A 288,358-nucleotide genomic window follows, 5' to 3' on the forward strand; every position below is an offset into this window, starting at 1 on the left:
CTGTCAAAAGCATTTGACTGAGTAAATCACAATATCCTTTTAAGTAAATTACAATATTATGGTGTAACAGTAAATGCTACAAAATGGTTTAAATCTTATATCTCTGGCATGAAACAAAGGGTGTTATTAGGAAAGAGACATGTGTTAAACTATTAGGTATCATCCAACTAGGAACTGATGACATTTGGGGTCCCACAAGGTTCCATCTTAGGGCTCTTACCTTTTTCTTGTGTATATCAATGACCTTTCATCAGTAACATTACCAGATGTCTGCCCCAGTAGCTGGTTGGTCAGTGTGACGGAATGTCATGCCAAGGGGCCCGGGTTTGACTCCTGGCTGGGTCAGAGATTTTCTCCACTCAGGGACTGGGTGTTGTGTTGTCCTAATCATCATCATCTCATCCTCATTGACACGCAAGTCGCCAAAGTGGCGTTAACTCAAAGACTTGCGCCAGGCAAATGGTCTACTTGACAGGAGGCCCTAGCCACATGACATTTCATTTCATTTCATTAGCAGATTCCAAGTTTTTTTTTTTTTTGGCCAATGATTCAAACCTTGCAATAAATAGCAAATAAAGTGTAGTCTTATAAAGATAAGCTAATAAAATATTTGTGGACATTAATCACTGGTTCCTAGCCAATTCTTTGTCACTAAACTTTGAAGAAACGCACTACATGAAGTTCATAACTTGTAAGGGGTGTCCCACGAGTATATGCCTAACATATGATGATAAGCAGATAGAATAAGTGGACAGTGTTAAATTCTTGGGATTATAGCTTGATAATAAAGACAACTGGAACGGATATAAAAATGAAAAAGCTGGCATACTATGTTTACTTTCACTCCATAATGTCATGTGGGATTATTTTTTGTCGTAATTCATCAAGCCAAGCTAAAGTTTTCTGGGCACAAAACATGCAATAAGAGTTATATGTGGTGTGAAGTCAAGAACATCCTGCAGAGGTTTGTTTAGGGAACTAGAGATACTGACTACGGCTTCCCAATATATTTATTCCTTAACGATATTTGTCATTAAAAATATATCAATTTTTCAAACCAGCTCAGTTCATGGAACCAGTACTGGAAATAAGAATAACCTTCCAGGGATCTAAAATCACATACTCTTGTACACAAAGTAGCTATTATTCAGGAACACACATTTTCAATAACTTTCCAGCAGTCATAAAAAGGTTAACAACCAATGAAATTCAGATTAAGTTAAGCCTAATAAAGGATTTATTTGTAGCCAACTCCTTCTAGTCCATTGATGACTTTCTCAGTAGAACCAACTGATTTTCTGCACCATTTCATTGCAGTAACGTGTTCATTGTAAATAAGTATTGTAGTAGTTCAATTATATGTTTATTACCTTATAAATATAAAAACATTTTTTGTAATTTTAAATTTAGTGCATTAATGCCATCTTAGTAAATGAGTGTTGTAAAATGATGCTTTCATGTAGTGTTCATTAAAAAAAAATTACGATCATTCCACTTGGGACCTGTGGAAGGTACATTAGCTTATTTGTTTTAGTTGTAAATATCTGTCATGTATTTTTGTACTTCTGACATGTTCTGCATACTGGAGGACCTCCTCAATGTGGATCAATTGTAATGAAAGTAAATCTAATCTAATCTCTAAACTCAGAATGGTGTTATGTAGAACACACAAAAAATCGTATGAAGTTATAAAGTCAAAGAGTAAAGAGCTTTCCCAAAAACTTTTTACCGTAATATACTTCAAATCAATAAGTTTCTTCTACTAAATATTTTATAAAGTAACCTGTTTTTTCTTCATGGTTCAAGATATCCCATTACCAAATTCATCATAATCGGTTCAATGGTTAGTAATAATGAATTTAAACGTCATGTATGATACAGCAGTTTTTCAGGCAAGTCAGCCTTTATGACATCATATACTGTGAACTATTTGATATGCAATGATGTAATTTTGCAGGTACATTCAGAGGTATATGTGAGCACTGTCTGCCAAACATGACGCGAATACAGTTAGTAGTAAAGAAGTAATAAGTTAAAACGTCATGCCTGATGCAAAAATGAACAGCGAAAATCTAGAAAGCGATAATTTTTGCCTTTCATCATTATGTGGAGTATATCACACAGTAAAAGTTGGAAATTATGTGTAAAGTTTGTTCCAAGTTACTATATGCTTTCGTTCTAAAATACTGGATGAATAAAATCTGGGTATTTGCATTTTGTGGCTTACATTTCTTTTTTACCCCCAACCTTACTCTTTTAATAGGGAGATAGTTCTTACCCCCTTGGCGATTCTTTCCAGATAGTGAGTGAAACGGGCTTCAAGTCTGGTTGAAATCGGTTTGTGGTTTCGGAGGAAATGTGGAACATACATATAGTACATACAAACATACATTTTTGTAGCATGTAGTATCTTTTTTCATGGTCCAATTCTGATTAAATATAGCCTATACGGTGCCCAGTGCTATGCTGAATTTGTCAGTGGAAACACATAAAAATCCTTCTAGTAGTTTTGGAGATTAGCGTGTTCGTACAAACAGGCAATAAATTATTAGTAAAACTTTAAATAACGATATCTTTTTTTTCATGAACCAATTTTGATGAACTGAAGCCTGTATGCTGCCTCAAACTCTGCTCCTCCATACCATACCAACGAAAACCCCACGAAGATTTTTCGAGTAGTTTTGGAGATGATGATGTTCAAAGACAGTCAGGCACGACGGTTTTACAGGTTTATTGTTAGTTCCTAACATTTTTCCGTACGTTTAATAAACACAACAGATACATAAGACTTTAGTCATCATTATACATTAATAAGCACAACAGACATACATAACAGAGATTTTAGTCATTCGCCTTCACTATTTACAATAGTCTACCAATACTAGGGTAACGTTTCGATTTCTTGGCTGTAGATATCACGTAGTTTCGAGGCGAAGAACTCGTCGAACCGTGATCGAGTGCATTTTCATCCGGAAAAGAAAAAGGTTGTTTGATTGAGAGTTAGAAAGCTGAAAATCTGAGGACCCAAGATCAGGTTAATAAGTTGATGCGAAATGACTTCCTGGCCCAACTCCTGCACAGTGTTTCTGTCAATCAAGCAGAATGTGGACAGGCGTTCAGGTGGAGTTCCGTCACTTCACACAGTCTTCCTGGTCGTTATTCTGGGACTGCGTCTGCAAGACGCTCAGTTGTTGATAGTAAATGTAAGCAGCGATGGTTACACCTTGGGGAAGCAGTTCGTAGTACACCATATCGTCGCCGTTAACCAGATGCATACCATTATCTTTTATCAATGCACAAAGGTCTTTTTACGGGGAATTGCTGCTTTGTATGGGCTCAACCATTTCTTTCTTTTCCTTAAGTCAGTATGAAGACACCAATTCTCGTCACCAGTAGCTATACAGAGTGGGAATGCTAGGTGTTGATCGCGAGCCAATTCATGATGAGAAACCAGAGAGGCATTTATGGCCATCCATTAATTTGTGTGATTTTGGCTTATAGCATGCAGTACCCATACACCTGACTTTTGAACCTTCTCCATTACATACAAGTGTCGCTTGATTATGGAATGATCACAGTTCATTACATGTGTCAGTTCTCGAGTGCACTGACGTTTATCATTTTGGATTAATGTGTTTAAACAATCTGAATCAAACCCCGAAGGCCTTCCTGAATGCAGAGTGTCACTGATATCAAAGCGATCCTCCTTAAAACGAGAAAATCATTTTGTTGCCGTGCTGTGACCAATGATATTATCCCCATACACAGGGAAAATGTTGCTGGCTTCTTTCGCTGTTGTCATCCCTCTACTGAACTTAAGCGGAAGAATATGTCTGAAATGTTCCGATTTCTCCACTTGGCACTCTATTTTCTAGCGTCCACAGCTCAACTCACTATCTCTAAATGACAAAGGGATTATATGCAAACTCAGATAGCAACAGTGAACTATAAAAAAAAGGCAATTGATAAATAAACCAATAGTAACCGGAACACCAGTATGCAAAACAAAAACGCTACAAACTTAAGCATCATCCTAACATATACAGTGCTCGATTTCTGACAGTGCACACCGATACAGTGCTCGATTTCTGACAGTGCACACCGGTACCCTGTACCATTACCTCCTCCAACAAAAAATCGGAACAGCAGATTCTGAGATATAGTATGGTAGAACTTTATTTTTACCAGGACAAATATTCACTCCTGGAAATTGAAATAAGAACACCGTGAATTCATTGTCCCAGGAAGGGGAAACTTTATTGACACATTCCTGGGGTCAGATAATCACATGATCACACTGACAGAACCACAGGCACATAGACACAGGCAACAGAGCATGCACAATGTCGGCACTAGTACAGTGTATATCCACCTTTCGCAGCAATGCAGGCTGCTATTCTCCCATGGAGACGATCGTAGAGATGCTGGATGTAGTCCTGTGGAACGGCTTGCCATGCCATTTCCACCTGGCGCCTCAGTTGGACCAGCGTTCGTGCTGGACGTGCAGACCGCGTGAGACGACGCTTCATCCAATCCCAAACATGCTCAATGGGGGACAGATCCGGAGATCTTGCTGGCCAGGGTAGTTGATTTACACCTTCTAGAGCACGTTGGGTGGCACGGGATACTTGCGGACGTGCATTGTCCTGTTGGAACAGCAAGTTCCCTTGCCGGTCTAGGAATGGTAGAACGATGGGTTCGATGACGGTTTGGATGTACCGTGCACTATTCAGTGTCCCCTCGACGATCACCAGAGGTGTACGGCCAGTGTAGGAGATCGCTCCCCACACCATGATGGCAGGTGTTGGCCCTGTGTGCCTCGGTCGTATGCAGTCCTGATTGTGGCGCTCACCTGCACGGCGCCAAACACGCATACGACCATCATTGGCACCAAGGCAGAAGCGACTCTCATCGCTGAAGACGACACGTCTCCATTCGTCCCTGCATTCACGCCTGTCGCGACACCACTGGAGGCGGGCTGCACGATATTGGGGCGTGAGCGGAAGACGGCCTAACGGTGTGCGAGACCGTAGCCCAGCTTCATGGAGACGGTTGCGAATGGTCCTCGCCGATACCCCAGGAGCAACAGTGTCCCTAATTTGCTGGGAAGTGGCGGTGCGGTCCCCTATGGCACTGCGTAGGATCCTACGGTCTTGGCGTGCATCCTTGCGTCGCTGCGGTCCGGTCCCAGGTCGACGGGCACGTGCACCTTCCGCCGACCACTGGCGACAACATGGATGTACTGTGGAGACCTCACGCCCCACGTGTTGAGCAATTCGGCGGTACGTCCACCCGGCCTCCCGCATGCCCACTATAAGCCCTCGCTCAGAGTCCGTCAACTGCACATACGGTTCACGTCCACGCTGTCGCGGCATGCTACCAGTGTAAAAGACTGCGATGGAGCTCCGTATGCCACGGCAAACTGGCTGACACTGACGGCGGCGGTGCACAAATGCTGTGCAGCTAGCGCCATTCGACGGCCAACACCGCGGTTCCTGGTGTGTCCGCTGTGCCGTGCGTGTGATCATTGCTTGTACAGCCCTCTCGCAGTGGAGGTATTGTGGGTCTGACACACCGGTATCAATGTATTCTTTTTTCCATTTCCAGGAGTGTATTAACACTTTTAAAATGGTCATAAACGCAATGCAATAACTTTTTTTTTACATATGAAGCAATACACTATATGTGTAATTGCACCGCTTTATGGCCATTTTAAAAGTGTGAATACATTTGTCCCTGGCTGCAGAGTCCCCACAGAGCAGCCCCTTCCTGTGTGGAGAACCAGGAGGCAGGTCTGATGGTAGTGGTTTCATTCTCCAATGTGTTGTTATGGCGTGATCAGCCCGTCTAACAGTGTTATGTGGTGCCCCCCCCCCCCCCTAAAACCCTTGGGTGCTGACTGAAGTATTGTAGGGCCCTAAGTACCCACCCATAGTGGTAGTGCTAGGTGTTGTTCGCATCTTTATATTGTATGAGCAGTGGTGCAACACCTACAGTCTCCATGGGTGGAGATTGTTGCTGAATCCCTGTGGCGCCTGCTTGCATATGCAAATATTGATCCTCTAGTGCAGCAACACATTCGTTATTCTCTTCCAGGTTCTGCTGAATCTGAGCCAGTCTCAGGCACTATACAGAAACTGTGGAAGGTTTCCATTGAGTAATACTTTTGAACATCTACTCTCTGTACTCAAGGAACCTGTATGGTCCAGTGCAATGAGTTCGCATAGTCACACAGATTATGTCATCTCTAAGCATCACATGGTCACAATCCGCCAATGCTATATGTACAAATATGCATTCCTCACAATGAGATTGTGGAAGTGATGTGCCAACACGGGCAATGTGTTGTTTGACCCACCTGACCAAATCTGGTAACTCTGTGTTGTCTGAATGTGGGTCAAGTGCTATGAATTCTGCTGGAAAGAGAATCTTTCATCATATAAAACTTCTGCTAAGGTTGCTTTTATGTCATCCTTATAGGCCAATCGAACCACTAGAAGCACCCGAGGCAGAGCCTCCATCCACTGGTCGTTATGACACATACGTTTCGCTTTAAGGGTGCAATGCCAGTCTCAATGAGACCATTGCTCGTGGGATGGTAAGCAATAGTCCTAAAGTATTGGACACTACACCGTTTGCACAGCTGTGATTCGAAATGGCACCTTTGATCTATGGTAATGGAAATAGGATAATTGAACCACACCATCCACATTTGAAGAAATCCCATATCTATACTTCCTGCTGCCATATCCACCAAAGCCACAGCTTCTACCCAATTGGTCATTCAGTCTGTTGCTGGGATGATGTAATGATAGCCATTGGACTCTATTAGTGTTCTCATGAGGTGGAGATGTACATGTTGCAAATGTCTTTTCAGTATTGTATATCTGCCATGTTTGGGGAACAAGTATCTCTCAGACTTTGCTGTGCTGGTACGTGATGCACGTTTATGTTCATTTTCTGCAGTCGGCTTTCGCGTTACGTGACACAAAACGTTCTGCGACCAACTTGAGGATGGTCAGACTCAGGGTGTGACATCTTATGCAGACTATCAAAAATTATTTAACGGAATTTTTGTGGAACAGTTGGGTGTAATCTATGTTGGGAGCTATGGCACAATAAATGCTTATCCACCCCGAGGATTAGTGTCCATTCCAGTGTCAGTCCGAAGTTGTATCTTGTAAAAGTGGCGTGATCTGTGGACTGCTGCTGCACCTCAGCAAATTTGGCCTCTATGTCTATAAGACCAGTTGTTATTAAATGTTGTTCCCACAAATCTCGAAAGATACTTGACCAATTTACTTCAGATTTTTACACAATACTGTAGTTTGCTCTTCGACGGACATAGCCTATGTATTTTATACTATATATAATATTTAAATATATAATTATCTAATATATAAAGGAGAGGGGTTGCTACCAAAAATCTCGGAAAGTACATGACCGATTTGCTTCAAATTTTACACGATTGTCTAATGAAGAATTAAGCTATATTTTTTACTATATATAATATATAAATATGAATGTAATGTTCTGGGGGAAATGTTGTTACCAAAACTAGCGAAAATTCTTGGCTGATTTATTCCAGATTTTTACACAACACTCTAAAGAACATCTGGATTGACATAGGCTACATATCTTTTAATATATACCATGTATATGTGATATATACAAGACAAACGTTGTTACTAAAAATCACGAAAATTTTTAGACCATTTTTTTTCAAATTTTTACACAATATTCTGAAGAACACTTGGACAGACATAGATAAACTATTTTGTAATATATGTAATAAATAAATATTCTGTAATATGGAAAGAGGAGACGTTGCTAAAATCTCGAAACGTTCTTGACCTTTAACTTCAAAATTTTTACATAACAAATCTGTACTATTCAGACAAATATAAACTAAGGTATATTTTTTTAAACGACTATGTACAGGTTTTCTATTAACACCGACTGAAAGTAAGAAAATGCTCTGCTGGGCTGTGATAATGTGCAGATTCGTTTTCTTTCTCTAAGCAGTTTGAATTACAACAGCAAGGCAAGTTAACCTCAAAACACGTAATACGGAAGGAGGAAACGTGTTACTAAAATCTCATCAAGTACTTGACCCATTTATTTCAAGTTTTTATATGGTATCCAGTAAACATTTAAAGAAACATAAATAATATATTTTTAATGTCAATGTGCACGTTTCCTGTTAAGACCGGCTATGGTGAAGAATGCTGTGTTAAGCTATGATAATGTGCGGTTTCGTTTTCTTTCTCACAGTCAGTTTCAATTATGATAGCATGGCATGTAAACTGTTAGACACGTTGTATCTCCTATATATATATGTAAACTGTTAGCCCTGATTCTTTCTTATATATATATTATTTCTCCTTATTCGAAATTTCAAGCAGCTACTGTATAGAAAACAATATGCTGTTTCTCATTCCTTCTCACTGTAAGTTTTACAGAAAACAGGAAAGTAATATTTAAGGCCTTTTTGGCTATGGTTAGAATACTACTGTAGAATATGAACCGTCCAAAACTTTGTAATCCTACCAATTCATTGAGTAAAACTGTATGAAACACTGTAATTGAAACTACTACTATCACAGATGCAACAGTTGGAGTGGTCTCTCTCATACCCCATATATCAATGATCCCAAACGATTCACCCACTCATTTTAAGTGACTTCAATTCCCAGTCAAGGTTTCGTTTGTAATAAACAAGATTTACTGTCTGAGATATTGATAAGAGGACAGAGAGGAGGTGGACATAGACAGGGGGAGGAGGATGGGAGGTAATGCACAGAAAAAGGAGGGAAGAAGGAGAATGAGTTCAAATAAAGGGGAGGAGGGGGTGGTAAAGAGAGTGGGGAAGGAGTTAAAAATAAATATTCAATTCCGATACATATTTAGTAATTGTGAACCAATGCCAGGTTCGTTTGCAGTCTATATATTGATAGATGAGAAGCAGTCAGCCACGATGTTGTTGGCTCTCTTCAGACGTTGTATATCTGCTGTAAATTTTGCAATAAATTCGAGGTGGCGGAAATGGCAAGGAATATAGTCTCTTCCTCGGCTGAGAATTGAGTGCACTTTCTGACTGCTTCATGGAGTTCCAAAAAGTCCCTGTCGTAGGCAGACCACTAGCATTGTGGTCTGTGAGTTTCTGCGAGAAGAACTAGAGTTGTTGTTTCCGATCAGCTGTTGTCTGCTGTAAAATCCTGCTATGGTAGTTACACTGGCATCTGTTGTAATAGACAAAGGCACTGAATGTATGATGTATGCCAAGATAACAGCTTTGTAGACAATCCTTTATTTTATCATATGCGCGTTGCAATTGGTCGGTCTGTTGCAGTGCTTGCGTACCACCAGTATTCTACCTGGCTGAGGCATCTGTTAATGGTGCTTGTTTTGGAGCTCTCTGTAGTGTATGGTGATCATAGAATGTGCCCAGAAATCGTCATAGTTTGTGCAAAGTTATTGACCAGGGCATATGCATGATGAGGTCCTGGATTCGTGTGCAGGTCTAATTCCTGCCCATGTCACTGAGCACTGAGTAAGGTTACTTGTGTTCTTCAGCAGCAGACGAGAAGTTGATGATATCATCGAAACAGGGAAAGCACAAAAGAAACTAATGGAGAACTGTCAATGAAACATGTTCATGTCTGGGTGGCATTCTTAGACCCAAATGAGATGAAAACAAATTAGTACTGTGCAAATGCTGTATTAAAGGCTGTTTTGTGTCTATCTTAGGGGGCCATGGGAATTTCCAAGTGTACCTTCTGACTGTGAAGGACACACAAAACTGATGCACCTGCTAATGTGTGGGCAAAATACTGAATGTTTTGTATTGGGTGTCTGTTTGGGATACGATAAGAATTCAGCGCCGTAATCCCCCCATAACTTGTAGGAACTTGTAAGAACACCAAATGAATGAGGGAAGCCCAGGTACTGTCCAAAAGTCACACAACTACAGGGTGCAATAAATCATCAATGGCTGCCTCATCAGTATGTAACTTGTATGGAGCTAGTCAGCGAGCCTTGTGAAAAACAGATTTCGGCATAGAACTAACTTTCTGAACTTTGTTGTATTTTGTGCCTGTCTTTGCTCGAGAACGAGCAATGAAGAACAAAGCACTAGAAACACTGAGATGTGGAAGTTTTGCACTGACTTCGGAATTTTTAACCTTCATAGACCTGGGAGATTTCCCTTGAAGCTTGTGTGCAGGACACTGTGATAAACTGCAAAGCTTCTCTGTCCACTTTGGCAGCAACTGATGATCCAATTTAAATAGCGCATCCTAGAATGCATCTAACTGCATAATTGTTTCATATTCTCCTTATCTAACCTCAACAAAATACTAGTCAACTTCTTATCCAGGTCAATAAACTGCTCATCATTTATGGAGGAACCACTGAAGTTGTTCATCAAACTCTGGAGATTTTCCACATCATTTAAAGTTGCCTGGATGTGGGGAGTCAAAACTTGTGGTTGTTCTTCTCTACATGTCATGTCTTCTTTCAGTCGAACCAGATACTCCTTAGCATCTTCTGATTCTCTTCTATTGTTGGATAGAGATGATTGTAAAACTTGGTTTTCTTCATATAATTTCGCGTGTTTCAACTTCACAGCTTCGTGCTTCTTGTTCATAGTAGCCAGGTTGAACTTCAAAGAACTGTAAGTATTTATGCACCATTCAGCTGTTGTAGTGGTAGAAACTGCCATGCTTAAATGTGAATGTGTGTGCAGTCCACCTAATATGCCCCTCACTAACTCTCTACTGCTAGTGTGATAAAGTTTGACATCTGTGCAAGTCAGGAGAAAGATGAAACTCTTCACCCAGTAACGGCTCTTTGACCTTGGGAATTATGAAGAAAGGTACATGTGGACAAAGATCCACTGTGCAAATGGGCATGCTGTATAGCTTGAAGGTTCTGTAATTTGTGGGCCACAGCTGCAGCGGAGACACCAAAACTTCTGACTTAGTTGTTGTTTTCAGAATGGTGTTCGCCTCCAATTCATACCAGTTGAGGAAATAATGGCTTGTCTTCTTGTCTGTATCTATAACCTGCCGCTGTATTGGGGAGTTTGAGCTAAACTTGTCCAGGCCATGTGTTTGGATTGCAGGTGCTCTTGAAATGTACTATGACCTGTAGCATCTATTGGAAGTTGCGCCAGGCGTTTAGCGAAACATGTATGGAACCATCACCAGTGTGCCTGTTCTTCATTGTAGGTCGAAGTCTTCTCCTCATCATCTGTGAGCCTGCCTGCTATGTAATGTCAAATGAAGTGAGGCCACGTGACATTGTTGATGGTTATCCATACATCAGATGGGATGTTAAGCTCAGTGGCCTCTTTAAGAGGAATCAGCTATATGTGTGCACCAGGTTTTTTCACCCTCTGTCTTTCCTCATCATCTCCTGTATGAACATGACACTGCACTACGTACACATTTACACTTTACAGATTCACTTATGCACACCACTCTCATACTTCACTAAGGAAAGGTGCTGCCGGCATGAAGGATAGACAAAAGCTTTCCAGTTAGGTGGCTGAAACTGCACTTCAGTGTCCTCCAGTAATTCATGAGATAAAACTTTACTTTTTACTGCCTCGAAATTGCGAAGGCATTCTCTGTGTAGACAAACAGCTGTATTTATTGTTCAGATTTTTTGAATAAGCACTGGAAAGAAATAGCCTCTGCTTTCTCAGACTTTTCAGTGTCAGGAGGTGATTAAATCGGATCACTAATGAGGTACGCATTATCACCAACACTGCTTATTAAAGCGAAAACTTCAAAGAGTCATCTACAGCGTTGTGGCCAGTCACTACAGTCTCTGTAATACCAAACCGTGTCTTCGGATACTCCAGTTCAAATAGAGGCAGTTCAGGCAAAGAACACAATTTTACTGAAACTTCAAGAAAAATTTGTCTGTATGGCACTAAGTCTTGTGATCCAAGGGTTCTGGCAAACAAAGCCCGAATGATCGTGCACAGTGTGAAAGAAAAACAGAAAATGTTCTCACGTATCCCAGCCAGCTGAGATACAAGTGGTGGAAGAAACGAGTTCACTTGTATTGTTACCTGTGTGGAAGCACAAAAAAATTGATGTGGGCTGTTGTCATGATACCGTGAAGTTGTAAGAAAACAGTCATTCATATCGACACTTTCCTGTACCCTGACAGTCTGATGTGTACTGTTTATTAAGTAATAAGAGGAACAGATTGTGCCACACACACAATACAGTTGCTTCATGTGGTTGTTACCACAAGCAGAAAGTGAAAGATAGTGACTTTCTGATTTCGCTATGTATAATGTCTGTTCAGTGCCGTTCACTATGTTTTCAGAGCCACTAAGAATATCGCCTGGTTGACAGAAATGTCCAAGCAACAGTTGTGTGCTGGAATGAGCCATTGTTACTGCAATGTACTCTGTTGGGTATTTCAGAGGCTGATATGAAATTCTATGTACATATTGTACATCATCACTGTAGGAAATCGCGATGAATAGGCATCCAAACAATACCCGCTTGTAGAAGAGTGAAATAGCGGTACTTTATCATATAATTCATTAGGCACATGTACAGAGAATGTTCGCACAAGGAAGATACATAGGACTGATAAACACTAAGCTATACTGCGAAGATGAAACATAACACAAAGAAACTAGTCACTCTGAGATAGTTGTGCACTTTCAACACTGTTCAGATACAGAATCTCCCTGTGTAGGTGTGTGTGTGTAAGTTTATGAATGGGACTGAGATGTATACCTCATTGCTCTTTTCTGAATTAAAAAAAAATTATTTCTGAGTAAGCGTACAGCAGCCATTTTGTGTAGTTCCTTGTGTACGAATTGAATAGCACACATGTGGGAATATGGGTCTATGATACATTATTCTCTGAACATGTGCATCCACAATATTTGCCGTTTTGCAGATGAGAAAGATTTAAATGCTTATCTTTTTACACCACATCTAAGTGCGCTTGCCCCGTACCCCATGCCATATGCTTATCTATTGTAGTTCCTGAAAATGTCATGATGCTGATACTTTGATCACCTCTCCTTATTTCAATATTACATTATATATTTCATTCTATTTGGCTTGAAACACTATGTGCAATGTTTAGGACTGTTGTACAAAAAAAACTGTTTTATAGGAACTACTCTTTTCCTATTTCAGTATTCACGACTGTTTCCTCCGTCTGAGGTGCATAGATAATTGTTGTATCATGAGCGTGCATGCTAAATTTCTCATTTTTAATGTATAAGAAATTATTTACTTAGAGACTAAATAGTATTGGATTGAGTATGGAACCTTGTGGCACACCATGCTTGACAGTTTATTGTTTAGATATGTAACTGACTATACATCCTTTACTTGTTGTCTGCTTTCTCTGCGCTGTTTCTGCGTTTTTGCTGCATCATAGCATCCTCCTGGGATCCCATACTGACTTACTGATATAGTTTCTCCATAATTTTTGAACGATCCACGCAATCAGACGCCTTAGACAGGTCTATAAAGGTATATGGACATACGGAGAAACACAGTTTTTGATAACGAGAGGACGTCTTTTTAAAAGGAACCATCGTAGTATTTGCCTGAAGTGACGTGGAAAGGAAATGGAGCACTTAAATAAGCGTGGTCGGACATGAATCTCCATCATCCCGAGTCTGTGGCCAGTGTCTTAACAAATGTTTGGAGTTACATCATTTGGTCATACCTAAAAGTACAGTTCCCTTTTGTTTGTACATTATGGGAACAAGTTAGGTGAAGCGTGTTAAAAGTAATATTCTCTATTCATTAATATATCGCACGCCATAAGCATTTTTTGAGTGTTTGAAGAACCGAATCTCTATGAAAATAAGGAGCTAACTCCCCCCGTCTTCCTTAACTGGCATGTACGAAGAAAGAATCTATTAACACTACTCGTCTACATTTGTTAATTTATGTTCCTAACGTGAAGATTTGAATAAAAACCTAAATATGTGTCTGCCCATGTCAGTTTTTGCGAAATCACTTTTTTTGACGACGTATCCTCAAGGTTTCTCTATTTTATTCGTAACTTAACTTTTGTTTCTCGTGAGTGAGCACGTTTGTAATATACGATATACAGTGATTTGTTAAACTATAAAATTAATCTGGCAGCCGTATGTTGGGCAATTTTGGGAGCTGCAATGTTTAATTAACGACATTCAATTTCATAATATAATCCTGTATGGCAAATTTTTAGTTGTTCGAAATATCTGTTACCACCACAAACACAATGTATACCTCTTTCGATACTGTGGTGTGAGAAAACGTATAGTACCTGATAGTGTTCCATCATGGGCAGTAGCGCAATACGTAAGAATGCAATTTTATTCGAAGAAAAGGAACACCGCAATATTCCGCAGAAAACTGGAAGCTTATAGTTTCAGCCTTCAGAGTTCAGCACTGAGCTTTCCTCTATTTTGTTACCTCTGAGTTTTATATGTTTGCCAATAGATGGCAGGCAAGGTTTCCTTGGTTGAGGCATCCGGGAACTTTACCATAGTAGACATGGCGGGTATTAACTTGCGTGAATGACGGAGATAGTAATAGAAATATTGCCAGGATACTGTGTATTTGTGTATTCTGTGAGTTGTAAACGCAGTTTGATGTAATTTAGAAATTAGTACACTTAAAAATGCAGAATGTAGCACAAGGATCCACGTCAGATAACCAAAAACTTGAAAAAGTGAATGTACAGCACGATATAGGGAAATCGTCGACTCCCATATCTTCTAACTCGAGCCCAACGAAATCTGAAACGGAGACGTATTCAGAACTGCAGCCGAGATTTATGACTGATTCGTCAGAAAGCGAGGAGGACGACGTTTCTGAGGTAAAGATTAAAAAATATAGTCATATATGTGAAAATTGTGATGGCCTCGAGGGGCCGAGGTTTCAATGAACTTAGCAGAGAGACATCTTGTGGCATAGTAATGTTCAGGAGACAATGTAAGTATGTTCGTGATCTGTGTTTAGAGCGAAACTCAGTAATGTGGAAGTGTTGTTCTAAAATACTAGGATTGACTGCTCAAGACAAAAGTTATGTTCTTTCGGAAGACCGGGGTGAGTTTTGTTCGTTATGCATTCGAATGTGCGTTTTGCACACCCATAAGTTAGAGCCCATCGTGTCTTGGTATTTTGGAACTTTGAAGTCTTCTCGGCTCAATTTTTTTTTGTAATGTGTCAAACTAAAGTTTAGCAGTGGATATAAGTTCTAAGATTAGCGTGAAGAATCGCCACATGCTAGTTACACATACAATTTGCAAAACATTACCGTACGTACTGACGTGTCGAATTTAGTGAATGACACTTAGTTGATCAGTATCGGGGGACTTGGCCAGTATGCATACTGATGTAAGGTGTAAAGAGGTAGTAAAATTTTCGAATGTTTCCGGTATGCATCAGGTAGCTTAAAAATTTCATTGTCCAGTCCTTGTTTTCACTCTTGTCTTCAGTATATTACGTTTACAGCTTATTGAATTTATATACAAAATTTGCGTGTAATGTCTGTCCCGAGAATGTTCAATGCAGCTCTTCGTCAGGTCTCGATATTTAGTCGTTCTGATGCGCGGATAAGTTTTCCACCTCAGTTGCAAGTATGTATTTAATTTGCATTCGTATTTGAAGTGTTTTGACGATGAATTAACTGAGGTTGCAACGCCATGGCTTATAAGAATATTAGTTCAAGCTTTTCATTTACAGTTTACTTTACACAATCATTTTCACGCGCATGAGTTTAACATGGATTAATAAAGAAAGCAATCAATCAATCATTCATACAGGACGGCCAAAACGTATCTATTGTGTGGTAATAGGAAAGTTGGCAGTTCTGATTAGTTGCCAGGAAGGATTCCAGTCAGCTGCCTTTGTTACATTATGTTGAAGAGTGTAAACGCTTTTAGAGAGCTTGATGTAGGCTAGTTCGATTTTTGTGGATGGAATTTAGCATTTATTTCCATGGTTGCTAGTGTTTACAATGAAGGTTAATTTAGTGGAATCCTGTTAGATATGTAGATACTTTAGCAAATTAGCTGGTTAATAGGAGGATAAAACGTAAAACCAATAAAATAAATACCATAGTGTAGGCCTAAGTACGAAAAATGTTCCTTCCAGTGCAGAGTAGAATGTGGAGTGTGATTGACATAGCAGAGCAAACTTGTAGGTTTTCCGTTTTTACAAACTCATTTTACAGTTACATAAATAAAAAAAGAAAGGACTGTGTATCTCACTAGAAATGGGAGTACTTGAAGATTATACTACATGAAAAATCTTGGTGTATGATGGGGAAGTAAATAGCTCCAGAAAAGTTAAAAGGGACTAATCACACTAGTGAAGTGTTCTTATAAATGTGGCCTGTGTTATGCCATGATGATAGTGTATAAGACTGAATCTCTGAGTCAGATATGTAAAAAACATGGAAAGGCAGTGTTTTGTTTATATTTACCTTTGACAAAGAGCCTTCTGCTGTAAAAATTGTCAGTCCCAGTAGTCTTGTTGGTGCTTAGAAATCAGCTGACACTTAGAACAACAACTGTTAAGTCATAATATTAGAAATTTCAAACATTTTGTAATTGAATTATGGCCAGTAGTGACAGGTATATCACATAGATATTACTGCATTACTTTTAATATTCAGGAATGCACTGTGAAGAGGGAGGTGTCGCACACATTTTGGCAAACCGCTCACTGTGTTTTTTTAGCATTTTCATAAATACCATATGTTTTGCAGACCAGATTTGAATATTACCAATTCCCATTGACATCTGTGTTTAAGGCTGTTAACGTATTTCTTAATTGGAAGAATGTTTTGTAACATTTGTATAGATGTTTAGTAAGAACAAAATTACATATTGGGATCATATTTGCAAAAGAACTAATGAACTGTTGAATAAGAAAAGAATTTCTCGACCTGACAATTTTAAGTAAATTGTTAAAATTCAGGTTTTCTGCCTGTTTGAATTAATGCTTATAACTTGAGGAGGGAAAGGATAGGATAGCTGTAGGCTAACAATAAAAATAAATTTTTCATAACGTAGTTGATTTGATGTTTTGAATGTTACCTACCTTCATTTTAATTAGACAGAAAGCCTTATATCTCACATCAATTTCAATTTTGTGGCTATCATTCTTTGTATCTGAATGTAGTCTGTTATGCATGGTGATTCAGGGCAGAAATGTGAAATCTGGGTGGGATCATCTTTTGCAGTTGATTTTCACATGCAAAATGAAATTCCCTAAAAATATCATTAACAAATTAAATTTACTCTGTGACTTGTTTGTTTATTGAAGTAGGCCTAAGCAATTTGAGGATTTCACTGTTTTTATTTTGTATAGGACTCTTAAATTCAAAATTTGGGAAACACTCTGTGAATACAGTTGAGTTTGCTGTATCTTAATCGTTTCTTCACATACAGTCTCTGTGTGTAAATTTTAATTAGAGTATTGCTACCATGCTGCTTCTCCCTGTAACAAAATGTTCCGTTGGTTTGCCATATCATGCAATTTCTAAAAGTGTTAAAGTGATTCTCAGCACATTATAAGATACACTAATACTGTAACATTTTAATTCAGAATTTTAGATTTCCAATTTAGTGTTAATACTAATGTGGTGACACAGTGAAGTGTTCTCCATAAAGTGTAGGAATGTTGTTATATGTCAAATAGTTGACAGTGTGGGATATTAGGAGTGTGAACATCATGTGTGTTGTTTTCATTCATATATTGTATATGTTAAATTTACCTAAATTTAAATTTATGGATGGTGATATAGGCAGACATTTCAGCAGTGTCACTACATCCTTGAGTAGTGATCATTCTTCCCCTTCAGGCATTTCTCAACTGTAAGATCAATACCAACAGCTGTTATTTTTTGTAGTGTCCTGTTGGTAGCAATTTTTTAAATTTTATTTTGTCATAGTGTTGTAAAAAGTGCATGTGCTTAAAGTGCACCATGTCAATTGTCGGAGGGGAGAAAGGTTTTTGTGTATTGATGTACCGGATTGTAATGTAGGCCCCATTTGTTCATTATGAATGTTCACCACAGTCAGAGTGGTTCTATTAGGCTTTTGGTTTTATCTGTGTGTATGGAGGTGTGGGCATGGGTGCACACACAGGTGTATGCTGCATGAAATAAGGCAGTATGTAAACAATCCGGAAAAATTAAGAGGAATTCTTTTGCATTGTTATAGACTTGACAAGTCACAAGACGATACATAGAAAGCCTTGATCTAGTACATTTGGGATTTACACATGACTGACAACTGTCTTTGATATATTAAATTATTTTCTTGTAATCAAATGTCATTTTTGCCACCACGATGATGGTAAATACCAACAGATTTAATTACATGAGAATAACTTTATTTCTTGCCAGTTTCTGTATTTTAGCTACTTCAGAAATGTATGCCATGATCAGATAGCAAATGACACAGATTGTTGTATTTTTGACAGTTAGTGGAGGGGCAGTTTTGTGTCCATTGACATACCATAGCAAATGCATCATATGTCAACTTTTAGCAGAGACAAAAGGCAGATTTGCAGCATGAAGGCCTTGAATGACATTGTAATATGTATTTTTGTGAGTGTTGTAAAAATAGGGAACTAACGTTCATCAGAAATGAAAGAACAGCTACAAGCAAGTGGAAGATTTCATGCAGTAATGACTCTTTGATGTGTTCAAGCATCTGGCATAGCAATCAGATTTATATAAGTAGGTGCCGAAATTATTTTAGAAATCGTAAGAATATGTTGGGCAAAAATAGATTTCAGAATGAAGTTTATTAACTTATTCATCCAAGGTTCATATTGCAATGATAATAGGAACTGCCATGGAAATACAAGGAAAATAAATAGTTCAGAACACACACAAAATGTATAAGTATGCTCAATGAGGATATTTCTAGAGCAAATGGGGAGATTCACACTAGAAGGGGAGACAAAGAATTCTGTAATAGCATTGATAATTCAGTGTATTACCTATGTTTTGGTATGTTGATATGCTGGACGAAAGTCGTTTCAGTTGACAACACCTTGCTTCCCATGTTGAACCAATAAATGGCCATAAAATTATGACCATTGGATACTATAAGAGTGGTTTACTGCATTATTGCATTGCTGTTTAACTTTTTAAATCATGAAATTATATCAATATTGCTAATCTCATTGTTGTCAGGAAGTATAGAAAACAGTGATGTTACCAGTGAGTTGCTATTGCCATCACAATAACTGATTTGTGGGTTGATGGGGAGGTGTGGCACATTAGAATTGTTTGTAACAATTGTTTTGCAACAAAATATGGTCAAAATTTGCCAGATTATTATTATTATTATTATTATTATTATTATTATTACTATGATTAATTGTATGAGAGCAATAGAGGATGACATCATCGCTGTCACCAACAAGTTTATTGTAGGTAGTGACTAGTGAAACAAATCAAAAACATGCTGTAAGTTTGTTATAAGTATGATATGTTAGTTGTTGTGGTCTTCAGTCCTGAGACTGGTTTGATGCAGCTCTCCATGCTACTCTATCCTGTGCAAGGTTCTTAATCTCCCAGTACCTACTGCAACCTACATCCTTCTGAATCTGCTTAATGTATTCATCTCTTGGTCTCACTATACGATTTTTACCCTCCACGCTGCCCTCCAATACTAAATTGGTGATCCCTTGATGCCTCAGAACATGTCCTCCCAACCGATCCCTTCTTCTAGTCAAGTTGTGCCACAAACTTCTCTTCTCCTCAATCCTATTCAATACTTCTTCAATAGTTATGTGATCTACCCATCTAATCTTCAGCATTCTTCTGTAGCACCACATTTCGAAAGCTTCTATTCTCTTCTTGTCCAAACTATTTATCGTCCACGTTTCACTTCCATACATGGCTACACTCCATACAAATACTTTCAGAAAAGACTTCCTGACACTTGAATCTATACTCGATGTTAACAAATTTCTCTTCTTCATAAACGCTTTCCTTGCCATTGCTAGTCTACATTTTATATCGTCTCTACTTCGACCATCATCAGTTATTTTGCTCCCCAAATAGCAAAACTCCTTTACTACTTTAAGTGTCTCATTTCCTAATCTAATTCCCTCAGCATAACCCGATTTAATTTGACTACATTCCATTATCCTCGTTTTGCTTTTGTTGATGTTCATCTTATATCCTCCTCTCAAGACACTGTCCATTTCATTCAACTGCTATTCCAAGTCCTTTGCTGTCTGACAGAATTACAATGTCATCGGCGAACCTCAAAGTTTTTATTTCTTCTCCGTGGATTTTAATACTTACTCTGAATTTTTCTTTTGTTTCCTTTACTGCTTGCTCAATATACAGATTGAATAACATCGGGGAGAGGCTACAACCCTGTCTTACTCCCTTCCCAACCACTGCTTCCCTTTCATGCCCCTCGACTCTATATAACTGCCATCTGGTTTCTGTACAAATTGTAAATAGCTTTTTGCTCCCTGTATTTTACCCCTGCCACCTTCAGAATTTGAAAGAGAGTATTCTAGTCAACATTGTTAAAACCTTTCTCTAAGTCTACAAATGCTGGAAACATAGTTTTGCCTTTCCTTGATCTTTCTTCTAAGGTAAGTCGTAAGGTCAGTATTGCCTCACGTGTTCCAGTATTTCTACGAAATCCAAACTGGTCTTCCCCCGAGGTTTCCTTCTACTAGTTTTTCCATTCATCTGTAAAGAATTCGTGTTAGTATTTTGCAGCTGTGGCTTATTAAACTGATAGTTCGGTAATTTTCCACATCTGTCAACACATGCTTTCTTTGGGATTGGTATTATTATATTCTTCTTGAAGTCTGAGGTTATTTCGCCTGTTTTATACATGTTGCTCACCAGATGGTAGAGTTTTGTCATGACTGGCTGTCCCAAGGCTGTCAGTAGTTCCAATGGAATGTTGTCTCTTCTGGGGGCTTAGTTTCGACTCAGGTCTTTCAGTGCTCTGTCAAACTCTTCATGCAGTATCGTATCTCCCATTTCCTTTTCATCTACATCCTCTTCCATTTCCATAATATTGTCCTCAAGTACATCGCCCTTGTATAGACCCTATATATACTCCTTCCACCTTTCTGCTTTCCCTTCTTAGAACTGGGTTTCTATCTGAGCTCTTGATATTCATACAAGTGGTTCTCTTATCTCCAAAGGTCTCTCTTATTTTCCTGTAGGCGTTATCTATCTTACCCCTGATATTTTAGTATAAACAAAAAATATTGTTAGTTTAGTGTGGTCTTATGTTTTCTTTGCTATATAAGCTGAGGAAGATGAAGTTGTGGTCATGAATGGAAGGGGTCTTAAAAACAGGTGCTAGTAGAGCCGAAATTATTTAAATTTTTTCCATACAACAAATTTCACATACAACAGGAACACCTTTAAACAGTAAAATATCACTACACACGCACTACAGCAGAAGTTTCTTCATTCAGTTTCCGGAATTTTAATCACTGAACTTAAGCACAGCAGTGACAATAATGAATGAGGAGCAAGAAGTGGGACACTTCAATTTCATCAGAAGAACTGCATAAAAATTTTCACTAAACTAGGAGAGAAGTCGCCCCAGTTACGAAGCCAGAGAGAGTAGAGCCGAAATTATTTAAATTTTTTCCACTTAACTTGCCGTCTGTAATTTCACATACAACAGGAACACCTTTAAACAGTAAAATATCACTACACACGCACTACAGCAGAAGTTTCTTCATTCAGTTTCCGGAATTTTAATCACTGAACTTAAGCACAGCAGTGACAATAATGAATGAGGAGCAAGAAGTGGGACACTTCAATTTCATCAGAAGAACTGCATAAAAATTTTCACTAAACTAGGAGAGAAGTCGCCCCAGTTACGAAGCCAGAGAGAGAGAGAGAGAGAGAGAGAGAGAGAGAGAGAGAGAGAGAGAGTGGAATTTATTTTCTGTGAACTGAGACATTTGGACATTTAAATCAATTAATTCTGTTAGAGAAAATAATTTCAGTTACTGCAGTTTTGGTGAATGTATCTGTTGCAAGCTTCTCTACTGGATAAACTTCTCTCACAGTTTGGTTTGAAATGTTTAAGCAGTATTCTTCCTTAAATTGAAATGGAGTTGTAACAGTTTTTATGCCTAAATCATTATTGCTTTTGTTTGAAAGGAGGGGGTGGCCTTGATTCCTTATTAAGAAATGTGGATAAATCATTCTTAAATAGTCTGTAAATAGTCATACATTAACAGAGAGTAGATTATGTTGTTAATAAGTTTGTTTAATAAGTTACAGATATTTCCATAAGTAAGTTTTCGTAAATATAGATCAGTCTTATAAAATGATTGGCTGTGAATTGTAGTCATTGTTCTTTCCCAAATTTCATGTTTGATAAATAAACAGTTAGAGGAAGTGTATTGCCTTTTGAAATGTAATTCTGAATCTTGAAAGAATCTTGATATTTCATTATTTAATATTTTTGCTCTCCATTAACGGTCACAGGACAGCACAAATAAATAATCTCTGTATCAGCATTTCGTGAGAAGAAGTCAATCTTGTGAAACCAGTAAGGTTATACAAGTGAAGTTACACACATCATAACTCAAAATTAGTAGATATTCACGATGCATTCAACAAACCCTTTATGTGAGTATACCCAGAAAAAAATTGAAACTCTGTGTTCACTGCATCTACAAATAATGATGAAATTTTGGGAACAGGAAACCACTAGTTTTTAAAGTGCTGAACATGGCAGATGACAGAAACACTGAATCTTTGTAGTGAGTTTCACTTTTTATAACACTTTTTTATGCAGGGACTTCAGAAAGTGTCAGATACGTTATTCCACATTAATACTGTTGCACAACAGGAGTGGTATATTTTCAAAAGAGAGTATGTATTCCGGGCTTCCTGCAGCACAGTTGTGCTCCAGTAATAACAGGCGCATCACAGTGTGCAACTGAATTGTTAAGGAACGTTCTCCAAAATTGAAGTACCAAGAAGAGTAATATTATTGTAGGCAAACATCTGAATTGTATACACAAATTTGTCATCAGTCTGGCAGTAAATGGACCAAATTCAGTGTCCCATCCAGCCATAGTAAAATGGTGCCGACAGCTTGACCCATGCTGCACAGATATGGGTGACACTGATCAGAAGCCCAGATAATATATCATGCAATTTTCATCTTTTGCGCAAGCTGATGGCATTCACACAGTGGTTCCCAGTTGGCTCTGTGAGAAATGAGTGGATTTCTGTCATCAAGGAACTATGAAGTTGGTTACAGGTACTGGATGACTATGTTGCAAAATAGTATAATGAATCTGTCACTTACTTCTTGAAGCCCCCTTGTGCATTTAGATTGAAATAGTTGATTAAAAATGAAGTTTTGCCATTCCACGGAATTTTCTTTGAAGTTCTCGCTATTCTTTCCTTTAATTGTAGTCTATGATCTGAGGACAGAGTTGGTGCAGCTACCCACACTATCCTATCCTGTGCGATCCTGATCATCTCTGTGTAACTGCCTTACATCCATCTGAACTTGTCAGGCTTTGATCTCACGATTCCTTGATGCCTCTGAAGATTTCACCTCTACCAATCCCTTCATTTAGCCTATTTCAATCCCTTCATTTAGCCTATTTGTGCCAGTAATTTCCTTTCTCCCCAATTCAGTTCATTAAATATCTGATATACTAACATTCAGCATTCTCCTGTACCTCTGCATTTACAGTGATTCTCTTCTCTTGTTTTCTTTGTTTATCATCTACATTTCACTTTTGTACACGGTTACACTCAAATACCTTCAACAAAAATGTTGAATACACATTACCTGACAAAAATAAATGAAGCACAGAGAAGACATGGTCGGATGTCAGTCTAACTTCGGATATGTACACATGATCAGTATAACTTCGGATATGTATACATGATTGGTGGTTATGTAAATTATAAGCGTTGCAGTTCTCTTTGACAAGGTTTATGACCACCATAGTACATTCGTATTGTTACCAGACCTCTATAGGAGGACTGTGAACAGCAGTAGAATTTAATGATCACTTTGAAGGACATGAAGACACCATATATGTGTGTGAGACAGCATTAACAGCACCTGGCAGACTTTGAAATGAGCCTCAATGTGGGTATCTGTTTGGGTGGCTGGTTAAATGTGTGGGGCACTTGGATGCGACTGTTGCCTGGTGTGGGAACTTGAAAACAGGCATACTTGTCCTAAAGATTCTGGTCTACCACTTCTGATCACCACATAGGAGGATCACTGTGTTGTGCACTAAACACATCATACAGGTGCACCTGCCTTCTGAGATTTCTTGCAACCTTTTGTGTTATCACACTCCATTGGTTGGAGACTGGCACCTGCTGGACTAGAAATTACTGCTATGTAACTGTGCTTTCATTAGTGTTGTAATGCTAAAGACTGTTTGGATTGGCTTCATGACTGGCAAACATTGTTCATAGATGACTGGAATTGCACTGTGTTCAGTGATGAATTGCGTTCTGCGCTACCCCAGATGACAATTGTTGGCAAGTTTGATGGCGACCTGAGGTGAGGTCCCTCTCTTCCATTGTTTTGGAGAGTCACAGCAGTGTTACTTTTACTTCTCATGCGACAATGCTATGGAGCCGTTTTTCAAGAGGACAATGCACGTCGACATGACACATGTCTATGAACGATCTTTGTGATGTTGAAATGCTGCTTGGTCAGCAAGATCCCCAGGTCTGTCCCCAACAGAATGTCATACCAACGAGGGCATCAGCTCGGTCCGAGTACCATTTTCCAGGATGTGAAGGACTAATTAAAAAAAAAAAAACTGCAGATTGTCTTGCCTCATTAGAGAATACAACAGCTGTATTACTCCCTTCTTAACAGCATCGGTTCATACATCCAGGCTGGATGTAACATTCTATTAAAAAGTGGGCTCATAATGCAGACTTTATTTATTTGTAAATTTGACTTCTTTTTTTGTGTAAATTTGACTTTATTTTTCCATTCCCTGAAATAATGTTGCCTATCTCTTAATTTGCAAAGTTCCAAGATCAGACTTTTGCTGACCAAATAGCAAAACTCGTCTGCTACTTTCACTTTCTCATTTCCTTATCCAGTTCCCTCAGCATCAATTGATTTCATTTGACTGCATTTCATTACATTCACCCTATTAAACTGCTCAACCAAATCCTTTGCCACCTGTTGACAGTATGTCATTTGCAAATCAGGAAAGTTTTAATTTCTTCCTCTGTGAACTTCTAATTCCGCTTCCAGATTGCTCCTTTGTTTTCTTTACTGCTTGCTTAGTATGCTTTGGGGATAGGCAGCTACCCTGCCTCATTACAGCTTTCTCTTTTAATTTTCTTAAGATTAGAACTGTGGTGTAATTTCCATACACGTTGTAGCCAAAGCTGCTTGCATTTAATCCCTGCTACATTCAAGATTTCGAAGAGAGTCTTCTACACTGCTTAAGGGAATTAGGGAGTGGTTCTAGGTGCTTCAGTCCTGAACCGCGCTGCTGCTACGGTCGCAGGTTTGAATCCTGCCTCGGGCATGGATTTGTGTGATGTCCTTAGGCTAGTTAGGTTTAAGTAGTTCTAAGTCTAGGGGACTGATGACCTCAGCTGTTAAGTTCCATAGTGCTTAGTGCCATTTGAACCATTTTTAAGGAATTAGGAGACTGTGTGTCAACATTCAGTATGTTAAACCTATTTTGATAGAGGTGGTACCTGTGGGCTTACTGCATAGTTTTAGATCTTCACTTTCAGTTTATGCTACAAGCAAAGTCATTAACCATCTACTGGTGTATCAGTTGACTTGTCAGAAGAAAGTGAGTACTCGTGTCTGTGTTCTCTAGCAAATTACACAGATGGCAGTTGCCATTTGTGGACATGTTCAATGAAGCATAGGTAATAAAACATTTGAATGCAGTGCAAGTTGTAAGGACAGTCTACTTGATCCAAGGAGAATCTCTATTCCACTGTTTTGCTGCAAATGTCTGTCATCCATAGGTTGTAGGCATGCTAGAAGGGGACAGGTCAGTACATAAGGCGATTTCGGACAATTTCACTGACATGTTACAACACCACATGAAGAGCAATATCTGGCCATCTCTGCATTGCAAGTTATATAGATACTGCCAGAGCAGTGCAAGACAATCTCAGAAGGGCCACAGCAACTTTTGTGTCCGATTAGGCTGTAAGAAACAGTTTGCAGGAAAGGACCTTACAACCCAGCTGTTCTGTTAAGAGTACCCTCACTTGGCATGACATATCACAGTATTCCTTCAGTTCTATGATTCCCATGTCAACTGGCAATTTTATAACTGGGAAAACGTGTTATTCACCATTGAGTCCAGATCTTCTTTGATGCAAAGTGATGATCATATTTGTTTGTGGAGACTCCATAGTGAGCAGTAGCTGCCAGATGTCCAGGAAATAGACAGATTCAGCCAAGGTTCTGTGCTGGTGTAGCGAGGCATCAGCGTTGACAGCCGTACAGCTGTAGTCATTGTCTACGATCACCTTACTAACAGGCAGTACGGAGAACAGATCCTGTTAGATTGTGGTGGCTGCTACATATCGTGGTGGCCTATGTTGAGGGCATCACCAGATATGTCTTGCGAAATTTGTACAGCTGAGTAGTGGAACAGCGAGAAGTGAGTTCTCCTAAACTCGGAGCATATGTGGGACTTGCTTCAGACATGTTTGTCCTGTGCCAGCCCAGACTCTTTAGGAACCCTAAAAGACTCTCACTGAAGAAGGTGGTGGGGTGGGGGCAGGTCCCATAGTGTAAATTGACTGTAGACTTACATGGAGCATGCCACATAGGCGTCATGTGATATGTGCTCACAAAGGACTTACACATTATTGAAGCCCTCAGAGTGCAATGAAAACCACCCAGGCAGTTGCCCAGTCATGTTCCCCTAATTCTGTTGAGCAGTGTAGTTAATGTTATAAAGTTTTATAAATGTACAAATGTTGTAATGTAAATTTGCTGTTCTTTGGTCTGTCTTGGAAGATAAATCATAAGGTCAGTATTTTCTCAAGTATTCCTACTTTTCTCCAGACCACAAACTGATCTTAGAAGTTGGCTTTTGTGAGTACTTCCATTCTGCTGTAAATAAGTCTTGTCAGTATTTTGCAACTAAGACGTAGTAGCCTAAAGTTTGGTAGTATTCATACCTGGGTCATACCACCTCCCCTTTTAGAGAGGGTCACCACTCTACTATCTCTGAATCCATTGAATTTTTTCGAGTTGGTTCAACAGTATCCTGTGGTTTCATATCCCAAGCTTCTTGTAGATAGAGGTTATATATATATTTTCCACCTATGTGCTTGCTAAAATGCAAACTCTGTATAACTTTTATGGAAAGTACTATTAACTTATAAGCCCCTGATTTTGTATACTGAAACAACACTTTGTTCTGAACAAGGATATATTACTGATTAGATTTTTCAATACATCTGATGAACACTGCATGTCCTTAAAAGTGGCAGAAAATCCATTGTACATCATGGATAGTCCATCTTAACCAGGCATAAATCATAATTGTATGGAGAGATTCAGCTAAGTTCTTGTGCTGCTTTTTGTGTAGCCTGTGTCCTTCTTTACCAAAATATATGCACCTACGAAGCTGATGAAAATGTTTTGGGTGCCAAATATGTGTGTGTGTGCGCACGCTGTCCTCCCCCCCCCCCCCCCCCCCCCCCCAAGGTAAGTCTTTCCGCTCCCTGGATTGGAATGACTCCTTACCGTCTCCCTTAAAACCCACATCCTTTCGTCTTTCCCTCTCCTTCCCTCTTTCCTGATGAAGCAACCGTCGGTTGCGAAAGCTTGAATTTTGTGTGTATGTTTGTGTGTCTATCGACCTGCCAGCACACACACAGCTAACACAAATGTTTATGGAAGGTATTATTATATGTTGCCTTTATACTTGGTCATGATTTAGTTTTCGAATTTTTGAAGCTACTTGTATCTTTTGTCATTTATGTTAACAGTCTAACTTTGTTATTCTGTGCCTTGCAGGTTGAATCGTTTGTTATCGATCAAGCGGAGTTGGACGAAGAGACACGCTTGGAAACCTCAAAGTTCCTGTCTCCTGAAGAGACAATAGAGCCATCTGTGGACCCAGAAACTCAAGCACGGCTCGAAGCTCTTCTTGAAGCAGCAGGTATGTCAAGTAATTATTTGTGATCACATATAATAAAAACAAGGCGCTTGGTGTGAAGTTTGGTGTTTCAATATAGAATTTAGATAGTTGTTCGCATTCTTCGGCTGCCCATGTGCTGTCGCAGTCCATATTTCAGTAACCACCATTTGGGGTGATTATTAGCAATTCAAAAATTGGAGCACCTGCTCTTGATCTGTTGCGAATGAGATAATGATAACATGATGTATTTTCGGTTGTGGAATCAAATAAGTGTAAGTTTCTAATGTAAAGGAGTGGAACTTTTAGGTCAGCCAGGTCATATCATCTGGTAAGAAGACTTGTTCACTTGTGCTAGATAAGGCTAACATCTACAATTTAGCATAAACCCCAAGTTATACTACAGATCATGGGACATAAAGTCTGTGTAATTACACTATGTGATCAAAAGTATTAGGACACCTGACTGAAAATGACTTAAAACTTCTTAGTGCACCCATAAGTAATGTTGGCATTCAATATGGTGTTGGCCCACCCTTAGCCTTGATGACAGCTTGCACTCTCACGGGCATACGTTCAATCAGGTGCTGGAAGTTTTGTTCGGGAATGACAGCCCATTCTTGAAGGAGTGCTGCACTGAGAAGAGGTATCAATGTCTGTTGGTGATGCCTGACTCGAAGTCGGGGTTCCAAAACATCCCAAAGGTGCTGTGTAGGATTCAAATCAAGACTCTGTGGAGGTCAGTCTATTACAGGGATGTTATTGTCGTGTAACTATGCAGGCACAGGTTGTGCATTACGATCAGGTGCTCAATCATATTGAAAGATGCAATCGCCATCCCTGAATTGCTCTTCAACATTGGGAACCAAGAAGGTGCTTAAAACATCAGTGTTGGCCTACACTGTGGTAGTGCCACACAAAATGGGGTGCAAGCCCCTTGCGTGAGAAACATGACCACATCATACCACCACCACCTCAGAATTTTACTATTGGCCCTAGACGTGCTGGCAGACGATGTTCATTGGGCATTCACCATACCCACATCCTGCCATCGGGTCTCCTCATTGTGTACTGTGATTCATCACTCCACACAATGTTTTTTCACTGGTCATTTGTCCAATGTTTATGCTCCTTACACCAAGCGAGGTGTCGTTTGGCATTTACTGGCATGATCTGTGGCTTATGAGAAGCCATTCATCCATGAAATCAAAGTTTTCTTACCTCCCACTTAACTGTCATAGTACCTGCAGTGGATCCTGATGCAGTTTGGAATTCCTGGGTGATGGTATAGATAGATGTCTGCCTGTTACACATTAAAACCCTCTTCAACTGTCCGCAGTCTGTCAGTCAACAGACGAGATCGACCTGTATTGCTTTTGTGCTGAACGTGTCCCTTCACGTTTCCACTTCAATGTCACATCGGAAACAGTGGAGCTAGGGATGTTTAGGAGTGTGGATATCTCGCTTACAGGTGTATGATACAAGTAACAACCAATCGCCTGACCACGTTCAACGTCCATGAGTTCTGCGGAGTGCCCCATTCTGCTCTCTCACGATGTCTAATGGCTACTGAGGTCACTGGTATGGAGTACCTGGCAGTAGGTGGCAGCACAATGCACCTAATACGTGAAATATATGTTTTGGGCGTGTCCGGATACTTTTCATCACATAGTGAATGGTTTTTGATTGCCAACTAGTAACAAAACTTTCCAACACATCAAAAACGTAGGACAAGATTTCACATCTGTGTCACTACATACAAGATATTGTATTTCAGAGATATTGCTAACTACAAGTAGTAGTGCAAAACGGCTCTGTATGCCAATAACAAAAATTGCCTATATAATAAAAAAGGTGTTTTCGGGCATGTAGAAGGAGACTGGTTAACAACTAGTAATTAGCTACACCGTATCAAATTGAATTGGTTGCTTCCAGCTTAGTACTATGAAGCATTGCCAACATTCACACTCTATTGTCTACAGGCACAGTAGGGTTTACCTGTCTTGTCCGTTGATATATTTATGATTAATGTGGCTTTGACTCCTTTGGTGGTTACAAGGTGTGTAGTCGCGGACACACAGTCTTGTACATGTGAGCTGTAATTACTGTACTTCAGAGATGCTGCATACCTGCTATAGGGTAGGCGGTGAGTTAACCCTTAGTTGGTAACGTGAAAAATTGGCGTTTTTATGGTAATATCTGTCTGGGAGACTAAGATGACCAAATTTTTCAAAGAATGTCCACTATAGTGAATGTCATGGAAATCAAACAATGACGTCCACACAGTAGCAAGTTCAACTCAGGAATGAAGCATAACTGAAATATCAGATCCAAGTAACAATGCACGTCTGTCAATAATACATTGAGAGTGCTTATACCCGCCTAAGAGACAGATGTTACCAACTGAGCGTTAAGACCGTGGATTTCGTATATAAGATTAGTGATATACTACAGGATGAAAACATCTCAGATGTTTATCTCTGATTTTTAGATTTTGAGGTTACTGGATAGAATGAGGTATGGAGAAGTGGTATCCTTTTGAAAGGCATAGATGGGACTCTCGCTTGGCACTCAGAGCAGCTTCATCAAAGCAGTTCACAAAATGAATGGGCCAGTTTGAGGCAATGAATTCAGTGTCTTCATACTTTTACGTCCCCCAGTTCCTCTAATGCTCTGATTTTTTGATATTCAGTTAACATATTAATGTAGTTGGAGCTTTTATATAGTTTTGAATTGAAAATTTGTTATGTAATGTCTTATAGATTTCATAGTAATTTCTTATAGGTAAAGGATATTATTTTGAAATTATTGGTATTTCATTAATTAAGGCTTCTGACCTATACTGACCTTGTCACAGTTACTTTAGATGATAATGCCTTGAAACTTTTTCTGATATTATGAAATAAAAGTGAACTCCTGAATTAAGGTACTCTGAAAATTGGACACAATTAACTAACCAGTTTTCTGTGACTAATGAACAAAAGTGTGCTGTTTTGTTCAGAACCAACACTTAATACCAGTAAAGCCATTTTATGGAAGTATAAAATGGTAGGTATCATAATACAACCTTACTTCCATGATAAAGGCCTTCAAATGTCTTACTGTGACCATTCTTCAAAATAGATTCAATCCACATAGACACCTGAGAACACTGTTTTATTAAAAGTGCAATGATGAGCACTTTATTTTACCCTGAGGTTCAGTTTTGACTCAATCATATTAGTTATTTTCTTGCATGTGATAGTTGAAAAGAAACTGTCATGTTTTTATTTTGTGACAGTGTACAGTGAAAAGGGATGTGAAAATCTTGACATTTACTTTTCAGTACTTAAATTTCTGTATCAGTGTGAGCAAAAGATTGCTTAACCAATACTACAAGATTTCTTTACTTTTGCATTAATTTTTAAATTACTGCTGTGTTTTAGCAGCAGCATTAATACTAGTAATATCTCATACTATTTTGTGAAGTGTTTAACAATTTTATAGTTGCAGCACGTAGCTTTGGCAACTAGTTATGAACCAGCTGGTTCATTCTTAAGCCTAACCTATTGAGGCTGCACTGAAAGTGACTGATCTTAATAAAATACATCAAAAGGGCAATACATGCTTTATAAGATGTTCACAGATGATAGTCAAATTATCTTCAGATTTCCTCTATAGCACCATATTTCAAAAGCTTCTGTTCATCAAGACACTGTACATTCAGTCCGATTGATATTGCAGTTATTTTTGCTATTTCTGACAGGTATAATGTTGTGGAGAAAGTGTAAAGTATTTTATTTCCTCTCCCTGCACTTTAATTCCCTTTCCTCATATCTCCTTGGTTTCCCGTGCTATTTTCCATGTACAGATTGAATCACATTTGATGGATGGCGAGTGTAAGTTGCAATCCTATTCAGCTACTGCCTAAACTAAATAAACAGTATATAATTATTCTTCATGTTAAACAGTGGAAAGACCGAGCGAGGTGGCGCAGTGGTAAGGCACTGGACTCGCATTTGGGAGGACAATGGTTCAATCCTGTGTCCGGCCATCCTGATTTAGGTTTTCCTTGATTTCCCTAAATCACTGCAGGCAAATGCCAGGATGGTTCCTCTGAAAGGGCACGGCCAACTTCCTTCCCCATCTTTTCGTACACCGATGAGACCGATGACCACGCTGTCTGGTCTCCTTCCCCAAAACAACCAACCAAACAGTGGAAAGTTCAGGATGAAACAACGGTATTTGAAATTGATAGATTACTATTCACCATACAGATGAGATGTTAGGTTGCAGACAAGCATAACAAGAAGACTGCTACACATTTTAAGATTTTAGCTGAAAGGCCTTCTCCTGAAATAAAAAATGCACCCACATTTTCTTTACATGCTAAGTAGCAAACTATCATTTTCAAATATTATTCATGTTATTAAGCCAACTTGTTCGTAGTATGTATAAACAGGAGAGAATCGTGTGTTAGGCATAACTATATGACATAGTACATTTAACACACTGACCTCATGTTTGGGAAGACTAAGTTCATGGTCTGTCAGGCCGTTCTGATTCAGGTTTCCTGCAGTTTTTCTTAATCACGTCAGGGGAAATAATGGGATGGTCCCTTGGAAAGGCTGTATCTTACCACCTTTCCTTTCCTCTTTAACCGTATGTTAATATGTCTGTGTATGTGATGTATGTTTTCTGTGTGTAAATTGTATTCATTGTAAAATGATTCTTGGACATATAAATTACCAATACCATTATTATGTTTCATGTAGTTAGACTCTTAAAACTGCAGTCTCATTTCTGTAATAGTTTCAGGCAACACAGGTTAATTCCTAAAATAAAGTAAAAACAGTACCCACCAACCGTTAATACTGTTGTTGTTGTTGTTGTCTTCAGTCCTGAGACTGGTTTGATGCAGCTCTCCATGCTACTCTATCCTGTGCAAGCTGCTTCATCTCCCAGTACCTACTGCAACCTACATCCTTCTGAATCTGCTTAGTGTACTGATCTCTCGGTCTCCCTCTACGATTTTTACCCTCCACGCTGCCCTCCAATGCTAAATTTGTGATCCCTTGATGCCTCAAAACATGTCCTACCAACCGATCCCTTCTTCTAGTCAAGTTGTGCCACAAACTTCTCTTCTCCCCAATCCTATTCAATACCTCCTCATTAGTTACGTGATCTATCCACCTTATCTTCAGTATTCTTCTGTAGCACCACTATTAATACTATTTACTGTAAAATGGTTTTGAACCAACAGGTTCATCGTCAGACAACTGTTAAAGTTTAAAAATTATGCTGTTCATGGAAACTCACAGGGACTGTTTGTTGTTTCTACTTTGTTGCAAGCATTAAACTGTAGTTTCACAAAGCTACTGGCTCACCAAGTCAGTTATTGACATTGCCCCATATTTAGTTCCAGATACTGTATTTTAGCCAGTATGAGAGGGTACCCAAAAGAAACAACTAATTTTTTGGTAGGCAGAGCTTTTTAAAGTACTGCATTTTGCAGCTAGGAGCGCGTAGAGTGAATATTCCACACACAGTAAGCAGAGTGCTGTTGCAGAAGGAAGTTAGGACTAATTTTGCAATGGCCGATTTCCATGAACAGCGTATGCCAGTGAAATTCTGCTTTTTGCTTGGAAAAAGTGGAACAGCCACTCATGTTAAAAGAATCACACTAGGTTGATGCTATGGGGAAAACTGTGTTGAAGTGGTTTTCTTATTTCAAAAATAGTGAAGTGTCCGTTGAAGACAAACCTCGTTTTGCCCATCATTCCATGGCCTGAACACATGAAGATGTTGAAAACATTGCTTCAGTGAATGACGATCAATGGTGGACCATTGAAGAAATTGTGGGGCTGTCAGGAGTGACTTTGAGTTCAGTGCGGTGAATTGTGACAGAAGACTTGAGAATGAAACAGGTGGCTGCCAGATTCGTGCCCTGACTTTGAACAAAGAGTCCCAAAATGACTCTTGTTCCTTAATTCCTCCTCCGTAATTACCCGATCTTGCCCCCCTTGTGACATGTTGTTTCCTAGAGTGAAAAACACACTAAAGAAAACCATTTTGCTGATGTAGCTGAGGCAAAGAAAAATGGAACAATGCTTTGAAACTTAAGTGTGAAAAAAATAAGTTGAAAAGAAGTTGGGTTTCTTATGGGAACCCCCCTTGTCCAGTCAAAGGCATTTTTCTAAATCTACAAATGCTGTAATGTGGGTTTGCCTTTTCTGAACCTGTCTTGTAAGGTTAAGGCTAGAGTTAGTACTGCTTCGCATGCTCCTCCATTTCTTTGGAACCCTTACTGGTCTATGGGGAAAGGTCAGTAAGGTTTCCAAAGAAATGGAGGAACACACGAAGCCTGCCATCGTTTTGTAGATCTACACTGCTAGGGTAATAGATAAAAAAAATTTAAAAAATGCAAAACTTATAAGGACTGTTAAGTGGCACCAGGGTGTAATATGTGCATACTAAGGGTTGTAGTGTTAGTGTTTCATTTGTCAGTCAACAGCAGTCAGATGTCATGCAGGGTGCCACTATGTGCACCATTTGTTTTGAGTCTGCAAGCAGTACCTGGGCTAAGTTAAAAGGTAAACATGTTTGAAATAATTCATTTTAGGATACAACCATCCTCTGTCAATGAGGATACACTTCCATTGAACTACTCCAGCCAATTGAACAAGATTGCATTGTGGTCTTGTGGGAAGCCAGCTGGTCATATCAACAGATTGCTGCACATGTTGGGCACTTTGTATAAGTGATGCATTGCTGCTTTCAGCAGTGGTTTGCACATACCCACAGCTGTCAACCAGATTCTGGAGGCGCAGACAACGCACATGTTAGTATCGACACATTATGTGTGCGTCGGTGGCCAACTGAACATCATCCAGGGTCAAAATCAGAGCACATGTTGCACCTGCTGTATAACCAGGGATCATTGGAAACCATGTTCTTGCAGTAGAACTAAGAACATGTCTCTGACCAGCGAATGACTGACACCATTAAGCACAGCTACCCTAGTGTCATGAAAAAGTCAGTTGGGGGTGTGGAATAATGCTTGGTGTGTGTGTGTGTGTGTGTGTGTGTGTGTGTGTGTGTGTGTGTGTGTGTGTGTTAAAACTTTCACATTTGGTGTAACTCCAGAGTAAAGTAAACAACTTCAGACACATCCCACACATTGTTCTCCATGTGCTTTCTCAGCAAGACAGTGCATATCAACATATGGATGCTGCAACACAATGTTCTCTGTGTGCTGTCCAACTGTCCTGGCCAGCAGGATCATCAGATTGCTCCCCAACAATGTTCTCTGTGTGTTGTCCACCTGTCCTGGCCAGCAGGATCATCAGATTGCTCCCCAATTGAACACACAACACATGATGAAGTGGGAACTTACTTAGTCTCTAGAGACTCAAAGATTCAGTGCCGAATTAAACAAAAGGTGTGAGATGTTTGCGGACAGTCTGTCATAGGGTGTCAATCGAAACCTTTATGATAGTTTGTGTGAGAAATACACGTCTGCATTGCTTCCAAAAGGGGATACACTGTGTAGTGATGTAACTGTACAGCCTTACTTTACTGTGAAGTGTGTTTAATTTGGTATGAATTTATCATATATTCTTATGATGATGGACTACCTGTCGCCTTGCTTGTTAGTAATGTGACCTTATCCTTGAGGGTGTCGCATTTTTTTCTGGCTGTTTGTGTTAGTATTTTGTAAGTATGAAACTGATGGTTCAGTGATAAAACTATAAGCACATGCCGTAGATGGTACTGGGATTATTGCACTTCTATTAAGTCCGACAGTATTTCACATGTCTTATATATCCATCTCACTAGATGGACAGTTTTTATGCTTGTCATGTACTCAAAATTCTTAGTTAGCCAAGGATTCCTGACGGGCCTTTTCTTCTTACCTAGATTTTTCCTCTGTTATCTTAACTAGTTTGTCTTGAAGCTACTCATTCCTCTTCTGTGTTATTCTTTATACCCCAGCAATTAATTGATGCATAATACACTCTCTGAAATTGTCAATTTGGTTCAGTTCTCATCTCTCTAATTGCTGACCGTACTGCAGTTACTTCGGCTTTAATCTGCATTTTGTAATAAGTAAATAGTGTACAGTCCACATTTGCTTCTGGAAATGTTTATCAATTTAATATTTTGTTTTTAAATTTGTATTTTTTATACATAAAAATCCATTTTAAAGCTTCTTGTTATCTCCAGGCCTTCCCCAGCCTAAAGCAAGTACGTAATAGGTTCTTTACTTTGCCGCAGAAAAAGTGCATGTATAAAGTGGTTACGAAGAGTTTATACATTAAAGTCCGTTCCACATGTACTATTTACACAGTGTCACTGTAACTTTCCAAGTACAGAGCCTAGCATACTAAATACAAATCATGATAACCTTAACAAAATTTAAAACACCAATTATTTTGGTCAAAATGCTGGAGAGAAAAATCCCATGTTATTAAGTTTTTCATGGAGCACTTACTCCCTTTGTGAGTTCTGCTGAACGCAGTTGGGGAAATCCTGCTCTAGGCTGTGTTCTTTCTCCCTTGAGGAGCTTTAAGGAGACATACTTGTCCAGGAGCTGTTATTGGTCTCTCTGACAAGAAACATAGCCCAAAATTCATAAAAGCTTTTTTTATTTAATCCTTAGACCCTTCAGGTGAACTTAAGAGTACAGAACGGTAGCAAGATGTTGCAAGAAAATGGTGCTGTTGGCTCATAACCAAAGGAAATTTTGTTAGTGATAATGGTCAGTTCGTGTTCAGATGCATTGAACAGTAACTGGGATGCTCACTGGTAACTGATTGGAAAGTATACTGTTGGTGCATTAATTATATTGAACCCAAGTTAACATATTGATAGAGGTAACTGGTGGCAACAGTAGGTACATGCCACAGTACTTTTCATATTGTTTATTGAGGTTGCCAGTTGAGAGAGAGAGAGAGAGAGAGAGAGAGAGAGAGAGAGAGAGGGGGGGGGGGGGAGTGAGTCCAAAAAAGTAGATAATCTCTGATACTTAATATCTTTGGAACACAATGACATTGTAGCACAGTGGCAGTCCAATGTTTTTATCAACAGATAGTGGTGCACAGTTTCCAGCCGATGACAATGTAACAATGAATGAAGTAAGATGATTATTTGAGCAACACAAGGCCACATTGTTGTGGTATTGGATGTATGAAAACAAGCTGGAGGTACATTGGCAATGGTGCAATGTGTTATGTAACTCCACTATCAACATGTCCAATAATTTATAGTATTTGGGATAAATTTGAAGCTGACGGTACTGTTCGGACTGTGCATAAGGAAAGATCTAACCAACCAAAAAGATCAACAAGCTCCAGCTTCCAGTGCTCCTCTATTGGAACATTTTACTAGGTTACCTCAAAAATTTGTGAAGCAGGGTGTCTGTGAAAGTGGGATAAGCTGAGCAAGTGTAAGACGAGTTCTGCAGGCTGCAAAGTGGAAAGTGCACATTTCAAGATTGCTGCACACTATGGATGAGGACGACTCGAATTGAAGGATAGAGTTCTAAAAGTGGTTTGAAGGCATGGTTATCTGTTCTGACAAGGTGCAGTTCAAACGGAATGGTGCTGTAAACAGCCACAACTGCAAGGAAATTGTCATGTTTGCAACATATTAATCTACCAGGTGTTAATGTTCAGTGTGGTCTACCATAGTGCAGTTTGACCTATTCTTCTTTGAAAGTACCTTAACTGGTGAAGTGTATCTTCATATGCTGCATACATCAATTTTACCTGCCACTTGAGAGGTGTTTGGAAATGAAAGACTTTACCTATAAGGAGATTGTGCTCTGTCTCACTAGCACAGAGATGTCCGAGTCTACTTGGATGAAAGTCTACCTGGATATTGAATAGGTTGAAGAGGAGCTGCTGAGTACCCACCATGGTCTCCAGGCCTTACACCTCTTGACTTCTACCTATGGGGGACCTTGAGAAATGAAGTTTATCAACAGAAGCCAAGTACACTGGTAAAACCACAAGAAACCATCAAGGCTTCTTGTGCAGCTATCACATTGCAAACACTGACAACCGTAGTGTGGTCAACAGTTCAATGTTGAATAAAATATTCTCGGACTTCTTGCCGCGTCAAATCTTGGTAAAACCTCGAGCTTTCGACGATATTCACCACCATCGTCGTCAGGAAACTGACTGGCTAAACAGCAGCTGTGGTGGACCTTATGTAGCCCCAGGACGGCTTGTGATTGGACGGCGAATACGTCACGGTGTCGCAGATGTTGTCGACGCCTGAACTGGTGGCGCCATTGCTCCCGGAGTATCGAAGACCCGCGGCGAATCTCTCTGACGCTTTTCCATATCGAGCGCTCGCTTCCATGCACCACTAAGATTGTAACCATTGTCACGATTAAAATTCGTTATCGCACATTCTAATTTCTATCGCCTCTTTAATTACCGAGTCCCAGTATGTGAAGGCCTGAGACAGAACTTTTGTTTCACTGAACAAAATTTCAGTTCAATGTTGTTTGCCCACTAATGGGCCTCACTTTGAACACACAAAGGAAACTTCCTCCCAGGCAGAAATTGTTATTTCATTGTGTTCCATTTATATTGACTGACAAAGTGATGGAAATTGGTTGGTGTGATGTCCATGTATAGACAAACAAGTGATTTCAAAAAAAGTTGGATGATTTATTCAAGAGAAAGAGCTTCACAAAGTGGGCAAGTCAATAACGCATTAGTCCACCTCTGTCCCTTATGTGAGCAGTTATTTGCCTTGGTATGGATACAGTTGTTGGCTCCCTCCTGAGGTGTATCATGCCAAATTTTGTCCCATTGCCATTTTAGTCAGTCAAAATCCCGAACTGGTTGGGGGTCCCTACCCACAGTGCTCCAAACATTCTCAAATGGGAAGAGATCAGGATAGGGTTTGGCAAGCATGAAGACGAGCGGTAGAAACGTGCCATGTGCATGAAGACATTATCTTGCTGAAATTTAAGCCTTGGATGGCTTGCCATGAAGGGCAACAAAACAGGGTGTAGAATATCACTGACAAACCACTGTAACTGTACTGTAAGGGTGCCTTAGATGACAACCAAAGAGGACCTACTATGAAATGAAATGGAAACCCAGACCATCTCCCATGGTTGTCAGGCCATGTGACAGTGACAGTCATGTTAGTATCCCACCACTGTCAGGGGCATCTCCCAACACATCTTAGCTGGTCATTGGGTCTAATACGAAGCGTGGCTCATCACTGAATGCAATTCTATGCCAGTCAATGAGATTCCAGACTGAATGTGCCAGACACCACTGCAAAAAGGCTTGTTGGTGTACAGAGGTCAGTGGCAGTTGGCACTGTAAGCTCAGCTCCCTTTCTGTGAGCTGTGTATTAATGGCCCTTATAGCCACTGAAGCACCAGTTGCACATCAGGTTGGTGATCATTATTAACTTGGGGCTCAGAGTGAGTATCTGATTGCACAGTCCTCATGTTATGTTGTATCTCTAGGTCAACCACTTCTTTCTTGACACACCCATTTCTGTCAACATTGTTGACCAGTGGCACTGCTCCTATTCAAATGCCTATTGATTCACCATGTACTCCAATTGGCTTGTTTAAGTGCAACTATACGTAACCTTTGATGTGCTTGAAGCTTCATCTGTTTAAATTCCTTTGTGCCTGAAACCTTAGACAACCTTAGACATTGCATGTGGGATATTTGGTCAGCACTTTTTTTAAAAAAAAGTCAGATATACTTCATGCAGTTTGATGGTCCACATCTACACTGATATTGCTCTGACATCAGTATTTAGAGAACAATAATACAACATGAGTGCTCTCTTCACATTTGCATCTGCCTGGTTACCTTCCGGCAATTTGATGCAGATACACAGGCTACGGACCATGTCACATTAAGAAATGGATTACACCTCTACCTAGATTCGTGTACTCCAGTTTCTTTCTTTCTCGTGTTTCACATAACAGTTGGTTTACATGATGGCCAGTGTTCTTGCTGACCCACTCCCACTTTCAGGTTCTTTTTCTCCATGACAAGTTTCATCATATATTTTGTGATTTGTTCTCCAGTAATCTATCCCATCTTGTACGTGATGAGTACATTGATCAGCCGAACATATTCGCCACCGACCTAATATCGATATAAACCCATTCAGGCGATGGCAGAGTCACCTGGCAAGAAATGTCTGCCAGTCACGCACACGTAGTGCATGTAGTATGATTGAGTGTGCTGACCTTGTCTAGAATAAGGAGAGGGTGTGATCTATGAGTTTACCTGAAGGCTGATTGAGATGACCTGGAGGCTCAACACGGGCATATCGGAAACTTCATGATTTGTTGGGTGTTCGAGGAGGGCTGTGGTGAGTGTCTTCAACATGTGACGAAACCCAGATGAAACCACTTCGACGTTATGGGGTTGGGTGGCCACCACTGACTACAGATGTTGGACATCGCAGGCTGGTGAAACAGCACAGATGGTGAACTGTGGCAGAACTAATGTCAGACTTGAATGCTGGGCAGAGTAAAAGTGCGTCTGAACACCCAGTGCATCGAACAGTCCTAAAGATAGGCCTCTGCAACCAGTGACCCATGCATGTGCCAATGTTAACACCACAACATTGGCAACTAGGACTGAAATGGGCTTGTGAGTATCAGCACTGGATGTTGGCACAGGGGCAGTGTTGCGTGGTCTCATGAATCCTGATACCTTCATCATCGTGCCAATAGTAGGATGCGAATGTGTTGTCTTCCTGGGAAATAGCTTCTTCATACCTGTGCTGTGGAATGGAGACAAGTTGGTGGCGGCTCCATCATGCTCTGGGGAGCATTCATGTGGGCATCTGTTTATACAGTGGAGCTCTTGCAAGGCATCATGATGGCCAAGGAGTATCGTATACTGGTTGCAGACCACGTACGTTGCTTCAAGACGATCATGTTTCCCAACAGCAGTGGAATTTTTCAACAAGATAATGCACCATTTTGCAAGGCCAGGAGTGTGATGGAAAGAACACAGTGGCAAGTTCCAATTGATGTGCTGGCCTCCAGCTGTCCAGAGCCAAATCAGATTGTACACATCTAGGATGTGGTTGAATGTGGCATCAGAGCTCATCGCGCCCCCCCCCCCCCTCCCCCACCCCGTGCTGAATTTTGGGGAATGAGGTGACTTCTGTGTGCAGATGCGTTGTCAACTCCCTCCAGTGGCCTACCAAGGCCTCATTGCTCCCATGCCATGATGCGTAGCTGCTGCTGGCCATGCCGAAGGTGGACATACCAGCCATTAGATATGTGGTCATAATGTTCTGGCTGATAAGTGTGCGTGCGTGCGTGCGCGCTGGATGTGTTCTCCAGAATTATTAACACCGCTTCTATTGGTGGTGTGCCAAATGTAAAATGGCTGCATATGTCTTAGATATACTTTTTCACTTGGCTATCACAGCTAAGACTAAGCCTAAATGCTTGCTGCAAATTCAATAAGTGCAACAAAATGGTGTCTGTACAGTTTCAGTGCTAACTGCAATAATTTGTAAGTTATAGTTCCAGCTCAAGATGCTTGTACTGCTGAGAATTTTTTTTTTTTTTTGTCTGCGTACAATGTTAATCAACTACGCATTAGACTTCTATGTATGTATGTATGATTGCAACTTCCTTCTAATTTGAGAATGGGATTTCTAATTAGAGACAATCAACCCTTCAGCATTACAAAGTTTCTTATTCACATCTGTTGACTTTACCACAGTGCAGTTAATCATTTGGTAATTTTTTATGGACAAAAGTCAGACATTGCAGAATCACCTGCATGTTGTGAGTGAAGTCACCATTCTGTGGGGTGCTTCTGATTATTTCCCACAGCAGTCATAGGTTGGTAGCTGGAACATGCCACTGTGCAATCCAGTTATGACCAAGGATAATTCTGAGTAGGGATCACCCAATGAAGAGTTCCATGCTTGGATGTCTTAGCTGCTGGACCACGACCATACAACTCTGAAGATTTACCTGCAGCTCAGAATGTGGAGATGACACGCCTTTGGTGTATTAAATGCAATTTAGGGAATGCATCCAGAATCAGCCTGTACATTCCTCATAAGTGATATTAGTCTTCGAATGTTTACAGGAGATGAAATGAATCTTTCATTACTTCGGTATTCAGAGACAAACAGTATGACAGTTCAACATCCTGTCCCACCAGAACTGTCAGCAGATTAGTTAACACTTCTACATTAGAATATCTAGCTCCTGAGGTCAGACAACTTCATTACTTTTGGTCACATTTGGGATACAGTCAGGAGGAATGTACGTGCTATGGACAATGGATCTTGAGCAAACCAGTCTGCTAAAGTTGTGGACTGTTTTCGAAAGTCATAAACCATAAAGGTTCCCCAACACACACTGTGTCTCATGGAAGTAATTTTATGAGGAATCACCATCATAATTAGAGAAAGAAACTGCATCTCACTAGTGGGGTGATCTTAATTGTGCGCATCATTTAAGCAGATATCGGCACAAAAAAAGTGAATTTAATTTACAGTGATGTGTTTGTAATGGTGCTGAAGTATTGCTAAATTAAAAATGTTGAAGGATGCTTATAAGTCCTTGCATTTGTCCCAAGTTTAGGGAGATTTGAGTAGCACTTATTGCACAATGTTCATCTCTGTCAGAGTAAAGCTGTGATTGACCAAAAGGTTGTTTTGAACAACATAGTGCTTTACAAGGCTACCAGGGGTGAGAGAAGTGCTAAGTGATAGAAAAAATGGTAGGACTGACAAGAACTGATCGAAGAACCTTTTGATTTACCATCTTTCCAGAAGTTTAAACTTCTTGTAATTGTAAAGCATCAAACTGGAACTGATCAGCATGGGGTATAATTTTCTAGTGACAGATAAAATCAGAAATTTTAGGCCCATAAAGTAATTCTTTGCAGTCTTGGAAGTGATCAATTTTCATTTTTAAAGGGATGTTACCTTTTTAATGTACCTTTGTATGTTGCACGTTACCACTGCTTATATAAAAACTTCAAATTTGCTGGATATTACTGTCCTTCATTTACTCTTTTTTTCTGCGAGTTGTGCAGTAAAATATTAAAGGTTAATACATTGTTTTTGTATTAGAGTGTATAGCAAATTGAGAAGATCAACAACAGGTATAAGAAATTAGTCAAGAAGGTAGGGTTTTGTATAATGCAGACAACAGATTTCTCCTTTACCTTTCCCATTACATAAGCTACATAATGCTGTATGTTGCATCATGTACTACACACAAGTACTGATGATCATTTATTTAACTTGATGTACAGGTATTGGAAAATTATCTGCAGGAGATGGGAAACATCTAGCAGATCCGGAGGTCTTGCGGCGCTTGACTTCTAGTGTATCTTGCGCATTGGACGAGGCAGCAGCTGCCCTAACACGTATGAGGAGTGAAAACCCACGCCAGCAACCTGAAAGGTATTTTAATAATCCATAAACATTTTTTTTAAAATTAGCATTAGATGGCATTCGTATATGCATAGGAACAGAAGATATGTGTTTTTCATATTAAAAACAGCTTCGGTTCAGATTAACTAATAGGACTTCACCTGAGTGTTGTCATGAACAGTGATCATTGAAATGTCTGACTGCTTTAAAATAAGTGCAGTAGCAACAAACTCGCAGGAAGACCTCTAAAAGTGTTCCTGAAATGTTTGTACATACTGTTTTGTTCATAGGGCAGCCACAGCTAACAGGTACATTCTTAATATTTAAGAATCATCAAACTGATTTTTACTATGAAAGACCATATGAATTGATGTGATTGACAGTGAATGTAAAAAAAAAAAAAAAAAAAAAAATAAAATAAAAAAATAAAAAAAATAAAATGCCTCTAGCTAGTATGTCGTCATTCATTGGAAACACTACTGGTTTCACACCATTACAGATGAATTTTCAGGTGATGCACTGATTAGCCCTCAAACAATTGATAAGCTACACTATCCTATAGTTCATTTGCAAAATGAGAATGTTGATATATTGTAGGCTGTTGTCAATAGCAAAGTTTGTCTTAAGGACAAGTAGGCGAATGTCAGGCTGAAAACAAGGGGTGGTAAGACCCGTAAGCAGATGTGAAAATGGCAACTGTTTGTTCTGCCAATGCTACGAACTGGTAATTGGACGTATTGTACTAGAAGCTCATTGACAAACATTCGCAAATTTGATAACACGAATCGCGCAATTCTCAAAGCTATTTTTGAAGATGGGTCTTTATAAAAGGCATGAGATAAGTAAAAGCATCCTGTAATACATGTTTGCTCCAGCAGATGTAGAACGAATACGGGAAACACCTGCGACAGCTGTTGCTGTTACTGATTTCATATCTTTAATTAAGGTATGTCTGCAAAAAAGCCTTGGGAATCACATGATACATGGTATCAAACTCGGGGTGAATGTTTGCCAATGTGAGCTTCTAGTACAACAGCACCAATTACTATTCTGTAGCATTCCATAACAAATGCTTGCTGTTTCCACATTACCTTAATGGTCTCACCACCCTGTGCATTCTTAATTCCAATTTTAATATTGACAGCAGACAATAATGGGTCAAAATTTTTGATTTGAAACTGAACTATGGGACATATAGTTACAGCGATTGTTTGAAGGCTAATTGTTCCACCTGTAACGGTGCAAAACTGGTAGTGTTGCCAATAAAGGACTACATACCAGCTAAAGGGACTTTGTTTACGTTCACTGTAAATCCCGTGAGTTCATAAGAACTTTTTTTAGTAAAATACAGTTTAAGAATCTTCAATTATTAACAGTGAAATATTTGTGTCTATTCCGACAGGCAGCTATTTTTACAACCTGGTGTATTGAATAACTGGCCATGGAAACCTTTCCAGTTTTGTAACTGAAAAATTCAGATGCGGAAGTTAACACACGCGCGTGCGCGCCCGGGTTATTTTGCCGTTTATTTTACGAGATGATATTTCAACAGTAAAATGGCAGAAACCTTTTAGGCGGCATATTTTCAGACAGACTGAAGTATGTATGGTATTGTCAGACCCCCATATGCTATAGTCCGACCCAATTACAAGAAAGGCAGTAAAAAAATATTAATAGACGAATTCCATTGCATACTGCCACCTCAAAGATACTGGAAAAGATAATGTGCACTAGAACAGTAACATAAAAATCTCAAAATAATGTAGATTTCGAAAGGGTCTCTCCACAGAATATCCCAATTTTCAGTTTTTGAGCCAAATTACACAAAGTTTAAAGGACAAAATATTTGCTTACTGGTATTTTCTGTGCCTTCTCGAAAGCATTTGATTCTGCTGTTAACAGGATTTTCCAAGTGTGCCTCTTGACATAAGAGAAACAGCTTCTCAGTACATTTGTGTTCTTATGTATTTATATCTTTTTTTTTACCATTGCAAGTACCATTTGCCCTTTGTTTTTGGTGTTTTATGTAGTACCAATGGTTCTTTTGTGAATTATATCTGCTTCTAGATCAGTAATACTCAAAATTGCATTCATAATAAGTAAATAGATTTTCTGCACCCATAAGTGGAAACCACCATGTTAAATGATGTCATCAAAGCTGTTGTTACTTCCCACATCAAACATGCTTCATATACTGAAAACAATGGAAACTCTAGGTTGGAACTTCAATAATATTAGGAAAAGGATAGTTTGTTCCTCAACATAAGGTGAACTGTTGAGTTTGACAGGCACATGAAGATTGTTTCACACTTACAGCTTTTAGCCAAAGCTGCCTTCAGCAAGAAAAACACATACACATTCTCACAAGTACACATGACCACTACAACTGGTAGCTTTGATCAGTATTTGAACAAATGTTTCCAGACAGCTATTAGTGGATACCAGTAAACTCTTTGAGTCTTTAAAGAGTCAAACTCCCACTATAAAATAGCTTCAAATGTCTGATTCACAAGTGAGTTAATATTTGCCATTAAGCATGTAAGTGAGAAAAAGTTTAGAAAGGCTTCGAAGTTAAAGTTTGTTGGAAGTCACTAAAAGCTCTCATAAAATATTGAATGAGAAGAGTCTGGGTAATTAGCACTCCATTTGAAGCAAAAGCTAATTTTTTATGCGTGTCAATTTTTGAGATGCCATATGCCATGAACTGTGTTGTACAATAATGTAATTTTACAGACACATTCATTGGTATGTGTGTATACTGTCTGCAAACTATTCTGAATAGTGTGTGTAGTAAAAAAGTAATATATTGAAATGTCAAATAGTGTGTGTACGAAAAAAGTAAGACATTGAAATGTCATGATTGGTGCTGAAGTTTTCGTGTGTGAACAGCAGACATGTAGTAAGCTGCAAACTTTTTTTTCTTTTAATCATTTTAGGGGGACCATCAATGAAAAAAAGTCGCAAATTGCTAAGTGTTCTCATGGTCTTGGTATTTGCACATGGTCAGTTACTGAGTTACTCTGCCTCTAGACACACACACACACACACACACACACACACACACACACACACACAGTTTCTAACTGTAACATTTGTCTTATTGTCAAACTTTTAACATAATATTAAATCTCTTACTGATTAGCTTATGAAAGAATTTTAAATTACAGATTTGGTCAATAATTACACTTTTTTTTTTTAAAAAAAAAAAAAAAAGCCGTTGGTTAGGCAGCTTGCAACTTGTACCAGGTTTGTGCATAGTTGCTAGGCAATGCAAATTAATGTGAAACTCTGCTGGAGACATGTTCATTGAGGTATCTGCATGTCTGTCAGGAGCCATCACCAATGAAGGTAGTGATGTCAGACACTGGGGTTTGGAGCAAAGTTAACATAACTAACTCATGACTAGAGGGATTCCGTTGGGCACAAGTGGGGACTCTGGACAAGCCAGTCCATTTCAGGAATGTTACTGCCCGCAAATCACTGCCCCCACAGATACTGCTTTATGACAGGGTGCATTGTCATTGTGATAAAATTGCTGTCTCCGGACTGACCCTCTATTGTACACAATTCAGAATGCTAGAAAATGTGTTCATATCCTTTTGCATTTAGTGTTTTCTTTAGTGCAATAAAGGGACAACATCCGAACCATGGAAAACTCGCAGTACTGTAATACCACCAATGCTGTACTACACTGTGGGCCCTACACATGGTAGGTAACATTCTCCAGGCATTTACCAAAACCCTGACAATTAACCTAGGATTGTCAGAGGATATAGCATGATTCTTCACTCCAAATGACTGATCAGCAGTCGTTCATTGTCCAGTGCTGTTGCTCTTTACACCACCTCAATCATCGCTTAGCATTGACTCCTGAAATAAGTGGCTTATGAGCAGCTGATTAACCATTTTACCCCGTTCATCTGAACTCACTATGCACAGTGTGTTTTGACTGCTGGTAGCAGTTTGGAACTACAGTTATTTGTTTCACTGATTTAATGTGATTTTTACTAACACTTTTGTACACGAGATCTCTCTGGTATTGGTTTAGCTGCGTTTGTTCCTTCATGTTTTCACTTCAGAATCACATCGCCAACAGTCATTTAGGGCAGCTTTAGTAAGGTTGAGATGTCGTTGTTGGGTTTATTACTTGTGTTGTATCCAGTGACTGGTCTATGTTGACCTCTCCTCTGCTTCTGCTTTGCTGATGGAACCACGAGAGAATACTCCCTGCCTCCACTTAGACTGGTGGGTCCATGTCTGACATCTAGCCATCAATTCTACATTACATAGGGGTTTCCAAAAACTTTTGCTCAAATAGTGTAAATGAAATACAATGGGGATTTAAACTTTCCATCACTTGTGAACTTGATTAAATTGCCACTTGAAAATTTTGGGGGACACGATCTTGAAAGACAGTGCTTAGGAGGTATGCCAAGAACTTCTCAGAAGGCTCTAATTTGATTAAAAATTTACCCAAACTGAATACCTGTTTGCTGAGAATTCAGTCTTGCTGTATTCAGAGAGAAATTAGTTGACAATTTCCTTTATTGTTGCTATCCTGAAGAAATTATAAATATTGATGATCCATTAGTACCAAGTGAGATATTTTAACCAAATTAAATTTTGAAGAGATACTCATAATGTTCTGAAATTGTTGATTATTACTAAAGTAGATAAAGCATGTGTTCAGTGCATTTCTGTAACTTTGTAGGGAGACCACACATCCAGAAATTTGAATTTACAGTTCTGTGTATCGTTCATTAACCATGACACTAATGTGAAAATTAAGAACTATTCAGGCTATTTACAGGCTCCAAAAAGAAAAGTGAGTTGCACAATAAAAACAGGTTTATCATGTAGTATGTGACTCAAGATATCCATCATCAAAATGCTGTCCACTATGATCATGCAATTAATGATCGTTTGCTAAGGAAACGATAGATTGCTGTAGACATTTTGCATATTGACATGGCAGTAATCAAAGAGGACAAGATTGGAACAAAACTTGCCTTAACAGCTTGAACTACAGGAGTGTTGAGTGACCATATAACTATTGATTTGCTAGAAAGTTTGCATGTAAGAGGTGACCAATTCATGTCTCCTACAAGACCTTCGACAAGATACAATGCTGAGCTGAGCACTACATCACGCCACTGTTTCTGCTTCAGACTCTCCATAGTATTTCTCTGCTTTGAAAACTGAAAACTGATTGTCTCTTAACATAATACCTGCTGTGTTTGCATTAAGCCATCCATAACCCTTTTAGTGCCAGACGTTTTCTCAAAAGATCATGTTAAAAGTGCCATGCGATTTTACAGTAAAATGCAGACCTCTGCCATACTTGCAATAAAATCTAAACTAATGCATAAAGGAATGTAATTTTTTTTTTAATTTTTAGGGAATGCTGCCGGCTACAGTAATATGTGCAATACACATTGTCAAAGAACATATTCTCAGAGAAAAAAATTATTTTCATGATGGGGTTTACCGAAAGAAATTAAAACTTCGATTTCAGTTTACTCTGAGACCCATCAAATGATTATATACTCAAAAATTTCAGGTGTATATAGAAGGGAGACGAAAATTTAATAGTAATGGGTGACTGGAATTCGAGTGTAGGAAAAGGGAGAGAAGGAAACATAGTAGGTGAATATGGATTGGGGCTAAGAAATGAAAGAGGAAGCTGCCTAGTAGAATTTTGCACAGAGCACAACTTAATCATAGCTAACACTTGGTTTAAGAATCATGAAAGAAGGTTGTATACGTGGAAGAACCCTGGAGATACTAAAAGGTATCAGATAGATTATATAATGGTAAGACAGAGATTTAGGAATCAGGTTTTAAATTGTAGGACACTTCCAGGGGCAGATGTGGACTCTGACCACAATCTATTGGTTATGACCTGTAGATTAAAACTGAAGAAACTGCAAAAATGTGGGAAATTAAGGAGATGGGACCTGGATAAACTGAAAGAACCAGAGGTTGTACAGAGTTTCAGGGAGAGCATAAGGGAACAATTGACAGGAATAGGGGAAAGAAATACAGTAGAAGAAGAATGGGTAGCTCTGAGGGATGAAGTAGTGAAGGCAGCAGAGGATAAAGTAGGTAAAAAACAATGGCTGCTAGAAATCCTTGGGTAACAGAAGAAGTATTGAATTTAATTGATGAAAGGAGAAAATATAAAAATGCAGTAAATGAAGCAGGCAAAAAGGAATACAAACGTCTCAAAAATGAGATCGACAGGAAGTGCAAAATGACTGAACAGGCATGGCTAGAGGACAAATGTAAGGATGTAGAGGCTTATCTCACTAGGGGTAAGATAGATACTGCCTACAGGAAAATTAAAGAGACCTTTGGAGATAAGAGAACCACGTGTATGAATATCAAGATCTCAGATGGCAACCCAGTTCTAAGCAAAGAAGGGAAGGCAGAAAGGTGGAAGGAGTATATAGAAGGTTTATACAAGGGCGATGTACTTGAGGACAATATTATGGAAATGGAAGAGGATGTAGATGAAGACGAAATGGGAGATACGATACTGTGTGAAGAGTTTGACAGAGCACTGAAAGACCTGAGTCAAAACAAGGGCCCCGGAGTTGACAACATTCCATTAGAACTACTGACGGCCTTGGGAGAGCCAGTCATGACAAAAATCTACCAGCTGGTGAGCAAGATGTATGAGACAGGCGAAATACCCTCAGACTTCAAGAAGAATATAATAATTCCAATCCCAAAGAAAGCAGGTGCTGACAGATGGGAAAATTACCGAACTATAAGTTTAATAAGTCACAGATGCAAAATACTAACATGAATTCTTTACAGACGAATGGAAAAACTGGTGGATTCAGACCTCGGGGAGGATCAGTTTGGATTCCGTAGAAATGTTGTAACACGTGAGGCAATACTGACCCTACGACTTATCTTAGAAGAAAGATTAAGAAAAGGCAAACCTACGTTTCTAGCATTTGTAGACTTAGAGAAAGCTTTTGACAATGTTGACTGGAATACTCTCTTTCAAATTCTAAAGGTGGCAGGGGTAAAATACAGGGAGCGAAAGGCTATTTACAATTTGTACAGAAACCAGATGGCACTTACAAGAGTTGAAGAGTATGAAAGGGAAGCAGTGGTTGGGAAGGGAGTGAGACAGGGTTATAGCCTCTCCCCGATGTTATTCAATCTGTATGTTGAGCAAGCAGTAAAGGAAACAAAAGAAAAATTTGGAGTAGGTATTAAAATTCATGGAGACGAAGTAAAAACTTTGAGGTTCGCCGATGACATTGTAATTCTGTCAGAGACGGCAGAGGACTTGGAAGAGCAGTTGAACGGAATGGACAGTGTCTTGAAAGGAGGATATAAGATGAACATCAACAAAAGCAAAACGAGGATAATGGAATGTAGTCAAATTAAATCGGGTTATGCTGAGGGAATTAGATTAGGAAATGAGACACTTAAAGTAGTAAAGGAGTTTTGCTATTTAGGAAGTAAAATAATTGATGATGGTCGAAGTAGAGAGGATATAAAATGCAGACTGGCAATGGCAAGGAAAGCGTTTATGAAGAAGAGGAAATTTGTTAACATCGAATATAGATTTATGTTTCAGGAAGTCGTTTCAGAAAGTATTTGTTTGGAGTGTAGCCATGTATGGAAGTGAAACATGGACGATAACTAGTTTGGACAAGAAGAGAATAGAAGCTTTCGAAATGTGGTGCTATAGAAGAATACTGAAGATAAGGTGGATAGATCACATAACTAATGAGGAGGTATTGAATAGGATTGGGGAGAAGAGAAGTTTGTGGCACAACTTGACAAGAAGAAGGGATCGGTTGGTAGGACATGTTCTGAGGCATCAAGGGACCACAAATTTAGCATTGGAGGGCAGCGTGAATGGTAAAAATTGTAGAGGGAGACCAAGAGATGAATACATTAAGCAGATTCAGAAGGATGTAGGTTGCAGTAGGTACTGGGAGATGAAGCAGCTTGCACGGGATAGAGTAGCATGGAGAGCTGCATCAAACCAGTCTCAGGACTGAAGACAACAACAACAACATATAGAATCTCTGTAGTTTCCTTAACAAAGACACCATAAAGCAATACAATTTTTTTTATTTTACTAAGGAAAAAATCAAAAAGAAATGACATTACAAAAAAATTGTTTTGCTGTGAACGTGTTCTCAGTTCTGCAGTCATAAAACACTGACAAATGTGAGGTTGCAGCTATGACAACTACTTGCACACATGCTGGCCAACACATGAAGGATGCAGTCCTTTCTTGCAACAAACACATAATGTTCGTGAACGCCGCTTCTTATCCTTTGTAGAACAAACACTACAGTAGCGTTCCTTTCTCCCTGGAAGAGTCTCTACACCATATATTGTTGGAGCAGGTACATTTGTATCTGTTGCACTTGTGGTTGCAGTCCTTGCCTAAAACCACTGTTTAGAAAGTTTGCAAATGACTATGCTGTTAAACTTCAGCCATGTCAGTGGTTTGTCGCTGGAGTTTAGGCTTTCCTTGTACAAAACATATGCATTCAGCAACATCCTGGCAATTATGCTGAACACTACCTTCTTCCACATCTTGACAGTCCTCTCATCTAAATAGCAGTATGCCATCATATCAGATGAGTCAATGCCACCCATATACTTATTATATTGAAAAATAACATCTGGTTTCTGACCAACTGTCTATTGCGAATTGTCTTTTCTGATGATGTAACAGAGGATGATGTACTCACAAGGAGGACTGGATTTCTCTGTGATTTCTTCTGTCTGGAGCCACAGAGAAGTATAAAAGATTTCTTGAAAAACTTTAGCTGACCTACAGCATAATTCAACAGAAGACCATGTGGCAGGAATTTTCTGTTTCTTCTAATTGTTCCCGTTAGATAAGTACCAACTGAATACAGCTTTTCTGCCAGAGGAATAGATGTAAAAAAGTTATCGCAAAACACATGGTAACCTTTTAGCATGCAGCTCCCAAGAGCTAGTAGTTTCATGACGACTACATATCCCAGGCCATTCTCTTTTATTTCGTTTTTGTCATCGTCACTTTTTGCACCACAGTATGCATAAAACCCTAGGCAGTAATTTACGACTGATCACACAGCATCCAAAATTTGACTCCCCATCTGTGATGATGTTTATTGGGAAAGTGCTGGATTAGCTGTGAGTGCGCCTTTGTCCCAACAAGACTTTCATCAACACTCAGTTGCTAGTGTGGAATGTAGTAACGACGGAAAACATTGTTGACAATATCCACTAACACTTAAAATTTGGCTGTTGGATCATAGAATGGGTGACCAGGAGGGCGAAGTTTCGAATTGTCTACAAAATGGAAAAACCGCAGCAACAACTGAAACCTGTTGCGTGAAAACATTTGCGAAAACCACGGTGTCAACAGGTTTGCATCAGTTGACCAATAACTAAAAATCGTCGTTTTTTTTATCAGTCCCATATTCTAAATTACTGCTATAAAAGCCCTCATTTCTGCTACAGTTATTGGCTGCCACTGTTTGAGTCTTGAATTTGGCGATAAATGCGTTGACTGAATCACCTGGCGAACGTATCTGTTAGTCTCTGTCATCATAATCGTAAAAAGCTGCAGCGAGAAGAACAAATTGAAAAAATCAATTGATGTGGCGTTTGTTGGTATATGTTTAGGGCCTGATACTTCTGCATACACAAAGCTTGGAGGAGGTGGATTATCTGGTGCCTCATCCATTACTTCAACAAAAGTATTTGCACTGCAATTTAGTTGTGTTTGGTCGTCGTCGTCATTTGCTGACGCACAATCGTCACTTGAAGAAAAAAAGACGAATGCTCTTCTCCACCGGACATCTCATAATCCGATCCACTTTCTGCAAATCCTGCAAATTCATCCTCACTTCCACTACTTATCATATTATTGTCTAAATCACTTGTATCGAACCGCAACTTCTTACTTGACGACGCCATGCTGCCGCGAAATAATCGGTAAATAAACACCACCAGAGAAGTTTATTTTACTCGAAATATCACACTGACAATCGAAAAGAAGATCGATATGCTGTGCCTTCGACCTTCCTCCTGCATCTTGGCTAGGAAATACTAACAAATTTGCCTTCAAGCGCGGGAAAAATGAATGAGAAGAGCATCACGATAAGATCGTTACTGGCATTTTTCGCCGAATATCTGGATCACGATCAGATCGTATTTGGCACGAAAAGGGATAATGAACACTGTAGTGACTAACTACTCTCACCATGCCAAAATTGACATGAAGAGAGAACCTAAATACCTATGCACATCTTGAAGCACACTCTCCAGCCAGATGTGGCTCAGTGACAGTATTGGCTGGAGTGTCATGTGATATACTGCTCTTCACAACAAAAGACTGAAGAGAGTCAAAGAAAATGGTTAGCACCAGCAAGGTCAACAGTCAATAGAAGATTCTGGAGAAATGTAATTAAAGTACCAAATAAGCAGGTTGACATCTTCTAAAGAACACCACAAAGCTTCGTGCAGAAAAGTGAACTCATTAATATAACTATTGTAGCAGTAATTGTGACATAAAAATGCTTTAGATTGAACAAAAAAAAATTACAGCGGTTTAATTTTTGTTCCTTAAACTTCTAATAGGTCACTAGTTGAGGCTTGTACTGACGGAGACGTTGGAACAGTACGCAAACTGCTGACAGAAGGGAGAAGTGTCCACGAGACGACGGAAGAGGGGGAGAGCTTGCTCTCATTGGCGTGTTCGGCCGGTTACTACGAGCTAGCTCAGGTATGTTTTAATTACGGAAGCCACATAGTTAATGCTTTTACTAGCTTAGCACCTGCTGCTTCACTCACATGGACTGTATGGTCTGTGCAGATTTTTTCCGTTACTCAAATTTTTATGTTCTTCACAAACTGCAACATCTAAACTTTACACCTTAAGACCATAGGAGCATGGTCTTACCCAAATGTGATCATGACCAAAAGCGATTCTGGTAGCTGGAGTCAAAGGTTTTTGTCAGTCATGCCTTTTGGGTGCTTATGGCGATATTCCCACAGAACCTTTCGTTCCTTGACACAATCATCTCTTTACATCTAACTGGGAAGTGAAATACCAAATTACATACATTTTGCTAATACCAACCAACATACGCTTTTCTGGAAAGCTTTTTAATATAATGAAATATTTTCTTAAATATTTTTATCTTCTATTCACTGCCCTTAGGGCTTGAATTTCCAAAAATAGTGAAACATGTATTTTTAAATTTCCAAACAAGAAGTCAAATACCAGTTTTCATGCGTGTAGCTTTAAAAATGCCTTAGTAGTTCTTCAATAATCCTTTCTTTTTTAATTTTGAAGCCTTTCATGCACCAATCAACCCCCTTAGTTTCCAAAAATGCTGAAACAATATATTTTTTTTAAATTTCTGAATGAGAAACAGAATACCAGTTTTCGTAGTTCTAGCTTCAGTATTGTGATAGCAATATGTTAAAAAAATTTCATCCTGTTTTTCAACCCCCTTAGGAGTGGAATTTCAAACAGTCCCTTCTTAAGCTATGCCTACAGCATAAGATAGACATCCTCTCCAAATTTAAAGTTTCTGTCCTTAGTTGTTTGGGCAGTCAGTCAAGTCAGTCCATTGGTTTTTAACCTATTTTTCTTTCTATAGGTGTTACTGGCCATGCATGCCAATGTAGAGGATCGAGGGATCAAGGGTGACTGCACACCCTTGATGGAAGCTGCATCAGCGGGTCATGTAGATATAGTGAGATTACTCATTGCACACTCTGCTGATGTGAATGCCCAGTCATCGTCAGGTAATTTCATGCCATTTTGCTTTAAATTTGTTTAGTGAACTTGCATGAATCTCACACCATGGTTCTTTTCCAGGCAACACACCTTTAATGTATGCTTGTGCTGGAGGCCATGAAGAAGTGGTAAGGACACTTCTTGAAAACTCTGCTAATGTTGAAGATCATAATGAAAATGGCCATACTCCCCTGATGGAAGCAGCCAGTGCGGGTCATGTTGGTGTTGCAAGGGTAATTGAAGTTAATTCTGTAAAATATTTCTCACACTAAAAAAATCTTTTCTAGAAAAGAATGCAATGACATTACAGTTAATTTTCCTCTCGCGACAGATTCTGTTGGAACATGGTGCAGGAATCAATACCCACTCCAATGAGTTTAAGGAATCAGCACTGACTCTTGCCTGCTATAAGGGACATTTAGACATGGTGCGGTTTTTGCTGGAAGCTGGAGCTGATCAGGTAGGGGAATGTTTTGTAACTGTTGATCATCTTCTTCTTCTTCTTCTTCAACTTTTCCCCTTTATATATTAAGTGATTTTACAGTTCACACCTTTGCCTTGATTTGCCATCTCATTTTCCTTTTGCCTTGACATTTCTTAGCCAGTCCATTACTTTTTGTTCATTTCATTTTGTTCTGTTTCTTAAAAGTATCTATGCCCAACCTATCAGTAGGGTTTTCTTAATGTCTCCATTTCTGATTTTCTTTTTTTCTCCTTTCATGTAATTCGGTAACTTAAAAATTTCATTTCTGCATTGTGAATGTCTTCTTGTTTAATATATTTTAATCACTTCCATGTAGCAACACCAGAACAACAACCATCTTTTAAAATTTTATTCACAGCTCATCATGTTTATGTACGTGTTGCTCATTTTGTTTTGTATGTTGTCACAAGACAAGTCATAAACAAGGTAATTGTAGTGGGTAAGTGGACCAGAATTCTGTTATCAAGTCATTGTTATAGTCTTGAGAGTTATAATATCATATTTTTAATACAGATTATGTTTGTGAGTTATTTTTGGTTATAAAATTGGGTTGAGGTCATCAGTCTCAAGAAGTGAATTCATTAATGAAGGCTTATTCTGTTGAGCCACTGTGTTATGATCTCCCAAACATTGTCAATACAAACATTAAATAAAGTAAGAGAGAAATAGCAGATCAGTTAATTTGTAAGACAGTGCTCTTTTCTTATAGGGTTATTCTATGTTAAGTGGACCAGTTTTAGGAATAATCCCCACATGATCCTCTCCAGTTGGAATTAAATTTTGCACAGTATTTCCTATAAGCTCATTTTATACTAGGACAAACTTAAGTGAACAAGCATCTGCGACGGCTAATCCTTTCTGGTATAAATGCTGGGCAAGCACAAGCGAGCAGTATTCAGTTGTGTGGTTCGCTTTTGCTGGTGTTAGCTTATATTCTACTGGTTGTAATTATTTTAGTGAATTATCAGAGGAAGTTCATGTTTCCTCCTCTTCGGTACTTGCAGCACACAGAATATTCGTCTGCTTTTCTGCACATGCACTACTTCCATTGTTGACATTAACTGAATGAGGGGTGGACTGGGCTGAAGAGAATGCAAGGATGCTGATAAAAGAATATACTGGGTGAGTCACTAACTATTGCCACCTAGAATAATTCCAAAAGTATGATAGTAGCTGAAAAGCTTTTGAGACAAATGTTGCATGGGACAACGGGGGCCATACCGTGACATTGGTTTTTTTCTTGCTAGGTAGTGTCACCTCAGAGTTACAAAGGTTAACTCTTCTTTTTATATATAATGAGATGCTATAATTTGGTATTTATTTTCTGTTAGTGGCTATCGAGACGAATCCAATGAAGAGTAACAGTTAGGTCTTTGAAGGTCAACGTAGGTCTAAAAGGTGGCATTAATGTCCATTTACAGAAAATGTTGAAAAGTGATGACCACCTGTATCAGTGCTGTGCTGCAATCTTATCATCATGGATTCAGTGGTATTCTTTATCACTTCGACACTTAACAAAGCACATGCTCTGACAATTCTCTCTCGTATATTGTGCAAATAGTAAATATTTACTAAATATGGCATATCAATCTAACATGCCATTGACATGTAATCACCATTAGACTGTTTCGCAATACGACACTAATAGGAATGGTAAAACTAATATCGTTGAATCAAGTGAATGTGAATGATGTATTCCTTCGAAGAACAAGTCGATATACTTTTCAGTTACAGAGTGTGCCAACGAAATTCAGTGAGCTAGAGACTTACATCGTAGTCACCCTAAACGTCATACATTTAAATATGTTTATGATAAATTGAGAACAATTGTATCTTTAACGCATCGAAACAGCTGGCAAAGGAAAGTTACTAACGAGGAAATGGAGACTGGTACTCTCGCCATTGTGGTTAGAGATCCTTGTGTTAGTTCACATTGAATCACAAGGGACTGTGGCTTAAGCCAGAGTAGTGTTGTGGTATTCTGCATTGCTATAAATGTCATCCTTACCATATCAGTCTCCACCAAGAATTAACTCGTACGGATTGTATGCGATGCATTGAATTCTGCTGATGGGCTCAACTTCGGATCCAGAGGGATGACACACCCTTTCTTTTTCTCTTTTTTTATTTTTATTTTTTATTTTTACTTTTTTAATTACCCACTGAGGCTACATTCACGAACCATGGAAATGTTAATTGGCATAACAGATGTTATTGGGCAATTGAAATCCATGTTGGCTGCGGCAAGTTGCACACCAAAAACCATGTTCGGTGAATGTGTGGTGTGAGATTCTGGTTGATGAATGTGTGGTGTGAGATTCTGGTTGATGAATGTGTGGTGTGAGATTCTGGTTGATGAATGTGTGGTGTGAGATTCTAGAGGACAGAATTATAGGCCCCTATTTCACATTAGGTCTGTTATTGGAAGAAATACTTTTAGGAACAAGGAACAGGATGTTGCATCAACACGATGGGTGTCCAGTACATTTTTTTGCTGATGGCTAGGAATGAGTTGCAGAGACAATTCCCAAATCATTGGATTGGATGTGGAGGAGATGGGTCGTGCCCAGCTTCTTCACCAGACTTGGCACATCTGGATTTTTTTCTTGTAGAGATTCGTAAAAGACATTGTTTAAAAAGATGTCCCAACTACACCTGAAGATATGTGAGACAGAATTGTCAGAGCATGTGCTTCGATAAGTGCTGATGTGATAAGGAATACCACGCAATCCACACTAAGATAATTTCAGCACCACATTGATACCAATGGTCATCACTTCAAACACCTTCTATAAACGGATGTTTGTGCCACCTTCGTGACCTTCCTTGACCTTCAAAGACCTCACTGTTACACATCATTGGATTCATCTCAACAGCCGCTACCGTACCAAACTATAGCATCCCATTTAAAAAACAAAGTTGACCTCTGAAGCGACCTCACCTAGCAAGAAAAAACCAACGTCATATATTATGGCCCCTGTTGTCCCATGCAACTTTTGTCCCACAAACGTTTCAGCTCACATCGTACTTGAGTTATTATTGGTGGCAGTAGTTAATGACTTACCATGTACTTTCGGTGCTTCTGAAATCAAAGAGCTCCACAACACAAATGCAAGTACAACTATGTATCTGTTGTGGTAATTAAAATTTAAAAAAAAAAAAAAAAACTTGAAAGAACAGAATTGGGGTGATATGACGTTGGGTCATACTCTGTTGGGCATTGAGGACTGGGTATGTGACCAAATTATACCTTTATCTTTCACAAGTTAAGTACACAATGAATTACATCATTTCAGCCTCTATTGTTTACATACAAAGAACTGGAATGTATGACAATTGTTGAAAACAAAGTGGAAACAATCATTCATCCCATCACCTAGGTGCTTTTCATTGGACTTTTAACAGCTTCAGTAACATGTATGCCCTCCATGATTATATATCACTGCCTGACCATTACACAGCATGCTCTGCATTAGTCTATAGAGGTTACCCTGTGGTGTTCACATTCTTCAATGAGTTTGTTTGGATTCTGTGGCAGTACAGGAGGAACATGAATATGTCTGGCAAGCATGTCCCCCCACTGGCTAGTCCATTACATCAGTGTCCAGTGTTCACAAGACATCCCTGCTGACACCTACAATGTAGGGCCTGGAATTCGAAGGAAGTCAGGGCTGCCACAGGCCCTGGCATTAAAAGGAATTTGGGATCATCACCATACGAAGCAGCTACCACATGGTCCAATGGGATCTGTTAGATGTACTGCTTGGCAGTAACGTGATAAGATCTGTATGGCTGCACTGCACTGAGTGAGGTGGCACAGTGGTTAGGAAACTGAACTCGTATTTGGGAGGATGGATTCATATTCAGGAAGACGACTGTTGAAACCTGCATCTGGCTATCCTGATTTAGGTTTTCCATGATTTCCCTAAACTGCTTCAGGCAAGTGCCGGAATGTTTCCTTTGAAAGGGCATGGCCGACTTCCTTCCCTATCCTTCTGTAATCCGATTGAACCAATGACCTCGCTGTTTGGGTCTATTCCCCAAATCAACCAACCAGTGTAAGGCTGCCAACACTGAGGCCCCTCACATCATCATACAACTATGGAAATATGTCTATTTCCTGGGCAGCATTTGGCAGGTTCTGCTCACCACAGGTCTCCACACAGAAATACAGCCACACCTTGTGTCTGAGGATATCTGGACTTGTTTGTGAATAGCACATTTCGCCAGTGATGGTTACCAGTTGACATGGGAATGGCAGCACTCAAGGCGAGCTGCAAGATACTGTGTCAAATGGGGGTACATGAACAGGACGTCTGGATGATAAGGTCCTTTTTTGTAACCTGTTCATTGCAATCTGATTGGATGCAGTGGACCTTCTGAGAACATCTTGCAGTGATCTGTTGGTATCTATAATGCTCCATACAGAAATGGCCAGATACGTCTTCACATGGGGTTGTAATGTGTCTGTGACCCTATCCAACTTGTTTTGTGTACTGACCTGTCTCCTGTAGCATGTCCACAACCTAAGCAGCATACATGAAGATGCATTGATGTCTGCAACAACACAAAGGAAAGTCCATCCTTTTTGGATCACACAGACCTTCCTTGCAACTTGCACTGCATTAAGATGTTGATTGCAGCGTCATCTAAGTATCTCACTGGGACACCAGTACTCACTTCCTTCTGAGTTATCACCTGACACTGTAATGCATAACACGGCTATTAAGTGGCAAATGATTTTAATTGTTGCTTATACTGAAAGCAAAGATCTCAAACTAAGCAGTAAGACCACAGGTACCATCTGTATCAAAGGATATAACGGGCATTGATACATGTGTTCCCCAAATTCTTTTCAACGGTCTATGTCCGAATATGTTCAAAACAGTTTGCTTTGTGCCTCGTTACACAGTTCATACCAGCTTAGTGTTGACCGCCCAACTTATTTGAGCATGTCTCAATTCTGTGTCATGTCTTGAAAAACTTGATTGATTCAACCATTCAACTTGTCGGTTGGCGTAATCTCCACCATTGTCATTGACATGCCCCCTGCACCCCACTCCCCCCCCCCCCCCCCAAAAAAAAAGAAAGGAAAAATAAAGTTGGACAAATGCACTTGGGACACAAGAAGTCCTGCTTGACATTCAATCAAATTTTCAGTTTGATGGTGCACCATCTTGTAACCAGAGACTGCCATACAAAGCAAATAATTCTGTGTCTGAGCAGATATTGTAAGCTGATCTAGTTAAGTTTGCCAACAGTAGCAGGGATCCCAGTAGAAGATATTTATCAACCAGAGTAGTCTTTAGGAAAAACCTTTGTTGGAGAGGTTTGACAGAAGTGTCATGTTTGTTGTCTTAGTTCCTAATTTGATTGTGTATCTACGGATTCTGGAAACAATGTTTATTCCAAATAATACCGATTCGAAATGGGAAAACATACAACTCACTTCCAAGAATGGCAATGACAGCTCACTCAAATAAAATATTTGTGACACAGAAATATTAATAAATAAAAGAATTAAAGTTGTTACTTATCTTTCATTGCAATTTTTTTTACTATGGCTGAATAATTTAATAGATTTAATTGTGGCTGAATAATTTAATTGCTTTAATTGTACTTAGATAATTTTGAAATAATACTGTTGTCAGTATAATTTGGCAAACATAGTGGAAAATAAATTGGTTAAAGCAGTGGTGTATATAACGTACATTATGTATCATGCCTGCTGATGCAAGTATAAACTGTGAAAACTGAATAAAACCTTTCTGAATCACTGTTTAGTAATGCTGACAGAACATTATTAATACAGTAAAACACACTGTGATTGCTGTAACTCTAGAATGTCCTTTAATACAACAATACATGGACACTGCAGTGTACTAATATTTACCTTTACAAATTTATTTTTAGATAAATTAATTCTTCCTCCTGTTTCTCAGTTATCATATGTTTTCAAGTGGGGGCAGCATCACTCAGGTGAATTAATCAGATCAGAAAATTATAAACTTCCAAACTAATTAAACTAATTTTGAAATAAAACTATTCAAAGATCACCGAGATACTACATACCAAGTGACTGATAAACAATAATAATCCACAAATATAAGCAAACAAAATAGTATTTCGTCTCCTACCTTCCAAACTTTACAGAAGCTCTCCTGCGAACCTTGCAGAACTAGCACTCCTGAAAGAAAGTATACCGCGGAGACATGGCTTTGCCACAGCCTAGGGGATGTTTCCAGAATGAGATTTTCACTCTGAAGCGGAGGGTGCGCTGATATGAAACACACTCCGCTGCAGAGTGAAAATCTCATTCTGGATAAGCAAATCACTTTAAATATTTTAGTGCCAGCATGCAAATTAAATCAATATTTAAATAATTACTTGGCAAAAGGCCTATTATAATGTGAACTGGCTGTTAGATAACTAGATTTACATATGAGTTTTTCAAATGGACAAAATAACCCAGTTGTTACACGTTTTTAACTATTGATGATGCCAGTAGTTGTCTTGGAATCAGAATTGTATCCAAGGTATTAATGATGCAAGTCATTCATTTAGTCTACCACACACAATATACACTAATAAAAACACTAGATTCTTGAAAATTATTGTTTAACTGGGTTTCTATTTAAACTACTAATGACTTTAAGCATCAATCTCAATATCATGAAGCTGGAACTGTCAGAAGTTGCAGTCATGTTGAGGGGCTGGATGGCAGCATCCAGAACTACTCCACATCTGAAGTTTGCAACAACTGCACTAATACTGTGGAGTGACATAAACTGTCCTTAGTGTCCTCCCACTGACCACGGCAAGCCAATAAATCTCAGTCGTGTGAGAAGTCACGTGTTGCTAAGATGTGTTTTGCAAATGCTTGTGAGTGCAGCCCACTATTTATCACCCCACCCTGTAGTGCAGATATACTGCTAATGACATGTACAGCAGCTGAATTCCTTCCATCAGCTAGCATGTGCACCTATGGAGACCAAATTTCAATGTTATTGCCCTATCAAATCCCAGTAATTACAGTAGTTACAAATCATCAATGTAAGCAGTAATTTTTCATTAAAGTATGCTTCACAAAGGTCCCACAGGAACTGATAAATCATTGTTACTTTATATTTACTTTTTAGTAAATTAATAACTGACAATGTTGATATTCAGTAGTTTTCCTGCATGAATAATCTGTGTAGAAGGCAACATCATTTGATGAAGAAATAATGGTACAAATTCCATTTGAGTTGGAAAATCAGGTGACACTACTGCAAGCACTTTCTGAAACTTGTACATCATTTTTGGTCAATGCTGCATTCAAAGCCTTGTATAAGCAGGAATGCAATCTGGAGGCTTTGACGCATAACAGTTAGTTGGATGCTACGAAAAGTGGCAGTTGACCATGAATAAAGAAAAGTGTGTAGTTATTCACATGAGTACTAAAAGAAATGTGCTAAATTTTGATTATGCAATAAGTCACACAAACCTGAAGGCTGTAAATTCACCTAAATACTTAGCAATTACAAAAACAAGTAAACTAAATTGGAATGTTCACATAAATAGTGTTATGGGTGTAGCAAACCAAAGACTGCAATTCATTGGCAAAGCACTTAAAAGGTGCAACAGATCTATTAAAGAGATTGCTTACACCACACTTGTCTGCCCTGCTCTGGAGGGCTACTGTTCAGTGTGGGATCTGCATCGGATGGGAGTGACTGATGACAGGATGCTTGTTTTGTATCATTGCAAAATAGGGGAGATAGTGCCACAGAAATGATATATGAATTGGATTGGTAATCATTAAAACAAAGGTGTTTTTCTTTGCAACAGGATCTTCTCATGAAATTTCAGTCACTAGTTTCCTCCTCCGATTGCAAAAACATTCTGTTGGCACCCATCTACATAGGGAGAAATGATCATAAAGATTAAATAAGGGAAATCAAGGCCCACACAGAAAAATTAAGTTCTCGTGTTTCCCGTGCACCATTATAGAGTGGAATGGTAGAGAGACAGCTTGAAGATGGTTCATTGAACCCTCTGCCAGGCACTTTGTTGTGAATGGCGGAGTAATCACATATTGAATATAATGTGGTGTACCAGGTCTGATGTGCATAATTCGTAAATGGTGGGTCGAGGAGGACATAGTCCTTACAGTGATCCTTGTTATGTGATCTTAAAGACACAGTCTTCACTTGAAGATTGGTTTGAACGTCACAGCGTTTTGTTTTTGCAGATGGTATTATTTTAGTTCATAAGCTCTTGCCTTCTTCCAACCTTGGAACAGACTTACACATCAGTTATAGGGGATCTACAGGTTAATGTGGGTTATGACATACAGTGCTGCATGACATTTTTGCAGATTAAGAAATCATTACCAGAGGTGGAAGAGGTGATAAGTGATTGATAAAATCTTAGAACTAACTGGAGATTGAGCCTTTGGGTTTGTAGTCTGGCACTTACACACTGATCCACCCTATCCTCCCTCTTAAGTTTGTCAATGAGGATGTGAAGCAGCACCCTTGGTGTGCACACATGCAACAGTTGAACAAAATGAGACCATGATTTCATAGTGACATGGCATAATTCCTTTATTGATGTTACTGTGGATATTTTTTCTGTGCTAGTAAGAATTGGAAAGATGCAAGTGATGAAATGGCAAGAAGTTGGGGGGAAAATGAGCAAATAAATATGCTAACAATTACAAGAGCAATTTTTGTGTTTTCTATCTTGTGTGTTGGTTTCTGTGGCATTTGTTTATTTCTGGAGTTAACGTGGTTTATTCTGTGTGTTCTGATTCCTCCTCCTCTTTTCTAAGGAACATAAAACTGATGAGATGCATACAGCTCTCATGGAAGCTTCTATGGATGGTCATGTGGAAGTTGCCAGATTACTCCTTGATTCTGGGGCACAGGTAAATTGTTGTTACTGTTGTACTACTACTGTTATTACTTACCTGAGAGAGGTATTGAATATACTTTGGTTCATTTTTAGGTAAACATGCCCACAGACAGCTTTGAGTCGCCTTTGACTCTTGCAGCCTGCGGTGGTCATGTAGATTTAGCAATGCTCCTAATTGAAAGGGGTGCGAACATTGAAGAAGTGAATGATGAGGGCTACACACCACTAATGGAAGCTGCACGTGAGGGACATGAAGAAATGGTTGCACTCCTGCTTAGTCAAGGTATTTTGTTGTTAGTGTGCCAATTTTTTTTAAGAACGTCTGTTATGCTAACAAGGTCAAGTGAAACACGTATTTTTATTGCTTTCATATACCCAGTATGAATTTGCACTTCACTTTCTTGGAGCATGGCTCATGTTTCTCTTGTAAGTAAATATTTTATCTCTTGGCTATTTCATAGATGTACATTTTGTCCTATTTTTTCCTTGTGCTGGTCTGAATTCCCGTGAAACAAATCTACCTTTTGTAAAGTAATAGGTAAAATGTCAGAGTAGTGCTTGGGATTTTTGTCCTATTGTCTTCAAATTTTGTCACACATCACATATTTCTGCATGATTCTCCCAATTTCTTTAAAATGTTGCCCCACAGATCAAAGAATCCTTAATTGTGATAGTCCATAAAGAACTGGCAGTGGATGAGAAAGTGTTATGAACATTTTTGTATAAAACACTGGAGGCCTCTCATTTAATAATGTAAGGTGTTTTTGTTTCGAAGTTTTACTTTTATTTTCATTAATAATTTCTGAGATATGTGTGTGTTGATTTTGTAGTATTTGGAAAGTATAGAAATGTTTCAAAAACACCTTCGATATTTACTAAACAAGTTTCTATCCTGTTTTCATTTAACCAGATTTTTTCATTTAAAATTTTTATTCCTGGAAAATTGTCCTTATTTAGGATTCGAAAATGTCTGAAATATATCATTTAAAGGCCTAAATCAAGCTTCCAATCCCCCCTTCCATATTTCCTTATGATTACTAACAGCCTGTTCTCATGGTTGGCAGCTATGAAAATGGCAAAACAGGAAAAGCTAGAAAAGAATAGAAGTCTGTAGAACCAAACTAAAGAAACCTTTAGAGGATAGAGAATCAGTTGAGAGTCATTAGATCTCATATGATCAAAAGAGGGAAATTTGAAAGCTGAATGGAATATATAGAAAGGGCTAGATGTAAAGGAAATAAACTTGATGATAATATGAGAGATGTGAAGGGAGAGAAATTTATACAGATCACTGGAAGATGCACATAGTAACTTCACACCTGTGGTGCATGGTGTTCTTTCTGAATTTTCAACAAGCTTGGGGGAGCCAGTCATGGTAAAACTTATTTCCTGTGGAGAAATACCCTCATTCTTAAAGAAGAATGTAATAATTCCAGTTCCAAAACAAGGAATTACTGGCAAATGTGGCTATTACGAAACCATCAGTTTAAATAAGTTATTGCTGCAAAATAATGACACAAATTATTTATAGGAAAAAGGTAAAACTGGTAGAAGCTAACCTAGGCGAGTGGTGTCCTGAAAAGAGGTTATAAGACGAATGTCAGTAAAGTAAAATAGAAAAGTATGTGATGCTTAGTGAACTACTTATGGAAATGACAATGCAGATAGACAGGTTTTCTTTTTTGCCAGTAAAATAACTGCAGTTGCAAAATTAAAGGGATGTATAAAATGCATAAGGACAATGGCAATTAAATATGTTCTGGAAAAGGGTAGTATGAATTACTGAGTTGAACTGGGGAGGGTAGAACTCATTACAGCACAGGTTGATTATGAGAAGGAACAGGTTGTAAGGACACACCTTCATGCATTGATTTTAAGTTCATTCGATTTAAACAGAGAAATATAAACAGCAGTGATCCTAACACAGTATTGTGTGCTCAGAAACGGGATTTATTGTGGAGTTTCTGTCCCTGTGATTGTAGTAAAGCCGATCAGTACCTGTAGAATTTAGTAAGAAGCTCCTTAAGGCATTAAGGAATAGTTAATTCGATGATGGAGGGAAGCGTGGGTGAGGGGGAGGGGGGAGGGGATTATGGAAAAGGAGGCTAAGGCTTGAATAAACTAATCAAGTTGAAATGGATATTGGTTGCAGTAGTTACACAATGCTGAAGAGCCTTGCACAGCATAGACCAACATGGGAATTGCAACAAACCAATTTTAGGATTGAGACAATTAACAACATAATAGTTAAAATGAGACAATGGGTATTAACAGCAATTGAATAATTTAATTTTTTGGAGACTCATTCATTGATAAATGTTCCACTGAATGAGTCATTATGCATAGAAGTATTCAAATTATTAAACTAAAATGGAATTTCATTGCTTCTTTTCACCTGGGGAAAAATATGGCATTCCAGTACTCAGTGTGACTGACAATTGTCTTCTGTAAGTGGTTTATGTTTGCCTGCGTAGATTTGAGGTCCACCTTAAAACTCTCTTTTTCTCATAGAGCAACCCCTCTTTATCCAATAAAAAATTGATGTATTACTTGGCACTGCTGTATACAGTGACACTAAGAAATACAGACTAAGTTGACAGTTATAACAACTCCTAGTTGGAGGAGGAAAATATACGAATTCTCATAAGGCTGTTAAGATTAAACTTTTCAGTGTCTTCACTAAACATGCGAATAGGTGGTGATTGGTTTCTTTCCCTGTCCTTACTAAATTAGACATGTGGTTATAGACAGAATTAAAATCATCCATTGATGAGAAACATCTTCAGTGACTTTTCTAGTTATGTGTTTAATTTCTTATGCAACTTACTGTGTTACGGTGTATATTTTGTCATTAAAAAGTATGAATTCCTAACCTTGTTTCAACATTGATAGGTGCCAATATCAATGCACAGACTGAAGAGACTCAGGAAACAGCTCTAACTTTGGCCTGTTGTGGAGGGTTCACGGAAGTTGCAGACTTCCTTCTCAAAGCAGGTGCAGACATTGAATTGGGAGCCTCAACTCCACTTATGGAAGCTGCGCAGGAAGGCCACCTAGAACTGGTCAAGTAAGTTTAACGTAATAATTTTTGTTCATAGGTTGAAAGAGGAAGTAGTACTGTTCTATAGTTAGATGGGGAATTTACCCAAGACTCCAACTCATGGGAGAGAAAGTAAGACCCACCCCTGTGTAAATACTTCTCTTTTGTGTGGTGTAGTATTTGTATCCTCATTAATGATACTTCAATGTCTATATTGTGTTTTTTTTATAATACAGGTTCCTTTTGGAAAACAATGCTGATGTGCATGCTCAGACACAGACAGGAGATACAGCTCTCACGTACGCCTGTGAGAATGGCCATACTGATGTGGCAGAACTCTTGCTTCAGTATGGTGCAGATTTGGTATGTTTAAAATTAAATATTTTGTAGGTTGTAAATTAACACCACTTGTATATTGACACAAAAAAATCTTATGCAGGAGCATGAATCAGAAGGTGGTCGAACTCCACTTATGAAGGCTTGTCGTGCTGGACACATGTGCACAGTACAGTTCCTCATTTCAAAACATGCAGATGTCAATCGTCAGACTACAAATAATGACCATACCCCTCTGTCATTGGCCTGTGCTGGAGGACATCTAGCAGTTGTGGAGCTGCTGTTAGCACAATCAGCTGATCCTTTTCATAAATTGAAGGTGAGTTCAATATGTTCCTGACTTCTACGTTTCTCAATTTTTGGGTAGTAGGCTTATTATCTTTTACAGAGTAGATCGGGACATAGCTATAGTCTTTGGTTATTTATTTGAGCCTGAAGTCACCAGGACTATATCTAATCACTGCTGTGCCACAAAGAAAAAATGTAAAATAAGATAAATTAAATGCGAGCACCACACTTAGGTCACATTACAATCCCACAGTTCTGGCAATGGTCTGGCTCAGCTAAGAGCTATGATACAGTCTTTTGATTGTGTTACCTGCTGTCATTAAAGAAATATTTGGTTCTGTCACATAAAATTGTTGACCTTTACGCATTGCACTACTCTGAAATCCATAATCGTCAGTTTTAACATAACTTTGTTTAAACTTGGTTTGGCATAGAATTTTTGTGCTGAAATACTGCTACTTTCTAGACTGTAAAAGTTAGTTGATCTACTATTTCTGTCCTTCATGAGAGGGTTTGAACAAGAAATGAATTCATAATATATTTGTAATATATTTTTGTATTGTTTGCAAGTGAGAAGTCTTTTAATCCATGACATGCTAGCATAGTGTAACATCTGCAGGATGTGGTAATCGTAAACTGATACTAATGCATGTTGGTTTGGTTATTATTATTTTGTAGGACAACTCAACAATGCTGATTGAGGCAGCAAAAGGTGGTCACACCAATGTGGTTCAGTTGTTGCTGGATTATCCCCATTCCATCATGATGAGTACCCCCCATCCACACAGTGTGCCAACATCAAGTGGAGCTGTTCAAGGCAGTGGTGTTGGTGTGGTTGGGACGATAGCAGATTCTGGTGGAGGGGTCATCGAAGTGCCTCCACCTAATATACACCCTGTGGCACCAACACCATCATCAGGGGCAGCAAAAATTACTGCAAGCCAGGCTGGTAAGTTATTCATTGCATAAATGTTGTATGACTTGTACAAAATCTGACAGTGACCATGTCATCTTCAGTCTAAAAACTGGTGTGATGCAGGTCTTCATGCTTCACAATCCAGTGCAAGCCTCTTTATCTCTGAGTACCTACTGCAACCTACATTCTTCTGAATCTGCTTAGTGTACTCATCTTTTGGTCTCCCTCTTAAGATTTTTACCCTCCGCACTTCCGTCCGTTACTAAATTTGTGATCCCTTGATGCCTTGAAACGTGTGCTACCAGCAGATTCCTTCTTCTAGGCCAAGTTGTGCCACAAATTCCTCTTCTCTACAATTCTACTCAGTGTCTCCTCATTAGTTAGGTGATCTACCCCTCTGATCTTCAGCACATTATTTCAAAAGTTTCTATTCTCTTCTTGTCTAAACTATTTATTGTCCATGTTTCACTTGCATACTTGGCTACACTCCATACAAATACTTTCAGAAATGACTTCCTGACACTTAAATCTATACTCAATGTTAACAAAATTCTCTTCTTCAGAAATGCTTTCCTTGCTAGAGCCAGTCTACATTTTATATCCTCTTTACCATCATCAGTTACCTTGCTGCCCAAATAGCAAAACTCGTCTACTTCTTTAAGTGTGTCGTTTCCTAATCTGATTCCCTTAGCATCGCGTGGTTTAATAGCACATTCCATTAACATTATTTTGCTTTTGTTGATGTTCATCTAGTATCCTGCTTTTTAGACACTGTCCATTTCGTTCACTTTCTCTTCCTTTGCTATCTCTGACAGAATTAAAATGTCGTTGGCAAAGCTCAAAGGTTTTTATTTCTTCTCCCTGGATTTTAATTCCTACTCCAAATTTTCCTTTCTTTCCTTTACTGCTCGCTCAATATACAGATTGAATAACCTTAGGGATGGGCTACAACCCTGTCTCACTCCCTTCTCAACCACTGCTTCTCTTTCGTGCCCCTCGACTCTTAAGACTTCTTTCTGATTTAGGTGCAAATTGTAAATAGTCTTTCACTATCTGTATTTTATTTCTGCAACATCCAGAATTTTAAAGAATATTCCAGTCAACATTGTCAAAGGCTTTCACTGCGTGTACAAGTGCTATAAACATAGGTTTGCCTTTCCTTGAGTTGTCTTCTAAGATACGTCATAGGGTCAGTATTGCCTTGCATGTTTTCCAGTTCTGTGGAATCCAAACGATCTTCACCAACGTCGGCTTCTACCAGTTTTCCATTCATCTGTAAAGAATTCATGATAGTATTTTACAACTGTGACCTACTAAACTGATAGTTCGGTAATTTTCACATCTGTCAACACCTGATTTCTTTACGATTGGAATTACTCTATTCTTATTGAAGTCTGAGGGTATTTTGCCTGTCTCATCCACCTTGCTCACCAGCTGGAAGAGTTTTGTCATGGCTGCCTCTCCCAAGGCTATCAGTAGTTCTAACGGAATGTTGTATACCTCCAGGGTCTTGTTTCGACTTAGGTCTTTCTGTGCTCTGTCAAATTCTTCATGCAGTATCATATTTCCCATCTTACCTTCATCTACGGCCTCTTCCATTTCCATAATATAGACCCTCTATATACTCCTTCCACATTTCTGCTTTTCCTCCTTTGCTTAGTACTGGTTTTCCATCTGAGCTCTTGACATTCTTAGAGGTGGTTCTGCATCCTTTCATTTGCCCTGTAGCCACTCTTGCTTAGCTATTTTGCACTCCTGTTATTCTCGTTTTTTAGAAATTTGTATTTCTTTTCATTTTTATATTTTCTCCTTTCATCAGTTAGTCATTCACTCGTGTGTTACTCAAGGATTTCTACTATCCCTTGTCTTTTTATCTACCTGGTCCTCTGTTGCCTTCACTATTTTATCTCTCATAGCTACCCATTCCTTTCTTCTGTTCTTAATTGTTGCGTAATGCTCCCTCTGATACTCTCGACAACCACTGGTTCTTTCAGTATATCCAGGTCCCATCTCCTTAAATTCCTATATTTTTGCAGTTTTTTCAGTCTTAATCTACAGTTCATAACAAATTAATTTTGGTCAGAGTCCACATGTGCCTGTGTAAATGTCTTACAATGTAAAACCTGGTTCCTAAATCTCTGTCCTACCATTACATAATCTATCAAATCTTCCGGCGTCTCCAGAACTCTTCCACATATGCAACCTTCTTTCACGACACTTAAACCAAGTGTTACCTATGATTAAGTTATGCTCTGAGAAAATTTCTACCAGGCAGCTTCCTCTTTCTAAATTTTCATCTGCCTTAACTATCTGAATAATTTCTTTTATCTCATCATTTTCCTCAATCTTATCCTAATCTGTGAAGTTAGTTGGCATATAAACTTGTACTACTGTGGTAGGTGTAGGCTTCGTGTCTATCTTGGCTACAATAATGCATTGAGTAAGCTGTTTGTAGCAGCTTATCTGGGTTTGTTTTGTTTTATTCATTATTAAACCTACTCCTGCATTACCCAAATTTTATTTTGTATTTAGAATCCTGTATTCAACTGACCAGAAGTCTTCTTCCTCCTGCCACTGGACTTCACTAATTCCCACTATATCTAACTTTGACCTAACCATTTCCCCTTTTTAAATTTTCTGACCTACCAGCTGGATTAATGGATTTAACGTCCACATTCCGATCTATAGAATTCCAGTTTTGCTTCTCCAGATAACGATGTTTTCTTGAGTAATCCCCACCTACATTATTAATGTATCTAGTTGCAAATTTTCCTTTGATGGTTGTGGTTGACTTGCCCTAAAATAATTTATTTGAAAGTTGAATAAAAATGTGGTAGAGAAGCTACATGCTTGCATATGAAGGCTACAGCATCAAAGCATTACAGCACTCCATTCTGACAGTTAAAATCATATGAATCAGAATTTAAAACCCCAGGATCTTTAACATTAGTTTATATTTTTCTGCTATTGGGACTGTGGAAGGATTCCTCATGACCGGACTTAGTTTTTCTATCTGCCAGTAATGAGGATTATTGATCTTCCTTAAAGCATTAAAGCATTCTCAGGTGGTTTCATTGCTACAACATCGTCAGCAATAAATGATTGTCATAATTCCAGCACAAATTTACGGAAAAATCTTTAATGGTGTTTCAAGTGTTGTAAGCACTCAAAATGGTGTTTTTGTTGAGTAATTAACTTCTGATTATGTAGAAGCTTCTGTACAGTTAGCTATAAGTATGTTCTGCATTAACTACAGAATGCTTTTCAGGGCGACTCGTAGAACATCTTGCGCAGCAAAAACACAATACTCAAAAATCATTGTTGAGAAAAAGTCGTTCTTCTGCCATGATGAATGACAGTAGTCTCACCTCAGCAGAAGTCCAGCAGGTGAGCTTTGTACTGCAGAAAAAAATGAACATATTACTGTGGGCATATTTCTAATGTGATTCTGCTTTAGGTACGAAATCAGCCTCTTGGAGATGGTTCCAGCAGCAGTGCTGGTGTTGGAGTTCTGTCAAAAGATGAGCCTAATATTTTAGACAAAGGGAGTACACCTGCTCTAGTGGATGTTGAGAAGGCTTGGAAGCAGCATGCAGCTAGGGAGGATCAGATACTACAGAAACAACAAATTCTGGAAGAACTTCAGGTGAGAAGGATGAATCAGCAGGTGCTAGTGAGGAAAATATGTGGTACAATAAGTACTCTCACAAAGCTGTGGTGTGTTTAGAAGTGCTTAAAAGCCAAAAGTGGCAAAATTCTATTGTTTAAGTTGATATAATAAAACTCTGATGCTGTCACAAATGTGTTACAGTTGTGATTCTTCTGGTGGGTTGGTCGCTCATGTGAGTGATGCGAGTAATGTGTTTGTCACTAAACTTGTTCCATCAACAACACTAATGAATAATAATTTCATTGTGCAACTATGCTCAAATACTTTTCGAATTTAAAATGTTGACGGACTTTGAATGCTTAAGGGCCATTGGCAGTAAAATTGCTGAAAAATTAATCTGCCCTTCTCCATCCTTGTTTCTCAGTACTTAGAAATGGAAAAGGCTGTATGTAGGTCAATCCATACCAAGTGGCCCAGCACTAGTTGCTTGATCATGTTGGAAAATTTGATATTTGCTGCGTAATTTCCTAATCTTTAGTGGACCCAAAATTATTTTTAAAAATGTTTGTTTTTTTAAATTATTTTCTAATTGGTTGCCCTAGGCCTTTTGTATAAAAAGTGTTTAGTTTAGTGCACTCAGTTCTACAAATTAAAATTATCACCATCTAACTGAATGTATTCCTTAATATATTTTAATGGCTTGAAGCTATTGGTTGCAAATTAAAAAAGAAACTAAAGTTCTGAGCAGTAGTTTCCACATGAGTAGCAATTTCTCACTCTTAATAGTTCATGTGCAGCTACAATAAATAGTATAGTTATTTTATATAGAGTATCAGTGGTGGGAAGCTTACACTTACACTTAACAGACCTTTATGATACCAGCCCTTGGTATACGTTTTGATTGAGGTTCAGTTGGAAGTTATGGAGAAAAAAAATACAAATATGAGTCAAAAATACATTTTTAACATCTGTGATATCTAGGCTTGTGGAAAGTATATCAATAACGTAATTTATACACATCAAATTGAAGCAATTAGTATTTGTTGAAGCAATCATCTGGACGGTGGTGGTGGTGGTGGTGGTGGTGGTGGTGGTGGTGGTGGTGAAGAGTGAGAGGATTTGCCAAGTTTTACTGGAGCTGTTCACACAGTTTGAAAAACTTTCTCATTTAGAACTTTGTATACATTCTGAACTAGTTATTCATTGTATCAAAAGTATGCAATGATGCCTATGTTTCTTTTCTTCTGTAGTTAATTTTTAGTCTTCGTTTTAGCTACTGACTAGGAATTGTTTTTGCATGTTCTCCAGTTATTACTTCTTGCCTCTTGATGCAGTTCATGTGATGTTTTTGCAGGCATATTTCCTGCTGCCATACTATTGACATCCCTACACCAATTCATCGACGTGTTCTAAAATGTACAGTACCATACAATTGATGTTAATGCTACTAGATACAGTTCTTTCACAAAATGTACTTGTGACCTACATGTATTCCAGTGCTAGTTGTCTTATTATACAACTATGTGCGTGCTATGCTCTCCATAGGATCACTTTCCGAAACTTAATAGTAGCTAATGATTGTGTGTAGTATCTCCACCTCCAGTCACATGTCAGCCCCATGATACGCTTTGCACTTTGTTTTGGGTGACAGATTCTTTATAAGTATGCTACTGATCTCACTACATCTGTGTGAACCTTAGTTCCCAAATTTCCCATCCATAGCACCATTTGTCATTGATATTAACTTATTTCATTCATCCTCAGGATTTTTCTTTTATTATTTTAGTTTACTTTCTCCCCCACTCTTGAGTCCATCTTCAAGGTATGTATGTCATTGGCTGATTCGCTCGTGTTCTGGCGTGATGTCTGATGCCTGCACTTTTTGTTTTGCTTCTTTGTACTAGTTTTGTGCAGACACTGCGAACTACATGTAGGCGTCTATGAGCTCTTATTTTGTTAATGGGCTCAGTATTGCATTATTTATTGCTTCTGCATATATTTCTTAGGGCCATGGAATTGTGCTGTATGCACTTCAACACAAAAAAAAATTTAACGCAGTAGGCATGAAAGTAATTTTGATATTCTTAGGACTTCTTTTTAATTGTAATGTATTTTCCTGTATAGGCTTCTGAAGGACACTAAGTGCCCAAAACTGGTCAAGAAATCAAATTTCTTGTATGCAACTGCTTGCTTATTATTTCATTACAACTTAATAGTTGTCTCGTCGTGTATGAAAAGATGGAGTTGTACAGTTACACAGTTATTTTTTTCAATAAATTAAAATACCTTCAAAACAGTGAACTTAATTGTTAGAAACAATATATTAGAACAACTTGAAACACAGAAATGCAAAGACAAGTAGACAGTATAATGAATGAGCAAACAGAATGACAAAATAGATTTATTGATGTAGGATGCCGTTATTATGCTGAGGTGAAGACCAACACACAGGATAGTCATATAGAAAACTAAATGAACTGTGCTTTGTCCTAGGTTGGAGACTTGTTTGGAAAACCTGTAGAATTCTTGGGGAAATTGAATTTACTGGAAAAGTGAGGTAAAACTAAGAGATATTGAAAAACTAATGCAATTCTGAGATACTCTAGGGGAGCTGCCTGTTTGTTGACAGAAAGAAAAGTGTAATTTTGTTATAAATCACTTTTGAGATTCTGCTTCACTTGATGTTGACAATTTCCAGCTCACTAGTTGACCTTAGGAATCTCCATTATTGTGCATGACTTATCTGGCTCCAGGTCTGTTTCTCAATCCATGGTTGTAATTGTGACAGAGTATGATGCTTATTAGAATTTGTTTATGTATTTGTGAATTCATTATTCACACGAAATCAAAGGTGATTTTTTGAGAGAGAGAGAGAGAGAGAGAGAGAGAGAGAGAGAGAGAGAGAGAGAGAGAGAGAGAGTGGGGGGGGGGGGGTGGTTGATGGATGGATTGATTTTATTAGAAATATACAAATGGAGTTATACATGGATGAATATGAGTTGTAGATGACCTTTAAATACCCAAGTTTCAGATCTTTTTTACTGGTATCAGTACAATTGGTACTTTTCCTATGTCGGTGATGACAGATAGTGAACAGCGTCAGAGTGTCATTGCTATCAAAGGCTATGGATATTACTTTCCCGGGATGATAGTCAGAGGCAGGGTCCTGTAAAGTTTTAACATATGCTTGAAGTTATTTCATGACATGTCTTAGCATGAATTGGTGTCAGGTAATGATAATTAATGAATTTACAGGGAAAGCAGGAACTTAAACTTAACAGAATTATTAATAGAACTGTAAATCCTAATTGAACTTGGAATTATCCTCCCAAAAAAATTTGGTTCATGGCAATTTCGAATGTATTACAAAATGTGTAGATTGCTACTCACCTTATAAAGGAGTTGAGTCACAGACAGCCACAAAAAGACTGCTATACGTTTGTTTCCACCAAAATGCCTTTTTCCAAAGTAGAAAACACAGATGCACACTCATAGATTCACACATGCACAACTCCCACACACATGTGATCACTGTCCTTGGCCACTAAGCCCAGATTGGGCTGTATGGCGGATGATCGAACTGCCCCCAGACACTGTTCAGTGAAGTTTCGAGTGACACAAGCAAATTGGGAATGCTCCCAATGTACTGTTCAGTGAGGTTTTGAGCGACACCAGCAGATTGGGAACGCATGTTGTCCTGAAGCAGCACATTGTCTTGACTAGCATTCCAGACCTTTTGTTTAGATTTGCTCACTAAAGTTTTCTCATTGTTTCAGAGTATTGTACCGCATTGAGTGCTTAACTTCTGGGCAGAAATTCAACAAGACTGCTGGCCCACCTGTCCCTAGAACAGTGTGTACTTTTTTTTTCGCTTCCCGACAGCAATGTTCCAAGCTTCTGATTTTTTTGGGTGGGGATGGGGGTCATGAGTGCCTCCGCTCCATTGACTGTTGTTGCGATTCTGGAGTGACGTGACAAACCAGAGTTTCATTTTATTTCCCTCATTACTGTATTGAGTAAGAAATGTTAAATCACAAGCCAAGTCACTTTGTTTTGTGGATTTCCGAAACATTTTTGGAATCCAATCAGAACATAATATGTAAAAATTTGTGATTTGTGACAGTCTCTTTGAAAACGGTTTTTTAAATTTATGGAAACTCATCACAACGCAATCTTATCCTGAACAGTCTCTTTTCACGAAATTACTCATTCACTTTCTCAACCGAACCATCGTTGATGACAGAAGGTCTCCCACTTTGTGCTTTATCATGAACATTGGGTCATCAGTTATTGAATTCTGTCATGCACTTTCTCACCATTCCATCATTCATTACATTTGCACCGTAAGTTGACTATGAATTTCAGCTGGCTTAACATTCGATGTGTTTGAAAACTGTATTACAGAACTTGCTTCAGTTGCTTGGCTCAGACATTATTAAAGACGTTGAACAATCTCTGATACATATAAATACAACACAAGCCATCTGTAATGGCATCAGTGGAAAGCTAATGAACCAGAAGGAAGAGTGCAAATGTGTGAAACTGCGACCGTAGTGCTGTAGTGATGGTAGAATGAAACAGTACTTAACTTTCCGGGCATGCTTTGTATACTGCAGGATCATTGTGAGTCAATAGAACATAATAATAATGAAACTATCAGCTTTCAAGCCAGCTGAGACCTCTGGCTACACTACACATCAGTCTGTCACTTCAACCAAGATTTTGTTTTCATATTAAGTGTCTTTTTCCAATCACAACCAAATTTTCACCTTCCAACCTAATGGAGATCTTGGCCTATGCTACAGATTAGTCTGTCACCACAGTGTAGATTCCACATTTGAGAAGAAATAGTTAATAATAATTCAACAGACAGTACGAAAATGTTGTCGATCAATAAAGAAAACTCCTGAAAGTAAATAAAGTGGAACCCACATAATGTGAATAAATCATACAATTTTATCACTACAACAAAGATTAGTTTGTATGTTACTAGAATCAAGATGTATCTAGTTAACAGCTGTTGATTTGGCTACCATGTATCTTTCCATTCTCTGTAACTTGACGCAGTGAAGTGTTTCCAACATTCTCTTTATACCTTGACAAAGTGCAACTTGTGGCTGGACCTTTGTGAAGTTTAGTTGGTTAGTTTTGGGAAACTTTTTGAAGAAATAGTAATTCTCCAGCATGTTTGTGCAGGGGAGGGGAGGGGTTATTATCTGTCCCATTTGCCACCATGTTGCACATGTCTCCTTGTACCCTTCACCTCAATTCATTGATTCTCTCTACGCAGCCTCCTGCATGTTTACCATTGGTGATCTTAAGAATGTTATTTTGTAGTTGATAGCTTTCCTGAACAAGTTGATCAGAATTTCAATATTTCCCATGAGTACTCAAACCATTTAACATACTTTATTGTTATGCTACTCATACTTGGTGTTTTTCCATCTTTGTTTTCCAGAGGGTTGAAAGAGAATTACAAGAAAAAGGTCCCAATCAGCTGCTGTTGCCAGATGGCAGCCTTGGGCTTACAAGTGCTTCTGTGATACCTGTGGCTCAACCCCTTGGGCTGAACATCGATCTCAGTCCACAGCCATTGGCAACTCAAGGTTTGCGATGTATTTAATGTAACTTTACTTGAGAGTACCAAGAGTACATTGCAGTGCACCGCAAAGAAAGTGTTTGTGTTTAAGTTTTGTTTATTGAACTGCTTTTGAATACACTTAAAATCTGATGTGTACACAAATAAATCTGAAGTTTTCCGCTGAATGACACAATATATGTTGTAGTGAATGCTGTCATTTGGAAACATGAATTTTACTTGCATATGTGTGCCAAGAAAGTTTAACTTGGCCTGTCTCTTGATATCAACTTTGATAATTGAATGTTGAAAGTAATTCTGGCAGTTTCATTTTTCCATCCACACAATGTATTCCTAGTGTTTATTCTTAAATTTGAGGACACTGCCAGACACATGTACTTTATTCATTTTTCCAGTAACCACATTTGAATGAAAATTATAATTAGCACAAGGGGAAAATCAGTGAGCAGTGTTCATCTGGATCAAGGAATTCATACTTTAATGGTTCCCAAATCTGTTTCTCATCTGTTTCTGAAGCTTGTGATGGCTTTTTCTTGAGGGGTAGATCGACCAGTCACTTCTGATTTAGGTGGCGCAATCGATTTGTCAGTGAAAGTAATGCTTTGTGATGATTAAGAAAAGGAAAAAAAGTGCATGTGATATTTGTTGTCTAATTTAGAGCAGCAATTGGAATGTCAGTTAACATGCTTATGTCACACATTAACTGAAAAGTTACTGTTTGTAACACTCGCAGATTGAAGAGACACAAATAGCCACTAAGCTAGCCTATATGAAATACACACATTTGTTGAAATGGCTCACATACCACCTGTTGTAAAGTGACTAATTCAGAAACCTTTGTGGGCATGCACATAACTACTTGCCAAAGTTTAATCACAATTGGATAAGTGGTTGACACTGTCCTTAAACAATCAGTGCTTTTATTAGACCATATCCTGTTTTAAGTAATATGCTCTCACTTTCTCCCAATTTCTCCCTATTCTGGAACAATTTATAATCTAAATGTATTATTTAGACCAAGTGTTATTGCATAAAGTGTAACTGGAGGTGAGTCATCCTGTGTTGCTAAAAGCCTTAGCATTCAGTTTAAACCCTTCATATTACTTGCACAATAGAACCAAAAGTTTCAAAATATTCATTGCAGCTAATTCCAGCTACACCAGCTGTGTAACAAGTGCATGCATTGTACTTTATACACCCTTATCTTCTTACTATTACAGTACTTGTCAGGGTTGGCTTAGCAATAAGTTCTTTCAGCTAATTCATGGTGCATCATTGTGTCTGGGTCTGCTCCCGTTCATTGGCAATCATGCTGATATGCAAATCCTGTTCCACACTGTATCCATTTCATGGAAAGCTCACCATCTCCTGAAATGTTTTCACAAACAAAAAACACACAGTTTAATTTTGAAGGTCATAAAACAATCAGATTTCAAATGATGAAAAGCACTCCTGGTATGTCATAGTACCTACATGAAATTTCACTGTCACAGCAACACACTCATCTAAATGCCATGTTATGTACATCAAATTATTACTCCTCATAACTGTTGTACTATAAATGGTACTGTTCCTTTCATTAATTTAAGCTCTATTAAGTATTCCTCTTTTTTCCCCCATATCAGTGGGGTCTGAAGGGTGGCGTGAACAAGAAAACTGGTGCCTGTTGCCTCTTGTTAGTGTTCTGTAATTGCCTGTGTGTCTGATGTACAGTGAAGGTTTCTCTGCAGTAGTTGCCAAGGATGTGTGATATTTGATCTGTATAAAATTCTTTTCTGAAGAAAATTTAAAAGCAATTAGCTTTGTAGGACCTTTTGAAATATGCTCACTATGTTTATTTACTTAAATTCGGCATATTTCGTGACAGTACCTTTTCTGTGAAATGTTTACAAGATGATATTAGTCTTGGCTTCAGTCATCTAGTGGAAGTATGATTCCACAATGCAGTTTTGTCAGCTGCAGAAATGACCTGGTTCAATGCGTTTGCCTCAGTTTTGGTGCTTCAAATACCATTTCTTCGAATGTGGTTTCTTCTTAAAGTTTACATAAAAAAGTAACATAATTAATTTTTTCCTGTTCACTAGCAAATATTTATAACGGCAACTAGCACATTGTTCTACCGTCAACACACACAGTGTTCACTGCCGACTGACTACAGTCAAAGACGACTCCAGCGTCAAAGACATTTTACACAACACACAAGCTTCCACTTGTAATCAGTCTCTTTGATATTCTTCGTCACATCTAATAGTAATCAATATGCTTTCACTCTCAAAAATATAAGTAAATTAACATAAAATAAGGCAAATTACAATTTAAAAAAATAATTCTGACAAAAATATAACAAAACATTCACAATTAAGTATCGACAAATCCAGTAGAAAATAACACATTTCCCAGATCCATTACACTTTTAACCAATAATTTGGTTTAATGCTTTCCTTCACAAAAAAAAACCACTAACAGGATGCATAGGCACATGTACCTTGTGTGAAATCTCTGGCAAAATGCCTGAATTTTTGGGCCCATTTAATCATTACCTCATAACTCTTGTTTCTACTGAGTTCTTTTAAATAACCATATTTGTGTTGTTTAATTTGCTCAACCCGGAGAGACCGGATTGAACATCTCACCAAATATGGTACCTAGTCTTGGCCTAAATAACACTATACTCTCTTTAAATCTATAGAAATCCAGGTGTTAGTATTATTGTTGAGAATAATGTGGAGACAATGACAATTTTTGGTTAACAGGTAAGAATATGCATTTGTCTGAGATACTTGAAGTATTGGTGATTGGTTAATGCATAGATTGGTTGAAACATAAAATAAGCAAGATTTTGTTTCATGTGAATACACAATTTAATGCCAGTACTATTAGGCAGCAGGCAGTGCATTAGTGTCACCCCTAGTAAAGGATATTTGGTCTACTGTCTCGGCAACCTCTGAACTTTGGGGACAGTTATTGATTCTGCAGTTTTGTAGCCTTGATTCTGGGAAAATGTTGGTTTTCATGTGTATTTGGTTTAAAAGTAAGGGGGAGGAGTAATTGAATGTGCCTATTTTTCTTGGCTGCATTTTAATAAATTAGATATACATTGAGAAATGGTGTTAAAGATATTGTTAACATTTTGGAAATATCGGAATTCTGTTTGTGGAAGCATTAGTGTTAGATCTAATGGACCTCAGCCATTAGGGGAAATGGAATGAGAAAGGGGGGGGGGGGGGTAGATAAGAAACTTCATTGCTTTTTACATTTAACAACGTCTGTACAAATCATCATACTAGCAGTTTTTAGCAAAATACCAATTATGTCATTGCGGAGAAACAGAAAACTACAAAAATACACAAATTTAAATAATTGCATTAATTTGAGTATGAATATTTATTTGGAAGGGCAGGTACCATTTGTGTAAAAAGTAATGTAGTGCTGATTGTATTACTATGTTTATGGACATACCACAAACTTAAATACAAACTTAAATCTTGCTAAATGGATTAAGAGGTAAATGGTTTTGAAGGATGTTTAAAATGTCCTCTTCTGATTGTTCACTCAATATTCATTGTATTGATTACATTGCAAAATAAAGCTAGCAGTGTTTGGAAAGAATTGTAGTGGAATTCAATACATTCATATGTTGTGTGCGCCATGAGTTTGTTTGATATTTTTGATAGAGCAGCACATGCATATATGAGCACACTGAGAAAGAATAGACATATGTTGAAGCTCTCATCTAGATATTGTGATCTAACAAGCATACAATACAGAATATGTTGAAAAAAGTGTTGTATTTTGATGTAAGATGAACTCTGAGTTATATTAGCTAAATGAGTTTTTTCTGACTTTTCACAATAATAATTACTTATATCTTACAGGTATGGTTTGTGCATCAGGTGTCTCAGGGACACTATTCCATCAGGGGCCGAATAATACCATCTCTGTGCATAATGCATTTTATACGGGTGGCAGCCAGCCATTAGCAGGTAGTTGCCAACAGCCACAACAAGCCCAGCAGCAGCAGCAGCAGCAGCAGCAACAGCAGCAGCAGCAGCAGAAGTCTTTGACTCTGGTAGCAACAGGTCGTGATGGGGGCTTCATAGCTACTTCTGGTCCTTATCCCCCACCACCTCCTGCTGCACAACCTCAGTCACAGCCACCGCCTCCACCGCAGCAACAACCTGCATCAACTGTTCCTCAGCAGCAGCAGACAATCTCTGCAAGCTCAGATGTTGTTCAGGTTAGTTTCAAAACCTTGTATTGTGGACTATTGTACTTGTGTTCCTGTCTTATAATTTGGTTTTCCTCGCAATAGGGGAGTAATGATGTACCGTCTGTCAATTTTTAATAAAATTCACACCACTATTGCTACTGTGTCTCGTATCCAGCAACTGGATTGGGGGGGGGGGGGGAGGGGGGGGGGGGGGTTGGAACTGACTGTATCCCAGAAGTAATTTGAGAATACATTAAAGATTCAAACAAGCTGTTCCAGTGAGTAACAACAGGATTTGCAAAAAGTTTAGCTTCTTTTTACATTTCCATTATTACACATTTCAAAAACTGAATGTATTTATATTTGCACTTCCGGATGTTAACAAAAGCCAACTTTACCATTGTCACAACTTCATTTAAGGTGGATATAGCTGTTGTCCAGCACTTGCCGACTATACTGAGCATAACACAGTTTTGTGTACAGAGCACTGTCACTTACAAGGATCTGTACAGCTTCGTATGAAACCTTGTGATCACTTAAGGGGAGTTGGAACGCCCTATCCTGACAATGCTAAATTTAGTGACTTGGCTTCCCTGTATTTCGGGAACCACTGTAACCACTAACATTAAACTTTTACAGGACATTAAACTGTATGTTCTGAGTCTATTGAACTACAGGAATTGCATTTCACCCACTGCTTTAGGAAAACAATTTTTTAACTAAACTGTTAAAATTTTGTGTACTTTTTTGTACGTTATCCTAAATAAATTTAATTATACATAACATTATGTTCCTCTTTTAGTCCAGTAGACTAAGGACATGAATATTATTACTCCCTAAAATTGTGAATATTCTACTCAGTGGTTTCTGAGATTTAGGGAAAAATGCAACAGAAAATGTAAATTTTCAGGAATGGCTTCTAAAGTCCCAAGGCTGTAACACACTTAATATATGCTTAATCTTTTATTTTTAGTCACTTAGAAGTGCCCTGCACCATACTGTACATCACCCTCTTGATCTTTTTCGAAGTTATTTCTTGTTCTTTCTGTACTCCTAGGTGGCCAACTGTGCTGCATGCTCTCTGCTTTATCAATGCAAACCTTGTCCATCCGTTCAAGTTCTCTGATGCAGTTTGCTCCAAGATTAATTCCCATATGCTGTTGCACTTTCACCCTACCAATGTTGGCATCATCAAAAACAATAACAGCATCACTGACACCCCCCTCCCCCCTTTCAGTATCTTCATACCAACAAAAACATTTTTTGGTGAGAGCGTCCATATAAGATTATTGAACGATTCATTGGGATTTTGAGTCTGACCATGCAGACACTTCTTCAGTAATTCAAAATTTGCCAGGTCTAGGTAAATAGGTTTTACAATATCCCTGACTGATGGAATGTTTATAGTTGTATGAACTGTTTGAGTACTGGGCATTGTGGTAATAGCGCCATGAATCATGTCCAGGAGGACAAAGGTGGTGTACTGGTTTTTCATTAGTTAACAGACTGTGGAAGAAGGTAGCTTTACTGCCCACTTGATTTTCAACAAATCCACAGTATTATTTCTAATGGCAAAGTCCGCCACTCGTGGTCTCACGGTAGCGTTCTCGCTTCCCGAGCATGGGGGCCCGGGTTCGATTCCCGGTGGGGTCAGGGATTTTTCCTGCCTTGAGATGACTGGGTGTTGTTGTGTTGTCTTCATCATCAACATTCATCCCCATTACGGTCGGAGGAAGGCAATGGCAAACCACCTCTACTAGGACCATGCCTAGTATGGCAGCGCGGGTCTCCCGTGTCGCTCCCCTATGCTCTGTAAAGAAGTATGGGACTCATCATCATCATCATCCCATCAATCATTCATCAATCGTTTTGTCTGTCAGCCTGCCTCTTATGGTTTTATCATCAGAAAGTTTATTGTTTCTCAAACTTTGTTTCAACGTACTCAACCTGATGCACATCGTCTTCTGGACATGACCAACACATTCCAGTTTTGTGATAATCTTCTCACCATAAGGCTGAGTGGCTACTACTCTGGTACATGCTTGAGTCTCCCATCACCTAAGAACTTGATGCAACACATTCCCTTTCATTCACAGATCGACTAAATAGCTGCAGAGGCCTTCATACCACCAGTTGTTCCTTCATAATTTCTGTCACAGATATGCTCTCCATTCCCTGATTTACACTTATAACAATGTTTCTTTAAAATCTGGAAATCTGTTACCTTCCAGTATCCACACTGGTCACCATAGCAACAGAATTCTTAAAACTATAGCCACACTTCTGCCAAAGTGCCATCAAAAGCTGCTGGTATGTAAGTCACACCGTCATTTCTCAGCAGCTTTTTTTGCAGCACTTTTCATTGACTCAGATGCAGCAGATTGCACAGCAGCTCCAATAAGTCCTGCATACTTGTTGATTTTACAAGGTGGGCATGGCATATTAATCACGGCACACATTGTTTCTGCTGCAGTGTGTCCTTTGCCAATAACTTTCAATCCATAAAACCACCTTACATTTACTTCAAAATAATTATCTTTACACTTATCAGACTTTCAAAAGCGAGTATATTTAGAACTAGTACAATTGATAAGTTTCCTGGCTATTCCATTTGATACCTCACTGTCTTCATGTAAACTAACTGGAACTCCACATATTTTACAACACATTTACCTAACACACTTGTTAGGATGTGTAAATCTATCAGAATATAACCTAATCTACCATTTACATCACTTTTGTTTTGAGAAAACTGTATCACTATCAGTGAGTTAAAAACATGCTGGAAAATTGTGGATGCGCTAGTGACACAAAAAGGCAAGTGCTGATATTGGTATAGCCCAAAGGTTGGATTCACAATCTGAAAGGGCCTATTGGTCTCATCCAGTGGGGGCTGGAGGTGTGCTTCTGACAAATCAATCTTGGAAAAGTAGTGACTGCCTGATAATTTTGCTAGCAACTTGTCAGGATGGGGCAATGGGTGTGTAAGAGGTTGCCCAGAAAGTAATTACATTATTTTTATTTTTTTTCCCCTCAGCCAAAAACAGTCCTGTGAATGAGACACGTTAGGTATGTGTTATTTGCAGTCTCCTCTCTCTCTCTCTCTCTCTCTCTCTCTCTCTCTCTCTGTGTGTGTGTGTGTTTCCGTCAATTCAGACAGATAGCGTAGTTGCAAGGCAGTTTCAAAATGGCGTCCTGTAGGCGATGTATGTTACAAGCAACGTCCCATCATTGGATTTCTTTGCAGAGAAAGAAACTGTAGGTAATATTCACAAATGCTTGTGCAAAGTCTATGGAGCATCTGCTGTTGATGGAAATACAGTTGGTTGCTAGGCAAGGAGGGTAAGGTCATCAGAAGGCAGTTCGGCGGAGCTCCACGATGTTAGTGGTTGGGGAGACAATCCCAGGCCGACACTCCTGACCTAGCCAACTCAGACTTCCACTTGGTTATTTTGGGGATGAGGCGGAGGTGATTCAAACAGTGACACACTGGCTCTACCACCGGGACAATGATTGGTACCGACAGGGCATACACGCCATTGTTTTGTGCTGGAGGAAGGCAGTAGAATGGGATGTAGATTATGTGGAAAAATAGGTTGTGTAGATTAAACACCATTCTTTTGTGTGTGTAATTCTCATTATGTTAAATAAAGATTTGTTGAAAGAAAAAAATGCGGTGCATTACTTTCTGGGCAACCTTTGTACCTGTCACAGACTATGCATCAATCGTGACTCTGTCACCCTGGAGGCAAAGCTTTGGGTGAATGACATCAAGTGCTGTCAAACAGTCTAATTTGTCCTTGAATGGTTGCACAACATGAGGCTGGGTGGACACTCTCATGGTAATGTGGGCCTCAAAACTAGTAGTGCAATGAAGCCCAGAGAAAAACTGAGACAAAAACTCTGAGCAGAGGGACTCCAGTAGCTAATATGGAACTTGATCTGACACTAAATGGACCCTGTCGGCAGTTGAATGGGAATGATCCAGAACAAGGAAGGCGAGAGGGTGAACAACAGATGTTGAGGAGAAAGGAGCGGAGAACTGACCTAGGATCAGAATGTTGTTGTTTGTTGTAGCTAACAAACTTCCGTGAAAGTGTGTGGGGGGGGGGGGGGGGGGGAGTTTGAGCCCAAGATCATGTGTGTTGGTGGGTTTACTAAAGTCGCTGCAGCTCCTGTGTCCACTTGAATTTTTAGTGGTTTAAAACAAAAAAACGCGCCCGCGTGCCAGTAAGCAATTTGTTTCGGGAGACTGTCATTGTAAAGAGACAGTGTGTCCATTGGTGCTTCTGTGTCTGCCATGTTTGAAGAGGAGTTACACACTGATGCAATGTGGCCTTTCTTTCAGCACTTGTAAACAGCCCAAGGCTTATGGCCCGCAGATGCTGCTGTTGGATGAAGCAGTACAGGCAAGATACAAGTGGGGACATGTGGACACTGTTGTGACACAGCCAGTTATTGCTGTGGCCATAACCTACACTGTCCCATGTGATGCTGAGTCATAGATTGTACTGCTGTAATGGGTTCCCCATCATCCTGAACACTTGCAGTGTGCTTGACAGGGATTGACTAAGAAACGTCAGATACCTTCCCTCGCATGCAGCAAACTGATCACTTGCAGCCTGTGACACTTCGAAGGACTGTACTATATCAAGCACATCGGTATGCATGGATTGTTAGGTTGAAGTGCTTTTTCGTGGATTTCCCTACCTGGTACCAGACGAATAATAGCATCATGCACCATCTGATCAATGTAGGATTTGTGATAGGTGCTAGTGACAAATTTACGATAATGGGTCAACCTGTGGAATTCTGCAGTCTAGGCTTTGTAAGACTAGTTTCGGCATTTCTGACAATGGTATCACTCTACACAAGTTGCCGTGACGTGTTCTGTTGCAGTAATAGGTTGAGAGAAGCTTCCACATCACATTACAACAAATAAGCTGGCCGGTTCTTGCGAAGGCGCAAGTTAGCACAATTGATATTAATGTGTGGTGAAAGCTTGCTGCTGTGCAGTGATATATTGGACTATTTCTTTCATTGAGACTGTTGTTGGGTGACTTAGCACTGACTCCATGCCAAGTTTGCAATAGCAAGAATAAACACAATTTATGGAACACAGTACTTTGTGGAGCAATACGTAACTGTGATGTACAGGTTGTGTGTAGCACTGAACATATTGGCTATGCAGCAATAATGCAGTAATGCAGGCTACAGAAGAGGCTGAGCACACGTTTGCAGTCATTTAAATAATACTGTTTCTATGACGACTCACCAGTGTGTGCCAGGGAACAGACTGTGAACTGTTATGTACTCATGATCTCTAAAACCACACGTCACGAGTGAAAATACATAAACGGACAACTCGGTGGCCAAAGTTCATCACTTAACAACTGAGATAAACGTTGTTTACGTAGAATTGGCAATGCTAGCAGACAAGCAGCCCTGCATAAAATAACAGCAGCAACCATTGTGGGATGTACAATAGATGTATCCATAGTGCAGCATAGTGAAATTTGACACTAATGAGCTATGGCAGCAGACGGCAGTCGAGAGTGGCTTTGCTAACTGCACAGCATTGCCTGCTGTGCCTCTGCTGTGCCTCTGCTGGGCACAAGGCCATTTTGGTTGGACCCTAGATGACTGGAAAACAATGGCCTGCTTACGTCAGTCCCAATTTCAGTCAGAAGAGCTGATGCGAGGGTTAGTCTGTGGTGCACACCCCACTAATCCATGGACCCAAGTTGTCAGAAAGGCACTGTGCAAGCTGGTTGTGGCCCCATAATGTTGTGTGATCTGTGTTTATGTGCAATAGGCTGAACGAATTATTGACTGTAAATGGTTAATTCACTAGATATGGTTATGTTCAGCTACTTGGAGACCGTGGACTTAATGTTCGCTAACAGTGGTTGAATTTTTGTAGATGACGATGCACCATGTCATGTTGTTCATGACTGGTTTGAAGCACATTCTGGGCAATTGGAGTGAATGATTTTGCCTCCCAGATTATTTGACATCCTGTCGAACATTTTTGGGACTTAATTGAGAGGTCAGTTCATGCACAAATCCTACACAGGCACCACTTTCACAATTATGGATGGCTGCATTTCTACAATGGACTTACAATGATTTTCTGAGTGCACACCATGTCGACATGTTGCACTATGCTGGGCAAGAGGTGATTCGACATGGTATTAAGGGGTATCTTATGACCTGTCACATCATTGTAATACAACGTCTGGTGTGAGCTACACTGCTACTCTGGAAAACCACCAGTGTCAGTAAAAAGCTGCAAACGAAAGGAAGTGTGTATCATTTCTTGTATATTTTGACTGGTTGCGTGACACCTAGGTGTAACTTATCCCAAGTGCTTCTCTGAAATTCATTTATTTGTATGACTTCTTGCTGCATGTTGGTATAGTGAGTGTAATGTAATAAAAACACTATTGATGTGGTGTAACTAGTGTGGACATTATAGTCACACATTGCTATGTTGACCTTACAATGGTGAAATTTGTTCATGTGTATTTCTGCTTTTTTTATGTTCATACCATATTTAGTTTGATCAACTAATAATAATAATAATAATAATAATAATAATCCCTTATTTTTATATACTGGTAATATAGTGAAAGTAAAGTCTCTTACTTGGCTTTCATGTGGAGGTTAAGAAATATAGTTAATATCTGAACATTGTATAGCTACAGTATTTAGTTGTAGCTTCAGACTGAAATACAGCTTCAGTATTCTTTTACATTAATTCAAAAGGAGTAATTACATTTAAAATTTTGCCTACTTCAGTCCACAGCCATAAGTGACCGGCCTAAAGCAAAACCTGTCTCAAAGAAGGAAGTGAAGAACCTCCGTAAGCAGCAGCAACAGGCATACCAAGCAGCTATGCAGCATCACCAGCAGCAACAGCAGATGATGCAGCAGCAGCAACAACAACAAAAACAGCAGCAGCAGCAGCAGCAGCAGCCTCCACCACCACCACCTCCGCAGATACAGCAGCAGCAACAGCAACAGCAACAACTGCAGCAGCAACAGCAACAGCAACAACTGCAGCAACAACTGCAGCAGCAGCAGCAGCAGCAACAGCTGCAGCTGCAGCAGCAGCAACAGCAACAACTGCAGCAGCAGCAGCTGCAGACACAACAGTTGCAGCAGCAGCAGCAAGTCCAACATCAGCCACAGACAACCACCCAACAAAAACATGTTCATTTCCATAATATGAACTTCAGTCACCAACTTCAAACTACGGTATGTAATATAAAATTGTTCATTTGCTTTTTGCGTAAACGCACAAGTTATTTTGTAAGTCATATTTGCTGTTGCGATTTCTTAGACTTTCACGGCGATTTGGTTTCACCTTGTGGAATCAGGTTACTGCTGGTAGTCTGCGTCTTCCCAACACAGTACTTTGATGTACTTACTCGATGTTTTCATCAGGCGTTTCCTGCAATGAAATAAACTCGATTCCACGAGATGTGATTTTTTGCTGTTTGTGAAAAGTTACACCTGACTAAAAGACCACTTAACTACCATACTGCAGAAAGTTACCATTCATCTGTTTTAATTTCCAGAGTATTGGTCTGTGATCGTTTCTCTTGTATTTGTGTTCTTTGGAGTCTTCTCTTATATTGGCTGCAGTAGATTCATTCCCATAATATTACAGCCCTATGGTTCTAGTGGAAAGTCATTTCTACAGACAGCTGCATGCAGTATTAGTAATCACAGTAGTATGGGGGGGGGGGGGGGAGAGAGAGAGAGAGAGAGAGAGAGAGAGAGAGAGAGAGAGAGAGAGGTATGACTTAAGAAAATTTTTCCATGATGGGTCACTGCAAAGTAACATAATTCAATGAAGTTTGGCCTATACATACAGAAAGCTGCTACAGTATTGTACAGAATGTAACTAAAAGAAGTACACAATGAGACAAACAGAAATGACACTTTAAATTAAAGACAATAATTACACTGAAATCAGTATGATTCAAGATGGTTTGCTAGACAATACAAAAGGGAGGACATGGTTCTTAGTTTTGAGTGTGATTAGCACAAATGTCATTGCATAGTGTGCAATATGTTCCCATGTTGACCACAAAGTCGTAAAGAGTTATTGTGGAGAGCATTCCCTTCCTCAATCAGTGCGGTTGACAACTACTGGGTGACTGTTAGTGCATGTGGATGTGCTGCGGTATTTCTCCACAATGCATCCCACATGTGCTAGATGAGATTTAAGTTGGGAACAGGCATGCCATTACATTTGCTAAATATCTTCTCACTTAAAGAGCTCCTCAACATGTTCCAATCGATGTAGTTGCATGTTGCCATCCATAAAAAGAATCGCAGTGGAATGCACTGCTGAAAAGAAGTACAATGTCACAGTAATGTTGACAGAAGAGTGTACCGTGTTCAAAGGTTCGGATATCAGCAGGCCCATGCCACATTCTGCCTCTCAGCACCTTATAATGTGGACCAAAAAAATGACCATAATCAATGCTACAGTTTTCAAAAGAACTCCTATGGGGTGTATATACACAAACAGTCGTTAAAATTTATTTTCCCACAGTTTGATAAAATCAGTCCAATGACTTTAAAAGATTAAATGTTAAGTTACTGAATTCATGTTTTCTGGGAGTTGATTCTCATTTCAAGTACTCCCAGGATACACAGTAAAGAAAAATTAAGATTTTGTAAGATATGGCATGATTCTTGAGGTTTGTGCTTTAATGACTCTAGTAATAGCACCACAATCTTCACAATGTTATTAAACAAGAATCTCGGATCTGATGTGGCTTTGTTTTAATCATTGGATCTGTTTGGTCTCATTAGACTACATTATACCACAAGGCATGTACTCGTAATATACAACTACTGTGCTAAAATATTGTTGTTGTGGTCTTCAGTCCTGAGACTGGTTTCATGCAGCTCTCCATGCTACTCTATCTAATGCAAGCTTCATCTCCCAGTACCTACTGCAACCTACATCCTTCTGAATCTCTTGGTCTCCCTCTACGATTTTTACCCTCCACGCTGCCCTCCAATGCTAAATTTGTGTTCCCTTGATGCCTCAGAACGTGTGCTACCAACCGATTCCTTCTTCTAGTCAAAGTTGTGCCACAAACTCCTCTTCTCCCCAGTCCTATTCAATACCACCTCATTAGTTATGTGATCTACCCATCTAATCTTCAGCATTCTTCTGTAGCACCAAATTTCGAATGCTTCTATTCTCTTCTTGTCCAAACTATTTATCATCCATGTTTCACTTCCATACATGGCTACACTCCATACAAATACTTTCAGAAATGACTTCCTGACACTTAAATCTATATTCGATGTTAACAAATTTCTCTTCATCAGAAACACTTTCCTTGCCATTGCCAGTCTACATTTTATATCGTCTCTACTTCGACCATCATCAGTTATTTTGCTCCCCAAATAGCAAAACTACTCTACTACTTTAAGTGTTTCATTTCCTAATCTAATTCCGTCAGCAACACCTGAATTAAGTCGACTACATTCCATTATCCCCGTTTTACTTTTGTTGATGTTCATCTTATATCCTCCTTTCAAGACACTATCCATTCCGTTCATCTACATCTACATGCTCTTCAAAGTCCTTTGCTGTCTCTGACAGAATTACGATGTCATCGGCGAACCTCAACATTTTTATTTCCTCTCCATGGATTTTAATACCTACTCCGAATTTTTCTTTTGTTTCCTTCACTGCTTGCTCAATATACAGATTGAATAACATCGGGGAGAGACAACCCTGTCTCACTCCCTTCCCAACCACTGCTTCCCTTTCATGTACCTCGACTCTTATAACTGCCATCTGGTTTCTGTACAAATTGTAAATAGCCTTTCGCTCCCTGTATTTTACCCCTGCTACCTTCAGAATTTGAAAGAGAGTATTCCAATCAACATTGTCAAAAGCTTTCTCTAAGTCTACAATTTTAAAATATATAGCACACATATTACCTGTCCCCCCCCCCCACTCTCAAAGTAAGTATTTCTCCTCCCGTGACTGGAATGACTCCTTACCCTATCCCTTAAAACCCACATCTTTCCCTTTCCTTCACTCTTTCCTGATGAAGCAACCGTGGGTTGCGAAAGCCTGAAACTTACGTGTGTGTGTGTGTGTGTGTGTGTGTGTGTGTGTGTGTGTGTGTGTGTGTTATTATGTCTATCTACCAGTGCTATCTCGTTTGGTAAGTCACAGCATCTTTGTTTTTATATTTATATTTTTTCACAGGTGGAATGTTTCCCTCTATTATATTACTATTTACTTTTATGCAGCACACCACCATTCACATCTTCAGTATTTTTCCCACAAGAATGACAGGTTCAAACATTTTCAATCCAGCAGACAGCCTCTCTCTCAAGTGTCTCCATGTACACCTCAACTTACACCCAATCATTACTTTTGGATACACCAGTCCATTAAACCAAACTTTAAAATAACAAGACCCAAGAACTTAACATTGTTTCTCCCAAATTGTGATGTTGAGGACTTAATGGTGACACCTCAGGAACCTAATCTCATGAAAAATTCACCCATTGTTTATAGGTGTTCCTTCCATGTTGTGGATAGTACTAATATATGGTCGACACACAATACCACTTACAAAAATGGAGACTAGTATGTTTAGACTGAATGGTAACACTTGGAACTGATATGAACCCTTTCAAACAGGAATGCTGTATACTTCCGTGTCTTCGCGGAAGGCAGTCTGCCAGTAACCAACAGCCAGGTCCATTGTGCTGATATACTTCACTCTTTCATATTTCTAAAGCAGTTTGTCTATTACAGAGGGCCTCTTCGTTTCTGGTCCTGTTAATTTATTTACAGTTCATGCATCCAACACTATAAGTGCATTGCCATCAGGTTTTTGAAAAACTATTAAGGTATTATTGTAATCTATTATGATCCGTTGTAATGTTCTATTTCTTTTTGTACTAATGGCTTCATTGATACTAGTATGGGGTAGTGTGTAACATAAAATGGATTCTGTGGCTTAATCTTAAACCTACAAAATAAGTCTTTAATAAAGTCTGGGCTTGTTGAAAATACTTTGATTAGTTTATGTTGTCAGTTACGTCTGTTCCATTCAGTTGTTCCATATCTGTGTCAGATTGGTTCCTGTCATCCTGTTCTGGCACGGCTTCCTTCATTAAAGCGAATCCTAATCTGGCCATCTTGCATTGCTCAAAAGTATGACAGCCAAGTCCACTTGTTGTCCATATGTTAATGTCAGTGCCCCATTTTGGAAGTTTAATGATATTTTATTGTCCAGCAACCAGTGTATTCCTAAAATCATAGGTTTAATGTAAACTTAAGACAACTGTGCGTGTGTACTGGTTTGCCTGTCATAACTCTTACCCGTGTTTTAAGTATTCCTATAGCTGGTAACCAAGGGAAGGCACCCAACAAATTATTTCACTGTAAGAGGTAGTAATCTACCACTTATATCACTACTCAAATCTAAAATAACTTAAACAGTTAAATTACTCACAGTGCACATTAATTTCAGTTTCCATATATTCTTTCATTTGTTTGTTATCTTCATGTAATAAGACACCCTGTTAAACTTGGTTGGAATCATACCTAATTAAGCTAGAAGAAATTTTGTTGTTGTTAATTTTGTATTGCTCCAGATGATGGTGCCTCCCCCAGGAAGCGTATTAGTTTTTCTTCTCTGTGGTTGCAATACTGTTAAAATGTATGAGAAAAAGTGTCGGAACAGCTTTATCTTGAAAATGACTTTGTCTCACATGACTAGTTTCGGCAACACATTACCGCCAGTACATGTGGGGTAGCTTTCCACAGGAGTCTCTACTTGACTCTGTGTTGTCTCCAATGCCATTGGGGAGGACATGGTGCTGAGTAGAGACTCCTGAGGAAAGCTATCCCACATGTACTGGTAATGAGGATTCCACAACAAATGGGCCAAGGAAATCTAATACTTTTTCCGCAGTAGTGGGGCCTGAGGATGGTGATAATGTGCCGCTGAAACTAGGGGTGTGAGACAGTCATGATCAAGATACAACTGTGGTGGTACTTTTTCTCATATGTATCCTCAGCTGAAGTCAATCATCCATGCAGTAGGATGGATGTCCAAAAACTATTAAATGTGTTATTGTGATGATTTCTGTTATTGTTCCCATTTCTGTATCTATTCCCTGAAAGTTTATAATAATGACAGTTGCCTACCCTGTTTCCTTCATTTGTAGCATACACTCTAGTGGGGCAAGATTCTCTGTTAACATTACTGTTGTTGTTGTTGTTGTTGTTGTTGTTGTTGTTGTTGTCTGTGTGCCATCTTTTTGCTTGCCTTTCCATGATATGCACCTGATCTAGGTATTCCAATAAGTCGTCCACTTTTACCCATCCTTTCTACGTCTTTGTAATCGGCTAATGGTAACATCTAGATATTTTGCTTTGTTCAGATGCCAGTCTACCAAATCTCTAAATCCATTTCATGAACTGATGTTACAAGGTTTTGATCCTAAAAGTTCTAATCTCAGTTTCTTATGAGCTTCCTATGCCAGTGTCTAAACTTAAATGCAGTTTCAAAATCACTGAATTCTGCTAGCTGTAACATACCCCACTGTGCATTGTTGCTGTTAAGTGCCTTATCACAAATCGTATCTTTAGAATCTGACAAGGAATGACTTCAGAAATGAAACTGGGTGAATGTTGGCTGATAGTAAAAACCTGGGTAGTTTCTGATTTAATTCTGTGCTTGGTGTTGTGGTGAAGATTTAATAACTGAGAAAGAAAATTCAGTTGAATGAATTAATGCAGAATTACGGAAAGAAAAGACAATCGAAAAAGAAGCTTGCAGTCAGTGCTGGCACCACTTTTTGTCTGGTACACAGCAGCTGCCGACGAGAGGCAGGGAAGCATCAGGAGTGGTTTGTTTGGGTATGATTATAAGAGAATGTAGATGCAGCAGCCCGAGATGGTGGTTATGTGTGCCTGGGTTGTCTGACTGTTAAGGTGTGTGCTCTCATTTTCTGACAAAAGCTATGGCTGAAAATTTAGTTGTGAGAGTGCGATTCTTTTCTACGTGTCTATCTGCGGCTCGGCAATCATCTTTATGAAGAGTTGCTACCGATCCTCATTGTTATTGATTCTCTGATTATTTAAACAAGTTATGTTACATGGATTGGTCACTGTGGTCTCATTTCATCAACATGCTGCCTGTGCTTGTGAATAGATGGCCACACTAGTGAATTCTGCAACAGGCCAAAACTGGAGGCTGTTTCTGCTGGTATCTGTAATGGATTGGGCCTGGGCCTGTTGATCTGTAGACAGTCAGTTCCCACTAACATGCAGCCCCTGCCCGTCGGATCTAGTCTTACCAATCTGCCCACAGGTTGGGTCTGCTTGTGTGTGGTATAATGCAACGGATTTTCATGGTTTCCCCATAGACCCAGGACTGTGGTGCTCTTCAGCAGCAGGCTAGAGGCCATGGGCCCACGGGTGATGGATTCCAGGAATTGTGACCGCCCACTGCAAGTACATTGTACAGTGTGGCGTTTTATAGACTTTTATTTGTTCTAGTACATTTTAGCACTTCAAAAAGTAGTTTATATGTCAGAAAGTATAGACAGTAAGAAGAGGAAAATTGTTAGTCACTGGTGGTTTGTATGCTGTGTATTCATATATTTCTCGAAAGAAAAATTGCGCAATAGATATAAAACAGCAGATAATAACTGACAAAAACGAACATAGTAGAGCCTAAATTTTATTGGCAGTCATCTTCAGTGTTGATTTACACAATTTCTCCGTCTTATACACCTACCAAGAGGCCTACTTACTTTTGAGAAATGCATATTTTTGTCACCAAACTTGCTTCGTTTTCACTGGTCTTAATGAAACTCGTACACCATTTGGCTTACTTTCTCCATCTAAAAACAGTTCATTACAAACGATGTTGATGTTAATATTTAAGATTTTTGCTCACATCACGGAACACCAACTACTTGCAAATGTTCCTTAGATATTTCCTCGTTTGCACTATTGCTTCTTGTACCCTAAGGGTAAAGACAGATTGTGAACTTACGTCTTAAGTTCCCCTGAGATTTCAGAATTTGTCAGGGAAAAATGCTAAAACTTTTCTGGAAATCAGGGATATATCAGGAAATTTCACTTATGGAAACTTGTGGCAACCCTGAAACTGAAGTTGAATATGCACTAAAATGTACAAAAGTGGGGAAGTCACGTGGTCCAGATAACATGCCAGTGAAACCCCCAAAACTGATAGAAAATTACCTACAACAGTGTAATGTGGAACAGGACACTTTACAATGGATTGTCTAAAATGTGTTTTTGTAATGATACCAAAAATGTTTATCCTAAAAAATATTCTGAACATAAGTAATAAGCTTAATGTCCCACATTTTGAACATTTTTTGTGGAAATCGTACAGTCGGATATACAAAAAAAAAAAAAAACTTAGAATGTAATAAGTGTGAAAATCAGTTTGTTTTCCAAAATGTTATGGGTACGAGAAAAGCGTTATTTGTCGTGATTATGATTAATAATAATAATAATAAATTATTATTATTATTATTATTATTATATTTTTTTTACAAAAATGCCTAGATATGAAGCAAGATGTAGGTGTTGGGGTTAATTGATTATGAAAAGGCCTTTGACAAAGCGTGACATGATAAATAGGTGAACATATTGAAAGAAGGTAAAATTGCCGGGCAGGCTATTAGAATAATTAAAAACTTAAAAGAGTGGCAGCAGACCACTATTACCAGCCGCAATGGAGAATCATATTAACATGTTACGAGAAGTAAGAAAAGGTTGTGTTCTGTTCCTATTCCTGTTTAGTTATTGTTCAAAGTATATATCAGATGCAGAAATAGTTATAAAGGACTGTTGTAAAGTGATCAACTAATGCTATGCTGATGGCACACTAGTATTTGTAGAAAATATAAAAAAGTGCAGACACTACTTAAAGAAATTAGTCAGCAATGCTTTGGGCCTCAAAACGAATTTCGGCACAACTAAATCCATGATTATTATCCGAACTTCAAAGATCTCATCAGATGTCACTGTTAATAGCATGTCCATTGAAAAGTTATCGAAACACAAATCTAGTAGTCCTTGGGTCAGTGATAAACTCAGTCTGGGCCATGCATTAATAGAAAAATTGAAAAAGCTAGAGTTGGCTTCTTAAGATCAGGTGTGTGTGTGTGTGTGTGTGTGTGTGTGTGTGTGTGTGTGTGTGTGTGTGTGTGTGTGTGTGTTTTTTTTTTTTTTTTTTTTTTTTTTTCCACTGGTATTTGAACTTGCAACTAAGATTCCAAATCATTAAATGTGATGTAGTCAGAGTACTCTAGTATGGAATACAGCCATGGACAATTAGTAAGACAACAGTGTCAAAATAAACCATTCAGAATGTGGTTTTAGCAATGAGTGGAAAATATTGTGGGCATAATTACCACTGAAACATTATAAGGTGAGGATAAGGAATTGGGAATATGATCAAAACCAGAATACTAGGATATTGCTGCTGTATCGTCAGAGGAGAAAGATACAATAGTCTAAGACCGAGAATTGAGGAAACTGTTGTAGGGTAAAGGTCAATAAGTAGAAGACGCGGACATTTTGGCTACAGACTCTTGAGTGGTTTGGATGTACTTCTGTACAATTGTTCAGATCTGCCAAGTCAAAAAACAGACGAACCACAATGATAGCCATCCTCCATAGAGAGAAGACATTTTTAGAGGAAGATACTGTTTTCACTAAATAATTTCCAAGAAGTTTCTCATAACATTGGATAGATTTTTAGGTATATAACTGGTAATGCACCTACCTGAGTATCTAGAACATTTTTTGATCAGTCCTGTCTGTATACATTTCTCAGTTAGTCTTCATTTCTTCCCATGCTTATTTTTCCCCGAATTTAAGGATGTAAAACTGTGTGTGTGGATTAATAGTAATAAGGTTGGTACTACTCTGCTCAACAATAGAGCCCATTATAACTTTGTTGTGGCCTTAGTGTGTGACATGTCAGTAGCCCGTTTGAAGTGAAGTGTTAACTAAGTGTTAACTATGGCTACAAGTTATTGTTATCACATGTACACAGCTAAAGAAAAATTTAAAATTATTAGAGAAGCAGACAACATTGAAAATCTGCAGTGGGAAGAAAGTACGATGTGAGCAATTGACAAAAAAACCAACAAAATGTGACTTTGACAAATGCTGGGGGACTGGCTGTCACCATTTTTGAGTCAAAATGGAATAGACTTCCGGAGGAAAAACCTCATCACTCAACAGCTTCCATGTGATTACGAGGAAAAAAAAGTGAGTTTTCATCGCTACATGGTAAATTTGCGCTGTAAACACTATTTTGAAATGCCACTTGACAACACTGTGAACACTTGGCAGAAATTAGGAGCAAAGGTGTATAGTGGCATTGAGTGTAACTGGCAACGGACACAATCTACCACCTTAAATGATATTTAAAACAAAAGTATCCTAAAAGCACCAGTGAAAGGCATATTGGTGAGAGTGAATCTGAAAGGATGGACGGACAGTTACATTATGGCTGACTGGGTGACACGTTTGACGCATTGCCCTGGTGCATTACTGAAGATACATAACATATTGGTCCTGGACAGCTTCCATGACATGCAACTGAGGAAGTGTGAGGCAAGTTACAAAAAGAAGAAACTGACTTGATCGTTATCCATGGAGGCCTTACATCTGTCCTGCAAGTGGAAAATGAGGCAGCCAGATTTGTCCCGTATTTGTGAGTGGTTGAAATGATCATTGGACTCCATTCTGCAACCACTGGTGAAAAAAAAAAAATCCTTTGAAAATATGGTATCACAAATTCATTGGATGGGGCCAAGGACAGTGATTTGTGGGAAGATAGTGATGACAGTACTCTTCTGGTGGTTATGATGAATGGAATCATTATGTCAGAATAATGTTTTTGTAAATAAAGCACAAATTAAAGTGATTTTCTCCCTCTAAAATTAGGGTACACGGATTATTTGATGCCATGGATTATTTGTTTGTATGTGGTATGTTTAAACATCTGTGTCTCTATATTGTTATATTTCCTAGGCAGTTCTACAAGAGTAGTTCCTTTTTTCCCCCTTTAGAATGATCCTAATGATGATAATTATTATACAGAAATTCTTTGTTATTGCTGTTGAACAATATATAGAATACTTGCTCAGTGTCTTACTTAGTCCCTGCAGTAAGTTGCCTCGTGAACAATGATCTTTACTACTACTACTACTACTACTACTACTACTACTAAGACTGCTACTGCTAGCCATTATGGAGTGACATGTCTGCATTATTCTAGTGTATAAGGGGTTAAACACTGTGTGCTGAAAACCAAAAATTAAATGGTTGTTGATCCCATTCCTGAAGTAATGGAGGGTGTCACTATTACTTGTTGACGTTGTAGTGGCTGTCAGTATGGTATAGCCCAATATTCATTCAATAAAACTCTGTAACAGTACATTTCAGCATGTCCCTAAACAAACTGGTGTGGTCATAATGGGTGCAGTAATATAGTTGTTTCTCCATTTGTTGGAAACAAGTCACACAAGGAAGCAGAAAAACCCTTAATGTGCCTGGGCTCTCTGTTAGGTAGTTTTTGCGCGTAGCATTTGTTGTCACGCCATATGAATGGCTGATGTTGATAGTAGGCTGTATCACTGTTATCATTGACAAGTTCTGCAGCTACAATCACAGGCATTTTCTACAGTAATTGCTACAGCTTTGGAGAAAATTACGCTCTTCATTAAATACATCGCGATGTGTGCGCCCACTAGTGTTTTTTTTGCCCCCCCCCCCCCCCACACACACAAATTATTTATAGCGATCTGGCACAGTATATGAAAGTAACTTCTTTTAGCAATAATGTATTTTTTGTGGATCAGTTGATAAAATAAAAAGGCAAATAGTTCCAGAAGTTTACTTATTTAAACTTGACCTATGTTTTGATACCACTTTTAGCAATCTCTTCAGATATATGCACTGTTACCTAAAGAATTGTAACAAAGAAAACAACAGTTTCTGACTAGCAATTGTGGTGTATGTGACAAATTTCCAATTGGAAAATGAAATAATTACTGACATTTGTTACATTAAAACACGTTACCACAAACGAACCAGCCACGTTACACGCAGTAACTAACAATGAAATGTCCATTGCCACTGTAAAAGTGAGATAGGTATGGATATTGAATGGAGGCAAATGTCTTAACTAATCCTGTATCATCTATCTACAGCACTTACGTAAACTACCACAGAGTGCACCACATGTTGAGAGCTGATGGTGTAATGCAAAGCTCAGTTATATAAAGTTTCTCTTACTCTTCATTGACATACTGTTGTAATAACCAAAAAATAATATATGGTGCTACCAATATAAAACGGCAGTAACAGTACTGCAATAGTAACAGGGAAGTAAAACAGAGCTCAAAACAGTGCTAAATAGTCTTAAATGCACAAGCTGCTACATTTTTCCATGATAAATGGGTGCTATAAATATGTATTACATGGAACAATGTTACATGCCACCAGGTATAGAAATTATAGAAGAAATTAAACCTCTGAATGCAACTTTACAAAAAATATGTAGCAATGCAGTGGTGAAGAAGACATTACAGAAAGTATATAGCAATGCCCTCATTTGGTCAACTAGAGTATCAAAGAGTAAAGCCCTCATGTGATACTAACAGAAAATATGAAGACATCACTGATGAGAAAAACAACTAATGTAATGATTTATATCTTGCAGTACTACAGATTTTTTTAAATACCTCTGTGTTATATAAGAATTTAGTAACTAGTACATTTAAGACAGATACTTATTTGATTTTCATTTTAATTTCTTGTTACTTCTACAGTACTGATACACTGTTTTATACAGGTAGTAATGAAGAGTATTTTTGTTGTTGTGGCAGTATGTTGATGTAGAGAAAGATAGATTTTACCTAATTGAGGTTTTCATTATAGCATCAGTTTGCAGTATGTGGCACACTGTATGGTAGTTTACGTAAGTGCTGTAAATAGGTGACATGGGTTTAGTTAGGCATTTACCCTTGATTGATAGCAATATCTTTCTCAGTTTTTAAGTTCCAGTGGACATTGTAATTACAGTTACTGCATGTGCCTTGAGTTAGTTAGCTCATGATCATGTTTTAATGTAACCAGTATAGGTGGCGATTTCGTTTTCCAATTGGGGATTTGTTACTTTACACCATAATTGTTAGCTAAAAATTATTATTTATCTTTGTTATAATTTTTTAGATCATGGCATATGCTTCAGAAGATGATACTCGTAGTCTCGAAACCTAAGTCAAGTTTGTTTATTTAAACTTCTGGCAACTGGTTGGCTGTTTTTTATCAAGCAAAAGTACTCAGTTGCTGCTAACATCCATGTTCCAGACTGTGTATTTTTATAGGTATTAAAATTTATTTGTTCAGTTGCATAAACATAAGTGGCATGTGGGCCAAATTTTATGTTCTACATTCTCATTTGAGTTTGTGAAGAAGTATTCCATCTGTTAAGACACAATTTTACATGTATCGAACAATTCTGAAATGTTGTCAGGCTGAACAAGCACTGCATGAGCAGCAGCAGGAGCAGCAGCAGTCGCAGCAGCAGCAGCAGCAGCAGCAGCAGTCACAGCAGCAGTCGCAGCAGCAGCAACAGCAGCAGTCACAGCAGCAGCAGCAGCAGCAGCAGTCGCAGCAGCAGCCGCCGCTATCGCCACACTCCATATTGAAGAACAGTCTGCAACCAACCTCATTGTTGGCACCTCATGTAATGGTGCAGTTGACACAGTTAGATCCTGGCATGGTGCCAACAACTCCCCAGCAACTAAACCAGGTGTTGCAACAAAAGCAACAGCTACGTACCTTACAACAACAGGTAAGGAAATATAAACTGTAAGTGTTTTATTGAACCATAGTATGTATGTAGAAGCAGATTGTTGGTTAAAGGTGTAATGTGGCATTACAAAAATTTCACTTAATGCTAACTCTTGAACATGTTCAATAAAATACTACAACTACAGGTTCAAATGACAGTTTATTTTAATTTTGACAGATACTGCCACAACCTGGTATGGAGCACACAGATCTGTCTGGTCTGTTGTCGGACCAACAGCAGCATTGTCCAATACTTGCTGCAGCTGCAGAAGAAGCACTGGCATTAGTGGATAAGGCCTCAAAGCTTCAATCTAGGCTTGAAATTGATGGTGATTTCAGCATTGATGCTGTTGACATAGGTAATAATTCAGTTTCTTTATGTATAATATTGTTTCTAAGAAATGTGAGAGTAATTCATAAGCTAGTGGAAACCTAATATCCAGTGCAGAATGTTTTAATCTCTCTCTCTCTCTCTCTCTCTCTCTCTCTCTCTCTCTCTCTCTCTCTCTCTCTCTCTCTCGATGAAACAAAAACTTTTTTTAGTAGTTTCTTATAATTCACGTAAAGCAGAACTTAGTTTGCTGTTTTCAGTCTAGAGAATTATTTAAATATTAATGTTCATATGTGAAAGTTCGATAATATTACTGTCGAGAAATTGTTAATGGAAGCTTGTAATTACTCTCTTATCAACAGAACCAAACATCTTAAATTACATAGAAATTGTTGCACTACTGGTTTGTTATTTCTATGCTAGTTGATAAAAGGTACTACTATTAGCTTCCCGGCAGAACTTCATCCTGAAATTTCCTGTGGAGCAAGGTATTACGAGAAAAATTGTTGTGGATTTGTAACCCACGTTAGGGAAAATAGCAAATTTTATTGATGGGCTAAATTCTTTGGAAATAGTGAACCTGCCAGTGCTACTCATCCACTTTGACATGTGACATTATCAGTATGGCAGACACAAACCATTCGTAGAAATTAAATATGAACGACTTCTACCATTACCAGAATTAATCATTCGCATGACATCACATTTCTTGGCTTCACTGTCCCGGTCACCACTACACTACTTGTCAATCTGTCACAACCACCTTCATGCCTTAAAACAATATAGAAGCAAAATAATTACTTCATTGTTCTAGTGTAATGCCACTATTAAATTTATGAAATCACATACCACAACATAATGAAGTAATGGGGCAGATCTGACTTTCTGATTTCAGTAGCTTCAACCATCCAAATTAATTATCTGAAGTCTCTCCTGTGGAAAGGAAGGGAGGATTTTTAATGATGCTTAGAATCTATTGGCTTTTTATGATTGTTCATAAATTAAAGTGACAGATCTGAATGATATTAATAGTATGATATATTCTAAATAAGAAGTAAATTGAGGTATTACGTTCATTTTCAGGGATTGTTTTATTTTGTTATTTACATTGAACAGATTAAGACCACTAGACTAGTGGCTTAAATTAGGGGGGGGGGGGGGGGGGGGGGGACGACTTAAATTACATTTAACAAGATGAAAAACAAGGTTTGTAATTTTTCTTAAAATTTTGAGTAACAATCTTTTAGAAATTGAAGGTTGTGGTGGGTGGGGACCCAATGATAAATATAGGCTTATCTACAACCTTCATAGCAATAAGCCATTGATTTATTTCTGGAACAAGAAAACCAATGTATGAAGATTTCGTGTGAACATTAGTGGTGCGAAGGGTGAAACTGCAATTTGTGTAGAGACGAAGTGTCGTGGGTTGAGTTAACATAGAAATGCTTGGTGTATTTGAGGAGATTTATTGTAGGTAGTGATTACTGATGAGATGGTGCAGTCAACATTGTATGTGGTTACGACTTCAGAAGGGTTATAATATGGATAATTATCTATGAGGAGGATAAATGTGATCCCACAGTGACATGTCACTCAGGTAGTATCAAAATGGTGAGGGTTGCCGTTGTTTATGTCTTCTTGTTAGACATAACAGCACTCGTTAATGGCCAGTACTAGGCCAAAATTATTTTGTTAGGGGTCAGTGTCCAATTACATTGCTAGTTTAGGTATAAATGTCAGAGATCAGTGAAACTGATTTATTACTTGTGGTTTCCGTGTAAAAATTATCTTTTTGGTGCATACAGGTTTATATTGTATATTACATAACTCACTTAAAGAAAAAAAGTGTAGTTCGGCAATCTCAGGGACACAGCTGTTACCTTATTGCATGCAACAGAATAAATGAAGCAGCTTTGCATGTATTGTTTTGTCATCATGATCTTCTGCCTGAAGACTGCTTTCGTGCAGGCTCTCTGTGTCTGTTTATTCTGTGCAAGCCGCGTCACCTGCAAATAACTACTGTGACCAATATCCATATGAACCTGCTTACTTATTTCATCCCTTGGTCTCCCTCTACAATTTTTAACCCATATACTTACCTGTAGTACCAAATTGACAGTTCTTCAATGCCTCAGAATGTGTTCTATCAACTAAGCCTTTGTTTTAGCCAAGTTTTACTGCAAAATTTCTTTTTTTCCTGATTCTGTTCAGTACCACCTCATTAGTTATTCAATCCACTCAACTAATGTCAAAAGATTCTTGTATAGCACCACAATTCAAAACCATTTCTCTTCTTGTTCGAAATTCTTATTGTTCATGTTTCATTTCCGTACAAAGCTACATTGCAGTCAGACACCTTCAGAAGAGGTTTTCTTAACACTTGAATTAATTTTAGATGTTAACAAGTTTCTCTTTCTGCAACCCTGTCTCACTTCAGTCTTGCTGCTTCCCTTTCGTGCCCTTTGACTCTTTTCAATACATTCTGGTTTCTGTTAAATGTGCAGATAATGTTTCACCCCTGGGTGCTGTCTTTTAAAAAAAAAACCTCTGCTACCTTTAGAATCTAGAGGATTGTATACAAATAAACATTCTGAATGGCTTCTCTAAGTCTACAAAAACTATAAACATAGAGGGTGTCCAGAAAAGGACTCCGTGATTTCAAAATTAAATATCTCGAAAACGAAGATCGCTAGAGGAATGCCATAAACAGTATGTTTATTGTGAAGGCTGTAAGAAGTTTATACAACAGTTTGAAATAATAGTTACAAAAGCTGCTAACAGATGGCGCTGTACGCTGTACAGCTCATATCAGCATACATAAGTGAAATAATCCTATGAAAACAATCTTTGCAAACAATCACATCACAATGTTTTCAAAATGTTCACCATTGGCACTACAGAGGTGGTGCAAACGAAGAATGAAATTCGCCATCACATTTCGTAGTGTCTCAACTGAAATGGATTCACATGCCACAGAGATCGCCGATTCAAGCTCGTCCAGTGTGGCGGGATGCTTTGGGTAGACCATGTCTTTCACTGTGCCCCACAACAAAGTCACAGGGAGTCAAATCCGGCGAATATGGAGGCCAATCCATGCCTGCACCAGTAAATTTGGGATATTCCAAAGCAGTGATTCGATTCCCGAAGTATTCCTCAAAAAAGCGAAACACTTGTTCGGTCCAATGTGGTCGGGCTCCATCTTGCATAAACCATTCAGTACCTGGTCGATCCTCTAACGCTTGCTGTGTGGCGACAAATTGTTCCAAAATTGCAACGTAACGTTTCTTGAATGAAAAAAGGGCCAATAATGCCTCTACTGCATACTGCAGCCCACACAGTAACTTTAGGAGAATACAAGGGTTTCGCTTCACACCAGTATTTCTTTTCGGAACCCCAAAATTGCCAGTTCTGCTTATTCACGTATCCATTCAGGTGGAAGTGTGCTTCATCTGTAAACCAGATGAAGCCAACATCAAATCCTTCACTATCAATCATTGTGAGCATCTGATTAGCAAAGGCAACCCTTTGTTGCACAGCTTGTACGGGTATGGCCTGGTGCGTTTGAATTTTGAATGGAAATGTGTAGGCTCTTTCTCAGTATTTTCTGCGTGCTGGAACGCTTCAAACGAGTCTCGGATGCAATTCTATGGACGGATGACATTGGATTTCGCTGAATAATTCCAGAAACTGTGGTGATATTTTCAGGCGTAACTGCGGTTTGGTTGCGGCCAACATGCCCCACTAGATCATCAGTTACGCTGCCTGTTCGTTAGAATTTTGTGAAGAGCGTACGAATGGTTTTCACATCACGTCCTTTTGGAACATTAAATCGTGCTTGAAAACTTCGCCTTGTTGCCGTAGGACTCTATTCTAACCTGTGGTACTCTAGCACCAGAAAAAAACGTTGTTCAATGGTGTACATGGTTTTAATATCTTCCTTTGGTACGCTAACCTCCTTTCACGTTTCAATAGTGGAACTGATCGCTCTGGGCTTTGGATCACTATTTATACTAAGCATTATGTATGGCGATTACAGCGCCGTCTGTTAGCAACTTTTGTAACTATTATTTCAAACTGCTGTATAAACTTCTTACAGCTTTCACAATAAACATACCGTTACTGCATTCCCCTATCGATCTTTGTTTTCGAGATATTTAATTTTGAAATCAGGGAGTCCTTTTCCGGACACCCTGTATGTTTGCCTTTCTTTAAAATAACTTTTAAGATGAGTCAAAGGGTCACCATGTCCTCATGTTCCTACAGAAAAGGTGTGTGATTTGACATCACAGCTCACTGAAAATTGCAACAAAACAAGCAAGGAAGCTAGCTAGGTAACTGCTGTTGCAGCCACTACACTTTGTGTTAAGTCTAGTAAATTTCTGTGAAAGAATGGAACATTTTTGTTGTGCCTTCATGGTTGGTAAGCTTGATTATTCCAAAGGTAATATAGAGAATTTTAACAATTTACAGTGTACAGTTCATTCTTGATACCATCTGAATTGGTCAGGATGTAAACTGTAATCGAAAATGAAGAAACCTGAATTTTGTGCTGTTATTAAACATTTTCATTTGAAGAGTTGGACTGCCCCACACATCAAAACAGTATTGGATAAAGTTCACTTGAACTCTGCACCTTAATTGAAGACCATTTATTTGTGGATTAATGAATTTAAAAGTGGTTGGACAAGCCCCAAAAATGAAGTGCACTCTAGCTGTCCATTTGAGGTCATGACAAAGAAACCATTGACAGTCCATAGTGTGATAATACAGGACCACAGATCAAAAATTTGTAAGTTTTCTGAGACTTAATCGTCTTGCTGACAAAGTGCATGAAAACGTGCATAGAGAACTGGCTACAAAGAAGCTGTGTGCGAAGTGGGCGCCGCGATTACTCACAGTTGACAAAAAGTGCTGTCGGCCCAACATTTCAGCATGGTGTTTGGTGATATTTAATCGTAATGCACAAGACTTTTTGTGCCGATTTGTGACTGATAATGAAACCAGGATACATCCTTACACACCAAGAGTCAAAAAAGTGGACAAAGGCTGGTGAAAATGCACCAGAGAAGGCAAAGACCACTTTGTGAGCTGGTAAGCTAATGGCCACTGTTTTTTTGGGATTCTCTAGGAATAATGCGTACAGATTACTTGGAAAAAGGCAGAACCATATATGGGACCCTATTATGCTTCATTGTTGTTTTCTTAGAAAATTGTTTTGGCTGAAAAAAGACTAAGGTTGGCATGGGAAAAAAAGTGCTCTTTCACAAAGATAATGGAATATCTTGCACTCTTAAACCCTATCCACCAGACATAGCCCCAAATGACTATTTCTTGTTCACTAACTTGAAACTTTGGTTTGCTGGGAAGAAAGATTCATCAAATGAGTAACTGGTAGTTGCAGTCAATGAGTATTTTGCAGAGTTTGACAGAACCTATTTTTTCCAGTGGGGTGAAAAAGCCAGAGAATCACTGGACCAAGTACGTATTCCTCAAAGAAGATTATGTAGGGAAGTGAAGTGAAGTGAGTTGTCTGTTTCATAAACATTTTTTCTTGCTTTTTTACCAGTCTTAACCAAACCAGCCTCATATTTAGTTTTTTTCAGGTAAGGTATTTTCCTCTAACTCACAAAATAATAAAAGGATGGTTTGATAAGAGGGCAAATAAGAAGGAAATGAAAGTTTGTTTCGTAAACAACTCATCTTATTTCTTCAGTCTCTGTTGAGGGATATACACTTGGTTCTGTTATGCCCCAGCTCTTTCATAACATCGGAAAAATAGATTATATAAACTTCTGCAAAATACTCGTTGACTGCAACTACCAGTTCCTCATTTGATGAAAATTTCTTCCCAGCATGTCAAAGTTTAAAGTTACGGAACAGGAAGAAGCCACATGGAGCTACATCTAGTGAATAGGGTGAATGAGACACCCATACGAAGCCCAGTTAATGCACTTTAACTACTGTTATTGCTGATGTGTAGGGGGGTGTATTATCCTGGTGAAAGATTTTTTTTTTCCCGTCAGTGCAAGTTCCTAACAGTTTAACAATGAACGTTATGGTTCTTTCTTTTTCCAAGTAATGTATGAGGATTATACCTTTTGAATTGCAAAAAAAAAAAAAAAAAAATGGTGGACATCAGCTGTCAAAATGGTCTTGTCTTGTTTGGCACACTTTCACTAGCCTTTGTCCAATGTTTTCACTGCTGTTTTGACTCTCCCCTATGTGAAGTGATGGGTGCAGGTTTCATAAACAGTCACAAATCAGTGCAAAAACTCTTGCAGATCATTATTAAGCATTACCAGACATTGTGTTGAAATGTTGTGCCAGTTGCACTGTTGGGAGACTGAGCAATCGTCGTACCCATCTCGCACACACCTTGTTCATGTAGCTGATTATTCACTCAGGATGTTATGCAACTGCTCCGTCTCAGAAATCTCGAATGTTTGTTCTGTGGTTTGGCATTACCATATCGTGGATTTTGTCACTGATTTTCTTTTCAATTTGATGGCCAGAGCGCACTTCTTATTCAGTGCTTGTTCGACCACATTAAGTGGACAGTAAATGGCCTTCAGTGATAGTGCAGAGTCAACTTTATCTTCATCCATTTCTGTTTTGATTTGTGTTGCAGTCCAACCCTTAAAATGAAAAGGTTTAATAATAGCTAATTATATTAAACTTCAGCCGTCTTCAGAAATGTCACAATGTCTTAAGACTATGTATTCTTGTACAAACATGTAAGTTTGACAAGGCCAATATCTGGCATGTTTTAATTTTATATTGTGACATTTCTGAAGAAGGCTACTTTATTATAGCTGAAACCTAGGTAAAGTTTCTTAGCTTATGCAACTGGAGGCTGAAATTTTATATAATTACATTTTACAGTTGCCAACTGCTGCACCATGCTAAAAATATTTAATTATAGCATTAAACTTGGTTTTCTCCATTTTCAATTGCAGTCGACACACTGACGAGTTCAGATAGCTTTAAAGAATGAACTGTATACTGCACATCATTGAAATTCTTTATGCGATTCTTGGAATAATCGTGGCATATGCCTTGAAAGTCATTGTCGAAGAGCTCTGTCAGCCATTAGATTCCAACTTCGAGGAATTAAATGACAAATACCTGCAAGAAGTGAGGATATGAAAGTATTTATAGTATCAATACACCACAATCTGCACATCAGCTCGCTATAAATATAATCAGTCACATACAAGGGCAGCTAAATTTTCGTCTGTTCTATGCATTCCACTCTATTAACTGCCAGCGGTCAATAAGATTAATTCCCTTTTCAAGCGGCTACCTGTGAGTTACTCATGCACAACGAGAATATCACACGGGCTGTGCTGCTGCTGTACTTTGTGACAATGCAGTTTCATTCACAGAGTGACTAAATTATTCATTTCAGCTTTGTTGTTTTCTTGTAGTACTATAGCTGTGTGTGTGTTCTTGTAAATGGGCTAGTGCGATTCAACAAATAAATAAGTCGGGTAACTGCGATAAACATAAAGTGCTTCACAAGCAAACGAACAGGATTACATACCATATTCATAAGTCTTTCAAATATGAATCCAAAAGTGAGACTCCTATTGTTGACATTTTGAAGACACAAGAACGGACTACAGAAGCATGTCATGTTGCCAGGAGAACTGAACAGCAAATTGTAAACAAGTGTATCTCATGTGATCTGTCAGGTTTTCTCAGTGCAGTTCATTAATAGTTTGACTCTGGGTGTTCTGCCGAGTTGTTTCTATGTTACGCACAATATTTCAATTATCGACACAGCCATCTTCTTCCGATGCTCTTAGTTTTTCTGTTGTGTGTACTTGATGTGTGTAATACTTCAAGAGTGTCAGCTTTGGTTGGTCTCGTACTGCTGTTTATAGCTGTATTAGATTTCCAACACTCACTACGCCCTTTGATGCTGTTCCATTTCTCAGAGCTCGAACTGATATTCTGTGAATCGTGAATTCTCTCAGCATCTTCAAATTCTAGTGGATGGGATGTCCAGCAAGATTTTAATAGAGCGAGTGTTGGACCCCAAGTGTTGTTTAATTTAAAACGACTGTCCCTATTAAATTTTGTGATAACTTCTATTTCTATAGCTTCTCAATTATGGTGTCCCAAGAACTTTACTACATTTGCTCCATAATACTGGTCTCGTCATATTTTGTTTCGTGATCGTGTTTGAGGCAGTGCTGGGTAACATCTGGTTTTTGTTGTTGTTTTAGTCAGATATGTTGTTCATGGTCTTTGCATCTCTCCTCCTGATAGTCAGCAGCATGTAAGACATGCCACAGTTGGATAGAATGCAATACCTACCCAGCTTTCAGAGACCTAGATCATCATTAACTTAACAAAGAATACTTTTTATCTTAACTGAAGAGAGCAAAGTATAATGGGTGTTATGCTTCTTTAGGAGTCTACTTATCTTTTCTACTGATATTTCTGGGTATTGGGCTAGCATAAAGTAAATAAGTGATTCCTGGATTCTCTTCCTTGGTCTGTCTCAAGGTGTTTTTGAGGCAAGCTTGATTATGATTGCATTACCCACCCATTCAGTTTGATGATGTGATGATTACCAATTCCTTCAGAAAGATATTCATAGGTGCTACAATTCTTTGTTGGCACTCTCCTTGTTTGAAAATATTACAGCTCCAGGGCCTAGAGTCTTCAGCACTAAATTTCTTTGTGGCGGACGGTGATGGCTTGAGGTGTGGAGGTAGTGTACATAGAAACCCTAACCCAATTGACCTCTATGTCCCAGGGATGCATCCATTCTTCTCTCAACTGACACCCAAAGGAACAGTATTCGGCCATATATTGCAAGTTCCATCATGAATTTTATGTTACAAGGACTCCTGAAACTTTTCTACTCCATGTGCCACACGACAAATGTGTTGTCCATTTCATTGATTTCATCTTGGTGGGTTATAGCACATTTGCTTCAACCTTTTCCGTGTATAGGTTCGCTATGACAGGTGATGCTGGAGTACCCATCGTCATGCTATTCATTTGTTCATATTATTTTCCATCCAGCAGGAAATAAGTAGATGTTATATACAATTTTCTCCCTTCAGCTAAGATAAATAGTATTCTTTGTAGTGTTAAATATTAAATGGGTCTCTGAAAGCAGGGTGTACTGCATTCCCGGGGAATGTGGCAAATGTCACATGGGGCAGAAAATTGGAACAGCGAGGAGAGCTGCAAGGAACTTAAATATACATGACTAAAACTACTAAGCAAATCAGTTGTGGCAGAGCATTGAATACCATTATGAGATGAAATGCCGGGAGACCAGTATCCTGGTAAAAATGCTAATTTTTCTGGGACAATGTTAATGAGGTGGTCATTTAAAAAACAAAAAAGTGAGTTCTAAAAAACAAGAGCGTCAAAGGGTGTAGTATGAATGTTTGGAATTGAACTTGGCTATGCATGAGACCAGCAATAGCTCAGTTTTGTAGGAATCCAGGCAGCAAGTACGCACAACAGCAAAAATCGCAGCACCTGTAGAAGACAGCTGGATCATTTGTCAAAATGTTATACATAAAGTGGAAACAACAAATCACCAGGAAACCCAGAAGCACACTATTAAGGTGTTAGAGCTGTAGAAACACCAGGAACAGATAGTTTTGTCACCTGGAAAGCATCAAAATCAAGAGAACATACACTTTTGACAGTTGTGTTTTAAGGTGTGCTTGTTGTTTGAAATGGGTGTAAGTGGATATAAATTGTGAATATCTGATGTCACAAAAACTTACTATAATTATGTGTGAGAAAATTGCCCTCAAAGGTACTGCTTTGTCAATGCAAAGAATTTTAAGATGCGTTGGTTTCAGTTATGTTAAAATTAATGATGGAAGAAAGTTTTTAATGGAAAGAAGTGATATAGCTGCAGCACGTGCCACTTTTCTGAGAGTGATATACGAAAAAAGAGAACATTGTAGTTTGGTAGTGTATTACCTAGATGAAACATGAGTGAAACAGAATTGTTTCAGGAAAACTTTTTGAAATGAATGATGAGACTAGTGATTTTAAAGTTCCTGTAGGAAAACGTTCTGTTGTAAGCTTCGGATAATTCTTCTTCTGGTTTTGTTCCTTAGAGCAAAATTGTATTCAACTATAAGAAAAACAGCTGTGATTGCCATTTGGAATGAATGCTGCCACTTTCAAGAAGTGGTTCAATGAACTTGCTCTGAAGTTGGCCATTGTAATGAACAACAGCTCTTATAGGGAAAGTGGATATTATGCGTGGGCTTGAAAATATATTCTCCACAGTACAAACCAGATTCATGCCAAACTGCTGAAGCGCATTAATTTATACAACTCAAATGACGAAACATATGACCTTGATCTACTGGCAGGTGACTTTGGCAGTGCAGTTTTTTTTTAGCCACCTAGCAATGTTAGTATACTCTGACTGAATTAATTTGGGCACACATTAAGGCCTATGTGGCAGAAACAAACAAAACATTCAAGATAGCAAACACTGAATTGACTGCATGAAACAATATACATTTCCCCTTCAGTGTAGACAAGCTGTATGTGGCATGCTGAAAAGCTTTGGGAAGGGTGGTAAAGATGGATGTAAGCTGTGAAACTATCGTCATAAATTTAAAATCAGATGGTTCAGGCATACCCAAGTAGCAGTGGTATTGTAATTATGATGTATGTTTTGGAACAAATTAAGATAATAAAAGTTCTTGGTTTTAGACTTGGGGTTTAATATCAGTTGCATAAGGAGTCTGTGAGTACTTCTTACCTTTTATTGATTGGGAATTTGGATCCTAACAAGTATGCAGATGTTCACTTGTTATGAGTGACATAATTTTCAACATGTTCCCAAGGCTGGCTGGCTGGCTGGCTGGCTGGCTGGCTGGCTGGCTGGCTGGCTGGCTGGCTGGCTGGCTGGCTAGCTAGCTAGTTGTGGAATTTAAGCTTCTCTCAGCATTTACTATACTGTAATAACTAATGAGAATATGGATGAGGCACTAATTTGAAATGTCTTTGATATCAGGGAGGGTTTTCCTAAATGCATTTATGGTTTTAAAGGTTATCTAGCATTAGTCCCATTAGTTATTCAAAGATGATGTGTAGTTCTTTTCTTGTTTCGTGAACCATAAATGCTGTCTCTCAGTATAATGTCGTTTGTTCGGTTACACTCATAATCCTCTTTGATAGCAAAAAATGGAACAACATACTGACCATTTACACTACAGTCCTTTGCGTTAATCTTTGCTATCAGTAATTTGTTTTTATGCACAGTGATTTACACTTAGTGTGACACACACACACACACACACACACACACACACACACACACACACACACACACACACACACACACACACACACACACACAGAGAGAGAGAGAGAGAGAGAGAGAGAGAGAGAGAGAGAGAGAGAGAGAGAATTGGATTTCTGATATTATTTTTTTCATAACTTTCTTTTGTCATTTTAAGCCTATTTGAATCACTTCCCATTTTTTGATCGACATTGGGTTTAACCAATGCCGTTTAAGCATCTCGCTGATGAATTTAATTCTGAAAAAGTTCATGAATGATGTAATGTGGGCTTGATATTAGATCCACATAATTTCAGTTGTATAATTAGTTCCTTTTTAACAAATGAAACCTATTATTTCTCCTAGCTGCAGCATTCGCTGCTGGTGTGGCTGCTGGTGCTGCAGCTAGTTCCGGTGATCGTGAGGATCTTAAACTTCCGGTGCCAAGTAGCCAGACTGCAGCTCAAGGACAACAGTATTCAGCAACCCAGATGGATGAGGCCATCTCAGTTATGTCCCAAGGACCTGTACAAGTTGGAACTACGCAGACGGATGTTGCAAGAGTTGAATATTACGTACCTTCCACTGCTGCCCAGATACCAGGACTGCAGGTATTTGGAAATGTGTTGTAGGCCTTGGCTATGTATTGGGAGAACCGTTGAAATTTTTATGTCGTAATGTTGTTCAGAAAGTGTAATTGGTGGAATAGCATAAAAAACCTATTTTTTGTGAGTGGACATTCCTGTTGTCAGTGTATTCAATAATTTTTTAAACTCGGCGTATGGAAATATGCTTGCTTCTCTCTCTCTCTCTCTCTCTCTCTCTCTCTCTCTCTCTCTCTCTCTCTCTCTCTCTCTCTCTCTCTCTTTCTTTCTTGTATATCATGAAAGTCACATTGTTAAAATATTGACACCCAATCCACTATTACACAACCCTTCAGTACTTCATAACAGTGGGGAAGTGGCAGTGTTAATTTCTGATAAATGTAGAATATGAATGTGTGTCAATTTTTGAAACTTCCACATTGTTTAGGATTATTATCTGTTGACAGCAGGGAGACCTCCCACAGCTCTTACTGCTCTTTGCTCTGCCCGCCAAAGGCTTTCTGGATATAGATGTCTGTGTAAATGCAGTGTCGTATATGATGTAGAGGACATACTATTATCTTCGTTAATTTAGTTACAAAAGAAGCGCTTAGCCACTGAGTATTACTATTAATTGTTTGAAAGGAGAAAAATCAATTGAGAAAACTGTAAAAATGAGAAAGAAAATGACTGGCTCTTCCTCAAGTCTAGGAAACAAAGTTTGCAGAACTCTTGATTAAAACCGAAAGTACTTTTCTCTTTCGGTATTTCTGTTCGTGGTATTAGAAATTTTGCTTCCTGAATGTCAGCCACTCATTCAATAGTGGCATGTTTTAAAAAGTGGAATGGTTCTGCTGCCAAATTATCAGTTATCTTTCCACCCATAAGAGCCTGTTTGAGAGTTAATTGGTGGTTGTATAAATTGAATCTATACTAGGTCTATGAAGTTCCCTAATTCTCTATGTACGACTTAAATGTACAAAATCTTTCTGCAGTGGAGTGGTATTTCATAATGTGAATATGACACCATTTTCTTTCCAGTTTATAAGAAGCAGCAAAGTATAGCAGAACAGTGTAGGCAGTTTCAAACTGTCATATTCAATTTCATAATCCTGTGCATATTTTGCTAAGCAGCTATGAAATATTTTATTGGTTATCTATATGTGCTGAAAATAGTGACCTGATACAAAGGGATATTGCATGTTGTGTTAGGTGTGAAGTGGTTGGTAAAAAATAAACCTGCCTGTTATAAATGTTTCTTCAGAGGGTTTGATTTGTTTGTTGCCTAAGCAGCATAATATTAACAATATTATGGAAACGATGGATTGCTATTCACCACATGGAGCAGGCATTAAGTTGCAGACAAGCACCATGAAAAAGATTGCTGGAAACATTCAGCTTCCAGACTATTCACTCATCAGAAGTAGAAAATACACACACACACACACACACACACACACACACACACACACACTGTCACACAAAATTAAAGACCTTCTCTACTACCCCTCGTCTTGCAGAAACATTTCTTTGCTACTAAGCCAACCAATCTAAAACCAATTACGAACCCTGCCTGACTTAGTACTTAGTATACTACTCCTCCATACAACTGTGATCAACACCCAATGCCCCCCCAAATCATCCCCTTTTAACTTTCCAGAATGTCCTAACCTCGAACATTGCTTCACCATCATTTTCCAAATCTTATTACTTGAAAACCAACCTCATCTTTGCGGAAAGTACCACACTCCACCACTGTGGTTATGAACTGTAGGGATTACACGGTGGAGGAACTCTGCCATCTGTCACAGAATGTCTTCTCTTGAGTCTACCTCCCTTGTCACCACCACCACTCCCAGCACCCTACCTTCTAAATGCTTCCTAAATTACATAAATCCAACCACCCAGAAAGCCCTATTGTCATTGGTTACAGTGCCCCCACAGACACTCCATGTCCTTGTGAGCCAACACCCTCAGCTCATTACCCTTCTATGTAGAACGTTCGTGTTCCTTTACCACCCAGTGCCCTGCTTGTCATTATGAATGCCACCTTCCTCTTCACTAACATTCTCAATGCTTATGACCTCGCACTATTGAAAACTTTGTTTCCATATGCCTGCCTGAGGCCAAACCTGCATCATCCTTCCTAGTATTGCGACCACACCCACATTATTTATTCTTGGAAGGCAGCCCCTACAAACAAATGCATGGTACATCACGTACACTCACATGAACTATCCTATGCTAAACCATTCATGGGGCATCTAGAGGAATCCTTCCTAGCCACACACAATCCTAAACCTTTCACCTGATTAAGATTCACTGAAAACATCTTAATAATCTGGACTGAGGGTGAATACACCCTATCCAATTCCTCCAGAACCTCCACACCTTCTCCCATTTTCACTTTGCCTGATCTTCCTTAGCCCAAGAAGCCGCCACCTAGATGTCGACCTCCAGCTCAAAGGTGGCTGCATCAGGATCTCCATTCACATCAAACCTGCCAACCACCAGGAAAACCTCCATTTTGACAGCAGCCACCCATTCTACCCCAAGAAGTTTCTTCCATACAGCGTAGCCACCCACGGTAACCACACCTGTACTTGACAAGCAATCCCTCTCCGAATATACTGAGGGTCTCACTGAGGCCTTCTCGGACAGAAATTACCCTGCCAACTTTGTCCATAAACACATACACTGTCATTTCTCCCCATTCACCTACCATCCCCCACATACGAACAGTTAACCACAATTTAGCTCTCTTCCTGTGACTCAGTACCACCCAGGACTGAAGCAACTGAATCATGTTCCTCCAGGATTTTGACTACCATACCTCTCATTGTGTCCTGAAATGAGAAATATTCTCCTATCTACACTGCCCACCCTCATTCAGTGATATTTCACCACTCACCCATTGGCTCTCCCATACATCGTCCTAACACCACATATTTTAGTAGTAGGCATATACTACTCCATCAGAGGCAGGTGCACTTATGAAAGTAGCAGCAGCCCTGCGTTCTATAAACTAAACTGCAACTGCTTTGCCAGATTCTACGTAGGCTTGGCTACTAACTAGGTGTATGTCCGCATGAAAACCCACTGCTAAATGTTGACCAAGGGGTATCTGGATTGCCTTGTTGCAGAGCATGCTTCCCAATGTGATGGGGTTTGCTTTAATGACGGCTTCTCTGCCTGTGCTGTCTGGATACTTCCCACCAACACCAGCTTCCTGAATTTTGCAGGTGTGAACACTCTGCAACATATCTTTTGTTCCCATAAACACCTCACTCCACCCCCAGCCCCTGACCTCAGCTATTTCCTGCCCTCTACCTACCTATCTTATTCTCTGCTCTTCCCGAGTACTAAACACGCCCTCAGTCACACCATGCATGTGCATATATTAAAACCCCGAATCAATTAACCTGTTTTTTAGAAAATCCCACTTTTTAACGAATATTTCCGTTGGTCCTGGTGTAACTCCCCTAAGAGCAATGTTACATCTCCTGCTTGTAACAATCCTTGCTGTAAGAAAAAGTCTGCAGTTAAGGAGTAAGCATTAAACATTTTGCAAATTGAAGTAATGTTTTTTATTTAATTCGTAGCATGTCGTAGTTGAGTTTGTTTTCTTTCAAGTTTACTCAGGTCTTAATTTGTCCTGTGATGCATTAAATGGTAACCGATTCACCTGGTCAACTTGTGTCTAGATTGTAGTCAATAAGTCAACTCCCCTTGTAACAGTACTGACAGATGCATTGGAAGAATCTGCAAGAGATTTCTGTTCAATTTAAGTCACTTTATCTGACATCATGGTCACTGAGCCTACGAGTACAAAGCATGAAAAGTGTAGTTGTTTGGTTACTGAAGTGTCGGACTTGTCAATTATATTTCCGTAGAGTTACTTCCCACAAAAGTAGAATGCTTACAGTTCAGGAAAAGTTGACATTGACGATCTTAAGGCAAATTTTCTGAGTGTGGCGAAGAAATAAGATTTAGTGCTGTCTATGTGTGTGGCATATTCAAATATAAGGAATGTGCTTAAATGCTAGAGATAACAATTCCTGTGCCTGGAATTTCTTTTCCTCTTTCAATGTAGATAAATCAGTTCTATCATCAACCAGCTGCAGCAACAATTTTGTTCACCATAATATGCTGAAAAGACAAAATAAACAGGAATTAATATTTTTTTTAAAAAGTATATGTTCTATGAAAAGTATAATAATAATTATGTCAGTTCAAAAACAATCAGAAACATTTGTAATTTCATGCCAGTGGGATGTTGGAGTGAAATGCAATTGGCATCTCTACACATGCCTGTGTTTGATGTGTAACCACTAGAAGTTTCATTGTTGTATGTCTGTTAGTTACTGTATTGAGTAAAATGTTGTCATACAGTTTACAAAACTTAGAGATGGCAGAGTTAGAGAAGCAATGTGTCTGCATTAAATTTTGTGCGAAAGAGAAGAAACCCTTTACAGAGAAACACCAAATGCTGCATGAAACCTGTGGTGATGAGTGTGCTTATCCATATTCAGTTTTACAACTGGTTCATACAATTTAAAATTGACTGAACAGCAGTGAAAGAAGACCCTCGTTCAGATCGCCCTTTTATGTCCACCGACAATGCTCATGTCTGGAGCATCAACGAAATTATGCGGTCCAGTCAAAAACTGACTGTCAGAATGCATTGTGCTGCCATCAAGTTCATTCCATGGCTCACGAGTCAAGACCAGAAAGACTTTGTCACGCAATCTGTGAAGAGCTTTAGGATCACACAAATGAGAAAGAGATTTTCCTGAAGAGAATTGTAACTGGTGATAAGACTTGGGTCTACGGTTATGATGTTAAGACCAAGATTCAGTCTTCACAGTGAGTTGGGGAAGGTTTTCAAAGACCAAAGAAGCTCGTCAGATCAGGTCAAATGTAAAACTGTACTGATAGTTTTCTTTGACTTTGAAGGATTAGTTCATCACGAATTTGTGCCACAGGGACAAACTGTTAATTAGTGATACTGTCGGGAGCTGTTGCGATGTCTGCGAGAAAATGTGAGATCGAAATGGGCTGAAGTGTGGTGAGACAATTCATTACTCTTGCATCACGATAACACACCTGCACATTCATCCCTGCTGGTGCGTGACTATTACACAAGAAATGAAATCACTGTGCTGCCTCACCCCCCGTGTTCACCAGAACTGGCCCCCTGCGGACTGTTTTTTTATTTCCATAGTTGAAAATCCTGTTGAAGGACAAGGACAGCGTTAGGTGAGATAAACGAAAATTTGCTGACAGTGCTTCATGTGATCCAGCAAGAAGCATACCGAGACTTCTTCTGGAAGTGGAAATGCCGTCAGGAGTGGTGTTTCAATCGTCAATGAGAGTATTTCAAAGGAGACAATAAGTAAAACCCAGGCATAGAAAAATTTTATGGACAAAGTTCCAGGATTTTGTGAACAGACCTCGTATAATATTTGCTGCATGTAAGTTTCTTGGCTGGGATATTGCGAGTTTTAATAGCTCTTAGTTATATTACCTATAAATGCTAGATTTATGATTCGTGTCACTCATGCCGTGCACTCTGGAAAGATCCCTGTTTAAGAAAAAATATTTGGGTCCCTGGAAGTTCTGTAATCCTTTCTCATTCTCTACTTCTCTTCTACCCTTCTACCCTTTGCACTCCTCCCTCACCTTCACCACATCCTTAAGATGCTGCACCTATCAACCTGCAGACCGTGCCACCTCATCGCTGCACTCTCACAGCCAGCACTAATATCTTCCCTCATACCTATCCTGCTATTCATCACCATCTTCACTGCATACATCTTCCATACACTCACTTACACACCCCAGCTAAATTCCTGTTCATTTCTGAAGCAGTTACAGTAGTGTCATAGTGTCGGGAGATGACAGTGGCCAAATGTGTTCTTCTGTGGATGTGTGTGTTTTCTATTTGTGGAGTAGGACAATAATATGAAAACACAACATTCCTAGCAGTATTTTTGTATCAGATTTGTGACTCAGCCGTGCCGCTTATGATGAGTAGCAATCCATCCTTTACATATTGTTATTTCATCTTGGACTTCCCATTGATAATAAAACATTGAGGTTGAAAAAGTTAAAAATGAAATATGTCTGTTTACAGACAAATTTGACATCCCATCACACAATAGTAGTACAAACTGTTGTAAAGACAAACTGAAATTTACTACTACTTTAAGTAAATCTAGCTACTTGCATTGTTACATTGAGTGGAACTGCCACCAGTTTATTACCCAGAAGTCAGTTTGCTGCTGACTCTCAAATATCCTGTTTGTCAATGAAAATTAAGTAGTGACTTGTGAAATTTGAATTAGTTTCTGGTGTAGAAGTTTATAAAAAATTGTGAACAATAAGCACATATCAAATATAATAAAGATCAATTATCCAGAATATAGAAAAGCATATACATGTAGCATATGAGGAGGCAGTATTATTTCACAGCATTGTTTGCCAAATATTGTAGTAGTAGTAGTAGTAGTAGTAGTGGTAGTGGTAGTAGTAAATTTATTTTATTAAAAACAAAGATTCCAAGACTTACCAAGCGGGAAAGCGCCGGCAGACAGGCCTAAATATGTCTGCTTGTGTCTGTGTATGTGCGGATGGATGTGTGTGTGTGTGTGTGTGTGTGTGTGTGTGTGTGTGTGTGTGTGTGTGTGTGTGTGTGTGTGTGTGTCTTTCCGCTCCCAGGATTGGAATGACTCCTTACCCTCTCTCTTAAAACCCACATCCTTTCGTCTTTCCCTCTCCTTCCTGAAGAAGCAACCATCAGTTGCGAAAGCTAGTAATTCTGTGTGTGTGTGTGTTTGTGTGTTTTGTTCATTGTGCCTGTCTGCCGGCGCTTTCCCGCTTGGTAAGTCTTGGAATCTTTGTTTTTAATATATTTTTCCCATGTGGAAGTTTCTTTCTATTTTATTTACATCATCATAAATTTATTTTATTTTATTTTTTATTTTTTAAATGAGACTTTAGTTTTATGCAAATACGTGGAACATACGTTTCAAACCTTGACTATGTTAAATTCTTGTGTATTTAATGTATTTAACATTGAGAGAGTCTCACATTTAGTATAGTGTACTATAGTGCACACGTGCAAATGTGTCTGTGACACACACAGTGTTTCTATTGAACCTAAAAGCTGGATGTAATTAAAAGTGTCTGTGTTAGGTTATTCATTGTGGTGTAAATATTGGATTATATTGGATTGCAGGTGCAGCATGGGTCTGGGCTGCACCTGCAGTATCAACAGTATCAGCTCACAACTGGTCTTCACGTGGCAACAAGTGGTGTCCAGTCACTCGAAGTCACTGGCGGGATCCAGATTACAGGGTCAGCTGCAACTCCTCTGCAGACAACGCAAATACTAAATCCCAGATTAGGTTCTGCCTTTCAGTCACAACTGCTGTTGCAGACACCACAACTAGGTAAGATTTGCTTTAGTTTGTGTAATTCAAAGGGTGGAAAAGATGATGGCTAATTCCTTTGCAAGGCAGTTGCAAGATATATGCATATGTGTCAAATTAATTTGGGTTTAACAGTTGCCTGCTCACTTGAACGTGAGACTGCTAAATAATTTTTTGATAATTATTGTAAATTATTGTAACAAATACCAAGTATGGCTGGTTATCTAAAAGTGGTACAGAAATCAGGCTGGAGTTATGAGTGGAAAGATTTTAAAAGGAGGCAGTACTTGAGAAGAAAGGGAGACTAGTTTGCAGACTATCCTTCTGTCGTTTAATCTGAACATTGAGCATTGAAACCCTGGAGAAATTTAGAAAGCACGAGGGCTATTTGAAAAGTAGGGAACGTTTCTGTTGACGCCACTAGGCGTGTGCTGATAACGTATATTTTGGTATGTGTGTGCTCGGCAGCTCAGTCGGCAGCCATCTGTGACAGTGGGAATGTCTCTGCACGTCCGGTTTTTTCAATATTCGAATTTGAAATGTTTGCTGCAATCAAAAACTCCACCAGATGTGCGGTCTGAGGTATGGTTTTTGTTGGCAAAAAACCTAAAACCTACAGAAATTAATCGTGAACTGTGTGACGTGTGTGGAAACAACGTAATGAGTGAATGTTCCGTCCGGAAATGGTGCATTCTGTTTAAAAATGGCCTGAACCAATGTTCAGGATGAAGAGAAGAGTGGATGCCAGAGCATTGTGTCTGATGATTTTGTCACTAAAGTTGATGAAACGATTCGTGAAAACCGTCGCTTCACCCTAACGGAACTTTTACTTTCTTTTCCACAAGTTTCATGGACTATGTTGTTCGAAATTCTCTCAAAAGCTAGGCTGCCACAAATTTTGTGCAAGATGGTGCCCAAAATACTTACAAAGCGCCATAAAAAGAACAGCGAATGGAGGAAACGATGACATTTCTGGAGGCCTACCACAAACATGGTGATTCATTACTGGATAGACACGTCAATTGCGAGACAAAATTACAGTCCATGGGATGTGGGCAAACAAGATTCTCCCCAAAAAAACAAGAAAATGTTTTCAAACCATGTCAGCAAGAAAGTTGATGGGTACAGTGTTTTGGGATAGGCAAGATTGCTTATTATTGATTTTCTCGAAACGTGGAACAACCATAAATTCTGTCCGGTACTGTCAAACTTTGCACGGCCTTAAAAGAGCAGTTAAAAACAAACTCTGAGGAAAGCTAATGCCCAAAATTTTGTTTTTGCACGACAATGCCCAACCTCGCATGGCAATCTGCGCTAAAGAAATCATTAATTCATTCTAATGGGGAATTTTCACTCACCCGTCCTACAGCCCCGATATTGCACCAAACAACTTCCACTTATTTCCGAAGATGAACAGGCTTGCAATTCAGCACTGTGATGACGATGTGGAACTCCATGTGGGCGTGGCCCACTGGCTGAAGTCTTGGGTGGAAGAATTTTATGACGAAGGTCTTCCAAATCTTGTACAGAGCTATGGTACGTGCCTCAATGTGTTTGGTGATTATGTGGAAAAGTAGTACATGAATCGCTTTTTCTGATGTATATAATAAAATGTATTTCTTGTACTTACGAAACATTTTGGCATTAAAAAAAAACCTATTTCCTGAACAGCCCTTGTATATAAAAAAGACGGTGAGAAGAAATAAAGACATAAAGGTCCCCCACTCCCACTCCCACCCCCACCCACCGCACACACACATACAAATAAACAGGGACAGGTTAAGAAAATACTTATAAAAGCCTTGGTTTCTTGCTATGTTTTTGTATTTGTTCCATGACCTAATTATAAAACTTTGTAAATTTTGTCATCAGACAGTCCAAGAAATAAATGTATATTGATAGAAAGCGCGTGTCCCTAAAGTTTTAGAGAAACAACTTATGCTCTCTTACCTTGTGTTGTATGTTGTCTGGCATTGTATTGGGTGTAGTGTTTTGAAAATGAACTGGACAAGAAGCAAGGAATACTGACTTGTCACTTTGAGCTAGAGGAATGCCTGTGGAATGTATGAAGTGCCATTTACAAAAATAATGAAATTAAACGAAGGTCACAGAAAGTTGCTGTGTTGCTAAGCACCACCAACAGCAGTGAGTGGTGGTGGGTGGGGGACTGACATCTTTCATAGTGGAGTAGAGTCGTGAGAAAAGAAAATTTGAAGATAAACAAGAAATATGGAAATTTTATAGATCCGTTCTATAAACCAAAGTGGTTTGGTTTTGATAGTTTCCAATTCTGGATGAAATTTAGTAAGCAAACAGCAAGGTTGCAAGTTGTTGTTATTATTGTTATTATTATTATTATTGCTATTATTATTATTATTTTCATTTTCATTATCAGTAGTTCACCTATAAGTGACATTATTAACACTAGAATGTTAGAAGAGGTCAAAATGACACCTGTCATTCTTTTTCCTTCAATGTCGTACCCAATTGTTCTACTTCCTCTGTGAAATCATAAGACCTTTCCTAACCTTCTGTTCTCTTTGCAGTGCTGTATTAGTATTTACATAATAATAATAATAATAATAATAATAATAATAATAATAATAATAATCACACTGTGTGATTCGATAGACTTAGAATGGGGAAGGGGTTACTTTGACACTGCTGTAGTTTGTCTTGTGTATATACATAAACAATCAGTGAAACAGCAAATTGTTGCAGCTGGGCATGTCCACTTTCTGTCAGTCACAGTTGATATCAGATCATTCAGGTGACATCTTTTGTCCACAACACATTTTTGAACATGTCTCATTAGTGTGGGTTTTATGCTGAAGAAATGTTACATCTCTTAGACAAGTCCAATGTTGGATCAGAAACTAACTTTAGTGATGTAGGTGAGGATTTTGGACCAGAGACCAGGGAAGAAGACGACATTGTAAAAGAGGAGGGATTAGTAGATAAAGATTCAGATGTTGGTATACATCGATCTTCCGCTCATCATTCACAGCAGGCCAAATGGAATGCTTCTACGAAGGTGGTTCCCCAGGTTGGAACAAAGTGGGAGATTCCCTATTTTTCATCGTCCAATTCAGGCATTGAAGTTGGTTGTGAAAGTTTTAAAGGAGTTACAAGGCCTCTACGCGAGATGACTCTGTCATTGGTGCATTCCATCTTATTTTTGACAAACGATACCATCCATGTCTCGTGAGATGATATGAAGAATGAAAGGCTTGGAAATTACTACAAAGAATTATTGGACTGTGTCTCTCAAGGATTTGGAAAAACTGATAGCAGTCACATACTCAGTGTCAGTTGTGTAAAAGATATATCTGTGAATGAACTTGGGGTCTCATTCTTGGGAGCCTAGTTTTATCCTCGATGTCATGCTGAGGGATAGATTTCAGGACCTTGTCTGGTTTCTCCCTTTTGTTGAAAAATCAACCTGAGCTGAACGCATGTCATCCAACAAATTAGCTCTTGGGTCGGCAATTCAGTGAAAGTCTCAGAAAAAAGTATCTATTTTTACTACCTTGGTGAAAGTATAACCATACTGGAGCAATTATTACCGAGCAAAACAAAATACAGGTCCACTCAGCTCATGCCTAATAAATATGATCTCAGATTCTGGATTGCCGCCAACAATGAGACAAAGTACGTTAGTAAGGCTTTCCTATATCTCAGAAGAAGACAAAAAGTCGGAGGCAGTTGTGTAGGGACTACTTCATTCTGCATCTTGTGGAGCCATTTGCAAATAAAGGAAAGAGTATGATAAGAGAACTTACTCACATCCCCTTAACTCGCTAAAAAGCTCAAAGAAGAAAGAAAAATATAATTACTTCAGGCAAAGAACAAGAAGTGCCTTGAAATAAACTCCTGCATCATCCTGCTCCAAACTGTCAACACTGACTCCACCACAACTATATACCAAGGAAAGAAGAATAAAAATGTGAGTTTTCTGAGTACACTGCATGCTGAAGTAGCAATAAGGAAAGAAGAAATCTGAAACCGTAATATTCCTAAATGCAACAAAGTATGAAGTGGAGATAGTTGATAAAATGACCTGTAATTACACGGGGTGGCAAAGTTAAAAAAGGCCCTGTGTTACAACGAATGTGATATTTGAAACTATTGGCGTGTAGTAGTAGTAGTAGTAGTAGTAGTAGTAGTAGTAGTTGTTGTTGTTGTTGTTTTCCCCCTAATGCTAAGGTGTCACTTGAGTCATATAATGTCAAGTGGTGGTTTAGAGATCTGTGCTGTGTTTTCAGTTGTAGGTTTAAGGTTGTTATGAATACAATTCTGCAGAATGCATTTTTCAGTTCAACAAACAATGTTTACTGTTTAAATATTTTTGAATGTAAATCATGTTGTTGTTGTTGTCTTCAGTCCTGAGACTGGTTTGATGCAGCTCTCCATGCTACTCTGTCCTGTGCAAGCCGCTTCATCTCCCAGTACCTACTGCAACCTACATCCTTCTGAATCTGCTTAGTGTACTGATCTCTCGGTCTCCCTCTACGATTTTTACCCTCCACGCTGCCCTCCAATGCTAAATTTGTGATCCCTTGATGCCTCAGAACATGTCCTACCAACCGATCCCTTCTTCTAGTCAAGTTGTGCCACAAACTTCTCCTCTCCCCAATCCCACTCAATACCTCCTCGTTAGTCACGTGATCCACCCATCTAATCTTCAGCATTCTTCTATAGCACCACATTTCGAAAGCTTCTATTCTCTTCTTGTCTAAACTATTTATCGTCCATGTTTCACTTCCATTCAAGGCTACACTCCATACAAATACTTTCAGAAACTACTTCCTGACACTTAAATCTATATTCGATGTTAACAAATTTCTCTCCTTCAGAAACGCTTTCCTTGTCATTGCCAGTCTACATTTTATATCCTCTCTACTTCGACCATCATCAGTTATTTTACTTCCTAAATAGCAAAACTCCTTTACTACTTTAAGTGTCTCATTTCCTAATCTAATTCCCTCAGTATCACCCGATTTAATTTGACTACATTCCATTATCCTCGTTTTGCTTTTGTTGATGTTCATCTTATATCCTCTTTTCAAGACACTGTCCATTCCGTTCAACTGCTCTTCCAAGTCCTTTGCCGTCTCTGACAGAATTACAATGTCATCGGCGAACCTCAAAGTTTTTACTTCTTCTCCATGAATTTTAATACCTACTCCAAATTTTTCTTTTGATTCCTTTACTGCTTGCTCAATATACAGATTGAATAACATTGGGGAGAGGCTACAACCCTGTCTCACTCCTTTCCCAACCACTGCTTCCCTTTCATGCCCCTCGACTCTAATAACTGCCATCTGGTTTCTGCACAAATTGTAAATAGCCTTTCGCTCCCTGTATTTTACCCCTGCCACCTTTAGAATTTGAAAGAGAGTATTCCAGTCAACATTGTCAAAAGCTTTCTCTAAGTCTACAAATGCTAGAAACGTAGGTTTGCCTTTTCTTAATCTTTCTTCTAAGATAAGTCGTAGGGTCAGTATTGCCTCACGTGTTACAACATTTCTACGGAATCCAAACTGATCCTCCCCGAGGTCTGCATCCACCAGTTTTTCCATTCGTCTGTAAAGAATTCATGTTAGTATTTTGCATCGGTGACTTATTAAACTGATAGCTTGGTAATTTTCACATCTGTCAGCACCTGCTTTCTTTGGGATTGGAATTATTATATTCTTCTTGAAGTCTGAGGGTATTTCGCCTGTCTCCTACATGTTGCTCACCAGCTGGTAGAGTTTTGTCATGACTGGCTCTCCCAAGGCCGTCAGTAGTTCTAATGGAATGTTGTCTACTCCGGGGGCCTTGTTTCGACTCGGGTCTTTCAGTGCTCTGTCAAACTCTTCATGCAGTATCGTATCTCCCATTTCGTCTTCATCTACATCCTCTTCCATTTCCATAATATTGTCCTCAAGTACATCGCCCTTGTATAAACCTTCTATATACTCCTTCCACCTTTCTGCCTTCCCTTCTTTGCTTAGAACTGGGTTGCCATCTGAGCTCTTGATGTTCATACACATGGTTCTCTTCTCTCCAAAGGTCTCTTTAATTTTCCTGTAGGCAGTATCTATCTTACCCCTAGTGAGATAAGCTTCTACATCCTTACATTTGTCCTCTAGCCGTCCCTGCTTAGCCATTTTGCACTTCCTGTCGATCTTATTTATGAGACGTTTGTATTCCTTTTTGCCTTCTTCACTTACTGCATTTTTATATTTTCTCCTTTCATCAATTACATTCAATATTTCTTCTGTCACCCAAGGATTTCTATTAGTCTTCGTCTTTTTACCTACTTGATCCTCTGCTGCCTTCACTACTTCATCCCTCAGTGCTACCCATTCTTCTTCTACTGTGTTTCTTTCCCCCATTGCTGTCAATTGTTCCCTTATGCTCTCCTTCAAACTCTGTACAACCTCTGGTTCTTTCAGCTTATCCAGATCCCATGTTTTTAAGTTCCCACCTTTTTGCAGTTTCTTCAGTTTTAATCTACAGGTCATAACCAATAATTGTGGTCAGAATCCACATCTGCCCCTGGAAGTGTCCTACAATTTAAAACCTGATTCCTAAATCTCTGTCTTACCATTATATAATCTATCTGATACCTTCTAGTATCTCCAGGATTCTTCCACGTATACAACCTTCTTTTATGATTCTTGAACCAAGTGTTAGCTATGATTAAGTTATGCTCTGTGCAAAATTCTACCAGACGGCCTCCTCTTTCATTTCTTAGCCCCAATCCATATTCACCTACTATGTTTCCTTCTCTCCCTTTTCCTACTGTCGAATTCCGGTCACCCATGACTATTAAATTTTCGTCTCCCTTCACTACCTGAATAATTTCTTTTATCTCATCATACATTTCTTCAATTTCTTCGTAATCTGCAGAGCTAGTTGGCATATAAACTTCTACTACTGTAGTAGGCATGGCCTTCATGTCTGTCTTGGCCACTATAATACGTTCACTATGCTGTTTGTAGTAGCTTACCCGCATTCCTATTTTCCTATTCATTATTAAACCTACTCCTGCATTACCCCTATTTGATTTTGTGTTTATAACCCTGTATTCACCTGACCAAAAGTCTTGTTCCTCCTGCCACTGAACTTCACTAATTCCCATTATATCTAACTTTACCCTATCCATTTCCCTTTTTAAATTTTCTAACCTACCTGCCCGATTAAGGGATCTGACATTCCACGCTACGATCCGTAGAATGCCAGTTTTCTTTCTCCTGATAACGACGGCCTCCTGAGTAGTCCCCGCCCGGAGTTCCGAATGGGGGACTATTTTACCTCCGGGATATTTTACCCAAGAGGACGCCATCATCATTTAATCATACAGTAAAGCTGCATGTCCTCGGGAAAAATTACGGCTCTAGTTTACCCTTGCTTTTAGCCGTTCGCAGTACCAGCACAGCAAGGCCGTTTTGGTTAATGTTGCAAGGCCAGATCAGTCAGTCATCCAGACTGTTGCCTCTGCAACTACTGAAAAGGCTGCTGCCCCTCTTCTGGAACCACATGTTTGTCTGGCCTCTCAACAGATACCCCTCCGTTGTGGTTGCACCTACGGTACGGCCATCTGTATCGCTGAGGCACGCAAGCCTCCCCACCAACGGCAAGGTCCATGGTTCATGGGAGGATGTAAATCATTTAAAACATTAAATGAAAGGTTCCCAATAAAATATCCAGAGATGGCTGCTCCAGCAAAAAGTGTTGTGCAGAGAAAGTGATCACTAAATTTAGAGCTAATGCCAAACGTAACTGTGTAAAGCAAATTTGTTTGCTGGAAAATTTTGAAAGTGTTCACGAGACTATGGTATGAAGTCCAAGTAAATCATCTAGACACCTATCTTCCCAACTAAACATCAAATGATCATTCATGCCAGAATATGCTGAAGCTGTGACATATGCGAGCGTATAAAGTAAGAGTGATGCAAGCATTACAACCTGCAGATTAAGCACAATGACAACACTATTGTGAATGGTTACTCATGCGTCTCCTGATGGTTATCTGGATGCAGATCTTTACTTCAACTCAAATGAAGCATGGTTTCACATTGGTGGGTATGTGAACTCTCAAAATAAATGCTATTGGTCAACAGACAATCTCGGGGAATGCTTTGAAGTGCCTCTGCATGATATTCAAGCAGGCATTTGATGTGCAGTTTAAAGTTTCAAGCCAACGGATTGTAGATCACATGCTCTTCAATAGCATCGTGAACTCTCAAGTGTATGTATCATAGGTGTTGCAACCATTCATAGTACAGTGAACAGAGGAAGAAAGAGTGTGCATTTTTGCAACAGGATGCTGCTATGGCGCATACTTCATTTTTTCAGTGTCATACGTCCATGAAGCTTTCAGAGAAGAATGTAAAGTTTCTGCAGGTTTATGGCCTGCCAGATAGCCCGATCTTTCTACCTGTGAGTTTTATTTGTGGGGTAATTTAAAAGGTAACATATACTGTAACAACCCACATACAATTTGAATTAAAAACAAACATTTGCAGCGCAATTATGTAAATTATGCCAAATGAATTGGTAAAAGTTCATAGAAACATAATGAGACATGCTGAATTGGGTATCTAAGTTTATGGTGGAAAATTTTCAGCACATCCTATGAACTATTGACATGCTGAATGCTCAGTACATTCAGGGTGTATATGACCCAGGACAACTGGGAAATCCAAGAAAACCCCGGGAATATTTTATTTTGGAGAAAACTGGGAAAAACCTGAGATTTTTTAGAATTCCAGGAATTTTTCATTGTTTTAGTTTTCAGTTGAATTTTTGTAATTTTGTCTGGTAAGAACCGATAATCCAACAAAGGATATTACTGCATCCCGCTGCTGCAGAATAACACTGCAACAATAAAACATGAACAAGGGAAAAACGAAAATAAAACTTTTGTTGCAAATGAAATGTGCCACATACAACAAAACACAGTACTCCTAAAAGTGTCTGTCAACAGCAAAATGTGTCAAAGGCTTTAAGGAGACTATGCAATGATTCGTAACAACAAATTGCCCCCGATGAGCGTGACATCACAACTGTTTACATTAGATTCGTTCGAGCAGTTGCAAGTGGGCTCATGCGCATACACAGTTGAGTTGCGTACTAGTAGTACCTTCTCCCACTTCTGCCTACAGAAATGTGGCTGTAAGCTATATAAGCAGTAGCAGTAGCAGCTGTAAGCAGCCAGATGATAACCAGAAAAATTTTACTGGCGCACCCAAGCTGCCAGATGCCTGTGTGCACAGCAGTCCTGGGCCTCTGGGCCAGTGAGGCAAACCATGGTGTCTGCCCTGGGTGCCAGTTTCAGTGTGGGAAGGGGGGGGGGGGGGGTCGCCAAATTCATATTTGTGAGGAAAAAAATCTTACCTCACAAAGCCTAGCATTCAGTGCACGTTGGTCTATTGACAGTTCATAGAATTTTAAAACACATCCCTTTTGATATTTTTGAATACATTCTAAGTTGATATCTGAACGAATCATAAATTGATTTTTGAATGTGTGCTTAGTGTACATGTTGTCTCTGCCAGAGGAACCCCAGTCACATCTAGAAATTACTTTCCTGCGTACAAAAGGGGACGGGGCTATATGAGCTGAGCGAATAAAGCCGAACGGATGAATGCCAATCTGTTATGTGGTTGACTGGGTTTGCAAATGATGAGCTTTCTTATAATTACTAGTGAAATCCATAGATTCAGACTGCCAGAATGGAAGTAAACGATGAAAAGGAATAAAAGATAAGAAATATTATGTATTATCTTCTTAGCATATACAAGAAAATCAAATTTTGACAGAAAACTTTTGACCAGATCACTACGCTTGTAAGTGCCAAATGTACAGACCCCGACTAGCAGCCGCCACGTAAGTACAATTCTGGCAGTACTGCAGAAGGGGCGTTGTACAAACACTTAATAATGTCTAAATGGAGAGTAAATGTGGGATAACTAAACTGGTGATTCTGGCAGGGTTATTGAAGTTAACCAGAGAATGAGTCTTGACACTGACAGGAATAGTACAGAATTAGTGATGAGAAGGTTGATTGTTAGAACGAGGAAGGAGAAGAAACACAGACGTCACACAAATTATGGAAGAATATGAAGATTGCAAATTTATTCACAAATTTCATACTACTACTTTTCGATCTTGTGCTTGAGAAGCTGGAACGTATGAATGAAGTGTGAAACTATTTCCTAACACAAAGCTTTTTGCTTTTAGAAGGCCTAATAGGCATATGATGTTGGTGCTTCGTGAATTATATTCTGTTGTGCTATAGAAATGACCATGTGTGACAAAACAGTCCTTTTTTATTTGGTGTACGTTAAAAGTGCTGCAATATTAGATAGGCCTATTTCGTTTCATCTAGCAGACAGTGACAAAATAGACGCAATCAGATCAAGAAATCTCACCAATGTTGGGTACTATTTGTATTAATAGCTTTTTTAGTATTAGACAGTGACATTTCAATTTTTCATATAGCAAAACGTTTGACGAGCTTTGATGAGGTAATAGATACTTTAGCAGAAAGGAAAGCATGCCATGTAAAGCTGTAATAAGATCAGAGATAAAAGAAATGGTTTTATGTACCCTATATTTAATTTTATTTCACACAAAACAGCAAGTTTTTAGCTAATAGACAGAATGTCAAACCGGCCAACTGGGAACAGGAGAAGCTCCACAGGAAATTTTAGTTTCTACTGTCATGAATATAATTTGATGGCATCCATTACAAAATATATACGTTTGAATCCATACAGTGAAATACAGTGATGTGTGACAGAAAAATGGTGTGTAAAGAGGTGTGGCACTGCCAGAAAAATGGTGTGTGAAGAGGTGTGGCACTGCCACTTTGGCACACTTAAGACCAAATAACAGGTCTACCATTTTCTTGAATGTATATGTTTTACATATCAGACTGTTTGGAAAGATTTGTGCTGCAAAATGATTATTTTTGAAAAGTCGGTTTTTAAATTTTTGGTGTCCTATCTCAAACACTTAGGGGAGGGGGTGTCGGAGAGTTGTAGTGGGAAGGTGGATAGTCTCTACGTGACCCGTTTTTACATTTCCTACTTCATTGCTCATCTGGACATGCGAATGTGCACTAAGACGAATTATGCATTTTAGTATGGTTCATGAAATTCCAATGCTCTTGGAGTATGCTTTGATGTCTTGTTCCTTTTATGACATAATGTAAGATCTTTTAAAGTTTTACACATACGAACATACGGGCTTCCTATGTCGCCGTAGCTGTGCAAGCGCATTGATGCCTGTTATCCGGTACTCTCTGGCAATTGCTGAAACAAACCTATTTCTGACAGGTCGTGGGAAAATATTCAGATTGGTGCTTTGAATTGTTTTCAAAGTAAATTTCCTTTAATGCAAGATGAACTATGTGTAAGATTGTATGATGAATTCCTTAAATCAGAGCATCTGACTCTAATTTTAAAAATCAACTCTTTGAGGACGAGCCATTTATAAGAATTTTGGGCCTAGAAGAAAAGACATTTATTTCGTTATCAAACATTTTACTGGCACATTTGTGTGATGTATCTTAAAGTGTAACACGCGCAAGAAAGATCAACAATATATGTGAAAGCTTAGCTTCTCTTGCCGCTTATTAATGTATAGTTAGTGGAGAGTGGGTGTGATAATTATGACGATAATAACTTGCACTTCCATCGCTTACTGTGATGCAGCGTATACACAATGCGTGTAGCATAGAGCATGTACTACAGAGAATTGATCTGGCCAAGATACAACTGTTCTCACTGCAGTAGGGTAGCGATATTATTCAGATGTGAGCCAGTGGTTCTATGTCCCCACAAACCTTAGAGACCAATATTATTTGTGAAAGCTTTGCTTTTCTTGTAGCAACACTATGTTTATTAATTTAAACCATTAACTTTTCCTATTTGAGTGTTCGTGCTGCTTAACAGCGACGTTGCTGTTGGCTGAGTACATCAAGTGTCCTATATTCTGAACATCTGCTGTCATCGGCTGGCGAGATCACGTGACATGAGCTGTGATTGGTTTGCAAAAGCACATCGCAATGTCGATTTCAATGCTTCGAAAAGTAACATGCGACATTTTGTGGCACATTTATTCTTTCATAATATGAAAATATGCAGCGTACATGCTGCTGCACATCAAAGATCTCTCAAAAAGGTCCCCCCCCCCCCCCCCCCCCCCCCCCCCCCGCGCCCGCCCGGCTGAGTTTCATTTACGGAAGTGCGAGAAATCCTATGCCGGTGTATAAAGCCATAGCCATTCAAAGGATTGATAACTTTTACAGTTCTGAGGGAAAGTATACTATGACGTAGCACGGTAAAAGTGTATTTTCACCTGGGAGAAAATGTATTTTTAACCAGGAAATCCGGGAATCGTCCCCCCCCCCCCCCCCCCCCCTTTGTCTGCATATACATTCTGTACATTGTTTTTCACAATAGTAATTTACTGCTCTGTACTCTGTAGCTAATGAATGGGTGAATTATCTGTATGTTGTTCATGAGACAAGGGTCATCTTTTATTTTCATCACCCTGTTCCTCAGAGATTGTATGTAGGAGATAGATGATGCGTGTCATCATCGTCTTGGGCATGGTGACAACAAATGCATAGGTCATCAACACAATAGTAGCAAGAAAATGAAATGAAATTAGTTAATGTTTCAGCTGATGCATGAAGTCTTGGGAACAAAAGAGCAGGAAGAAGAACAGATAGGAGAGTATAAGAGACCAAAATCATCTCGAAAGTGGTGCAAGTGCTGAATTAGCCTCTGTAAAACAAAGATGCAGAAAATGTGCACATGATAGAGAGATAACCCATGCAAAGAGCATCTAGCAGATACCAGTGACTTGAGTAAAAAGTACAAGGTACTATGTGTAAAACGTGTGAATATAATAAATGTGTCTAGAAAGTTGTAAAAATAGTTAATATCTGAAACTCATTAGTGCAAGCGATGACAGATCGGTAAGATATTTTATTGTTGAAACATGTAATGTGTTAATTACCATGATAAATAATTATTGTTACAACTCACAAAAGGGATAGGGATTAACATCACTATAATAAAGTCCTTGTTTTTGTCAGTTATGAAGATATTTTGTGTGTAATCAAACACCTGTTTCCCCTGTTTTAGAATTGTCATAAACTCCGTTATTCTACTGTTAAAAATGTCTGCATATGGAATCCTTCCTTGGCTGCCAGCATAAGCATATAAAAAGTTGAAAAAGGCATCAACAGCAGCTAACAGCACAATCCTAAAAATTACTCTACTGTAAAATTTGCATCCACTAGTAACAGAGCACTATAGGACAATATGCTTCCCATCAATTACTCCCACACAGTTGGGGGGAATACCTGGCTGAACATGCATTTCTTTCTCATGCCATTCATCTTCTCTTGCGGGCATCTGAAACAAATAAATGTAGCTTCAGGTCCACAAGTGCTGCCATCTGATTATGGGGAATATGTGGGTTCAGAAGAGACAGCAAGGACACCTCCTCCACAAAAAGAGTGAAGAGGGGACTGGAAGAAGCATCCTTTTAAACCAGGTTACAGTATTATTACAGAATGTTATGCAACAACAACAACAGCAGCAGCAACAACAAAACAAAAACAACAACAACAACAACGATGATAAGAAGTAACTTCCGGAAATTCATCATGAGAAAATTTGGCGGGCTACTGCTGTAGAAAAGGACAGTTAAATAACAATTTCACTCTTCTCTTTTTGAGCCAGAGGTGAAGAGGAATAGAAATGTGAAGCTGGTAGTGGACTTCCATGAGGCACTACGATCAACAGCAGCAGATTCCCCAGTCACATTTGTTCAACCTGCAAGTGACATTAGAGTTGTGCTTGTTGGCATTAGTGGTGATACAGAATAGTTTTTATCTATGAATAAAAATAAATCTGAAACTTCCTGGCAGATTAAAACTGTGTGCCCGACCGAGACTCTAACTCGGGACTTTTGCCTTTCGCGGGCAAGTGCTCTACCATCTGAGCTACTGAAGCACGACTCGCGCCCGGTACTCACAGCTTTACTTCAGCCAGTACCTTGTCTCCTACTTTCCAAACTTTACAGAAGCTCTCCTGCGAAACTTGCAGAACTAGCACTCCTGAAGGAAAGGATGTGGCTGTGGCTAAGACATGTCTCCGCAATATCCTTTCTTTCAGGAGTGCTAGTTTTGCAAGTTTCGCAGGAGAGCTTCTGTAAAGTTTGGAAGGTAGGAGACGAGGTACTGGCAGAAGTAAAGCTGTGAGTACCGGGCGCGAGTCGTACTTCGGTAGCTCAGGTGGTAGAGCACTTGCCCGCAAAAGGCAAAGGTCCCGAGTTCGAGTCTTGGTCGGGCACACAGTTTTAATCTGCCAGGAAGTTTCATATCGGCGCACACTCCGCTGCAGAGTGAAAATCTCATTCTAAAAATAAATCTAATTTTTCAGTGTTGTTAATGTAACTGAATTCTTTAGTTCTTCAGTCGAAGCTTTACAAACTGCTGGAACTATTTGAGATGTAGCTGGCTTTGAAATGTGGAATAAACATGCAAGGCTTTGACAGGCATATTTCTTTGCCAAAAAATTAACAGCAAGTATTTGCTTCATATGAAATGGTTTTCTGAAATTTGTGTTTTTCTGTCAAACAACTGGTCCTCTAAAATTAGTCAGAATTTCAGGATCAGACGGCAACATCTGAGTGAAGTTTGGAAAATAGGAACCATCCTCTAAATTCAGCTGTCACAGTACGTCATTACCATCAAGCCTTCTGTAGTATGTTTTTGTCCACCGATGACAACTAAACCAATCTCAGTCTGTGTATTTTGTTGAATTTTATTAATATAGCACCAGGTATTATTTATTCATCCTCTTCCCTTTTCATTGCATAGCTGTCAACGTGAATGCGCAGTGAGAAATGTTTGTTGCCAGTTCAGCTTAGTGCACAATACAAATACGTACATAGAAATAAGTGTCGCTAGTGTAGGCGGGGACACGAACAGTGGACGTTTTAGTCAAAATTTTGCAGTCTTGGTGGAGCAGTGTTGCGAACAGATAAGTGATTGTAAACTCGATGTAAATGTGGATCAAAGTGAGCATGTTTTGCGCTGATACTATTTCTTATGAAAAGTTTAATAGCCCAGTCTCTCTTTAGCACATCACGGTAATTAGAATGAGCTCTTTCAAAATGTTACAGGTTATGCTATATTCACAGTTGCAGGAAGATCAAGAGATTTCATATTCCAACAGGATAGTGCTCTGCTGCTATAGCAAACAGCATAAAATTTCTTCTTGATTAGACATTGCCTCAGTGCTAGGTAGGACATAGTAGACCCTGAGACATGGCTGTGAATTCAAATTGAGGAGATCATAACTTTATATTAGAAAGGTGAATAGGACTCTCACTGACATAATGAAAGAAACTTTGGAATGGAGTGCAAAAATTGTAAACTTGGAACTGGATGTGGGATTAAAGATTAACACAGAGATCAAGAGGCTTTCATACAATAAGACTGGCTTGGAGAGTTCCATGTAACAAGTATTCAGATTGAAGAAGAAGAATACACTTTTTTAAAATTATTATTGTTGTTTTGTGTTATTTATGCACTTCTTACTGCACAGTCTCAATGTTATATTTCCATACACCATAGATAAATAATTTATTACTTTGTAAATTGGTACTAAATGTGTTGTATGTTGGATTGTAGCTTTTCCAGGACAAGCACTGCCTCCACCAGAATCTGGGTCAGAAGTTTCTGTGAGTTCGGGCCAGTTGCAAACTCAAGCTCAACAACAGGCACAGGCATCTCAGCAGCTACAACAGCAACAGCAGCAGCAGCACCACCATCACCACCACCATCACCATCAACCACAAACGCAGCAGCAGCAGCAGCAGCAGCAAATACCATCACCCCAACAACAGCAGCAACCTCCACCACCACAGCAGCAACAGCAACACCATTCACAGCCATATGTGCTGCAGCAGCAGTGCTCTGCAGTGCAGGTCCAAGTTGCAACACAGACGCAGGCTACAAATGACAAAAAAGCAAGTGTTGCATCAATTTCTGTGCCTGTATCCACAACTGCTCCTGCTACTGCTGTTGCTGCTGCTCCCCCTCAGACAACAACAGGGAAAGGCAAGAAGTTAAGATATCCCCTCACATTACGCCAGCCACCAAATCAGCAAGGAACTGCAGCTGCTCCAGCATTTAGTTCGCAGAATATAAACTCCAGTCTAGAATGGTTTGAGAAAGGTAAGAAAATAAGTGTCACATTGACACTTGTTGAAAATGGTATGTCTTAGCATTTTGCTATTTAAATTTTAAAAGATGTTCATAGTTATCCTTGCTGTAATAGATAAAGTTACCACTCCCTAGACACGATAAAAACACTTAAACATACACACACAAATATCAAGCTTTTGCAATCCACGGTTGCTTCATCAGGAAAGAGGGAAGGAGAGGGAAAGATGAAAGGATGTGGGTTTTACGGGAGAGGGTAAGGAGTCATTCCAATCCCGGGAGCGGAAAGAATTACCTTGGGGGGAGATAGGTATACACTCGCGCGCCCACACACACACACACACACACACACACACACACACACACACACACACACACACACACATGTCCATCCGTACATACACAGACACAAGCAGACATTTGTAAAGACAAAGAGTTTGGGCAGAGATGTTAGTCGAGGCGGAAGTACAGAGGCAAAGAAGTTGTTGAAAGACAGGTGAGGTATGAGCGGCGGCAACTTGAAATTAACGGAGGTTGAGGCCTGGTGGATATCGAGAAGAGAGGATATACTGAACGGCAAGTTCGCATCTCCGGAGTTCTGACAGGTTGGTGTTAGTGGGAAGTATCCAGATAACTCGGACGGTGTAACACTGTGCCAAGATGTGCTGGCCGTGCACCAGGGCATGTTTAGCTACAGGGTGATCCTCATTACCAACAAACACTGTCTGCCTGTGTCCATTCATGCGAATGGACAGTTTGTTGCTGGTCATTCCCACATAGACTGCGTCACAGTGTAGGCAGGTCAGTTGGTAAATCACGTGGGTGCTTTCACACGTGGCTCTTCCTTTGATCGTGTACTCCTTCCGGGTTACAGGACTGGAGTAGGTGGTGGTGAAAGGGTGCATAGGACTGGTTTTACACCGGGGGTGGTTACAAGGGTAGGAGCGAGAGGGTAGGGAAGGTGGTTTGGGGATTTCATAAGGATGAACCAAGAGGTTACGAAGGTTAGGTGGACGGCGGAAAGACACTCTTGGTGGAGTGGGGAGGATTTCATGAAGGATGGATCTCATTTCAGGGCAGGATTTGAGGAAGTCGTATCCCTGCTGGAGAGCCACATTCAGAGTCTGATCCAGTCCCGGAAAGTATCCTGTCACAAGTGGGGCACTTTTGGGGTTCTTCTGTGGGAAGTTCTGGGTTTGAGGGGATGAGGAAGTGGCTCTGGTTATTTGCTTCTGTACCAGGTCGGAGGGTAGTTGCGGGATGCAAAAGCTGTTTTCAGGTTGTTGGTGTAATGGTTCAAGGATTCCGGGCTGGAGCAGATTCGTTTGCCACGAAGACGTAGGCTGTAGGGAAGTGACCGTTTGATGTGGAATGGGTGGCAGCTGTCATAATGGAGGTACTCTTGCTTGTTGGTGGGTTTGATGTGGACGGACGTGTGAAGCTGGCCATTGGACAGATGGAGATCGACCTCAAGGAAAGTGGCATGGGTTTTGGAGCAGGACCAGGTGAATCTGATGGAACCAAAGGAGTTGAGGTTGGAGAGGAAATTCTGGAGTTCTTCTAGACTGAGAGTCCAGATCATGAAGATATCATCAATAAATCTGTACCAAACTTTGGGTTGGCAGGCCTGGGTAACCAAGAAGGCTTCCTCTAAGCGATCCATGAATAGGTTTCCGTACGAGGGAGCCATCCTGGTACCCATGGCTGTTCCCTTTAAATTGTTGGTATGTCTGGCCTTTGAAAGTGAAGAAGTTGTGGGTCAGGATGAAGCTCGCTAAGGTAATGAGGAAAGAGGTTGTAGGTAGGGTGGCAGGTGATCGGCATGAAAGGAAGTGCTCCATCGCAGCGAGGCCCTGGACGTGCGGGATATTTGTGTATAAGGAAGGGGCATCAATGGTAACAAGGATGGTTTCCGGGGGTAACAGATTGGGTAAGGATTCCAGGCGTTCGAGAAAGTGGTTGGTGTCTTTGATGAAGGATGGGAGACTGCATGTAATGGGTTGAAGTTGTTGATCTACATAGGCAGAGATATGTTCTGTGGGGGCTTGGTAACCAGCTACAATGGGGCGGCCGGGATGATTGGGTTCGTGAATTTTAGGAAGAAGGTAGAAGGTTGGGGTACAGGGTGTCAGTGGGGTCAGGAGGTTGATGGAGTCAGGTGAAAGGTTTTGGAGGGGGCCTAAGGTTCTGAGGATTCCTTGAAGCTCTGCCTGGACATCTGGAATGGGATTACATTGGCAAACTTTGTATGTGGTGTTGTCTGAAAGCTGACGCAGTCCCTCAGCCAGATACTCCTGACGATAAAGCACCACGGTCGTGGAACCCTTGTCCGCCGGAAGAATGACGATGGATCGGTCAGCCTTCAGATCACGGATAGCTTGGGCTTCAGCAGTGGTGATGTTGGGAGTAGGATTAAGGTTTTTTAAGGAGGATTGAGAGGCAAGGCTGGAAGTCAGAAACTCCTGGAAGGTTTGGAGAGGGTGATTTTGAGGAAGAGGAGGTGGGTCCTGCTGTGGCGGAGGACGGAACTGTTCCAGGCAGGGTTCAATTTGGATAATGTCTTGGGGAGTTGGTTCATTAGGAGTAGGATTAGGATAATTTCTCTTCGTGGCAAAGTGATATTTCCAGCAGAGAGTACGAGTGTAGGACAGTAAATCTTTGACGAGGGCTGTTTGGTTGAATCTGGGAGTGGGGCTGAAGGTGAGGCCTTCGGATAGGACAGAGGTTTCGGATTGGGAGAGAGGTTTGGAGGAATGATTAACTAGGTTAGGTTCCAGATTGTGTTGATGGGAGTTTTGAGGTTTTGGAGGGAGTGGAGCTGGAAGTGGGAGATTGAGTAGATGGGATAGACTGGGTTTGTGTGCAATGAGAGGAGGTTGAGGTTTGCTGGAAAGGTTGTGAAGGGCAAGTGAGTTGCCTTTCCGGAGGTGGGAAACCAGGAGATTGGATAGTGTTTTGAGGTGGAGGGTGGCATCCTTTAACGTTAAAGGATGGAGAAATTCGGGAAAATTTCAAAAAAACTCCGTGCAAATGTATTAAAAGGAGTGGTTTTGTGGTGGCAGGTTATGATGATGAGGCTAACAATTATCTTCGTCAGACAATTGTTAGCCTCATTTTCTTAATCTGCCACCACAAAACCACTCCTTTAATACATTTGCACGGAGTTTTTTCGAAATTTTCCCGAGTTTCTCCATCCTTTAACGTGTTTGGGCAGCAACACAACCACCTAACCTTTATGCACATCGTTGTCACCAACCCAAGTTCACCACAGGATCAACATAGCCCAACTTTAACAAACAGTTTTTCGCTTTTTTTCACACCAGATCACCAGTTGCTTTCTAGTTCACCTTTATCTCTGCCCATATATTTCTATTTTCATTTTCGTTTTAGCTTCATGTTACACTTTCCAACTTCTAATACCATGTCACACTTACAACACCGCCACAACTACCCCATTAAGTTTTATTTACATTCCCTCCGCAAACATGCCTTCGCCATAGCCAGATTACGCTCTCATATTTTATTTTCTCAAGCTTGTCTGGCATTTGGTATTACCCCCAAAGGCCTCACACTCAAAGTTCCCATCTCTGGCTGCAACCCTTCTTTCCATCAGTCCCTATACCAGTTCCAAACTGAACAATCCATTGCCCTCACCCACCTAATCCTTCACCTACACATCAACTCAGCCAATGAACACACCCGTCAACTCCTATCCCAAATCAAAGTCCTCAATCTTTCCTCTCCCACATCCACACCGGCTGTTCAGAGCATCCTCCTACAGGCCAACCACAAATTAGAACAGCATGCCACCCTCCACCTCAAAAAACTATCCAATCTCCTGGTTTCCCACCTCCGGAAAGGCAACTCATTCACCCTTCACAACCTTTCCAGCAAACCTCAACCTCCTCCTCATTGCACACAAACCCAGTCTCTCCCATCAACTCAATCTCCCACTTCTAGCTCCACTCCCTCCAAACCCTCAACATTCCTATCAACACAATCTGGAACCACAAAACCCTAATTCAGTAGTTAACCTTTCCTCCAAACCTATCTCCCAATCTGAAACCTCTGTCCTATCCAAAGGCTTCACCTTCAGCCCCACTCCCATGTTCAGCCAAACAGCCCTCGTCAAAGATTTACTGTCCTACACTCGTACTCTCTGCTGGAAATATCACTTTGCCATGAAGTTATGTTGTGTGTATAGCAAAACTAGTAGTGATCTGTGCTGATTGGTGTATAATATTCTATTCTTTTGTATTTGAACTTTGACCATAAAACATTGGAGGCTCATTTTAAAAAGTTCCCATAACTATTGGGAAATAGAGAAGAAGTTGATTTCTGACCACTTGATAAAGCAGAATAGATAATTCCCGGTAATCGGTGCAGTCTTTAAATACTGCTAAATTGCTTCCACTCTCTATTGAAGAATTTTGAAAGTTCGATGGAATATAGTAGTTAATTCAAAATTATATATATTCCTATTTGTTATCTTTATCTCAGAGATAATACAGAAACACAATTACAGTGTTCCTGGAAAGAGAAAAGTTCAAATTTTTACACATTCAATGTAAGCACCATGTCTTACTTGACTAATATCAAAACGATGGCTCATTTCTTGTGACACATGAAGCAATGGTTTCATTATCGAATTCACAGCTTCAACAGTGCGTTGTCGCAGACGTTCAGGGGTGTCAGGCATAGTGGGGATAAAAATGCCATATTTTATGTAACCTCATAGATAAGTCACAAGGTGTGAGGTCTGGAGACCTGGGAGGCCACCCATGAAGTAGTTCCTCTTCTACTCCCCCTCTTTCAATCCAACGTTCTGGAATATTGTCGGTCATACTTATCGCCAGTGGAATCCCAGGTCTCCAGACCTTACACATTGTGACTTTACCTCTGGGCTTTCATAAAAGATGGCACTTTTGTCCATCCTCAGCCTGCGACATTGCATTGTTGAAGCTGTGAATTTGATAACGAGAGACCACTGTTTTGTGTGTGACAGGAAATGACACTGTTTTGCTATTAGTCTTGTAATACATGGTACTCGTATTGAATACATAAAAATTTATACTTTCCTCTTTCCATGAACATTGGAATTGTATGTCTATATTTTGTAGTTTGAAATCTGTTCCTTGTTTTAGACTAGCCCTGTACGTAAAAGGCATTACTTTTGCCAAAACTCACACCAAAGGAAATACTGCAGTACTATAGCAATCAGTTTTGCTTCTGAAAATGAGAAACATCTTAGAGTGCCTGAGTACAGTCATTTCAATCGTCTTTTCATTTCTAGATACCCCTCATCACACTACTAGCAATATTAGGGCATAAGCTAAACAATTTAAAGGCCACTGCAAATTGTTATTTGTAATGTTTATGCTACCAATATGAAAAGTTTCTCAAAGTGATACAACTTAATTTACATTGTTTCAGGTGAGGTTGTGGCGCAAGAGTGTAATGGTGCGTGTGTTTCGGGAGTAGCTGCAGCTTCAACAGCTATGGGGTCAAGAACAGCTTCTGGGGGCACACCTCAGTGCCCCCAAGCCCCTTTCTCCTGTATGGATGTTGATTCAGAGACTGATAGTAACCATGATACAGCACTAACGCTAGCCTGTGCCGGTGGTCATGAGGAACTTGTTGAACTGCTGCTTTCACGTGGAGCTGATATAGGTAAGTTAGTTAATTAATGTGTTGAACTGCTGCTTTCACACTGTTGGCAATAGTTGTGTGTTTTTTTTTCCCCACAAGAAACTTTTGAAAGAGCCATGAAGGGTACATAATAAAGGCTATAACGTCAATGAAGGAAGACATTTTGAATTATGGTTCACTAACTTTAAAATTACAGAGATACTACTGAAAAATGTAATAATCATTTTTCTACAAAGTTAAAGAAGTGCATGGAGGGGCATATGGTCAGCACACCACTCTCCTGGCGATTTTGCAGACTTTCTGGACCGTGGAGTCTCTACTACTTGTTAAAGTAGCTCCTCATTTAGCACCCCAAACTGAATGCACACCATACCAGTCCTCGAAGCAAGGAAAAATGCTTGACAGAACAGGGAATCACATGCAAATCCTCTGCATGACAGCCATTTATGCTGATAGCTAGGGAGAGGAACTGATGTGATTATTTACGTATTTCAATGCAGTCATTATAATCTCCTGTGCCCATACAATCATTAGCTTCTTAATTTTTGGAGCATTTATGTCTTTATTACGTACAAGGCTGCTTTGACTGAGGTTGGTACTGAGGAATCCACACCTTATCTGTGGTAATGGTCTGCATTAGGAATTTAACTGTTTTATTGAAACACATGAACTGCTGCATGGACATGCACATTTTGTTTCATTTGTGCTCTAGAGTCAATCCTTGAGGGACCAAACTTGCACAAACTTTATGAAAATTAAAGTGCCTAAGATCATAGACTATGCAGTTCTGTGAGGAAAGCAGAGTGTTCATGTCATGTTATAAATTGTCATGTGACAATTTCCATAGATTATTCTTCCAATCTTGCAATGTGGAATCACTGAAAATCTCCAGAGAGCAACTAGGGCACTCCTTGTTTGTTATTATGTATCATTCTTTGTTGAATTAGTAAAAGTGCTTAAAAGGCGATAGTGACAGTGTTAAGTTTGTCTTTTTCACATCCATTTCTTCATTCGGCCATTCATACACATTACTTTAATACTATATTATGCAAAAGCTGTAAAGGACTTAATGGATAACAATTAATGAGATTCACAAAATTTGTTATTGGAACTGTTCCTTCTTCAAATAATCCCATGTACCACAACACATAGCAAACTCCTTCACCAGGTGTAAAGAAAATAATTGAACATGTTCTCAAAAGTGAATGCAGTTTTATCCCAGTTACATCCAAACATGTGCATTGAAATGCATCTGTATCTCAGTGTCACTGCTGACCAACTGGGCCTAACTCAGATATTTAGAAAATACCAAAGAAAAATAAATAATACTGCATGTAAAGCTGTAGGATCCTTGCAAAATCCTGTGTTTATCATAACATAGCTTTCTGTGAAGTACAGCGTTCACCAAATGTGGGACACATTTCTTAATGAATTTCCTCTTTGGACAGTGCCATGGTCAGATATTCTTCTTGTCAGATACCCTCCAGTAGCAAGTCTGCCATCTTTAACTGACTGCTTGTCACTAACCTCTTTGCAGTATTCTGTTATTTGCCGATTACAGTCTCTCCCTTGTAATCAAGCAGAAATAATCTTAAAGTGTAAACATGTTACACCACTACACAACTTTTATCAGAAAATTATTCACTGTTGTCTGTGTGACCACTAAAGCTGCTGACAGAATGTAATGAAATAATTAAAAAAAAAAAAAAAAAACCTGATAACTGTGAGCAGGTCCCGCACACAGGGTTCCTTACAAATTTAACTATGTATGTAGATAATTCTCGATTCCCAGGAATTGAGAATTTTGATGATTATTGCCTGTTACCAATATTGATACTGGCAAGATATTTATTGATTGCATTGACATAACAATTTCAAATTTATTCCTTGACTTGTACTGTGAAACCTTGCTGCTTGCCAAATTTCAGGATCCCAGGTCAAGTTGGATTTCCTGTAGGTTTTGATGAAAGTGTTTGTGAGTATCAAAATAAATCATGTAAGTGACCACATCTCATCTGCATTGACTTAAAAGCCTAGTTATTTTACACTGCCAGGAAACCATAGACTGTAGTATGTAAAATAAATGTCGACTTCATACGTCTACCAATTCCTGGGAAAAGTTTATATTTAATAAGACAGACAACAAAGTGATCTTATAAGGATCCCTTTTATGCCGATTGAGGTCACAACCCTTATAATTTGTTTGGTTTTATTTTTGTCTGCATATTCCATCACCATTCCAGGGGAGGGGGAGTCTGCTGTTTATTCTGTATCTTACTAGACTTTAAAAAAAAAGTTAGCAAATAGTGAAATGCCTCATTCTTTGTGTATCAACATTTTCCAAAGACTTTGTTTTGATATCTTAAACATAAAAGGGCTATTTGGAAAGTAAGGTGGTATAGGTCACGAACTAGAAATGACGGTGAAAATCTGATGAAGCTTTGCGCAGATGCGGTGGGTGTTGTCCCTACAATGCCTGTGAATCACACAGTGTAACTCTTTTCGATTCTGAACACACAGTGAGCACATAAAGATACTAGAAGATTAGTGTCTCCTGCCAAGTACAGACGCCCACTGCAGGGTTTTGGCTAATTTAATACAAAATGTGCTTGTCATGAAGAAGGAAATGCATGACATCTCTCGGCCGCACACTGCTGGGACAAAGAGTATCCCATTGCAGCCTTTTCGATTGGAAGCATTTGATCACCCTCCAAACAGCCCAGACTTGGTGTCCTCTGATGTTTCTCTCTGCTCAAAGGAGACAACGTTTTGGCACAGACAACTCGCTGCAGATCAGCATAGAGAAGTGGTGGGATGCACATGCATCTGCCTTCTATGAGGAGGGTATTAGAAAGCTGGTACAGTGCTACAATGGATGTTGAATTCAGCTATGTAGAGAAATAGCTGGAAGGTGTGGCAAACCATTGCAAATAAATAAGTTTCGATTTTAACTGCGGTTTACATTTCATGACTGATTAACTCTTACTTTCTGAATAGCAGTTGTGTTAAGAAATATCAGGGTTGGTTAGCTGTAGATAAGAGCTGCTGGACATGCAATAGTCTGTTGTCAGTCAACTCCTAATTGGTATGAAAGTACCTGTTAATGCAGTGTAGAATTCAATTCTGAATGAGTTGATAATGTCAGACAAAATGAAATTCAGCAAATTAAATATAAAATAGGAAGAAAGCTTTAAGCTCAATACGGACTGGCGTGCTGCTACTATTTGAAACATATTTATTTCATATTGGAGTGAAGATTGGCTGTTCTTCCAGCTTTAAAATAATTTAATACATTGGCTACATTTTTTATGCAGCATCATATGGCCCTTAGAGCACCAAATGTAAAGTATCTAGCAACCACATTTTGCTTCCTACTCCCGACCTAGTGCAAGGCTTTAGATTTGATGCTAGTTCAGCAACTTGCATGTCAGTTCTTCTGGTGTTTTATTCAGCAATTTGCCACTTGGTCTCATAAGCATTTGTGGACACTGTTCCAGGCCTTGTTGCCATGGAAAAGTCTGTAAAGTTTACAAGGAATCAAATCTAGGACCTCCACCGGACCTTGGGGGGCACCCAGAGCTGTGAAGTGTGACTGTATGATGATGAGAAATAATATAATTTTGTGACTTTATACCAGGTGTGAAAGAGTGAAACCGGAATTTCCCTATAGATAGTGCTAGCCATTCAGTGTAGGGCCTGAGGGACCGCATCTGCAGCACCATCTGCTTCCTGTAATGGCTTACGACAAACGTCAACACACAGTAACCCAAGTTTCAAACATCAGTATATGTTTCAAACCCGTAAACATGTAGAAGTTTTGTGTCTGTGAGCTATGATTTGCAGACAGCATTGGGTTTCTGTTATCATTTGAAGAAAACTGCTGTAGAATCTCATTGAATGCTTATTGAAGCTTATAGCTAATATGGTCTGGGGAAAACAGTGTTTTGAGTGGTTCAGAAAATTCAAAAGTGGTGGTATTGACATGAGAAACGACGAGTGTGGGGAAACCACCAAGAAGTTCGAAGACAACAAATTGCAGGCCTTATTAGTTGAAGAGCATACTCAAACGCAACACTAATTCACAGAACAATTGAATGTGATGCAAAAAGCCATCTATCTTTGGTTGAAAGCTGTGGGAAAATGGGTTCTGTATTAACTAAGTGGAAGACAGCAAATCAATCAAAAGACCACTTGTGAAATGCTGCTCGCCAGATACAAAAGAAGGGAATGCTCTGTGTTTTGTGAGATTGAAAAGGTGTCATCTATTATAAACTTCTAAAACCTGGTGAAACCATTAACACTAGTCATTACCAACAGCAAAAGATCGATTTAAATCGAGCATTACGTGAAAAATGACCATAATATGGAAAAAGGTGAGACAGTGATATTGATCCAGGATAATGCCCTATCACACACAGCAAAACAGGTCAGGGAAACAATCAAGGCATTCTGTTGGGAAATACTAAGGCATGCGACTTGTTCTCCAGACTTGGCTCTGTCCGTTTGTCATAACTCTTTTGTGTGGCACTCATAGCCTGCCAGAGAGATGGGAGAGACATGTAAGTAGCCGTGGAGATTATTTTGAATAAAAGATATGTAATTATTGCAATCAAATTCCAGTTTTGTACTGCTACACCTGGTAGTTTCTTTATCATAAATGTCAGCCTGTGTAGTGAAGAAAACAGGAATCTGAAAATGTCATTTTCATTTGTTCATACCAAACCAAAAATGTTTACTAAAATAACTACTTCAAGAACAGGTGCGGCATCATTTTATACATGTAATCATCATTTTTAGGGTTCCACACTGCAATCAATAAAAATGGAACACTTGGAAGATCACTTTGTTGACCTTCAGTTTGTCTGTCTGTCTGTCTGTCTGCCTGCCTGCCTGCCTGCATGTTAACACCACTTTCTCAGAAACAGGTATCAGTTGAAACTTATGTCATATACTGAAGTCTATGCCCTCTTGATGGTGTAAATAATTTAAGCATCTGAATCAGTGCAGTCACAAGGAATGGCCACATATGTCACATTCTTGATACTCTGAAACACACTCATCAGCACATATAGGTTAACTATGTATATTCTTAGGACTTAGTGGTCTAGCAGAATAGTGCACACCTGGAAATACACATGTTGCGGGATCAAATCTGTCGAACCATGGACGTTTCAGTATTTATTATAACCCAGCTGTCAACAGTGAGGAGTCGCCAGAAACAACACAAGGTTTGGGTTCCACATTAAACTGTTGGTCCTCTTTCCCCAGTTGGGGTAGGTTAAGGACATGCAAGTATTCAAGTTGGTGTCCAATAAAAAGAGTTGCACCAGGCCATTGAGCCACAAGAACTTACTATCTGTATACATTATTAAGTTTGTACAGGACCCCTAGATATTGAGTCCTGTTCACACTTGCCCAGTTTTTTACATGTACAAAGTGTGACCAAAAAAGTAATGCAGTTGGCTGTTTCCTGATGGTTGTATTCAGGTGAGCGCTACCCCAACATTGGGGAATGGCGGAGGGTGTATCAGCTTTCCAGCTCTGCCATCTGCTACGAGCTGTGAAAGCATCTGTATGATGGTTTGCGCAAACCTTTGTTCAAGGCTTTTGTCAACGTGCAAGATACAGTCAAATTTGGAGCAACGCTATTCCATCAAGTTCCATTCAAAACTCAAATACCTCTGGCTGAAACTTACAGAATGATTAAACAGTTTAAGCCACCTGAAAATTTGTAAGACATGACAGACTCCCCACGGGCTTCTTTAATGAGGGCCAAGAGGAGGTTACTGGTGAAGTCCACTCTGGATGACCATCAACAAGTCCAATGCACAATAAGGTGACCCCTGTGCTTGCCTTGGTGAATGCCAACAGACGTCGAGTGTTTGGTGGCTAGCGGATGAGGTAAACATGTCATATGGGACTGTGTTTAACATAATTACCAATGATTTGTATAGGCATAAAGTGTGTTCCAAATTGGTTCCAAAAGTATTGAGTGACGACCAGAAGTGCAACCATTTGGAGATCGTGACAGAATTTGCGGAACGGGTGGAAAGAGACCCAGGTTTTTAGACAGTGTCATCAGTGATGTGATATGGGTTTTTGGGTATGACCAAGAAACGAAGTGCCAAAGCTTAAAGTGGCAGACTCCCATGTCTCCCAATCCCAAGCAAGAATGAGCAAATCGAAAATGAAAACCATTCTCATCACCTTCTTCAACACAAAAGTCTTCATACATTCAGAGATCATGCCACAAGGAATGACTGTGAATGCAGCCTACTACCTTGCAGTGTCAAAATGATTAGCACATCACATCACCCCCACAACGCACATGCCCACATCAATGTAGGCGCTGCATAAGGACAACGTACCACGCTACACCACTCTGTTGATTCAGGAATTCCTAGCAAAGTGCAAATTGGCAGTGCTGCTGCAGCCTCTGTGCAGTCCTGACATGGTACCTTCAGACTACTTCCTGTTTCCACACATCAAAACCATGATGAAGAGGTGCTGTTTTGATAACCACTGAGTACATCCAAAAGGTGATGCCATGTGATCTAAAGGAAATTCACCACCACTTTCCTGAAGTGAACCAAGCATGGAGGAATTGCTGGAAGTAGTGTATTGCTGCTTAAGGCAATTATTTTGAAGAATTTTAATAGATTATATGATTTGGATAAATAGATTTTCTTGTACAGACACAGTTGCTTTACTTTTCAATCACACCTTATATAAAGCTGCAACTGACAATGTAGAAAACACGTTCAGCTTCTCTCCCCACTCCACGCCACGGAACTTACTTCACTCTCTGCCTATGTTCTCTAAAAAAGCAACACAAAATGTGGACCTGAGAAAGTATTGTGGCTGGCCAATACATCGCCCATACTACTCAACTTGTTGAAATGTCGATCACAAAGTAATTGTAAGTTCAATCTGTACCCTTTTTTTATACAGGGTGTATACACCCGGGAAATCTGGGAAAAACCTGGTAATTTTTTCATCCAGGAGAAAACTGGGAAAAACTCAGTAATTTTTTGGAATGCAGAGAATTTTCCATTGTTTTAGTTGTCAGTTAAATTTTTGTGATTTTTGACTGGTAAGAACTGATACTCAACAAAGAATATTGCTGTATACCACGACTGCAGAATATTGCGGCAGCAATAAAATGTAAAAGAGAGGGGGAAAAACCGAAACAAAACTTCTGTTGCAAAGGAAATGCGTCGTTTACAACACACACACACACACACACACACACACACACACACGTGCGCGTCTGCCAAAAGCAAAAGATGTTTACCGAGCGAGGTGGCACAGTGGTTAGCACACTGGACTCGCATTCTGGAGGACTACGGTTCAATCCCGCGTCCGGCCATCCTGATTTAGGTTTTCAGTGATTTCCCTATATCGCTTCAGGCAAATGCCGGGATGGCCCCTTTGAAAGGGCACGGCCGATTTCCTTTCCCATCCTTCCCTAATTCGGGCTTGTGCTCCGTCTCTAATGACCTTGTTGTCGACGGGACGTTAAATACAAATTTCCTCCTCCTCCTCCTCCTCCTCCTCCTCCTCCTCCTCCTGTCAAATTTGTTAGGACAAAGACTATGCAATACTTCGTAACAACAAACTGCTTCAGATAAGTGTGACTTCACAATTGTTTACATTAGGTTCACTTGAGCAGTTGCCAGAGGGCTAATATGCGTGTGCAGTTCTGTCGTATATGAGCAATAACTTCTCCCACTTCTGGTCACTTGAAGCCAGATGTTAACTGGAAAATTTTTCTGACATGCCCAAGCTGCCAGATTTGTACAGAGCAGTCTTTAAGTTGTAGTGAATGGGGTGGGGTTAGTATGTACATGACCCGTGTTTACATTTAGTGATTTTGTGGTTTCCTCTTTGTTTGCAGCTCCCACATCAAATAGAAACAAAATGGATTTCTGTGACTGGGATCTATCAAGTGGATTAAAACACATCACATAATTACAGAAGGCAGAAATATGTTATTAGTTTCAGTTCACTGATTTTATTTTATTTCCATGTTTTTTATCAGTCAAGCATTAATGGCTTTACATAACAATGAAGCTATTTGTCAGTTTGCTAAAGAAATTTGGCTTTTTATTAATCTTTTCTGCTGAGGCAGTCATTCATTTGGAATGAAGTGTTTCATTCCACAGTATAGGCTAGTTCCAACTGTTCGCTGAATTTCAAGTGCATGTTTTCATCTTCTGGCATGTATGACATTATGCCATAATAAGGTACCAAACATGAGATAGTACAGTAGTGGTACTCAAAGAAAACGTGCATCTTGAAAACCTTAATATTAAGTTAGGACCTACTTCATTGAGAATCTGGACATACGAATGTGCACTTAAAGCCGAATTATGGATTTTAGTATGGTTTATGAAATTCCCGATGCTCTTAGGGTATCATCTGAAAAGGTAAGATCTCTTAATGCTTTATATGTCTGAACATATGGGCATCCTGCACCAGCATAACCGTGCACAAGCAGTAACGCCTGTTTTCTGGTGCTCTCTGGCACCTGCTGAAATGAACCTGTTTCTAACCGATCTCGGGGAAAATATTGTGAATGATGGTTTTAAGAGAGGTACTTTCAAAGTAAATTTCCTTTTACACAAGGTGAATGAAGTTACGCATGAGAATGTGCAATGAATTTCTTAAATCGCACAATGTTTGATGCTCGTAGGACCAGCTACTTTGATAAACTTTGAGCCCAGAACAACACACATTTGTCATTGTTTTAAATTTTACTGGCACATTTGTATGATGTATCTTAATATACAACACATGCAAAAAGACCAGATTACGTGTGAAAGCTTAGCTTCTCTTGTAGGTTATTAATCTTGGAGATCAATATTATAGTGAAAACTTAGCTGTTCCATGTAGCTACACTATGTATATTAATTAAAACCATTAACTTTTTCTGTTTGTGTTTGAGCTACTTAAACAGTGATGTTGCTGGCTACATAACGTGTTGTATGCTCTGCATATCTGCTGTCACTGGCAAGTGAGATCACATGACATGAGTTATGATAGCCTTACAAAAAGGCATCACAGTCTAGATTTCAGTGCTTTGAAAATTAATGTGCTGTGTGTGGTGGTGGAATTCGAATTTATACTTTTGTAATAGAAAAATATGCAGTCTATCACAATACCAAAATATGCAAGTAATGTTGCCACACATCAAAGAGCTTTCTAATTTTTTTTTATAAAGTGCCAGGATGTTATGCACTGGTGTGCAAAACATTAGCCATTCAAAGGTTTTATAAGTTTCATGGTTCTGTGGGAAAGTATACTGCCACTTAACACAGAGGTGTACTTTTACCCAGGAAAAAGTGCATTTTTAACCGGGAAATCCGGTATTTTTTTCCTTGTCCTTGTATATACCCTGTTACATCAACTATGAAAGGAGCAAGCCGCAGCTACCTATGTTCTTGAATTTCACATATTATGGTTATGAAATGCTTCTATAACAGAACATGTGCATGATTTTATTCCAGAACACAGAGATAAGAAAGGATTCACACCATTAATTTTGGCAGCCACAGCAGGACATGAAAAAGTAGTAGAAATACTGTTAAATCATGGTGCAGAGATAGAAGCCCAGTCGGAGAGAACTAAGGATACACCACTCTCTCTTGCCTGTTCAGGAGGTCGTTACGAGGTAATATTAATGCACTTCATGTGCTTTACATATTTACAATTGATTAGTTGTTGAATGTATTTCACTTATATTTATTCTACTTCCTAATTGTGTCTGTAATAAATTTTAATTTCCCACTCCTAGAGAGATATTAAGACTACAAATCAAGGTAATATGAGATAGAACATAATCAGTTACTAACAAAGAGATAGAGGGGCTGGCCAGTACTTACCTCAGCTCAGTACAGCCGATAGAAACACAAAAAACAACCGAAAATTTAAGTTCCTAGCTTTCAGAATAAATGTTCCTTCATCCGGGAGGAGAGAGGGGAAAGAAAGGGAAGAAGGGAAAGTGGATTTAGTTACTCACAACCCAGGTTATGAAGCAACAGGGAAAGGAAAACAGGGAAGGTAGCAAGGATGGAGGCATGGTTGTCAGAGGGAAGCCAAAGATATTCTACTGTAGGTAGTGTGCCAGCTTCAAACCAAAGAGGATGCATACAGAAGTAAAGAGGTGTGTAGTATAAAGATGTAGGATGAATAGATGCATGAATGGCTAAAGAGGAGAAGACTGAAAAAAAAAAAAAAAAAAAAAAAAAATGGGAGTGAGGTTGTTTAACGTAGGTTCAGTCCAGGGGGATGGCGGGATGAAAGGATGTGCTGGAGTGCAAGTTCCCATCTCCGCAGTTCAGAGGGACTGGTGTTGGGTGGGAGAAGCCAAATGGCACATACAGTGTAGCAGGTTCCTAGGTCCCTAGAATTATGCTGGAGGGCATGCTCCGCTACTGGGTATTGGACATCTCCTAGGCGGACAGTTCGTCTGTGTCCGTTCATGCGCTCAGCCAGTTTAGTTGTTGTCATACCAATGTAAAAGGCTGTGCAGTGCAGGCATGTCAGCTGATAAATGACATGTGTAGTTTCACACGTGGCCCTGCCTTGAATTGTGTATGTTTTACCAGTAGCGGGGCTGGAGTAGGTGGTTGTGGGGGGGGGGGGGGGATGCATGGGGCAGGTTTTGCAGCGGGGTCGGTTACAGGGGTAGGAACTGCTGGGTAGAGAAGGTAGTCTGGGAATATTGTAGGGTTTAACAAGGATGTTATGGAGGTTAGGGTGGCGACGAAAGGCAACTCTGGGTGGTGTGGGGAGAATTTTGTCAAGGGATGATCTCATTTCAGGGGTTGACTTGAGAAAGTCATATCCCTGGCGGAGTAATTTATTGATGTATTCGAGGCCAGGATAATATTGGGTGACAAGGGGGATGCTTCTTTGTGGTCTGAGGGTAGGAATATTGTTGTTGGACGGGGAGGAATGTATTGCTCGGGAGATCTGTTTGTGGACAAGGTTGGCAGGATAGTTGCGGGAGAGGAAAGCACTGATCAGGTTATTGGTGTAATTGTTGAGGGATTCGTCACTGGAGCAGATACGTTTGCCACGAATACCTAGGCTGTAGGGAAGGGAGTGTTTGATGTGGAATGGATGGCAGCTATCAAAGTGAAGGTACTGTTGTTTGTTTGTGGGTTTGATATGGACAGAGGTGTTGATGTGAGCTTCAACAAGATGGTCAACATCCAGGAAGGTGGCTTGGGTTTTGGAGAAGGACCAGGTGAAATTCAGATTCGAAAAGGAGTTGAGGTTATGGGGGAAATTAAGGAGTGTTTCTTGACCATGAGTCCAGACCACAAAGATGTCATCTATAAACCTATACCAGGCCAGGGAAAGCAGCTGTTGGGTCTTCAGGAAAGCCGCCTCCATGCGGCCCATGAAGAGGTTGGCATAGGACGGAGCCATCCTGATTCCCATGGCAGTTCCCCTGATTTGTTTGTAGGTCTGGCTTTCAAAAGTGAAGTAATTATGGGTGAGGATGAAGTTAGTGTGATAAGGAACGAGGTTTTTGGAAGATCTTCGGGTGGGCGTTGGGAGAGGTAGTGCTCAAGGGCAGAGAGACCATGGGTGTGTGGGATGTTTGTGTAAAGGGATGTAGCATCTATGGTGACAAGAAAGGTTTCAAGTGGGAGAGGAGTGGGAATGGATTTGAGGTGTTCTAGGAAGTGGTTTGTGTCCTTGATGTAGGATGGGAGTCTGATAGAACATAATCAGAAATACATAGATTGGGAGCTACAGTAACACTTACTGTTTTGAGATAAATATTTCTTGTGTATGCTGTTCTGAAGCCTCAATAAATTATATGAATTGCATGCTGTTATAATAATCCACAAGAGCTGTTTTTCTTATATTTTGTATACTGCTACTGGTTTCACATGATGGCTCATTCGTAAGCAGTACAAAGACACAGTCAAGCTGTTACCAGTGCTCCCATCCCCCTCCTGCCCACTCAAATGTGTATGTACATACATGTGTGTGTGTGTGTGTGTGGGGGGGGGGGGGCATTTTTTGGTTGTATGTATAATTTTTACTTACAACCATATTAAAGGCTACATTGCACTCATCAGATAGAGGAAGCATTGAGTTGCAGAAGACATGTTCATGAAAAAGAATGAATGCTAGAAATATTCAGCTTTAGGGCTAAGTCTTCCATCGGAAGTGTAATTCACAAACACACATCGCCACTGTTGTCTCCTGGCATTGAGATCCGACTGCAGTGTTCAGAGACAACAGTGGCCTTGTGGTTTTGTGAATATAAGACAGTTTACTGCTTATCAAGAATTTAAGTCTGCAAGCTGAATATTGTAGCATTGTTTTTCATTGTGGCTGTCTACAAGTGCTGCCTGCTGCCTCCATATGATGAGTAGCAGTCTATTCCTTTCACAGTGTTCTTATTCCGTCGTAGACTTCCATTGGTTGAATTTTTACTGATGTTATAAGATCTTAGGATTTAAATGTTATTTTTCAATTGATGTCTTCTTCTGTCATATTTGTGCATGACAGTTATAATATCAATTTGTGTGTCAGAGATACACTTTGTTGTTAAACTTATGTCCTCATAGATACGACTAAACATTATTCACTAATGGACAGACTAAGTGGCGGTGCTTTTAACTAGTTCTGAAACATAGCTTTCACTGCTGCTTAGCTTGCAGGGGAAAGACATTAATTACAGAAATATTGTAAAATAATTATTTCTCTTTCTTTGAAGATGTAACTTTTGAAGATCTAATTCCTGCTTTAAATGTAATCTCGTGCTTTATGTTTTGGTTTCACTATCTTAAGATTTTGCATTTTGTCTGGTTTCAGTTGTTATATTGTGTGTTATACCTTGAAAAAAATCTTCGAAACAAATTCCTACATCATAATCTGTACATCAGAATGGCATTCCCTTTTGTCTCCCCATTTTGTTGCAAAACTTCATCATATAGCACTTTACACCTTTTTCTCCTTTCAATCAAAAAAAGTTGTAGTTTCTGATCCAAACATAAGATATTTCAAGAAGCTTGCAGAATTTGCGTCCCTCAACACACACTAGCCAGCAACGCTAACCATTACCGAGCGAGGTTGTGCAGTGGTTAGCACACTGGACTCTCATTCGGGAGGATGACGGTTCACTCCTGTCTCCAGCCATCCTGATTTAGGTTTTTCGTGATTCCCCTAAATCGTTTCAGGTAAATGCCGGGATGGTTCCTTTGAAAGGGCACGGCTGATTTCCTTCCCTAACCCGAGCTTGTGTCCGTCTCTAATGACCTCGTTGTCTACGGGACGTTAAACAACACTAACCTAACCCTAACCTAACGCTAACCGTTAAACCACACTGTGTACACCATAACTCTTAGCATTGCTGTCTGTCCTTGAGAAACAGCAACTTGCTGTTTCAAAAATTCTCATTGAACTCAGCCACAGAACTTGGATCTATCCTGTCAATGGTCCTGTCTATGGCAGCTTCGGAAGATCATAAACATTCTTGTCATGTGGTTACAACTTCTTCATGCTGATGAGCATTGGAGGTAATCCCACCCATTGAAGCTGTCATCACTGAGTGAATCTTCAGTTTTCTTGAAACTCTCCTTGTCGATCTGCACCACTGAATTTTAGCAGGGCTTCATAAAGAGAACGTGGGTGATGTCTCTGCCCTTCTGCCTTCTCGATGAAGTCACAATCCTTCGACTCCATATGTGATATCCGACAAGTGATGAAAGATATGATGTGTTCCAAAGTAGTGCTTCAGTAACTTTTACGAAGTCCTACTTTTACATAAGGCCACAAAAAATCCAAACTAGTGCTCCTAGGCTGTATCTCACTGATCGATGCTTGGTCCCAATCTCTCTGTTGCACATCAGTGTTCTTAGAGAGCTGATTGTCCAATGTCTTATTGTTTTCTCTGAGGCCATTCGTCAGTAGATGGGAGGCATTTGTCAACCGGTGTGTGATGTCCCATCATGAAATTACGTGTAATGCTAGCCTCGCCTGGAAAACTTTTCCATGGTTTGGGATAATCACATAGGGTGTGCCATGCTTGAAAATGGTATCTTCTACAAACTATTCTGCAATTTCCAGATCTCTGGTAGTTGGCACAACTTCAGCGACAGCATAGTGGATGGCGTATTCATTGCAGCTTATTCTCAATCGATTCCATTTGTCGATGTGTGGGAAACTCCCCATGAGGTTGGTTCCAATTCGGTGGCATGTCTCTGCTGCCTGTGGGTTGGTGCCAAATGCTACTGAGGTAATTGTGGCACATGCTTCTGTCATTCGCACTCCCCACAGTGGCTCTCATCGTGCCTTGCAGATTGGTAGAGATCTGAATAGTTATAACTGGTGTATTCTCCAACTAGTGTCCTGTCAAAACCACATAGTCCAGATCCAAAGGCAGGGCTGTCAAAGAAGTAAAACACTTCAAACTGAAAGCATGTTTACTACTAACACCAACATACACCCAGAACAGAACTGGTCTTCTGGATGAAAAGTGCAGTTATTTATAAAAACATATAACATTCCAGAAAATAAAAAAGTATATTTCAAGAAAATTCTGAAAATAATTACTTCATAACAAATAATTGCTAATGGTTGAGTTTCAACTAGTGACCTGCAGCATGCCATACAACAACACTCACCACTAAGACACACTGCATGCATAACAGCTCTTGGCAATGTGCTAAAAGTTCACCTTTATTGAGTCTTGTCTTGGGTATCTTCTTCATATTGGATCTAAGTGTAACAGTTACTTTCGTTCCTATCTGTACTTCAAAAAATTACCTAGGTATATTCTTACAATAATTGTCCATCCAGAGAATGTTGTATGTCACTTGAAAACAAGCCCGCCAACTTTCACTACAATCTGACTGGTTTCAGAGTTTACATAGAAATAAAATTTCGTTTCTACTTATTTGGAACTTCCAAATTCCAGTCTGCTTTACTCTGAGATGATAAAAGTAACAAGATACCCCCCAAATTGTGTTGGACCTCCTGTTGTCCTGTGTAGTGCAGCAGCTGAGGTGGCAAGGATTCATTGTGTTGGAAGTCTCCTGTAGGAATATTGAGCCAATCTCTCTCTATCTCTCTCTCTCTCTCTCTCTCTCTCTCTCTCTCTCTCTCTCTTTCTCTCTTTTGGAGTCCATAGTTGCAAAAGTGCTGCCAGCACGAAGTTGACGAGTGGTTGCAAATGGTATCAAAGTAGCTGAGCATAATCATTTCCAGTCAGTGATCCATGTAAACACAGCCCACACAATTATGGAGCCACCACCAGCTTGCTCAGTACCTTTGTGACAACTTGGGTCCATGGCTTCAGAGTTCCGCACCATACTTGAATCTTACCCTCAGCTGCTACCGACTGAAATCGGGACTCATCTGACCAGTTGACCGTTTTCCAGTCATCTAGGGTCCAACCAATATTGTCACAAGCCCAGGAAAGGCACTGCAGATGATGTGTTACTATAAGCAAAGGCACACACGTCGGTTGTCTTCGCCATAGCCCATTAATGCCAAATTTTGCCTCATTATCATAGTGGATAAGTCCATTATATGTCCATCATTGATTTCTGTGGTCATTTCATGCAGTATTGCAGTGACGGCTCTACACAGGTGCCACTGGTCTAGCTTGTTAAGTGAAGGGCGCGCAGCCACTTAGTTGTCCATGGTGAAAGGTAATGCGTGAAATTTTGATATTGTCGGCACACTGCTGACACTGGATCTCAGAACATATAACACCCTCACAATTTCTGAAATGGAATTTCCCTTGTGTCCAGCTTCAGCTACCATTCCGCATTCAAAGTCTGTTAATTCTGATTGTGCAGCCATAGTGGCATCAGAATACTTTCTACGTGAATCACCTGAGTGTAAATGACAGCTCCACCAATGCACTGCCCTTTGATTCCATGTGTACGCGATATTATTGCAATCTGTATATGTGTATATCGCTGTCCAATGACACTTGTCGCCCCATTGTATATTGTGCATTATTTGCTGATGTGACTTGATCGATTTGTGCATTTGTTCTTCATTGTTTCCAGATGTTTGTTTCAAAAAATCTAGTATCCTCAACATGACACACGGTTTGCATCATGATGAATGTATTAAATATTATTTCAGAGTAGAACGTATGGAATAAAAGAGGCAGACTTTGTTTCTTGTGATGTATGTCTGTGAAACTACTGTCAAAGGTGTATCACCAAATCTCCATATTTATTTTGTAATTGTTGCCCATCTTCTAAGTTAAGTTTCTGAAAATGATGATGACTGAAAAGTATGACTTAATGTACATCGTTTTATTGTCTCAGTTTCTCATGTTTGTTGAAAATATTACAATATAATAAGACAATTTAATCACCTCATGTATTGTGTTGGAAGAGTAAGGACTGGCTTATGATACTCTTGTGTTATATTGCAGGTCGTGGAATTATTATTACAAAGAAATGCTAATAAAGAACACCGTAATGTCTCAGACTATACGCCACTAAGTTTGGCGGCATCTGGTGGATATGTTAATATAATTAAGCTCCTTTTGGCGCATGGAGCAGAAATAAACTCTCGCACAGGTAGCAAGCTAGGCATATCTCCTCTCATGTTGGCTGCAATGAATGGCCATACTGGTAAGCACTTAAACAATGTGTGTGTTGTACCTCAAGTATTTAGTTGGTGTTCAGCATATTTTAAACCAATTTGCTAATTCTTATTTCAGCTGCGGTAAAACTACTGCTTGACATGGGGAGTGACATCAATGCTCAAATTGAGACTAATCGCAACACAGCCCTCACACTAGCATGTTTCCAAGGTAACAATTTGGTCCCTCGAAAATTCTAATTGTTGCTGTTGTAAATCAATTAACATTCTATGCTTTTGATTGTTGTTGTTACCATAAGATGTTATTAAGTCAGTTAAAATACTTGTCTTTCTTTTGCTAGGACGACATGAAGTGGTGAGTCTTTTGCTGGATCGCAAGGCAAATGTTGAGCATCGAGCAAAGACAGGTTTAACACCACTAATGGAAGCTGCAAGTGGTGGCTATGTCGAAGTTGGTCGTGTCCTACTGGACAAGGGTGCTGATGTAAATGCACCACCTGTGCCTTCATCACGTGATACAGCACTGACAATAGCTGCCGACAAGGGTCATTGTCGGTTTGTGGAACTTCTACTTTCAAGGTATAAAACTCTTCATTTTTAGCAGTAGCATAGGATAATGATCAGTGTTAACAGTGCAAGTAATTGTGTAAGAAGTCTCAAACAATAATAACTATTTCGAAATTTACATTTCTCCCCGCCAGTGACAATTGATCTTTGTTTGAGTAATGACCTACAGTCAAGTCAGTATAAAATGATCACTGATAGCTGGAACTGCTGTTGCCAGCTTTCAGCTGTGAAGCACAAATGAGTACACGCGAAAACCATAGTCTTTTATGAAACTGTGACAACACTGAGGCACTGGCATACACATACTTACATAATCACATTGCATGAATGGTTGAAATAGGCTTGCAAAGTTGCCGAGTCGAGCCCACTGCAAATGGCTGTGACCATCTTGTTCTGACTTGAGTACAGAAAACTTTTTATATGGTCTTGTAATTTCTTTTGTTCAGCATAAATATTAAACCCAAAGTATCATATGAAAAGATATTTTCTTCTGAATTGGTTCCTTATATCCTGCATCATTGTTTCATATTTTGGGATAAGAGTTTATGCCATCCAGTACCCTGGAAACAGAGAAATGTCAGGGAACTTTTTATTCTGGAAAAATCAGGGAATTTTATAAAAATAGTGGGAAAGGTTTTGATCCGATTTGGTTTTGGGCAAAGGCATTTGCATGTGTTAATCTTGCCTAGATGAAGCGCCACACTCACCATTCACCCTCAGTTCGCTGCAGGTCAACTGCTTACTGCTGGTGATAGAGCATCCTTATCCCCTCTACCTCTTCTGTCCAACACAAAGGAGAATGTTATTTGCCTGCTGAGAAACTCCAGCGTAACATCATTATGATGCATAACGCACCGTATCGAAGACAACAGAAGCTGTGTATAGATTTTTATGATACTTCAAAACCCTAAACAAGAACAGCCATTTAAGCATACAACTATTATGTCTTAAATGAGTATATTCATTACAATTTTGCTGTTGTTTCATTCTTTGAAAGTGAGAAATTGGCAACTTTACAGAAATGACCTAAGAATACTTGAAGCAAAGTATTTTGAAAAAATAGCAGCTTGGGAAAAAAGTTACGCTTTTTTTATCTCTGGAAGTAAGTTTATGATAAACCTGGAAATTTGAATGAAATACCTTACCAATATACAGTCTCAGAATATAAATTGTCATCCTCCTACTGCTTTCCATGTAGGGCAAAGTCGATAATTTTAAAAAAGAAGAAGAAGAAGAAGCCAAAACAGGTGTCTGTAGCTCACTTTCACAGAAAAATATTAAAAATATTTTATACAAAGTCTTTTAAACCATTTTTATTACAAAGACCATGTCCCAAACCATCTAAAAAGTGAGAGTGTATAATGCAACAAAAACCAGCAACACAGTGGAGGCATAGTGAAAATGTGACCATGTTATGCTAGTACTCAATTTTGACATCTCTAATTATGTTCTCCTTAGCACAATATTTATAGATTTGTTCATAAAATTAATCAAAGTAGTTTAGGTATTAAATGCAATATGACCCTGAGAAAATACAAAAGTAAGATAATTTTGTTTTTTAGAATCGCTGGACAGCCAGGAGTACAGCAGAATCAAGAGACGTTGCTTAGCAATCCTCAAGTGTAATAAAATTGTAAAAATACAGGGGGAAAATTGTTTTCTGTTCTGTTCTTGTGACATTCCACTCTTATGTGCATTCATTCATGTGCCCATTCATGTGTACTTTAGAGCAGCAGTACGGGTGTGTACTGTGAACCAGTAGTTGTAAGGCAGACTGTGAATACAGTAGTCTGGGTTTCGACATCTGGCCTGTCCAAGGATTTTTGTGCGTCATTTACATTTTACTTCCCCTTTGTCATTGTTTCTTAATGTGAAAAAATGCTGAGTTGCACTCTGGTTTGTCACTGTTGAACTGTGTGTTCCCCTAGTTGGTTGGGTCAGTCATTTCAGAGGCCAGGTGAAGGCAGAGGCATTACCAACTCCGATAGGAGCATGCCTAATCAATGGTGTTGATACCATTCTCTGATGACAGTTTCACATTTTCTCACCACCCACCATACTGGTCCTTAATCATTAGTAAATAATTTTGTGGTGTTTATTTATTTACTCATTTATTTATTTATATTATCTTACAACAGAGGTGCTCAGGTTGAAGTGAAGAACAAGAAGGGCAACTCGCCACTCTGGTTAGCAGCAAACGGTGGACACTTAAATGTCGTTGAGCTGTTATACAATGCTGGTGCAGACATTGATTCTCAGGATAACAGGAAAGTAAGTTAGTTTTTTGTTTATTCTGTGGACTGTTATATCTTTTAGACTTCTAACAATTAAGTTGTTGCCACATTATTTTGACCTTCAGTTGCTTTTTGATGCTAAAATAAAGGCAGATTCACATCGGTATTCAACAAAATGAGACTTACTGTCACTGCCAAATGTCAGTGTGGTCACACCACACTGATCATAAACATTGTCATTTCGGGTAGCTTAGTATTGAACACAGAAAGTGAGGTTATTAGATACTGCCAATCTAACAGAAATATGGTGTATTCAGAACTACAGAAATTGAGTGAATGAATCAATTTGAACAGGACTAAAGGAACTAGCAATGATGTTGTAGTTTGTTAATGGCCAAAGCAAATTTTATTTTTTTAATACGAAAGTTGTCTTTTGTGTTTCCCACACTGCATGGAAGTGAAATAGTAGGAAAGCGTCATTCAGACATTTTAAAATATCAGCATATATTTGCTTGAAAAATAACCCCACATGTGAACCGAAATTTAGAAAGCAATATATAGAGCATTTTTACCCTATTCAATGTGTTTTGTTTTTCTCTCTAAGCACCAGATAATTCAAAAAAATCTCTCATTCAATAGAGCTGCCTTTTTGAAGATAAGAAAAGGACTTCTTAATGAAATGAAAATTGTTTGATCTGTTTGTTCTTATTTATGCACAATTTAGGTGTTTCCTTCTTCCAGATATTGTGAAACCAAATAATTTTCCATATTGGACATTTGTCCTCTTGTGAGAGAACACTTGCAAGAAAAATATATAAGCCCTCATGAAATCTTCTCAGTATGTCATGAAAATAAACTAAGCAAAAAGATTAAGCAGATAGCAAAGCGCAAAAGATATATACTGCAATGTAATTAAGCATGACAATACAATATGATGCCATTCCCTCCCAGCACGCCCACCAGCCCCAGTCAGTGCCAAAAACTTTCTGCTTGAAAATCTTAAACATATACGTTTATTCCATTTTCAGTTTGTGTGGATGCTACTATTTGTGTGGAACACTTTGTGCAATGTTTTGACCTTTTGTTCTGTGACGTACATTGTGAACTGACCTTAAAAATTTGTGCCAGTTTAGCTCAAATGTCTGATGGATTTATGTGATGATTCCAAATTTGCATTGATTAAAATAGTTTATTTCTTTTCTGCCCGAAAAGGTTTCTTGTCTGATGGCAGCCTTCCGGAAAGGTCACATGAAAGTTGTAAAATGGATGGTCAATCATGTAACTCAGTTCCCAAGTGATCAAGAAATGACTAGATACATTTCAACTGTCAGTGACAAGGTATGTTGAAAGGGGAATATTTATTTTTCTCGTATTACATTATATTTTATGTCTGCTTAATTATGCCTTTGATAGGTACATTTTATGAAGAAACTAGCTGAGAAACCCAGCATTGTCTAGGTGTTTCATTCCAATCTTCCGTTAGTCCATCCCCCCCCCCCCCCCCCCCCTCCGTTCCGGTCTGTCTCCTCTCTCTCCTATTATCTCTTGTCTTCTTCATCCCTCTTTCTCTGTCCATCAGCCCCCACCCTCTAATGGGAGGCTGATGGTTTCTAGCCCCACAGGATTTCTTTCCAGATAATATATAATGTGTGTACCATTTAAATTGTCGAGAGTTCCATTGCCTTTCTCTATCTTAAAATGACAGTTCATTCCATGTATAATGAATTGTGACTCTAATGATTGAGGTAACATTTCCTGAAATTTTTGTGCAGTAAACATTACCAAAAGTGCCCCCCCCCCCCCCCCCTTTTTAAGTTATTCAACGTGATACACCAGTTGCACAGTGTAACAGTGTACTTTTGTAGTATGCAATAACAAGTAAGAAAACCTTCTAATACAGCACTTCAATTTTGCAAACATGTAAATAAACATTGTGTGTGCTTGATTTTGTGTTTGTCAATCACAGTATACAATCATACAATCATGATGTCATGCAAACATCACAGTTGTCACACGTGATGGATGGAATAACTTAAATCACGCTACAAGATTAATGATTGACAGCTTCTTATTGATCACCTTCATTGACTTTGCCAACTCACAACCAGATCATCAGCTTTGAAAGTAACCTAGACCTAAGGCTACACTATATATATGAAGCTGCCACCACAAATTACATTCACAAAAAAGTAAAAATAATATTGAAATAAAAATTTTCAGTGAAGTGTTTTAATGCCAGAAACACGTTTGCATGGTATCCTATTTCCTGTACTGTGATTGACTGAGAGATTAAACAGAGTAGGTACCATATTGATTTTGTGAAACTAAAAATGACATATATGATTATTTTTGTATTTATACTTGTTTGCTATGAAAATATGCAATATACTAAGTGCATTGCATTAATGTCTTCATGGCAGAAGGAAAGGTGGGGAAGAGAGGTGGCATGGAGGATGGGGGTATGAGGAAGGAAAAAATATAGTGGAGTTAGTGGTGGCTTTTGGTCTAGTGACTATGAATACCTACTTCCAAAGAAAAATAGAGAAACTAATAACATACAGGAGTGGCGGAAATAAAAGCCAAATTGATTTTATGTAGACGGAAAAATAGTGGGGAGATGCGAAATATTAAGGTCATACATGGTGAAGGAATAGTAACACAACATTAGCTGATTGTAGCGGATTGTGAGATGCAAGTATGTAAAAGATAGAGGCACATAAATTGATGTGAGAGGAAAATTAACTGGTGAAGATTAAAGGAAAAAAAATTGAGAGGAGTTAAGTGAAAAAGTACTAGGAAAGGTAAAACTGGCAGTGTGTGTACAGCAATGGTGGAAAATAGTGTTGTTATAACGAAGACTGGGGAGGAGGTGTTTGGGTTAACATCTGGGAGAGGGGTGCCGAAAGATAAGATGAGGATGAGCAAGCATACAAAAGTGCAAAGGTGGAGGCAACACGAGCCATGGCTAAAGCTAAAGCTGAAGTAAGGAAGGCATACAAACAACTACAGAAAAATCAGGATATGAGACAACTAATACGGATAGGCAAATAGAGATAGAGCTTCTAAGGATCTAACAGCAGTAAAACAAATGAAAGATGAAACAGGAATAATTCTGCATGACTATGGAAAAATAATCAAAAGGTGGTTGGATTATTTTGAGAAATTGAGGAAGGAGGGGCAAACGATGGATATAAGCAGAGATGAAGTCGAACTGGCAGTTGAAAAGATGAAAAATGGGAAGGCAGTTGGCCCAGACCAGATCCCTGTTGAGGTATGGAAGTGTGTTGGTAAAAAAGGAATTGAGCTCCTTTGGGATTTAACGAAGATGATTTGGCGACAGGAGGAGATGGCAGATGAGTGGAGAACTAGTGTACTGATCCCAATATTTAAGGGGAAATGTGATGTGCAAGACTGCAGTTACTATAGAGGTATTAAACTGATAGCGCACACAATGAAAATTTGGGAAAGAGTTATAGAAGCAAGATTACGCAAGGAGACTGGTGTGTGAAGAACAGTTTGGGTTCATGCTTGGAAGAGGAATGACTGACTGCAATAAAGCCATGTGGATATTCTAGAGAGATATAATTTGCTTTGTAATTTATTGGGAAAGGCACTATCCATGCCAGCAGATAATTTTGGTTGTTGTCATATGTCTTATGTTGTGCTGATGGGAGATACAGACTACAGACAGCTGTTTCCACACTGTTGTGAAGTGTAACATATCAGCTGCATGATATTTCAGAAGAGAGCATGCTGTATTTTGAAAAAAACTTCAAATGGTTAATGATTGCTATGTTATTTTTTTCTTTAATTGGTTAGATTTATTGGGTGTAACGTAAATGATTTATTTTCAATTAATACCAAAATTGGCAGGCAATGACACCAAAATTAGAAGGGAAAAAATCTGTGCATTGGCAGAAAAATGGCATCAGTATTGGCAATAAAATAAAACCATTTTTTCTTGTCCCTGTGTGTCGCTTCATTCACCTCTGACAATGGTTTATTTACATGTCGTATTCAAAGTTGTTTGTAATAGACATTGAATTGTAGGTCCCCTTACAGCTGGTAAATCAGTTCAAAGATTGGATACATGCTCATTAAAGCACTTAGGGTGTCAACCAGCCTTCAGGTTGAGGGCAGATTTACCCTTCATATTTAGGCAGTGTGTAGAGCAGATAGTAAATTGCTGAAATGAATAGCAGATAAGCTAAAATGAAGTTCTGGTATAGTGTATAATTTCTTTGTTGATTCTCAGTTGTAATACCCTGCTGTGAAACAAATCATATTTCTACATCTTGTCCAGATTTCCCACTAACCCACATTTTTCCTCTTGTGCTTTCCGAATTTGTCTACCTGTACTTGCAGGTGAACAGACATGAGACCAGACTGTATATCCTACCCGTATTATAAGTTTCAGCGGATTTGATGCAAAAAAAGCTGGTGTTGGCCCACTTCACTTAGTTACCTCACATTTCTTTTAATTTTGTGTATTGAATGAAAATTGGGTGTTTGGACCATTCACAAATGCTGATGAAAAACATTTTCTTTTTATTATTATTATTATTTTTTTTTAATTCAAATTTCTGCAAACAGTTCCCTCTCCTCCCGAAGGCCCACTTGAAAATTATCTTTTCTTTGCGCCCCCGTTTCCCCCCCCCCCCCCCCCAAAAAAAAAAAAAAAAAAAAAAAAAAAAAAAAAAAAAAAAAAAAAAAAACTCCCATTGTAAGTTTCATTAGCAGTTCAGTTATTTAGACTATTCAAGAATTGATTACAGGATGCTGCTGCTATTATTGAATGGGCTACTACATATGATCGATCTTTAGAGGAACATTGTCTTTGAAAATTGATGTTTGTATCCATTAACTATAAGTAAATATTGCAGCAAAAAGCTTGTGCTTAAAATACGCCGTTCTTAGAAAACTGATGCCGCAATACTTAAACATTTGTCTTCAGATTTTGATAATTTTCCTCTTAATTCTGAATTAAATTGCAAATGTATGGTTAATAAAGCCAAACCTGGTATCAGTACTGTATTTTTCTTTTCCAGTTAATATGGTTGCTTCCGTTACTTAGTCCGGCATTTTGTAGATGTGGAATAAAACAATCGGTAGACTAACTTTTTGTTTGAGACAATTTAATGGCAAAATTGAAGCATGTCCAGTAAGCAGTTAAGTAATGTGATGTTGAATTTCCAAATGGTGTGTTCATACAATGATTCTTGACTGGTATGACTTATATTTGGGTAGACATTTTCTGAGGGTATTCTAACAGTGTTCTCAACTCATTTTCAGTACTGTGTGATTAATAGTTTTTGTAAGAGGTAGGTTCCATCTCCTATTTGCAATGGTTCTTCAACAGATAGACAAAATAGTTCCAGTTGACATTGATGTTTACATTATGAAAATACGGTTGACATTGATGTTTACACCAGGCACTGTATTGTCGGAAATCCCAACTGCAAAATGATGATGGGTGTTCATGAAAGCTGGAGAGTTTGTGGCTGCTGCAGTGGGTAACACAAAAACCAATATACAAAAACAGTAGTGCCAGTGCCACTGACTGAAAGTAGTGTGTCTGAGTGGATAAACGAAATATCCAACGTGCTGTGATTGCATTTTTTTACAATTTGTTGGATAACAACTAATCACTGTGCCACACATGATTACAATCATTGAAAACAGTCATTTAACAATTTGTGCTTACTGGATACAGCAGATAAGACACTGGAAAAACAAGGTAGAACACAGTTGTATGCTTACAAACTGTAAAGCGAAGAGATCTTTAGAACTGTAATGACATGGGAGGGATGGTTGATTTCCTTGAATCTATATGAAAAGGCAGTCAGTTGAATAGCATCTCATGCTGTTGGAAAAAGGAAAAGAAAGAAAGAAGAAAATTTCAGGTCAGTGCTATCTTCAAGGAAAGTTGTGCTGAAGGTCATTTTGGATTGAAAGATTGTGATTGTGGCAGATGTTTTGCAGAAAAGGTAAAGTATTAGTATTAAACAAAACATTAACATCCATCAAAAACTTGCTTGACAGTGAAAGTGTACAAATCAGTACTAAGAATACGAAATTAAAATGAAAAGTCTTGGCTTACCTACCATAGAGTTCAAACTTGGTTCATTTTTGGGCCACTAAAGAAGGTTCACAGCAGTCATATCTGCAAAAATAAGATGTATAGCAGATATAAAAAATGTCACAGAAGAACTGTGGAGCCACTTCTGAAGGACACTTGTATAGTTGTAACAATTTTCTTGTGGGTCTTATAAATTTGTCTTGATAATATTTCTTTTATTCAAATTTTGTCCTTCTGAAGTATGATTTGTTGGCCTCAGTGATAGTAATGTTTATAATTGACTTGATGTAATAATGAACAGCTTTGGGTGTAATTCAAGTTATGGAAGTCTTAAAAGTTAACAGCCAGCTGGTTAGTTAAGGCATCGAGTGGTTGGGTGGCACATAAGCATGATTGAAAAATGTTGAGTGGACAATCTCATCCTCCAGAATTGAACAGTACTCTCTCTGGGCTGCCACAGCTCCAGAAATCAGGGAATTTCAAACATGTCAGTAAATATCAGGGAAATTGGGGGAGGGGGGATGGAGGTGTCATGCATCATTGCTGGCTGGGTGCAGCTGATCATGTGCACAGTTTCCCTATTCCCTCATTACTACTCCTTTTCCTCTTCCTATCATCCCCTCAGCTTGCAGTCAGTGCTGCCACCACTTATTGCCTGTAGATCAGCAGTTGCAGGGAAGTGTGAGGAGTGGTTTGTTTGGATCTGATTCCCAGAGACTGTAGACACAGCAGCCAGAGATAGTGGTCATGTGTGCACGAATTGTCTGGGTCATTGTGTGAATGCTTGTGAACTCTTTTTTTTTTCTGTTAAAGGCTGTGGCTGAAAATTTAGTTGAGAGTGTGATTTCTTTTCTACATGCCTGTCTGGGCTCAGCAAACATCTGTAGAGTGAGTTGCTCCCTATCCTCATTATTATTGATTCTAAGAGTATTTGTAGAAGTTACCTGTTGCATGGATTGATCACCATGGTCTCATTTCAACAACATGCTGCCTGTGACTCATGAGTAACTGGCCACATGAGTAGATTTCCATTATGGGCCGAAAACGGAAGTCGTTTCTGTGGGTATCTGTAATGGATCGGGCCTTCCGATCTGAAGACATTCGGTTCCCACCATGTGCAGGCCCTGCCCGTTGGATGTAGTCCCACCGATCTGCCTGCAAGCTAGGTCTGTTTCTGTGTGGCATAATGCAGCATATTCTCGTGGTTTATCCAGGGACCAAGGACTGCCATGCTACTCAGCAGGCCAGTGGCCGTGGGGGTGATGGATTTCAGGAATTACGACCATCTCACCACAAGTACGTTGTACAGTGTGATGTTTTATAGACATTTTATTTGTTCTAATACATTTTGGCACTTCAAAAGTAGTTTATACGTTATAAAGTATAGATGATAAGAAGAAGAAAATTGTTAGTTACTGGTGGTTTGTAGGCTATGTACTCTTATATTTCTCGAAAGAAACATCGCCCGTAAAATAATGAAGGTAATAACAGACATAGTAATAGCACCAACGTTTTATTGGTGGTCACCTTCAGTGTTGGTTTACACAATTCTTCCCCGTCTCATACACCTCTTTCAAGAGGCCTACTTTGTGCTGAGGTTATTTGTGAAATCAGAGAAGGTACTTTAAAATCTGTCCTGCAAGTCCAAGGAAATGTGTATTTTTGTCACCAAATGTGTTTCGTTTTATTGAAATAAAATGATATCAGCGGTCTTAATGAAGTACACTTACCATTCAGTTCGCTTTCTCTATCCAAAACCATTTCATTACAAGAGATGTTGATGTTAGTACTGAAGATTTTTGCTCACATAAAGTTTTTTTTTTTTTTTTTTTTTTTAAATATGCCCTTGTTTGCACTGTAACTGCAAAATTCAGATTGTCAACTGATGTCTTAACTTGATCTTGAGACCTCAAAATTTGTCACGGAAAAAATGCTAAAACTTGTCTGGAAATCAGTAAAATATGAGGGAATTTCACTTGGGAAAACTTGTGGCAATTTTGCAGAAATACATTATTTCAGTGCTAATCATTTTTGTGGTGTTTCTTTTATGCATAACATTGAAACAGCTGAAACTTTCCACACATCAAGAATTGAATGAAATTTACTAAAAAACTATGAACTACACATTTATGTTTACTGCCTTCTGAAATATTGAACAATCCTCTTGGAATGGCCATCATCATAGTTGAAATTTAAAGTAAATCTCAAATTGCTTGTAACATTTGCTGAGAGGCTAGCAGTAAAATGGTGGATCCACACTCGTTAGGAACTGGGCTATATTGTTAGTTTATTATTAGTGATTTAAGATTTTTTGGGTTCCAGAATAAAGCAACGTAAGCTTTTGACAGTTTAGGAGGACACTTTTACTCTGCAGTGGAGTACATGCTCTAAATATTTCAAAGATTAAAACTTTGTGGCAGATTTGGACTTGGATTAGAAACCCTTTCTTTCTTTGCTAACTTAAGACAGGTTCATCGTCCTTTTTTACCAGACTACCATCTTTCAAAGAAAGATTAGTATGTACGATGCTACTGCGTAACTATAGAGGATTAGTGTGTGGTGCACAGAAACACAGAGTACACACATTCACATAATCATAAGCTTGTAACTGTTTGTGATTGTTTCTCTGTGCCAAACACCAATTCTCCATAGGCTAGTGCCGGCCGGTGTGGCCGTGCGGTTCTAGACGCTACAGTCTGGAAGCGTGTGACCGCTACGGTCGCAGGTTCGAATCCTGCTCGGGAATGGATGTGTGTGATGTCCTTAGGTTGGTTAGGTTTAAGTAGTTCTAAGTTCTAGGGGACTGATGACCACAGATGTAAAGTCTCATAGTGCTCAGAGCCATTTGAACCATTTCTCCATAGGTTAGTGATGTATGTATTTTTCCATCTGGCCATTTCCATTATTGTTAGTATGGAGAATGGCATACCTAGGAAAGAGGTGAAGGTGTATCAAAGCTTTAAACCAGGCTGTTAACTGTTTCTGTACAAAATATGTAGTTAGATCATTGTATGAGAAAAGCAGTGACGTAGGCACATGGCGATGGATGTAGGTACACACTTTAAATCTTTAAAGTACTTTCCATTGGTGATTTCCTGATGAAACCAGGTTCCTCTTCCTAAAATTCTCAAATTGGTGAAGCTGCTGTTGCACTTATTCCGACATGAAATCCTTACAGAAATTTTGAATCAACAAACTACATGAAGCACTTGTTAATTTTTTTTATGTGGAAACAGACTACTTGTCTGTTCATGGTAGTTGTGTACCTTGTTTTATCTTCAACGAATTAATGATGTTTGAAAAAAATTACTACTATGTCTATATATTATTTAACTTAACTCTTTTCTGACTGTTTACCTTAATATCTCCAGGAGCTGTTAGAAAAGTGCCAAGACTGTGTGAAGATCATTCGAGCAGCAAAAGACCAACAAGCAGCCAAAGCAAACAAAAATGCCAGCATCTTATTGGAAGAACTCGACATGGAAAAAACTAGAGAAGAATCAAAGAAGGCAGCCGCAGCTCGAAGGCGAGAACGGAAGAAGAAGAAGAAACTTGAGAAGAAAGAAGAAAAGCGGAAGCTTCATGAAGAAAACAAGAAGAATGAAATTCTGTACCAAGAAAATGAACAAACAACAAAAAAAGATGATGAGGAGGAGGAGGAAACTGAGAGACCTGAAGAGAATGAAGCAGGTGGGAACTGCTAAACACTCGCTGTTTGGTGACAGTACTGCTTTGCATTTCATTTTATTGGACACAAGAAGATTGCATTTATGTTTTTATTGCAAGCAATTTTAGTGTAAAGATGAATTAAGATATGACGGTATAATTTGCTGTTTGCCTACTGGGAGCCTTTTGAGAATGTTGCTGCTGCTTCTTGCTTGTATGTAAGTGTGTTGATCATCCTTAACATAAAAGAATAACTGCATTTCTGTTTCATCTGATGGTAAAATTTTGGAATGTGCTTAGCTGTGGGTAAAATAACTTTTTTAAAGTATAACAGAATATGCTTACTATTTTGGAACCAATTCTTGGGCTGCGGTGAAAAACATTTGTGTGTTGGTGGTACCCACTTCTATTCCTTTTGTTTCTTGCAATGGATTTCAATGTTTGGTTAATAAAAAATGCAAATGTATGTAAATAGCTTTTATTAAATCACATTATAATGTATTACACTTTTCAAAACCAAATTCTTTTTATTTGTTGCCATTTCATTCTTCATTCACGTCTGTATTGGCTTTATCGCTTTCTTATTGTTTCTTATACTTCTCACAATACTGCATTAATTTAATATTTCACACTCTCAAAGCTTTTGTGCGAAAATGCTGACATTCACATAAGAAAAGGCTAGAGTTGTTACTGTGACTTGTACCTATCGGGAAAATATTAGTAGTATCTGACATTTCTGGTTCTTTTATTGCCTTATAATGCCTTGGGTTATGTTAAAAATAATATTATTATTGACACATTTTGAAATTCAAATATTGCTTAAAGATACATAACAGTGTTGTTAATCACTTCCCCTGCATCGGAGCTGTGGATGAAGGAGAAAATGTAGTGTGGAAAAGAGATGAGAGAGAGAATGTGGTGTGGAAGAGGGTTGGTAACATTCAGTAGGAATTTACATTGAGGTAATCTGTTTAGCAGTAGAGAAATACACCTTTGTCTGTGTCGTGTGCTAGGCCCTGTAATATTAATGGTTGATGGGTGAAGACTGTCTCTGCAATTGGCATGTAAGAGAGGTAGTAGTAGAAAAGTAAGAATTGTGTATCTTTTGGGAAATGTGACGTGTGAAAGTGGAAAGTAAGCATAGTGTTTATAAGTATGAGATTATCACCGTATCACATATATTTTAGTACAGATGAAAAATGTGGGAGTGGGAGGGGGAGAAACAGTATAACGTAATAAACAGATCTGGTAATGAATTACAGTGAATCCCTGCTTTTACACTTTCTGGGAGACTAGAAAAATGGTTCAAAATGTGGGAAATCATGTTTTAAGCATTAAGTTATGTATAGGGTTCCCCTCCCTCCCCACCCACCCTGTAGTTTCTTATTAAATGTAAGATGTATGTACATAATGGGCATCATAATACTTGTCATGGATTTGTTTACTATCTAATAATAGTTTATTGTGGAATAAAAACTGCCGATCTAACAGGAGCTGATAACTGCCTTGGGGAAGGAGAAATATTCAACTTAATTTAATACGTCTCGCAGTTAATGTTTTCAGAAAGTGTGAAACTGTCATTCATTAAGTAAATAATGAAACATTGCACCAGTTATGTATTTTTTCATGCTTAGCATGGCATGTTTCGAAGATTAATTCTTTTTGTCAAGTGCAAATATTTACCAAACTGTTTTGTATCATGTTTGCACATGAGCCATTCTGCTTCTCTTCCACTGTAATTGCTTTTTGGAGGCAATCGGGTGCCGTGCCTGCTCAGTTATGTAGAAAACTACACACATGCAAACTATCACTCAAATTGTTTGTGAAACATCACTAAAAAATATTTAAGCAAATATTTGCACTTGACAATAAGAATAAGTTTTCGGAACATGGGTTGCTAAGCATGAAAAAATACGTAACTAGTGCTGTGTTTAAAGAATATTTGCCGTAGAGTGAGCAAATATGAGAAATAGTGATGCAAATGGCCAAACAATGAAACACAGTAAATATGGTTCTAATAACATCAATCAAGATGATCACAACAATCGTGAAGCTGTGCATGCACAGTAGAGTGAGTCTGGAAATGGTTGTGGTTGGTCACGATACCTTTACCTGAACAAACATGATTGTTCTCATCAGCCACCACTCAGAGTAGCACTTGACAGTGGTCGGAGATAAATTACAAATTGTTCAGGCTTTTACCCGTTTAGCGGTTCAGATCTATCGAGTAGAGCGTTCGTGTGACTTCTGCAAATATGACTTCGTGGCCAGCAAAATGTAAGCATCAGTTATGCCAGTTTTTTTCTCCATGAACATTTTTTCATAAAGCATAAATCACGGGAAAATTATAAATATGTTAGTGCAAAATGTTGTGTGAATTAATGTGGTAAACATAGAAAATGTGACCAAAGCAATGAAAAACGTCATTAATGGCTGGGAACCGTTAATTCCAGGAACTTAAAAGCAGAGTTGTGCTGTAGTTATTTACAAAATTGGTTGTTGCAAATTCTCATGGGCTGTTGACTGTTACCATGTAAGGAAAAGTTGCAAAATGTCATTGTCAACATTTTTAACCATATTGAAGACAACCAATGGAACACATACAAACCATCTACAGCAAAAGGTGGTGGTAATAGAACAGGTGGTGGTACTAGTCATTTTATTTATAAACCCTCTTTCAGTTGTCTTTGTAACCTAATTCAGTCTATCACTGTACTATAGCTGAGTTGGCAAAATATGATCAGTGACAGTTTCAGCGGGCTTGAAGCATCTACGTCATCTAATCACTTAGTGCCGTTTTGTCTGTGTGTCTGTCAGTGCTTTGTTGTTGTTGCTCTATAGACAATTGCTTTGCTGAACAGCTGCTTTTGCATCATATCTGAAAGGTGACAATTGCCCTGCAAGCTGTTTGGGATCTACATTTGCCAGCTCTCCTACAGTGATATACTCTGAAGTCAGTTATGTGTGGTGGTTGTAAGTCTCCTTGCCACAAAATGATTAATGGCATCTTGCATTATTATAATTTCCTAGCTCCCTCATACTCATTCTTTTATCTTACCTTGTGACTTCCAATTTTGAAGCCCTTCTAACATGATTTAAAACTAGTATTTTTATATACCATTCAGTGCCTGAAAAAATGGCTTGAGTGCCTTCACTGTCAGTGTCATTTGCTAGTTAGCTATAAAATTTTGTGTATTTAAAAAATGTCTTCCTGAAGGTTTATGGGTGAGTTCGAATCACATTTTTTGTATTAATTAAAGTTACAGAGTATATATATGTGGAGGCTAAGTTAATATAACATGTAGACTTAGCAGGGGTGCATTTCATTTTCCTGTTTCTTCCATTGCAAAATAAGTATAAAGATGTAGCACAACTATGGAAAATACTCTTAAAGGACCAAAGGATATTACATAACTGTTAAATGAAGCATACTCAGATTGTTCATAATCAAATACTTAGTTTTTATTCACTCATTTGATGCAGTGGATTTTAACAAATTTCACTTTACATAAAGTAACGAAATGTAATTTCCTCTTTAACTCTTTTCATTTGAGACTTACCAGTACTAATTGAAGCTAATTTGCATGCCCAAGTATCTCTTCTTAGACATTGTCTTGTTGCTTACTTACGTGTGCTGTTCTGCATGATGGAGGAATTGTTCACAAACTATATGATTTACATATGTTTGAGGAATGATTTTTAAAAATTTCTTCTTTTTCATGGCTTTTCTTTCATTTCCTCATTATTTTTTTATTATTATTTTTGTGGTAATTTATAAATAGGCATTACTTTATCAATTCCAGTATTATAATTTATTCTGGTATTTTGAAAAATGTTTCATAGTGTGCACATTTTGAAGCTTGGATCAAACATAAAGTATTAAGAGTAACTGAATTTGAACAAAATCAATAGAAGAAGTACATTTATGAAAGAAACGATTTGGAGAAAGTGCATAAAAGTCTGAGCAGTTGGTGTTTGGACTTGTCTTTACATACTGTTCGTGCCAATAAGTCTTCCGTGGGGCTACAGTGTTTCATTTGCCAAATGCTCCGTGTGTAAATAAATGTTGTGTTTCTGGGTTCCTTTTCTTTTCAAACTTCCCTAGTCCTAATTCGTCCTCACTCCCTTCCCTCCAATTTGTTTCTCCCTCTCTAAGAAATGTCTGTCAGAAACGGAATATGTTAGCTTTTGTATATACAGGGTTCCCAGAGGAGCGGTCAGTATACAGTGATATGACATGAATGATCATTTGAAGTAAAAGTCTCAGTAAACATGGTTTCTAAAATTGCGTACCATAAGGTCTGTGAGCACTTCTTCAGTAGAAGTGATGTTTCGCAGTAGCAAAGATAAAAAAGTGCTTATAGTTCTTAACCTTACAAAGACCTTATGTATGGGGAAACTTTTTTTTTTCTTGTTTTGCTCCATGATATCTCCTTTCAAAATGTGGAAAGCAAAGAGCTTGCAGTAGAAGAGATTTGTTTCACACCAATGAAGAGGTGTGCATTTTAGATTCCATGTTTATTGCACTTTTTGCTTTGAGTGATTGCTCCTGTCATATCATCCCCCCCCCCCCCCCCCCCCTCTCTCTCTCTCTCTCTCTCTCTCTCTCTCTCTCTCTCTCTCTCTCTCTCTCTCTCTCACACACACACACACACACACACACACACACACACACACACACATATTCGAATGCATACATGGCTTCCATGATTCATTATGAATAACAGTTCAGTTCTGTCACTTCTATGCCTGGCTAATGTATTTTGAAACATTGTTAAATTATCTACAAATTTGACAATACGTGACTTGCAAATATTGACCACTTAAAGTAGCATTGTTTTTGTTTTTAAGCTCATTCCATTAACACAATGTTTAATTAACATAGTATTGGTAAATCCACCAGCACTTTAAAAACTTTGGTGGGTATATTTTGAGATAAGTGAAATGACACTCTGACGAATTGCTGCTGAACAGCTGTGGTTAGCAAAATTGCTGGGTGAATATTTCCTGGTCAATGTTGTTACACCAAAAATTGCTGGAAATATTAGTTCATAAAATTAATATTTTAATTTTGTCCAAATCAGTCCAAATATGATGCAAGGAAATCCACATGCCCTTTCTCTGTTGTGTGTTTTGTTTTGCATTTTGCATCCCACAGTATTTTCTTACGTAGTTTTTTTAAAAAACCGTACGTCTAAAAACAGGAAAAAAACTTTGTTTCATGGCTAGTTTTGGTGTAGTTCCTTGCCATTTTTGGTATTGGTTGCTTTTTTTTTCAGTGTGTTTATTTGATTTGGGTAGATGTAGCCCCGAATGTGAAATGGTTATCCCCCATTTCGGTGTTTGAGATTTTAGTGTGATTACACCCTCCCCCCTACCCTCTTCCCAGATTTCGATGTGATCTGTTCTCCCCCCTCCCCCCCCCCCCCCTTCTCAATTATGTCATCTTTTGTGCCAATACTGGGTGTTTTGTTTTGTTGGCCAATTCTGCTGTTTTTGCTGATATGGCATCACTTTCTTGCCAATTTTCATATTTGTGTTGACAGTTATTTTTGAAGTATTATTTGCTCCATATTTTGTCTCATTTCGTGTTGTAATAGAGTATGTACCTGTCAACACAACAATTATTGATACCACAGTTCATATTTCTTCACATTATCAAAAGAGAACTAATCTACACTAAGGTGACAAAAGTCATGTGATACCTGATGATATTGTCAGAACTGCCTTTTGCCTGGCTTAGTCCAGCAGTTCGACATGACATGGACTCAGTAAGTCGTTGGAGGTACTCTGCAGAAATATTGAGCTGTGCTGGCTATACAGCCATCCTGTGAATGTATTACCAGTACAGGATTTTGTGCACAAACTGACCTTTTGCTTATGTTCCATAAATGTTTGATGGGTTTCCTGTTGAGTGATTTGGGTGCCCAAATTATTGACTTGAAATGTTCTTCAGATTAATCACGAAATTGTGGAATGGTAGCATGGTGCATTGTCACTCATAAGAATTCCATCATTGTTTGCGAACATGAAGTCTGTAGTTTCCAAGTAGCCGAACATAACCATTTCTGGTCAATGATTAGTTCATTTTGACCAGAGGACCCAGTCCTTCCATTTAAACACAGTGGAGCCACCATTGTGGAGCCACCACCCATTTGCACAGTGGCTTGTTGACAATTTGGGTCCATGGCTTCATAGGATCTGCACCACACTCGAACCCTACCATCAGTTCTTATCAACAGGAATCTTGACTCGTGTAACCAGTCCGCAGTTTTCCAGTCATCTGTTGTCCAACCAATGTGGTTAAGAGTCCTGGAGAGATGCTGCAGACGATTTCGTGCTGTTAGCAAAAAGAACTTGGGCTAGTCTTCTGCTGCCATAGCTGTTACTGCCAAATTTCGCTGCACTGTCCTAACAGATATGTCCGTCATACATCCCGCAATGATTTCTACGGTTGTTTTCTGTAGTGTTGGTTGACTGTTAGCACCAACAACCCTACCAACATTGCTGCTCTTGGGTGTTGGGTGAAGGCCTTTGGCCACTGAGTTGTTTGTGGTGAGAATTCATGCCTGAAATTTGTTATTCTCAGCACACTCTTGACCATGTGGATCTTGGAATACAGATTTCCCTGATGATAATTTCTGAAATGGAATGGTCCTTGTGTGTCTGTCTCAAACTAAAATTCCTCGTTGAAAGTCTGTTAATTCCTGTTGTGTGGCCACACTTGTCTGAATCCTTTTCTCATGAAATCACCTGAGTACAAATGACAGCTCTGCCACTGCACTGCCCATACCTTGTGATGTTGATGCCGTTTGTATATGTGTGTATTGGTATCCCACGACCTCTGTTCCCTTTGTGTGTTTAAAAAAAAAATGAATATAATAAATTAAAGAAAAAGGAAAAACTTTACAATGATACACTATTTAAAATTTTACAGACGAAAGTATTTAACTTAAAAGTTCTCTTCTTAGATTTTGTGCCATTGGTCTCGCAATACTTTAAGTGTGAAATTACCTGCAGTCTAAATTTGAACGCAGAAGGGAATTGCTCTCTGCGCAGCACCGGATATTTGGCAATGTCCACATATCCTGCTGGCATGGAAAGTTGCTTTTCTACAAAATTGTGAGCGATTTATATCTTTTTGTTAGAGTACCTTCATTGGCTAGACCTGCCATTCCAGGTATACATAATTTACTCTTCTAGAGCTGTGAACACAGATACAGCATGCATTTTTGTCTGTGTGTGTCGTCAGACTTAATTTACAGTTGCAGCTTAGTGCATTTCAGTGTTTCCTTCACTTCTGCCTTGGGTATTCATTCCTCACTATTTCTTACTGCTTTAATCACCAAAAATTCATTTTTTAAGTTGTAATATGTTTACTGTTTCATTGGGCAACATCAGATTTCTGATATTTTGTGTGGAGTACTTTGTGCCAAATGATGCAGTTTGGAGAGATCTTTAATCTGGTGCAGCAGTTATTATTTTTGTCACCCCTGAGAGTGAGAACTCTTGAGTTGACTTATGAGACAGTGCATAATCGGTAGGGATCGGAAAATTTGCATCTATTTTTGGCAACATTTACATACTACTATTCTTTCTTTAAATGATTAGAGTGACAGATTTAAAAGGTTGTCATGGTACATGAGTGAAGACAAGCAATTGAAAGTGCGTGCAAAAAGGGGGAAAAGCACTTGTTGGAACTTTTTTATGGAATGTTTGGTTTTGCAAGAACTTGAGCAGCTTTTTTCTCAAATGACTTTTGTCTTTGTTTGGCTGTATATTTAAGCTTTCAACAAATAATTGTGCTATTTAAAAGAGAGGCATATTTCCAAGAGTGAATGCGTCTCTGACTTAATGTTATTTGCCTTTTCCCACCCAATTTGATGATTACAAAATTTGCAAAAGAATAAGTTCAAACCTTTTGTGGGCAATTATGGTTGTGTAATCCACACTTGACGATGCCACAGATAGAACCAACTAGCCACTTAGCATAGATGTAGAACCGTAAGCAACTCTATTTCAACATTAAGGAAAGAATTTTGCCACAGTTGAAAAACGTGATAGATCTTGTTTTCCAGTTGCTAAGTTATAGGAGCGCAACCACTATACTCATACAGTGGCAGAAGTGTCGGGAAAGAAGCCTCAACTCCTCTCAGGGCAGCAGCCTACACCTGTATTCTGCAAAAGCAGAATAGGCACAGGGATCACAGATCTCTTGTGGTGTTGTAAAGGTCATACTGGAAATCAATGTTGGACCAGGATTAGTCACTTCACTCATTTCAAAATAAGAAAAGAAAACAACAAGCAATGCACCACACAAAGCATTTGGGAACAGCTACTGCACAGATAATTGCTGATGTTAGCAGCATATTATTAATGATGTATTTCAGGCCGAATCTCCAACAGTATATGATGCAACCATGGGTCAAAACATCCACCACCTAATTTGCCACATTAAAGAGTTCACATTATAACAACTTTTGTGCATAAGCTAACAAACAAACACAAGTGTGTTGTAAATGTTGTCACGCAGCTGAGTACTAGATTGTGTTAGGTGTCATGCATTGTAAATAAACCATTCAGCTGCCATGGTGCCAGACTATCAGGCCCATTGATACACCATTGCATTTGTGCACTTTTTATTTTGCAAACAGGTTCTTACGTACATTATCTTTCCAAATTGGGTTTTGTCAGATGATGTACATGTCAGTAACTGAAAATTGGTTGCATTTTTATATTTATATGCAGAAAATAGCTATTTTAAACTATCTGTTGGAAAATAGGTCATTGGGGTACAGTCTGCTATAGAACAGGGTCTGTTAGGTAATTTCGTGGCAGAATTAAAATCTCTTTCACATTTACCACAAAATGTGAAATTTTCCAGTCCCTGGTAATCGGGGCGATAGTGTATATGCAAGGGTCAGCGTGTGCTGAGTGCATCAGTGAAGCCATGCCTATCTTACGTCGCGAACATTAGTGGCCACTTTACCAACCAAACTGCTGGTGTGTATGTGGTAGGGAAAGCCGGATCACCATTGGTGTTACCTAGGCAACAGTGTCACTTCCCCTCTGGCGATCCAAATGTGAAAACCGCAAATAATTTTAAACTCACTTTAGTCATCAATGGGCTGATTTACTGTAACATCACCACGTTTTTGATAATGGCAAATCCAATAGTATTGTGTTTTGAGTAGTATAAACAAGAAAAACAACAAACAGCACTTCAGCTTCACACAAACATAAAATCAGAACACTGAGAGAATATTTATTACAATATTTAATCAGTATTCTTACTGTTTTGTGAATAAGGTTGTGGTGACAATGTAATCCATTATATAGAAGGGCCTCACTTAAAGATCCCTCCAAAATGCATTATTTTTTTTTTTTTTTTTTTTTTTAGAGTTGGTTGTGAAAAGATGTTGAGAAATGTCCCATCGGCAACAAAATTTGTGCCTGGGTGTAATTTGTTTCACATCACATCTAGGGCCATAGTCCTTTACACAGGTAATCAACTTTTTCAGCATTGTAAGAAATTCTGAGTTGTGAAAAAAAGTCAAATTCAGTTACTGTAAATTACCATCATTGGTAAACTGTAGTTTTTATTTGGGGGCAGGAGAAATATCAAATTCCATGGCGAGTAAAAAGTTCAATTTCTGCATTATATTGATAAAAACATATTAACATTATTTTCATGTCACAAGATCGAAGTATGTCTGTTATCGTGATAATAATTGCTTCTTGACACAGTAGAACCCTTTTACCAAAGGATAATTTCAAACTGTTGTGTAAAAATTGAGTCAGCCAATGTAAAATTTCTGTCTTGAACTAGATTGTGAACCATTGTCATCCTAATGATATAACACATCATACGATGCTTCCAGAAAATTTACAGCTCATTTATATCTAATGGCCACATCATTGATGGGATGTTGAAGCCTAATATTCCTTGTGACCAGGCACTATTAAATTTCTGAAAATATCTTTTACTGGTCAACCATTTCCTGCAGATATAAACAAAACTGCAGTCCAGTCACATTAATGTGACCACCCAAAATGTTAGATGCCAACGTGCAATAACCACTGACAGAAAGCAGGTGGAGGCTATGTTAAATGTATCCATGTGACATGATAAAAACATTGCTATTATCCTCATAATGTGGAAACGGAGTGATTTATCTGATGTCAAAATTGGTGTGATCCATGGGTCAAGGGTGAAAGCATTTCCAAAATTGTAAGTTTGTAAACTGTTGGCATGCCACCGTGGTTGAAGTACACCATGCATGGCAAAATGGCACTGTCCGAAACGTGCATTGAGGCCACTTTGGTGCACCACAGGTCACAGATGACAGGGATGAATGATGGCTGTGAAGATGTGTACATTGAATAGGAGTGCAACTGTTGGGCAACTGAACACCTTGATGAACCAAGGGACTACAAACAGTATCTCCTCAATGACTGAAACAGACGTTGCTGTGTAGAGCCCCAGCAATAGATGTGTTGTTCATGCACCCATGCTGACTGCTTTTGATTGATGACCAAGGCTGGAATTTGCAAGCCATTGCTACAACTGGACATCCACTGAGTGGAGCAGAGCAAGAGCAGGGCTGAGGGACAGTGTACTGCTGCTTGTGGGAGTATGCAAGGATGTGGTGTGTGGTAGTGACAAGGAAGGGCTGCTAGGTGCAGTTAGGAGGTTTATGGGGGGCAGAGGATTTAGTGGGTGCATTGGTGGAATAGAAGGCTTGGAAGTGCTGGAGTGGGAGCAGGGAATGGGGTAGGTAGGTGAAGGAAAGGCAATAGCATAGGTTGAGGCTATGGTGTTGACAAGAATGTCGGGTATGTGCAATTCAGAAAATCTGGTGTTCGTAGAAATGATCCAGATGATGCAGGCTGTGTAACAGTTATTGAAGTGAGGGACGTAGTGCTGGGCAGCATGTTCAGTAACTGAGTGGTCTGACTGTCTCTTTGCCACAGTTTGTTAGTGGTCATTTATGCAGATTGACAGCTTGTTGATTGTCATGCCCACATAGAAAGCAACACAGTCGTTGAAGCTTAGTTTGTAGATCACATGATTTTCACACATGGACCTGCCTTTGATGGGATAGGGAATGCTTGTGACTAGACTTCTTTAGGTGGTGGGGGGAGGATGTATGGGACAGGTCTTGCATCTAGATCTCTTGCGTGAATTTGAGGCAAGGGGTTGGGAGAAAGGGGTGGAGTAGGAATGGACAAGGATATTGCATGTGTTTGGTGGATGCGTGAGGGATGGGGAGATGGTGTGTAGGATATTCCTTATCTCAGGGCGTGGTGAGAGGTGGTAGAAACCTGGCAGAGAATGCAATTCGGCTGCTACAGTCATGGGTAGTACAGAGTCATGAGGAGAATGCTCCTTTGTGGCCAGACAGAAGGTACGTGGGAGGTGGTGGGTGACTGGAGAAAGACAAAACACCGTTCACTGTGTTTCTGAAGTAGGAAGAGTGCTAATTTTGGACTGTAAAGGCATTGGTGAGGCTCTTGGTATAGTTGGAGTGGGACTGTTTGTCTCTAGTGATGAGACTTCTTTGTATGGCACAAGTTCCAGCTGTAGAAGTGATGGTATTGCTGATGATTCGTATGTTTTACATGGACAGAGATACCTCCTTGAGGTGGAGATGGAACCTTGGGGAACACATGCAGTCCAGATCACAAAGATATAATCAGTGAATCCGAACCAAGTAAGGGATTTGCGATTCTGGGTGGTTAGGAGAGTGTCTCATGGATGGGTTGTGTAGGGTGATGTCATGTGGGTCTCATTGCTGTACTATGGATTTGTTTGTAGGTAATGCCTTTGGAGATGAAATAATTGTGGGCGAGGATGTAGTTGGTTGTGGTGAACACGAAGGAAGTTGTAGATTGAAGTCAGTAGGGTGTTGGAAAAGGTACTGTTCAGTAGTGGCAAGGCTGAGTGCAATTTGGAAGTTAATGCAGAGGAAAGTGACATCAACATCAATAAGTAGGGTGCCATTGGTAAAGGAAGAGGAGCTGTAGAGTGTCTGTTGTGCCTTTCTGCATCTCATTGTCTCCTCTGTATCATGAGTAGCAATCTATCCTTTCCATAATATTGTCATTATTCCATTCTTGAATTTCCATTGTTTGATATCATAATGCAATTTATCTGAAAACTTGTATTTCCTTGTGTCTTTCAAGCACGCAGTCTTCTCCCGTGATATTTAAAACAGTAGTTAATAATGATTAAATTGTGCTCTAAGCAAAATTCTATTAAGTGGCTTACCCTTTCATTTTGCATTTTTTCATGTTGTCTGTGGAGGTAATGGTCATCTACAGATGTACAGTTATATTGGATCATGACTTTGCTCCTTATTGTGACCATGCTAATGTGTTCACTTTGCTGTTCATAACAGTTTCTTTGCAGTCATATTTTATTGTTCATTATTAGTCCTATTTCTGTGCTAACCCCCATTGATTTCTTGTTGCTGTAGTTGCCTGGTTTGAATTCCTGTTCTTCCTGCTACCTCACTTGACTAATTTCAATTGTGTCCAACTTCAGCCCATCCACTGCTTGTTTCAAATTTTCTAACCTACCCACCCAAGTGAAGAACCTAGCAATCAACACTTTGATCCATAGAATACAAGATTTGTTAAGACTTTATCCTGAGTAGTTACCCTTGAGGTCTGAGTGGGCTGAATATTTTCTCTTTTCAAAGAGAAGCAAAGGGGCTGCATGTCCTCAGGAAATAAACTGATGTAGTTTTCTTTTGCTTTTAGGCCCAAGGCCATGTTGGCTAATGTTACAGTCAGTCAGTTTTCCAGGTTGCTGCCTCTGCAACTACTACAAAAGCTGCAGCCCTTCTTCAGCAATCATATTAGTCTGGCCTGTTTGTGGTCACACCTACAGCATGGCTATCTGTTTCATTGAGACATGCAGCCATCCACACCTCGGTGAAGTTCACGGTTTGAGGGGCCTTTTGTTATGGATTGGAAATGGTACAAATGTAAATGGTGGTTATTGTGCATCAAAGAATGAATTTGGCCAGAGATAGCAAACTTGGGTAGAATTGCCATGTATAGTAAAATCATGTCTTAACAAACCTGTAGGAACTACATTTTTTTTCTCCTTAAATAGTCATTTTCCTTAACTTGAAAAAAAGTTGACCATGATGATACAAGTACTCATTAATCACAAACTGTAATTTCCTGGGAAGAAAAGTGTAGCTTTGAATGAACTCAGCAGGTTTGCACTTGCTAAATTATGTATAAAAAGCTTCTTTAGCATAAGGAAATTACTGTTTATTCAGTATTTTAATTGGCTGACTAGCTGAAAAAGACCCACTGCACCTGGTTTTTACTTTAGTTTCTTTTCTGTGTACATTCCAGATTGCTTGAGAACATAGCAAAAATGAACATTAAAAAAAATAGTAAAACTGTTAGTATGTCAAGCTAAAAAGTACTCTGGAATGCTCAAAAACTCTCTCCATTACCTTTAAATCCAGAGAGGTATTCAACAGTAACTTCATTTGAAATAAAATATGCTGCCAATCACTTTTTTTTTTATAGAAGACAGAACATTCAAGAACATTTTACACCATTTAAAAACATTTGTTAATATCTAAAAATATTCACGAAAGCTGAGCAAATTAGGTAATTCTCTAACTTTCCCCTTAAAATATATATTGATCCAAAAGGATGTTGCGGTGACCAGTACAGTGTGTTAGCAACTGCTTCAAACACAGAAACACAACTACCAACACTGCATAACCACTGTAGTATGTGACAGGGGAACCAAGGGTTTTTCAACAGACTGTTTTGTTTCATCATCATTGAAAAGCTGAATTCTCATTTGTTGTATAGTTAATATTCTTTGTTTATTTGGAAAAAAATATTATAGTTGTCTTTCTTTGTACAAAAATATTATAATTTTCTTTATTTGTACAAAAATAACACAAGTACATGACTCAACATTTTAATGAACTACTGAATTTAAAGATAAAACTGTCTACTCCATAAAAAGTTTACTTCTGCAGTTGCGATTTTTGAGTAGTTCAAATGAAGCACAACATATGTCGGCAAATAATTCCCATTATCAAAAACATTTTTGATAAATTATGCTGAATTAAAGGAAATGCTTACACTGTGGGTACTTCAATGTAATGCAGAACTACAAAAATTTATAATCACTAACACTTCAGGTAATCTTATTGATAAATGTTCACCATATAGCAGAGATGCTGAGTCATAGATAGGCACAACAAAGACCATCAAGCAAAGCTTTCAGCAAAACAGGCCCTCAAGAAACTTCCACATGGGAAAATATATTAAAAACAAAGGTTCCAAGACTTACCAAGCGGGAAAGCGCCGGTAGATAGGCACAATAAATCACACACACACACACACACACACACACACAGAATTTTAGCTTTCGCAACCGACGGTTGCTTGTTCAGGAAAGAGGGAAAGACGAAAGGATGTGGGTTTTAAGGGAGAGGGTAAGGAGTCATTCCAATTCCGGGAGCGGAAAGACTTCCCTTAGGGGGTAAAAAAGGACAGGTGTGCGCGCACACACGCACACGCACACACACACACACACACACACACACACACACACACACACACACACACACACAAGCAGACCACTGTGTATGTGCGGATGGGGGTGTGTGTGTGTGTGTGTGTGTGTGTGTGTGTGTGGGCGCGCGCGCAGTATCCCTCTCCCCACCCCACCACCCATTTTGCTTCTCCCATCATGTGCTGCTTGTAGTCTGGCCTTGGCAGCTACAAACTGTGATCATGAGTGTGTGATTTGTGTTTTCGTGTGTGTGTGTGTGTGTGTGTGTGTGTGTGTGTGTGTGTGTGGACAGTTTGGCTGAAAGCTTTATTTGACTGTCCTTTTATTGCGCCTATCTGCAACTCGGCGTCTCCACTATATTGTGAGTAGCAACTATCTTTTTCATAACATTGTCACTATTCCATTGTGGATTTCTCCATTTATTGGTAAATACGAAAAAGATAACACTTTACAGTATCTGTGAAATGGGAAGTAATTGTAAATTTCCACGTATTTGTGTAATAGTAGAGTTTCTAGAACAATGCAGCATTTCACAAACAAGAATTACATTTAACTTGTAATATAAAATGCACTTGAAATTAAAATTATCTCTTGAAACATGCAAGGTATTGGGGTCGTAATTTTACAACTTGTGATGTAAGTAATGAAACCAGTGTTTTTAGTCTCAGCTTTTGACAGCAGTTTTGTAATAGAAACAACAAAGAGAATGTATGCCCTCTGCATGGTTAGAGTTAATGCCGGTGTTTACGACAGACCATGTGACCTATGTCATGAAGTACATAAAATTTCTGAGAAGACTTTCTGAACACTTACTTCATCTACTACTTTATTTCCTAATCTAATTCCCTCAGCATTGTATTATTTAACTCAACTATATTCCATTATCCTTGTTCTACTTTTGTTGATTTTTCAATCTCGCTTCAGAACATCATCCATTCTCTTCAGGTGCTCCTTGAAGTTTTTCGCAGTCATGATAGAATTACAATTTTATTTCTTCTCCCTGAACTTCAGTGGCTTCTCCATTATTTTTTTTTTTTTTGTATGGTTTCCTTCACTGCTTGATGTGCAGATTGAATACATCAGGGATAGGCTACAACACTGTCTCTCTCCCTTCTAAATTAGGTTTCCCTGTCATGTCCTTAGACTATTATAATTGCAGTCTGGTTTCAGTACAATTCTAAATGACCTTGGGCTTCTTCTATTTAATCCCTACCACTGCCCACCTCGCCAGTTGAGTGGTGAGCATGGCAGAATGCCATGCAAGGGGTCAGGGTCCGATTCCCAGCTGGGTCGGAGATTTTCTCTGTTCGGGGACTGGGTGTTGTGTTGTCTTCATCATCATATCATCCTCATTGACATGCAAGTCGCTGAAGCGGTGTCAACTAAAATGACTTGCACCTGGCGGCTTGCCTACCCAACGGGAAGTCTAGCCGCCTGGCATTTCATTTCATCGCTAATGCACTCAAAATTTCAAAGAGTGTATTCTAGGCAACATTGTCAAAAGTTTCTTGAAGTCTATAGAAGCTATAAATCTAGGTTTGCCTTTCTTTAACCTATCATCTAGGATAAATTGTAGGTCAGTATTGCCTCGGTTGTTTTTGGGTATCTCCAGGATCCAAATTGATCTCCCTGAGGTCAGCTTCTTCCAGTTTTTCCATTCTTTTGCAAATAATTCTTGTCAATATTCTGCAGCCAGTTAATTTAGATTTCTTGTACCAACAACCTTTTTTTGTGTTTGAAACTGCATGATTTGATTATTTGTTTACCAAAAGCCCAGTGCATTGGCAAAGCTGTCATTTGTGTGCAAGTGATTCATGTGAAAAGGTTTCCAACAGGATGATGGGTAGTAAGACATTTAATATGGAATGGTAGTTGGAGTTAGACACAGGGACATATCATTTTGGAAATCTCTAGGGAATTGAATATCCCAAGATCTATTGTGTCAAGTGTGTGTCGGGAATATCTGGCATTACCTCTCACCACCAACATTGCAATGGCCGACGGCCTTCACTTAACGACAAAGAGCAACGGCGTTTGCATAGAGTTGTCAGTTCTGACGGACAAGCAACAATGCGTGGAATAACTGCAGAAATCAGTGCCGAAAGTATGACGAATGTATCCTTTGGGACAATGCGATGAAATTTTGCATTACTGACCTGTGGCAGCAGATGACCAACACAAGTGCCTGTGCTAACAGCACATCTCCTGCAGTGCCTCTCCTGGGCTCATGACCACTTTGGTTGGAACCTAGGTGACTGGAAAACTGTGACATGGTCAAATGAGTTCAGATTTCAGTTGGTAGGAGCTGAAGGTAGGGTTGTAGTGTGGCACAGACCCCTTGAAGCCATGAACCCACCTTGTCAAGAAGGCCCTGTGCAAGTTGGTGCTACCTCCATAAGAGTGTGGGCTGTGTTTATATGGAATGAACTGATCATCAACTGGAAATGGTTATGCTCAAGAACTTGGAGACTATGTGCCACCATTCATGGGCTTCATGTTCCTAAACAATGATGGAATTTTTATGAATGATAAAGCACCCTATCACTGGCCCGCAATTGTTCATGATTGGTTTGGAGAACATACTGTACAGTTCATGTGAAAGATTTGGGCACCCAGATCACTCATCATGAATCCCATTATATTTGTCATAATAAATAGGTCAGTTTGTGTATAGACTCCTCCATTGGCAACACTTTTGCAATTATGGATGGCTATACAGGCACCATGGCTCTGTACTTCTGCAGGGGCCTTTCATCGAGTTGTTGAGTCTGCACCATGTCAAGTTGCTGCCTTATTGTGTGGGTTGTACAGGTAAATTTGTGTGCTTGTGTGAACCACAAACACAGTTTCCAAATAATCCTGTTTATTCATTTAAGGGTCATTTTCAAGGCCATCAACGCAAGTTGATCAAATCTTGTGGGAATACACATGTTATGTTTTCCCATTCTGAGTTAAGTTTAAGCTCTGTGGTGTGGTTGGTCAGTGTGATCCTCTTCATCCTGAAAATGAAGGTAAACCTCCATAAATATATCTACATTTTTATTTCCCAACTAGAATCTTATGGTCCACAAAACAAAGGGTCTTTGCTAGTTCACACACTATACTGCCAGTTTTGGTTGCTTAGTTTCATCAGGGCTCTTTGAGGATGTAGAGTATTTTTAAGAGGGCTGAAACTGACGAGGGAACCTTACAGACTGGCTCTCCTCAATATTCTTTGTACATATAGGATATGCAAATCAGTGTCCAGCCATCAGTTTCTCAAAACAGTAAAAAGCACTTCTCATAAACTTTGGAAAGAAAGACATTTACGTACTGTGTACTCCTCAGTGCTGCAATTTATTTGTATAATTAGCCTCTTACCAGAAGTATCCAGATGCAGATAACACTATTTTCATTGTCTTGGACTGATGTGGCAGGTTTGTCATGCTTCTCAAACAGTGACCTAATTTTCATATTAGTATGAGTAGCATTCTCAGTGATTTTCTGGAAGTGATCTTTGTTTGAGGCTACAGTCAGAGCTTTTCCCTCAGATATAAATATATGATCATCTTTACCAAGATCTTCCTCTGGACATCATAAATAGCAAGTGATATCACTGAGTTACTGTACTTGGCTTACCTGTAATCACATAGGTAGTTGTGATAACATTTTAATTTTAGTTTTAGTGGTTTTGTGTGTGTGTGTGTGTGTGTGTGTGTGTGTGTGTGTGTGTGTGTGTGTGTGTACACCATGGTACACATCATGCTGTCAGTCCAGAAGAAAGTGGAAAATTTCTTATAATCCAATTCTGGGCACTAAGGCCTCAATATAGTGATCATAAAATATTTAAATACACAGTGTACACTCCTCTTTACCCCTCCTTCTGTCAACCTCCTCTCATCTCTGATACAAAAGTACAAATTCACTTTGACATTTAATTACGTTTTGTAGCAATCAGTTAAAAATATAGCAGCTAGTTAGCTGAGTAAATGTCATGTAACTAAAACTGGTCTGGCCATAAAATTCCTATTTAGTTGAAAGTGGCATGTACTGTATCTTTAACAGTAGCAACTATGACCATTAGGAAATGTCTGTAGGTAATAATTTTGCTTAAATCTTACTCAAGTCATGAGGTCATTGATTATTTCTTTAACTGATTACAGCCTCCTGTAATTAAGTGATTTGCATGAAAGATGAGGTACTTTGTTTCATCAGTTGTAATGTGTTTTAATATTTGGCCAGAGTTAGACCGCTAGACATTTTCTAATCTTTCTTGTGATACTCATAATTGGAACCTTGGTATGGATAGCAAAACTGTGTGTTCCCCTGCCCACCTATTTCAGACTTCATTGATAAATTCTGAAAGTGAGTGGAAACCAACATTTAAAGATTTTGTGGGTGTTCTTATGAAGTAGAGTTCTTACATACATTTCATTTTCTTGTGTGGATATTTGTATGCTTTTCAGGAAACTTTGTGTTTGTAGTGTAAAAAGAGAGAAGAATCGAAGTTAACATAACTTTTTCAAGGCTTCATTAAGTTGTTACCAATTCAGATGCTGATAATCTTTCCCACTGTAACTTCTCTGATATAGTGAGTAACTTTATCATCCACATTGTCCATATGGTGACAGTTTAGCGACTTCCAACATTTGGTGCATCAAGTTAGTTCATAAGAGTTGTCATTGGGACTTATCACAGAATGGTAACGTAGAAAATGGAGTTATAAAGTAGAGAGAATTCACACATTATGTGGTAGCATGATGCAGGCCCCCACGTTATGTAGCATGCATTGTTACCAGCAGAGGGCAAGAAGTGTATTGACAACTACCAGTTTTTATGCACAACATGGGCTAGATTCAGATAACATCCATCTACTGTTAAATTGTCATCTGAACTCCCACTTTCTCTCTTGCCCATTGTGAAATTTAGCACTGGCATTTATAAATAATTTCCATCTGAATAATTAGATATAGTGTGATACACTGTCAGGTGGCTTGCGGAGTATGGATGTAGATGTAGAATATTTATTTACAGTTCTAAAATTATTGGAAAGTTTTACAATTAGGTTCCTCACCACCAAGGTAATAGCTGTCAGCATCTGTGGGTGTGAGTGCTATTCTTGTGTTAGTGTCGTCAGCTATGAACCATTGGTGTGTGTGTGTGTGTGTGTGTGTGTGTGTGTGTGTGTGTGTGTTAGAATGCATGCTTACCATAAGGTTAGTAAATTTTCTGCTGTTCTTAGTTTTTTCACTAATTTAGAGCTGGGCCAGTAATGAAGGCTTGTTTAAATTGAAAATTATTGAGGTTTGTTTCTCATATGAATAGAAATGAATGTACTAGAAAGTTGTCACTTTTTATTATATGTCTGCTTGTTATAAAGTGTTGCCACATACATATACACTCAGAAATGGTGACTTACTGCATACTTACCTGTACAGCTACAAATTCACCCTCTCTCTTCTCGTATTGCCTCTTTAGCCTATGAGGAACTACTACTAATAATGTGAAATATGTGTGCTATTGTAAATAAAGCTGAAGTAAAATAATTAACTTTTTTCAGAAGATTTGGGTGCCCAATGTTGTGATGACAATGTTGGTACAGATAGTCCAGTACGCAATGGTGATGTACTAGACAAAGAAGAGGGAGACAGTGGTATCGATGCAAATAGCCAAGGAAGTTGCAGCAGCAATGATGTTAAATCAAAAGAGAAACGAAAAGATAAGAAGAAGAAGAAAGGCCCTAGTGCAAGTACATCGACATCCCCAAGTGGGGGAAGTGGCAGTAGCAATAACAGCAATGCAAAGCCTCCTGAAAAGGAGCCAGCACTACATCCTCCTGGATCAGCTCACTTGGAGGCAACCTCTTCTCGCCCATCCGTTAGTAGTTCAACCAAGACTCGTGAACAGCCTAGCTTGTCGTCAGTTTCTGGCTCTGCAACTGACAATAAAGATCGTAAAGAAGCCACAGCTCAAGATTCCAAATCTGCTACCCGCAGTAGCCAACAAGGTGAACGGAAAATTAAAGGTCATCTAGTATTTGAGGCTTCTAGGCCACATCCTGCTGAGAGGGAGGATTTTGAAGCAACTGGCAACGAAACATATGTGCCTGCTAGTAAAGGGAAGAAAAATTCTTATATGTAAGTCCACAAAGTACAATTACTTTATATTCCTTTTTTTGTCATAGTTTTTGCTTAAACATGTGTTTTGTTATATTTTAGTAAGATACAAATAACTTGTATCTATTATTATTTATACACTTCGTAGCAAGGCATTTCAGTTTCTGTTCTGTTGCAGTAAATCTGTAGTATATGTTCTTATAGTTTGCTGACTCAGTTCTTTAACTAATTGTTGTTTGGTTTCCATTGGTACAGAAATCTAAACTTTGTTGTGAAAATGTATTAAACAGCTTTGTGAAATGATTGGTAATCATTCCATTTTTACTCAAATCGCTATCCTCCAATGTGGTTTTTTTTTTTTTTTTTGTCAAATACAGGAATCATTACTGTGATGCTGAGTCAAGTCTGAGCAGCAACAAAAGTGGTATGAGCACCACAAGTCCAAAACAGAGTGGCAAGCGGGAGGAAGGGTGGAAAGAAGTTGTCCGGAAGTAAGTATGCATCTCTGTTATCAACAGAAAATAGTACCTCTAAGCTTTTCCACCTACAAGTTAAACTTTATACGCTATTGTAAAAGCAGCACATCATAGTGCAAGAAATCAGTCTCTCTCTCTCTCTCTCTCTCTCTCTCTCTCTCTCTCTCTCTCTCTCTCTCTCTCTCTCTAAGAAAAAGAATGTGCTAATGATTGGTGTAGGTATCTAAATTCCCCATTTAGGTCCAAGAAGGTTTCTGTGCCCTTGAATGCCATCAGTCGGGTCATTGGCAGAGGTGGAAGCAACATCAATGCCATCCGTGGTGCTACTGGAGCACACATTGAAGTGGAGAAACAGAGCAAAGGCCAAGGCGAAAGGATAATTACAATAAAGTAAGAATTTATTTGCATTTTTATTTTTACATTAGAAAAATACTGTGTGTTGATATGAATGTTGACTAATGCACGAGAATCTTCTATTCAAATATTTGTTCTGCTTTTTAGTTACAGGAAAGTAACTGTTTATGATTCCTATAGTAGATAGTATGACAGAAACTGCATTTTTAGTGTGTGCTCATTGTGTAACAGATACAACAACCACTAATAAAAAAAATCTGAGGTTACAGGAATTAAAGAAAAATAAGTTATGCATGACAGTTTTATCTCCGTGTTGCAAAAAATTTTTTGTTTATTGGTCATTTTAAAGTGATTTCTCTATACTTGGTTTTATTTGTATACACATTAGTAGCTGTGGGGTTCCACGCCATATGTTTGCTGGGAGCTTTGTTTATAAGTTGAAATGTGTATTTCTTTTATTGAATGAAGAAAAGTTATGTAGCTTATCATCTGTGTGTTGATTCAGTATATTTAACTACTGATGTTGTGCGCCAGTTCTTTTTGGAAACTCTTGCGGTTTGTGTTTACAAAATGTCTGAGCTCTTGCATATTGTATCAACTTAAGCTGATTGGCATACCATTACTAAGTGGTGGTATGCTCTTCGAAAAACTAGTGTCTTGAAAGGATCTCGAAGGCAACATGTTTATTTTGGGACAACTGACCACTTGTTAAGTATTCATACTTTTCAGTGTAAGGTGTTCTCTTGGTAATTGTCATTGGTTTTAGTTTTCACAGTAAATATGCGTTCCACATCTTCTTTGGAAAATTTTAATTCTGAGAACCTGTTTGACACCCTTATCTCAACTGAACGTTTTATGTCTGTTGGAAGTGATTCAGTAGGTGTGAAGCTTTTCTCCTTATTTGAAATTTCACTTTACCTAAATTTTTGTTCTGCAAACAGATGATGAAAAAATGAATTTTATATTTTAAATATGGTTATCTGTCTGCCTGTAAAGTTTCTCAGAGGTGTTGAGCAGCAGCAACACACAGAAAAAAATCTTTCAACAGTGTTCTGTCACATGTTGCAGTCTAGCACTTGACACCTCTTCTGTTTGGCAACTTGTTATCCGTTTTCATATGTTCGTTTATATTCCATTCTGCATTCCTGCACTTGTTTATCTGAAGATCAATGTCTTTTGCTTTTGGAGGTCTTATTTTTTGTCAGATGACATCAAACATAATTATTTTGATCTTTGTATTAATTATTTATTTTTTCCCTCTTATGGTAGAGGTTCTGCTGAAGCAACAAGACAGGCACATACTCTTATTGCTGCTTTGATCAAGGATCCTGATGTGGATATATTGCAAATGCTTCCAAAGTCGGCAAAGCTGTCAGTTGTATCCATGTCTTCATGGGACAAATCAGCAATGGTAATTTGAAAACTTAAGAATTTATTCTGTCAAATATTTACTGTATTTTAATCATTTAAGGGTTGTAAACAGTTTGACATTTTTGGTCAACAGGCACCAAAGTCAAAAACTGCATCTGCCAAGTCTGGTGGGTCTGTGACGCTGCAAGGAACATCAATTCTTGGAACAGGGCCGTCTTCATTGCTCAGCAAGCCAGTACCTGCAGGTAAGGAAATGCTTATAGCTTGTATCTCATGTGATATAAAATTTTGTTAGGAAATTGTTTCTCATACTTCATAGTTTGATCTGTTGTGGTGTGCCTCAATACCATTTCTCTCTCTTATTTCAAGAAAGTGCCAGTACTCTACCAGGATTTTGTGTAGCCAGAATGATGATCTGTTTTTCTGAGCCTTACTGTGTATCTGTATCTGACCTTTTAATTTCACAATGTAAAGTCCAGGTAGGAATATCAGCCTATTATGAAAAGGATAGATTGCTACTCACCGTGAAGATAACACATCGAGCTGCTGACAGGCACAACAAAAAGACTTCATTGTTCCTGTCTGTAACTCAGCATGTCGTATGGTGACTACCAATCTCTCCTTTTCATAATATGGTTAACTTATTTATTGGTATGTGTCAGGTTTGTGACTGTAATGTAAGTGGAAGTGACTTATTTATTACAAATAAAACTGATAGTATATTTTATGATGAGCCAGCTATCTCTACTTCAGATAGATTATTATTATTTCATTGTAACAAATAACATATAACGAAGACACCCTTTGGCACATTTCTCTAGGCTAGTAGTGATTTAAAAAGTGATCAGGTAAAACTACATTGAGGATAATCTGTAAATAGCCTTCACGGGAATTAATTTGATTTTATCAGGGAAGCAAAAACAACATTGGTCAAGCCCGCTGCTGCCCACACCGAAACAGTTTATTGTGCAGTATTGTTTCCTGTGTCTCTAGTAAAGCCAACCAATGCCCTTGAACAGTGCAAGGAGATCCTTTACCAGTGCATTGCTAGACACAATTTCTTAAGATCTGGTTGATCCGAATCAAATGTGATGCAGTTTCCTCATCCCTACCACACATCCCACAACAATACCTTGCCGTGTGTGTGTGTGTGTGTGTGTGTGTGTGTGTGTGTGTGTGTGTGTGTGTGTGTGTGTGTGTGTGTGTGGTGTTTTTTTTTCCCCCTCCTAATATTCTACATTCTGTCTCCTAGTCCAGTCTCATAGCTTTATTTTGATCATCACCTTTGTGATTGTCAGGACAGGCTCCGGTCCAGTAAATGGTGTCATCGCCCCTAACCTGGCCAACATATCGGCTTGCTCATTACCCTATTTCTGTCCCCTAGCTCCAGAAGGACTTTGTGGCATTCTGCCACGATCTTTTGATCTTGTTGCAGAGGCTGCCATTGCTTTCAGGGCTGCTTGGCTGCCTGAATAAATGAAAATGCTTTGTGGCTGCCTGAATAAATGAAAATGCTTTGTGGCTGCCTGAATAAATGAAAATGCTTTGTGGCTGCCTGAATAAATGAAAATGCTTTGTGGCTGCCTGAATAAATGAAAATGCTTTGTGGCTGCCTGAATAAATGAAAATGCTTTGTGGCTGTCTGAATAAATGAAAATGCTTTGTGGCTGTCCGAATAAATGAAAATACTATGTAGCAACTGTGCAAATTCTCCACGCACACCCTGATGGCAGATATTTCTGCTTGAAAGGCTGGAGAGACTGCACTCTCCAGCCTTGGCTGCACTCCGTATACTCTGGCCCCAACACCTTGGTTTGTTTTCAAACCGTCAGTGAACCAGACTGTCTGCAGTGTGGTATCGAAATTTGTTCTCCCTGAGCTTTCTACTTCCAATTACTACAATGAAAAACTTGTTGAAGCAGCTGGGAGTTGTTATATAGTTGGCCAGCATTTCCCCAACCATACCTATGTCTACCTCACTCAGTATTTTAGTGTGAGAGCCTGGATACCCCAGTGAGTTCCAGTTTTTGCCAGTCTTTAACCTGTGTGCTCGAGCTGCTGCCTCCATCTTTACCCACATGTGTAATGGGGGCATGTACAGCATGGTTTCCATCCCAGCAGTGGGTGTGCTGCTAATTTCGCTTGTAATGGCTAAGCAGGCTAATCTCTGCACCTTAGCAAACTCCTTAGCAGCTACCTGCTGTTATATCTTTTTCCACCACACTGTAGCCCCATAAATGATCATAGGTCTTCTCAAAAGGTTAACAGTCTTCGTACCTGTTTATTCTGTGATTCCAGGTTATTTTTCCACCAAGATACATTCCTATTCGTGCACTTCTTGGTGATTGAGCATTTGTGATGGTATGATGTCATGACGGCAGAGGTCACTGCCTCTGCTATCTCCCCAAACTCTTACTGGATTCCTTACCGAAGTACTGACTTCAAATAGGCTTGAGTTGAGGTCCTTCCTACACGCCTCCCAATCCATTTTACTGGAATTTCTATAGGACATAGTGTACCTAATGTCCATTTCAACATTGAACTTAATATTCATGTGGTCTGATAAGGATGACATATCCAAAGGTTATGTAAATTACCTCTTCCTAAATGTAGGTTCGTTGCCCCTATTGAGGATCTCAGTTATTAGCTAGAATAAATTCTAGAAGGTACTCATCTCTACTGTTGGTGTCAGTGATGCTCCACACTAAGTTGTGGGCATTAGCATTGCATCCAAACGATAATTGGTTGCCCTGTTGTGGACAACAGACTTCTGTCAGTCTCCTCACCTCCTGAGGAGGGGGAGGGGGAGGAGGAGGAAGAGGATCACTGTCCTTGTAAGGAAGGTATGCTGAGGCCATTACAAACTCCCTCCTGATATCTTCCTCACATTGTCGCACCCTGATGGTCACTAAGTCCCTAAAACAGAAGTCCACCATCGGCATGAAGGGGATTCCATTTTTCACATAAATGCACATTCTGGAGTTTCTTATATTTCTAGCATAAACCAGCTTGCTTACAGTGCTGCCGAGGCCCAATAAACCACCTTTAGACAAATAGGGTTCCTGAATCGAGGTACGTCTACTTCTTGTCTTCCCAGAAAATGACTCAGGGCAGCAGTGGCCCCTTTACTGTGTTGCACATTTATCTGCAGCACATTCAGTCTCCATCTTGCCACCTTTGTCGGTTCTGATGTCTTTGATTACCCTGATGGCAATCTGCAAGAACCCCAAGAATAGTCTCAGGTCCTGCTCCCACATTGCATTCAGGGACTTCTCTCTGACTTCCACCAGTAGGGTTTGGCCATTTGGTGCAACCTTCCTGTTGATTACCTTCCAATCCTTTGTCGAGACTTCGGGGTTTTAAGACGCTATTTTCTCAGAGTCTCTGGAGAGGTATCCTTAAGGAGTTTTGGCACCCAGATTAATGTGTTTGTGGTCTTGAAGAGCTCAGGTGCTGTCTCTAGCAGCTTCACATCCTCCCACTGTGATATTAGGGGCAACGTTTCCTTAAGCCAGTCCACTGTACCCAGCCCCTCACAAACAAAGATATGAGCACCGTGATCTAGAAAGACTCCCTGAATTTGGGTCCTGGACCAGTGTGTGCCCCCCCCCCCCCCCCCCCCCCCCCAATATCTTCTCAAAGAGAGTCACCTGCATGAATTGCTCCTGCTGCAAGATGATCTTGACCAGTGGATAGCCTTGCTGGATAACCGCCATCCAAAAACAGAGACTCCAGTACTATAGGTCTGTTTCCCTATTTCGTGCCTCAGCTTTCTCTGGATACGCTTATCCTGAGAAGTGGAAGTCTTTGATTCCTCCCTTGTTCTCTTACTGCCTACCCTCAATGAAAAAGGGGTTTGTACACCCCCTCACACTGGGACACACTTTTCTTGGAGACCTTGGGCTGAAGCCCTTTTAGTTCCCTCCACTTTTGTGTAGGAAGCCACTCCTTTCCTTTCTTTAATATTTGTTCTCTAAGAAGTTTCCTCCTCTGAGCCCCAGACAAGTCTTTAATCTTAATCTGATCCAACTTCTTAGTAACCATTCCCACTTCTTGAACAAGTTTGTCCCCCTGTTCAGCTGAGGGGATGTTTTCCATTTGTTCCAGCCCTGGGGTTTGGTTTCTGATGTCCCAACTTGCCTCTCAGTTTGCTGTTTTCTTTCGTGTCCATTTGGTTCCCATGAGAATTGGGGATCTAACTGGTCTAGACCACAGAAACCCCATGCGGTGCAAGGCTAATTACTCATGGAGGCTGTCCAGTATCCCTGAGGCTCTGTTCACAACACATCTTCCTATGTGCCACACACCCCTCAGCGTGGATCGCCTTGAGTTGTATACTGAGGAGTTGGGAAAGAACAAGGAATGAATGTGGGATGACAGGTTGTTGTGGGACACACATAATCCCTCAGCTTCATGTGAATGCACAAACCTCTCCACCCGTATGGACAGTGCTACTTCAAGGGAGTGTCCCCCAGAGAGGTTCATGGGGGATAGTCTGCAAGCATTATTTCATTTTGGCTACTGCCTTGGTTAGCTTAAATTTCTCTGTAATCATTGTAGATTTTTCTTACCTTGGAAGATCTGGTACAATATGCTCTTGGCTGCAAAGTGTGAAATGAGAAACTATTTGAGTGGGAATTGGTAGTGAATTTGACACACAAAGCTACTTAATATCATTAGATAGCTTTCTCCATGTTGGGAATCGCACAGTATTTATTTTATTCAGTGAAAAAAGATTTAAGTCGTATTGGACAAGCCTTAGTAAGCCAGTTTTGCTGAATTCATAACTGATAAGTAATCTGACATTGGCAATTTGCACCTGGATATTGCCTTTTTTTCCTGCCAACTTGTTGCATCTGATCAACTATGATGGATGTTCAGGTGTCTGGTTTGTTTGTATTAGAAGTTGAGAGATGCACACCTGACCTGTGTCCATCCAATCTGTTTCCTAGTGTACTCTCCTACAGCAACCATTTAATTCCTCCATTATCTAAGACATCGCTACAACTTGGAGAAAAGAAACAAAGTCCAAAAAGGTCTTTTTCTCTCTATTAATCAAATATTTTCTGTATGTGCTGATGAGCCAAAACATAAAGTGCACTGTGAGTTCAAATTACACATGGCGGTGTTGCAGGCTTGTGATGCGGTAAGGAAAGTATACGTAAGAGTAGTGGCGATGAATGAGGAATCATTCTAGCAAGAATTTCAGCTGCAAGTGGGGAAATCCATTGGCATAAGTGATTTTGACGAAGGGTGGATTGGTGGCCTAGTGCCTGGGAACAAGTGAGTTGTCATTTGGTTCTGTAGTGAACATATGTGGTTAGTGTTTGAAGGATGGTGAAACTTCAAGTAGGTGCAAAAATGTTGGACGTCCATACTGCACCACAGGATGTGGAAGTTGGAGGCTTATCCACTTCGGAAATCGGGATAAACAGAAATCTTTAGCACATCCGGTGCATGCACAAGTGTTCCGGACAAGTGCATATTGACAAACTTTGGTCTTCACAGCAGATAACCTGCACATATTCCCTTGCTGATCCACAGACATGGTCTGTTATGATTATAGTGGTCACAAGATCATAGATATTTGATCTGAGTTCAGGATCACAAGATTGATGGTCGTGTCCGGATATGTTGTCATCCAGGTGAACATCTGCTTGAAACATGCTGCATCAGACCAAGGACACAGACTGTTGGGAAAGTTCTGCACTAAAGGGGACAATCACTTTTTGGCTTCCATTGGACCTGTGGTAGTAATCGAAGGCACCTACCACAGTTATGGGCTGTATGAAGAATATTGAGGATTATCTGCATCTGTTAATGCTTGGTGTCTTCCCAAACAGTGATGGCACCGTCCATCCAGATAACTATCCATGTCACAGGGCTGTAATTCTGCTACAGGGGCTTAAGGAACATGATAGCGAATTCATGTTGATTTCTTGGCCACCAGATTGATCTGACCTGGACCTGAACCTCATTGAACACATCTGGGACGCTATCGTACATCAGCTCTGTGCCTCGTAGATCAGCAGCTTGTAACGCACAGGGACTGCATGATCTTTGCAGATACAACTCGTACCACACACCTCCAAAAACACATCAGTGGCTTGCATATCCATGCCACACAAAATAGCTGTTGTATTTTATGCCCAAGGTGGACCAACATGCCATTAAGCCAGTGGTCATAATGTTTTGGCTCATTAATGCATATTCCAGTGATTCTCACTTGATCCATCAGATGTTTTTCCTCACATGTGTTACTGGATCTGAAAGGGTGTATCATCTCTCGTAAAACTTTTGCCATATCATAAGTATGAAACAATTGCATTGAGACACGTGTGCTCATATTCCATCCATGAAACAATGATCAGTCTGTTATTTGCGTGGAAGCACTGTCACAATTTTGTCATACAGTAACAACTTTCGAGTAGCGAACCCTTAGCTGAAACAATTTTGTTCTTTATAATTTCACCACAGTCAACAACAGAAATGATTTTACATCAAATTTCCATGCAGACCAGTTGTCAGGCATTATGAGATCATGATTCTTCTTCAAATAATTATGTGGCAAATTAATGTTCTGAATAATGCAGAAGGCAGCTACTGTAGGAGAAGGCATTAAGTCATCGCTTTCAGAAAAATCTGCTTCACACATTAAAGTACCACAAATGAAAGGAAACTCTGATTTGAATGTGTGTTACAAGTATCGTTATTCTGTCGCAGTCGATCAGTTTATAAGTAATTAAACAAAAGAAGCTAAAAGTGACACGTGGAGCACGGTCACTGGCAGAGATAGAGTTCGGGATGCTTATGGGAAAGGAGGATATTACTCAAAGGAGTGTTTCCACCTGTGTAACTAAAAAAAAAAAAGCAAGTGTATAATAGGATAGGTTGTTGGTAACAGGCGTGATGTAAGGATGTACGAAATTAGATGGATCATGGGATACTACTTTAGAAGGTGCATGATTAGAGGTAGTTGAACCTCAGTTTTACACTTTTCAAGGGACTTCAGAAAAATAGTGTAAAATGTGGGGAAAATGAAGAATGTGCGAGACAGTGTTGTAAGCTGTGAAAGTTACATGTAGGATACCCCCTTGTATTATCGCACTTTATGTATTTGTACACAATAGGCATCAAAATACTTCTCAAGGACTTGTTTATTATCTAATAAAGACTTATTATCTAATAAAAACTGCTAATGTAATGGAAAATGAGAACTGTCTCAGAAGTAGAAACTTTTTACTAAATGTTATACGTCATAATTAATTGTTTTGGAAAGCCTGCAGCTGTTATTTATCATTTAAATAATGAAACATTGCGCCAGCTATGATTTTTTTTCCATGTGTAGTGGAGCGTGTTTCGATAATTTTATCTTGTTGTTAAGTGCAAATATTTACATGAGTATTTTATGTGCTGTTAGCGTATGTGTTGCTCTATGTCTCTTGCACTGCAGTTATCTTTTTGAGGTTATCAGATACTGTGCCGCCTCAGTTATGTAGAAAACTACACAAGCGCAAACTACCATTTACATTGTTTGTGCGTCACAAAAAATACATATTAAATACTGCATATGGCAACAAGAATAAATTCTCAAAACATGGATTGTTCAGCATGAAATAATATTTTAATTGGCGCTGTGTTTAAACTAGAAACATTTGAGCAAAAGAGAGGGAGTGAAGGTGTTAGCTAGTGTTAAAAGTGGCGAAACGACAAAATGCACTAACTTTTGTGTGTTTATTACTCCAAATCCGTTTAGTAGAACATCTTGTTGTCAGGAAACCGTTCCCCATAATGCTTGTAAACACTACTTGATGGCCAACATCATGCCAGTACCATTTTATGTCACTTTTTTTCTTGACAAACATTTTTTTCATAAAGTGTAAATCGTGAGAGAATTGTAAATATATTGATGTAAAATCAGGTGCGAATTAACATCATGAACATAGGAAATTTTATGGGAGTGAGAATGTCATAAATAGTGGGAAACCAGTAATTCCAGGAACATAAAAGCAGGGGTTACTGTACTTCATTTTTTTTCCCAGCTCTAGGCAGTGTTAACAAAGAGCAAGCATTTGTGATTAGTCAGCTGGTGTGTTCAGCCAGGTTCACAGACATAACAAATGTATTGCAACAGCTTGTGGCTTTCGGTACAGTTGCACTGTGAGCTGCCATTCGTGCAGGATGCCACAAATTCAGCATAATTGCACAGTTTTAAACATGGCATCATTTGAAATCATATGGGCAGGTTCTGTCATTAGAGCTGTGACAAAAGTTAAATACAAGGAAGACAAAGCTAAATGTTGAAGCTGAAAACAAATTTGTGCAGGGCCACAAAAATATGTATAAAAGAAATAATACATAAAGATAAAAATTCTGTCTGCTATTGTAAACTTATTAAACAGCTGGCATGTAAGTTAAATATCATCTGTGGACATGCCACTATTCCAAGATTTTAGATTGTTGTATGCCCTGATGTAGGCATTTTGAATTACTAATTTTTACTTTTTACAGCTGCTACTTAACACGTCGGCATTATTTCACACACATGATCCACAATTTCTACAGTACTTTGGTTCACAAAATTTATAAGATTTTTTTTTTTTTCGGTTATATGCTAAGTTTATTTTTTCACCCAAAAATCTTTAAAGGTTGTGAGATAGGCTCTACATCATTGGCTTGCAAATATACCAGATGGTGGCCCTTTTTTTTCCCCCAATTTCTCATTTGAAAAATACAAGGTTGTCCTATATTTGCCAATTAAACTATTGCTGCTGAGGTTAACATTTTTACATTGTTTGACAGAGTTTACAGGGATTGTCTTACATTTGTACATGAGGTTTTGGCTGTGGAGGTCCCTTGTAAATTTATTTTGAAGCATTTGTAAGGGCTGGAGGGCTGGGCAAATGTGTGGGTGCATTATCATGATGCAAGAGCCTTGAATGTAAGAAAACCATTAGCATGGTTTTGACATTTGACATGACATGACATGACATGATGAGCTTTGTATGGTATTGGAGAACTTTTACCCACCCATTGTGAAGATTGAACCTTGGTCTCAACATCATAACCGTAGATCCACATCTCATCACCGATTATGATTCTCTTAAGGAACATCTCATTCACATTTGTGTGATCCAAAAGCTCTTAACAGATTGGGAGGTGAAGCTCTTTCTGGTCTTGACTCATGAGCCATGGGTTGAACAGCATGAAGCTTTCCAAGATGCTGTGTCAGGGTTTCATGGAAGAATTCAACTGAAATGTTACATTCTTTTGCAATCCCTTGGACGATTAGGCTTCAGTTGGCATGCACAATTTTGTTGACACTCCTGTCCTGAGTGTCGGCAGTAGACATAAAAGGGAATCCTGAATAGGGGTCATCTTTTTACTTCCATCTAGCCATTTTTAAACCATGTGAACCATTCACGACACTCTGTACAGCTTAAGCACTCATCACCGTAGGCTTTCTGCATCATTTGGTGCATCTCTGTAAAGGTTTTCTTGAGTTTCACGCAAAATTTAATGCAGACGCGTTACTCCTCTAACTCTGCCACCTTGAAATTTGCAACTGTGCGACACTACATTCTACTCGACACAGCACTGAATAATAACTGACAGACATACAACATTGAAACTTCTGGCAGTTACACATCAAACACAGAGGTGGCAGGGGATGTCAGCCGCATTTTGTTCCAACACACCATTGGCATTAAATTACAAATATTTCGGAATTTTTTGAACAGGTGTCATATGACTTGCTCCCTGGAAGATATTGCTGTCTATTTTTCACAGTTGTTCGGACACAGAGGAGGAACAGAGGTACCAGCTTGGCTAAGATGAGAGCTGGTAGGGGGTTAGTGAGAGGGCAACAAATTACGTTGTGTTGCCAACCGTGGGAATCCATACCACATACTTCAGCTTTTTAGGAACATCTGCCGCATTTAAACTGCAGTTTGCCTGTATCCATTTGTGGTCGAAACTGAAATTACTTTAAAATTAGATTAATACTTAACAAGAGTATTCATTTGTGCAGACAAAGGTAAAAGTCTAGATGGAAGCCAATGGCATACGTAAGAGTTTCTTGCAACAATGTTGTAAGTGGTCACCATGATGTGACAGGAATGAGAGGGGGTGTGTCAGCTTGTTTGTACATGGAAAATGAGAAATCAGCAGACAGATATGCTTGAAAGCAACATACATTGTAACATTCTCATGTTGGTATAGAAGCAAAACCTGATATGTATTCAGATAAAAACAGCTGTGTTCTCAGGTACCATGTTAACCAACGTCTCAAAAATCACAGCATATTCAGAAGAAACAGACAAAGATTTGTGACAGTAAAGATATATAAATTTCATAGCCATGCTGTGGTGGGGGTGGTGGTGGTGGTGGTGGCTAAAAATAATGCTACCACAGATGAGCAGTTTAGTAAGTGAAACATGTAGAAACTAAAACGGTCTGCTGTCCTTAGGTTATCAAAATGTAGACAGTCAATAAATGACATACATTTAGAATAGGTATATTGTTAACTTTTCAGGCAGATACTTTGTCAGTAACATGGTTTGTAATTTTGATTAGTCAGAATATGAAGGAAAAAAATCGGGGGGGGGGGGGGGGGGGGGGTGTCAACTTATAATCAGAGGCAACTTATACTCGGGCAAATACAGAAGTGTGCGTGTGTTGACTTTCTTCAGTAATAAAATGAAAACACTGTAATCGAATAGATTGCCACAGCAAATCTCCTCAATAACTGCAACACAGTGCTCATATGTTATGAAAATCTGTCATGGATTTTGAAGGAGTTTTTCTGTAGGTAAGTGAAGCACCAAATAACTTTTGATTGCTCAGCTAATCGTAACATATGTTTTGCGTAAACTAATTTTTCTTTCCAGTGACGATGCAGTTCCAGTGCAAATAATATTTTCAGTTGGTGTTGTGCACTGTTGACCCTATAGAGTGCAACTATATAGCTTGTGTATAGTTTTTCATTCTTATTTGATATTTTGTTGTTTTTGTTTTACAGTTGTAGGTGCACCGGTACCACTGTTCACTTCTTTGCGGTCAGCACCAGCTTCAAAATTAAGTGGATCATTTCCTCCTCCAGTAACAAGAGGGACAGCTCCACGCCATGTTGCAGCAGGTACAGGGTCCATTATAAAAATCAAAAATTCTCTCTTCAGTGCAACACGGTCTGTGAGATTTAATGATGTAAAAATAAATCAGAAAAACCTTTGTTGAGCCCATGTAATAGTGTGTAGCATTTTTAAAGCCATTGGGATAGGCAAATGCATTGTAATTCCTACAACTGCTACAGTTACCTCTCATGTCACTGAGTGGAGTTAGTTTTGTGAGGTGCTTTCATAGCACTACTTTAGCATTGCTGAGTTTCCACCTGTTCGATCTAACACTGAAATTTAGCACAAACCATTCAATAATTATGAGCAGTGCTACATACTATATAGTTGTTGTTGCGATGGCAATGTTACGGCATAAGACAGTTAACTCTGTGTATTTCTATATATTACTTGACAGACAAATGTTTTGCCTGCATCCTTCTATGACAGTTATGCAGCTTTTTTTGTTTCTCTCACTGAACATTGTTTTAAAGTGTAAATAATGAGAAATTTATAGTCATGGAAGTATGCAAGTAGATGCAAATTGACTTTGCGAGCATAGAAAATTTGAAGGAACGAATAAAACAATGTAAACAGCAGGAGCTATTAATTCTAGAAATGTAAAACTGAAGTTGCAGTGTATTTGTCTTAGCTGCATTGCACCAACCCTTAAAGAAACTCGAACCAAAGCACGACACTCCTAGCACAGCATTGTCAACACAAATTTAAAAAATAAAATTATGGATAGATGATGAATATGCTAAATTCAGACAGCAGTGTGTCTGTTCTGAAAGAAATCATTTATAAGGGCTTACATTTTGCACTTATGTACGTGTTTTTGTCTCCTAGTTTTGTGCATGTATTGCGTTACCCTATGTGTCATATTTTTGTCTTTTTGTTTCTGGGGTTCTATGCTAGGTAATTTCTCAGGTTATGAGAGCAGAATAGTGGTCTCCTTGAAAGTGAACATAAAAAAATGTTTGTTTCTATACAAGCACCAATCAAGGTGCATTGATAGGAACCATGTAAACTGGACTAGTTAAATTTTTTAAGAATGAGTGTAATTCAAATACTGACTAGCATTTTGTTGCATTTTAAGAAAATAAAATGAGCCTAGTGTTAAACTACTTCACATAATGCAGTGTTCAATGTGCTCGCTTAAAAAAAGAAAAAAAAAAAAAAAAAGGCACCTTATTTGCGTCCTTGAACTGATGATCTTGGGCTGTGACAGATGAGTTGGTAGTTGGTTGGAGACATAACAAATTTTAAACTGACATTTAAAACAAGTCTGACTGAATCATCATTTATCATTAAACCCAACAGTAGACACAGTTAAAGTTAGAATATGTCAAGTATGGCAATCAAATTATCTGGTGCAGCACCTACCTATATCCTCCTCTATTAGGCCCTTACCTCAGTATAGGCATTAGATTTCCATATTGATCAGTAGCTTAGCATAGTCCCAATATCATTTCATTTAGATTCACTCTTCCTTTATTTTTCAATCGTGAGAGAAGGAAACTGACTTTATTTGTATGATATGGATTGCGGGTCGGGCTAGGAGAGGCTGGGTTGGAAATTAATATTGAAAGGAAATTTCTGAATGGTTATCAGACTGTTGCGTAATGTCCGTTTCTGTTTGCTTTTATCTTCTTTATACTGTAGTCAAATATTTCAAAAGTAGTGAATGTTAGATCCGATTAAATGTAATTTTTAAATCTTTTTGCAGCAGAGAAACGTGCAGCTGCGGCTGCAGCTGCTGCTGCAGCTCAGATGGCTGCGGCTTCAAATACAAAAACTACAATGTCATATACCTCAGCCATCATGACATCGGGCCGCACATCAAAAGCAGCTAGTAGCAGTACACCACCGACATTTGCAGCAAAACTAACAGAGGCACCACCACTGCAGGTTCCTGGAGGCCTTCCAAGTTCAACAAAGTTATCTCGGGTGGTATCTCAGCCTACTTCATTACCGGCAGCAAGCCAAACTTCTATATTGCTGCAGCAGCAACAGCACCACCATCACCACCAACAGCAGCAGCAGCAGCAAGCTGCTTCTCCAAAACATCATAGGCCTTCCACTCAGCAGTCAACAACAGCAACATCGACGACGATGACTACTACTACTGCCACTACTACTGCCACCACAACTACCAGCACTAGTACCACTACCACTACCACTGCCACCAACACGAACACCACAACTTCAGCTTCCAGCTCTCAAGTACCTGGAGTTCCCCAACCAGGTGGTTTTCAGATCACACCTGGTAAGGCACCATTTCCATCAGCAACCACACCAGCAACCAGTGCTTCAGTTTCGGCACCTGCTGCTAGTCAGCCTCAGGTGACAGTGGCCTCAACAACAGCTACTGCACGTGTTGGTACACCACAGCCACAGCAAGCAGTGTCAGTACAACAGTCACCACCACAGCAGCAGCAGCAGCAGCAGCAGATGTCACAACAGTGTCAACAGCAACAAAACGTGACACAGAGTGGTCAGCAGCAGACTTCACTAGCACCTCCACCGCCCCCACCTCCAGCGACTCCGCAGCAGTCACAGATACATCAGCAGCAGGTAATTTCTCAGCCTCAGCAGCAGCAGCCCCACCACCACCACCACCACCACCACCACCAACAGCAGCAGCAGCAGCAGCAGCAGCAACAACAACAGCAGCAGCAGCAGCAGCAGCAACATCAGCAACAGCAACAACAGCACCAACAGCAGCAGCAACATCAGCAGCAGCACCATCACCACCAACAGCAACACCACCACCAGCAACAGCAGCATCACCATGTACAACAGCAACAGCAGCAGCAGCAGCAGCAACAACAATCATTGCAACAACAGTCATCTCAGCAGCAGCCGCAACAGCATCACCATCACCACCACCACCACAACCAGCAACAGCAGCAGGCACAACACCAACACCACCAGCAGCAACAACACCAGATTGTGCAACAGCAGTTGACACAAGCACAGCACCAACAAGCTCAGCCGCCATCTCCAGAAACACAGCAGGTTTCTGTTGCAGCCCCAAATGCTGCTCCACTTGAATACTCTTTGTTCAATGACAACTTCACAAAGGTAAGAATGTTTAATTAAAGTACAGTAATAAAAGTATCTGCCCTGTATACTGTATATACTTTTGTGTTTCTTAATGACCATTTCATGTCAATTGATATAACTTCCCTATCTCAGCATCTCAAATATGTTAAAATGTGGATTCCAACACTTACCACACATGACTCCACTTGTTTTTAACTCTTTAACATGCAGTACTTCAAATGTTGCACACATTCAAATAAGTCAAAACATAGTGCACACATTCATAACTTGTCATTTTTGACAATAGACTACTTAGTATTTAAGAGTGGTCTTTTTTTGCAGTGAATTGTACTGCATAAACTTCCTGCCAAGTGTAACAACCAACTTACAAATTGCAGACTTTAGAGTTTAACGCTGGAAACTCCATGATGGAGTAATGACAATATTAAGAAAAAGGATAGATTGCTACTCACCATACAGCTGAGGTGCTGAGTCACAAATAGGGACAACAAAAAGATAAAATCTTCTCAGTTTTCAAGCTGAGTCAATTCCATTAAAATTGTTGAGCTTTCGATGGCAAGCTCTGCCTTTGTCGTCAGGAGTAAAACTACTGAATGGCTGGGCTGGCACTATTTCCTGCTTAAATACCTATCATTACGGCCACTGGTTCCAATCAAAGAGGGCTGAAGCGACCCGTGAGTGGAAACAGAGTTGGGCAGCTCATAGCAGCTCTGGCCTGCTGCAGGACCAAGTGACGTCAAGTGGTGCAACGGGACGGCACCACGTTTGAAACTGCCACTCCCGCCTCCCTACAAGTATTGAGCATCCACCATTACTTCCTTTGACATCCAAAGCCTGCCACACACCCTACTCAGTGTGTATCCCTGGTCTCTGTTGAAATTGTTGCTGTTTGTTCTAATCTCAGGCACCTCTTTTTATAAGGGAATTCTTCATGGAGCAGTTTGAGGAGCAGGCTCTGAACTCTGCAGTGTTGCAACTGTCTTGCTTCCTTAGGTACATCAATGACACCTTCCTGATACGACCTCATAGTGAAAATACACTGGAGCAGTTCATGGATCACACGAATGGTGTCCATCCTAACATAAAACCCGGCAGCTCTCCTGCCATACTGTGGGGCAACAAGCACCAAACTAAGACGTGTTTTGCAGAGACATGGATTGAGACCACTGTTCTGACCAGACCCCAAGGTAAGAGATATGTTGCGCCCTGTGAAAGAAGACATAGCAGTATGGTGTACCTTGTGAGTGCGGCAGTATCTCTATAGGTCGGACAGTTCGCACAGTATGTTCATGCATCAACATACTGGGACTCCGTTATAAAAGAGGTGGCTGAGATTAGAATGAACAGCAACAATTTCAACAGACGAGGGCTACGCACTGAGTAGGGCATGGTACATCTTTGGATGTCAAAAGGAGGCAACAACAGATGCTTAACACTTGTAGGGATGCGGGAGCAGCAGTTTCAAACATGGCTCCAACCCCCCACACCACCTGATACTCTCACTCAGTCCTGCAGAGGGCCAGAGCTGCTGTGAGGTGTCCAAATCACCTTCTGCGCATGCGTCGATTCAGTCCACTCTGATTGGAGCCAGTGGCCATAATTGTAAGTATGTAAGCAGGAAATAGTACTAGCATCGTCAGTCAGTCGTTTCACTCCTGACTACGATGGTGGAGCTAACCTTCGAAAGCTTGAGAATTTTATTGCAATTGACGCAGCTTGAAAACTGAGAAGATTTTATACAATCGTAAGACTCAGAGGAAACAAAAAGATAGTTAAACAGGCACACACTCACACACACATTCACTGTCTCTGGTATGTTTATGTTTACCTTCAAAAATATCAATTTCCACTGTAATACTTCCTCACAATGTCCCTTCTAGTAGCACTGGTTTGAATTATTGTATTCGGCTGGATATACACCTGTGATCCATAACATTTGCAGTTCGTATGGAATATTAAAAATCCATTCTTTGCGAATAAATATTGCAGGAGGCCTGTTCCTGACAAAAAATGGTCATACGTTCTTCATAGTGGCTTATGTACAACCATTTGTTATATCTAAGGTGTATCCACAGACTTTTCTCTAAGGTAATTAACTTTCGGGCGCAATTCTTTGAAATACACCTACTTTGCAATTATTGGACTTCATACTCGTCCTTGTATGGTCATGGATAATATTACAAAGGTCTTTTCATATATCTTGTGTTCTCTTAACAACTTCTTTGCATTTCAATTGGTCTATTGGGAACCGAGTGTAGAATTCCATAGATTTGTCTAGCAGTTAATATTCTTTCTCTGGCTGTATATAAATGTATCATCTCTTGTTTTGGTATGGAGTGGTAGCATTGTACATAAATTGTACTCCTTGTTACCTACTATGGAATGCTAATGACATATCCTAATACTTTATCCATCACAAAGACATCTAAATCTACTATTTTTAAAACGATGTATCCACATGTTTTTGATAAAGGTACTGGGAGCTCTACATTTCTGAGATCGTCTTACATAGAGGACTCAAGGTACATGGTGCTAGGATTCCTTTTTGTTCGTGCACAATGGCACTTACTAGCTATTTAATTCTTTAAATAGTGAGGCTAATTGCATGATTTGTTCATTGATGACGATGATCATGGCTTATTTTTCTTCTCTCTTTCTCTCTCTCTTTCTCTCTCTCTTTCTCTCTCTCTTTCTCTCTCTCTTTCTCTCTCTCTTTCTCTCTCTCTTTCTCTCTCTGTAGTGCTATGTCATCCTTAGTATCATTCTTTAGCATTTTTTCATTAGTTGTGAAATAATCTGCCATGCGATTCAGCCCAATGTTTAAGACTGTAGCAACTTGTTTGTTTGATAGTTTCAGCGAACTCGCAGGTCATCATTCCGTTTCGATGTTGTGAATTTTACAATATGAAACATCTGCTTCATCCAGAGTTCCAAGTGATTTCCCTAAATCACTCCAGACGAATGCCGGGATGGTTCCTCTGAAAGGGCACGGCCGACTTCCTTCCCCATCCTTCTCTAATCTGGTGAGACCGATGACCTCGCTGTCTGGTCTCCTTCCCCAAACAACCCAACCCAGAGTTCCAAATAGTATTTTACTGATTTTGCCCATGAACTTGAAAATACTGTTCCGGATCTGGAACAGTATGTGGTTAGTTGCTGAACTGAGTGTTCAGTTTGTTACAATCTGGCTTTTTCTGTCAGCATCATTACTTAGTTTACATTCTGCCCTATAAATATTTAATTTGCTTAATCTTTCTCTGCAATGTTGGATGGCCTTGTTTCCTACTCAAATTGTCTGTAGAGTTTCTTGTCAAGCATTCCCAGGTTCACACATAAATTTCTTCGCAGTATTCTTCGTTTCTCTATCTTGCCCTGATGACTGTAGTTAATTCCAGGTGAGTCTTCTATCTTTCGGATCTCCACTGCACCTTCATGTGATTCAATCCTCCTCATAGCAGGACCAATGCCTATGAGGTAAGTTTTTTTTAAAAAAAGTAACTTCATTCTGCTGCCTTCTCCTGACTTTTCTTGCCGTTAATAAAGACTTCAGTCAGTTTGCTTGTACTGCTTATTTGTAGGCATATTTTAAGTGTCATATTGGGCAGGTCTACTGTAATTGCTTCATAGGGTCCTCAAAATTTTGCGTCTAATTTCTTACAATTACCTCTGCTTACAGTCCCAACATACAAAAGAAATTTATCTCGTTTTCTAAATATTCTTGGATTCTCTATCTTGACATAGTGTCATATCAATTTCCTTCACTACTTTTATCTTCTCTCATGCTATCCAGTGCGTTTCTCGTATTCTAATTTACAACTGATGCACATGATCATCATCGTATGCCTAACAGTCCTGTCCTCCTCCTCCTCCTCCTCTTCCTCCTGTAGGATAACCAGTATGTTCACTTTTCTTCCAAACATTAGTTCAAATGGTGTGCACTCCATGTGGTGTTGAATTAAATACTAAAATACTGTATGTACCTACTGATTAGTTACTATGGCCCTCTTTTATAATATGTACAGGGCTATTACAAATGATTGAAGCAATTTCATAAATTCACTGTAGCTCCATTCATTGACATATGGTCACGACATACTGCAGATACGTAGAAAAACTCGTAAAGTTTTGTTCGGCTGAAGCCACACTTCAGGTTTCTGCCGCCAGAGCGCTTGAGAGCGCAGTGAGACAAAATGGCGACAGGAGCCGAGAAAGCTTATGTCGTGCTTGAAATGTACTCACATCAGTCAGTCATAACAGTGCAACGACAAAGTTCAACAAAGATCCATCAACTGCTAACTGCATTTGGCGATGGTATGTGCAGTTTAAAGCTTCTGGATGCCTCTGTAAGGGGAAATCAACAGGTCGGCCTGCAGTGAGCGAAGAAGCAGTTGAACGCATGCGGGGAAAGTTTCACACGTAGCCCGCGGAAGTCGACGAATAAAGCAAGCAGGGAGCTACACGTAGCACAGCTGACGGTTTGGAAAATCTTACGGAAAAGGCTAAACCAGAAGCCTTACCGTTTACAATTGTTACAAGCCCTGACGCCCGATTACAAAGTCAAACGCTTTGAATTTTCGGCGCAGTTGCAACAGCTCATGGAAGAGGATGCGTTCAGTGCAAAACTTGTTTTCAGTGATGAAGCAACATTTTTTTCTTAATGGTGAAGTGAACAGACACAATGTGCGAATCTGGACAGTAGAGAATCCTCACGCATTCGTGCAGCAAATTCGCAATTCACCAAAAGTTAATGTGTTTTGTGCAATCTCACAGTTTAAAGTTTACGGCCCCTTTTTCTTCTGCAAAAATACGTTACAGGACACGTGTATCTGGACATGCTGGAAAATTGGCTCATGACGCAACTGGAGACCGACAGTGCCGACTTCATCTTTCAACAGGATGGTGCTCCACCGCACTTCCATCATGATGTTCAGCATTTCTTAAACAGGAGATTGGAAAACTGATGAATCGGTCGTGGTGGAGATCATGATCAGCAATTCATGTCATGGCCTCCACGCTCTCCCGACTTAACCCCATGCGATTTCTTTCTGTGGGGTTATGTGAAAGATTCAGTGTTTAAACCTCCTCTACCAAGAAATGTGCCAGAACTGCGAGCTCGCATAAACGATGCTTTCGAACTCATTGATGGGGACGTGCTGCGCCGAGTGTGGGAGGAACTTGATTATCGGCTCGATGTCTGCCGAATTGCTAAAGGGGCACATATCGAACATTTGTGAATGCCTAAAAAGACTTTTTGAGTTTCTGTTTGTGTGTGCAAAGCAGTGTGAAAATATCTCAAATAATAAAGTTATTGTAGAGCTGTGAAATGGCTTCAATCATTTGTAATAACCCTGTAAATATTTCACCAGTGTCCTGTATGTTCTCTAGAGAGCCCCATCTGTCTACAGGTGAAATGCTGTGGTGTGGATCTTCAGGATCCTTCATAATTCACATACCCCCTTGAATACTTTGCTTAAAACAATTTAATCTCTTGTGGGTCAACAGTACTGCCGTAATTCTGTTCCAAAAATTTCTCTGCCACTGTCTGGTGTCCTGCTTTTAGATTGGTGCTGCTGCTGTTAATTACTGGTAATTTAAGGAGATGGGACCTGTATAAACAGAAAGAACCAAAGGATAGGGAGAGTCTCAAAGAGAGCATTAGGGAACGATTGACAAGACGGGGGAAAGAAATCAGTAGAAGAAGAATGGGTAGCTTTGAGAGATGAAATAGTGAAGGCAGCAGAGGATCAAGCAGGTAAACAGGATGACTTGTGGAAAGCTTTGGGTAACAGAAGATATATTGAATTTGATTGGTGATAATGGAAAATACAAAAATGCAGTAAATGAAGGCAAAAAGAAATAAAAATGTCTCAAAAATGAGATCGACAGGAAGTGCAAAATGGCCAATCAGGAATGGCTAGAGGACAAATGTACGGATGTAGAGGCATATATCACTAGGTGTAAGATAGATACTGCTTACAGGAAAATTAGATACCTTTGGAGAAAAGAGGACCACTTGTATGAATATCAAGAGCTCAGATGGAAACCCAGTTCTAAGCAAAGAAGGGAAAGCAGAAAAGTGGAAGGAGTATATAGAGGATCTATACAAGGGCGATGTACTTGACAATATTATGGAAGTGGAAGAGGATGTAGATGAAGATGAAAGGGGAGATGCGGTACTGTGTGAAGAGCTTGACAGAGCACTGAAAGACCTAAGTTGTAACAAGACCAAGTTGAAACAAGGCCCCAGGAGGAGACAACATTCCATTAGAACTACCGATTGCCTTGGGAGAGCCAGCCCTGACAAAACTCTACCATCTGGTGAGCATGATGTATGAGACAGGCGAAATGCCCTCAGACTTTAAGAAAAATATAATAATTCCAATTCCAAAGAAAGCAGGTATTGACAGATGTGAAAATTACCAAGCTATCAGTTTAATAAGTCACAGCTGCAAAATACAGATGAATGGAAAAACTGGTTGAATCCGACCTCTGGGAAGATCAGTTTGGATTCCGTAGAAATGTTGGAACACGTGAGGCAATACTGACCCTATGACGTATCTTAGAAAATAAGTTAAGGTAAGGCAAACCTACGTTCCTAGTGTTTGTAGACTTATGGAAAGCTTTTGACAATGTTGTCTTGGAATACTATTTCAAATTCTGAAGGTTACAGGGGGCAAAAGGCTATGTACAACTTCTACAGAAAGCAGATGGCAGTTATAAGAGTCAAGGGACATGAAAGGGAAGCAGTGGTTGGGATGGGAGTGAGACAGGGTTGTAGCCTATCCCTGATGTTACTCAGCCTGTATATTGAGCAAGCAGTAAAGGAAACAAAAGGAAAAATTCAGTAAAATCCATGGAGAAGAAATAAAAACTTTGAGGTTTGCCGATGACATTGTAATATTGTCAGGCAGCAAAGGACCTGGAAGAGCAGTTGAACAGAATGGACAGTGTTTTGAAAGGAGGATATAATTTTGGTGATAAAAATCTCAGTAAATTAGCTTACTATGCCTACTTTCATTCACTGCTTTCGTATGGCATCATATTCTGGGGTAATTCATCGTTGAGTAGAAAAGTATTCATTGCACAAAAACGTGTAATCAGAATAATTGCTGGAGCCCACCCACGGTCATCCTGCAGACATCTATTTAAGGATCTAGGGATCCTCACAGTAACCTCACAGTATATATATTCCCTTATGAAATTTGTTGATAATAATCCAACCCAATTCAAAAGTAATAGCAGTGTGCATACCTATAACACCAGGAGAAAGGATGATCTTCACTATGCAGGGTTAAATCTGACTTTGGCACAGAAAGGGGTAAATTATGCTGCCACAAAAGTCTTTGGGCACCTACCAAACAGCATCAAAAGCCTGACAGATAGCCAACTAACATTTAAAAATAAATTAAAAGAATTTCTAGATGACAACTCCTTCTACTCATTGGCTGAATTTTTAGATACAAACTAAGTAAAAAAAAAGAAAGAAAAAAACTTAATCATTAGTGTCATGCAATATTTTGTGTAATGTAATTTCTTGTACAGACATCTTTTATTAACCTGACACGTTCCACATCATTACGAAGTGTCTTATTCATGATCTATGGAACAAGTATTAATCTAATCTAATCTAAGATAAACATCAACAAAAGCAAACAAAGATAATGGAATGTAGTAGAGTTGACTCGGGTGATGCTGAGGGAATTAGATTAGGAAATGAGACACTTAAAGTAGTAAAGGAGTTCTGCTATTTGGGGAGCAAAATAACTGATGATGGTCGAAGCAGAGAGGATATAAAATGTAGACTGGCAATGGCAAGAAAAGCGTCCATGAAAAAGAGAAATTTGTTAACATCTAGTATAGCTTTAAGTGTCAGGGAGTCATTTCTGAAAGTATTTGCATGGAGTGCAGCCATGTATGGAAGTGAAACATGTACGATAAATAGTTTGGACAAGAAGAGAATAGAAGCTTTCGAAATGTGGTGCTACAGAAGAATGCTGAAGATTAGATGGGTAGATCACATAACTAATGAGGAAGTATTGAATAGGATTGGGGAGAAGATAAGTTTTTGGCACAACTTGACCAGAAGAAGGGATCGGTTGGTAGGACATGTTCTGAGGCATCAAGGGATCACCAATTTAGTATTAGAGTTCAGTGTGGAGGGTAGAAATCGTAGAGGGAGAACAAAGAGATGAATACACAAGGCAGATTCAGAAGGATGTAGGTTGCAGTAAGTACTGGAGGATGAAGAAGCTTGCACAGGATAGTGTAGCATGGAGAGCTGCAACAAACCAGTCTCTGGACTGAAGAAGAAGAAGAAGAAGAAGAAGAAGCTGCTGTTAATTTACTCCGGTCATCTTGGAATGTCAGGATCATAGATTTCCAGCTGTTGTTGCATTCAACAGACATACTGTGTCCACATTATATTTTTTTATTACTGTTGTCACTGTCTGTAACTACTAGAGACATCTTTGTCTTGCTCTTCTTGCACTTACTCCTGTGAAACTTGTCACACTTCCTAATAATGTCTTCTACAATTATTCTCATTCCTCTCCACTGCTTACTACACTTTATTCAGTTTCAATTTCTGTGCTTGCCTTGATGTCCACCCAATATATTATCATGCATTTCCTTGGCTTTTTTCTTAGTTCCCTTTTTTCTTCATTTTCTTCTTCCTGGTCTTCATTTTCCGTAACCACTCTTCTGTTTCTTGTACTTTTACATATGTCCTCTACATCAAAAGATCACAATTGCTTTAATGCACCTGCATTTACCTGGAGCTTTCTGGGTTTTTACACAATGCCATAAAAATATACCTCTAGCCCCAACCCCAGTATCAGTAATCAGTATGATTGATCTTTGACACACAAACTCCATGTCATTGGCTTGTGACCTGTTACTATGGCAAAACGTTTCCAATAGACATACGGTCTAAACTGATTTGTAGCCCATATGATCTCTAAACACATTTAACTCTTGTTACAGAATATCTCCTTTTTGTCCTGTTGAATGACAGTGAAGCATAGGCGATTAAAAAACCAGTGCTTGTCGTCGCTAGTGATATAACTGTTCTCACTGTGGCTCCATTGGCATCCGTGCTCACTTAAATGGTTGCCTGAAATCTGGTTGGCTCAATGTGGGGACAAATATTTCTCTTAGTTGTTCTAATGGAGCTCATTGCTGATCTCTCTATTCGTATGGCACTCAGGTCTTCAAAAGTTTATGTAGTCAACGTGCAATCTTAGTGAACTTTGGGAAACACCGATTGTAATATCCAGCTAACCTTAAATATCCGTTTAACTCATTGGTGGATCATCTGACTCTATACGTTTATCTGTAATTTTATGTCTTTTTCAGGAATTTACAGTATGGGGCCGTTTTGATAAGTCACGTAAAAAAGCAACTCGCCTTATTTCTTGACCAAGTCTAGTTGAGGGATGTACACTTGGGACCAGTGCTCCTCCAGCTTTTTCATCCCATCAGAAAAATAGGTTCTGTCAGACTTTGAAAAATACCCATTGACTCCAACTATCACTTCATTTGCTGAAAATTTCCTTCCAGCAAGCCACAGTTTCAAGTCAGGGAACAGGAAGAAGAAACTTGGAGCTATGTCTGGTGAACAGGGTGGGTGATGAACTAATTCAAAGTGCAAGTCATTCACTTCATCATCATCATCATCAAGAAAGTAGCAGTCACCTTACGACCTGACAAAATGATCTTTGGCTTCTTTGGTGCACTTTCACAAGCCATTGTCCATTGTTGTGACAACCATTTTAAATCTTGGTGTGTAATGATGGAGCCAGGTTTCATACACAGTCACAAATTGGTGCAAAACTCTTGCAAATCATCATTTTAAAAAAATGATAGCTTGGGTATCACATGATATTCATCTCTTACAAAGTCACACTTTACCAACACAAACATTCCCACCAGTAAGAACTCCATCGTACCAGACTATTGTTTTGAACTTCGGTTGGTGTAACTTCTGACTCAACTTGTATAATTTTTAACTTGTGGGCGATGGCCAGAGCAAGACCTGCACCCAGATAATCAATCTACTACATTACAAATTCCACTGTATATCCACTGTGCATAAATTTCTGAAAAACGTTTAGAACAAACTATTGCTTGCCACTTTATAACTATATTCCACCTGTGTGTTTCACTAGGAAGCATGAAGCAGCTACAACCATTTTCATAATGCATATTAACAGTGCAACAATTGGAACACAACAGTACAAAAACTGTGACTGTACACGATTTTTGCAATACAAACTACACAGCTACATCTACATCTACATCTACATCTACATCTACATCCATACTCCACAAGCCACCTGACGGTGTGTGGCGGAGGGTACCCTGAGTACCTCTATCGGTTCTCCCTTCTAAAGTGTGATTAAGAAAACTGTTGAGGACTGCTAATTCATTAGTGTATCTTAAAGTTTTATTTAATGTAACTAAGTCGTAAGTTATCAAATATGCAATTAGGACTTACTTCCAAGAATGTAACACCACCAGGGTAAGTGTGCTATGGCTTCTGATCAGTCGTGTATGTGTTTGTTTCCATAAGGTTTATTCTTATAATCAACAGAGTATACCAACAACTTTGGTTCTGGTGATAAAACACAAACATTATGGGCACCACATGCCCCTACAATAATAAAGCATTTCCATCTTAACTTGTAAAATTTCAGTCCTCCAGTTGTAATGTCAGGATTTTCTTTTTTGAATTCATTGAATAGTTCATGTTAATCACCACAGTATTAAACTTTTTTGCATTAGGAACTTAGTACCATTTGCTTACAGAGTAACACAATCTTTTTTTGCCATACATCAAACAGCTGTTACTGTCATTTTCATAAAACCTAATAACCTTTTTGATTGTTTTTTCATGTATCAGATTAAATGAATTTGTCATTTCTTATGCAGGTAATACTCTCTGCTAGTTTACTAAATGCCTTGTTAATTTAACCAAACATCCTGACACATTAAATTCACTCTAATTTTTGCTCGACGCCAAGAATTTGGCTGGAAACTGAGGATCTTAATTTTATCCTCGTTGTTTGAAATATGGGGCTAAGTTTTTAGCTTTTCTATCAAATAATCTTATACGGTTGGTCAATTATTGTAACTGTCACCTGGTTTAGTACAAATTTGTTTTTGAAATTAAACTTCCAATTCTTTTTGACTGCAGTTGCTGCTTTTTGGATTTTTTGCATTCAAGATGAAAGGTCTTTTTGTTTCATTTAATTCTTTTTATTGTTTTTGAGAAGTCACAGAATTCTTTATGTGAACTATCGCTATCCATTTCTTTGTTCATTACAAATATATTAGCAATAACTTGTTGGACACAAGGTTTTTCCTAGTATTATATTGATGAAAGGGCTTTTAGTTTTAGAAAAATGACCAAACATTATCCTCAGATCTTTTGTTATAGGCTTCTTATGTTTCTTAAAAGCGTCCAAGCAAGACTGAGCAGAAAGGTAATGAGAGTTTTTAAAGTATTTCACTTTATGGTATTTGTAAATTGCTTTAACCTCTGAGTCAACTCTTAAGGGGAGCCAGAACGATCCATCTCCATGTTAACTTTAACAAATAGAAGGAACAGTTTTTCTAAAACCATTAAACATATTGCTCTGAAATTTGGACTACATGTTCAGTGAATATTTATCTACAAAGTTATAATACCATGTTCGAAATATTTATTGGTTTTTGTCCTACAATTTTTTTAAACAGAAAATTTTGCACTTATAGAATATTTTTTTACAATTTGTTATAAAAATGAAAGAAAAGAAGTAAACAATGTTTTGTATAAATTTTGTTGCTATACTGTTAGCAGTTTTTGAGAAAATGTTCCTCAAAGATTAAAATTTTAAAGTTACGGGAAATGGCTTCCAAAGTTTATTAATACATTCCTGCCCCATAGGATGGGTTATCAGCATCCTTTTGTTTGTCCAGTGTTAATTTCATTTTCACTGATATTTTCTTCCCCTTTGCTGCATGTTGTTGGTTTTTGTCTCTTCTTCCTGCACCTCTTAGTCTTTCTTCATCAATTAGGTGCATTGTGGAAATAGTGTCCTGGTTGGAAACCTAAATGTTTCAGCACATCACAGTTGATAATGTTTCCTTCATCGTGCGCCCCTGCGTGGGCGAGAGAGAGAGAGAGAGAGAGAGAGAGAGAGAGAGAGAGAGAGAGAGAGAAAGTTTAGTAGCCTTCTTGGTAACTTGTAGTGCAACCGTCATCATTCACACTTCCCTGTGTTCACTTTCTGTTTATCATTTTTTTTCCGGTCCAAGCCTTCGGAAATTTACCACCTCCTTTCCCTCGAAGTGTTTTAACTTCGCATGTCCTCCATGAGTAAATGTGCAAATTAATTTGTGAATTAAAGATAATGAAGTAATTTTTTTTGTGGATTGCTTCTTTGGTTATATGGCTGATTTAATTAAAAAAATGAAGTATTTATTGTAATTTTGTCATGTATAGTAATCCAAAAACTTAAAATTTACAGGTGGCTCAGCAGTCAATGTGGGGAAGAGACAGTGAAGCAACAAAAACCATTATGAATTTTGCAAGTGTTGCAGCAACTGGTGGTGCCCCAGGATCAGGATCTAGCAGCTCTAGCACGAAGTTCCTTGAAAACGTCCCTCCTCAGGTAAAGATTTTCTGGTCACACTGGCAGCAGAGATAAAATACTGTAATGGCTCGTATATATCAAATACCATTTTTACTTCATTATTTATATTAGAACTGTAGGTTTTAATCAGACAAAAGTGTGTATTCAGTGATAAGAGTTTAATAACATAAACAATAGTAACATTAGAAATCTCAGTTAACTACAGAATACTGAAAGATTGTTTGTATTTCTGACCTTTGATTCACAGACATGTAAAGAAGTGTGAGGTGGCAGTGTTTTCAAGTGATTCTGACAATGATGATGATGGTTCTGTTCTTCGGAATGAATGGTTCATTTTGTCGTAATGTTAACTCTTTGAAGATGGTGCTTGTGTTTAGTGCTGAATGTGGTGACTCGTTTGTAGTACTGGACCAAGCTGGTTATAGATATTTTAATTTCATGAACTGGAAACTTGGAGCCAGAAGTATTCTAATAGGTTCAGAAGTTTACATTAAGTATGTTCAGTTTTCACTTCCCTGAGCTCTTTGAAGTAAAAATAACATTTAAATTACAAAGCCCTACATGCCATTACCCTGGAAAACATTCCAATTTACATTGGAACAAAGTCTGTAGGGTGTCCCACATGACGTCCTTCTCTTAAAAAATTAAAATTTTAATGGTATTTTCTGTAAACCAAGGGTAGTTCAAACAATTGATGTAAACATTTTTGCAGCCTGATGGAAAATGTACAGTTCATCAATTTAGAGAATGTTATTTGAGAAATCAGCACTTTAGCTATGAGGGGCACCAACGGGAATAACATTGCCGTAGGCGGAGCATGTGTAGTATGCATTTTTGCTGCTAGGCGTGTATAGTGCAACTCATTACCAGTTCAGTACCACTTGTGTTATCGACCTGGCTTGTTTTGTTCATCGGCAGTGATTGTTTTTGCTAGTGCAGTTGTGTTTCTGTTTTGTTTTTTTATGATGGCAAGTTTAAGTGAATAATGTACAGCCATGATTGTTTTCTACTCTGTAAACGTGTTGCTGCTTTAATGTTGAAAACAACTTACCAAGATGACACTATGGGAAAAACTCAAGTCTACAAGTGGTTTGCTTGATTTAAAATGTGGCAACACGTTGATTGATGACGAACCTCACTCTGAACGTCCATTAACTGCCTGAATCGACGAAAATATTGAAAATATCAAATGCTTGTGCTCACACACACTGCAGATAATTGATCAATTATCAGAGATTAGTGGGTTATCTTGGAGCTTGGTTCAGAAAATTTTAATGGAATATTTGGGAATGAAAACGGTTGGTGTGAAGTGTGTTTTTTGGGTTGTGACTGACAGTCGAATGGAATATCGAGTTGAGACATGTTACACTTTGAAACAACAGCTTGAAACTGATCCAGATTTTCTGTCAAAGGTCATTTCTGGTGGTGAGTCATAGTGTTATGGTCACAACCCAGAAACAAAGCAATAGGGAGCCAATGGTTGGCGTCATTGTCACACCGTCCAAAAACACGCACACTCCAGTGTGTTTTTGTTAAGTGACGCTTTTCTGCTGCCTCACACACTTTGCACATGTGACCTGGCTCCGTGCGACTTCTTATTTCCATGCATGAAAAGGATATGTAAGGACACTGATTTGTCAACACTGAAAAGATCATGAAAAGAATGAGGGAGGAGCTGTCAGCTATTTAGCTATTTCTAAAGATAACTACAAAAAATGCATCGAGCAATGGAAGCACCAGTGGGACAAATGTATTAGTTGTAATCGAGAGTATTTTGAAGGGGATAAGATTGTTCTGTAAACTATTTGAAAATATATTGCTTTTAAATTAATTTTTTTCTCATATTTACATAAAAGTGCATGATACATATAATTTCAGAATTATTGTGGGTTTTGTGAGTGCTTTTCCTTAAAAGGTGTTACAAGAATTTCATTCTTTGTCATTGTGTAAGAGTTGCCACCCTATCCATTCCATTTTCATTATTTTCCCCTTAATTTTTTTTACAGTTTCATACAAGTCGGTGAAAATTTTGCTAAATGTTTCAGAGCAGGCCGTTGAAATTACAGTGTTCCCATTAGTACTTACGAATGTATAAGTTTATACCAATGAAGAATATTGATGTCTTCTAATTTTTAACTGCTGTTTCTTGATTCAATTTTTAGATAAAAGCATGCAGATTAAATAAGTTCAGACTACTTCTCTGTTGCACTTGATCTTGTGCTGAAATCGGGGAACTTTGATGGTGCTGCAGGCATCTTAAGTTATAATGTGTGGATATTAAGGAATACTGTTTATACAGTTACGGTGTATCCATTCAACATGATGTAGCATGATCTCTATCTGAGAGCAACAAGTGACAGTTATGTATCCAGTTTGACAGAAAACAAGACTTTCTTCTTTATTGATGAATAAAGCTACCAGCCACCTATACTTTCAAAAATGCTTTTATTTTAGAGCCATAACCAGTTTCAGGCATTCATGCCCATATTCAGATGGCTAACATTTCCAGTTACATGAATATTTTCATCACAGGGTGTATACAGGCCGGGAGATCTGGGAAAAACCGAGGAATTTTTCCATCTGGGACAAATCTGGGAAAAACCTGGGAATTTTTTAGAATTCCGGGATTTTTCATTGTTTTTGGATTTAGTTAAAGTTTTGTAGGTTTGACGTGTAAGATCTGATACGCTGACAAAGAACTTTAGTCCACTGCTGCTGAATAATACTGCAGCAATGAAACACAGATCAGAGAATAACACCAAAATAAATGTTTAGTTGCCTAGAAAATGGGTAATTTACACAATGCACAGACCTGAGAGCCGACACTGAAAAGTGTCAAAAGCTTTAGGTCGAAGATTATGCAGTACGTCCGTAACAACTAACGTGCATTCGATGCGTGTGACATCACAATTGTTTGCATTTCTAACAGATCACCAGAAAATATTAAGAATAGTGGCTTGAGATGCATTACTTTCAAAGTAAATTTCCACGCAAGATGATTTATGTTAGGTGTGAGAATGTGCAGTGAATTTCTTAAACCACGGGGTGTTATAACATTTTGAGGATCAGCCATTTGAAAAATGTCGGGCCCAGAAGATAAGTCATTTATGCCACTGTTAAAAATTTTACCGGCACATTTGTATTTGATATGACTTAACGTGTAACACATTCTAAAAAAAGACCAAGCTTCAAGTTAGTTTTCATATTTAATGTTGTTCTTTCATAGATAAAAAATTACGCAATCGATGGCATAAAGTGTAATTGACCTTAAAAAAAAATGTGCATAATGTGTTACAGAGCAATGTCACAAATCTCTTCAGGCCAGAACACTTGGACTTTCCTACGCAACTGATAATCATTTTGGAACGATTTTAATTGCCAAATTAGAGCCTGTTAGTAGGCCTATGGACTTCCTATCATTGTAGGACTAATAACTGTGGATGCCAATAGACGATGCAATTCTCGTTTGTACACACACTTCTACTTATGCGTTAACCGGTGCAGAAACGCACTTTGCTGAGTTGGGCGAGCTCGGCCTACCTTCGTAACGTACGCGCCACGGCCTGTCTTTCTCGTAGGCCTCATGCTCTGAATAACTGCCTTCATTCGCTAGCGAGATCACGTGACATGAGCTATGACTGGCTGACAAAAAGTGCATCGCTCAACGCAATCTTTATTTTAGAATTTCAGAAGCTACCGTGCTGTAAATTGTGGAATTTGTGTATATACTTTCACAATTCGAAAATAAACTCTGTGCATATTGTCTCGCATCAAACAACTTTCCAAATGCATTGTTTTTCCTGGATTTCATTTACTAAAGTGCTGGGACGTCCTCCGCTGGCATAAGACCTTTACGATTCAAAGGACTGATAGGTTTTACAACTCCGAGGGAAAGTATACTGTTACTTAACACTGATGTATTTTCGCCCGCTTTATATGTAATTTCATCCAGGAAAAATTGTGTTTTTAACCATGAAATCCGGGAAAAATAAGGGAATTTTTTTTCTTGTCCGCGTAGACACCCTGCATCAGCAACACGTTGTCAGCTCTATCACACTGCGCAAGATTGTTTGAATATTTAGTGCCACTTCTGGGTTGTTTTGATAGCAAAAAATGTTAACATTGCTGCAGTTACTCTGATATAAGATGAAACAACTGTACGCAAATCCCTACGCTGTTCCAGGACGATGTACAAGTTTTTGTTGTGTAAACAGCATACACATTCTAAACAATTCTCATTGGCATGTAAAACACACTGTCCAGTCAAATTTCAGGCTTGCAGCCGGTTGTTATTCAATTCATTGCACAATATTTCAACTGGACAACTGCCAGCCATCTACAGATTAGCCATCAAACACTTTGATGACTCATCTCAACATGACTGATAGGCACCAAGTCGAAATATTGTGCAGTGAATTAGACAACAACCAGCTGCAAACACGAAATTTGTTCGAACATTCAGCTTGCAGGGAAAATTTTAAAATTCACGCTGTCCAGTAACATTAATGTGTCTATTTGTTAAAAGCCAGAATAACGATCTATTGCAGTATGTACCACTGCAAGAAGTGCAGGAAGGGTGTCAATGATGTTCTAGAAGGTACCAACAGGGGTTTGGAGCCTTGCCGACTCCAGTGCTGTGACCAGCTGCCTTAAGTTTCTCGGTTGAAAATCCATGGCGCGATCAGCCTGATGGAGTTCATCTCACAGATTCTCAGTTGGGTTTAAATCCAGAAGTTTAGCAGCCAGGGGAGTACTGTAAACTCAACCTGCTGCTCTTCGAACCATGCACATTCACTGTGAGCTGTAAGGCATGTTGCATAGTCCTGCTTTTAGATGCCATCACACTGAGGAAAAACAAATTGCATGTAAGGGTGGACATGGTCCCTAAGGATAGATGCTTACTTGTTGGTCCATTGTTTCTTCCAAAATGACGAGATCATCCAGGGAATGCCACCCAAACGTCCCCCAAAACATAACGTGTTCAGGGTGTTAGCTTTCATATGTTTCAAGCCCTACACGCCAATTGCAGTCTGCCTGTTGGGACATTAAACATGAGTCGCTTGAAAAGGCCACCTTTCGCCACCCTTTGGACTTCCAGGTGCAGCAATGGTGTGCAAATTCCAGCGTCTTGTCACTGATCAGCAGCAGTTAGCATGGGCGCATGAACAAGGCATCTGCTAAAGAGACCCATCTGCAACAACGTTCAGTTGAATGGTCATTCAGGAGATATTGTTGGTAGCCTCCTTGGTTCATCAGGGTGCTCAACAGCTGCTTTCCTATTCATTGTACAAATCTCCACAGCAGTCGTTCATCCCTGTTAACTATGGCCCAAGGTTCACCACAATTGCCTTGGCACAGATTTTGATGGTGGCATTTTTCCATACACAGTATATTTTAACCATGTTGGCACGCAAACAGTTCACAAAAATCAATGATCATGCCAATTTGAACGTAATATAAATAGCTCCATTTACGCATTGTGACAAATACATTGTTTTCCGTGTCCCCATGAGACACTTTATGTACCCTCCACCGCTAGTACTTGCCATCTCAGAGTGGTTATTGTACATTGACTTCTAACATAGCTTGTGATCACATTAATGTGACTGGGTCATATATTCTTCATGTCAGTTTGGACTTCACACTTGTGCTTTGCACTTGATTTTAATGTTTACAGAACAAAGAGCAGCCACTAAGCAAAGATATAATTTATTTCTTATTAAGCAAAGCTCGAAACTAAGTATAGAAAATATGTTGAAGGTGCAGCTTTTTAAAAGCAGAAAAAGCTTTTACTCTGAATGAACTTACATCTAGAACAAATTGTTTTTTGGTTTTTCTTAAGCAATATTAGAGTTCAGGTGTACCTAACTTCCTACTGACACTACAAATGTCTTATTGCAAGTAAATTGTTTTAGGAAATGCGAAAATTTAAAAATATAAGTTATTTGGGTATTCTGAGTGTGTGTCTGGAGTGTTGTTTTTGATTTCTGCTCCTTTTCTTCTATAGTAGTTCTTGGGATACCTATGTAGTGCAGTTTTTCCTCCTCCACCACCACCACCACCTTGCAGTGAATGTGTTCTTGTTCAGATTTCACTGTTGAGGCTCTGTGTTATGTTGAATTGTGTGAACAGCTGTTGGAAATTTTGTAGAAACTGTTTTATTCGCTAGCTTCAATTGCTTGTTAAGAATGCATTGGGGTAAATTGAGAGTGTGAATGTACATTTCTAATAATTATTGCCTTCAGTGGTGGTATGTAGCATCTGTAAGTTCACTTTAATGTAAGAATCCAATTGCATATGTAGATACATGGAAGTAGCAGTTCGCAGATTTACTTCTTTTTAAGTCTAAAGGCAGATACAGCAGATTTCCTTCCACATCATTATTAGATCTGAGCTTGTGCTCCCTCTCTATTAACTTCATCATTGATGGGTCTTTGAAACTAAACTTCCATTATTCTTTTCAGGCATTGAGAGAGAAACTCAAATCTTCCACCATTCCACCCCTCCTTACTTTCATTCTGTTTTGCATTTGGTTCTGGATTTTGAATGTAGCAGCACCTATCATGTTCAAAGTGCGTACACGTTTCTGCTCACAGTGGCAAATCGTCCAAAAGAGCAAAAACACTTCATCTTCCAGCAATCTGCAGGTACATTCACCTTCTAGTGTGGCTTGAAAAATACGTGGCTTTATTGGTTGATACAACTGCTGAACTGTGTATTATTAGAAAATTTGATATTTTCTCTTGTGGATGGTATGGGTTTTAGAAGGCACACTTGTGAGAGACAGTGAAACCCCTATTTTACACTTTTAAGTGAAATTTTGTAAATGGTGGAAAAATTTTTTAAGCACATATGCAAGTTATACTTTTCATGAATTCCTTGGTAGTTCATAAATTTTGATGAAAAAGTCCGGAGTGGTGGCTAATTTAAATTTCTTCTGGAGATTTTTCTCTCTGCTTTTCTAGTTCACAAATTATTTGAATGTTTTGATGTCTATGTAAAAAATTTAGCAGATATCTGAAATAACAAACGTGCTGTTAACTTACCAAGCACGAAAGCGATGACACAGTGACACACACACACACACACACACACACACACACACACACACACACACACACACACACAAATTTCAAGCTTTTGCAGCCCTAGGTTGCTTAATCAGGAAAGAGTGAAGGTGAGGGAAAGATGAAAGGATGTGGGTTTTAAGGGAGAGGGTAAAGAGTCATTCCAATCTTGGGACTGGAAAGACTTACGTTAGGGGGGAAAAAAATACAGGTATACACTCGCACACACACAAATATCCATCCGCACATACACAGACACAGGCAGACATGTGTAAATGCAAAGAGGTTCTGCAGAGATGTCAGTCGAGGTGGAATTACAGAGGCAAAGATGTTGTTGAATGACAGGTGAGGTACAAGGGGCACCAACTTGAAATTAGCAGAGGATGAGGCCTGGGGGATAATGGGAAGAGAGAATATATTGAAGGGCAAGTTCCCATCTCCACAGTTCTGATAGGTTGGTGTCAGTGGGAAGTATCCAGATAACCCAGACGGTGTAACACCACAACACCCCAATTCAGTAGTTAACCTTTCCTCCAAATCTCTCTCCCAATCCGAAACCTCTGTCCTATCCAAAAGCCTCTCCTTCAGCCCTACTCCCAGATTCAACTGAACAGCCCTCATCAAGGATTTACTGTCCTACACCCTTGGCCTCTGCTCGAAATATCGCTTTGCCACGAAGAAAAAAAAAATCCTCATCCCACTCCTAATGATCCAACTCCCCAAGACACTATCCAAATTGAACACTGCCTGTAGCAGCTCCATCCTCCGTCACAGTGGGACCCACCTCCTCTTCCTCAAAATCACCCTCTCCAAACCTTCCAGGAATTTCTCACTTCCAGCCTTGCCTCTGAATCTTTTTTGAAAAACCTTGATCCTACTCCCAACATCACCACAGCTGAAGCCCAGGCTATCCGTGATCTGAAGGCTGACCAATCCATCGTCATTCTTCCGGCTGACAAGGGTTCCACGACCGTGGTACTTGATCGTCAGGAGTATCTGGCTGAGGAATGTGTCAGCTTTCAGACAACACCATATACAAAGTTTGCCAAGGTAATCCCATTCCTGATGTCCAGGTGGAGCTTCAAGGAATCCTCGGAACCTTAGGCTCCCTACAAAACCTTTCACCTGATTCCATCAACCTCCTGACACCCACAGACACCCCGCACTCCTACCTTCTACCTACTTCCTAAAATTCACAAACCCAAACATCCCGGCCACCCCATTGTAGCTGGTTACCAAGCCCCTAACCCGTTACATGCAGTCTCCCATCCTTCATCAAAGACACCAACCACTATCTCGAACGCCTGGAATCCTTACACAATCTGATGCCCGCGGAAACTATCTTTGTAACCAGTGATGCCACTTCCTTATACACAAATATCCCGCACGCCCAGGGTCTCGCTGTGATGGGGCACTTCCTTTCACACCAATCACCTGCTACCCTAACCTCTTTCCTCATTACCTTAACAAGCTTCATCCTAAACCACAACTTCTTAACTTTTGAAGGCCACACATTACAACAGTTAAAGGGAACAGCCATGGGTGCCAGGATGGCCCCCTCGTACGCCAACCTATTTATGCGTCGCTTAGAGGAAGCCTTCTTGGTGACACAAGCCTGCTAACCCAAAGTTTGGTACAGATTTATTGATGACCTCGTCATGATCTGGACTCACAGTGAACAACAACTCCAGAATTTCCTCTCCAGCCTCAACTCCTTTGGTTCCATCAGATTCACCTGGTCCTCCTCCAAATCCCAAGCCACTTTCCTTGACGTTGACCTCCATCCGTCCAATGGCCAGCTTCACACATCAAACCCACTAACAAGCAACAGTACCTCCATTATGACAGCTGCCACCTATTCCATATCAAACGGCCCCATTCCATATCAAATGGCCCCTTCCCTACAGCTTAGGTCTTCATGGCAAACAAATCTGCTCCAGTCCTGAATCGCTGAACCATTACTCCAATAACCTGAAAACAGAATGAGATTTTCACTCTGCAGCTGAGTGTGCACTGATATGAAACTTCCTGGCAGATTAAAACTGTGTGCCCGACCGAGACTCGAACTCGGGACCTTTGCCTTTCGCGGGCAAGTGCTCTACCAACTGAGCTACCGAAGCACGACTCACGCCCGGTACTCACAGCTTTACTTCTGCGTGAGTCGTGCTTCGGTAGCTCAGTTGGTAGAGCACTTGCCCGCGAAAGGCAAAGGTCCCGAGTTCGAGTCTCGGTCGGGCACACAGTTTTAATCTGCCAGGAAGTTTCAACCTGAAAACAGCTTTCCCATCCTGCAACTAACCTCCCGACCTGGTACAGAAGCAAATAGCTAGAGCCACTTCCTCATCCTCTCAAACCCAGAACCTCTTACAGAACAACCCCAAAAGTGCCCCACTTGTGACAAGATACTTTCCGGGACTGGATCAGACACTGAATGTGGCTCTCCAGCAGGGATGAGACTTCCTCAGATCCTGCCCTGAAATGAGATCCATCCTTCATGAAATCCTCCCCACTCCACCTAGAGTGTCTTTCTGCCGTTCACCTAACCTTCGTAACCTCTTGGTTCATCCCTATGAAATCCCCAAACCCCCTTCCCTACTCTCTGGATCCTACTCTTGTAACTGCCCCCGGTGTAAAACGCGTCCCATGCACCCTCCCTCCACCACCTACTCCAGTCCTGCAACCCGGAAGGTGTACACGATCAAAGGCAGAGCCACATGTGAAAGCACCCACATGATTTACCAACTGACATGCCTATACTGTGAAGCCTTCTATGTGGTAATGACCAGCAAGAAACTGTCCATTCTCATCAACAGACACAAGCAGACAGTGTTTGTTGGTAATGAGGGTCACCCTGTGGCTAAACATGCCTTGGTGCACAGCCAGCACATCTTGGCACAGTGTTAAACCGTCCGGGTTATCTGGATACTTCCCACTGACACCAGCCTATCAGAACTCCGGAGATAAGAACTTGCCCTTCAGTATATCCTCTCTTCCTGTTACCCACCAGGCCTCAACCTCCACTAATTTCAAGTTGCCGCCCCTTGTACCTCACCTGTCATTCAACATCATCTTTGCCTTTTTGCCTCGACTGACACCTCTGCCCAACCTCTTTGCATTTACACGTCTGCCAGTGTCTGTAAATGTGTGGATGGATATTTGCGTGCGTGCGTGCGTGTGTGCGTGCGCGCACGAGTGTACACCTTTCCTTTTCCCCCTAAGGTAAGTCTTTCCGCCCCTGGGATTGGAATGACTCCTTACCCTCTCCCTTAACACCCACATCCTTTCGTCTTTCCCTCTCCTATCTTTCCTGATAAAGCAACCGTGGGTTGTGAAAGCTGAATTTTGTGTGCGCGTTTGTGTTTGTTTTTGTCTGTTAGTGTGTGTATCAACATACCAACGCTTTCGTTTGGTAAGTTACATCATCTTTGTTTTTAGATATATTTTTCCCCACATGGAATGTTTCCCCCTCGAGTGCTGCAGTCTATTGCCCGACAAATCTGTAGCAGTTCTGAAGCGAATGCCATGAAGTGTTTCCTTCAGTTTAGAAATCAGGTCTTTCAGGAAGTGTCATCACTTCTGTCTGTATGCTGTTCATTTTTGGAACACAACCTATGACCAGTTTAGAGACAGAAGTGATGACACTTCCTGCAGGACCTGACTATCATTTTGCAGGCCAATGCCCAAGCACGTACAGTGCAAGCTGTTACTGATTTGTTTGACTGATGAGGCTGCTAAGTGCTATACCGCACTCCTCTGACTTAAGCCCTTGTGAGTTCAACTCGTTTTCTAAACTGAAGCAAACACTTCACGGCATTCCCTTCAGAACTGCTACTAATTCGTCAGGCAATAGACTGCGCCGCTTAAACTGTCAACACAACTGACACCACTAAGAGTATCCTATGGCTTCCACATCGTTGGCAACAGGTTATACACAATGCTGGTGACTACTTTGAAGGTCAGTAAAACTCAGATACGTGTTCGAATTTTGTACGAAGTGTAAATAAATAGTTGCCACTATTAAAATTCCAACGTGTGTGTGTGTGTGTGTGTGTGTTGGTTGCAGAGCGTGATACACACAATTACAGAGTTATGTTCTGTAAATAGCTTTATGAAGTTCAATGTATGTGGATACCAAGTAGCACAGTGAAATAAAATTTTGTTGGATATAATGTAGAACTGTTCTGCTGGGTCCCCCTCCAAAATAACATCATGAAAATAGAAAAATATTCTGAAAGAAATGCAAAATGTGAGTGACAGTTATTATTGTATGTAAATTTTTCAGTTTTTGCAAATAGCTCCTAACCCAACCAAGACTTTGTAAACAACTACTTATTCCGAACATAATTTACACCATACAATAGTTGGTAATTTCTACGTGCAAATCAAAGTTAATGCAGTTTTGTAATAGTCTAACCTCCCTGGCTTGATAATACAAATGCAAGCTACATGAAACACAGTACAGTTGCTGTTAATTTGGTAGCGTTAGGAGGCAAAGCACTAATGGCACAAATTTGTTCCAACTTCTACCATCTTTTACCAGTTCAGAACTAGGGAGATGACACTACTGCAAAGTAAATGCCTAACATTATTTCATTAAGTATAAACAGTGTTAAATTAATAAGCGATAATGCAGATTTGGTGTAAGAATTGTAGAGAATGGAAAATTAGTTCATTTTTAAATTTTTTATTTTTTTGTAGTTTATACACTGAAGAGACAATACATTGTGACTATCTGCTTAATATCATGTGATCCACCTTTGGAATACAGTACAGCAGTGATTCTGAACGGCATGGATTTGGCGAGTCCTTGGTAGATTTCTGAGGTACTTAGCACCAAATGTTTCTGCATAAGCCATACATTTCCCATAAATTACTGGCTGGTGGTTTGAAGACTTAGAACTGGTACCCAGTAGTATTGCAGATGTATTTCGCGGGTTATGATGATACTAATTTGGTAGTGAAGACATAAAAATAACTTTACTATAATGCTCCTCAAACCACTGTAGCATAATTCTGGTCTTGTAGTCTGGATCTTTCTCCTGCTGGAAGATGTCATCACCATCATTCTTCAACCAGTTCCAAGATCTTTACAACAGTAGCAAGCAAATAGCCAACTAGCTTTTCCACTTCCGAGGTGCTCAATCCCAGGCACAGTGTCATAACAATCTGTCCTTTACAATGTCACTTATGTTAGTGGATTTCCTCATTTGCATTCTTTGTCACCTGAATGGTTCGCATTCGTCTCTGCTCTGCAGTGCCAGCAGATGGCGTTCAGTCTCAATGTGGGTGGTAGTCACAGTATCTTGGCGTGTCAGTGTATATGTTCAACGTGACATCTGTTGGTCACAAGGACAATGTGAAAAGGATAATATGCATCACACCATACATTCTGAGGCATATGTGGACTCGGAAGTGACTGCATTAGATATGCACATTTTGGAGTCAGAAATTGTTGTTAAAACAGGTTTTTATTGTTGTATCACTCTTCATGGTTATATCCATGTGGAATAACCATATTCATGTTGAATTGTAATACATTTCAAAGCTCACACACTTACTCCACAGACACTCTGCCCAGTTGTTGCAGTGTCTGATCTATGGAGTGATTTGAAAACAGTTTTCCTAAGAAATTAGTGAATCATAATTCAAATAAACTTGATAAAAAACCATGGCTGACTAAAGGGATTAAAATTTCTTGTAGCCGGAAATGGGAACTATACCAAGACACTAGAATAAGTCGAGATGAAGAAAAGCTCAACCATTATAAGAAATATTGTAATATATTAAGGAAAGTTATAAAAAAAATCCAGAAGTATGTGTATCAAGTCTGAGATTAGCACCTCTGATGACAAAGTTAAAACAATATGGAATATAGTTAAAAGGGAAACAGGGCAACCCAAGGTCACAGGACAACAGTATTACTGCTAAGCACAATGAAAAGCTTATAAATGAAAAATCACAGATTGAAAATATTTTTAATAATCATTTTATAAATGTAGTGGAAAATATAGGCACCAGCTGCTCACCAGATAGGGCAGAACTCTATATGAAAGAGGCATTCCCGCAAACAAATGAAATTGAAATCCTGCCCACCTCACCGTCTGAAATTAAGAAAATAATAAATTCACTTAAGAATAAAAACTCACATGGAACTGATGGTATCTCCAATAGAATACTAAAATCTTGTCCACGCCTGATAAGTAGAGTTCTTAGCCACATATGTAATAGGTCATTGAATCAGGGAATATTTCCTGACAGATTGAAATATGCCATAGTTAAACCCTTGTATAAAAAAGGTGACAAGACAGACGTCAACAATTATCGTCCTATTTCACTCCTGACATCCTTCTCAAAAGTGTTTGAAAAAGTAATGTACTCAAGTGTAACTTTACACATTAATGGGAATAACGTTTTAACAAAATGTCAGTTCGGTTTTCAGAAAGGTGTTTCAACAGATAGTGCTATACACGCTTTCACTGATCAAATTTTAAATGCTCTGGATAGTAGAACATCACCAATTGGGATTTTCTGTGATCTCTCTAAGACTTTTGATTGTGTGGATCATGAAATCCTCTTAGATAAGCTGAAGTACTATGGAATGAATGGTTCAGTACACAGATGGTTCACTTCATATTTAACTGGTAGAATGCAGAAGGTTGAAACAGTAAACCCACAAAGAGCAGCAGATTATTCAGACTGGGGATGTATCAAGAATGGGGTACCACAGGGTTCTGTCTTGGGCCTTTATTGTTTTTAATATATGTTAATGACTTGCCTAATTATATTCATGAAGATGCAAACTTGGTTCTCTTTGCAGATTACACAAGTATTGTAATCAAGCCTAAAAAGCAAGAATCAGCTGAGGAAAATGCAAATGTTTTTCAAAGAGTTATTAGGTGGTTTTCTTTCATTGAACTTTGAAAAAACACTGTACATACAGTTCAGTACAGGGAAAGGCATAACACTGGAAATAAATATAGAGTGTGGGGGAAAATCTTTAGCTAAAGCAGATTGTTCAAAATTTCTGGGTGTCTGTATTGATCAGAATTTAAACTGGAAGACACACATTGACAATCTACTGAAATGATTGAGCTCAGCTACCTATGCTATTAGTGTCATTGCAAATTTTGGAGACAAGCACATCAGTAAGTTAGCTTACCATGCATATTTTCAGTCGTTGCTTTCTTACGGAATTATCTTTTGGGGCAATTCATCACTAAGAAAGAAGGTATTTACTGCACAAAAACGTGTTATCAGAATAATGTCTGGGGCTCATCCAAGATCATCTTGTAGACAATTATTTAAAGAATTAGGGATATTGCCAGTAGCTTCACAATATATATACAGCCTAATGAAATTTGTTGTTAGTAACCCAGATCACTTCAGAATTAATAGCACAGTCCACAGCTACAGTACTAGGAGACAGGGTGACCTTCACTACCGTTCATTGAATTTGACATTGGCACAAAAGGGGGTGAATTATACTGCCACAAAGATTTTTGGTCAATTGCCAAACAATATCAAAAGTCTGACAGACAGTCAATCGGCATTCAAAAGTAAGTTAAGGGAATTCCTGAATGACAACTCCTTCTACTCCATAGATGAATTTTTAGACATAGGCCAAAGAAATACAGTAAGCATTAACAATTGTACCGTATATAAGACTAACAATGATTATTTGGGATAAATGAATCTTGTGTACTTTGACACGTTCCACATCATTACGAAAGAATCGTGTTCATGATCGATAGAACAAGTAATATAACTAAACTAAACTAACTAAAAGTGATCTCTGTATCTTACAGCTGACATGTGTAGAACAGCAGTAATGTGTTCATTATTTGGTTATATTTCCATTACTGTGTTTATATTTTTTATGTTAATGTGCACCTTAATATTGCTTGTAATCTGATGATGGTTCTTCTTTATTGTACAGGTTGATGCTGCAAAGGCACCTGGCTATCGCGGAAATGCTGTATGCTCCCCAGTTTCATCAAAAACGAGCAGCAATAGCACAACTCCACCATCCCTCTCTGCTGCACCAGGACCACAGTACCAGAATGCACCCACCTTTTCAGCAGAGTCTATAGGGCCATGTCTTAACCATCCAAATAAGCCACCCCAACAACAGGCTTCACCAGGTGGAGCTGGGGATGCAGTATTTGGTGCTGCACGCAGTGGTTTCCCAACAGCTGAACTTGCCCAACCTCGTGTCCCTCCATCTCATGACCATGGTCCTGGACCTGCTATTTTTGCAACTCCAGAACAGCAAACACAGCTTTTGAAAATGGTTCCACCTGGACCAGGACCTGTTTCAGAACCTCAGTTGCTAGCTCCATTTCATCCTCATCACCACCACCACCATCAGCAGCAGCACCATCATCATCATGCTCCCCCTGTGACAACTGTGAGTATGTCAAGACTCAATCCCCGAGCTCCAGATTTCAGCCTTCACCTTCCACCTGGTAAGGCTCAGCAACAGCAGCCACAACAGGCACCGCCACCAGGTGCATTTGCTTCAGGATATCATAATAGAGCTCCACCACCTCCCTCATCTGCTCCTGGGTTAGCTGCAGTTCTGCCTGGACTCTCTGGTGTTCCATTTGCAGCACCTGGACCAGCAGGGAAACAGCCTCCTGGACCATATGGTGGCCATGGTGCAGCTGGTGCTGGAGGAAATCCACGGTGGCAGTTGTATGGGCAGCCATACCATGGACCAGGACCACATCATCCTGCAGATGTTGTTGGGCAGCTTGGCTTTCCTTCTGGTGCAATAGCTCATTTGGCTAGTCTAGCAGCTGGGCTCCCTGGCTCGGCAGACTTGCTTGCTGGTCTTGAAAATGGAAGTGGTGGATCGCCACCACCATCACCTGCTGGAGGTGCAGGTGATGGAAGATCGACAGAAGACCGCAAAATCCGGCCAATAGGCACTGAACGTGCTAGCTGGAAGAACCTTGTCAATAATGTCGCTGGTGATCCTGACTGGATGCTAGGTGCAGCTGAGCCAAAGGTGTGGCCTGGACATACCGTGGATCGGGGTCATCCACAACAGCAGCAGCAGCAACAGCAGCAGCAACAGCAACAACTTTTCAGAACTAATCCATCACATTATGGTCGTCTGCCTTCTGCTGATGATTTGCAGCATATGGTAGAAGCTCCTTTCCAGGTAAGTCCGTAAGAAAATTTATAATAACTATGTTAAGTCCCATAGCTTGTGTCTAGTATATGCTCTTAATGCAGAAGTTAGAAACCAGTTACTGGTAGGGATGGTTATGTATATCATCGATCCGAAAGAAGCAAACCTCATCCATCAAACCTTTGTATGAGTTGACAACTTCTAAATTATGCACATTCCCAAAAAAAGTAAAATGGGACTATCAGCTAGGAGAGCTTTAGAAGTGGGTTCTGGCACTAGAAAAGCTGGAATTAATATTCAGTTGGGCAGTAACCCAAATGAGGAGAGCCAACATGACATGTACCAACCTGATAGGTTGCTGTAGCCCCCACTGAATTTGAAGTTATCACTGAAAGAGTCAGTGTCAGACACAATATAAAAGAAGTGGGTTAGTAGAAATAAATTCTGAATGAGATCAACAACTCCCTACACTTTCATATAGCTAACTTACTCTTTAAACCCAGATTTTTTTAAAAATCTATCTAGCCTTGTTTGCCAAATCACAACAAATGGCTTCAGGGTCCCATTGTGTAGGTAAAGTCTTTAAAATATTTCAAAAAATGTACTTGGTTCACACTGCTTTTAGAGTCGAACTTGCAAAATTGCTTATATCAAACCAATATGCTACACTGTCAGCATGCTTATTTGCTTGACATATATTTCTGATTCTGTGCATTAACCAGTTAACTACATCTCTCTTAATCTTTTAATTACTTTAATGGCTGTAGGTCTTGCACTCATCACATACAAATTAACATTCGTCCCCGAGTGGAAAATAGTAACAGCCTGTATTTGCAGTTTCTATTTGGTTAACATATTTTTGCATTTGTTTTAAATGGACTACTCTTGGGTTTCATATCAGGTCTTAATTCCCCAAACTACGTCCTTGCGCTATTATTGCTGTATTTTATCTAATGTATTTGAAACCCAATCCATTTGAAGAACATTAAATCCCTTTCTAGTTTTCTGTGCTCATCGCAGGATTTTAATCACTTTTAAATGGACTGATAACACAGCCACATTCTTTAAGTGACTGTCATTACTTTCAGAGAATTGTTTTCTGCTCTTCTTTTGCTGGTTGCAGTTGTTGAGTCTCACTAACAACCTCCAGTGTATCCATGTTGATACTTACTGTCAATAAAGCCACTACAATTACAGCCCCCCCCCCTGCAACACTGCTCATCTGTTAAATTTGTTGTCCCCCATGTGCACAAGCCGCTGCTCGTTAAATTGCTGATACACATCTTTTATTTGCTCTGTCGAATGCTGTCTTCTGGTTGAAAGTGCATGCATGATTTGGTGCCTCCCCAGAGTGAAGCCTTGCATGGTCTTTTTCTGTTACTATGCACTATTCCTATACACTATGATCTTCTCTACCGATCAATTCAAACAAGTTTCGTGCCGTAAGTACCACTTATAATGTATCTGTTCTACAAATAACTGTAAATTATAGTTGTTTGTTCAGCAACACAGAAAATCTTTTGGAAATGATGAATGTTGTACATACGTTAAAGGAGAATTTCATAGGATGTGTTCAATTATATGTTAATCACACGAAAGAATGGAATGCAAAACCCCCTCTTATTGTTGAGGGGCAGCTGCAGCAGATCTTTAGTCAGCTCATTGACTTCTCTGTCTTGGAATAGCACTATCCAGGCAGAGTTCAGGAAGCAGTAATGCATACGAAGATGGCCAGCTTGATGTCTGTTACCCTGAATTTATCAGTATGTTGACAGGACATTTGAAATGTGACACAGAAAATGACACAATGAACTAAGGCTATTACTGTCCCCAGCACTGTAAATATTCCAAGATAATTGACAAATGATGAACCAAGTGTACAAAGTTGGAAGTGTTTAGATGATGGTTCAACACTAGGGATCTGGGAGGACGATGTGTAATTGTCATTGAATTTGCTTCGATTATCTTTGCTGAAAGAACAATAAATTGTAGCATTCAGTAATGAATGCATATCACAGTTACAACTCTGATGAGAAATGTTGGTCTAAAAGTTCAAAGATCACAGTTTATTCCCATGGGGTCATTTTTTGTGACCTACAGATCAGTGTGTGGTCTAGGTTAGAAAACTTTTTAACACAGTGTAAAAAGATTCGTGTATTATGTTTTTGAAATTTTCTGATAATTTGGGAAGAAAATGATCCATCCATTTTTATGGAAACCATACAGTGTAATGATTTTGAACTCAGATCTATGCTAGCATAATTTACATTTTACAGGCAGGACATCCAGAGAACCAACACTCATTCCATAATGGCAGTGGCACAGTAGCAGCCTTGTCGTTAATGCATCATGGTCTTCCGCTGATGCCACAATTTGGAGTTGCTGGTGCAGGAGCAGGAGCTAGTGCAGATATGGATGCTGTTAAAATGGAAGCTCCCAGTTGGGGCTTGCAAGATGTTCAGGAGAAGCCACATGTGAGTTTGTTTCCTTTTATGGTACACTGCATATGGTTTTAAGTTTACTGTTGTTTAAATTGTGTACAAATCTTTATATATATTAATTACATTATTTTTCTCGTTTCAGCAATGGCATGCCAAATGGAGTCATTAAGGAAGAAATTCAGCATAATGTTCAGACGTGAAGCTAGTTAAAGACGTATATCTTCTAAACATGAACTTTTTTATTAAAAAGATCCATCTGTAGCTTATAAAAATGCTTTGGTCTTTTCACCTAGTGTTTGGGATACAGACCTCTGGTAGCTTATTAGAAACCCCAATCAGGAAACTCGTGCAATTGAAAATTCATTTGGTTTCTAGGTATTTTACTTTGACCCAGTCCATGTTTTGCTAATGGCTTGCCAAAACAGGCCACATTTATAGTTGACATGCATTAAAGCAAGTTCGCTTGTACCCAGTCTATGGGTTTATGTTGCACTTGTCAACTCGTGGCTCAATGATGGAACTTGTCCCTCTCTTAATATATGATTGTTGTGGGTGCCGCTGTAATATTGTAGCTATGAGGCGCGTCGGAAATTAGCGGTTAATGAATTCGGTGTATATAACTATTTTGTGAACCAAGAGATACTGTAGCTCATCTTTCAAAAATAAGTTCTTTGCATGTTTCGTCCTTTATTTGATAATTGCTTTGTAGTTTAAGAAATAAAAGAATACAGATTTATCTGCAATGAATTTTTTTCCTCTCTCTTCCCATAGTTATGTGATAAGCAAAGAACTGTTCTTCATTTTTTATTTAGTAAGGGAACTGTTGGTCTTCAGTTTTCTGCAGTTTACCTATACTGTCAATCTAGTTTGGACAACATGAGAAAAGGAATAGAGAGTAAATAATATAAATATGGTAGTATTGCTGCATATAGATTTGGCTGCTCTTGAAGCCTGGGTTATGGAGTTTGTTCAAGTGTTCATTTTATGTAATGATGGAACATTTGTGTTCTCCAAGCGTATTTTGATCGCATTATAATAAATATATACGTACGTACATATATATAAATACAAGTGAGAATGCAGAAATGTATTGGAAAATATTCTTTACCAATTAATGATACAAAAGGAAAGGAGTTGACTAACATTTCTTCCCTTTGTGTTTTGTTAATCTCGTTTTGAAGGTGTATTGCACACCTGTTCATCTATGATGATCATGGGGCTCAGCCCACTTAATTATGATGTTGAGCTGTGAGGCAGACTGTGTCCTTCAAGGTATTGCCTTATTGCACAAGTAGCCCTTGAAGGGATTGTTGCCACACTTCCACAGATGTAGGGATATTCAGTAAGTGGATTATGTATAATTGCTTGTACATGAAGACTTAAATATATCTTTATGCACTGTGAGATGAGTTTCTTTATTCAGACTAGAGCCTAGAGCATCCTTTTCCTACACAGTTCTTCTAAAACATTCATAGAATTTCTATGTCCTTAAGTGTCCTCCCTTCCCTCTCTCTCACACATGATCCCTCTCTCTGTCTAAGGAAATAAAAACCTACTTTCATTAAAGTACCTTGAAAACTCGAAATATTTCATATCTTAAGTATTAATAAGAATCTGCAGTCTGTACACTAGGTGTCTACAGTGTGATGTTTTATTCCCATGAGAGAAAATTTGTGGTTTTATTGTGGTTGAGGACCTAGGTGGAATCATGAAACTTCAGAAATAATGCGTGGAGAATTTGGAAACTCGAGCAATACCACATTTATCTACCATATGACACTCATGGAAACACAAGAGCTATGAAGCCTTGCAGTGAAAACCCATCCTTTGTAATATTGTGACAGTTCATGATAAGTTCGTGCACCAAGAAGAGGCATTATAATAAAGTTGATTTCTACAGGTGTATATTCGAATAATGCTGAATGGTGTGTAAATGTAATTATAAGGTAGGTATGAGCAAAACTACTGGTATGTCTGGTTATTGCAAAGAAAAATATTATTGCCTTCCTAGATGTGTTTACTCCACTAGTTGTCATATTGGAAACTACTCTTTTAGCTCTTGGCCTCCTGCAGATGTGCTCTCTGCATTCCATGCTGAGTGCAACTTTGTTGTCACTGTACTGCTTGGCTAATGCTGTTACTTGTGCTGAGAGACAGCATTCCAGCTGCTACAAGATATTTAAGTGTCCAATTTTAAGAAAACTTGTTGGTAAAAAAATGAAGTTTCACACATCTTACAGTCACCACCAGCGGGCACATAATTTCAGACATGTTGTTCTGCTGTGCCAATGGCATCCTCATGGGAGTCAACATGCCAAGAGACAAAATTAGGATAAAATGGATAGTAACTTGGCATAAGTCAAAAGGGAGAGGCACTGACTGAAGCAGCACACATAGTGGACATCTAATGGGCAAAGGGCTGGCTGTTTGTTCTACCACCCATGTGGTCTATGGATACGTGGTCTATGTCTGCTATATGATATGCTAGTCATACATTCCACATTGATTTCTGCAATTATTGTACCCAGTGTTGCTCATCTGTTATGAATGAAAACTATATGCATATGACACTGCTACCGTTCATTAAGTGAAGGCTTTTGGCCACTGCATTGTCTGCGATGAGAGAGAATACCTGAAATTTGATATTCTTGGCAGATTCTTGACCCTGTGGCTCTTGGAATATTGTATTCTCTAATGATTTCGGAAATGGAAGCACCTGAGTACAAATGATAGCTGTGCTCTTTCACACCCGGTGCACATGACACTACCGCCATCTGTATAATTGCATATTGCTGTCACATGACTTTCTTAGTGTAGGCCATCTTTCAGTCAAATTGTGCCACAAAGCCCTTATTTTCTCATTTGATTCAGAATCTCGTACCTCAGTAGTTACCCAGAATATCTATTGATGTTCAGTATTCTTCTGTAGCAACATATTCCAAAAACTTCTTTTCCTTGTTCAAATGTTTTATCATCCTCATTATACTTAAATACAAGGTTACTCTTCAGATAAATATATTCAAAGATGATTTTATACAACATTAACAGACTTTATTTATTTGAAAAGATTTTTTTGCCATTGTGTTGTTGTGCTGCCCAAATAGTAATACTCCAGTACTATTTTTAGTGTCATTTCCTTATCTAATGCCTTCAGCATCGTTCCCATTACCTTTGTTTAGTTTTGTTAATCTTTACCTTATGACCTGTACGAAGACAGTATTCTGTTCAACTCATCTTCCAATTACTTTCCAGCTTTGATGAAATTACAGTATTATATCACCTATAAACTTCAAAGTTATTTCCTCTCTCTGAACATCAATTCCCATTTCAAATTTCTCTTTAGCTTCTTTTACTGTATGCTCAGTGTATAGATTGAATAACATTGGATATAAGCTACTGCTCTTTCTCACTCCCGTATCAATCATTTCTTCTCTTCAGTGTCCATTGACTCACATAACTGGTGTCACGTTTGCATACAAATTGTAAATAACTTTACACTTCCTAATTTCAGAATTTTATTATTAAAGGTCCAGAAATCGAAAGCTTTTGTGACTATGGCCATCTAGCTAGCTTAATATTTTCTTTATTTGTAGTGATGTTTCAGCAACTGCCATGTCAGTTAAAACTCTAGAGTTTACACTGCAGCAGCCAAGTCAGTTTCATTTAAATTATTTTACAGCCATGAGTTCTGAAACTCGTGGTTCTGTAACATCGATACTAGTCAGTTCCTGCCTAGTATTGGTATTATTACATTCTTCTTCTTAAAGACTAAAAGCATTTCACATCTCTCGTATTTCATGCATACCACGTGCAACAACTTTGTCATGGCTCTCTCAAGGCTCTTAACAATGTTCTCTAATCCAGGTGCCTTGTTTTGACTGTCTGTAAGGGCTCTGTCAAATTCTTCTCGCAACACCACCTTACCTTCTTAAACTTCCTCTCCCCTTTATATAATATTGTCTTCAAAGTTGATTATTTTTTATAGCCCTATTCTATAATGCTTCCAACTACCAACCTTACCATCTGCACACTTGGTATTCATAAAACTGTTTCCCCTTTCCTGTAAAGGTTTCTTTAATTTTTATTCATGTTGCATCTATCTTTCCCATAATTGTGCATGCTTCTGCAGCTTTGTATTTCTCCCCTGGCTATTCCAGCTTTACCATTTTGCTCTTTCTTGTCAGTCTTATTTGTGGATGTAAGTATTCCCTTAAGCTTTCCTTTTTTTTTCTTATTCCATATTGTCTTCTTTCTTCAGTTAAATTTAATGTGTTGTGTTTTATCCAAGAATTCCCACAGGGCCATACTTTTGTCTCATTTCTCCTCTGTCATGGGTGGACGAAAAAGCTTACTATGTCATAAAAAATTAATAATGAACATACAACAGCAGAATTAGTGCAGATAATTGCCTGAACTATTGCCTATGGAACTCTAAATGTGTACAAATGAACTGAATTAGAGTTTTGCATTTTGGTCAATTGTTCTCAGAATGGTTTTTAAGCTGTTGATTGTGAAGTCTCACACATCTGTCTCCTTGAATCAGTTCATCAGCATGTTCTCAATTGGCATCTGTGACAGACCTTACCCAGCCCCTGTATGATTTATCTGCAACACCCGTTTTTCCATTAGCAAACTTCTTTACACAGTGCTGTACATAGATGTCCATTACAGCATCCCCATACGTTTTCTTCATGGTGGAGGCTAAAACAGCTTTAAAGAAGCAAAACCCTGAATTTTTCCAAACTGATTTTGATGCCTGGGTTCAGCGATGGCGCTAATGTGTACGATCGCGTAGTGATTATGCTGAGTGATAGCAATGCGTAGAGGACAGTTCAGATCATGATCTGTACTAATTCCAGTGTTACTTCCTCATTATTTAGTTTTTATGACACCATCTTTATAATTCTTCTCTCAGATTTATCTGTTAACTTTCTAATGTATTTGTTTAAACAGTTGCTGTCAGTCATTGCCTGATGATCTCTTTGAAATTCTCAACAATTTGTTGTTTTAACTTTACCTCCTTAATTTCCTTCCTTAGTCCTACAATATATAAAGACACCTGGAACTATACAGTGTCTCTAATGGTTTCATGTACACAACCTTCTTTCATGATACAGTGTTTCAGCAATAGTAAATTGCACTCTATGCAGAATTCTTCAGGTGTCTTCCCATTTCATTCCTTTCCCCCCAGCAATGTTCTGCTACTTTCTCCTTCTCTACCTTTTCCTGCTATCAAAACGCAGACCCCCACCATTTCAATTTTTGTCTACTACATTATACTGAGTGTTTTATCTCATTGTGTTTTTTTTCCAATCTCATTTTTATGTGCAGAAGTGGTGGATCGTTCTTCTGTTTCAATCGTGAGTATCTCGTAATCTTACAACACTATAAATCCATGTAGTAATCTCTGGGCAGAATGGAACAATGGAAAATCTAGGATGAAATGTAACAGTATAATGAAGAGGATAGTTGTTACTTGCCATATAGCAGAGGTGTTGAGTCACAGAAAGGCACAACAGAAAAGACTATTGGAACGTTAGCTTTCGGCCAACAAGGCCTTTATTAAAATCCGCACATATACAGACACAAGTAGACATATGTAAAGGCAAAGAGTTTGGACATCTCTGCCCAAACTCTTTGCCTTTATATATATATATATATATATATATATATATATATATATATATATATATATATTAAAAATAAAGATTCCAATACTTACCAAGCGGGAAAGCGCCGGCAGACAGGCACATGAACAAAACACACAAACACACACACAGAATTACGAGCTTTCGCAACTGGCAGTTGCTTCGTCAGGAAAGAGGGAAGGAGAGGGAAAAATGAAAGGATGTGGGTTTTAAGGGAGAGGGTAAGGAGTCATTCCAATCCCGGGAGCGGAAAGACTTCCCTTAGGGGAAAAAAAGGACCTTTTTTTCCCCTAAGGGAAGTCTTTCCGCTCCCGGGATTGGAATGACTCCTTACCCTCTCCCTTAAAACCCACATCCTTTCATTTTTCCCTCTCCTTCCCTCTTTCCTGACGAAGCAACTGCCAGTTGCGAAAGCTCGTAATTCTGTGTGTGTGTTTGTGTGTTTTGTTCATGTGCCTGTCTGCCGGCGCTTTCCCGCTTGGTAAGTCTTGGAATCTTTGTTTTTAATATATTTTTCCCATGTGGAAGTTTCTTTCTGTTATATATATATATATATATATATATATATATATATATATATATATATATATGTGTGTGTGTGTGTGTGTGTGTGTGTGTGTGTGTGTGTGTGTGTGTGTGTGTACCTGTACCTGTCCCTGTCCCTGTCCCTTTCTCCCCCAAGGTAAAGCAAATAATTTGAAGTGATAGAAATATGTTGCTTCTTAAACTGATTTAATAGCATATCTAAATGGTTGAGGAATACCAACAAAACCTACCTTATTAGGATCCTTTTGAATATGAATAAAACCTAAAAGATTTCATTCTAACAAGAGTGTATCATAGGAATAAAATTAAAAATAAGTAAATCCTGAAGTATCAATACTTTTAGAAAAATCTACATTAAAGAAATTCTACCTTAAATACATTAATCTGTTGAAATAGTAAATAATTAATTGTCAACAATATAAAAAAAATTATTTACTCAGATGGTCCTTTCATGTTAATGAGGGTTCATATAACATATGAGAGAGGTAAACAAGGTGTTGGCCATTAGGTAAGCCTATGATACATTAGGGATCATGATGGACATAAATTATTGAAGAGTTTAATTATTCTTTGTGTCATACCAATAAAAGATGATCATTAAATACAGGAAGACTATCAAACAACTATATATAAATGTCATACTCTATAGGGTGTTCCAGCCTTAAGGAAAAATTTAAGTGTTTTGACGTATAAGTAAATTCTAAAATTTATTAAGAAATAACTTGTGAAGCCATTCATTCCAGCCCCTAATAAAGAGACTAATGGTTATGTTACCTTTACATGGACAAAATATTGCAGCTCTTTAAAACTTTGTCAAATAGCAGGCCACATCTCAAAATATTATCAAGAGGACATGATATTGATAAACAGTTGAAAATCAAATTTGCTTGGTTCTATCCACATAGCGAGGCAGAGGATGACACGGTATTAGTGAACTTCCCCGGGCTCTTCAAGGCCTGGATGTGGAGCTTGTTAATTCGTCATCAATTAACAATAACAACCATTATAAGCAGAGCAGATACACTAATTTCTTCATATTACTAACATTAAAGTTAATATCTTAATAAACAAGCACAAGTAATTATAGAATCAGATTTAAAAGTAATGAACTTTAATGTAATCTTGAAGACAGCAGGTTTAAAGATGTTTTATTCAAAATTAACTAAATAGTAGATTATTAGATTTAGAGCTTATCCTCAAAAGAATAAGTTAATTTTTTTCATCCAGAAAATTAAAGAAAAGCAAAATTAACTATTATAGGAATCTTTCTCTTCCTAACTTACTAAATACAAAATAGTGAAGTAAGGCATGATACGTACTGCATGTAGATCAGTGTCACAACATGGTCAGGAAACTTAACACGTTTATTAAAACAACTAAACTGCTTCAGACAAAACATGAAATGACCTCATAATTAATGGTTGTAGCAGAACATCACTCACAGATGTGAAGGCACTAGGTAAAAGAGCAGCACGGTAAGAATAGTGGACACAAAACATACTCACCTCATCCCAGAATATCCTCCAGCTTTAGACAGATTTTTTTCGGTGCAAAACATAGAACCAATCGTCTATCGCCAGAGAAATGGCCAAGGCCGCATCCAAACAAAAGGCATACTGTTATCTCATGAGCATACCGGCAGTGATGGGCGAGGCTTGTAACCCGGACAGTACCCATGTGGTCATGTGGAAAGGGCATCATGCCAAAGTTGATTTTGATGCCACGAGGAGTTCTTAGGAACTGAACTATCTTACTGTACCAGTAGCCAGCAGCCATAAGTAGCAGGTATCTGGTCATATGGCGGAATCAACAGCTTGGTGCTACAGTAGGCATGAGAAGGAAAAACTTGCTACCTTAGGAGATGGCTGTAGCGAGCTAGGAGTGTCTGGAACTGCTAAAACCAATGTGTGGTCAAGAGCCACCATGCAGTTCCACCCTGCCCTGCCCCCACCCACCCCACCACCTCCCTTCCTGTGAGAATGATGGATGAGGTTGCAATGCCAATGGCTGGCACCAGTGGAGGGGCATGTTTTACCAGCGGTGAATCCTTGGGCAGTGCCGTGGATGCTGCAAGTGTCGGCCATACAGCAGGACCAAGTGCTGAACTTTGGGGCGGTTTATGAGGTGGGTGAGCAGCCAACTGCCTGTAGTGCCGGTCTGATCCATGACACCGAGTGTGAGCGTGGTGCCTGCATCGAGCATGAATAATGAGTAAATTGGCAGCCTGCGGGGTGTGTGTGGCAGACTGCGCTCGGCTCAGCTGAGTTTCCCTGAGAATGTGCCCAGTGCTGTGTGAAGTATTGAGTAGGTGCTAGGCACCACAGGGCAGTGGAAGCAAGAGCAATGCTAAAAAGTCCCTTCAGGTCCAGGGGCAACTGAGGCAGTCAGCAATGATGTCGTCAATTTCGGTGATGTGACATTTGTCAGTAATAAATACGAAGATGACTGAATGTTGTCAGAATTTATGTAGGGAGCACTCTGCTGTATGTGCTCCAGTGCTGTTGAGTGGCAGGGAGCTTCTCGGAGAAGAAAGAGTGTGGCTACCAGGTGCTGCCAACATGCTACTGCAGGACAGTGCCAGTGGTTATCTGGCTAGTGTCAACAATGATGGCAAGCAGGGTGGTGGGGTCATCCACAGAACTGGATTGTTCCTGTTTGTTTGGCACTGTGTAGGGTGGTGGTGTGTGGCTCCATGCATAGCAGCAGCATTCCTCAAGTGGCGGTGGATGAAGTTCAACATGCCAAGGCAATGGCACAGGTCCTAGAATTTATGTTGGCACAGGAAATCAAGGATAGCTGGCAAGGAACATGAACCAGCAGTGGAGATGGCATTGTCCAGGAATGCTACGTTTTTGGCATGAAGAGTGAACTTTGCTGTGTTGAGTGTGTTGCTGGTGTCCTATGGTGTCCTAGAGACATTCAGAAATACTGCAGAGGTGCTCACGGTGTCCCTCAGGTGTCGTAGATAAAACCAGTATGACATCCAAGCAGGCAAAACACCATTGCAAGCCTTGCAAGGTGCCGCACAAGAAAAACTGCCATGGTTGGGCAGCTTTCCAGAGGCCAATGTCATAAAGATATGACAGGTATGACCTTGGTGATCTTCTGGGTGTCCTCTAGTGCAGCGAGAATCAGAGTGAAAGTGTTTGCGCAATTGATGTTGCTGAAGGTTTTAGTCCTAGCTGGTGCATTGTTGTAGTTGGATAGGAGTGCCACCAACTACGGTAAGGAATGCTATGGGCATTTAGCTTCTGGTAATCACTGCATGGGTGCCAGGAGCCACACTACTTTTTGGCAAGGGGAAGGGCAGATGTCCATGGGTTCTTTGAAGGACGCAGGTGCACCAGTGGTGAGCAGCTTGTCAAACTCGACCTTGTTCATTTAGAGTTTTTCTGGTGCTAGAGACCATGCCTGGTAGAAGAAGGGTGGTCCGGGAGTGATCTTTATGTGCTGAACAATGAATGGTGGACTTCCCAAGGCGCACTGCACAGGTGGATGAGAACAGAAAATTTCACCAGGTGGTCAACTTACAGGCTTCATACTGAAGAAAACAAGAAAATGAGTGATGCATTTCATTGATCTGGGATTGATGTCAATGAGGCATTGACAAATGACATCAGGAAGCAGGCTGTAGTGCTTTATAAATTCTGCACTAATAACAGGGTCAACGACAGTGAAGGTCCAGGGGAGATCCTATTACATTGATGACACAGTGTGCTGTAGGTGGTGATGCTTTCAGGAGGATGGCTGAGGGGCCGCCATCGGAAGATAGATATCATGGAGCCAGTGTCATCAGGAATGACTTGGAGTGAGCATCGCAGATGAACAGTCACTGAGAGACTGAGCAGCAGTAGCCAGGCACTCCTACTACCACCATCCATTGTTGTTGGCTTCCATTGTCATGGCTCCCTGCAGATCCTGACATCTGGGTTGACATGGTACCAGCAGAGACCAGCCATATCATAAAGAGGCGCAACCAGAGCAGCTGGAGCTGCAGTGATGACAACCACCGTTATGCTGGTGGCTGGGCTACATGCACAGCTGTAGTAGGAATCAAGGCAGGCCACTGTTGCGTACAGCGTTGCCATATCTGTTGTGATGCCGGCAAGGATGTCGTATACTCCCGGGTACTTGGTGCCATGCATGCTATGGGATGGCAGGAAGGGGAGCAGCCAGTGACGTCTTTAGCAGTGCATCAACAGGCAAGGGGAGCTTGTGAAGGGGTGACCAGGTGATGGCCAGGTAACTGCACCTCGTGCGGGTGCAGTTGGCTGTAGTTGGCACGCCACCATGGCTATCATTGGTAGGGATGTCAGCATCTTGTGCACCCTGTCTGCAAGGCCAGTGGCATCTGTGAGGAAGAGATTGGCGCGTGTCACTACAACCTTCTGAATTGGTACCGTGAGGCAAGCCAGTCTGTTGTAAAGGAAACTGTTGGAGACCATGTGTGGCTCCATCGGGCTTCGGAGGTAGTGCAAAAATTGTAAGGGCCGCCGGTTTGTGCACCACTCGAGGGAAAGGACATGGACACACTGCATCTTGGATATCGCAATGCAACGCTGGAGTGTCGTATAGCAGTCAGTGGTTGGGGACAGTGAGATGACGTAGCGGACCTACATTGCATATTGTGCTGAAACTAGCTGATCTCTTTAGGAAACGTGGTGGTGTTCTGGGTAACGCCACACTTGTTGAAAATGGCATCTGCCATGGAAAGGCACAAGTGTGGGTCTCGAATATTGAAGGGTAGAAGGTGAACCATGGCACAGAACAGATGGAGTGGTGGCAGCAGGTAGGGATCGGGTTAGGGTGTGTCAAGGCCAGAAGGAACAGAGACGGCAGATGCAGCCATTGGCAGTGTGGGCATTGGCATGGAATCTGGAACTGGGGGTTGCTCCACTAGAAGTTGCGTCACTGCAAATTGCATGCACAGGTCTGCATTGCAGCATTCCAATCCTGCAAGGTGTGCAGTCAGTTCAGCAATGAGATTGTGAGCACTGGAGTGGCAACAATATGCGGCAAGGCATCAGTTGGGCCAGTGGCAGAAGCCGTGCTTGCTATGTTGCACAAGGGGAAAACACGCGAAACGTATGCAAGGGAAATAGCGTGAGGTGCAAAGCACAGTAGTATCTGTAGCATGGAAATGGAAGTTGATGGTGGGGTGGACTTGTTCGCAGAAGTCAAAATGCACACCTAATGGGACGAGGATGCCTGCAACATGATTAATTTGAAAATTGTGTTGATTGAGTTTATGTTGGGTTTGCAACCTAACTTATTAAAATAATTACAAACTTGCAAAATAAGGCATGATGGGAAATGCATGAAGATCAAAGTCCACACACGGTCAGGAAAACAACACATTCATTAAAATGACTGAACTACTGCAGGCAAAAACATAAAATGGTCTCAGAATTAATGGTTATAGGAAAAAGTCACTTGAAGATATGATGGCACTAGGTAAATGCAGAGCACAGTAAGGATATTGGACACCAAAGAAAGTCATGTCTTCCTTGTTCCAGAGTATCCACCAGCACAACACCAATTTTCTGACATGAGGTGTGGGATTAATTGTCTCTCACAGGAGAAATGGCCAGGGCAAGATACAAACGAAAGGCACACAGTTACTACATGAGTATACTGGGAGTAACAGATGGTGGCGGGAACTCTGACAGTACGCACATGGGCACAAATTATCGCTGGTCAGTTGCCTTGGGGTGGGAAACACTGATTTACACACCAAGCTTTGTAGTAAGTGTGGAGTGGCATGGGTAAGTCTTAAAATTTACAATGACTGTCTTGGTACGAATTAAGTTGCCACCCGGTGTACCCGTCATGGGGTGGGGCCACAAGGAGAAGACTAGGTTTGGTGGCTGAGCTAGGTTAGGGGAAGCCTCACTAGGAACAGAGCTAACCTCTGTACTGGTAGCGAGCATCTGCACTAGGCGGACATCTGAACGTACCACAGAAGTGACAACTTGGGGAGGAAGTAGGCATCGAAGAAAAAACTTACAGCCATAGTGAGCTAGAAGTCCTGGAATTGTTAATCTCTTTCTTAAGAAAACTGATACCTTGGTAAAGAACAAGTATTTTGTTTCTTCAGTGATACAGGGTGTATCAAAAAGAATCATCCAATTTGGCACATACATATTCTGAAACTAATAAACATATACAATGAATTTAGGTTTATGATTAACAGAAAACCTCCTCCCCCCCCCCCCCCACCCTAGCTTTCCTTAGGCGTTAAATATCGCCCCGCCTGAGATTTCTGCAGACTCAGACTCCATGTGAAACTATGGCAGATGCATTCGAGGACAGCATGGAGATTGGCCTTTACACCAACAACCTGTTTCTCGGAATTGTTCTTGCCACCATCTAATGCTCTGTGCTGTAGGAGGATCCATGCCATACCTAGTATGAAAGTGACACTGTACTGACCCGCACTGCACAAAACATAGGGCACAAAATGCTTTCTGTTTACTGATACCATTTTTCCTAGAACTGAAGCGAGTGCATACTGCTGCTACCTAGTGGGAACCATGTAGAACTCAAGAGTTTGCTCTTTCCAACAGTACATTGTTCAAGCACGTATCTCAATAACTTAATAGTTATGATTTTTTAAACCAGATGATTCTTTTTGATACACCCTGTATATTATTAACTATAAATTATTTTAAATGAGCCCAAATTAAGACAAATAAATAATGAAATTTTAATACACCCTATTATAAAAGGTATGATAAATAAAATTTACTTCATTAAACTTAAGTAAATGTTTCATATACCTCTTACATTAATAATAAACTACAATCTGAATAATCAAGTCTACAAAATATACTAAGAAAGTAAATTTATATAATTATTTCTATTAAATAATAAAATGAACAAAAATTGATACAATATAATCAATCAACATATCCTGATTTGGACAGAAAATTTTTCATTGCAAGTGTAATACTCAACTAATAAGTTATATCTATATCAAAATACATACTCCACAAGTCACTATGTGGTGCGTGGCAAATGGTACCCTGTACCACCACTAGTCATCTACATTCCTGCTCCACTTGCAAATAGAAAAAAAGAAAAACAACTGTCTGTATGCCTTCATATGAGCCCTAATCTCTCTACTAAATTTTGTAAATAGTGCTTTCTTGAAAAGTGTCGCCTTCCCCCTATAGATTCCCATTTGAGCTGAAACAACTCCATAGTACTTGCATAATGATTGAACCTACTGGTAACAAATGTAGCAGCCTCCCTCTGAATTGGTTTGATATCTTTCTTTGATCTGACCTGTTGTGGATCACAAATAGTCAAACAGTATTTAACAATGGGTCACACTAGTGTCCTGTATGTGGTCTCTTTTACAAATGAACCACACTTTCCTAAAATTCTCCCAATAAATTGAAGTTGACTATTTGTCTTCTCTACTACCATCCTTACATGCTCATTACATTTCATATTGCTTTGCAGCATTATGCCTAGATGTTTAATGTATGTGACTGCATCAAGCAGCACACTACTACTGCTGTACTCAAATATTAGTGGTTTATTTTTCCTATTATCTGCATTAACTTACAATTTTCTACATTTAGACATAGCTGCCACTCATTACACCACCTAGCAATTTGCTTAACTCATCTTGTGTTCTCCTACAGTCACTCAGTGACAATACCTTCCCATAAACCACAGCATCATCAACAAGCAATTGCAGACTGCTGCTTATCCTGTCTGCCAGTATGGTTTACAATCTGTTTAAACTCTGCCCATAATTCCTCTATGCCCATAATATTGGAACTACAGCAAATGGTTGCAGTTCATTGTCTAAATGGGGTGCTAACAACACTCAATCTCTTCTTCCTAGCAGAAATACTCCCCTAGCCTACTTGGTAGATTTAATAACTTTAGCAACAAAGTTGCTATGACGACATGGTCACTAATATCTATCTCTCTACTGATGCCGTTGATTAGGTCAAGCCCATTTGTTGCTAGAAGTTATAAAATATTTCCATTGAATTAGCTGCTCAAGACAGTTTTCAGAATATGTGTTAAAAAGAACTTCGCAAGACAATCTGTCTGGATTCCCAGCAACGAAACCATAGACATCCCAGTGTATACCAGTAGATTAAATTCGCCTCCAGTTAATATTGCATGATCTGGGCATTCTCACACTACTGACCATAGATTTTCTGTAATTGAATCGACAACCATCACAGTGAAATCAGGTGGTTGGTGAAAACATCAAACAATTAACTTGCAACCAGATAATACATTATCATACTTAAATTCGACCTCAGTAAAGACAATATTTTTGTCAGCTGCAGTGAACACATCCCACTCCCATGGTGTCTAATTTGTCTTTTCGATATACATTCCATAAATTGCTAAATATGTTGGCAGAAATAAAACCACAACGTCAAGAAACAGCTGTGTGACGTAAACAGAAGTTGGTAGGCACGTTTGTACTCCTGAAATGTGATGTCTTTTCAGATTTCGCACCAGTCACATACGAGGGCCAGTCAAAAAGTAATTCCTCCTATTTTTTTTTTCTACGTTTAATTGTCAGGAAATTTAAATGCAATTACATAGGTTGAAAACCACAACATTGAGGATCATTTTGTCATTTTTCAATGTAATCTCCGCCCATCTCTACAGTTTTGGTCCATCTTCGAACAAGGGCATGTATCCCAGCACGGTAAAAAATCACAGCTCTGCTTCCTAAGCCATTGACGCACGGATGTTTTGACGGCCTCCTCATCTTCAAAATGAATCCCACGATGAGCTTCTTTTAGTGGCCCGAACAGATGGAAGTCTGATGGTGCCAGGTCAGGGCTGTATGGGGGATGAGGCAAAACTTCCCATCCAATTTTGACAATCTCGTCAGAGGTGTGACGACTGGTGTGTGGTCTTGCATTGTCATGCAAAAGAAGAACATCTGCCATTCATTTTGTTGGGCGAACTCGCTGAAGACGTGCTTTAAGTTTTTTGAGGGTTGTGACGTATTGAACAGAATTTATTGTGCATCCCTGCTCCAAAAAATCAACCAGAATCACACCCTCTATATCCCAGAAAACTGTTGCCATAACTTTCCCTGCCGATCGCACAGTTTTGAATTTTTTCTTCCTCGGCGAGCTTGTGTGACGCCACTCCATTGACTGCCTCTTTGATTCGAGTTCAAAAAAATGCACCCATGTTTCGTCCCCGGTCACAATTTTTTTCAGAAACTCATCTCCCTCCAAACGGAAGCGCTGCAAGTGTTGGGAGGCTACCGTTTTCCTTGCCTCTTTATTCTGATCAGTTAACATTCTTGGAACCCACCGTGCACAAACTTTTGAGTACCCCAATTGTTTAATAATCATGATCACACTGCCTTTACTAAGAGAAATAATGCGACACACTTCATCTGCAGTCACCCGACGGTCACCACGAATGATGTCATCAACTTGCTGAATGTTGTGTGGAGTCACTGCACTCACCGGCCTGCCGCTCCGCTTTTCATCAGTCAACGGTGTTTGCCCTTCAGCTTCCTTACAACGACGAACCCATCGTCTAACAGTGCTGACATCCACTGTCACAACACCATACACCTTCTTCAGTCTTTCATGAATGCGTATGGGCGTTTCACCTTCTGCATTCAAGAATTCAATCACACAACGCTGTCTCAAACGAACATCGATGTCGGCCATCTTACAAACTTCTGCTGTGCTGCCACCTGTTGACACAGAAAGTTACTACTGCAGTGGATTGCAGAAGAAGGTTTGAGGAATGGCGCCAAATTCAAATTTTTCACTTAACTTAATTTTTTTAAGTAGAAAAAAAATGGGAGGCATTACTATTTGACCGACCCTCGTAAGAGTGGCTATAGTCATGCCACCATAAGCATGCAAATCAGGTTTACTTTAAGTTGTAATATAACTTGTCGAAAAATGTTTTTGGTGGTGAAGTTTGGGATGTGTATCATTGTTTAATACAACAAAAACAATGTTCGATATACCACATCTTGTTACATATATTCTCCACTAAAAAAATAATGCTTATCTTGTGTAATCCGGGGTGCTACTTTTTGATGCTGTCATAGGTTCATTTTTATGTTACTGCTTTGCCACATGGGATTTATGCAAGGGATTCAATATGTTTCAGTGCTTCGTGTTCACCATACGTTTTATTTCCCACACTAGATGTTTGGTGGCGAACTTACAAAGCCTGACTACATGCTGTTGATACAAAATTCGTTCCAAGACTGGTGGCATACAAATCGCCTCAATTTATATCATTTTAAACAATTACTGTCATTGGTACACATTGAATTTTAGTATTAACAGTTACAGTTTTTACACACATCTTCCCAAATTACATAGAAAGTCTAGATTCAATTAATTAAATTTTGTATGAGTAAAATTTTACATTTCTATATGATCGTAATAACAGTTCTATTAACTAACACCAAATAGAACATGAGCATGCTTGATTGTGACTGAAACAACACCGTGTCATATGTCTGTTAGGAGAATAAACAATTTTTGACTTAAAAAACATAAAAATAGCTTTCATAAAAGTTCTCGGTTTACTTGCCACATCAAATTTGGATAAAATCCTGGCCTTTCGATGACTACCTCCATCATCATCATCAGGGGTAAAACAGTGTCGTGGACCGGTGAGGCTCCGCTTTTGTAAGCAGTGGACAGCTATTCATTGGCTGGATGACATCACGGTGAAAGCGGCGCCTACGCAGGTGGCAGCCTATATGTCCATAAATTTTGTTTGCACGCTTTATCCAGCGTTGCTTGCAGCGCCATCCATCGCAACAGGCGGAGAACTGCGAGGAATGTAAGTCGTCTCCCTCTGCGCTCTTTCTTCATCAACTGCGCGCCTCCATGCATTGCTGAGTGCATATCCGGAGTCTCTGTTGAAATTATTTTCACATAGTCTAAATTCAACGGCTTCCCTGATGACAGAGTCCCGATAATTTGAAGCGAGAGCAAGTATTCTTGATTCATCGAATAGAGTCTTATGTTTATATAACAAACTGTGCTCAGCCACCACTGATTTTTCTAGATACCTGTATTTCAGGTGACGCTGATGTTCCACACAACGATCAGCAATTTTTGCCACACTCACAAGGAATGCTGTAAATACTCGGTACTATCAGGTCAAGATTATCTTTTATGATCGCAACATTTCCTTAATCTTCCTGGGTGGCCAGAAGACTGATCTGATTCCCTGCCAGCTCAGGACTACCGATCTTCCTGGTCATTTGACGTGGCAAGTAAACCAAGAACTTTTTATGCAAGGACTCCGTTGTGAAAGACTTCGTAATCATAAAAATAACTCTCTCAAAGACTTGAAATATTGGAACTTTAATTGTTAATTACTCCATAATTACAATAGTAAGTTAATTCCTACCATGTGCCTGTAGTTTGTATTGTGTGTAAATTATGATGGTACATTAGATTTTAATCCAATATGTTTCCTTCATTCTATCTACTGGTGTTGCCCAATGTAAACAATGTCAATACAACAGTTTAAATTAGTATAAATTATTAAGTTGAAGAATTTTTGGTGTCTCACAGTATTGGAATCCAGATGACCAGAAGCGTGTCTTCTTCATTCCATATACTGGTGAAATACAATGTAGACAAAGTCAAAGCAACAGTTTAAATTGGTGATAATTACTAACATCACATATATGCGCTGTTCGGGAGAGTGGAGATGAGATTGGAATTAGATACAGAATCCCAAAAAGGGTTGTGGTATTACAAAGTACATGCTGTAACGGTGTTGAGTGTTAGCTATCTTTGAGATTTGACATGGGGAGTTAATGAAACTTCCTGGCAGATTGAAACTGTGTGCTGGGCTGAGACTCGAACTTGGGACCTTTGCCTTTCATGAGCAATTGCTCTACCAACTGAGCTAGTCAAGCACGACTCACGCCTCATCTTCACAACTTTAATTCCACCATTACCTTGTCTCCTACCTTCCTGGCGAGGTACTGTGAAGTCATCAGGTGAGCAAAATGAATTGCAAAATGATTTACATAAGATATCCATATGGTGTGAAAAGTGGATTGGCCCTGAATAAAGAAAAGTGTGAAGTCATTCACATGAGCACTAAAAGAAATCTGCTAAATTTTGATTATCTGATAAATCACACAAATCTTGAAGGCTGTAAATTCAACTAAATACTTAGGGATTACAATTACAAATAATCTAAATTGGAATGATCACATAGATATGTCGTGAGTAGACCAAACCAAAGAATGTGATTTCACTGGCAGAGCACTTAGGTGGTGCAACAGGTCTACTAAAGAGACTGCTTACACCATGCTTCTCCGCTCTATCCTGGAGTATTGCTGTAGGGTGTGAGATCTGCATCAGGTGGGACAGAGGGATGACATCAAAGAAGGGTAGCTCATTTTGTATTATTGCGAAATAGGAGTGATAGTGCTAGAGACATGGCTGGCCGGTGTGGCCGTGCGGTTCTAGGTGCTTCAGTCTGGAATCGCGTGACCGCTACGGTCGCAGGTTCGAATCCTGCCTTGGGCATGGGTGTGTGTGATGTCCTTAGGTTAGTTAGTTTTAAATAGTTCTAAGTTCTAGGGGACTGATGACCATAGATGTTAAGTCCCTTAGTGCTCAGAGCCATTTTGCTACAGACATGATACTTTAATTGGCGAGGCAATCATTAAAACAAAGGCGTTTTTGCTGCGACAGGATCTTCTCATGAAATTTCAATCACCAGTTTTGTCCTCCGATTGCAAAAACATTCTGTTAGCAGCAACCTAAATAGAGAGAAGTGATCATCATGATAAAATAAGAGAAATCGGGGATCGCACAGAAAAATTTAAGTGCTCGTTTTTTCTGTGCGCCATTCGAGAGTGGAATGGTAGGGAGACAGCATGAAGGTGGTTCATTGAAACCTCTGCCAGGCACTTTATTGTGAATAGCATAGTAATGATGTATATGTAGATGTAGATGAAGGTCATGTAACAGGGCTACGAGATGCTGGATATTCCTTCTACAATACTGCAGAAAGACTTGGCAGGAATGTTGCCACTGTAGATAACTGTTGGCAGAAGTGGCCACAAGAATGTACAGTTGGTCATGAGAAAGTAAAGTCATAAGATGACTGGGCTCCATGCGACCATGTGGCACCACTGAGACGGAAGACCATTATGCTTGATATATGGTTCTGGCACATCGTTCTGCATTTGCAGCAGCAATCTGGACAGCAGTTGGGACCACAGTGACACCACAACCTGTTACAAATTGATTACACGAGGACAGCTCCAAGCCATATGCCTGGTACTTTCCATTCCACCGATCTCAAACCACCACCACTATTTGCGGTTTCAGAGGTGTCAAACAACTATTTAGTGAAGGGCAGGATGGAGGTGTGTTGTGTTTTCTGAAGAAAGCTGGTTCTGTCACAGTACTAGTGGTGGCCATATGTTGGTTATGAGGAGGCCAGTTGAGGCCCTGCAGCCAGAATATTGAAGATTAGATGGGGCAATCATGTAACTAATGAGAAAATATTGAACAGAATTGGGGGAAACAAGAAATTTGTGGAACAACCAAAAGGGAATGGTTGATAAGTCACATTCTGAGACATCAAGTGCTCACTGATTTAGTATTTGAGGAATGTGTGTGTGTGTGTTGGGGGGGGGGGGGGGGGTGATAAATGTCGTGGAGGGAGGCCAAGAGATGAATACAGTAAGCACCAGGAGATGAGTACAGAAAACAGATTCAGAAAGACATAGGTAGCACTAGTTATTCAGTGATGAAGTGGCCACCTAGGACAGAGTAAGATGGAAAGACGCATCAAACCAGTCTTTGGACTGAACACCTCAACAGCAACAGCAATTAGCATTTAGAAATATTAAGCTGCAACCATAAAACATTGTGATGGTTTTAAACATTTTATACATATTCACCCTTCATTGCAACACCTTTTTCTGAATGTATGATGATTATATAAGTCTGCATTTTGGATGTTCATGAAATCATCCATCTCGAAAATCAACTTGTTGGCTCAGTTTCTTGTTCATAGCTGATAGTGCATTAGTATTTATCAGTAGCATGTTATTATATTTGACAGCTGTTAGCAAGGAAAGATGAAGTCACTGGGTATCATGTCAGAATTATATGTGGATGAGGCAAAATTTGATAGCCCAAAGAATCTGCATGCATAACTGTGTCCTGTGGAGAATCAGCTCGGTCATTCACAGGGAGCAATAACACCCCTTTGAAAGCTTCCTGGAGTGCTTAATTTTGACAGCCTCCTGTAACCTAGTCGGGAATTATCGATTAAATTTTTGGCATGCAGCTGCACAAATATTACTCCTTCAACTCAGGAGTAGTGTGGTCCTGTGACCAGCATAATCTGCTAGCTCCACACCATGACAATCCCAAAAAACATGCAGCATCACCTTAGCCAATGTTGGTTGGGTTTTTGCATTTTTCAGCAGAGGTGAATCAACATTTCCACTGCTTGTTTTGATGCTTTGTGGAATCGTAGTGGTACACATATCACTCATGCATGGCAGTTAGGAGGCTAAAGAAATTATCTGGATTGGCAATGTACAGCTGCAGCATTTTTGTTACCAGCTCATTTGAGCAGGCTTTTTGAATGGGTATGAGCACTCATCAGACCCAGCAGTAAGTGAACTTTTTTGTGTTCAAAATGTCATGCAAGATGTTTAAAACTGGTCTCTGGCTAGTTTTCACTTTTTAGACTTGTCAGCCAACCCTACCACTTAACTTAGAAGATAGGTTAAGGAAAGCCAAACCCGTCTTTATAACATTTGTAGACTTATTGAAAGCTTTTGACAATGTTGACTGGAATACTCTCTTTGAAATACTGGAGGTAGCAGTAGTAAAATACATTGAGGAAAAGGTTATTTACAATCTATACAGAAACCAGATGGCAGTTATAAGAGTTGAAGAGCATGCAGTGGTTGAGAAGGAGTGAGACAAGGTACTAGCCTGTCCCCTATGTTACTCAATCTGTACACTGAGCAAGCAGTAAAGGAAACCAAAGATAAGTTTGGAGATGGAATTAAAGTTCAGGGAGAAGAAATAAAACCCTTTGAGGTTTTGCCAATGACATTGTACTTCTGCAAGAGACAGCAAAGGCCTTGGAAAAGTGATTGAATAGAATGGACGTTGTCTTGAAAGGACAAAAATGGACATCAATAAAATCAAAACAAGGGTAACAAAATGTAGTCGAATTAAATCACATGATGCTAAGCGAATCAAATTAGGAAACAAGATAGTTAAAGAAGTAGATGAGTTCTGCTATTTGGACAGCAAAATAACTGATGATGGCTGAAGTAGAGATGAAATAAGATGTAGACTGGCAATAAAAACATTTTTGAACAGTAGAATTTTGCTAACATTGAATACAGATTTAAGTATTAGGAAGTCTTTTTTGAAGGAACTTGTCTGCAGTGTAGCCACATTTGGAAGTGAAACATGGATGATAAACATTTTAGAAAAGAAGGAAATAGGAGATTTTGAAATGTGGTGCTACAGAGTAATGCTGACGATTAGATGGGTGTATCACTTAACTGATGAGGCCATACTGAATAGAATTGGGAAGAAAAGAAATTTATGACACAACCTGACTAGAAGAAATGATCAGTTGACAGGAAACAGTCTGAGACATCATGTGATCACCAATTTAGTACTGGAGTGAAGCTTGGGGAGTAAGAATCATAGAGGAAGACCAAGAGATGAATACAGTAAGCAGATTCAGAAAGCTGATATGACAAAAAACTTGACAAAAAACACAGGGCAATTGTGAGGAAAAATATGGAAAAACGAGGAGAGATCAGTAAACAAAGATGTGATAAAAGGTTAAAAGTTATGTAGCTTAAAGTACACAATTTAGTTCTAAACAAAACTAATGGAAGACAAAAGCTATCTGCGGAGAATTAACAAATGTTCTAATATTTATTTTGGATCTTTTGAAGTGTTTGGGAACCATCATACAAATGCTTACAGTGTAATATACCCAAAATTAAGAAAGCTTTTCACCTAAGAAATGAAACTGAACAAAAACCATACAGACAAGTGCCTAATGTGGATAAATAATGAATACTTTGTTGTTAATCATGTGTCAAAATTCTTTTCTGTAATTTCTTTTCTAAAGTGTAAATCCTCAGGATAGGGATGGGGAATACCCTCCTCCTATGTCATTTGGATGGTAAGCATGTGGTTCTGTTACTACCATCTTTTTCTTTCTTTGAATACTCCATCTTCTTTGCTTCTGCCAGCCTGTTAAAAACTTGTCTTATACTATCAATTCTGTCCATTCTACATTTGCCAGTAGCTTTGAATGTAAAAATTCTACAGCCTACAATGTAATTCATTGTTAATACCAAATTTTTTGACTGATCCTACATTCTGTGCTGACAGTAGAATCTGAAATAAAAGATGATCTTCTGATGATGTTGTGTAACATGTAAAGTTAAGAAATATCATGTGTGAAGACGACTTTTTCAGTGATGAATTGTACTAGGTCTCATATTTGGTTAGGATTTGAACAAACTATTTTCTGTTTGCATTAATGCTGAGGGTGCACTTTTGTCTCAGTCCTCAGGCTTGATACGTTCTTTGTATGTCTTGTGTGTAGCAAGTATAAGGATGCTTATCCATGCAGCATTTTATTCTGTTTTTGTTGTTGCATGCTGCATCTTTTTCTCTTCTATCAATCTGTTAGTTATCTGTTGCTATCAGTCTATCTATCCTTCCTTAGTTAATGATTCTGAGCAGTTTTTCTGCTAATTAAATGACTAATGCTAATGTGCCCTCATTTAATTGAAGAATTTATTCAAACATTGTGTGACTGACATTACTGTTTTGTATGACATCGTATCTGATTTTCTTCATGCTACATACACGGAGGTGACAAAAGTCGCACGGTTTCTCCCAATATCATTTTAGATCTCCTTTTGCCTGTCATAGTGCAGCAGCTCGACATGACCTGGAGTCAACAAGTTGTTAGAAGTTCCCTGCAGAAATATTAAGCCATGCTACCTCTATAGCCATCCACAATTGCGAAAGTGTTGCTGGTGCACTATGTTGTGCAAGAACTGACCTCTCTGTTATGTCCCATAAATGTCTGATATTCATGCCGGACGATATGGATGGCCAAATCATTCACACTAATTGCCTAGGATGTTGTGGTCCAGTGACATGGTGCTTTGTCATCCATACATAAAAATGTAAATTTTATGTGACTAGAGCCTCCCGTTGGGTAGACCATTCGCTGGATGCAAGTCTTTGAATTTGACACCACTTCGGTGACTTGCGCACCAATGGGGATGAAATGATGATGATTAGGACAACACAAAACCCAGTCCCTGAGTGGAGAAAATCTCCAACCCAGCTGGGTATCGAACCCGGGCCATTAGGATTGACATTCTGTATCGCTGAACACTCAGCTACCAGGGACAGACGTCATCCATACATGAACAGCTGAAAATGGTCTCCAAGTATCCCAACATAATTCTTTCCAGTCAATGATCAGTTCAGTTGGACCAGAGGACCCAGTCTGTTCCATGTAAACACAGCCCATATCATTATGGAACCACCACCAGCTTGCACTGTGTCTTGTTGACAACCAGGGTCCATGACTCCATGGGGTCTGCACCACACTTGAACCCTGCCTAAGGCTCTTACCAACTGAATTCACAACTCACCTGACTAGGCCACAGTTTTCCAGTCATCAAGAGTCCAACTGATATGCTCACAAGCCCATGAGAGGCCCTGCAGGTGATATCATGCTGTTAACAAAACCAATGACATTGGTTGTCTACTGCCATAGTACATTAATGCCAAATCTTGCTACACTGTCTTAATCGATACATTCTTTGTATGTCCGATATTGATTTCTGTGATAATTTCATGCAGTATTGTTTGCCTTTTATCACTGACAACTCTACACAAACACCACTGCTCTTGGTCATTAAGCAAAGGCCATTGGCCACTGTGTTGTCCGTTGTGTAAAGTAATGCATAAATTTTAGTATTCTCAGCACACTCTTGACATTGCGTTCACAGAATATTGAATTCCATAACAGTTTCCTAAAAGGAATTTTCAGTATTTCTAGCTCCAGCTACCATTCCACATTCAAAGTCTGTTAATTCCCACTGTATGGCCATAATCACATCAGAAACCTTTTCATGGGAATCACCTGAGTACAAATGACACCTGCACCAGTGCACTGGCTTTTTATACCTAGTGTATGCAGTACTACCATCATCTGTACTTGTGTATATTGCTTTACCATGACTTGTTTCACGTCAGTGTATGTAACAATTAATCCCAATCTATATCATTTCTGCAGTTAACATATTAGTGATTTATGTATTTAAAAAAGACCCAAGAGATGTCAATTGACTACTATGTCTTTGTCTGCTATTAGACATAATGTGGATGCAGTATGAAGGGACACAAGGTCAGCGCATCACTTTCCCGTCCGTTTTGCTGTTTTTCCAGACCTTGGAATCGCCATTTCTCATTCAAGAAGCTCCTAAACTGGCATCACAAGGCTGAATTCACCATATACACTCCTCCCTCCAAGGAACAGTCCTTGGTAATACCAGGAAGCAAAAGCTGGTCCTCCACATGGCAGCTATCTGAAGGTGGAACAACAAGTTATGTAGTGAGATATAACGTGTTCTACTGACAAAAAAATTGTCACAGTTTTGCAGCATTACTTTACACTATCACACTGTAAAGGCTAATAATTTATTACTGTATTCTCCCATGCTGGGTTTTGATTATTTCGTGAGACAACTAATGGTAAGAAATGAAATGTGAATACTTAATGCTATTATTATAATTATTACACAAGCTGAAAGTTATGTGTGCCTTTGTGGTAGGGACTATTCTGCATTATATTGTTGAGTGAATGTGTGAGGTGATACAAAAAAAAGTACACAAACTGACATGGGACATCGGGCTTAAAACAAAGATTAGCAATCATGTAGGAGCTGGGGGTCAAAAACACATCGAGAGGGAGCTGTTTAATTGGGCCATACGTGCTGCTGGACCAGCTTGATGGTCACATGTATCTCATATTCCTATGAGTTGTTCTACCGCACATGCTGAATGATATTCCCATACCTATTCATTGCCGAATTTGATTTCAGCATGACAGAGCCTCCACGCATTTCAGCAGAAAATGAGAGCATAGCCACAGGTGACTTTTCCCGGCTGCTGGATTAGTTGCTGTGGGCCAGTTGCATGGCCACCATGGTCACCTGATTTTTTCCCAGTTTATTTTTTCCTATGAGGGTATCTGTAGAGCTTTGCGTATAAAACACGTGTTACAACATCTGAGGATCTAGTGAACAGGATTGTTGTGGCTGCAGGATGTCTTTGAGATACACCAGGTAGGTACCTGTGAGAGGATGTGCTGTTCAATGCAGCATTGATATCAGGTGTGTCTCCATGCATCTGAACAAAACTTTGAGGATCCCCTGCAGTGGGCATCCATTTATAGCAAGTGACTAAATAACTGCAATGCCATTTAGTAGACCTGTATGGCCTTCGCAATTCCTGGTTCCTATGTGATTAATGCTTCTTGTTGTAAGCACAATGTGCCATGTCAATTTTTCAAAAGTTTTTGAATCACCTGTAGTATATTGACAGTGTTACCGATAACATCAGGGAATAACTAGAGCAAGGCTCCCTTTGGATTACATAATGATGACTGAAGGATTTATTACAATGATTAATCTACTTTTCATATTGAAAGTGGTTTGTACAAAGACTATGATACATCTTACAGTGACTTAATGGTAATAATAATAATAATAATAATAATAATAATAATAATAATAATAATTCAGTAAATGATGATTAGAGAAAACAGTGGATAGAATCTGGAACTGTAATACACTGTGATGAGTCAGTGATGGTTCTACCTATATAATGAATTTGAATACTATACTAATTAATGGTAACTAACACACACATGATTGAGAAAGACAAAGTAATGTTGTCTGTGGATGCCGTTGACTTGAAGCTAGGAAAGCTGTATGCTGTTAATAAATATTATTTATTTTTTCTCATTTATGATCATATTTTAAGCTTTATTTTGCTTTTCTCACTAACTATGTAGTTCAGGGTAAAATAATAATGTAAAGAACTTCATAGTCAGCAGAAGGTATAGGAGGAAGAAACAATGTTTAAAAGGTACCAAACTTGTAAGTTAACTGTGTTTTTTATGACTACATGTCTTTGTATTACTGTAAATAGACAATACATATGTTTTACAGTAAATTTCTAATTGCTGATAAGTAATTAGAGGTTATGTCACATGGTTCTATGATGATTAAACACCTATTTTGGGATTTGTTTTGAGCTATCTTATCATGAGTGGCAAAAGCTTGGGATGAAACTGAGAAATCCAAGGGTGAACTTGAACGTTTCCCTTGTATTGGTGTATTTTACAGACATGTGTTAAACCTTGGCTCACATTTGTTCCACCCATGTAAACACATCTACATTGCCATATATCTGTATTACTACATTACTTCATTGCTACAAGTTTACTTTGATACAATTACTTTATTACCACATTTATATTTTTGCTACTGTCTTATGTTAACACATTACTCTGTTGCTACAACATTATTCATAACATTATGCAAGTCATTTATACAATATGTACTAAAATAATTTACAAAATATAAAGACTCAGAATCTTAACAACCAATTTATAATGTAAAAAAATAAAAGCTTTAAGACTGAGCACTTAAATTAACTTCTGTATTTAATCTCACACTTGGAGCCTTATTGATACTCGAGAGTGAAATGTTAGATTTCTTGCTGTCAGTGTCTAAGCTCTAGTCATTCCTGTTGGTGACAAAATCCTGTATATTCCATATGTACCCTGACTGTGAACTACAATTTATAATGATGTGTTTCTGTGTGTTCTACTGTGTTGTTTTCATTTTATGCACGATATTTTGACAATTGGTCCAGCTATCTTCTTTGCAACTTTGAATTTTGCTGTTATGTGTACTTGCTGTCTTGACTCCAGCCAGACTGTGAACTATTGTTAGTCCGGGACCACTACTTACAGTCAAGTTTGACTCCCAATGCTCACCGTGCCCTCTGATACTCTTTCTTTTCAGAGCTCACATTCATATTCTGTGAAACACAATTTCTTGGGGTGTTTTCCAAATCTGTGTGATGGGGTAACTGCTGAGATCTTAATAAATTGAATGCCAGACACCAAGCCTCGTTTGAACTGAAACCACCATACCTATTTATTAGGTTATTCAACATATTTATTTTGATAGACTCCTTAACTATGTTGTCCAAGCTTCTTGGCATTTGCACCATCAGCATGATACTTGTCTCATAATATTTGATTTCATGATTACATTTTAGGCAGTGCTTAGTGACAGCTGATCTGCTTGGTTCTTTAAGATGGGTGTGTTGCTGATGTTCCTAGCCTCTCTCATTGAGTATTCTGATAGGCTGCACCTACATACAACATGCCGCATTTTCATGCAATACACTACACTTTTGGAGACGTAGATTATCTTTAACATTACAAAGAATACTTTTTATCTTAGTTCAAGGTAGCTAAATACACTGGATGCTATGTTTCAAAAGGAGTCTAAGAAGATACCACGTGGGCAGTTTTTGAAATGTGTTTCAGAGCAGCTTTTCCATATCAGTTCTGTTGCGTCTTTGTAAAGTAATGTTCAGGCAGTTCAGTATAAATTATCTGCGACTTTGTGTAAAAGCTGAAAGTATAAATTAATAAAGTCAGTGCTGCATGTTTATTTAGAGAAATAAAAAAAACATTCAATGAAATAAGTTGTTGAATTATTGATAGTAATCGATGAACTCAGGCCACTGCTTACTGACGTGCCAAAGTTAAATAAAATTGCCGTTAAGTATGAGTTTCAGTTCTGCATTATCATCCAATGTTGTTAATTCTCAGTGTGTATCACCTTGTTCTGACAATCACCTGTCTGTAACTTTTAATTGCTTTGAAAATTTGACTGTTCCCTCCTACGTATATCTCGCGAAGAGACCATGAGGATAAAATCAGAGAGATTAGAGCCCACACAGAAGCATACCGACAGTCCTTCTTTCCACGTACAATACGAGACTGGAATAGAAGGGAGAACCGATAGAGGTACTCAGGGTACCCTCCGCCACACACCGTCAGGTGGCTTGCGGAGTACGGATGTAGATGTAGATGTAGAATAATGTCGGACAGATTTCAAATATGCTGCCTTTCTTGCTTAAATTGTATAGACTCAAAACCTCACTTTTAATTTCTTTGGCTTCTTATGGAAATAGTAGAAAAACAAGAGTGTGGCTGATTTTCCGATTACATAACTGATACACAGAAATAAATTATAGCTGATTGTTCGCACAACTAAGGAAGGTGCTCTGTCAATTGCTCCTATGGTTTAACGTTTATATTATTTCATTCAATGTTTTTGAAGTTTCTTGATGGAATCTGCAATAAGTTAGGTTATGTATGAATGTGTTATAGTTTGCACCACTCAAAATCCAAAGAACCTTTTTTCTGTTTTAGAAGTACGTCATAAACAAACTTGGCTTGAAGGTCTTACTTAGTAGTACTTACTATTTATCTGTAAGTCAAGCTTCAGAGTTTTCTGATGCATTCGGGTATTTATGTGACAACACTTCGAATTTTGTTGCATTATATTTGTTTTGTAGGACTTCATGGCTCCAGGTGGACGTTAATTACACTCTACTAACAGATCCACTGAAATGGCAATAAATTACTGCCAACTACTTTGGTAGTGCTATACACAGGAATAACAACTTCATCAAAATGACCATCAGATATGGGCTTTTGAATGTTGCTTGTATAACTAATCTCACATTACAAGATTTCTAAACATCAGCATGAAGGAATGAAATCATGGCTTTTGTGTTACATTGCTAAACATTCAAATGACACCGTCTGGTTGCTTGCACCAACTCAGTTAATACGCGTCTTGTCAAGTTGCAGGTATTTCAGTTTCTCCATTTGCAGCTTGATAGTATTTGTTATTTGTGAGAAAGTGTTGTATAATAAAAAGCCTAGTAACATCCAGTTAAATAGTGAAATGTCATATTGTACACCTTACAAACTATGAAAATGTACTCTTTTACTAACAGTTATTTTATCATGTCACATGAAAATGTGAGAAATTACCACGTTAAGGAATGTGATCCAGAGGGTCAGTTGTAAATAAAAGAAATGGAGGTTTTGATGGGATAATGGGAAATTGCAGTTTGTTCCAAAAATAGGCTGTTCACAAAACATGTGTAATGCCAGTGTTGGAGTACTGCTTAGATGTGTGCTCCTTTGTGTACAATGAAGGGAACGGTGAATGTAACAGAAAAGTTGCAGAATCTGAACTGGCACACATTTGAAAAAAGAGGCAGTGTCTCTCTCATATTCCATTAGAAAATTCCAAGAGTTGGTTTTCAGGGCAGAAACTATGAACATTGGTAATATACCTACACATCAGTGCTATGGGCAATTTGAAGATAAATTGTGTAAATATATACAATCAATCATTCTTTCCCTATTTCAGTATTTCATCTCTCATAAAAACAGGAAGAAACTGTAATGCATTTACAATGAAAAGTATTGTATAACATACACACTACAAGTATTTGTAGAATATAGCTTTAGATAATATTTAGATTAAAGGGCTCTTTTTAGGATATTCCAAGAAAATATGAAAATAAAAATGCTAGAATATGAGGATACCTCAAATAGAATTAAGATTTATTTGTCTATAATTGATTTTACAGTTCATAGAAATTTTATTATTCAAAATTATACTTTCAAGTATTAACTTCTGCAGTTATTCTTTGGTAAAACCAATTATAAAATTATACATCTATCTCAAAAAGTCACAGACATGAAACTGTACTCAAGTGCTAAGTCGTCACTAGACAGAGATGCTTATTTTCTGTCACATTTATTGCAGAAAATGCCTTTTTGAACACAGTCTAGCTCAGGAGAGAGTTAAGAATTTGTGGGCAGCGCCATGTCCATATTATCACACAACTAACAGGGCAGCTCGCTGCGCTCAGGGTCGGGTCACCGCACACGGCCAGATGGTGAACGGAGATGCGACCGGATGTAACCAGTGCGGTAGTCGATTACATCACGCCGGCCCGCTGCCCCTGCACCATGCCTGTGGCGCCGGCTCCACCTACACAAGTGCAATCTATGTCAACATCTCATTGATGCAGTGATAAAGTACATTTCACATTTTATTCAGAGTGTAAAGTTACTAAGATATGTCAGTGTACGTAGCTTTTATTTTTAGCTGTTTTTGCAGAGGCAGGCTTGGTGTGAGGCCAAGACTATCAGATTCTAAGGAACTGCAAAATTTTGGTGAAGGAAATATGGTGAAGAAAGCACATTCTAAAGTATGTAATGTAATAAAAGATTGTTAACAGATTATTAGAATACACAAAATTACCTAATAATCACAGAGGGTGTTGTACCCAGAGTATAGTGAACTTAGAAACACATAATGTATTTTGGTCAGTACTTTAGTCTAGTGATTGAATCACAAGAAGGAATTTGCATAGAGCCATAAGCAGGGTCCACCATTTCCTACAGTTCTTGTTGTCGCTAGAAACAAGAGTGTGTTTCTAGAGCATTTGTAAATGTTTTGAATTCTACACATTCAAGTGCTATATAATGTATTAAAACTATTTGGAATATATTGTTAATTTTTCCCTTACATAATTTTGTTCTAAGTAAAATTCTATATATTTTTGAAGCTAGTTGCGTAACATTTGGACGAAGCCATACTTTGTCGGTCATACACCCCCAGCTCGTATTTTGAAACTATCTTTACTATGTAACATCTTATTTGCAAATGAAGTGAATTTTCTTAATGTCTTGATAATTTTCCCTGCTTTGAAAATGGAAATTTGCATTAGTTTCCAAGAGCTTCTACCTCAAAATGTATTTAATTAGCAACTGGATTTTCATAACACTTCTCCTTAATTTGATTTCACTTTCTGATTATTGGTGTATAGAAGAGTAATAACACAACAGATAGACAACTAAATATAGTACTGACAAGATTTTCTCAACTGAAATACTATAAATTTCTATAGAAGATTTTTCCCATTGTATTTGACCATGTTGTACCTTGGAAAACACTTTGGAAAAACATTAATTTTCTGGAACATCAGCAATTTAAGGAAGGGATAGATTGCTCCTAATCATAAAGATGACACAACACGTTGAGATGTAGACAGGCACAGTGAAAAGATAGAGATACATTAGTCAAAGCCTCCTTCAGAAAAGGACACACACACACACACACACACACACACACACACACACACACATAACCACCACTCCGGCAGGTTCAATCTGAGCTGCTGGAGATGGTGGTTTTGATTTGATTTGATTTATTATTGGTCCTGTAGATCATAGAATTTGTACAGTAAAGCACATCATGACATAGGACTTGCATGCATGAGGTGTGCTTGCTTGTGTAAATGAAGGTTTATTTATTTATTTATTTATTTGGCCAGAAAAAGGCTCTGTCCAAAAGCTAATATGTACGTGTCTTTTTGTTGTGCCAGTCTCAACTCAGTGTGTCATCTGCACAGTGAGTAGCAGTTTATCTTTTCCTTATATTGTTAGTATGCCAACCTGGGAGTTTACATTGTTTAATTTTCTGTGGTAATTTTTACGATTTCAGAAAAAAGGCTGCATCACATTTGAAGATGGAATAAGAAAATATATCAGACTTCAATTACAGGTCTAGCTCTATCAATCCAACTGTGATAAACTCACAAGGATATAGAGTACTCCAGTAATTAATCCATACATAGGTAGTAGTAAAGCAGTCACTCATGCAAAAGTAACACTCCATGTTTGCATTTCACGCATGTGGTAAGAATGATAGATTACAGTGAATGTTAGACACAGAAAATGAAAAGCAAACACATAACCAGTGAAAGTAACTATGAATTTTACTTGAGTATGGTACCTACATCATTGCTCATATGTACACTATGGTATATCACACTCAAAATTTCTGGTCCACAGATCTAATAGGTTTTTCTCAGTGTGGCTAAAAAAAAAAAAACTGTTCCAAACTGTAAAGTGAGCTTTCCCATACAAATTGCTTCAGATGCTCCCTAAAGAGGAATGGTATCAAATTTGCTTTTAATATCTGGAGGTAGAGCATTAAAAACTTTTGCACCAGAGAACTGCACACCCTTTTGCACCACAGTCAGGTTTTTACAATCATTGTGGAAATTGTGCTTTCTCCTAGTACCATATCCTTAGTATTCACTATTTCTTTTACAAAACTCAGTATTTTTCATGATGAAACAGGTAAGAGAAGAGATGTACTGGGAAGTAACAGTAAGAATTTTTAGTTTCTGTAAAAGGATTTCTACAAGTACAACTAGAGTCAACACTGCTCATTATTCACACAACACATTTTTGGGCCAAGAGCATTTTCTCTGCTAGTGCTTGGTTTCCCCAAAATATAGTACTGAATATTATAAGAGAATGGAAATACCCATAGTATGCTACTTTCTTTGTGTCTGTGTGTCTTCTCTTGGAGAAAACAGATAGGGCAAAAATCAGTGAGCTGAGTCTCTTCTGAAGATTTATTTATTATATGATGAGACCAGGTTACTCTGGAGTCAATTACAACACCTAAAAACTTCATTGTTTTAACTCTTGCTATTGACTCTGTACCACACTTCCCAGTTAACCCATCCTCAGTTTTAGCAGTAGTAGTAGTAGTAGTAGTAGTAGTAGAGGGGTTTTGGGCGCACGGCAGCAAGGTCTTCAGCGCCTGTTCAGTAACATAGTGAGATGGGTGTCAAGAAAAATCCCAGAACAGGAATATAAAACGAAACAGAAAACATGGGTAACAATCATTGAAAAACATGTGCTCACCCACACCAAAGTGTGGGATGAAGCAGAGCGTCAGCAGTAAAACATGGACAACACAGGAATAAAATGATAGAGGAAACTAAAACAATGTAGCAGATGGAAGCAGCTGGCTGACCGCAAGGAAAAAAGGGGAGGAGTCAGTCACACTGCAATACACTAAAACCTCCAGCCTAAAAGTTTAGGCCAGAGTCCAGACACATCACAAAACTTAAAAACCCTAGACACACGTCTCATCATTAGCTAAAACAGAAGACAGATCCCCATCAACTTGTGCTTCTGCCCGTGCATCACGGTATAAAATGCAGTCTGTTAAAATGAGCCGGATAGCGATGTGCACACCACAAGCATCACAAAACGGAGGATCCTCCCGCCGTAATAAAAAGCTATGTGTGAGAGGACAGTGTCCGATCCGAAGACGTGTGAGGGCCACCTCCTCCCACCTGAGCAACCGGCAGGAGGAACGCCACGGCCGAGTGGTTGACTTTATCAACCGCAGTTGCAGTGAACTGAATGCAGCTGGTCGTCTTAAAGTCCAATAGTGCTAATCCATTTCATTAAATCAATCAGAATATTGTTAACAAATCCTTGAAGATCTTCACATGTATGACCATGAATCATAATTTTCGTATCATCTGTGAAAATGGTAAAAAATCAGTGGAGCTTTGTACACTGAGGTAGGTCATTTATAAGTATGAAGAACAGTAAAGGAATAAGAATGGATCCCTGGGGCACTCCACATTTAATGGTTCTCCAGTTAGATGAAACCAGGCCGCTATGGATCTCATAAGTACTATCTGCGTCCTATCTTTCTGCTTTCTATCTTTGAAATATGATTCTAACCACTTATTTCTTACACCACTTATTCCTAATAGGTCTGCTTTCTGTAATGGAATTTGGTGGTTCACAAGCTTTTGACAAGTCACAAAATAATCCTAGTGTTACCAGTATGTCATTAATTGAATCCAGAACTTTATTTGTGAAAGCATATGACTCAGAGCTCTTGCATCCTGTTTGTTCTGAAACTGACAAGAAGTAGTTGTTGAAAATATTGGCTTCTTCAAAAGTTCTTATGGTTTTCCCTGCCTCCCTTTTAACAATATTCCAAGCTGTCTTCATTTTGTTATCAGAGTTATCAATGTCTTTCTCATAATACAATGCTTATGATTTGGTTAGGTTAGGTTAGGTTAGGGAATCATAATTTTCGTATCATCTGTGAAAATGGTAAAAAATCAGTGGAGCTTTGTACACTGAGGTAGGTCATTTATAAGTATGAAGAACAGTAAAGGAATAAGAATGGATCCCTGGGGCACTCCACATTTAATGGTTCTCCAGTTAGATGAAACCAGGCCGCTATGGATCTCATAAGTACTATCTGCTTCCTATCTTTCTGCTTTCTATCTTTGAAGTATGATTCTAACCACTTATTTCTTACACCACTTATTCCTAATAGGTCTGCTTTCTGTAATGGAATTTAAAACCCACATCCTTTCGTCTTTCCCTCTCCTTCCTGAAGAAGCAACCATCGGTTGCGAAAGCTAGTAATTCTGTGTGTGTGTGTGTGTGTGTGTTTTGTTCTTGTGCCTGTCTGCCGGCGTTTTCCCGCTTGGTAAGTCTTGGAATCTTTGTTTTTAATATATTTTTCCCATGTGGAAGTTTCTTTCTATTATATATATATATTACCTTCTTTAGTATCTTACAGTACATTTCATAATGGCCTATTTTCATTATGTCTTCAGACATTCTAACTGCAATGTTAAGTTCTCTCTTTGTTTTACATCATTGTTTAATTCCTTTGTGGTCCAGGGTTTGTCTCACTCACCCTCTATACTGGGCTTCAGTCCATTTGTTGCAGTTTTTGTTTAAATATTTCAAGTGCATCACTAGTCATTGGTCTAATTTCCAGGTGGGGATTAATTTGTTGAAGGCTGTACTGTCATGCTGAGTGAGGAGTTGTCCATCATGGCCAGAGAATCCATCCAAGACAGAGGTGACAGTGAAGCTAAGGTACCTATTGAAATCTACAAATATATTGTCTGTCAAAGTCTGACTCTCAGGTGAAATCGTATTGCGAAGGTCAAACTATTGGAAGAAGATTGTATGAATTCATCAGATGTTGGAGCTCTTCTTTTTTGTTGTGTTCACATAAAAAGTCTTCATTAACATCCCCCAGAATGATAATTTCATTATTTTTATGAAATAAAACAGATAACAATATTTCTATTTGAACCAAAAAGGCCCTAAAGTTATTTCCAGGTGGGGAGCTATCTACTGTAACATAAGCTTCAAACAGTTGTTCTAAACAGTATTTCCTTACATCTATTGCTCTAAATATGACATATTTTTTAACAAAAGTAGCTACACCACCTCTTTAATTGTTGTCCCTAGAGTAGTAGCTTGCAATGTTGTAGTTCTAAAAGGAACAAGTTATTGACATTTGTGATATGATATTCTGTAAAGCATAATACGAGGGCTATCCACAAAGTACATTACGTTTTGGAATTAAAAATAAATAAAGTATTGGAAATTTTTTTTAATATATGCAGATGAAAGCCACACTTAAATACTACTTTTCTACATAGTTGCCATTTAAATTAAGGCACTTATCGTAGCAATGGATGAGCTTGGAAATTCCTTTGTCGTAAAATTCGGCCGCCTGCGCCTTCAACCACCTCTTCTTGATGCTGTGCGTCGTCATCAAAATGCTGCATAGCCAACCATTTCTTCATTGATGGGAATAAGTGGAAGTCGCTCGGTGCCAGGTTAGGACTGTACGGCGGATGAGGAAACAACTCCCACTTAAAAGATTCGAGAACTTCACTAGTGGCATTTGTCGTATGGGCCCGGGCGTTGTCGTGAATCAGCAAGATCTTTGAGCCCAACTTTCCCCTGTGCTTGTTTTGTATTGCTCTTCTGAGGTTGTGCAGAGTTTGGCAGTACCTTTCAGAGATTATTGTAGTGCCTCTTTCCAGGAAATCCACAAAAATCACACCTTTTCTGTCCCAAAAGACGTAACCACGTGGTTGAAGGCGCAGGCGGCCAAATTTTACAACGAAGGAATTTCCAAGCTCGTCCATCGCAACGATAAGTGCCTTAATTTAAATGGCAACTATTTAGAAAAGTAGTATTTAAGTGTGGCTTTCATCTGTATATAATAAAAAAAATTTCCAATACTTTATTTACTTTGTGGATAGCTCTCGTATTTTACCATTGTTCGTACAATTTTTGTCATTTACATTAACTGATAGCTGATCTACTTTGTTGTTTGTAACGGTGTCACTTATCTTGGGTAGTTCTTGTTCTTTGTATCTGTAGTTGAAAAGTAGTGCATCCATCTCCTCTGAAAGAATTTTTATCTGCTTGTTGTTCCTTGTGCAGTCTGCTTGACTGTTGTGTTTTTTTCTGTTGCCGCTGGTACTTCGTTTTCTTCTTCTGCAGGTGATGTCATGCCTAAAAAATTCTTGGCGTATTTGTTGAGTGTGACTTTTGCTTCCTGGTGATGGTCAAGTAGTGAAGTTGTTTTTGGAGGCTTCTAAAATTTGTACTCCATTCTTATTGGTTTGAACCATTTTGTAATTTGTGTCTGTTTTACTAATTGTGTTATTTTCTGGCCTACTGTGTTTAAACCACTTCATAATTTGCAATTTCGTTGCCCTGTGAAATACAAGCAAATATTTTATCTGCAAGTACCTCCTTTCCTGATGCATTTAAATTAAGGCAGTGAGCTGTCTAGAGCCTTCATTCCAAAATGTTTGTTTATAACATCAACTTCCTGGAAATGAATCCATATTTCTGTGGAACTCTTGCTTGTGAGACTGATTTCAAGGTTCACACATGAACAGTTCAGAAAATCATGATGTTGTGGAACATTTACAATGATCAAATTTGTGTGAGTTAAATTATTTACACATTTTTTCAGTTCTCCAGTGAAATATATTATGCTACACCCCACCCATTCATCAGCTGCAGGCTTCTCATACTCAGGCTCAACTTTGTTTATTGCTTTCTTCCATGAATTTACAGTATTGTAGTTTATCATAATTTCTAACCTTCATGGCGATCTTAATGACATCTTTCACCCCCCCCCCCCCCCTCTATTTTTTTATTTTTTTTATTTATTTATTTTTTTAGGGGAAAAAGTACACAGAAACATTTCTTACTGGACACAAAGCAGTTTCCTGCAACAATATGCAAAATTCTTTTTCTCATGTATACCTCACTTCTTTTGCACAGCTAAACAAAATAATGAGAAACAAAAATCTTTTGGATATTCAAACAAATTGTTAACACCAGTTTGCCAATAAAGGCCACAAACAGCTTTGCTGAAAGATTATTTATTATTCTGGAAAGAGTTACCAATTTACTTGTGCATCAAATTTGGAAACCTGCTAGTAGTCTGTAGTTATTTAATGTTTATACATTAAGACAAAAAATGCTGCATCTGGATTGACATTGCTGTCACAGTGTATCATGCAGCATCTACATGAGCTCATGAAAGCTGGAACGATTTTTTTTGATTTTTTTTTTATTGGAATTCTATGAACTTTATTGCCTTTATAGTACTTTAGTAGCTTCAATATGTAATGAATTTTTACAAAAACCTTCTTTTCATTGTGTTTATGACATCTATGTATCATCTTTTCTGGGTAGCTACTTACTTGTTTGATGTAGCTTTTTTAAGCAGTTTGCTTATTGCACATTAGTGCTAAACTATGGCTACAAAACCAAGGAAACTATATTATGTTTTGCAGGAGATACACTTTCAAATATCACTGTATCTGCAGATGCAGTACTTACAAGAAATGCCTAAGCTCACAAATTGTAAAAACAGGTGAGCGGATTGATTGTAGCTTACTAAGTTCCAACAAACTTAATTACACATGACATGCTTAACAGCAAACTTTGGGAAGACATGATAAGGCACTACAGAACATTTCAGCCCTTCTAAACTTATCTGAGTCAATAACTGTCAACATCTAAATGTCTAGGTTTATCCTCCTCCTCCTCCTCCTCCTCCTTCTTCCTTTTAACTTCTGCACTAGAGGCACCATTGACATATTACTTAGTCCTTGATGAATTTGCATAGATTAATCAATGCAAAGAATCTAAAAGACATACAAGATTTTTGGTTCTCAACTTTATACAATATTATTACTGCAGGCTTCAGTATAATAATATTATCATAGATAAACTGAGGTTTTATGGAATTCATGATATAGCCAGCCACTGGATAATGTCATATCTGACCAAAATAACACAGGAAGTGGTACTTAATAACAGAACCAACGTAAGCATGTAAGATTCTTCAGACTGGGGAGAAATCACTTTTGGAGTCCACAGGGCTGAATCTTAGATTGACTACTGCTTCTGTTATATATAAATGACTTCCTGTCTAATACAAAACTGCAGAATTTGTTATTTTTGCAGATGTCACTACCATTGTAACAATACATATGCACAAACAGCAACAGAATAAAGGGCAAATAATGTTCTTAAAGGGATTGTTGAATTGTTTTCTATAAATGGTCTCACTGTCAGTTTCGACGTAACATGTTAATTTCTGCAAATGTAGAGATACTACACCAATGATAAGTGTAACATGTGGCGAGGACGTAAATACTAGAGTGGAAATTTCAAAATTGCTTGCCCATTTGCACTTCAAATCATTGAAAATCTTGGGGAGAACCAAGACAAAAATTTGGCACATTTAGCATATTTTATTCAATAATGTCATATGGAATAATGACTGGGGTATTTCATCTTTAAGAAACTTGTAGTGCTCAACCCTATTATCTTTTAGACAGTTGTTAGGGATTTTGATACTGTTTCACGATATATTTATTCCCTCAAATAGTTTGTGGTAAATAATCAATTTCAGTTCAAAAGGAACAATGTGGTACATAATTAAAATACTAGAAGAAAAATGATATTAATTACTCCACATCTGACACAAAAAGGGGGTGCACAATGCTGTCACCAAAATTTTTGATGGCCTACCCAGTGATATAAAATGTCTGACAGACAGCAAAGATAAATTTGAAAATGAACTGATAAGTTTCTCCTTGGCAAGTACTTCTGTTTCATAGAAGAATTTCTATTTAGGTAATATGTAAAAAGGTGGTGGTGGTGGGTATATTTTACTAACTCAATGTTCAGAAAAAAACCATTAAATGGTCAGAATGTAGCCATATTTACATTATGATTAATCGTACAAATGATCTAGGGATCATGAAACTTAATTAACTAACTTCTTTGCCCTTAACTACATTGTCCCAGAAGATTGTGAGTGAGAGTACGCAAAGTGTGCCTGCACTAATGTCCACAGGTCAACATAATAAGAAAGATACCTAAGCGTAAAGTGCAAGGAATGAGCTTTTTGGTTAACTTATCCATGCAATCTTAGCATCTCAGTTTACAATCCATCTGCATGCAAAGAAGCTTCACATATGCAACCTCATCCAGTGTATGTCTGTTGATATCTGTTTCTTAGGCTTGTAAAAACTTATTTTACTTCATCTGGAACAGGAATAAGTCTTTATAAATATGAAATTGTTTACTATTTGCTATATCCACTATGAATTTGTTTGAGTGCTTGATAAGTATACTAGTATAATTAGTAAACATCATAGTTCTTGAAGAGTCCTCCAGAGTCTTAAGTAAATCATTTACGTAGGCCAAGAACAGAAGCAGGCCAAGCACCATATTTTGTGGTACACCACAGTTCATGTTTCCTCATTCTGAATTTAGTCTTTTTTCTGTTGTATAATTCATTAATGCGACCCTCTGTTTTCTATCATTAAGATACCAGTGGACCCAGCAGTGCTTTAAAGGTGCTATATGTGTATGGAAGTTAGATATAGTCCTTATCACCTTCTACCCCTTCTCTCTGACCGTCCCCTCCTCACGTCTCACTTTGTTTATCACCCCATCCTCCCCCTCTCTCTGTCCATAAGCTCCTCCCTCCTATGTCTTTGCATTTTCTCCTCCCTTTCTCTCTGTCCATCTCCTCTTTCCCCTCTCTATGACAATTTGCACCCTTGCCCCTCTGTCCATCCCCTTATCTCCTTTTCCACACTCCCCCTGACCTTGAGCCTTATTTATTGTTATTGCAAACAACAACTTGACTGGGAATTCACTTAAAATAAACTGGAAACAAGTTGGTATCAAAACTGGTATGCAGGATATGAGAAAGACCTCTCCAGCTGCTGGAACTGTGGGAATAGTAGCTTAAATGAGAGTTCTTAACATATTTTAATCTGCAAATGGGTAGGATTACAAACATTTCAGATGATTCAGATTCCATAGTAGTATTATAATCATAAGCCAATAAGTTATAATCATAAGCCAATAAGCCATAGAAACTACTACTCTATTTTCTGTCAAAACTGTATACAAGCAAGAAAACAAAACTTCACATTGTTGTGTACAATTTTTTTTGTTTGAAATTATATATAAGGAGAAAGAATATATTTGGGACTATTATTTGCTATTGCAATTAAAACTGACTGCAAAAATTTTAATGAAAGTACACATTATCACAGATAGCATTTTGATTTTCACAGTTAGCTTTAACAGACAACTTGTAAACTGCTGTTTTTTTAATAAAAAAAGGCCTTTGTTGGGACACTGTGTAATTCAAAGTAAACTAGTCAACCATTTATCAAAAATTGTGCTACAAGTTTGATGACTGTATTGTATTTATCTATATTTATAAAATATATACAGAGTGATTCAAAAAGAATACCACAACTTTAGGAATTTAAAACTCTGCAACGACAAAAGGCAGTGCTAAGCACTATCTGTCGGCGAATTAAGGGAGCTATAAAGTTTCATTTAGTTGTACATTTGTTCGCTTGAGGCGCTGTTGACTAGGCGTCAGCGTCAGTTGATGCTAAGATGGCGACCGCTCAACAGAAAGCTTTTTGTGTTATTGAGTATGGCAGAAGTGAATCGACGACAGTTGTTCAGCATGCATTTCGAACGAAGTATGGTGTTAAACCTCCTGATAGGTGGTGTATTAAACGTTGGTATAAACAGTTTACAGAGAATGGGTGTTTGTGCAAAGGGAAAAGTTCTGGACGGCCGAGAATGAGTGATGAAAATGTAGCATGCATCCAGCAAGCATTTGTTCGCAGCCCAGGAAAATCGACTCGCAGAGCTAGCAGAGAGCTGCAAATTCCACAATCAACTGTATGGAGAGTCCTACGAAAAAGGTTAGTTATGAAAACTTATTGTCTGAAATTGGTTCAAGCACTGTCTGCAGCTGATAAGATTAAAAGAATCTATTTCTGTGATTTTATCCTTGCTCAAATGGAAACAGATGAATCTTTCGTTTCAAAGATTGTGTTTAGTGATGAAGCAACTTTCCACACTAACAGGAAAGTCAACCGTCACAATGTCTGTATATGGGGCACTGAGAATCCACGGGAAACAACTCAGTATAAACGTGACTCGCCTAAGGTGAACGTTTTCTGTGCCATTTCAGCCAATAAAGTTTTTGGTCCCTTTTTCTTTGAAGGTGCTATTGTAACTGGACTACAGTATCTGGAGATGATAGAGAATTGGCTGTTCCCTCAGCTCGAACAAGAAGCACAACAATTCATATTTCAGCAGGATGGAGTGCCACCACATTGGCACTTATCTGTCCGTAACTACCTGAACGTCAACTACCTGAGGCGATGGATCGGCTGCCAGGCAGCCCGTGACAGAGCACTTCACTTCATCACTGGCCTCCAAGAAGCCCTGATCTTACCCCCTGCGATTTTTTCTTATGGGGGTATGTTAAGGATATGGTGTTTCGGCCACCTCTCCCAGCCACCATTGATGATTTGAAACGAGAAATAACAGCAGCTATCCAAACTGTTACGCCTAATATGCTACAGAGAGTGTGGAACGAGTTGGAGTATCGGGTTGATATTGCTTGAGTGTCTGGAGGGGGCCATATTGAACATCTCTGAACTTGTTTTTGAGTGATAAAAAAACTTTTTAAATACTCTTTGTAATGATGTATAACAGAAGGTTATATTATGTTTCTTTCATTAAATACACATTTTTAAAGTTGTGGTATTCTTTTTGAATCACCCTGTATATTAAAAGTATATAGCTTGCATCTGTCCAAATGTTATTAGACTATCATGTAAAAATTTGAAATAAATCAGCTGAGAACTTTATAATGAGTCACCCTGTGTGTAAGTAGTGGTGGGTATGCCTCAGATGGAAATGCAAATATTTTTCTAATCTTGTTTCTAATAAGGTAATTTATGATGTGACAAAAATGGAGATTGTGAAGTCAGTGTGGTATAGAAGAACGGGATAAATAAAAATATATTTATAGCAACAGGCAAATCTTCATCACTTATTAAGTTCAACAAGATCCCACAATGTTAAATCAAAATTTTCAGCAGCAAGAATGTACTCCTAGACGCAACAAGATTTTGAGCCATCGATAATAACAATGAGATAATGAAGACAAGTAAAAAGTTATTATTTTGTATATCTTATATCTCTTGAAACTTTCAAAAACAGTGAAGATATTAAGACTATGAATTTAATACTGATGTGTGGGAGGGTAAGATTACAAATGGTGGCATCAGCCGTGATTTGTTGACTGATAACAAAGCTTTGTCAGTTGGAGAAAAATAAAGGACAATTATGTGTCATTTACAGTTTTTATATACACACAGAAACTCCAATAACCTTAAGAAAGAAGACCAGAGAACTGCCCAACAAAGTCTTATCAACAGTGAGAATAATTTTATGTGATACCAACAATGGTGGATCAGATGAACTGAAAGAGGACTTTACAACCACGACGAAAGACATCAGAAAAGATAAGTACAAATCATTTGTGAAATTAATTTTTCTTGGTGGACTTGGGTGATTGGTAGCAAAATGAATAGAGATGAGGGTAGTGGTGATGAAATGAAAGCTGTAGGACCCAGCCTAGACATGTTTGAACCAAGTGAAAGTGTAGTTAGCAAAGAAACAGTGAAAACCGATATTATGCAGTTGATTTTGGCAAAATTGAGTGCAGTTAATGATCAGTTAAAACTGGCAACAATAGCAAATTTAGTGCAGTTACTGATGAGTTAACCAAAAAATTTATTTCACTACAAGGACAGTTAAATGAACTGAAAACTTGAAACTGAAAACAATGACAAAGTGGACAGGTTACATTACCAAATAGACCAATTTAGCAATCGGGTTTTGGAGCTAAAAAGTAGGTTGTCAGATGGATTAAAAAGTGTTAATGAAAAAGTCGATGTATTAGAAAATAAATTTATTGTTTTGGAAAATTAGTTATTTGCACAATCTTCACAAGAGTAGAAGAATGTTAATGATGTCCGAGTTCAACAGATGGCCATAGAGGAAAAAGGGAACTGAACTTTGGTAGTTTAGATTAAAAATTTTGAATGTTGGAAACAGTATGATAAATAATAATGTTCTAGATCAAAAAATTTCAGTACTTCAGGAAAATTTCATTCACAATAATCTGTATTCAAACAATGGTATTGCGTGGTCCAACATCCCAATCAAAATTTTCATCCAGTGGATTTTTTACACCACTGTAGAGATAGTTTTGTGTCTGGCATGAGTGATGACCAAAAGATTAAATTTGTTAAAAGATGTTTTGAAGATGAAGCTCCGTAATGGGTAAATCTAAATTTAAGTCAGTGGGAGACATACCAAAGGTTTGATAAAAGTTTTTTGAATAAGTTTTGGTCAGAAGCTGAACAAGGAAGAATAAAAGGTGAATTTCTGAATGGTCCAAACTATAGGAATAAGGTTAGTAGACTGAAAGAACTTTGTAATAATCAAATAATAAGCACACCCTGACAGGCCATTTGGTGAAATTAGATTAATTGATGCACTAAAAAGGAGATTACCAGGTAGGTTGCAGTGGAATTTAGTACATGGACCTGACAATTGTCTAGAACAATTTTTATGATATGTAGACAGGCTGCAAAGGGCAATAGAATGAAACATGTATCATAATAACTGCAATGATAAGGACCAAAATGGTAACAACTACAGAAACAGAGATGGTGCTAACTTTAATCAGGGTCAACATGCTAATAGAGGCAGAAACTTTGAACATCAGCAGAATAGGAACAATGGATATAACTATGGATAATATAATAGGAGAAGCAATCATAGAGGCAACTATTCAGGAAACGGTGGTCCGCCTCAGTGAGGATCCACAATTTGGGGTGAGGAGACGCAACAAGAACAGGACCCCAAATTTACATGCACATTTAGAAAATAATAATAGTATTAATAATGTAGCAAGGGTATCTGAAGTTGAACAAAAGGAACATCAGATTTATCATTTATGTTTTGATGAAAAGTTTTGGAATACTATGTTTAGTAGAAATGGTGTAGATACTAATCATGAACCAGAATATAAGAGTTATGAGAATTTTAGTGTGGTATGTGCTAATTATTTCTTCTCTTGGTCAGAAAACAGTGTTGTTGATGTATGTGAAACAGGTATTGGATCTTAATTAGGTGGTACTTTTGATGTAGATGTGAATGAACTGTGAAATGACTGAGGTTGGAAAGTCTGAGACTGATAGCTTATTGCAAATGAATGTAGGTGATGTGTGTAACTTAGATAGTGGTGAGACTTGTGTTGTTAATGATGTTATTGATCAAGTAATTTTCAAGAATATGGTTATAATGAAGAAGAAGAAGATGATGATGATGATGATGATGACGAGTATCAGGTTTTTGCGGAGTTTAAGCATGACAAAGTTTCAGAGATTATTTGTGAATACATGTAATGTAAGTGATGTGTGTGAAGATGTAAGTGAGAGTCATGGAATACCAATCAAGTCAAATCAGTTTTTCATCAATGTCATTCAGAGTAATGATCAATACAGTAAAGCTGGGTTATCTGAAAGCTTAGAGAATGAAAGTGAATTTTTTTTTTTTAATTTGTTTGGGACCATAGTGATGATAACATAGATCAATTTGTATTCTGGAATAAGTTAGCTGTGGTTACTCAAAATCTGTATCCAAATGGGTGGAATGAAGTGAAAGAAGATCTAAGTGATGTTAATTGTGCAATGAAACCCATTGAGTATATTCAGTCTTTACCTGACAACATGTGAAACCAAAGTAATGCTATGATGCCAGTGAAGTTGATAAAACCCTACAAAAACAGTATAGATGCAGCATTTGATGAAATTGAAAGTGATCTTTTACATGAATTATCTAATAATAGAGATGATAATTCAGGTTTTGGATGTTCTTATATTAAGATTGATCAATGGGAAGGGAACTGTTTGATTGATACAGGTAGCCTGATTTGTGGTATATCTGAACAATTTAGAGACAAAATCAAGAATAGTAAGAATTTTGTGAGAATGCCAATTGCACGTGCGAAAATAAGAGGAACTGAAGGTAAGCAAAGCAAGCAGGTAAAATGTCAAGCACTGTTAACATTAAATACAGAGGACAAGATATACAAACATGGATGCATAATGACACCTAGTCTAGAAGAGAATATTCACTATGTCAGTACGTTTTTAATAATATATAATTGTGTTTTGTTTGCCAAGAATGTAGTATGTAAGATCATGTGAGTTTTAAAGTTCTGTCTTATCTATTGACTGAGGGAGATGATGTAAAATCAGCGGGATAGGAGAAAGCAGAGACATGATGGTAAAGGTAGATTTTCTAAGTTTGAAGTAGGAGATCCAATGTTGGAGAAAACCAAAGGGAAATCTAAAGTGTTGATAGAAATGATCCATAAGTATCTAATTTTTATTTGGTTGTTCTTTTTCCATTGTCATGAATTTAGTACGGAAGATCATGTAGTTTCTAGAGTTTTATCTTATCCAGTTACTGAGTTTAACTCTGTTTGTAGATTGTGAGACTGTATAACTGTATTTTGTTTGTCTGGAATTTATTATGTAAAATGATGTGATTTTTAAAGTTTTGTCTATCTACTGACTGGGTTAAAATCTATGATACACTACATAATTGTGTTCTGTAATAGATTTGTGCTTTAGAATTTAATATATACATGCCATGAATCTAGCTGAGTGAAGCTTTTGACAGTTTTGAAATGGGAAATATTCGTAATTTGTACTTCAAAAAAATAGGAATAGTATTTGAGCATATCTGTGTGTAATACCTTGTTGGTTCATTTCTTCTTTATTGTATTTAACTCTGTTAATTAATGTTTCATATATGAGCACTTTTTAATTGCACTGACATAAATCCCATATAACTGACTGTGTAAAATGAAGATGGAGAGCATATCTCGTGTGATGTGAAGGAGGTACTGAACAGCATATTTAGTACACAAAACAATGTTTCAGGATTTGATGTGAATGCTAGACAGGAAGTTACCTATCTGTGTGATGAGAACTGTAAGGAGGAAGCTGAAAGATGTAGGCAGATCCACTCACCAGAATGCTGTATCAATTGTAAATGATTTTTCTAGGTATTTGTGTACATAGGTTAGTGTGGAAGACATTTACTACTATGGACAATATAATAAGATGTATACATGTCTGCTTTCATACTTTGATTTTGGTTGTCAAGCTACTGGATTGTGTCACCATTCAAAGATAATTTA

General features: G+C 39.0%; 2 protein-coding genes across 11 annotated transcripts in view; one reads left to right on the forward strand and one right to left on the reverse strand.

Annotated features, from left to right (window-relative positions):
* The first annotated feature begins 14,460 nt into the window (after window positions 1–14,460).
* Window positions 14,461–243,037, forward strand: LOC126267792 (ankyrin repeat and KH domain-containing protein 1-like). 5 transcript variants are annotated; one of them, XM_049973125.1, is made up of 43 exons: window positions 14,511–14,862; window positions 28,028–28,172; window positions 43,427–43,577; window positions 54,165–54,309; window positions 55,193–55,340; window positions 55,414–55,565; window positions 55,664–55,792; window positions 64,632–64,727; window positions 64,808–64,997; window positions 67,607–67,781; window positions 67,991–68,117; window positions 68,194–68,409; window positions 69,057–69,327; window positions 72,563–72,681; window positions 72,752–72,940; window positions 78,363–78,510; window positions 82,379–82,740; window positions 89,515–89,973; window positions 102,321–102,395; window positions 102,459–102,641; window positions 102,819–102,999; window positions 114,622–114,866; window positions 122,080–122,293; window positions 137,988–138,533; window positions 143,955–144,191; window positions 153,680–153,843; window positions 160,597–160,798; window positions 160,888–160,980; window positions 161,111–161,348; window positions 163,475–163,607; window positions 164,783–164,908; window positions 173,021–173,339; window positions 193,418–193,994; window positions 194,351–194,464; window positions 194,669–194,839; window positions 196,073–196,214; window positions 196,308–196,419; window positions 207,195–207,311; window positions 209,015–210,372; window positions 222,864–223,007; window positions 237,993–239,222; window positions 241,469–241,666; window positions 241,776–243,037. In XM_049973125.1, exons 1-43 carry the CDS (start codon window positions 14,665–14,667, stop codon window positions 241,800–241,802), a joined length of 10,566 nt encoding a protein of 3,521 aa, XP_049829082.1. In that variant the 5' UTR covers window positions 14,511–14,664; the 3' UTR covers window positions 241,803–243,037. The 5 variants fall into 5 exon arrangements, with proteins under 5 accessions (XP_049829054.1, XP_049829082.1, XP_049829075.1 ...); XM_049973097.1 differs by having other exon boundaries at window positions 14,461–14,862; window positions 102,321–102,641; XM_049973118.1 differs by having other exon boundaries at window positions 102,321–102,641; window positions 194,690–194,839.
* Window positions 243,038–271,579: 28,542 nt separating this feature from the next.
* LOC126267827 (putative thiamine transporter SLC35F3) overlaps window positions 271,580–288,358 on the reverse strand; it is a 652,799-nt gene continuing 636,020 nt past the window's right edge. For 3 of the 6 annotated variants that reach the window (XM_049973156.1, XM_049973133.1, XM_049973141.1), the window contains one exon: window positions 271,596–272,041. In XM_049973156.1, the coding sequence (XP_049829113.1) occupies window positions 271,989–272,041 (53 nt within the window). In that variant the 3' untranslated portion in view covers window positions 271,596–271,988. Of the gene's footprint in view, window positions 272,042–288,358 lie in introns of all 6 variants that reach the window. The other 3 variants (XM_049973150.1, XM_049973162.1, XM_049973168.1) reach the window with 2 other exon arrangements.

The sequence above is a fragment of the Schistocerca gregaria genome, chromosome 1 (genome assembly GCF_023897955.1).
Source record: "Schistocerca gregaria isolate iqSchGreg1 chromosome 1, iqSchGreg1.2, whole genome shotgun sequence".
NCBI lineage: Eukaryota > Metazoa > Arthropoda > Insecta > Orthoptera > Acrididae > Schistocerca > Schistocerca gregaria.

What these genes read in the sequence shown, in the direction of transcription:
- LOC126267792 (XM_049973097.1), top strand. Translation starts at nt 14,665, where the DNA reads ATGCAGAATGTAGCACAAGGATCCACGTCAGATAACCAAAAACTTGAA. An exon ending in AGGAGGACGACGTTTCTGAG is followed by an intron (nt 14,863 to 28,027) that starts GTAAAGATTAAA and finishes TGTGCCTTGCAG; the next exon opens with GTTGAATCGTTTGTTATCGA. An exon ending in TCCACGCCATGTTGCAGCAG is followed by an intron (nt 207,312 to 209,014) that starts GTACAGGGTCCA and finishes ATCTTTTTGCAG; the next exon opens with CAGAGAAACGTGCAGCTGCG.